Source organism: Dipodomys spectabilis, unplaced genomic scaffold (genome assembly GCF_019054845.1).
Source record: "Dipodomys spectabilis isolate Male_0828 unplaced genomic scaffold, ASM1905484v1 ptg000225l, whole genome shotgun sequence".
NCBI lineage: Eukaryota > Metazoa > Chordata > Mammalia > Rodentia > Heteromyidae > Dipodomys > Dipodomys spectabilis.
In genome coordinates, this window is record NW_024870902.1 from 1,040,351 (window position 1) to 1,274,301 (window position 233,951).

Below are 233,951 nucleotides of genomic sequence, written 5' to 3' on the forward strand. Positions count from 1 at the left end.
GTATTTGTGTCCTCCAAATATGCCCCTTGTCCACGCTCTGCTCTTTCCTTGATCCTCTAGCTCTAGACTGTAAACTCTTGTTCCATCATTCCAGTCCTGCAAGAGAGCTCACAGACCCACGGTCCATAGAGACTCTTGCATCCCTGAAGTTCCCACAGATGTGGGAATCTCATCACCACCTCTTTGATCTGCAATAGATAAACATATCTCTCTTAATGAATGATGCATAAGTTTACTTGCTTCCTCAGGCTAAGTAAATAAACGTACCAAAGACTGAGTGATATTTGAAAACTCCCCACAAACGTTGTGCCTACAGTTTGAATCTGAAAGCCTTCATCCATAAATGGAGTACAGAATGGCTTCCTTGTTGGTTGCTAGAAGAAATTGAGAATTATAAGTGAAAAAATATCCAAATCTTCCACTAGGCTTGGTACATTGTTGGCGCTTATTCTTTCCTTTAATAATGTTCAGTGATAACCTAAATTTGGAAATCCAAATGGCAAGCCTACCCCTGCTACAAGTATCCTAAGGATGGTTTGAATACTTCCTAGTTCATGATCCCAATATCCTTGTTTCAAAATGTCATATAATTGATGATTATTTTCATCTACCATTAGACTTCCAAGGATATATTTGACTTTATTATGAATTCCAATTCTTGAAAACCTTGGGGGATTGTCTGCTGTAATATAGTATGTCAAACACAAGCTCTGCTTCTGCTTATTTATACAAAATAGCCTCTGACCTCTAGTCCACTATGCCCTACAAGATTTATTTACAAAGTCTTCAGCCAGAGCTAGAGTTCCTTGTGCTCTGAGTATACATGAACTTCCTCCAGCAAATAATTTCAGGTCAGATTTTCTGATGTAACTTTGATTTCAGCCTATTTGTCCACTTATGTTTAGAAAATATACATAGATATGAAAAACATTTTTCCAGTGACCACTATTTTCTCTTGAGAGCATACTATTGAAACCCCAAACAGAATTTCTTAACTACATTCCCACATGGGTTGTAAATTAAATTCTGCAGACAGTGACAGAAGGTTGAATGAGCTCCAATGATCCAGATTTTGAAGAATATTCAAATCCATTCCCATGAGGTAACACGAATCACATACAAGCCAATTTTACCCCATCATCTAACTTTATGATATTTTGAAAGTGTGGACAAGTTCAAGTTCACATAAAGATGCAATGTCTCTATGCCTTTGATCATACAAGATAGTATTTATCAAAATGAATTTGAGGAAATGGAAATGAGGTTTTTTTCTTTTTGTCTTATTTGATAAGGGGGCCACAGAAATGGTGGGACAAAGGGTGAACAAATGCAGCAGAGGTACTCACGCGACACTATGTGAGAAATGAACTATATAACTTGTGCGTGGGGATGGGAGGGAAAAGTTAAGAGAGAGCAAGAGAAGGTGTAACATTGTCCAAGAAAGAATGTACTAATACTTGCCTTACAAAATGGTAAACCCTCGGTATATCACCTTTATAATAACAATGATAAATAAATAAAATAGGAAAAAAGTTCAAGTTCTCCTTGCTAAGAAAATGACATTATTCTCCAAGAGCATTTTATGGGACCATTTTAGATGGCTATCTGAATTTTATATTTTTACCAAAAGACACTATTGGTTGAAAGGAAACTTTTATAACTATAAAGTGTTGGAAAGGGAATTGTAAAGGATTAAATTACCTGTCAAAACTTCAGTATATCAATGGTATTTTCATCCTATTAGCAAAACTGAAGATGTAACATTTGTTTCTGTGGTTTATCTTAATATAGTTCTTTGTAGAGTATCTAAATTATTTCCTAATGAGACACTAATACATAAAACATCATGAAGTTTAAAAAAAGACTACTTCCTGAAGAAATCTGAGTTAACTCTGGATTTAGTGATAAGTTAAGACACTGGCTCATCTTGACATTATCAACTATGTAAAAATAAGATAGCCAAACATATGTATAAAACATGCTTCAAAATGTCATTAAAATGTTATTGTTGAGTCACCAATAATTGTAAACTTCAACAGATTCAAGGAAAAAATCTTTGCTCATTCCTCAAATAACTTCTATTAGCATTTGGCTGATAAAGAAATAGGGCATTTTACCAGAAGAAACAAATGTAGGCTCTGAAAAATATATATCAGAAAAGTGATTTTTTTAACTGGAAGATAAAGGTGTGTGTACCGTGGCAACTAGTAATCTTGCTTTTATTTCACCCTTTTATGCATCATGCATCTATAACCCCAATGGGGTAAACCAAGGCACTGGCCAAACATCACAAAATTTGTGAATTAGAGCCTAATACCTTAAAATGAGCTTTGCAATTCAACATGAATGAACCAAAATCCAGAGGGTAAATGGAGTCTTAAAAAAAAGAGTAGAGATGAATGCCATTGGCTGAACGTCTGTAATCCTAGCTACTCAGGAGACTGAGATTTGAGAACTGCAGTTCAAAGCCAGCCCAGGCAGAAAAGTGCGTGAGACTCTTATTGCTAATTAACCATCAAAAAACCAGAAGTGCAGATATGGTTCAAGTGTGCTACCTTTGAGTACAAAAGCTCAGGGACAGATCCCAGGCCCTGAGTTCAAGCCCCAGGACTGGCATGTGCACCAATGCATGTGTGCCCCCACACACAAATTATGAAGTCACTTGAGAGACTTAAACTTGGAGGATCTCGATTCAAAGTCTACCCTAGCCAAAAGGTTCAAGAGACACTATCTCTAACCAGCAAAATGCTGGACTGGAAGCATGAATCAACTAGTAGAGCACTCGTTTTGAGCAAGAAAGCCAAGCAAGAAGTAAAATAAAATTTAACACAATTTAGTGCAAATAAAATTTAGGAGTTGGAGAATGTGATTACAACATGAACAGATTGATAATGGATGCCTATGACCATCCACATTAAAAAGGAAAACTAGAAGTTTGGGCTTGGGAGAGAACAAAAACCCTCTCAAAATCTCTATTATAGGGGCTGGGAATGTGCTTAGTGGTAGAGTGCTTGCCTAGCATACAAGAAGCCCTGGGATCGACTCATCAGTACCACATAAACAGAAAAAGCCGGAAGTGGCACTGTGGCTCAAGTGGTAGAGAGCTAGTCTTGAGCAAAAGCAGCTCAGGAGCAATGCCTATGGCCTGAGTTCAAGCCCCAGGACTGGCAAAAAAAAAAAAAAAAAAGGAAGTTTCATATCCTGCTCTGCCTCAAGCACAATACTTCCTGTACTTTTCTCTAACATTACATTTAGTGGGAATGTAATGTTAGTTTTGTGCTTTAGTGTGATTAGTTTTCTAATATCCTGAAAGACTGCTGAAAAATGCCCATACATATTCACACACTTAGTGATGAAGTCAAAGGATACACTGAATTGAAATAAAGGTTAGTTGACTCTTCAGACTAGAAATGGAATCACTATCAACAACACAACAAAATCTTCAGAATCACGGGGCATGAAAACTGCTTCAGGCTACGAATGTCCAAGCTGGCTTTCATTGTAGCTGCCTTGGACATTATTAGGACCAGAACTGGGTGCTGTTGGCTCAGGTCTGTAATCCTAGCTACTCGAGGCTGAGATCTGAAGATGGTGGTTCAAAGCCAGTCTAGGCAGGAAAGTCCATGAGACTCTTATGTCTAATTAATCATTCAAAAGTCAAAAGTGGAGCTGTGGCTCAAGTGGTAAACTACTAGCCTTGAACAAAAATGCTCAAGAATGGTGCCCAGACCCTGAGTTCAAGCCCTATACTGAAACACACACACACACACACACACACACACACACACACACACACACACACACACACACACACACAAACTGGCCCTAATAAAGGGCCAATATCATGGAGATTTTGTCTGCTAAGCTCTGAAAGTCAAAAAGGATACTGAGCTAATAGTTCACTGCTGTTTTTATCTTTACCTCATACTCTTCTTCTAACACACACACACACACACACACACACACACACACACACTTGTAAACAGGAACTCTCTCTACCATCCTTAACTCCTGGAATGGAGTCAGTGGTCTTTCTTCTTCTCTTTCTTCAGTCAGGAGTTTGAATTCCTGTAGTCAGACACTCAGGCCATCTCCCTAATAGTCATTTGGCTAACAGTGCAGCAAATTCCAGAACTTGGAGGATTAACTAATCACTTTATTTCTTTTGGAAAGCTTGGCTATGACTGAAGCCCAACACTTTGTTTATCTTGTACTGTTTATCCTCCAAGAACACACTGAAATTCACTCATCATGACAAAGGACCTGCTATGGAAATGTATTTTCATACTATGAAATTGGAAGGCTTTGGGGAAAAGCGGGGGAGGGTTATTATCTAATTCTCAATTGTTTTGATCTGTCAAATCCTTCGTAGAAGTGAACAAAATTAAAGATTATTAAAGATGCTAAACAAACTTACTTTACTCAAGTAGTGTTTCTCCCTATTCATTTTTCCTGGGCTTAAACTAAGGACCTGGCCATGGCCCTGAGCATCTTGGCTTCTTGGTTCAAGGCTAGCACTTTACCTCTTGAGCTACAGCTCCACTCCCAGCAATTTGGTAGTTATTAGATATATGAATCTCGTGGACTTTCTTTCCCTGCTAGCTTTGAACCTCCATCCTCAGATCTCAGACTCCTGAGTAGCTAGGATTACAGTCATGAGCCACTGGCACCCAGTTTTCTACTCATTCTTTAGTATATAAAATTGAGTAAATAAATTTTTAATAAATGGATAATTGAAAACTATAAATGTTAACCATTTCAATTATCCTGGGTACTTTGACCTCTGCTGCAATAAATTTTTTATTGGAGAATAGCTATATAGTAGTAGTAGTAGTAATAATAATAATAATAAATTAATAATGAAAGTTTGTGCCTTCCCTACTCATACAGATGCATGAGTTCTAATGAATATTGCAAAGATACCGTGGCCAGAAGTAAAAAGAAAATAAAGAAAAGCAAAGATGTAAGAAGAACTCCACAAAAGCTCTCTTTAATGTTCAAGTAACTGAAAATTGATTATTAATTAGCTCTTTTTTGTTGTAAATATTGACTAGGGAAGTACAAAGCATTACGGGACATGATTGAAGGGAAACTCTTTCAAAACTTCTCACCTCACCCTTTTTGTTTTATCCTAAACAGTTGTCAACACCAGAATATATAAAGTAATGTATCATTAAGGAGAAAAAAAAACCCTAAGATTATAGTTTCTTTTCTAAATATATTTTAAGAGAAAAACAGAAAATAAGAAGACTCAGTGACTATTGTTTGTCTCAGGCAACTGGATTTGGGCATTTAAATACAAATAACTCTAATAAATGCTAAGTATATATTCAAAATATATGTTATGCTCAGGCAGTAAACTAGGTCAATGAAAATTAAAATGTACATTCTTAGACTTCTTTTGAGCCATGAATTTTTCCATGAATATTCACTAGCTGACTAATATTTCATGATGAATAGCTACATTCTGCTGCTTTTGTTTGTGGAAAGACCTTATTCGTAGCATTTGCAGATTGCTATTGTGGAAGTGTGAGGCAGCATGGCTGATGTCAACAAGACAGTTGACATTACTTGTGGCAGGGACAGCAAGTTGTGTGCGTATCCCCTCTCCTAATCTAGTTTTCTCTGGCAGCTGCCAATTTATCATTGTTAGTACCTGTCAGACAATAGCTTTCCATCCTGCCCTACGAACCAATTTATAATGATATAACCGGCAAAACCAGGAGGACAAATGTCTTCGGAGAGTGATTCCATTCATCTATTAGAGATGCCCCTTTATCGCTTTCTGCTCTGGGTTTTATAGCTTCTACCCTCCTACCTATTTCTCTTTAACTCTGATGCATTGAGCAGCTGATCTCTGCTCTTACAAAGAAAAACACAAAAATAGCTTCTCTTTGGGGAGGCTGGCAGTCATTTCCAGTTTCTTCCACATGTTTTGCTGGAGTCAAACCAACCTAATCCAAACTCACACGTGTCTCCTGCTCTGATAAATGCAATTACCTCTCCCCCCACCCCCCACCCTGCCCCATACCTTCCCAAGCATGCTGGACACCTTGAAATACATGCACCCACAAACAACCTAAATCAATTGTTTGGTTTATTTGGTTTTTTGGTCAATCTTGGGCCTTGAACTCAGGGCCTGGGCACTGTCTTCTGAGCTTCTTATGCTCAAAGCTAGTACTCTACCACTAGAGCCACAGCACCACTTCCAGCTGTGTGGTACTAAGGAATCGATCCCAGGGCTTCATGCATGCAAGGCAAGCACTCTACCACAAAGCCACATTCCCAACCTCATAAATCAACTTTTAATAAGACAGTTCTAATCACATCACCTCCTGCTCAAAATGCTTTTATGACTTCCCATTTCTTTTTATTATTGTTGTTGTTGTTGTAAACAGTGTTCTGCCACTTTGAGCCACAGCACCACTTCCAGTTTTCTGATGGTTAATTTGAGATAAGAGTCTCATTGACTTTCCTGCCAGGGCTGGTTTCGAACTGCCAGCCCCATATCTCAGCCTTCTGAGTAGCTAGGCTTACAAGCATGAGCCACCAGCACTGGACCATGACTTCCCGTTTCTGAGGACCAAATTACAGAGCCTTCTGTGACCAGAGTCTCCACCCTTGCTACTTCAGCTCACCTCTCTGGTCTATTTCACCTGCACTAACTTCTTTGTGCTTCTTTAACAGAACAGCTTTAGGCTTATCCCCAGGATGCAGGCCACATTGCTTCTGCCATATGCCACGTGCCTGATTAACTGGGCCATCAATTCAAATCCCACTCTGATAGGTATACCTTGCTCAGATCCTTAGTAGATTAGATTACTCCTGCCTCAGGCACTTACAAACACTCTAGCAATTTTCTAATTAGTGGAGTACTTATTTTTGAGGTCAGCTTCCTTTCTGAAACTATTAACTGTTCCCAAGGAAGAGACTTCTGTCTTAACGTTTCTTGTAACTCTAAGGCTTGGCACAGATTAAGAGCTTCTTAGATAGTCTGAACTTGTGGCAAGACATCATCTAAAATTACAAGGAAAAGACTCAGAAGATTAACTACTTGTCAGTGTGAGAGTCACCTTGAGTTGACCACGTGCTACACGCCTAGTGGCCTTGATTGAAGCAGCAGGACCTATCTTACTGGAGATCCAAACTCTTTCACAAAACTTAATATTAAAAATCTTGTGTGTGGGGCTGGGAAGGTGGCTCAGTGGTAGAGCACTTGCCTTGCATGCCTGAGGCCCTGGGTTCGATTCCTCAGCACCACATAAGCAAAAAGAAAAAAGCTGGAAGTGGTGCTGTGGCTCAAGTGGTAGAGCGCTAGCCTTGAGCTGAAGAGCTGAGGGACAGCACCCAGGCCCAGAATTCAGGCTCCCCCAACCGGACCCAAAAAAAAAAAAAAAAAAAAAAAATCTTGTGTGTGTATGTGTGTGTGTGTGTGTGTGTGCACGCACACGTGCATGTGCCTGCACACACCTGCCCATGCTGGGGCTTGAACTCAGGGCCTGGAAGCCTAGCACTCTATCACTTTGAGATACAGTGCGACATCCAGTTTTTTGGTGGTTAATTGGAGATAAGAGTCTCACCTACTTTCCTGTTCAGGTTGGCTTTGAACCATGGTCTTCAAATCTCAGCCTCCTAAGTAGCTAGGATTAGAGGCATGAGCCAATGGTGCCTGGCTTTAAAAATGATTTTTTAAAAAAGGTTATGAGACCTGGCTAGAAGTGGAGGCATGGCTCAAATGGCTCAGCTTTGAATGGAAAATCTGAACAAGAACACAAAAACCTGAGTTCAAGCACCGGTATCCAGTGTATGAACACAGACACACACACACACACACACACACACACACACACACACACACACACACAAAGACTTTCCAAAATTTATAAATTTTCTAAATATGCTTCTATTCAAGATGAAAGTGATGTGCCTGATCTAGGAAGAAATAATATATGAGAAAAAAATCACGGCATGTTATAAAACACAGGGGTGATGTTTTGCTTAAATGTCTTCTAGATCTTCTATACTTGAACTACACTTAGAAACACAGATGAAACACTTCCTGCAGTATTTCTCCCAGAGCTAGAGTTTATTTTTTTAAGACAAAGGTTAAACACAGCAGTGAATTATTTCTTCACTCGTGTACAACCACCTTTTTCTTCTTGCTTCTTGTCAGATTTTGAAATCTAATATTTGTGACAAGAGAAACATTAGACCAGAGCTTGAAAATGAGCTGAGCGCCATCAAATTTCAGTGGCTGTCAGAATGGGGGGGGAGGGATTTTCTGGGAAAATAACTGATTCTGTGTCATTACCTTGGAAATCTACTTGAATGTCGTCAATCGTCTTTAGGTTTGAGAAAAGAATCCCAGATGGAAAAGTTCAAAGTAGACAGTCAGGGAAGAATTAGTAGAAACAACTGTGGGAAAAAAAAATCCCTTATTGCAATTAAATGAGATTGTTGTTTAATGGCTTGAAATCTATCCTTATTCATTTCATCTGATGTTTCTCATTTGCTTTGCAATGTTAGATTTTGATTTCAGGCTAATCATCTAATTGACAAATCACAACAGACCATTATACCCCTCTGAAGGACTTTTTAAAAAAAATTTTCTTATCTTAAGTAGTTTCACAAAGAGTTGCCATTTAACAAGACAGTTTATGAGTACAATATATCTTGATCAATGTCACCCCTTCTACCTTCTCACCCAACCCGCCTCTACCCACCCCTTCCCTCACTCTTCTTAATTTTGTGGGATGTACATCGGATTCTTGACTGCGTTCTCCCCCTCTTCTCTTCATAATTATCCACCCCTTTCCCTCTGCCCCAACCCATTTCTGAAAGACATTTTTTTACTCCTCAAAACTGAAAAATGAAATCAGCCAGACACTGATAGCTCACGCCTGTAATCCAAACTGGACTAAGGAGACTGAGATCTGAAGATCACCATTCAAAGCCAGCCTAGCCAGATACATGAGACGTTGATCTCCAATTAACCAGCAAAAAGGAAGAAATTGAGGTGTGGCTCAAGTGTAGAGAATCAGCCTTAAGCAGAAAAGGGCAAGCAAGAATATAAGAGAGGGCCTGTATTCAAGCTTCAATACTGGCTCAAACAAACAAAAAAAGATTACTCACCTGTGATGCATTAATGGAAACTTTCTGAACCACACTGAAGCTGAGTGCCCAATTTGAGCCTGACAGGGCTTTTTGCTTCTGTTCTCCCTGCTTTTCCCCAGGGCAGCAAAGTCAGGCTATTCATTAGGAATCTGCTAGAGAGATACAGATTATCTGTGGACATAATTGATTCCTGTCCTCAGTTCTCTTTTCTGATGGGGATTCTGTACCCAGCTGCTACTCAACAATGTGGTGAGCCAATCAATTCTGCAATTCTGATCAATGCAAGTAGCTAGATATTCAGTTCCCTTTCTGTGTGTGTGAGAGAGAGAGGCGGGGGAGGGAGAGAGGGAGACAGAGAGGGAGGGAGGGAGGGAGGGAGAGAGGGAGAAAGAGTATGTGTGTGTCCTAGGACTTTTAGGCTAACATTCTACCACTTGAGCTCTGTTTTTAGTTCTTTGGTGATTAATTGGAGGTAAGAGACCTATCTTTGCTGCCCCTAGCTAACTTTGAATTAAACTCCTTAGATCTAGAATTTAAGCAGATCTTTAGATCTCAGCCCCTGAGTAGCTAGGATTCACAGGTATGAGCCAGTACCACCAGGCTAGCTTTCTTTCCTTTTAATCAACTTCCATCTAAGTTCATATAGAAATGCATATCTAACAGCTATCCTACTGAGCAATGAAGCAGTGGAATATGACTTTTCTGTCACTACACTCAGCTACGTGATACAATTCCATTCACTGAAAGTCTGCTCATTAGAAATATAATCATCTGACATAGATTGAATCAGTCTATCCTAGGCTTTCCCCTTCCATTCGGAAGAATTAGGAAGGAAATTCCTAATAATCATATACTTAATAATATAAAAATAATATACTTCAGGAGCTTTAGGTTCGTAGGGTCATAAACCATTTTCAAGAACTGGTTTAGAACTATTAGGGTTGTTTATAAATGAATATAGATAATTGACAATATACTTGTTAGATGATGGAATAATTTTATTATTCATTAATAAGAAGCTAGCCTAAAGGAAAGTTTACTTGAAAATACTTACTTATTTGTTTGTTTATTCAAATTGTATGCCAGGTGCTAGACTAGTTCTAGTTATCTCTCTTTCTCTATCAGAGAGATAGATAGATATCTTTATCTATCAGAGAGAAAAAGAGAGATACCTTTCAATCTATCATATACCATATATAATAGATATCACATTTCTTTAGCTATATATAGATATGATATCTCCCTATATAGATAGATATAGATATATGATCTATAATTTTTGGAAATACTCACCCTTTAGAGAAAACCCTTTTTCTGGTTGTTTGGTATTTCTGGGGTTTTGAACTCAGGACCTTTTTGAATTCTGCAGGCTCTCAAACTGTTTTTTAAATTTATTTTCTTGTAAAGATGCTGTACAGAGAAGTTACAGTTACATCAGTAAGGAGGCTCTCTAACTCTTAACCCACATCCCCTGCCTCTTTTCACTTTAGTTATTTTGGTGACAGATCTCTCGAGTTTCACCCAAGCTGGCCTGGAATAATGCTTTCAGTTACAGGTTCTACACCACTGAGATGGCAGGCACATACCTTCCCACTCAGCTCTCGGTTGGGATGGAGTCTTGCAAACATTTTGCCCAGGATGGCCTCAAACCAAGATACTCCTGGTCTCTACCTCCTAAGTACCTAGGATTACAAGCATGAACCACCATGCCCCAACATATTTTCATACTTAAAGCTGTAATGGACACTTTATCTAATGTATTTACTATTTTATAATCTTCACAGAAATAGTACTAAACTTTTCCCAAATTAATACAACATAATTATGGCTTTAATATTTAATTTACTTGCACTTTACAATGATTCATAGTTACAATATTATGTTCTAGTGTGTTATACAAGCCTTTAGTATCATCCAGATTCTATATATGAGTACATATATATTCTATACATAATGTACATAATAAATCACTTTTCCTCAATATATATAGGTAATAAGTCTCAAAATATCCCAATATTTAAACCCCTGATTTAGTTTTTTTTATATTTTTTTATTTTTATTTTTTGTGAACATACTGTACAGAGGGGTTACAATTACATGGGCAAGGTAATGAATACATTTCTTATCAAGCATTGCAGCCTCCTCCTTTGTTTATCCTTCACATCCCTTCCCAGCCTCCCCCCACCCCCCCCCACTCAATTCCTGATTTAGTTTTGTATACAAAAAGTACACTAATATTCTAAGTATACATTCTAATAAAAGGACTATTTTTATAATAACTCCTATTAAATACATCTACAAAACCATTAATAAATGCTCAATTTAAACAAACACAAGGATAAATACTAAGAGTTCCTTTTTTTAATTTCCTGGATTCATATTACCTGATTACATAATAGTAAATATGATGAATTCATTTAATTAATGAAGCAATTGATATGAAAGGGACTTAACATTCTGGCTTTCTTGGGCCTGTCCAGGGTGAGACACAGTGCCTGGCTGATAGCTCCATCCAGCTCCAGTGTGTGTCAGCCACCTGACTAGTGCTTCTGTTCCCTGTCTAATAAAGTAGAAAATAGCAGCTGACTCCTTAGACATGTACTGTTGCAGAGAAAGCATTTATCAAAACCACACAGCCGCTGATATATGGTTAGTGCTCAAGAAAACTTTAGCATTATTATTATTGAACGTATTGCAAGGTAAAGGGAATAATTTTGTGACCTTTTGTGTTTCCTTATAAGAGGAGAGCCTTCTGGGGAAAAAAAAAGCCTTGCCAAAACTTACCATGAGTACAGCAGCTAACAGCTGTCTGTGCAAAAATCTAGACTTTAAAGATTTTACTTACTGCTATCGAAGGATATAGATGAAACTAAGAAGTGGTTTTACTTTTTAGATATAAATTTATTTTATTTTATTTTTGTCAGTCAGTCATGGGGCCTGAATGCAGAGCCTGGGAGCTGTCCCCAAGCTCTTTTGTTCAAGGCTAGTGCTCTACCACTTGGAGTCACAACTCTACTTCCAGTTTTTTTGGAAGTTGGAGATATTCTTTTTTCATTATTATTATTGTGAAAATACTGTACAGAGGGGTTACAATTACATGGGCAAGATAATGAGTACATTTCTTATCAAGAATTGTAGCCTCCTCCATTGTTTCCCCTTCCCATCCCTTCCCATCCTTCCCTACCCCCTCCCCACCTAATCCTCCTCCCCACCCCCACCAAAATTGTAAAGTTCGTTTTCGACATAACGACTTTTACATCTCATTGTTGCAATGGGTCCACCTGTATCCCTATTTAAATGATTTGTTTTTCCCCTTCCCCTCCACAAATTATACTGACATCAAATACAATGAAAGCAGGGGTTATACTGTGGGGGAGGGACATATAAAGCAACAAAGAAATAGGATTCTTATTGGGACTTTTCTGCCTGGCCTGGCTTTAAACCCTGATTCTTAGAGCTCAGCCTCCTGAGTAGCTACAATGAGCCATAAACATCTGGCTTAATTTACTTTAATTTTACTTTTTCCTCTAAGTACAAGATTAGAAAATCCAGGTTAAGCTTGGTAGCTTACACCTATATTCCCAGCTCCTTAAAAGACAGCAGTTGGAAGGATCACAGTTCTAAGCAGATATATACCTAGTTTAAGTATAGGCTCTACTCAGTATGCCTATAAAAGGAAAGAATGAATATGTTAAAATTAAAGAAAAAAACTATTAAGGAAACTTCTCTATGCACAATAAAAATTATGCCAGAACATTCACACAGTGAGACCAAAGGAGGATATTTTTAGGAGAGGATCACAAAGGCTCAATAGCTATGTGCATATGATCATATAAAATGCTATTTATCAAAATGAATCCTAAGAAATAGAAATGAGATTTTTTTGTTATTTTGGGTTTTGTTCTTGCTTTTTTCTCCTTTGTCACTGTTTTTGTTTTCTGTACCTTTTGTCTTGAGTATATCTGTTTGAGGGAGGGAAAGGGGGTATAGAAAAGTGGGGACAAAGGGTGAACAAATGCAGCAGTGGTACTCATAAAATTAACTGTACAACTTGTGGGTGGGGATGGGAGGGAAAAACTGGGAAAGAGGGAAAGAAGAGGTGACATTGCACAAAAAGAAATGTACTCTTTACATGACTTATGTAACTATAACTCCTCTATACATCCCATTTACAATAATAATTTTAAAAATTATGGTAGAAAGGTTGTGATATTTGAGCAAAGCTCTGATCCAAAAGCATGAACTGAGATTTTCAAGTAGAGTATTAAATTTGATTTCTAAATGTCACCGTGCATTCTGTAAGCAGACTAGGATGGCAACAGACCAAGCTGGGAAAACTGAACAGCTTAGAAACATTGCAGGTTTAGTGCAGGCTCATGCCCCTAATCCTAGCTACTCAGGAGTCTGAGAACTGGGAGTCACAGTTTGAAGCCAGCCTGAACAGGAAAGTCCATGAAACTCTCAAGTCCAATTAACCTACCAAAAATAGCCAGAAGTAGAGCTATGGCTCAAGTGGTAGAGTGCTAGCCTTGGGCAAAAAGCTGAGCTTAGACCAACGAATGCACATGCATGTGCATGCGCGCGCGCACACATGCACACACACACACACACACACACACACATACACACACAGAAAAAAGAAAAAATGAAAAGTTGTAAATTTGTTCATCCTCAAAAACATACATCTGTGAAATAATGTTCAAGTCACTCTTATAGCATGTAGTTTCTTAATTCAAAACATATTTAATAGTGCACATTTATAGTTCCACACCTCAGCTCTACTTACAAGATCTTGGGAGAAGCAACCATCTCGGTAGCTCAGCTAAACATAATGGGAGCCATGAGCAGGTCTGTTTTTTAATTCCTATGACTCCCTTATTACCTGCTATAAGACAAATGTATGCTAACTCAAATACAGGTAGAAACTTTGTCCTCAGCTCCGGAACATCCCAAAGAGGAGTTTCATGGTCTTCTTGAAGCAGAAACTCAGAGACTCAGGAATTTCCAGTATGGGCTCCGTTAACTTCAACAAGTACTCTCCAGGTGGCCAGGCTAGTCCTCAACAAATCAAAAAGGAGAGAAAAAACAACGCCTAGTGGGAAAATCTCCTGACCTGTACATGAGGGAAGAGAGACAGAGACAGAGACACAGAGAGACAGACAGAGACAGAGCAAGAGAGAGACAGAGGGAGAGAGAGAGAGAGAGGCTATCTCCATTGGCTAGGTCTCATTGGCTATGTCTTGCTGCAAAGGAGGCTTGGAAATGTGGCTTAAGATTTGCCTAACTTTGGAGTAACAGATAGTGCTGGCACATCCTTCTGGATATTCAACCGCCTAGTACTGATTTCTCTTAGAATCTCCCAGCTGCCTCCATTTCCACTGCTGCCTACAGAACGTAGTTCATATGTACAGATAGATAGATAGATAGATAGATAGATAGATAGATAGATAGATAGATAGATAGATAGATAGATGATAGATTCCATCTATGTATAAATATAATTTCAGAATTTTAGCAGCAAATTAGTGACGAAGCTGAGAATTAAATCCACTTTCATGCTACCATGGAAGTCTCTCTTGGCTCATGTTATCCTTTATATTCTCCACAATCCCTGAACTACACCCATGTACTAAACAGTGAATAAATGAATACAAATATTTTTGGTAATAACATTCATCCTAAAAGTCAGTTATTGCTATATAAAGAAGGCTAATTTTATACTTAAGTACAACCAGCCACTCACCTTGAAGTGAAAGTTAAAAATTAAGAGCACTGAACAAAAATGACAGATGGAATTTCTCTGCTCTAACAGCATTCACCCTTGTGAATGGACCTATAAGAATATAATTGCTAAAAATAAAAAACTATTAGACAGCAATATAAACTACACCCAAATGTAAAACTTGAACTAAAATTTAACTATCCAGGAGATGAAATAGCTCTTCTAATGTTCATGTTAAAATTTACTTTCCTAGCCAGGCACTGGTGGCTCACACTTGAAATCTTAGATACTCAGGAGGCTGAGGTCTGAGGATCACAGTTCAAAGCCAACCCAGGCAGAAAAGTCCATTAGACACTCACCTCCAATTAACCACTCAGAAAAAGCCGGAAGTGGCACTGTGGCCTAAGTGGTGGAGTGCTAGCTTTAAGTACAAAGAGGCTCAGAGACAACGGCCAGGCTGAAGCAAAGCCCCAGGGTCAGCCCCCCAAAATTACTTTCCATTCTAAAAATATTAAGAGGGCTGATTCATCAGAACTGACTAGACCTTACGTACTTCACTCTTGTGAATAGACTGATGACATTACCACAGAATGGATCTCTGATTCTTTTAAGAGAGAGAGAGGGAGAGCATTTTGCCTGATTTTCTTCTCTTGGTTTAGTCCATATAGTGCCCTGTTCCTTTTTGTTTTATATTTTGTGCCAGACCTGGGGCTTGAACTCAAGACCTGGGTGCTATCCCTGAGCTTTTGTGCTCAAGACTAGTATTCTACCAATTGAGAGCCACAGCTCTGTTTCTCCCTTTGTGGTGGTTAGAGATAACAGTCTCTCAAGACTTTCCTGCATAGGCTGTCTTTGAACTTTGATCCTCAGATCTCAGCCTCCTGAGTAGCTAGGATTACAGGCGTGAGCCACCAACACCCAGTTAATGATTTGTTCTTCTCCAATATCACATTGCAGTACCAAAGTCCTCCCTGAGTGAAGTACCATGCTTGTAAATTCCCCAGCCTCCCACACTGTAAGCCAAATCAACCACTGTCTTTTGTAAATTACCTAATCCATGCTATTCAGCTGTAGCAAGTAAAATGGAACAAAACACCCTATGTTTCATTCTTCCTGTCAGCCCATCATTTTCAGTGGGATGAAGACAAATGTCAGCTATAGGAGAGGAAAAATGTTACAACTGTACAGGCTCGTGCACAAGAATTTTCCCAGAAAGCCTTATAGCATATCATAATGTTGCAGGAATTTGACAATTTTTAGTCTTGGAATAGATTCACCAAACAAGATGCTCTGAAGGAATTTCACATTGTCAGTGACTTATGATGCAACGTTACCAACCTGCCTATGAGAGGCAGAAAATGAGATGTTTCCATAAGCAATCCACAAGCGCACAGGCCTGGAGCACTAACTGGCCTTCTAATGAATGTGGATTTGACACTTCATTTTGTCTTTCCCTCCTCTTAGTGGATTAACCCATAAGCACCCCGCATATTCTCTGGCTGCTCAAGGAATATGAGCCAGCCTATCTGCCTGTCAGGATGGAGGCCTTGCAGATCCAGCTGTGGCCTTATAACCCTGACAGTTGTTTGACAAGTCAGGGGAAGGCTGTCCAGAGAAGATTGGGGGTCGACATTAGGCCAAGCTTCTCCACTTCTCGTGAGTCTCCTTTTATAGACTAGAGAACTAACCACATACAGTTGTATGCTCTGATAAGAAATGAAGCCCAGAAATGGAAATAAATGCAACCTCTGGGACTCCCTTTAGGCTCATTGTTTGAACATTGACTGTAAATGATTGTCTTTCATGGGTGGTAATGGCTAGCAGGTATTGTCGAGGAATTTATATTTTAGCTAATCACATGACATACACTGTGTCATTTTAAGGTGAAGCAAATCACATCAGAACATTGGCATCTCATTACCACTGATCCATACAATGAACTAGAAAAATGTGCAGCATTTTTGAAACCTTAATGTTTCTGCTTACACAAATGGCAATCATAAAAGTCATCTTTACTTCTTATGCTGATGAGAAAGTCATTAGACATATAATGTCAACCATCACTTTTGTATAAAATTGGAGCTGAATGATGAGGGCTCAAGTTAAAAGAGTAAAATTACTAAAGTAATCTGCAGATAATTTAGGGATCCATCGTTAAAGGCTGATCTGTCTTGCCACTCTTATTTCTCCTTTAATCAAATATTGTTATTCTTAATTTAATATAGATGCATATATGAAAGAGAGAAGGAAAGAAAGAACAATGGAGAGACAGATTGAGACAGAAACAAAGACAGAAACAGAGAGACAAAGAGAGCAGGTCTATGTATTCCAAATCCTTTTGGAATGAAACAAGGATATTCATAATAGAATTTCAGGGAATTTATAATAGACTTTCTTTTCTTCTTTATGCCAGTCCTGAGGCTTGAAATCAGGGCACTGTCCCTGATCTTTTATATTCAATACTAGCAATCTACCACTGAGCCACATCTCCACTTGCAGTCTGGTTTGGGCAGTTTATTGGAGATGAGAGTCTCACAAACTTTCTTACTTAGCTTAGCTGTGAACCAGAATCCTCAGAGCTAAGCCTCCAAGTAACAAGGATCATAGTTGTAAGCCATCAGCAACCAGCAAAATAGGAGATGTTTCTTGATCACATACTAAGTGATGAAAGGGATGGGATGAAACACGGGAACAGCAGAAAATCCTCACCCGTGGTTTGGAACTATCAACTTGCTCATTTCAAATACAAAAACAAATGATACGTCTGTCCTCAAATTGATTTTTTCAGTGCTGAAAGTGAATATTAAGTATTTGTGGGTACCTTTGCATAGTGCATGCCATGCGTTACACGTTGTTCTAACCACCTTACATGAACCACTTTAACTGTTTTTTTAGCAATTCGCTAATGCAGGTCCTATTATTACCACAATCCCTTTTTATATATGAGAAAAATGAGCACCAGAGTAGGTAAGTACCTTGCCTAAAGTCACTCTGGTGGGAAGCAGCAGCCAAGATCTGAATCCAAGCTGCTGGTGGCGATGAGTTCTCCACCATCATGCAGTAGCATCTCTGCAGACCACTGAAGAGCTCATGGAAATGGATGTCTGGTTGTCAATCCTGCAGGCTTAGTATCATCATCTTGGAAAGGGAAAGAAGAAAGCTAAAATTGTATTCCTAGTAGCTGGGCACCTGTAGTTCATGCCTGCAATCTTACTTACTCAGGAGGCTAAGATCTGAGGATTGTGGTTTGAAGCCAGCCCAGACAGCAAAGTCCATGACACTCTTATCTCTAATTAAGTACAAAAAAAAAGTTGGAAGTAGAGCTATGGCTGAAGTGGTCACTTCGTTTAAAAAAAAAAAAAAACATTCATGGACAGTGCCCAGGCCCTGCATTCAAATCCCAGAACTAGCATAAATGGAGCCAAGGATCCATTTGGTTGTCATCATGCATATATTCCAAAAGCCACACAGGTGATTCTTCTCTTTCACCCTATTAGGAACCACTGGAATAGATCAAACTGCTGCATTCCATCCATAAACTAAGGAGGAACAAAGGCTTGGGACAGATGGTCTGTCCTCAGAGCAGTCTCTTTAAAAAAAAAAACCCTTGGAATCTAAAAATGATTACAATGAAGGCAGTGTTATAGTGATAAAGTCACACATCCCAATCCAAAGAAAACAAAGCCATGTAGAAGCTCAGAGATGCCATTTCTGGCCAGTGAGTACCATTACACTTGCAGCAGGTGGAAGATGTCACCCACACTCTAGAGAATCTGGGCATTGTCCAGAGGGAGAACAAAGCTCGACCCCGTGAGACTTGTCATCCAGCAACTGTACTTTGTACTTTCTTAAAGTAGAAATGGAAAAAGAAAATCAAATAATAACAGCATAAGACAGCCACCTAGTCAGCAAAGAGGCAGCTGTTAGCTTCCAGATTTTTTTTTAAATATTTTGTACTACATGGCAAAAGATTTTTTGGGGGGTGAGGGTCCACTCGTGGGGCCTGAACTCTGGGCCTGGGTGCTGTCCCTCAGCTCTTTAGCTCAAGGCTAGCGCTCTACCACTTGAGCCACAGCACCACTTTAGATTTTTTTCTTTTTTGCTTATGTGGTACTAAGGAATCGAACCGAGGGCCTCATGCATGCAAGGCAAGCGCTCTACCACTGAGTCACCTTCCCAGCCCAAAAGATGTTTTTTTGAAGCTGACTTTTTTCCAATCAAAAACCATGCAAGATGCCCCTAATGTCTTTCAATTAGTAATAGAAGGTCCCGTGGAATGAAGAGTTTAAGTTAATTTACTGTATACTCAAAAAATAACACTAGATAGGGAAATGAAAGCAAGAGAATAAAAGAATAAATTTAAAAAATCAAGTGAAAGGGAACTGGGCAAAGTATTACCAACTAATAAACTAAAACTATGCCTGAATTTCTCCCAGAAGTCATTCATTCCTCAGGGCATTCATTCATTCAGTGTGTGTGTGTGTGTGTGTGTGTGTGTGTGTGTGTGTGTGTGTGTGTGTGTGTGTGTACTTATCTTGGGGCTTGAACTCAAGGCCTAGGCACTGTCCCTGAATTTTTTTTCTTTTGCTTAAAATTATTACTCTACCACTTGAGCCCACGGCTCCACTTCCAGCTTTTTGTTGGTTAATTGAAGAGTGTCACGGACTTTCTTTCCCAGGCTGGCTTCACACCACAATCCTCAGATTTTAGCCTCCTAGGTAGCTAGGATTACAGGCGTGAGCCACCACTGCCAGGCTGTTCATTCATTCCTTTCTTTTCATGTCAACCTTTCTCTCCTTTTTAATCAGTTCAATTCCTTGAGTCCCCTGAATATATGGGGGGGGGGGGGGGAAGAAGGGTTAACAATTTCAAGGAACACATGTGAATTTTTCTCTGGAGCCCTTATTATATGTTCTATCTTTCTCTGTACTGCTAGATGCAAAAGCATCATGTGCCAAATTCTTAGAAAATAATTATTCTTAAGTGCCAAATTCTTAGGAAATAATTATTCTTATGTGACAAATTCTTAGAAAAATAACTATTCTTATTTTTCCCCATAAGATGTTTTGAATCCTTTGTGGCCTACAGAGAATATAAAGAATGAAATTAGTTATGATTCCTCCAATTTACTTGTTTTTATTCCTGCGCTAACACCACACTGATCGGCTTAGTGGGGTGACTTAACGAAGGGGTAGTTCTTCGTATTTCACTGCTAGCTTCTGAACTTCAAGGCGTAGTTCACTTATTTGTGCCTACAAACTCACTTTTTCACCATTTCTTTTTTCTAGTCCTGGGGTTTGAACGCTGAGCGTGAGCACTGTTGCTGAAACCTTAGTGCTCAAGTCTGGTGCCCAACGGCTTGAGTCAGAACACTACTTCCAGCTTTTTGTGTTAGAGATAAGAGTCTCACAGATTTTCCTGCCCGGGCTGGCTTCAAACTGTGATCCTCAGATCTCAGCCTCCTGAGTAGCTAAGGTTACAGGCGTGACCCACAGGTGCTGGACCTCGCCAATTTTATTACCCTTGGTCCTCATGTATATCATATTTTTCTTGTTCTTTGGGTTTTGCAAGGTAATGAAGTAGCTTTACAGTATGAAGTAGCTTTACAGTATGCAACTATCATACCTCAAATCTCTGGACAACTAATGCCATTCAGAATTCAATAATCAAAGTGACCACATTTTGTAGAAGCTTCTAAGGCCTTTCAAAAGCATGTACAAAATTGTTTGAAGCTAGAATTAGAATATTTGAAGCTACAATCAGAAATAAGGACCATAAAAAATTTTAAAATTAAGATCATTTAAAATTAAGACATTAAATTAGTTCTTTCCCCAAGAAGACATACACAATTGACAGACCCAGAGTAAGCAAATACTCTAAGTGAGATTATAGAGTAAACAGCATTCAGAATGAATGTTTTTCTGTCATTCAAAAGCATTCACTAGGAATGGTTGGCCTTGAAGGGAGCTTGGTTTGGAAGAAGTACAACATCTTTCTAGAACTGTGTTCTGTTGAGTCTGAGTTTGCCCAGGCTGGCCTGGGCTCCTGGATGGGGCCAGGTATATACACCTTGAGTCAGCTTGCAGGCCAGTTCTCATTACACAGCACCCCAATATCTAGAAAGCTTTTGGGGCTCCATGACAGAAAGCAGATACAAACCTTAGGCTCCAGCTGTCCTTTCTAGACCTGCTTTGTTAAATGTTGCTCTACTTGCTCTCTGCTCTTTCTCTTTTGGCATTTGTGTCTACATTATACCATGTGGCACTCAGAGGAAGGAGGATGATTCCTTCATTTAGGCCGTTGCTTCCTTTGACTAACTTTCTCAGATATAAAGTAGGTTAATCACTACTGAGCCCTTTCCAGCGATTTCATGTACAAGGCAACATATGTTTTCCTTTGTTTGGTTGGGGGTTTTTTTTTTGCCTTTCAAATAGTCAATATCTTAATTTTTAGTATCTTCAAGCAGTTGAACAAAACGATTTCAATTCAATATGTCAGGATTTTTTGTTTTGTCTTGTGCTTGTTTTTTCTGCTCATCTTTGACCCAGGGCCTCCGTGCTGTCCCTAAGCTTTTCTTTTTGCTCAAGGCTAGAGCTCTACTACTTGAACCACAGCTCTATTTCTGGCTTTTGGTAATTAATTCAATTCCTGCCCTGGGCTTGCTTCAAACTGTGATTCTCCTATCGCAGTCTCCTGAGAAGCTAGGATTACAGGCTTGAGCCATCAAAGCCTGGCCAATATATCAGTTTTTCAGAATAGTCTTGACCAATGTCACCCCCAATCACTCTCCTTCATCTCTTCCAACCCTGCCCATCCCTTTAAGTTCCCAGGTTCCATTTTTGCATATGTACATTGAATATTATTACTTCATTCACCTTCCCTTCCTTTCTCCCTCCTATAACTCTATCCCTCCCTCAGACAAAAGATGTTTCAGATTCCTAGTATTCATTTTGTTCAACTCTAAATTAGTTGTTCTAAGGAGTTACAGCATTGGAATCCATCCCTGTAAAGGAGAGCTATTTCTTAAAACCAGACTCAACTGTTTATAACCAAAAGTAGTCAACTGTTTTTCTTTAAAAAACGAAGCTATTTCCCAATTTTCAATAGAGGTTCCTCGAAATAAGTGGCATTTTAAAAACAGGAATTAATACAAAATAAATTCTCAGTCACATTATTTCTCGGTTTTTCTTTGAAAGAGCAGAGTGTGTATCTCCATTCCAATCAAGTGAATTTTACAAATACATTTTTCTTTTGTTGGTGGGGTTGGAGATTCAACTCAGAGCCTCATGTTTGGAGAAAAGGCACTCTGGGCATTCAACTGGCATGGAGTCTCACCAACTTGCTTGAACCTCAATTCCCCAATCTCCACTTTTTCAATAGGTGAGATTATAGGCAGAAGCTACAATACTTGGCACAAAAGTCTCTATCATGTTCTTAGCCCATCTGGAATACGAGGTCCATTAAGAAATTTCCAAAAGAAAAAATAATAATAATATGAAAATATAAGTAAATTTAATATGTACTCATGAAGTACCTAATTCATATCCAATCACCCCCAAAGCTAGATGGCAGCATCAAAGTTCTGCTAAGGTAATGGTATAGTTTTACCTGGAAGAAAATATCTGCAAAAGAGAAAAGAGCTCACTTTTTGAACATCTCGATGTGTTAACTATTGTGGTACAGACATTTGTATATCTATATAATTTAAATTATGGCAATGGTTTTATGGTACAGTTTTGGGGTTTAGTTTTGTTTTGTTTTGTTTTACTGGTCCTGGGGCTTGAACTCAGGGCCTGGGCACTGTCTTGTGCTCTTTTGCTCAAAGCTAGCATTCTATCATTTCAGCCAAGGTCCACGTCCAGATTTTTGGTGGTTTATAGGAGATAAGAGTCTCATGGGCTTTCCTGCCTGGGCTGGCTTTGAACCATGATCTTCAGATCTCAGCCTCCTAAGTAGCTAGGATTACAGGCAATAGCTACCAGTGCGTGGCTGGTGTAGTTATTTTTTATTCCTATAATTGTAGGAAAGTTAATTGAAGTTCCATGTCAAGAAAATCCTATTAGTAATACAGGATGCTGACTCCCTACATGACCCCAGAGTCAGGCCACACTGCTGTGAGCAACTCTGAGTAGCAGAGTATGTGGTGAGGTCAGGACAACTTGTGACCTCAGATAGGATACGGCCTGTCCAATCATCAGGGCTCACTGTACATCCATTCAGACCTGATCCTCTCAGCCACAGGAAGCACGTGCCCCATCTCTTCTCCGGACCTCTGTCTTCTTAAATGTTAGATGGAATGAGGCCTCGCTTCAGACCCAGGAGCAACCAGTCTTTGTTTAATGTTGGATAATGCACTTCTCTTAAGGTCAAATGAGTTATTACCAGAACCATATTGAAATTTAAAAAGGCAAATGGTAAAGTGATTTTTACCAAAAAAAAAAAAAAGCAGTCTTGGGTCAGAACTCTAAAAAAATGAACACAGAATGAATTTTATACACAAAAGATAAAGCTCAGGAAAACAACAGTAGTAGAAATTCATTTTATAAGTGTCCCAGCTAGGTGCCTGTGGCTCATGCCTGTAATCCTAGCTCCTCAGGAGGCTGAGATCTGAGGATCATGGGTTGAAGCCAGCCTGGGCAAGAACATTTTTGACACTCTTATACCCAATAAAGTACCAAAAAGCCAGAAGTGGAGCTATGGCTCAAGTGGTAGAGCTCTAGCCTTGAGGAAAAAACAACTCAGAGACAGCACCCAGGCCCTGAGTTCAAGCCTCAGGACTGGCACACAAACAACAACAACAAAAAAAATAGATTTCCAAAACAGATTTCAGACTCTTATTTAAGGTTAACCAGCAAAAGTCTGGACTGGAGACATGGTTCAAGTGGTAGAGTACCCTCTGTGAGCCAAAAAGCTGAGTGGGAATGGAATGCCCTGATTTCAAGCTTCAATATGGACACAAAGGTCATATATATACATTGTGCCTACATATATGTAAGTATACAGGGCAGTGAATTTTCATGATTGTGCAACCACCATCCAGATTAAGTTATATAGTAACTTCCAGGATCCCAGGAGAGTTCCTCAAGCCACTCACTTTTCCTCCTAGCTAACTTCCAAGTTCCGTCACTTAGATCAGCTCTCCTGCTTTTGAACTTTATATAAAACAAAACCATGCAATGTGTACATTTTATGTGTGATTCCTTTTTCTATGTAGAAGATTAACCCAGGTTGCATTGAACACTTGTTTCTGATCCTGGCTGAGCAGTATGCCATTGAATAAATGAAAAAACAACTTATTTATCCAATCTTGGTTTGTAGATTGTTGTCTTATTGCCAGTTTTGACCATATTTCCCCAGTGTTCAGGATATACATATTCAAAACCAACCAGTAGCTTAGACCTGTAATCTCAGCTATAGAAGAATCTGAGATTGGGAGAATCAAGGTTCCAGACCAGTCTAGGCAGTAAAGTCCACAAGATTCCAATAAAAGAAGTGGGGTATGGTGGGACATATTTGTCTTCCCAACTATGGTAGGAAGCTAAAATAGGAGGATCACAAACCAGAACAGGAAGATCGTAGTGCAGATGCAGGCTCAAGCAAAAAGCATGACCCCATTCCAAAACAGCCAGCATACTGAAAAGGACTAGAGATGGCTCAGTGTTACCCACCTGTCTAGAGCACCCACCTAGCTCAGGTGAAACCTTAACTTCAAGTATCAGGACCATTATAAAAAAAGCATCTGCATATTTATGTTTAAGACCGTATTTTTTTACATGTGTGTTACACAAACACTTAGAAATGGAATTGCTGAGTTACTGGCTGTGCATCTGTGTGACTTTAATATTTATTGCCACAAACTTTCTGTACCCATTTGCATTCCTGCTAGCCAGCCATGTATGAGCATTCCAGATGCTACACACCACATCCTGCGTTTGCTATTGTCAGCTGGTTTAATTTTAGCCATGTTGGAAAGTGCAGGGTGGTGTGTGTTCCTGTGGTTTTCATTCGTATTTCCTTGACGGCAAATATGGAAGAGAATTGCTCCCTGGCAAGGCCAGCATGTGTTCTGGGTGAAGTACCCATCCCTGCAACATTTTCTTTCCTTTTATTTCCCCCCTTTGGTCTGTTGGAATTTCCTCCTTTTCTTTTTCCGGTGTGCAATGAGTCCTTTGGTGGTTCATGGTTTTCAAATATCTTCTCCCGGTCATTGGTTTTTTTGTTTTGTTTGTTTCAGCTTTCTTACTTGTATGAGCAAAAGGCTTACTAAGACTAATTAATCCACATTTCATTTTATGACTATTGTTTTCCGGGTCCTGCTTCAGAAGGCTTTCCCTTCTCTGAGTTTATAAAGATGTTGGCTTGAGACCTCTTTGTAAACTTTATTGTTTTATCTGTATCATTTAGATCCCAACTCCACTTCAAGCTGATTTCTGCATGGCAGGATTTTCTTCCATCTTGAAAAATACCAATTCTGAACAGCTATCCAGAACAAAAGCTCCAAAGAAAGGGCACAACACTAGAAGGAGAAAAACAATATAATGTAATGCAATCTGAAAGTATTATTTATGTTGAGATTCTTTGGGCTTGAAGACAGGATCCTTTTAAAAATATGTATATATAATATATAATATAATATGTAATACATATTACATATAACATAATTTTATGTATATGTATATTATATGTATTATATATGTATATGTATAACATATATATTATATGCATAACATATGTATAACATATTATATAACATGCAATATATATTATATATACATACTTATATATAATATATATAGTAAGCTGTTCCTACAGAGTGAGCAACTTTATTGTACAAGAATAGGAAAGAGACATGGAAAGACTTTTTGAACAATAACGCAAGACCTGTAGTTACTCCTTGTGGAAATGAGGTAGGTTGGTTTCCTATTTAAGATGAATTCAGAAGCACTGGCAAGGATTTGGAGACAAACGACTTGGGTTTTGTTTCTAAGCTCTGCCCCTGATCACTAGCTGTTTGTGCTGTATTTATTTAACTTACTATGCCTTGCTGCTTGCCACCAGTAAAGGAAAATGAAATGATCCACCTTCCTGCGTAAACATAAGCCAGCCATCAGACATGGCTTGTTTGGGGTTTGTCATTCTGCCTCCTGCACTAACAACAGTACATGTCACATAGTTACCTTCTCTCTTACACTGTAATTCTTAGTTATTTATTCTCTATTTAGAACAAATTAGAGTCTTCATTGAAGGGAAAAGGCAAAAGATTATGAGGAAACTTGTAAACTAGGAAAAGGAAAAATTGTGTACTCTCCCAATTTTGTCAAAAGAAAATCAAATGACACAGCTTAACATTAATAACTAAGGAGAAAGTAGACTATCATCATTTTGAGATGTCTTTGAATGGCCCAAAAAAAAGAGTCATAACAACACCTTTACAAGTCCAAAGAGTGCTAGAAAGGCCAATTTAATTCCATTTCCTAATATATAGCAGTGTTGACCATGGAAAACTATGTAGTTAATCTCTATGTATAACGTCCTTTGCTAGCCACTGGTGACTCACACCTGTAATCCTGGCCACTCAGGAGGCTGAGATCGGAGGATCTGAGCCAGCCCAGACAGGAAAGTCCCTAAGAGTCTTATCTCTAGTCACCAAAAAGCAGGCTATGGCTCAAATGACAGAATATTAGCCTGGGGCATAAAAACTCAGGAACAGTGCCCAGGCACTGAGTTCAAGCACCAGGACCAGAACAACAACAACAACAAGTCCTTTGTCTTCATCCCACTTTATTTTTATTAGAGTTTTAGATTTCCAGACGCCACAAAGTATCAGCCTAGGCCTAGCACCAGTAGCAGAAACATCGCTGCATCTCTCACAAGTCAGTGTTATACAGGCAGTCCTATGGGCCTTCCTCCAACCTTCAAGTCAGAACCTGGGTGTTAGTAAATACACATAAATTTTGAAAAAGCACTAGACCAGACCTTACTTGTAAAATAATTATATAACTATCACTAATATGTGATTTGGGGGAAAAAATGGCAAGAACTGTGGTAACTCTACATCCCCACATTTACCTTTCTTCAAAATATAATCAGGCAATCCTTACAACAGAATTTATTCACTGTGCTCCAGTGAGTAAGATGAAAGTAAAAGCCACAATAACATGGGAGTTGCTGATAATAGTCACAGAGTGAACATCCACTCAAGTGAATATGACAGTGCAAGGGTCAATGTTCATGCGCACTTGGTTCATTTATTTGTTTGCCTGTTGTTTTTGAGACAGAGTGCTGCAATTCTCACTCAGGGTGGCCTCAAACTCATGACCCTTCTGCCTTAGCTTCATTTGTGTTTGGATTATGTGCCACTGCATACATCCTGCCAAAGTTGTCATCCCTCAGTTTCTTGTTCACTGTATCTGGCATCCAGTAACACAGCGAAAATCAAAAATATAGCTCATGCATAAACTCTTGGTAAAGATCTGTAATCTATGTGGATTTCATCAGGTTGATTAAAAAATATATTGGAGCACTGTTCAAATCACAGGCACAGGCATTCACAAACAGATCTGGCAGAGATCAGAGGAACAAACAAGTGAAGAAGAGAAAATCAACAAGCCATTGACAAGATATGTTCTTCAAAGAGAATGATTTAAATATCAAAAGATTATTATCCTGCTTTGACAGCCAAGTCATCACGGAGGTTTGTCTATCACGCCATCTTGTAATTTCATTTCAAGAAAATTATGCCAGAGTCAATACCTACTTCATGTTTTATTTATGCTCAGAAACAACGTATTTGGGGGAGTTAGCTACAAATTAGGATTCATTTTCACATGATTTATATTGAGTATTTAAAAATGAATATCCAAATTTCTTAGCTTGCAAATTTGCTATACAATCTTGAAACTACTGTATACATGTATGTATACATACACACACACACACACACACACACACACACACACACACACACACACACACACACTGAGGCTTTATAAGTCTCCACAATTTGGCTAGGGTCACAGCCAGAAATTTATTGTAAATCATCCAGTCTAGGCTTAGTTTCTAGACAGTATTACCTGTAAAGCCAAGATTCCAAAATCATTCTAACAATCAAAATTGTTACTAAAATATTAACCAAAGGACAATGAAGTCAACACCATGAGAGAGGGGAGCTTAAAATCCCTGAAAGGTACTGGTGGATGACCCTCTTGACTCAATGGATTTCTTCATCCATGGCCCGATCCACAGAGAAAAGCTGAGTATAGCTGGCACTAAAAGAAAATCTTCTGCTGGGTGCAGATGTCTCACTTTTATCAGCTCAGGAGGCTGAGATCTAAAAGATCACATTTCGAGGGTACCCTAGGCAGAAAAGCTTGCTAGACTCCATCTTGACAAAAAACAGCAAAAAAAGGACTAGAGGCATGGTTCAAGTGGTAAAGCTTCAGCCAAGCAAGCAGAGGAAATGTGAGACCCTGAATTTAAACACCAGTGCCACCAAAATAGAAAGCAAGAAGGAAGAAAGGAAGGAAGGAAAGAAGGAAGGGAGGAAGGAAGGAAGGAAGGAAGGAAAGAAGGAAGGAAGGAAGGAAGGAAGGAAGGAAGGAAGGAAGGAAGGAAGGAAGGAAGGAAGGAAGGAAGGAAGGAAGGAAGGAAGGACGGACCAGAAGAAATTTTTCTAAAAGTAGGATGCTCAGTAGATCATTTGCTCAACGCAAATTGAAAGATTAGACAACATCTGGAAGCTCTGCTCCAGGCTACAGCCCACAGGCTGTGGCTGATTCCATATGCAAATTGAGACAAATGATGCAACTCCGGTAGAACCTCGGGTCTCAGCCTTCCATTTAGAGACAGGCCAGTGAGGCCCTGACTCACAGGCGTACATACTAACTGCAGCAGTGAAAAGTTCCTTCCTGATAGAAACCTTGTGATAACGTATGTGCTGGAATGCCCTTCTTTCATTCCAGTTTGTGAAACACATAACTTGGTCCATTCCTCCTCCTCGAAGATTTAGTGAAGTAATATTTCTCAAGTTGTTATTTAGGAAAGGTAACATCCCTAGAGAGGGAAAGGGAAGGGAAGACTGTGTTTTACATGATCCATTACCACAGCTCCAGTGCCACAAATTCAGTGTGCTTTTGTTAGAAATGCAAACAAGGAAAACAGGAAGTGTTACTGGTGAGAGAGATAGACTTGACAAATCAGTTTCTGGTTAATGTCAATTAATAGGATCAACTGAGAATGTCTCCCTCCTTCTTAGGAAAAGTCTGTATAACAAAAACAGCACAAAACAACAGTAAATGAGAACCAAAACTGAGTAGTCAGGATCAATGGTAAGAAGAAAGACTGAAAATCCACCATGCAAGAGATATATTTAAGCTCTTTGCCATGTTATATAAAGTCTTTTTCCACATAGATAAGTTATTATACTTCCTCTTTTCATATGTCCTTAAAGGCAGAGAAATGAATGCTTCTTACTTTTGAATCTGGGATACAATTAATTATGTATAACTAAAAATACTAATTGTATAGTGATTACTATCCAATTGTACATATTTATGAGAATGATGGTACACTATTTAATCTAAATATTGATCTATATACACTCCTTAATTGATTGATTGATGCTAGAACTGGGGCTTGAACTCAGTGCTTCAAGCTCTTACTTGATATTTTTACCTCAAGGGAAGTGTTCTACCAGTTGAGCCACACCTCCACTTCTGGATTTGGCTGGTCATTTGATAATTAAAAAAAAAAAAAAAACTCATGGTCTTTCTTCCCAGGCTGGCTTCAGTTCTCAGTCCTCAGATCTCAGCCTCCTGGGTAACTAGGATTATAGGCATGAGCCGTTGGCACCTAACTACCCATGAACACTTCTGAGTTTCAGATTACAATATTTAAACCAGCATGCCCAAGAGATGAATTTAGTTATGTGAAATTATATAAACATGACAGTTGAAAGAAATAGAGGTCATTGGGAAGAGAACATTTTAACAACAACAACAACAATAATAATAATAATCACATTACTATGGCTCAAGGATGCCTAAATAGGGAATGAATGAATGAAAGAATGAATGAATGAAACGTTCAGTCAATGATTAAACTCAATGCCTCCAAATACAACTGAGATGATGCTTAACTATGAACACAAAATCTTTGGATGAATATTTCCTCCATGTTGGAGAAAGCAAGCAACTCATTTCTCCATCGGAATCCATGTGGACATGTCCATGGAAGTCTCTCAAAAACCCTAACAGTGCAGAAAATGGTTTGTGGCATCTGGCCATGTCTTTTCAGCCTGGGGAAAGCATCTGGGAAAATCATTCTTGTCATGTTTTAGAACAGTCACCTCATCTGGAGACAGAAAAGCCGGTCACAATCATAGTCACCTCATTTATAAGACTCAGCCAAGGGAATGTATACACAAAGCTACAGACAGCTGCTATAACAAATGTCACCCCCACACACACACACATACACACATGGTTAAATAAACTCATCTAGTTATTAAAGCTTGCTGCAAATACTACATAACATGTTGAGTAGCAGAAAGAAATGTATAATGTGTATATTGATCTTTCAAATAATACTGAGCTAGGAGGCATAAGGATAGACAAATCAAGCTCAGAGCTACTTACCAAAAATGACCATAATGCAGAATGATCTATACTTGAAAATTAACTGCTTCCCAAGGGACAACAAAATAATCTGTTGTCCCTTTCCTTTGCCCAAAAAGGTCATATAATTTCTGCAAAAAGAACAGAATTTTTTTTTCCCTGAGGGTTGGAGGTATGGCTCAGTTGGTAGAGCAATAACCAATAAGCAAAAACATGAACTACTGTGTTCGAGTCCTGGTCTCAGCCCTTAAAAACAAAAAAGAAAAGAAAACATTTTTTCCTCAAACATTATATGCATCAACTCTTTATTCAGAAGTTTTTATTTTGGAGGGCTGGGAAGGTAGCTCCATGGTAGAGGGCTTGCCTTGCATGTATGAGGCCTTGGTCAGATTCCTCAGCACTACACAAGTAAAAAAAAAAAAAGCCAGAAGTGGTGCTGTGGCTCAAGTGGAAGAGCGCTAGCCTTGAGCTGAAGAGCTGAGGGACAGTACCCAGGCCCAGAGTTCAAGCCCCACGACCAGACCCCCCCCTCCCAAAAAAGAAGAAGTTTTTATTTTGGGAGCTTTATATTGCAAAAGAATAAAAAATACTGAGATATATTAATCTTAGGAAGAAAATGAAATATTTCTTAAAATATGAGTGAAGCACCAATGGTTCATATCTGTAATTCTAGCTACTTAGGAGGCTGAAATCTGAGGAACATGATTCAAAAAGCCAGTGGGACTCTTAGCTTCAATTAACCAGAAAAAAAGTCAGAAGTAAAGCTGTGGCTTAAGTGGTAGAACACTAGCCTTGAGCAAAAAGAAGCTCAAGGTAAGCCCAGGTACTGAATTCAAGCCCCAGGACTGACACGCATACACACAAAATATTGAAAGCCCTATAAAGGATTACATTTAGATAACTAAAAGCATATTTGTGCTTCTGAAATGCTTAATTTCACTTTTAGCTCAAAATAGAATGATTCATTTGTTTACTTTTTTTTGCAGAAATCAGTCTTTGTAACCCTTTGATGGGAGGAGAATATCAAATCCCTCATAAAGATGATAAGACACTACTTCACACTTACTTTGTTGGCTATAATGAGAAGGATGACACTAGTTTTAGCAATGCAGTACATGCCTGTAATCCCAGCACTTGGCAAGCAACAGGCAGGAAGGAAGCTCACTAGTCTAATCTACAAGTTCCAAGATAGCTTGGGGGATAAGAAATGAGATCTTATCTCCTAAATTGGGCAATAGTAGATGTTGACCAGAATGTAGAGAAAATGGAACTCACACACATTGTCCATGGAGATGCAAAGGGTCACAGTTGCTTCGGAAAGCAATTTGGCAGTTTCCCCAATATGTTCAACAGAGACATAGTGTATCACCCAGGTGAGCAATCCATCTGCTGAACATGGCATATCCTTCATAAAAAGTATCAATAGCTGCTACAACATGAATGAGCCTCGAAAATATTAAGTTATGTAAAGTGTCTGGAATAGGCTAGCCTGGAAAGATGGCCTAGTTTCATTTGAATGCAATGGAAAGATTCGGGTATTCACAGTGATGATCTCTCAGCTTTGTGAACATACTAAAGCAACTAGTAAATTGTCTAAGTTAAAAGGAGAAATTTTATGCTAGTGAATTAAACCTTAGTTTCAAAAATACCTCAATCTTGAATAAATTAGATATACATAACTGTCATTGGGAAGAGAGGTGTGATACTTTAGAAAAAGTTTTGTCTTGTCATCTAAACTTTTGTAGTGTATGAAATATACATCAAAAGGATAGTGCCCATCAGATGTTCCCTGTGCTTGGAAAAGATGAAATAAAAGTAAAAGCATTAGAATTACAAGATAAATAATACATGAATTTCCCTGCCCAGTGAAGCAGGCAGAGACATACAGATATATACTGATTCTACAGGAGAAAGAGTAAAGAAATCTCAGCACAGAGAAGACTCATATCTGCAGGGATCCAATCACAGGGAGCATCTGAGAGAACATAATTTCATCTGAGCCTTGGAAGCTTGCAAAGTTATCAGGCCTGCAGGGGAAACACCCGAAGTTTCTCTTGATGGAAACACAGGCAAAGTCAGAGATCTGAGAGTACTGTCAGCCTCACAGACTTGCAAGTCATTCCGCTGAGCCAAAGTTAGGCTTTGCAGAAGAGCTGATGACACTTGAAAGGTTTTGTCCCTAACATGTAAGAAGAAAGGAATTCCATTTCCTGGTAGGTAGAGACTCATCAAAGACATGATGCAAGGAAGTTAAGTAATCACGTTTGGATTTATGTAGATTATGCCGACTTCACAGTGGGACAAGAATGAGAGGAATCCAAAAGTGAAGTGAAAGGTATTTTTAGAGAATTAATGGCTAAGGGAAGTTAAGGATGACAAAGTGCCATTAGTAGTAACACAGGTACGGTGAGCAATCATATTTAAATCTAAATCATATTTAGACAGGCATGATGACTCCTCTCTGGTAGGCATGAAGAATTTCAAGATATGTGCATATTATTTGAATGTCTTTGCAGGTATTCTTCATTTGTACGTGCGCGCGCGTGAGCACGCACGTGCGTGTCAATTCTGGGGCTTGAATTTAAGGCCTGGGAGCTGTCCCTAAGCTTTTGTGCTCCAAGGCTAGCATTCTACCATTTAAGCCACAACTCCACTTCCAGCATTTTTGGTAATCAATCGGAAATAAGATTCTCACAGGCTTTTGTGCCCTGACTGGCTTCAAACTGCAATCCTCAGATCTCAACCTCCTGAGTGGTTAGGATTACAGGTATAAACCACAGGCACCAGATTGAAAGTACAATTTTAATCCTGAAGCATCAGTGAGAAAGTCCAGGCTGAATATGTGCATGTCATGAATCACTGGAACATCCCTGACATAATAAGAATAGGTGAGCTTGCCCAGAAGCCAGCAGAAGCTCAGATTCTGGAATGGCAGTACAGAACCCATACAAGTTGCCCAATAAATATTTAGCAAATGAATGACTGAACATCCTATTGGTCCCAAGGAACATGAAATATGGAATCAAGAGCAATACTCTAGATTTGTCTTCTGCTTATGTATCACAATGAGAACTAAAAAGCAATCTTGTTGTTTTGTTTTTATGCCCACATTCTAAGACTTGAACTCAGCTCCTTGAGCTCTGACTTGACTTTTTCCCTCAAGGCTGACTCTTTACCACTTCGGCCATATCTCCACTTCTGGCTTTTTGCTGATTAATTGGAGATAAGAGTCTCTGGGATTTGTCTGCCTGAGCTGGCTTTGAGCCTCGATCCCCAGATCTTAGCTTTCTGAGTAGCTAGGATTACAGTTGTGAGCCACTGGCGCCTGGCTTAAAAGCAGTCCAGCTCGGGATTGTTTGGATATGTAATTTGGTAAGTTTTCAGCTCAGAGACATGATGGTAAAGAGAGTGAGTAAGAATAAAGAAAGGAGCTAAAGATTGAATGTCATTGGAGAAGAGGAAGCATATTCAGTAATAAAAAGAGGCAGAGAGGCAGGCGACCAGTGAGATGAGGCCAAGAGCAGGGCAGTGTCAGCATTTCAGAAAAACCACGTGAAGAAAACAGCAGGGGGAGGCTTGCCTGTGCCAAATGCCACTGCTGCTTCCAGTTAGAGGAGGAATGGCAAATTTATAGAGATGACAAAGCAAAGGTCGCTTGTGACTTTTGACTGTTTTACTGTGGAGTACAAGGAGGAGGGAAAAAAAAAAGCATATCTGCAGTGAGTTCCACAAGCAACAGAGCTAGGCAGAGGAAGAAATGAAGAACATGAAACAAATATGAAGCTTTTGCTAGCGAGGCCAGCAGAGAAATGGAGAGAGCGAGGGTGTAAGCTAGCATCAAGGGAGGGCATACATATGTCTATTCAGATTCCAACAGGTTTAGTGCTAATGCTCAGGGGGAAACCTTGTGCCTGAATTGAGGAAAAGGATGCAACAGAGAAATGATGGTGAACACCTCGGAGCAGTTAAGAGGAGCCAGGCCAGGGACGGGGGGAAGGGTAAGAACTCTGCTTATCGTGGAGGAAGGGTGGTGGGTTTGGCAGAACTTAATTTTTGCAGATAAGAGAAGAGAGAACAAGGGCAATAACTTCCCAACGGGGGGAAACTTACAGTCTAAAAGTGAACATCACCTATGTAAATAGAGCTAACCTAAATAGAATGCAAGAGCATTACTTAAAAACAATGCCATTGGGCTGGGAAGTTGGCTCAGTGGTAGAGCGCTTGCCTTGCATGCATGAGGCCCTGGGTTCAATTCCTCAGCACCACATAAGCAAAAAGATAAAAGCCGGAAGTGGCGCTCTAGCTCAAGTGGTAGAGCGTTAGCCTTGAGCTGAAGAGCTGAGGGACAGCGCCCAGGCCCAGAGTTCAGGCCCCACGACCGGACCCCCAATAAAACTTGCAAAAAAAAAAACTTGTAAAAAAAACAATGCCATTACTTGTATGAAGTCATTCCAGTCTCCTAGCAGGCATGAGGACAAAATGCCAAAAACATTTAAATAGAGGAGGTAGTTGGTTTTTACAGATGAAGTAAAAGGGAAGCATTTACATTGGACTCTGTGTGAAGGAACTTTTAACATAGTGGTAAGATTTTTATGGTCAAAAACTGAGAGAGACAGAGGGAAGGGGTGACATTGTCCAAAAAGAAATGTTCTCTTTACCTGACTTATGTACCTATAACACCTCCATACAGTACCTTAATTACAACAGTAAAAAGTCAAAAATATTCCTATGGTAAGTTTATTAGCTTGACAGTAAATGGGAAGCCATCATTGCAATATTTATTTTAGAAACATGTATTTGAATGTGACAAGTGAAGGAGAATATTATTTCCTTGTAAGATGAATAGAAAATAAAGGGCCCAATAGCTTCCTACACAGGAATAGTGTGTTTTCACAAATAAAGTTTCAAAACTTGTCATTCATTTTACATTATTTTACAATTCTTTACCCATGGATACACAAGTCGGTGACTAAAACTTGAACAAACACAGAAGATCTTTCTGTGTACAAACAGTTGAATCATTTTTCCTAAATACGACTCTCTTTTCCTTCTAAAACACTGTCTATTTGACTCCTAAGGCTGCAAAAGCAATTTTATAACCTCTACATATTTAACTTTTGTATGAAAAGGTATCACAATAAAGTCACATCTTTATTACAGACTAATAAAAGGGTTGAGCCTCAAGCTAGCTTGAATAATCAAATGTTTGTTGGCTCAACTAACTAAAGAAAAAAAAATAGACTAAAGGTATTTTGATTCTATAGTTCTAGTTCTTCCAGAGTATTAGAAAAACTGCTGCAGAATAATTCTGGTACAGGAAGTAGAGCTATAGCTCAAAGTGGTAGAACACTAGCCTTGAGTAGAAAAGCTTAGGGACAGCACCCAAGTCCTGAGTTCAAGCTCCATGACTGACGAAAAATAAAATAAAATGAGAATTCTAGTACAGATGAAGACAAAGGCCTGCAAGGAAAATCTCTTCCATTATTCTAGCCAGTCTTCCTTAATCCCTCTGTGACCTGACTCCCATACCATCTTCTGCGCCAATCACTGACTTTTGGGCCATCCATTGGGATGTCAGCATCTCTTGAAGCATGGAAGAGAACCTGTTTAAGATCTAGGTTTGGTGAAGGAAAAGGAGAGCAATAGAAAGTAGACATGTATATTGCAAGTGGCAATTGGTAATTATGTATAGAATACAATCCCTAAAAATGGAAATCAAATGGATATATTCTTTATTTCTTATTATTTTTATGCTAAAATCAGAGAGATTACAGTTACATAAGTCAGGCAAAAAGCATATTTTCTCTTTCCTTCCTTCCTTCCTTTCTTCCTTTTTCTTTCTTTCTTTCTTTTTCTTTTTTTTTTTTTTTTTTTTTGCCAATCCTGGGGCTTGAACCCAGGACCTGGGCACTGTCCCTGAGCCTCTTTTGCTCCAGCATTTTCTGTTTATGTGGTACTGAGGAATCGAACTAAGATTTCATGCATGCTAGGTAAGCACTCTAAGCCACATTCTCAACCCCAAGAGTACATTTTCTTTGGGGCAATGTCCCCCCCTTCCCTCACTCGCTCCAATTTTTCCTCCCACCCCCACCCACAAGTTGCATAGTTCATTTCTAACATAGTGTCTAGTGAGTTTCACTGCTATATTTGTTCACCCTTTGTCCCTCCATTTCTGTTCCCCCTTACCCTCCCAAAGACATATAGAAAAACAAACAAGACAAAAAGATATACAATGGATTGTTCTTTTGTGTTTTAGGATTATTCAGAGGTGAGAGACTTTCTTTAATTTCTTTCAAATTCCTTGTGTGCTTTAATCTTTTTTTTGTGAATAAAGTTTTTATATATAAGGGGAAATCATTCTGCAGTAGCTATTTTTAAGTCAGGTTATGTATTTGCTAATATTTTATTCAATCAAATTTAAACAAACACTTCCAATATTTAAAATTTGGTGCTGGGTGCTTTTACACATCACATACTTTCTTGGCACATATATATTTTCAAATAACTAAAAAAGTTTAAAAGGGACACACTAGGCTACTTGCCAATAGGAGTGAGTGATTGATATACAGGAAAAGATAGGCAAACTGTTATACTACATGTTTTTTATATCTTGACTGTCTCTTGACTTAGCTACGTTCACACGTCCTGCTTACATCATTTGCAGCTAAGTGTGATCTAATAGTTGCTTATATAATGAATAATCTGATTCCATATCTGTCTTATAACCCCCTCAAAAACATGAAGGTTGAGAGCATTTGAATCAGATAAAGTATGATAAACTTAGATAAAGTTAGAGCAATATCTGACTTAAAGGTGAAGAACCTCCTTGTGGATCAGGTCTTCAAATTCACAAGTAGACATACGAGTCAGGTAAGTACAGATCAGATAAGTGCAGATCTTTTTTTATTTCCTGGTGTGTATGTGTGTGTGTGTGTGTGTGTGTGTGTGTATGTGTGTGTGTGTATTAAGGGCAAGAATAAGAAATATGGAAACTTAATAGTCTATTTTTAAATTCACAGAACTACAGAGAGTAAGCCTAACATCTGTTTAAACTTTTCTGATCACAAACATAAAAATGTAACATATAAGCCAGGCACTAGTAGCTCTTGCCTTGTAACCCTAGCTACTCAGGAGGCTGAGATTTAAGGATCACAGTTGGATACCAGCCTAAGAACTAAAATCCATAAGACTGTGATCTCCAGTTAATTACCAAAAAAAAAAAAGCTAGCAGCAGAACTGTGGCATAAATGGTAGAGCACCAGCCTTGAACAAAAAAGCTCAGGGAATGAGGGGAAGGAAGGAAGGAGGAAGGAAGGAAGGAAGGAAGGAAGGAAGGAAGGAAGGAAGGAAGGAAGGAAGGAAGGAAGGAAGGAAGCAAGCAAGCAAGCAAGGAAGAAAGAAAGAAAGAAGGAAGGAAGGAAAGAAAGAAAGAAAGAAGAGAAAGAAAGGAAGGTAGATCTATTCTCAAATTTCTGAGTCTACAGAGTAAGCTAAGCATCTTTTCAAATTTTCCTAAAACAAACATAAAACATAAACATATAGTTAGTATGATCCACTGCAAAGTCCAGAGACCATTGGCAAATCTACAATCTGTTATTTTGTGGTTCTCACTGAGTCTAAACAAATCATACCACTAGGAAATCCAACGTATCTCCTTCAACTCCACCCAATCTCCATCTCCTCATCTCTCTGTTTCCTGAGACTGTTAAGGATTACTCAACCCAGACTGGGTCATGCTTGCTGGAGAGTCTATCAGCCTCACTACTCCAGCTTGGCACAGTGTCACTACTGAAACTTGGTACACAAAGCAGCTCAGATCTTTGCTAATAACTTGCCCTGGCTTCCTGGAGTCTTTCTCTGAGAATCCTGGCATTGAATTCTCTTTGATCACCATGTCTTATTCTGTTATTATTCTATAAATCATGCTAGTTCCTCTTGGCAACTGGGTCCTGGAGGGCTGTTAGCCTAAATTACAAACCTAGCCAGACCACTTCTCACCAACAACACCAGAATTGTATATTGAGCCTAGCAAGCCAAGACCATCTAATTTCCCACAGAAACTTTACTCCCAGGTTTCCCCTTGGCCCTCTCTGTCCCATGTCTTGTGCAGAATTACCCTATCTCCCCTGACAGATCCCTTTAGCTCTTGATTTCTGGGTATGTGTGTCTTGGTTCCAACCTCCATGAAGCTCATGTTTGTTTGCACCAGTACTGGGGTTTGAATTCAAGACTGGTGCTCTACCATTTCAGCCATGCCTCTACTTTCAGCTTTTTGCTGGTTAATCGGAGCTAGGAGTCTCACAAACTTTCCTACCCAATCTTGCTTTGCAGTCCTCAGATCTCATGCCACTGAGTAGCTGGGATTACCAGCATGAGCCACCAGTGCCCGGCTCACAGGAGAATTTTTAAAGAGTAGCAATCTGGAGTGCCAGTAGGAAGCTACTCTTAGTAGTTTGATATGGCCACTTTAAGAAGTCACTCCAATGTATTGGCGTAAAAAAGCACACAGCTGTGCAGATCAGAGGGCTCAAAGAGCCCTATGGGGTTTAAATCATTGTGTCCTCAGGGCTTTTTCCTTTTAGAAGAAGAGCCATGCTTAGACTCTTCCAACTTGCAGGAGAGCTGGTCTTCCTTACTCATGGCCACACTTAACATTTGCATTGCCTTCCAACCTATATTCATTTATATATACATCCATCACTTTGCATCCTCTCCTAAGTTTTGCTCACCTGCTTACTTCTTCTGAAGGCATGTAATGTATGGGGACCGTCCAGATGATCCAGAACAATATCTCCATCTCTAAAATGCTTAACTTGGTCCTATCTGTAAAGATCCTTTCCCCATGACATGCCCATATTCACAGGGCCTGGATATTGGAATGCAGACATCTTTGAGGGCCCATTGTTAAGGAATTACTTGTTACTTAAGTAAATTACTTCAGTAATGCTTTAAATAGCACAGATCTAAGTCCATCTCCATAATATGTATAATTGAAAGGGACAGGGTTTGTACATATAGGTCTCAATGAGAATTCCCTTTAACATCAACAATAGCCAACATCCTGGTTTGCATCTTCTTAGTAGCATACTAGAGTAAGAAAACTCACGGAAACCTCAATGTTTCTTTATTGGTTACTAAGTGATATAGGTTCAGTTGCCTTCATTATCCAATAGACTACTAAGTGATACATGTTGAGTAGCCTACATCCAATGGGCTATTGAACAGTAAGAGAAATAGAGTCAAAGACATTTTATGAGTAAAAAATTCAAACATGTCCTTTCAAGAGTTTCTATCTGCTGAACTCACCTAATACTTCTAGACCTCCATGATACAAAAATCAGACTGTCGGTCACAATTCTCTGATTTTGCTTTCAAGCTTTTTTGCCTTTGAATGACAAATGTTCAGATAGGGCCAACTGATGGAAGCTCACGCTTGTACTCCTAGCTACCCAGGAGGCTGAGGATTATGGTTCAAAACTAGCCCCAGCAGGAAAGCTGTGAGACTCTTATTTCCAGTTAACTACCAAGAAGCCAGAAGTAGAGCTGTGGCTCAAGTGGTGCTGTGGCTCAAGTGGTAAAGTTCTAACCTTGAGCAACAAAAGTTAAGAGAAAACACTGAAGCCCTGGGTTCAAGCCCCATTATTTGCACACACATGCACACACACGCACACACTGTTCGGGTGGGTTAAACTATTTTAATTGAGTATTATGGATAGACTGCCATGAGCTGTAAAAGCAACATGTCTACTGAATTTGTTTTCTATTAATGCATTCATTATTTCTAATGACCAATAAAAACATATATAGTTATTGTAAATAGCATGATGTTTTTAAAAATACATGCACACACACACACACACACACACACACATATATGTATATATAGAGAGAGAAAGATGTGGGATGGCTAAATCAAGTTCATTAATAGATGACTTTGTATTATCTTGTTTCATCCCTAAAAAACAATAAAAGCATTTAGTGTACTCCAACTCGAATATCTATTCCACTTAAGAAGTATTTTAAGCAATCCTACCTTTGGAAATGCCCAACAATAAAAGAAGGGAGAATGACACTTGTAGTCATCCAGTAAGAACAATTTATTCATTAATAACTTTATTGGAAAGCACTCAGAATACCAGGTTGAACTAAACAAAACTGTTTGGATTAATATTTACCTACGAAAATGGTAATGTCATATGACTTCATGTAATATAGAGTCGAATATTGGTGGCATTACAAATTCCAGCAACAGTTACCCAAAAAGACAATTGGTAACTTTGTGGTGTGTGTGTGAGTGTGTGTGTGTGTGTGTGTGTGTGAGTGTGTGTGTGTGAGTGTGTGTGTGTGAGTGTGTGAGTGTGTGTGTGTGTGTGTGTGAGTGTGTGTGTGTGAGTGTGTGTGTGTGCTAGAAGTGGGACTTGAACTCAGATCCTCTCACTCTTGCTTGATTTTTCACTCAAGACTGAGACTCAACCATTAAGCCACACTTCCACTGCTGATTTTCTGCTGGCTGGTTAGAGATCAAAGTCTCATGGATTTTCCTGCCTGGGCTGGCTTTGAACCTCAATCCTCAGGACTCAGCCTCTTGAATAGCTAGGATTATAAGTCTGTGTGACCAACACCCAATTTATTTTCCAAAACACTTCAATAATCATCTATAGTATAATTTCCAAAATAATATATAACATCCAGAAAATTATTTTATGAAGAGCATTTCTCCAAATACTTCCCAGAACTTGCTAGAAGGTGGGGTGGGGGGGCAGAACGAGTTGTCCTGGCTGCAGACTCAGCTAGACCTATGGGAGAATCAAAAGGCTGCACACAACTCCAGCCCCAAAGCTTCAAGTTCATTATCAAAACCTCAGAGGCAGTGTATTATAGACACCACTCTACCCTTGCTGAATTCCTGAACCACATCATCCATTGCATATAAAAACACATGGTTGCTGCATTAAGCCACTAAATTTGGGGTCATTTGATACAGCATCAGAAATAACTCTACATATCTTCGTTAGTGTCTCTCATCTGAGGATCTGTGTCTTTTCTTCTCCTCACAATCTCCACTGCCTATGGGAAAGGAGACATCAGCCGTTATCAGGCTTAATCTCACATTGACCAAGGGAACTCAGTTCTCATGGTTGCTAAATCTTTCCTGGCCAGATCCAGCAGCATAAAAGATGAAGAGAAAGAGTACAGACTCTGGCCAAGCCTCCATGGCTCAAGCTGGCTGAGATCTGAGGACTATGGTTTGATGCTTAGTATGGTTTGATGCCAGCCCAGGCAGGAAAGTCTGTGAAAATCTTATTTCCAATTAACTACCAAAAAAGTCTCAGTGGAGCTGTGGTTCAAGTAGTAGAGCACTAGCCTTGAGCAAAGAAGTGCAGGGATAGTGCCCAAGCCCTGAGTTCAAGTCCTAGGACAGGTATGTGTGTGTGTGCATGTACACACACACAAAAGACAAAGACAGAGACAGAGAGACAGAGAGAGACAGAGACAGAGAAAGACAGAGACAAGTGCAAACTCTGGAACTTAACTGTGGGGCTGTGAATTGTATCTCTGCCACTAGTGATGACAGTGGAAATTATTATATAACTTCTACACACCCATTATCCTATCTATAAAATGGCAATGTTAATAGCACTTGATTGAGTTATCAAGAGAATTAAGTGTGCCATTATTCATAAAGTTCTCAGTGTGCTAGAATACAAAAAAGTGACACTATTGTTAAATAAAATACTATGGAGAGCATGTAGTATATTAAAAGCAAATTACTCTTTTCCTCACAAACAAAGCAAAAGCTTTAGTTAGAGTCATAGAATCTAGAAAGCCTTAAACATCTGGTCTATTCTAAAGTATTTAAGCTAGGACAGCATACTTCGTGGTAGATATAAGCACTTTCTGGAAGTACATAGAACTGGGGTTGCTCTCAGATGGCTTTTCCGGTGGCTCTGATCCACCTTCTATAGACTACCATTTTCTTTTTTTTTTTTTTTTTTTTTTTTTTGGGTCCGGTCGCGGAGCCTGAACTCTGGGCCTGGGCGCTGTCCCTCAGCTCTTCAGCTCAAGGCTAGCACTCTACCACTTGAGCCACAGCGCCACTTCCGGCTTTTTTTTTTTTTCTTTTTGCTTATGTGGTGCTGAGGAATCGAACCCAGGGCCTCAGGCATGCAAGGCAAGCGCTTTACCATTGAGCCAACTTCCCAGCCCCTAGACTACCATTTTCTTCCCAACTTCTTGATACAGCCTGAAGAATGTGCATGTGAATGACCTCATCAGTAGAATTCCAGCAGGAAATATGACACTTTAAATCTAGGTAATTCAGGAAAGTTTATATGTGCACTATAGACATTCATTTTGTTTATATTTTGTTTGTTGATTATAAGGCTGAAGTGCTTTATAAGGAAAAGAAGTCTGCCAGACACTGGTGGCTCATGCATGCTACTTAGGAGGCTGAGATCTGAGGATCACAGTTTGAAGCCAGCTTGGGCAAGAAAGTCCACAAGACTCTTATTTCCAATAAACAACTCAGAAAAAAACCGGAAGTGGCACTGTGGCTAGAGCACTAGCCTTGAGTACAAAGAGGCTCAGGGTAGCAACCAGCCCCTGAGTTCAAGCTCCAGGATTGGGAATAAAGAAAAAGAACGTTTATTTAGCTACCAGTTTGGGGGTCTAGTTTAAAGTTGAGCAGCCTCATCTTCTGCCTCTGGTAAGGCCCTTTTGCCTGCCTCATATGATGTTAGCAAGCAGCGGGATACATATTCTCTTTGAAACACTTGGGCTTGAACTCAGGACTCTGAGCTTACGAGTCTGGTACTCTACTACTTGAATCATGCCCAAGCACTGTTTTGGTGAAGGCTACCTGTCAGATTCATCTTACTTTCTGCTGGGATGGCCTCCAAATAGCTGTGTTTGTTCATATATCTACTTGGGAGGCTGTCACAGCTTAGTAATAGCTAGGATATGCTGAAATGTTCTGTCTCCCTCTCTCTGTCTCTCTCTGTCTCTCTGTCTCTGTCTCTGTCTCTCTCTCTCTCTGTACTCTTTGCCATACCTAGCTTCTTTTTTTTGAAAAAATGTGATTATCTTAAGTAGTTGCACAAAGGGGACCTTACTTTTATTTATTTTTGGTGACTGTCCTGGGCCTTGACCTCAAAGCCTAGACACTGTCCCTGTGCTTTTTTTTGCCAAGGTTCATGATCTACCACTTGAACTACAACACCACTTCTGGCTTTTTTTTCTTATAGTTAATTGGAGATAAGTCTCTCAGACTTTCCTGCCTGACCTGGCCTTGAACAGTGGTTCTCAAATCTCAGCCTGGTGAGTGGCTACGATTACAGGCGGGAGCCACTGGGGTGCAGCTTACAAAGGGTTTCAATTTCACAAGTCAGTTTGTGCAATGCAACTTGATCGGTGTCACTCTTCCCATCCTGCTCCTCTATCTCCCCCAACTTCACCCTATTCTTAGCTTTTTAGGGCTTATGTAGGGCAGTCTCAGTGTAGTCAGACACCTTACAATGGCAACTCAGAAACCAAGCAACAGCCAAGAAACATTTAACCATGAGCAAAGTCCTGGAACAGAAAGAGTATGCTACATTTCAAAAACTGTGACAAAGGACATAGTAAACGAGTTGCCTCTGAACTGAAGCACCCAGTAGGCTCTGCTGCGAAGCTGCTTTACCCAGAGGTCTTTGGGAGTCGCAGAAATGTTTCAGGAGCTACGTGTCGCTAATACGCTTCTACTTCAGCTCACTCTTGCAGCATAAAGAATATAGGGGCCTGGGGCCCATGGCACATACTGGAATCCTAGCTATTCAGGAAGCTGAGATCTGAGGATCACAGTTGGAAGACAGCCTGGGAAGGAAAATCTTTAACTCTTATCTCCAATTAATTACCAAAAAAGCCAGAAGTGGAGCTGTGGCTCAAGTGTTAGCCTTGAGCACAGAAGCTGAAGGACAGTGACTAGGCCCTGAGTTTAAGCCCCAGGACCAGCACAAAAAAGAAAAGAAAATTCTTACTTATAATAATTTCTAATCTTACCACAAAATCCTATTACATATATATATATATATATATATATATATATATATTCTCACTAAATAATTCTAAGAAGAATGACTTTTAGCATTTTAAATATAAAACAAGTAAGTGCATCCTTGGCATAAAACACTACTGAAATGATATTAGAAGATACACACAGATTTTGTTTTTTTTTGGGGGGGGGGGTCCAGTCATGGGGCCTGAACTCTGGGCCTGGGCACTGTCCCTCAGCTCTTCAGCTCAAGGCTAGCGCTCTACCACTTGAGCCACAATGCCACTTCTGGCTTTTTTCTTTTTGCTTATGTGGTGCTGAGGAATCAAACCCAGGCCTCATGCATGCGAGGCAAGCACTCTACCACTGAGCCACCTTCCCAGCCCAAGCTTTTTTTTTTTTTTTTTGGTCAAATTCACAGAAAATTTTCTGTGATAAATGTAGTGATTGTGTTAGGCCCCACTGTCGCATGGGAAGAGCTTATGGGAAGAATGAATTCAAGCACCTCCATGATTTTAGAGAAAAGAGTAAAAACAGATGAACTTGAAGAATTAGGCTTGCTGTGAGGATGTCGCTCCTTCTTTCTGTCAGCTTATTGGTTACACTTTTTGGAAGCATTAATCATGTAAAGACAGCATTTTCCGTATGTATAGCTCAAATGATTATCCTGGAACTTCCAGACTGGAAAATCTGCAAGTCATTTTCTATACATGTATTATTATATTCTCTGTAAGGAAATGATGTGAAATTGAATGGTGTTGACTATATTCACAAAGAGCAAACTTAGTCCAGATTTCCATGTAGCTTCTGGTGTGTTGTTAAAAATGTAGTATTTTCCAACCTGTTTATCAATATTAAGTGAAAGATTCTATACCATTTATAGAGAACCTGATCCCTAAAGTCATTGTTCAACTTTCCATTGGCTTGATTAAATTTTAAGAGGTCAATTTAAAAAAAAAAATTGTTTCCAACAAATTTATGCGAAGACTGTTTTGTTATCCTTGGGATTGAAGTGAGGGCTGTGCATGCTGGGAACACATTCTAGCAGTGAACTGTAGCCTCAGACCCCCAAGGGCTATTGCTAAGAGATAAAAAATACCCCATCGTCATGACATCTTTTCTTCTGGTATAATAATTAAATCAAACTTTTTCTTTCACATTTGGATAGTCAAAGTATCATCCATGAGTTGTGTTCACTTGAAATGTTTAAAATGAGACTCACTGAGAATCAAATAAAAAAATGTTACCCACATTTATACAAGAAGGAAAAGTGATTATCATTTTAGACCAGTAAGCGTGTATTTCTTCAGATTTTCTTCAAAAAACACACATCGCTGTTTCTTCCTCTGTGTGTGTGTGTGTGTGTGTGTGTGTGTGTGTGTGTGTGTGTCTTAGTACTGGGGTGGTTAAACTGAAGGGATAGGTGCTGTTCCTTAGCTTTTTCACTCAAGACCAGCACTCAACTTTAGCCACAACTCCACTTCGGCTTTTGGATGGTTAGTTGGAAATAAGGGTCTCAGGGACTTTCCTACTCAGGCTCTTGAGCAGCTAAGATGATGGATTTGAGGCCTAGCCCCCAGCTTGTTCCTTCAATTTTGAAAGGGTATATTTTAAATGACCTACTTTCAACCTGGCATTAAATATGTCACACCTTGGTGCAGTTGGCTTCAAAGTGTTTCACCTTTTGCTATTTCTCAAAGTTTAATCATGCCGACCAGTGTAGGATATTTTCCTTAGAGAGTAAAATTAAAAAAAAAAAAAAAAGATAAGGATAGACTTGTTCTGATTGTGAAGGTTCGACATAATTTTATGTTTTTCTGTGTGACCAATATGATTCATTAATACAAACAACAATTAATACAATAATTCCTATGTTAAACATACTGTGATTTGCAGGTGAAAGGCTGGCCAGCCAATTTGTCTCTAGAGTTCCTTCAGTTGCTCTACTTCTGAGACAGACGTCAAGAATCGGCAGATGGTTCCCTACAGAGTTTAAAGTCCCTAGGGGAAAATTCCACAGTTGCTTTTTCTCATAAGTCCCTCTGTGTTACATCCGTTTGTCAGGAACGTGTGTCTAGTATCTGTCCAAAATCCCTCATAAGTGAACGTAAGTTATTCCTCCACAGGGTGACCTACATTGACATGAAAAGCAGCTGCCTGCCATCTTTGGTGTAAGATCTTTTCACACAGATCAACCCTTGAAAACCAAACTGAATTCTTGGCAGCTACCAGAGACTTGGAGATGCAAATCCCATGTTTGATTTGGGAAAGGGAATTCTATACATTCACTGAAATCGTTGCGCTAAAACACAGTGTGACTGTTCATAAGTTAGCTTTCTTGATTAAATAAAGAAACAAGAATGGATTTATATATTCTTGCTTCTCAAATATTAGGCAGCTTTGATGGGTGTCAACGGCTCATGCCTGTAATCCTAGCTATTCAGGAGACTGAGATTTGAAGATCATAGTTCAAAGCCAGCTAAGGCATGAGTCTGTGAGACATCTCCAATCTTTATGTTCTTCTTTTTCTTTTCCTAGTTCTTTAATTTAAAAGAATGGTTTATGTTATTTTTCATCTCATCTATTTAAAGAGAAAGTACCTTGTTTGCTTTACAAAACACTACAGTTGCACAAGACCACTTCTGTACGCACTACTTGAATATCCTTTCTCTTTGATGATGTCTCAGAGAGGAAAGCTAGGACCAGAGCCAGGCATTATTTTAGGTAAACAGGGGGCCTGTGTGACTCTCATGGAAGTCATATTGGGAAGGCTATCTCATTGCAGTAAGCTCTGTCCTAGAACACAACGCCTAGGAATGTTTCTTTTAGCTGTGATTTATGTGATCACATCACCTGGGAAGCATTCCACCTTGTCATTATCTTGTACATGTTTTGCTGAATAGCCAAGAGTGTGACTATAAAAGCTGTCCATCTGTTCACTTAAGATTTGTGTACTTGGTTGTGTCCAGATTTTATAATATCAAAAATGACATTGATGTTGCAAGTAGACCAAACAAAAAATTCACTTTATTAATTATTACTATTCCTGAGAAACCATCTCTTTAGAATAAAATCTGAAATTTCCAGTGTAGCAGCACAAGCATGTTACAGATTTTAATAATTCCTCTTTTCTTGAGTACAGCTGCAGGTCCTTGACCTACTTCAAAAAGTAGAATATAGGCTGGACATTGGTGATTCACAGCTGTAAACCTAGATATTTAGGAGGCTGAGATCTGAGGATCATGGTCCAAAGCCAACCTGGGCAGGGGAAGTCCATGAGACTCTTATCTCCAATTAACTACCAAAAAGCTGAAATGGTGCTGTGGCTCCAAGTGGAAGAGCACTAGCCTTAAACACAAAGTTCAGGAAGAGTAACCAGGCCTAAGTTCAAGCCCCAGGACTGGAACCAAAAAACAAAAATGTGGAATAAAGCAAGCTGGGTACCAGTGGCACATGCCTATAATCCTACCTACTCAGGAGGCTGAGATCTAAGGACTAGGGTTGGAAGGCAGACAATTTGTGAGACTCTTAACTCCAGTTAACCACCAAAACAAGCTGCAATGGAGTTGTGGCTCAAGCAATAGAGTGCTAGCCTTGAGCAAAAAGTAGCTCAGGGACAGTGCCCAGGGTCCTGGGTTCACGCCCCAGGAATGCCCCCACACACACAATTAGAATACAGCAAAAACAATGAGATGTAATTATATTCACATGACTGTATGATGAGATTACAGAGCGAATCTCACTGGAGTCTCTTTGGCTTGCTGACTCTGAGGCCATGTTGGGGAAGTCCATGTAATAAGGAACTAAAGATGCTCTGGAAAAATGAGAACCGTCCACCCTCCCCCATCAGCAGCTGACACAGGTTTCCATCCAGCATCTGTTGATAGGGAATACCTCAGTTCTGCATCCACCAGCAATGGAATTCAGCCGACAGCTTGAGAGAGCTTGGAAGTAGATCTCCTCTAGCAAGTCTCAGTGGAAATAACAGTTCTGTCCAACACTTCAATTGTTCCTTCCAAGGAGCGCTGAGCAGAGGCTCCAACTAAACCAGCTTGGACTCCTCATTCACAGAAACTGGAACTGGGAGGAAATGAACATATGTTGCTTGAAGTCACTTAGTGGAAAGATCATTATATAACAAAAAATAATTCACACAGAGCTTCTTAGCCTTTCTTTATCTTCCTTATCCTTCAAAATGTTAAAGAACAGACCTCTATTATTTTGTAGAAGTCTCTTCCTATGAACATGTTTGATACTTCATCATAGTTAGATCTGTATTTTACTTTGGGGGGAGGGATGGAAAAGGGGGGTCTGGGGCCTGAAGTCAGGGACTGAACACTGTTCCTGAGCTTCTTTTGCTCAAGGCTTAAAGTCCTACAGCTTGAGTTACAACTCTACTTTTGGCTTTTTTTGGTGGTTAATTGCAGATAAGAGCCTCATGGACTTTGCTACTCAGGTTGACTTCAAACCATGATCCTTAGATCTCAGCCTCTTGAGTAGCTAGGATTACAGGTATGAGCTACCAAAACCCTGCTAGCTTTTGTATTCTGTGACGGAAATAACACAGAAGTGGTAATTGTGTGCTTCTCCATATAGTCTATTAAAAGGTGATTAATACTTTGCAGATAGTGGCAGGATAATCATGAGTTCTAGATCATTCTAGAATACTTAACAAGAGTCTGACAACAAATAAACAATTATCCCAATACGAATGATGTTAGAACAATCAATTGGTTACTATGTATGGTATCCCTGAGGTCACTCATTATAAAGGCATTATTTTTATCATTAAATAATAAATAGCTTGTGATCAAGTGCTTTAAATACATAAACTAAATAAATATTTCATTCATTAGCCAATGTTCACTTACTAGTTTTATTTATTGTTTATTTTTGTTTATTCATTTATTGTGTGCTGGTACTAGGTCTGAATTCAGGGCCTGTATTCTTATTAGCTTTTTTTTGCTCGAGGTTAGTGCTCTACCACTTGAACCACAGCTCCATTTCCAGCTTTTTGCTGGTTCATTGGAGATAAGAGTCTCTCAGATTTGTCTGTATGGGCTAGCTCCAAATTGAGATTCTCAGATCTCAGTCTCCCAAGGACCTAAGATTACAGGTGTGAGCACTGGTGCCTGGCTACCTATGAGATTTAGCAGCCATTAATTATTATCTTTTATAGTTTTTGTTTGCAATCTAAGAGGCATTATATGTATACATATCATCATTGATTGATTTATATCACTGTAGAATCCATTTCTTATTTCAGTCAACAATTTATAATTTGTTACTACTACTGTTTCATGTTTGTCCATTAGATAGATCCTTTATCTAATATGTTCCCATCATGTCTTAATGCTTTCTATCTTTTTGGCAAAACAGTATTTTCCAGGCACATCTTTCCCCATCTGAAGCCTAAAAAAAATCCTCTCCATAAAAATTCCTGGTTTCATTTAGTGAGGAATAATATTTGGAAACCGAATCTGGAAGCCAGACCTGGTAGTGCATGCCTGTAATTCCAGCTACTTGGGTGATGGATGTAGGAGGATCAAGAGTTCCAAACCAGTTGAGCAAAGTTAATGAATTCTACTTCAAAATCAAGACACAAATCAACAAAGGCTGCTGATGTGGCTTAAGTGCTAGAGTGGTGCTTAGCATGCATGAAGCCCTGAATTTAATCCTGAGTACCACGAAATCAAGCAAGCAAGCAAGTAAGATAGAAAGAAAGAAAGAAAGAAAGAAAGAAAGAAAGAAAGAAAGAAAGAAAGAAAGAAAGAAAGAAAGAAAGAAAGAAAGAAAGAAAGAGAAAGAAAGAAAGAAACATGGAAGGAAGGAAGGAAGGAGGCAGGCAGGCAAAGAGAGAGGAAAGGAGGGAGGAAAGAAAGGAAGGAAGGAAAGAAGGAAGGAAGAAAGAGGGTAGGAAGGGAGGGATGGAGAGAGGGAGAGGAGGGGAGAAGTGAGGGAGCAGAGCAGAGCAGGGGAGAGGAGAGGAGAGGAGAGAAGAAGAGAGGAGAAGAGAGGAGAGGAGAGGAGAGGAGAGGGAGAAGAGAGGAGAGGAGAATGAATATGTTTAATTGGAGATTAGAGTCTCCTGCCTAGACTGGCTTCAAATTGTGGTCCTCATATCTCAGCCTCCTGAGTAGCTAGGATTAGAGAATGAGCTACCAGTACTCTCTTGCAAGTTGCAAGTTTGAATTCTTCACTGCTGGCCCTATTTGTTAGGACCATCATAACAAAGTTTTCCAGGTACTCAAAGTATCAGAAATGTATCTTTCTCTCAGTTACAAGCCCCACATGCAAGCAGGCTTATGTGCCTCTTCTCCTCTGGAAAATGGCTCTCCCCTTGCTTCTTCCTCACATATCTGTCCTTCTGTTTGTCCTCTAGTATCTCTACTGGCAAACTTCCTCTTCTTGTGCAGCTCTGGTCAGGTTGGATCAGGGCCTACCACCATGACCTTATTTAGCCTTAATTATCGCTTTAAAGGCCCTATTTCCTATTATGCAGCCATTAGAAAGGACAAAATAATGGCATTTGCAGGGAAATGGATGGAGCTAGAAGAAATCATGTCATGCAAGGTAAGCCAAGAGCAAAGAGACAAACAGCACATGGTCTCCCTGATAAGTGGATGTTAAATCCAAAAAGGTAAGGTGATACACAAAATTAACAAGGCTTAAGAAACAAAGGTCTTCCACTCATCTGGTCAAATCACTACTAAAAAACCCCATTTTGCTGATCACATATATGGTATATATGTACACACTGGAGGGAAACCAGGAGGAGGACACAGAACTAGAGGGAATCAGGGAAAAACATACAACAGCGGGACCCATCAGCTGCACTGGACATTGATCAAAATGAACTAAGCAACTCAATGGCAGCAATGGGAGGGAGGGAACAAGTGGGAAAGAGGGAACAGCTGATGCTTTACAAAACAAAAGAAATGTACATATCACCCAATGTGGAAGAAATAAAGGTATTGCAAAGCTCATTGAACTCATAAATGTTATAGACCATTTGCCCCCATGAAAGTTAGAATGTGTTTGTGATTCTAACTAAGCATCACTATCCCACAATACTGTGAAATTTAGGAAATTATGTCATCATTTAATAAAAAATTTGAAAAAAATAAATAAATAAAAAATAAAGGCCCTATTTCCCAAAACAGACATGCTCAGAAAAACTGGGATTAGAATTTCAATAGAGAGGTTTATTGGCATACAATTCAGCTCAAAATACTAAGGGACAGAAATGCAGCTGATTTGTTGTTGTTGTTACTGTTTTTTTGTAGGTTGCCCATTGATGTTGCTACCTTGTTAGATAACCTATACTTATATTTATTTATTTATTTATTTTTAGTTATTTTTCACTGACCAACATACATAATCACAAGCATAGAAACTTTCATTTTTTTCTTTTCCAGTTGTGTTGCTTTGTAGTTCTGGTGTGTGTGTGTGTGTGTGTGTGTGTGTGTGTGTGTGTGTGTGTGTAATTTATTGCTTTGTGTGTGTGTGTGTGTGTGTGTGTGTAATTTATTGCTTTGTCTAAAACTCTAGCACAATATTGAATAGAAATGGTAAGGGTATACTTCCTGCTTTCAATCTTAGGAGTTCGTTTTTTAAGTAGATGCTATGTATCAAATTGAAAAGTATGTGTCTGTTCTGTGTTTGCTGCAGTTTTTTTTTTAATCATGAGTGGATATTGGATTTTGTCAGACAGCTTATTTTCCACATCAGTTGAGATGATCATTTGTTTATCTTTGCTAATCTGCTAAATTGCATGAATTGACCTTTGAACGTTAAGCTAACAATATACACCTGGAATCAATCAGGTTTAGTCATCGGCTATTACCCTTTTGAAATTTTTATATATTGCTGAATTCATGTTATATAATATAATAAGGATTTCATATATCTACTAGGAAACAATGTTTTCTTTTAATATCTGTGTCATGTTTTACTGTCAAGTTTTCTCTGGTTTACTGATAGGGTGGATATAATAAATGTTTGAACAAATTCACCACTGGCCAGAAGATTTCCCTGTAGTTTTCTTTGCTAAAAATAATGAAATCAATGTTATTGAATGCTATTTCATTGAAATTCCAAATTCTATCCTGCATTCCATTTTGGTTACCCCCCCCCCACACACACACACACATCCAAGGAATTTATCCATTTCATCTAAATTATTGAATTTATCAGCATAGTACACTTTACTTTTATTTTATCATATACGTTATAATTTTTCAGCATAGGTGCAAAAGATAGTGTGTAGCTATTGAAAAGGAAAATCAACAATAAAACCAAAGCAAGGAAGATGAAATGTTTTCTCATCCTAGTATTGATCAGCCCCAACCTGCTTCAGTTTCCAACATCAGCCTTCTTCAGAGCACTCCTGTCTTTTTATTGCTTATGCAATAATTTTTGGGATAACAGGCCTTCAAGGTAGACTCATCCTACCCCTTACACCTCTCAACATTAGGATTCACAGATGGGAGAATCTACAGATTGTTTTTCTTGCAGCAAGTTTTTAGGAGACCAAATGCACTTTTGAATATTGCCCATTGTGCTACAGTGGCAAAATACCAAGAGAAAGTCATTCATAGTCATTTATCGGCAATAGAAATTTATTTCTTGAAGTGAGTTGTAGAGGCTTCTAGGTCCAAGATTAATAGTTTCATGTGTTCCTTCTTCTAGATTCATTCTCTATAGCGCTGTCCCTTTATAGGGTGAAGATAGAAGGGCAGGCTTGCTCCAGAGCCTACTTTTAAGGCACTAATGAGTCCATTCTTGAAGGTAAAGTCTTCATAGTAGAATGATCTCTGGAAAGTCCCACCATAATACTGTTGTATTGAGAATTAAGTTTTAACATGAACTGGAGGTGGGTGCAAACATTCCATCTATAGCATGTGTGTGTGTGTGTGTGTGTGTAGCTTAAACTCAGGGACTTGCACTCTCACTTGCTTTTCTTTCACTCAAGGCTGGTGCTCTACCACTTGAACCACACTTGCAGTTCTGGCTTTTTGCCAATTAATTGGAAAAAATCTCAGAGATATTTCTGCTCAGGCTAACTTTGAACTTTGATCCACAGATCTCAGCCTCCTGAGTAGCTAGGATTACAGGCAGTATCAGGTGCCATCATACCTGTTTATTTCACCAAGACAGGCAACCAAAGCAAACCACTCAAGCCCACAGTTCACTCCATCTTTAGTCTAGTTTTAACTGACCTAGTATTAAGAATATATGCATGTCAGTCAGGCACTGGTGGCTCAGGACTGTAATCCTAGTTACTCAGGAGGCTCAGATCTGAGGATCATGGTTCAAAGCCAGCCTAAGCAAGGGTGAGACTCTTACCTCCAATAAACTATTCAGAAAAAGCTAGAAGTAATGCTGTGCGTCAAGTGTTAGAGTGCTAGCCTTGAGCACAAAGAAGCTCAGGGACAGTACCCAGGCCCTGAGTTCAAGCCCCAGGACCAACAAAGAAAAAAAAAGAATGCATGCATTTCAGAAGGGGGATCTGAGTAGACAACACCCTGAGAATACCACCACTATAGTAATTTATGGGGTGAGAACTCTCATTTACAATCTAATTTATCATGCATTACTTCACTCTACTGCTTTGCTTGCTCTGTATTGGTTGTAGTTACCTCTGTACACAGCAAACTTTTAGAGAAACTGAAGTTACAAAAGGGTAATTATTCAATGCAAGCAAATAAGCCATTGCATTTGGAGAGACTGGGAAAACATTTCCAAAAGTTCCCATAGTATCAATTGAATTCTGTGTTTCTTTGTAGTGAGTAATACCTTCTGTTCTTGCCAAGTGTATTTTGAGGGGAGTTAGTTGAAAGTATGTCAGTTCAATCGCTTCTGTTACATCACCACTAATGGTGTCATTCACAAGTTGCGCAACATACAACTCCGGATTTAATTCAGCCAAAAAAAAAAAAGGTCATTGTAAAATGTCATATAAAAAGTGCCGACTGGTGACAGGGATAATGAGTTGATGACAAAGCTAAGAAAGAATTCAAGTCTTCCTCGAAAAATAAGAAGTATAAAGAAGTGGGCATATAATGTAGGAAGACTGATCACTTTATGGTGCATACTTCCTGTGTACAGTAGGTTCATCCTGGTAGAATGAAAAACAAGACGGCCAGGCTTTGGTGGCTGATGGCTGCAATCCTAGCTACTCAGGAGGCTGAGATGTGAGGACCACAGTTTGAGGCCAACTCAGGAAGGAAAGTCAGTGAGACTCTTACCTTCAATTAACCACCATAAAAACAACGAAAGTGGAGCTGTGGCTCAAGTGTGTGGCTCACATATACACAAAGATGAATTAATTTAAAGTTGGGTTGGGTTAACTGGTTGCTTTCCCTACTAATGAGTGCTATAACCTTACGGTTTAAAAATGCATGCACGCAAGCATGCACTCTCCAGTCATGAGGCTTTAACTCAAGGCTGGTGCTGTACCATTTGGACCCCACTTTGGGCTTTTTGGTGGTTAATTAGAGATAAGAATCTCATAGACTTTCCTGCCTGGGCTGGCTTCGAACTCTGATCCTCAGATCTCAGCCTGAGTAGTAAGGACCACAGGCATGAGCTCAGGGAAAGTGCCCTTGATTTCTAATCTCACTGGCAAAGCACTGTGATGATTTGCCCTTTGGTTTTCTGCAGAAAACCGTTTATCTTTTTTGCAGTTACACAAAGCCGGGTGTTTGGCGCAACGATTAAAGAAGTTCGGCACCTATTGCTTTTGTTGTTGGTAATGTTAAGGCCGGTATTGTTTTGCTGGCAATTAACGCATCTACCCCGCAGATCGGTCCTCACACCTGGAGTCCCCAGCCCAGTGTGGGTGGTGGGTCCCGCTTTGGCTTCGAATCCCAGCGGCGCTGGTTGGTCCTAAGAGAGCCACGGGGGTCCCAGCAGCTTAGAATCACCACTCACTCCAAGGTGCAACTTCTTCACCTTCTTCCTTCTGGGCCTGGGATCCCTTCAAGTGACCTTTCCCCTCCCCAAAGTGAGACCCGCGAACACAGCCACGCTCCTTTCCCTTCCCAGAGGGAGACCCTATGAACACTGCACGGCCACCGCCGCGCGCTCCCCGTCGCCAGCCCGGCACACAGCGCGCCCCAGCGGCCGCCGGCTTCCTCCGGGCCACCTCGGCCACTCGGCTTCCGGGGAGTTCGCCCGCCGCGGGTCGCCCTGACTGCTCCTCCACCTGGAACCCCAGAGTCTCCCCAGAGCCCATCCCCGCCGGACCCCGGGCTGGGCGCGGGGCCGCACGCCCGGCTCCGCCCGCCACACCTGGAGCCCGGAGGGTGGGGAAGGAGGGCGGGGCGGGGCGGGAGGTGGGCGCAGCTCGGGGCCGCTGGGCCGCGGGAGCCTAGCAAACGGCGGCCGAGCGAAGGGGAGGGTCCCGAGGCGCAGCCCCCTCCTCGGAGGAGGAGGAGGGAGGGACCCCGGGCCGGGTGGAGGAGCAGGCGCCGCGGGGCGCGCGGAGAGGCGCGGCCATGGAGCCGACCGGCCCCAGCTCCGGGCCGCTGCGGCGGGACCGGGACCGGGACGCGATCGAAGCGTGGCTGGACGATCACCGGGACTTTACCTTCTCTTACTTTGTTAGAAAAGCCACCAGGTAAGGAGAGGACGCGTGCCAGACCGCACCCGCCCGGCTGGGCCGAGTCCGCGCGCCTCGGGGGCCGGTCCCCCGCCTCTGGTTTAGTCTCCCCCCCCACCCCCCTCGGCGATCGCCGCCACCCCCCCCCCCCCGGTTCCCCAGCCCCCGGGGTTTCCAGTCGATCCTCCGCCGTGTTACGGGGTGGACTCGGCGACCTGAAGCGAGCGAGCACGGGGAAACCAACTCAACTTGCTCACAAAGTTCAACTACAGAACTGTGCGCGCGACCCCCGTCCCCCCCCCGCCCCGCGCCCCAGCCGCGGTTCCCCGGGAAGCGGGGTGCGTTCTGCACACCCCGGGTTCGGGGGCCTCCCCGCCCCGCACCCCTGCTCTCCAGAAGCCTTCAGAGCAAAAACCCCCCAAACAGCCCGCGAGCCCCTTCCCTGGCCGCTCCGGAAGCGCCGTGGCCAGCCGGTCCCCAGGCTCCGCTCCTCCCCGTCCCCCCCTCCGCCAGGCCCGCTCGGGGCGGGGAAGCCGGGGGTGAGGGCGGGGGGGGGGGGGGAATAACCGAACCGCGGACGCCCGAGGGCTGAAACATGCCGGAATCTGCCCCAAGTGAGTGCGGTCGCCCCGGCCCCCCCTGCAGTCCCTCGATGGTCCCGCCAAGCGCTCTCTGGCCCCCCTGCTGCCTCCTGCCGCGCGGGGCCCGCGAGGAGCTGCCCCGGTGGGGGAGGCGCGCACGGAGGGCGCGGGGGGGGGGGGCGGACCGCGTGGGGTGGGGACCGACTGCGGGGGCTGGCGGGTCCCCGCGGCCCGTGGAGACCCCGGGGGGCCGATGCCCCCTGGCCCGGAGCCCAGCGCCGGGCGGCCACTGCGGGGGGCGGGAGGCGGCGCGGAGGGCGGCCGGGACTTTACCCCGTGGGAAACGCTCGCCTGGAGCTGGGCAGGGATTAAGAGTGGAGCGCCGGGACCGGACGCGGAGAGAGCGCGGCGGGCGGATCCCCCCGACGCGGGAGGCGCTGGTGCGGAGCGGGGCGCGGCCGGGCTCCGGCCCGCGGCGGCTCGGGCGGCCTGCGGCGCGCGCGCGCCCTCGGAGCGGGGCCGGGACCCCCGCGGGCGGCGGCCGTCGAGCGGCCGGGGGCTGCGCTGCGCCCTCGGGGTGGTGATGGTGGAGACCCGGGCTCCCCCACGCCCGCGCGCGGTCTTGCTGGGCGCTCCCCGCCAGGGGGCGACGCGGCTCGGGGACCGGCACCCGGGACCCCCCGGCAGCGGCGCGGTGACAGGCGGGGGATCCTGGGGCCGCCCGGCGAGGCTCTGACCCCACCAGGGCACGGCGTCGCCCCCTACCCCCGAAATCTCCAGGGTGCCAGATCGGCGGGGCTCGGGAGCGAACTTCCCACGTGGCTATGTTGCCCTTTGGAGACAAAACGAGGTACAGCTCGCAGCATCCTTCCCGGAGTCCCGGGCGCGAGGCGCGCGGGCCGGGCGGGCGGAGGGGACCGCTCCGGGGTGGAGGTATTGGGGACGGGGTAGGTCCAGAGATCGCGCCTTTTGGAAACCTGATTTTCTTAAGGATCATGCAGAGTTGCTGTGCATTTGGGAGGACAGGCCAGGCTCTTCTATGTAAGCACCCGTCCTCCTTTTAAATCCCTTTTCTCCTTTTCACCTTTTTCCTGAACATTTTTCTACCTCTCAGCGGGTGGGAGGTAACTCAATGCAAAGTGGTTTCTCTCCCAAGGACATTTTACTTCGAGTTGGGGGCGAGGCTCCTAACTCAGGCCATCCAGGTCTGGCGTTCTGTGGACGGCTGTGAAAGTTTTCTGGGGCCATCTGTGCGCCCCCCGCCCCGTGCCCTGCACAGTGCTGCATTGAAGCCCAGAGGATGGAGCTTTACAGTGAGCAACGTATAGATTCCTGGCAAAAGAATCAAGTCAGCTTATCTCTAATACACTTTCCCCAATGTCCATTTACAGCGTGCCTCTTCTCTTTAAAGCTCAAAACGCGTCTTTGACTGTCAGAACCTGTTGCAAATATAACAACATCTTATTGGAAAATAAGTTACTTTTTTTTTTTGTTTGCCCCTGTGGGTTTTTTTTCCCTTCCAAAATGCACAGGATTAAAAAAAAAATCCCAGTTCTCAAAATTATAGTGCTTACTATAAAATTTAGATCATCTGAAAACTCAAAAATATTTTTATGAGGGTTTTAGAGGTATGGTAGAGCAACGTGTGTGTGTGTGTGTGTGTGTGTGTGTGTGTGTGTGTGAAAGACCCTGTGGAATACAACCTGAAAAATGAGAGTGTAAGATAGTTCAGAGCAGTGCAGGCCCTCGTTTTCAGGATTTGTGAAGTGTTGAGCGTTGTCGGGATAAAGAATATAATCTAAGGTGTGTGTGTGTGAGAGAGTGTGCGTGCGTGTGCGCTTGCTTGCACGCAGCAAGGGGACCTTCATAAAATAGTTCAATTCGACTTAAACTTGGTAACATTAAACAAAGTCTTCTTAAAATGAGAATTTGGACACCAGTAATGAAAATGCCCAAGTGCTAATCCCAGTGTGGCTTTTAGTATGGTTAAAAAAAAAAAGCACACATTTTAAGTTTAAAATTAGTTATATATGTGTGTATGTGTGTGTGTGTGTGTGTGTGTGTGTGTGTGTGTGTGTGTGTGTGTGTGTATATATATATATATACACACGTGTTCGTGTGTATTTAAAGAGGTTCACTTCAGTTGGTTATTCTCTATGTCTGCAGTGTGTGACTATGTGATTCAGAAAATACACCGAACAGAAGAGCTGTGCAGAGACTTGTGAAAGTTTTCAGAATTGAAAATCAGTGTCAGATTCAGAGAGCCTGTCTATTCGCACTAGTAAGTAATTAGGCTAGTGATGCAGCTATTTGTACGCTCTTTAATGTCACTTGACATTTAGTTGTGCTTCTTGGCCTTACCCCAGACCATCCTGCTCACATACGGAATGGAGTTTACTTCCCTTAGTAGTTCTTGAATATGAAAATCCTGGTGTTCCTAAATTCTCAAACTCCAAGTGAATTATGGTTGTCCTTGAAACCAGTGATGTTTGTCGTTTTCTAGTTGATCTCACTGAAAAAGCTAGGGCCTACACACTGCTTCTGTAAAGTTGCAGATGTCAGTTGAACAATTCGTAATACAAAACTAATTTAATTCTAATGAACTAAGTGTGGAAAGTTCTCACCTTCCACGTTCTAGACGGCTTGAGACACTGTGTTAATTGGAGTTTTAATATGCATGTACTTACATGAATGCAGCCGCTCTGGTGCTAATGCCTTTTGCAGTTGTTATTCTTGACAGCCCTCGGGGCGCCTAACAACCTTCCATTAATCAGCTCTCTGATTGGGGGTAATACTTAGGTTATTTGGAAGTGTAGGAGTGAGATGGTTGAAATTTTACTGCTTTGTTTTATGCCTAGCAAAAGCTTGAGAATATTTGGCATATAATGCAAATAGAAAAAAATTAAGTGGAGACAAGTTTTTATGACAGTTTGGATCAAAGTCCAGACACAAGTTTTACAGTCCCATGAAGCTTTCTCCAGCAGACCTTTTTATATTGACCCTGTGGAAAGCTATGTGGAGTTAGTGGAGTTTCCAGGGCCTCTGTTTAGATCTCTCTCTCTCTCTCCCTCTCTCTCTCTCTCTCTCTCTCTCTCTCTCTCTCTCTCCCTCCCCTCCCTTCTTTCTTTCCTTCCTTTCTCCTCCCTCCTTCCCTCCCTCTCTTTTTCTTTCTTTCTTTATCCTCATTCTATTCTTCTAAAAGATGTAGCAGTTGCAAGACATTTTATGAAAATCAGATGATGGATATAAAATAAAAGCTTACCATCCATTCTTAGAAGTTTTTATAATGACATGGGAATAAAAGCTTTCCCCCAATGCTCAGAGAAGTGATATGTTAAATATTTGTTGTTAGGCAATGTTGTTAGGCTAGTGTTGAAGATATTGAGACCTTTAGAGCCTTCGCCTAGTATAACTTTGATGTTCTTTATAGTATTTTATGATGGAAATGCTGGCACAATGACCTTTGTTTTCCCTTGCATTGTTTATAATAGGATCCATAGAGCCAGCTCTGAGCAGCCTTATATTGTTTCTGGACGCACATGTCTGGATTGAATTTTTCCTGCCTTGGGAATTTATGGGAGCCCTTGAAACAATAGCTATTTCCTTCTATCTCTAGTGCTTGCAGAGTTTGAAGTTCAGGCCGATTCTGGAGCCTAGCCTGAATGATGACAAAATTCCTAAAAATGTAGTAGATTTAATGCAATAGCAATTAGTCATAGATGGACAAATCTCCAGAGAAATCAACTTGCTTGGATGTCACACTAATTTAAATAAGCTTGTAAAATTGAATAGCTTAGTTTTTTTTTTTTTGTTTTTTTTGTTTGTTTGTTTTTTCAGATTGTGGTCCAGAGATCAGTAGAAATTGCCTTTTTTTTTTTTTTTTTGGGTCCGGTCGTGGGGCCTGAACTCTGGGCCTGGGCACTGTCCCTTAGCTCTTCAGCTCAAGACTACCACTTGAGCTACAGCACCACTTCGGCTTTTTTTTTCTGCTTATGTGGTGCTGAGGAATCAAACCCAAGGCCTCGAGCATGCAAGGCAAGCGCTCTACTACCACTGAGCCACCTTCCCAGCCCAAAATTGCCTATATTTTTGTGAGATCATGTCCACAGCAGTTCAACATTTAGAAATCTATTAGCAACAAATCAGTCTCCTTCCCTCCCTCCCTCCCTCCCTCCCTTCCCTTCCTTCCTTCCTTTCTAAATCTTGAAATAAACTGATTTACTTAGTGTCATGTAACCCTCTCTCTTTCTCTTTCTCTCTTTCTGTCTCTCTCCCTCTCCCTCTGGGGGTGGGATCCAGGGCCCTCCTGAATTCCTAGTCAAGTGTTCTACCACTGATCTATAACCAGCCACTAAATTTCCTTTTTAAGTAATTCCACCTATATAGATAATTTGATTCTGTTCTCTTATATCATTTCTTTTAAAATACTTAAAACTGTAAAAAAAAAAAAAAGTATAGAAGTTTGTATCTGTGCCCTTTATCTTTTCAGAGAATGTGTCTTACATTCATTCCTTTATGTTTGAAAGCACAAATTAACTTAGAACTATGCTTTGAACACGGCTCAGAACTGTGTTTTAATAATGCTCGGAAATGATTTTCTTTGTAATTGGAAAGGCTAAACAGGGCCACATGGTTTTTATCCCAAACAATTTTCAGTCACTTATTGAATTTATAATTATAGTGTGCAAGTTATACGTGTTTTTGTTTTTGTCTTAGTTCTCAGACCTTATTGTAGGAATTAAAACCTCATGATAGGATGAAAGCCCTCTAGTAAAGATAGGACAATTAAGTTAATCAATGAATGGAGTAATATTGAGAGGTTGGAAATGATTAATTTCTGAGTTTATGATGCAGACTTGTTATCTGCCTTTGATGGACTTCCAGTGAAATTGATGTAGCTGCACAGATGGACTGTAGTCAGCATTACAGCTGGTAGGAAATAAGCGAGTGTGTTTTAGAAATTTCTTTTCTACTAGGTTCTCAGGAAAAAGTGCCTATGAGCTACATACCTAGGAATGAAAATTGGAGATCTTTCCACATGAGTCATTCATTATTTAGCTTTGTAGTCATGTTTATTGACTTGGTATTTTCAATCTATTTTGAATTATCAACATCCTCATTATTATCATTATTACTACTATTATTATTTATTGTATAAGTGCTTGATTCATTTTCTTTGAAGGGTAGTGAGAGATGTGATTCTCATTTGACATCCTATATCTATCTAGTAACAAGAATAAAAACAAGCATCATGATGTCATGTTGATTCTCTACTGAGTAGCTGTGTTAATGAATCTCATCTTGGCTTCTGAAGTAATCAAAGCACACACTGACACACATAAGCACACACATTGGGCCTTTGAGGGGTTAGAGGGGTAACTATAATCTAGTTTGTTAAATTACACAATGCCAATGTATGAGGTCTTGGGTACAATCCTCAGCACCACAAAAAAGTAGAGTACTCCTCTGTTACAGAAAGGCATTCTTAGCTCTGAGTAGTTAGCACAAATGACAGAAAGGCCACTAGAGCCCCTGACTTTTGTGATTGAAGTACCTGGGAATTAGTTTAGCTTTGGATTTGGTTCAACAGATAATCTTGTCAAGGTTCTGTCTGTCTGTCTATGGATCTATTGATCTATAGTCTATCTGAAATCTATATCTCTCTATGAGTCATCTATCTACTGTCGGTCTGTCTACCTTTCCTTCCATCCATCTATGTTTTTAGCCCTGCTGTGTGTTAGCTTTGTTCTGCGTGTTTTCTTCATATACTGGCTGAGTTTAACGTGCCAGTTTTAAGCCTTTTACTGAAGAGAAATCCACTTACTCATATCCATCTTCCTCCCCTTTTCTCTGTCCTTTCTTGGACTATTTACCTTCTTGAAGCAGTCACTTTTTCTAGGAGCATGGGATGATCTGACTACTTTGTTGGGGCAGATAGCTTGAGCTGTCCTTTGGTGTCAGAGACAGAGAAGAGGAAGAATTCCCAAAAGAAAGCCATAAGGGCAGAGACCCAAAAAGTTTCAGATATCTACCATGACTGGTTATTTATTCCCTTGTATTTTAATGTTCAGTGAATGTGGCAGTCTTAAAAGCAGAATAGATAAGAGGAGAGATAATCTAATCATAGTATAGCATTCATGAAACTGTAAGACCGAAATAAATTTTAAGTTAATTATGAGCAAAATGATAAAAACCCCTGCCAAATGCAAATTGCCCACATTCATTAGATTGCCCTTGCAATGTCAGTGTGGTCCTCACTCCCTGATGAGCAGCCTGATTTGGGCATCTGGCCTTTGCTACATTTACCCTGTGACTCATTCCACCCACTGCTCTCTGACCAGTCATGGAACCTTTATTCTATTTATTTTTGTTGGTGCCATTACTGGGGCTTGAACTCCGGGCCTTTCCCTGAGCTTATTTGCTCAAGGCTAGCGCTATACCACTTGAGCTACAGCTCTCTATCTGGCTTTTTGGTGGTTAATTGAAAATAAGCGTCTCCCAGACCTGCCTGCCCAGGCTGGCTTTGAACCTCAACTCTCAGATCTCAGCTTGAGCCACAGCTCCATTTTTGGCTTCTTTTAGTAATTAATTGGAGATTTGAGTCTCACAGATTTTCCTGCTTGGGCTGGTTTTGAACTGTGATCTTCAGCTCTCAGCCTCCAGAGTAGCTAGAATTATAGACATGAACCACTAGCACCCAGCTAAAACCTACATGTTTTAAGCTCCTAGCATGAATTGGGAAATTTCAGTCTAGTCCAGTTTCTTTTGTACCCAAATTGCAAAGTAAATCAATTTTCTTATTATCTAGATTTCAGTTTTCTTTCAGAAGTAGTACATTTTCCTAGAAAACAGCATCTTTCATACCACTTGATGGTGAACGCTAGGAAAATTGCAAAACATTATGTCCTCTTTCTAGCTCTCCTTCCAATTATGAACAGAAAACCGTATGAAGAAATTCTACATTTTGTTTATATTTGGTCCCACTGAGTCTCTCAAATGTTTATTTTACAGTGGGAGAAAAACTTTGGACAAACTAAATAACTTTAGGCGGAACACTCAGTATTTTCTAACTCCAGATGCAAGTAAACTGTGCACAGTGACATTACAGCAGAGACCACTGGAAGGTGTACACCACGGAGAGCCCCAGTATCTCACGAAAGAGAATGTTGGCTTTTGACAGTGACACTTTTAACCTCCTCCAGCCCTAGACACTAAGTACCAGGAACATCCTCAGGATTGTGAAAGCAAATATATACCCACAATTCCCAACTATCTCTGAAAGGCTGGCACAGCTCTTTGATTGGCTCTGCCAGTCTGAAACCTTTCAAGTGTGTTTCTCTTTATAGTGATTGAGAGTCCCGGATAGGACAAACAGAGACTTCCACTCCAGAGTCACCTTTCTTTACATTTTCAGTACATGACTGTAGGAACTTAACTCATTCCATAAAACGTGGCTGATGAAATTTATCTCATGGAGTTTTTTGTTTTGTGCCAGTGCTGGGGCTTGAACTCAGGGCCTTGAGCTAATATCACTTAATTTTTTCACTTAAGGCTGGCACTTTAGCCACTTTACCACCACTTCAGACCTCCACTTTTGGCTTTTTGCTGGTTAATTGGAGATACGAGTTTCTTGTTTGCCTGCCTGTGCTTACATTGAACCAGGATCCTCAGATCTTGGTCTCCTGAGTAACTAGGATCATAGGTATAAGCCGCCAGCACCCAGCTCCTGGGGTTCTTAAGATTATTAATGGAGAAGGGTTTATACTCTTTGGGTTTTTAAATAGTAATTTGAATATGTAGTTTAGCCTTTTTGCCTGCAGAGCCAGTAATACCTGAAAATTAGTCACAATAATTGTTTTTTATTTTAATTTTTATTATTATAAAAGTGATATACAGAGGAGTTAATTACATAAATCAGGTAAAGAGTGCCTTTCTTTGTGGACAATGCCACTCCTTCCTTCCCTTGTTCTCTCCCAGTTTTTCTCTCCCATCCCCACCCACAAGTTACATAGTTTATTTTCAACATAGTGTCTAGTGAGTACCACTGCTGCATTTGTTCACCCTTTGTCCCTTAATTCTTGTGCTCCCCTCACCCTCCCAAAGACAGATAAGTGAACAAACAAGACCAAAAAAAAAAAATCCCCAAATAACAACAAAGAAAAAAAACTCATTTCCGTTTCCTGGAGTTCATTTGTGTAAATGTTTTATGTGATCAGAGGTACATAGTCATTGTGAATACTCCCTTTGGGTCTCACTATGTGTGAAAGCATAGCATTACAATTATTTATTTTCATAGTCTACCCTTTTTTCTGGAATGTGGGAATTAGATTAACAGCATGGTAATTTTATAGACTGGATGTATCTCATTTTCAGATGGATTTGTGGTAAGTGATTTGAGCAGAATCTTTTTATGGAAGTGGAGAAGGTTCTGGGAAGGGAAGTAGAATAGGAATTCAGACTCCCAATTTTTGTGTTTTTTTTTTTTTTTTTTTTTTTGCTTTTGTTTTTTCCTAGCTTTTCCTGTAATGGTCTTCATGATTATACCAGGTCTGTAAGCCTCAGGTGTATGATAGGGGTAAGGGGCCTGAGGTATCAAGACACAGAGATTCATAAATGAGCTTTAAAACCTCCTTGAACTCTTGACAGCTTCACTTTTCATTGGAAGAGTGCAGAATCTACTTTTCAAATTGACTAGTTTGATTCTTGTTAAGTATTTTTCCAAATTCAAGTAATGGATCCAGGTCAGTTTATACAAACAGCGTAACTAAAACGGAATAAAATCAGAATCCAAAAAGTAGGAAAACATATCCAACATTATTTTTCTATGTGAGTTATTTAGGTGTTTTTTTTCCTTGCAGATAATTCAAGTTAATTTACATATACATCTTTCTATACATTACATTCTTTTCAATCAGAAAATAATTTAGTATAGTCTTTGCTGTTCAGATACTCAGGATGAATTCATAGGACTAGTGAAAGAAAACATTGAATAGAAAAGAGCTGACATTTTAAGAGTAGACTTACAAACATGGAAACTTGCTGTGTTTTATGGACTTTTCAGGGTCTGTGACTTTTTCCTGTTTGTCTTGAGCAAAGCCCTAGGCGTCTCTCCTAAAAGTCATGGCTCAAGGGACTTGCTCTGCCACCCAGAGTGACTTTTAGAATTTCCCTAAGTCCCCAAGGATAAGACCTAAACACGGACTTTAGTCTTGGAGTGTTAAAGCATTGTCTTACCAAAAAGTAATAGTCAGCCGGGCACCCATGACTCACATTTGTAATCCTGGCTGCTCAGGAGGCTGAAATCTGAAGATCCAGATTCAAAGCCAGCCCAGGCAAGAAAGTCCACTAAACTCTTCTCTCCAATTAGTTACCAAAAAAAAAAAAAAAGCTGGACTTGGAGCTGTAGACTCCTCCCCTGGGTATATTTCAGCAGGTTTTTATTTGTTCTATGTTCATAAGTACAGATAAACTACTTCAACATTCATCTTTACTCACCTTCTTGTTTGAGCTCTCGCTCCTCCAACTGATGCTCACTTCTGCATTCTGGCCAGTTTTACTTCTGTCATTCCCTTTTTTTTTTTCAGTGTGTATCAATTGTGCCCAGGGGTTTTACTATAATAATACATACTCAGAGCTGGGAAGTTGGCTCAGTAGTAGAGCGCTTCCCTTGCATGCCTGAGACCCTGGGTTCGATTCCTCAGCACCACATAAGAAAAAACCTTGAAGTGTTGCTCTGGTCAAGTGGTAGAGCGCTAGCCTTGAGCTGAAGAGCTGAGGGACAGCGCCCAGGCCCACAGTTCAGGCCCCACAACCGGACCCCCCCAAAAATAATACATACGCAATACTATATATGTATATTATTAAATGCATATTTACATATTAGATGATATATGTGATATGTTCATATATGTTTGTGCTCTTATTGACTGGTACATAACTTTAGGCAGATTTACAAGCTGCATTACAACTAATTTTCATCTAACTACATTTTTTTTTAACTTATGAGGGTTTGGGGGTTTTTGTCACAATTTTACTGTGCCTTATATATCACATCTATAATATATATGTAACACATAACACATATATTAGGTATATATTGTATAACGTTATATATGCTATGTATATGTTATAAATGTTGCAATTATATAATATATATTGTTGTGTTATGCATATTTATTAGTATTATCTTGCATTGTTTATACAGAGGAGGATTTTACTGAGAGGTTCTTATATTGGTTTTGCTCAGAATATCCCTATCTATGGCTATCTGTTTCCCTGCCTTCTCTTATTCCCTGTTGATAAACAGCTACATTGAGGTTCCTATATAGTGGCATATTTTGAAATTATTCATTCTTCATCTTTCTTTATCCTCCTCTCCGCTTCTCCAGTGTCCATTAGTGGAAGGAAGAAACACAAAGGCTCCTAGATTTGCTGTCATGAGGAATTTAACTCAGGAAGAGGCTAAAGTTTCTGCTAGAGCCTCTTAATGTGCAAATATATTACTTAATGATGTGTCTAGAGACATTGCCCAAGTGAGGTTAGTCTCCATATTTAGAGTATACAAGAAAATGGAAAAAAATCTCGAATGGCATTTCAAAATAGAGTAACTGAAAATTCAAGTACTAGGACATTATAATTATATTGTTAGTAGTAGAACAATACCCTAAGTACAGTATATTTTCTTATCCATTGATACATTTCTTTAGGCAGATGTACAAAATGCCTTAAAGTAGTTGCATTGCAAATAGGTTTCATCTAATTATATTTTTAACTCATGGGGATTTGTTAGTTTTGTGTCACAATTTTACCGTGCCTTGTAAATTCTACTTTTCCTTACTTTCCTAGAAGCCAAGATATATTCTATAAAACCCAGACAAAATATTTTAATTATTTTTCCTGTCGAGACTTCTGGAATAGTGAATATGTATTTTACTGGATTTTCTGTTTCCCTCAAAGCGAGGCATTTTGCAAGAGGAATGAACAGTTCCGATTTGGTAGAAATTAAAGTTATTGCTACAGAGACACAGGTGTGTGTGTGTGTGTGTGTGTGTGTGTGTGTGTGTGTGTGTGTGTGTGTGTGTGTGTTTGTATTTCTATGTTCCTTTGGCTAGCTAATCATATTTGAAATGACATTCAAAAATTTCCTTCCCTGTGACCTGTCAGTGAATTTTTCATTTCGTACTTAGATTAATCTTTGTCGATAGTAGGCATTTTGGAAGGAGCTGTGGCTTGTCTATATTAGTAAATTTGTGAAGATTATAACTTGTAGTTCTCTTTCCTTCAGTGAGGTTTTAATAACTGTGATTGAAGGTGAGAAGTGGGGATGGGGAACAGTTGTATTCTTCACATAGGATATGCCATAGCGTGATTGTCCATATTTTTTTCAAAGACTATTACTCATTATTTATAAAATGTTTAAGTGAATCGTATTCAATTTGGAATAGTGAAACCTAGGAAAACATCTTTAAAAGGTCATTGAGTTTATTATTTTGAAGAATGCTAACACTTTCCACGTACTTATAAAGTGAAAGTATATAAGATGTGTAGAAGGGAATGTAGTTGTGTGTGTGTCTGTGCGTGTCTGTGCGTGTCTGTGCGCTCCACACATGCTCCACTACTAGGGCTTGAACTCAGAGCCTTTCACTCTTGCTTAGCTTTTTTCCCCCATCAAGGTTGGAACTGCTTGAGCCAAATGCTTACTTCTGGCTCTTTTGCTGGCTAATCAGAGTATAGTCTCTTGAAATTGACCTCTCAGGCTGGCTTTGAATCTCAATCTTCAGATCTCTACTTCCTGAGTAGCTAGGAATATAGGTGTGAGCTGCCACCAGGTGACTGGCTTGATATGTAGCATTTTATTTATGCTATGTGTGTGTATTTATATCGATAAGTACATTGTGTTGAAATCACTGTGGGAACTACTGACCGCTCACCACCAAAGCTTCCTGTCTCCCCACGCCCCAGCCCTTGTTTCTGTCACTGATAGGTTGATCAACCCTCTGTATACGAAAGACCAAAGATGTCTCCTAGCACGTTGGGGAGGCAAGCTGAAGTTGATTTATGGTTTTTCTGCCTCTTTACCCACATGGTCCCAGCAGTCTCGGGCACAGACCCCTGCGCGCTATCAAGAAACCTCACAAAATCAAAACACATTCAATGTTTTCTCAGTGACACTCATTTTTGTATTCAGTCATTACTATGTGTAATTTGAGCTACAGGAGTCTCCCCTGGAGTAGAATATTAGAATATACATGTCTGGCTTGGAGTCATCTTTAGAAAGATTCACTTCCATATTTTTTTTTTATTTCTTCTCATCTAATTAATGTGGATCTTCTTTGGTTCTTTGCATGCTTAGGTTAAGGAACGTTTGTTTGTTTCTTCTCTCTCTCTCTCTCTCTCTCTCTCTATCTCCCTCTCCCTTTCCCCCTCCCTCCATCCCTTTCCTCTCTCTTTCCCTCCCTCCCTCCTTCCCTCCCTCCCTCCCTCCTCTCTCTGTCTCTGTCTCTGTCTCTGTCTCTGTCTCTCTCTCTCTCTGTTTTTCCCTTTCTTTTTTTTTTTTTTTAATTTAATTTAATTTTATTTGTGAACATACTGTACAGAGGAGTTACAGTTACATGGGCAGGATAATGCGTACATTTCTTACCAAGCATTGCAGCCTCCTCCTTTGTTTACCCTTCACATCCCTTCCCAGCCTCTCCCCTCCCCCCCAATCCCAATCCTTCTCCCCCCCCCCCCCCCCCCCCCCCCGCACCAACGTTGTAAAGCTCGTTTTGGACATGACAACTTGTACTTCTCATTGTTGCAACAGGTCCACCTGTATCCTTAAACAACTGGTTTTCCCCCATCTCCTCCACAAGTTATACTGACATCAAATATAGTGAAAGCAGGGGTTATACTGTGGGGGATGGACATACAAAGCAACAAAGAGATAATCTTATAAATGTGTTAGAAACACATGCATGAAAGAAAAAAAACATTAAAATACACATCTAAGGGTTCATTTTCCTGACATCACATTATCTGACCTTTTCCGCTTGACTCATACATATACTAGATATTACAAATAAGGGAAACCATGGGACCTACGTTTCTTTGGGCCTGGCTTACTTCACAAAAATATGGAACACTTCACGAATTTGCGTGTCATCCTTGCGCAGGGGCCATGCTAATCTTCTCTGTATCGTTCCAATTTTAGTATATGTGCTGCCGAAGCGAACACTGTTTTTCCCTTTCTGTTTCCTTTCCCCTTCCCCTTGCCCTTCCCCTTTCCTGTAGTGGGACTTGACCTCAAGACCTGGGCATTGTCCCTGAGTTTTCATTCAAGGCTAGCTCTCTGGCACTTGAGCCACAACTCTACTTCTGGCTTTTTGTGGGGAGGGGAGAGGGCAATTAATTGGAGATAAGAATCTCATGTACTTTCCTGCCCAGGCTGGCCTTGAACCATGATCCTCAGATCTCAGCCTCCTGAGTACTTTGAGGATCACTGGGTGTCATGTGTGAGATATACCCCGTTGGAGGCCACAAGTTTTCACATTAGTGCTACCTGAGACAAATCCCTCCCAACACTGATGGTGACACTCTCCAGGGTTTCCCTGGTGATTTTAAGACATACAGTAAAAAGATGAGAAACAAAACTAAAGTTACCCGTTGAAAACGGATGAAGCATACAATTCATTTATGAAGTAAGAATTCTTTCCTGTAATAAAACAAAGTAGGAAGTCCAACCAGAGGAGAGTAGAATGGATTTTGGTTAGGAGAGGGAAAGATTTGGGAGAGATGTTAAACGTCAGGTCTTGTCATTGATTAGAAGCTCTTGGCATCAATGTTCATTGCTTTTCTCTTCGCCTGGGCTGGCTTTCAAGTGCACACAGCCTGTTGGCGTGCATTAGCAGCCTGTAAAAGTTAAAAGGACTAATAGACTTCAAGCAGGGTGGTTTCTGATTACTCCCTCAAGTTCCAGGCAGTTGGGGGCAGGTGGGGGAGACATGCTTACATCCAAAAGTTAGCTTGACCTTGTGCCAGTGGCTCAGGCCTGTAATCCTAGCTACTGAGATGTGAGGATTGTGGTTCAAAGCTAGCCTAGGCAGGAAAGTTCATGGGACTTATCTCCAATTCACTGTCCCAAACAAGCCGGAACTGGAGCTGTGGCTCAAGTAGTAGAGCACTAGCCTTGAGCAAAAAAGCTCAGGGACAGCTTGCAGTCAATGAGTTCAAGCTGCAGGATTGGCATTGGGAAATAATGGACCCTGTTTGTCCTCTTGCCCATGGGGGTACTCATGCAAGGGCATTATCAGCGATCCCCATTCCTGCTGCTTATATTTTATCTTTGAAATAGGGTCTTGCTAATTTTGCCTTAGCTGGCCTTTGTCTCTGGAGTAGCTGGGATTACAGGCATGCACCACCATGCCCATCCCTGTCATCCACTGGGATTCTCTTAGCTGAACTTTATGCAGAGATAAACAGCTCCTTACCCCAAGCCTTCATCTCCTTTAGAACAGGCATGAAGGGTGTAGGAAGATAGTAAAACCTGGTAGCCAGTGATCTCATTCTTTGTGCCTTCTCTACTTGATTCTGATGATTAGGGAAGAGGTTTTGAAGTGTTTTCTCATGCCTTTTGTGATTTGTATTGTGACTGGAGTAAAAAAATCTGAAATAGGAAACTGACTTTGGTTTATAAAGTTTCATGGTTGAGGAAGTCAGTTTGTTAATGTCTGCTTCATCAAGTTTAAATAGCACCATGCCTTTCTTCCCCCACATTAAACTGAATATTTTTCAAAGTCCCAAGCTTCAAGGAAGGGAAGGGAAAATTGAGGTTCTACTTGAGGCCACATAAGTGTGTTTGCCTGCTCCGAACTGCCACTTGAGCCAGTCCAGTGTGGTTCAAGCCTGTAATCTTAGGGTCAGATTACAGGAGGGTTTGAGTTCAAGGCATGGGAGATACAATGAGATCTTGTCTTTAAAAAATGTATTGCCAACAACGAACTACCACAAAAGTTCCTTCACTCTCCCCTCCCAACCTCCCCTCTCCTCTCCTCCTTCCCTCTGGGACTGCCCCTGAGCTGCTTATTCTCAAGGATAGTGCTCTACCACTTGAGCCACAGCTCTACTTTCAGCCTTTTAGTAGTTTTTTAGACATAGGGTCTCACAGACCCCTGCCTGGGCTGGTTTTGAACAGTGATCCTCAGATGTCAACCTCCTGAGTAGCTAGAATGACAGGCGTGAGCCACTGCCATCAACTACTTTTTACCTTTACAATGGACTTCATCATACAAACCCAAGGCCTTGTACATACTACCACTAAGCTATATTTCTAGCCCTTCTGGACACTAGCTTTAATGTACACATCACCTTTGTTAATATCACCTAACATTTGTGACTAAGTGAGCCATGTTGTATTTAGTCAGCCTTGTACTGCTGCTTTTCATGGGGTAGCAACCAGAATTGCAGTAACTCTCCTGTCTTTTCTTTTCACCACGGAAATGGAAGTTTATTCCCTGGAAGAAACATAAATACATTTTTTTGAAAAAATTAAAAACCAGTGCTGGTGGCTTATGCCTGTAATCCTACCTACTCAGGAGGCTGAGATCTGAGGATCATGGTTTGAAACCAGCCTGGGCAGAAAAGTCCATGAGACTCTGAGCTCTAATGAACCAGCAAAAAGTTGGAAGTAGAAGTACGACTTGAGTGGTAGAACACCATCCTTGTTCTGTGGGGGAAATGAGGGCAAGCAAGCATGAGGCCCTTAATTCAAGTCCTAAGTACCAGCATGAAGAAAAAAATAATTGTTAAGATACACAAATTGTGGGTCCACTGACATAGTAGCCTAATTTTTTTCTTCTATAGCCCATAAAAGATGGCTGAATAACTGCAAGGTTACTTAGCAAGGTGCTTAGCAAGGTTTTGGCAGTTTTTTTGGGGGGGTGATGCTAGACTTGCCTAATACAGCTACCTGTTGTGTTCTGCAGAGAAATGGTCAACGCATGGTTTGCTGAGAGAGTTCACCCCATTCCTGTGTGCAAGGAAGGCATTCGAGGTCACCCAGAATCCTGTTCGTGCCCTGTGCAACAGAGTCCTCGTGCGGACAACAGTGCTCCCGGAACTCCAACCAGGAAAATCTCAGCCTCTGAGTTTGACCGGCCACTTAGACCCATAGTGGTGAAGGATTCTGAGGGAACTGTGAGTTTCCTGTCAGACTCAGAAAAGAAGGAACACATGCCTCTCACCCCCCCACGTTTTGACCATGATGAAGCCGACCAGTGCTCCAGACTCTTGGAACTAGTGAAGGATATTTCCAGCCATTTAGATGTCACCGCGCTCTGTCACAAGATCTTCTTGCACATCCACGGGCTCATCTCCGCGGATCGCTATTCTCTGTTCCTGGTGTGTGAGGACAGCTCCAATGACAAGTTTCTTATCAGCCGCCTTTTCGACGTTGCTGAAGGATCCACACTGGAAGAGGCATCCAATAACTGCATCCGCTTAGAGTGGAACAAAGGCATTGTGGGACATGTGGCAGCCCTGGGGGAGCCCTTGAACATCAAGGATGCCTACGAGGTTAGTAGGGGATTGTGGGAGGGGAACCGAGACACGGTTCAGGGATGTTGGAACTCAGTTATGATTACCTTATGCTCATTTAGGACATATAGAGAGAAGTTCTCATCTCTGCCAGGGACTAGAGCTGGAGGATCAGGGTTTAAAGCTAACATAGGCAGAAAAGTCGGCCAGATCTCATCTCCAATTCAGCAGCAAAGTGCTGGCGAGAGGCATGGCTCAAGTGGTAGAGCATCAGCCATAAGAAAGTTAAATAAGGTCCTGAGTTTAAGCATTGATACTGTTGAACAAAAGAAAGAAGATAAAGAGAGACCAGAGGGAAAGAAGGAAAGAGGGAAGGAAGGAAGGAAGGAAGGAGACACACCAGAATTTCCTGTCTTTAAAGTGTGTTTGCTTCTATCCCTGTGGCTCAGTCAAGGCTATGGGCCTGTGGGAAATCTTACCTGGCTCATTCCCTTTCTTGATGTTAGTAGCACGAGACAACTCAGCTCACAGCTATATATTCTGTCATCTTTCTATGAGGTCACACTTGTGTTACCTGAACACAAGCTTATGCGTGTTCTCCTGAGGTTCTAAAAGAGTAGGTTCAAATCCACCCCCCAGAAAAGGGAAAAAAGAAAAGAAAAGAAGGATGGTCTTTTTTTCTTCTTCATTTACTTAATCCTTTTCTTCTACTGGAAATCCTGATATTTTTTCCTTCTATTCTCTCCTTTGTCTTTTTTTTTAAATAAATAAACTTATAAATATCTTTTTAAAAATGGAAAGTTTGGCTCTGAGGTATTTGAATGGAAAGATTTGTTCTAGTTCTATTTTTATTAAAGTGCACACAGGTTTGCGTTTGGGACTTAACGGTTAGGCCTTTAGAGCCTTTGAATTTTCCATTTAAGATGATCTCATTTATTAATAGATTTTTGGTGGAGAGGGTATTGGGGATTGAGCCCCAAGCCTTGCATATAGCACTGTACCACTTGAGCTATGCCCTCAGCCCTTTTTTCGGCTAACCTTCTTTTCCCACTGTTTTGTTTATGAGACAAGGTCTTGCTACCTTTGCTTGGACTCAAATCAAAATCCTCCTGCCTCCATCTCCTGAGGAAAGAAGTGTAATTGTTCTGAGGCAATTTGTAGTACTTTGACAGGGCAGTTTTTCTAGCTACCTACTAGGCAGTATGCTATGAAGATTCAGGGATGATTTTGGTAATTTAGTGTCATTTTAAGGGTCATCCTTGTTTTATTCTCCTCTGTATTACCGATGCGCGTTACAGTATCTGCCTGGAAGATGAATGTTTTGTTGTTGCTCTGTGTTTTGTTTTGGAGTTTGAACTCAAGGCCTTATTGCACTTGCAGGCATGTACTTTCTCACTCGAACCCACCCCTGGGCCTTTTTTTCTTTCGTTTTTCTTTTTTTTTTCCACATGGGGTCTTAGGATTATTGCTTAAACAAAGCTGAAGTCTTCTGATATATAGCCAAGAATGACTGACCTGTGACACCATGTCTGGATTATTTGTTGAGATGAGGGTCATCTTTTTCTGAAATGTCTTTGAACTCCAATCTTCCTAATCTCTACCTTCCAAGCAAATGAATTACAAACATAAACCATTGTACCTGGCTTGATAGTTCTTCATAAGTATTAGTTGAACTAAAATAACAGTACATGCAATAGCAAGAAAGGATTTCTAAGCTAAATGACAACTTCTTAGCAGATCGTAATTGCTGTCAAGGAAAGTGTAATTGGGAGATACAGAATATGGCATCAAGTAATAGCCATGGAGGAAGAGATCCTTGAGGATGTGTTGTTGGTATCTACTCTACAACATAAATTAGATTTTCCTGTGCACTGGTGACTCATACCTGTAATCCTAGTTACTCAGGAGGCTCAGATCTGAGAATCCTAGTTTGAAGCCAGCCCAGAAAAATTCTTTGTCCAATTAACCAGCAAAAAAGATGAAAATGGAGCTGTGGCTCGAGCAATAGAGCACCAGTCTTGAGCAGAAAAGGCTAAGGGGCAGCATCTAGACCTAAAGTTGAGCACTGGCACACATACCCACCCACACACATACTAGATTTGTATTGAAAAGATGTATGCCTGGTGAACTCCAGATGTAAAGAACAGCTTGAAGAAGATCCAGGAAAGTCAGACTTGGAAAATGTGTGACTGAAAGTCAGAATCCACGCTGAGGGGAGCGTGGTTGTATGGCCAGGAAATGAATAGTGTGATAGAAGCTGGGGTTATCTTCCTAGTCCAGTATAAGAAGTGAGGACTGCGTGAGGCTCCAGGCCAGAAGATCAAATTTAGAGTGGATTTCCACTGAACAAGTAGAATCCACCATCTTGGCAAGCCACCTCAAGGAGGCCAAAGGCAGGGAAAAGGCGTGGAGATGACTCCACGTTAGAAATGAGTGAGCAAATAATGATCCTTGTGAGGAAGACTGAGGCCAGGGATTTAAGACAGAAAGACTTCAAATAGCTTAACTTCTGAGATACATTGTTTTTCTTTTGTCAGTTGTGGGGCTTGAACCCAAGGCCTAAGTATTGTCCCTGAGCTTTTCTGCTCAAGGCTAGCACTCTACCACTTTGAGACATAGCACCAGTGGTTTGAGTGGTTCATTGGAGAGTCTCATGGGGCCTTTTCTGCCCAGGCTGGCTTTGAACTGTGATTCTCAGATCTCAGCCTCCTGAGTAGCTAGGAGTATAGGCGTGAGCTCCTGGCGCCTGGCCTGAGGTACATTTTTCAGTCTCCATTCTGTAGATTCAAATTTTCCAATTCTGATTTTCTTTGGAGGGAGGGGGGAGAGAGAGAGAAAGAGAGAGAGAGAGATGTGTTTCTTCATGAAACTATCTCTTGACCTCCCTGAACTCCAGAGTAACCTTCCAGTGTAGCAGACTCTTAAGAGGGGTATTAAGGATACAGCTGAGGGACGGCTGCCAGATTTGCAGAATTCCCTTGCTGTCTGAGATGACAGCTGGGTTTCCAGCTATCAATGGCACGATAGTCAGGAGTACAGTAGGACTGTAAATATTTCCAGCTTGGCCAAGAAAGCCTTCGTTTGTCTGCGTGGCCCTGCGTTGTCGCTAGCTCTGCTTCTTTGGCACGTACATGCGTTTCACTGATCTCTACTCACGCTCTTTAAAGTTCCTGACAATGCATTGGGTTGTTTCGCAGTGAATAAAGACTTCATTCTTGAGACTCTATCTAGAGCAGCCAGTGTCCTGGATTTGCATGGCTCCCAGAGTGAAGCAAGCCTCTTTGGCCATTTGATCTGTGTTTATGATGGACTCAGTGATTTGCATCCAGGAGTTTCTTCTTGAATACTCAGGATAGACAGCAGTCCTCATTTACATGGTGGTCTAATTCACATTGATGTGAACAGTGAAAGTCAGTTAGCGTAGTTCACCACACAACCTCACACGTTTTTTTGAATAATCAGAAACAGCGTCTCAGCCCTTTGTCAAAGTAGTCAGAATGGGAAAGTGCATTCTAAGGCTTTCAGAGTCATCCATCCTAATAATGGCCCTCTGGAGTAGTAGCATTGTTCTTTCTTCCTTCCCTTCCCTCCACCCCACTCACCCCTCTGTCCTTGACGCTGTCCCTAAGCTCCTTTTGCTCAAGGCTAGCACTCTACCACTTGAGCTACAGCCCCACTTCCAGCTTTTTCTGTGATCAATTGGAGATAAGAGTCTCACAGGACTTTTCTCCCCAAGCTAGCTTTAAACAGAGATCCTAGATCTCAGCCTCTAAAGTTGCTAGGATTACAGGCTTGAGCCACTGGTGCCTGACAAGCCTTATGGGGCCATAGAACATTTGAGAAGGTTGTTATGGTAGTTGTTGACAATGAAGAGGTGGCCATGACATGTAAGAATGCTCCAGTGAAAGCTGAACATTAAAAAGGAGAAGGAAGTAGCCTCACAGATAAGCGGCTTTGAAAAAGGATCAGTATTTGAGTCACTTTTTACAATTTTGTAACAAAAAAAAGAAAATGACATATTTGAATTTGCAGTTAACTTTGTTACTGATCAAATAATAGTCACACATATTAAAGTGCAAGACAAGAGTCACAGCTTGGACCTGATTCTCTTAGTCACAAACGCTCCTGAAAGGGTTAATGGGTAATGCTCTCTGTACACCCATGGATGTTTACTGTGTTCACTCCTGTGTCCAAATTCATTCGTGAAACTCCTTGCTTCCTCCCACATCCCTTCCCCTTCTCTTTCCTCGTGTCTCTTCCCCCTTCCTTTCTTCCCTTTTCTTGATGGTACTTCAGTTTGAAGTCAGGGCCTCCTGATTGCTAGGCAGATGTTCTACTGCTTGAACCACACCTCCCAGCCCTTTTGTTTTAGGTTGTTTTGGGGGATTGGGTCTTATGTTTTTGCCTGGACCCAGTCTCAGACTTTGAGCCTCCCACATAGCTGGGATTCCAGGTGTGAATCATCACGTAGGGCTCATTTGTTGAGATGGTATCTTTCTAACTTTATGCCCAGGCTGATCTTGAGCTCTGATGCCCCTGCTTTCTACCTCCTGTATAGCTGGTAGTACAAGCCTGTCCCACCATGCCTGGCCCTCGTGCAACTTTTTGAATGTGACAGGACACTTACTAATAATGAGACATTAAAACATGTATTAATAACAAAAGAATTTATAAGAAGGCACTAACTTCATACCATCAGTACCAGGACTTGAACCCAGTACAGCACCTGGGTACTGGCCGTTAGCATTTTTGCTCAAGGCTAGGACTCTACCACTCTAGCCACAGCTCTACTTCCTGCTCTTTGTTAAGTGAATTGGAGAGAAGAGTGTTAAAACTTTCTTGCGTGGGCTGGCTTCAAACCTTGATCTTTAGATCTCAGCTTCCTAAGTAGCTAGAATTACAGGCATGAGCCATTGGCACTTGGCAAGGTGTATTATCTTAATACTATGTGTCGTGTTCTTTGATGTTTCTGTTTTGTATAACAATGAGGATTCACTCAGTACCTTGACTGCCTTGAACTTGTTTTATCATAAGGAAGCCTTATGCGTCCTGATTGCTGTGCCTTAAGGAGCTGCATCTTTCTCTCAGATTGCTTTCAGTATGGAACTTGAGTGTCCTGTCCCTGCAGCTACTCCCTGTGTGTGCCATATTTCTGGACACAACAGCAGCTGTGTGAGGGAATAGTCATGTCCTGTTCACATAGTCATGGCCCCGTAGCTCCCTCTCCTCCCTCCTCCACTTTCTATCCATCCTTCCATTCTCTCTTTAGAGAAATAAATCCTGCCTCTCACAGTCTAGGTCTCACATCCTACATCAAGTATTGACATCTTCCTAAAGAATATGAATTCTCAGCTGGGCGCCAGTGGCTCACGCCTGGCATCCTAGCTACTCAGGAGGCTGAGATCTGAGAATGACAATTCAAAACCAGCCTGAGCTGGCTTCAAATGAAGACTCTTTTATTTCCAATTAACCACCAAAAAGCAGGAGTAGAGATGCGGCTCAAGTGGTAGAGCATTATTCTTGAAGGAAAAAAAAAACAACAACAACTCAGGGACAGCACTCAGGCCCTGAGTACAAGCCCCAGAACTGAGACCAAAAAGAAAGAAAGGGAGGAGAGGAGGGAGGGAAGAAGGCAGGCAGGCAGGAAGGAAGGAAGGATGGAGATGACTTTTTTGAGTGAATTTCTGATAAGTAAAATATTTTGAAAAATAAATTTTAGGGTAAAAAATGAACAGCAACTGTCTTAATTTAGATAAAAATTAACTGATCTCTCCTGGTGTAATTGTGCCCTGGGGAACACAGTTTGGGAGCCTCTGTATCTGGGCTAGCTCAATGCTGCAGTTACTGTAGGAATTATCTTAAAACCTCCAATCCGGGGGAGCGACTTGGCAAGTCCTCTGGATTCGTTCCTTTTATGCTTTCCATTATTTTTGTCTTGATACAATTTCAAATTCACAGAAAACTTGCAGGATCCACGATAAGAAACTTCCATCAATCTTTCCCCTGTTCTCTGCTTGTTTCCTTTGTTCTGTTTGTGGTGATTTTTTTCTCCCCACTTCCACGTCTCTCATGCATGGTGAACATGCCTACTGTCTTTGGAACTATTTGGTAAATCATCTTTTTACTGAGTATTACACTGTACATTTTCCAGCAACAGTATGCTCTTGCAAAAGTAGGAAATTCAACGTGGATCCAATGCTATTTTTAATTTAATGCAGTGTTTTAACAGCCCATCACTAAAATTTTGTCAGTTTTCCCATTAATAAATAATCTTTTATAGTTATTTTTCCTTCTGCTTCTGAATCTGATCCAGGGTCTCGTGTTGGGTGAGGTATCTCTTTCATCTCCTCTACTCTGAACATCTCTTAGCACTCCATTTATTTTTCTTCATTTGGATGCTTTTTGAAGCAAATGGGCCAGTTTTTGTAGAATTTCCTTCTTCTTCTTTGGTTGTACTGGTGTTTGAGCATGGAGCCTTGTGCTTGTGAGGCACATGTTCTTCTGCTTAAGATATACCTCCCACCCTTTTTGTCGGGCTTTTTGGCCTGGGCCAGCCGGAACCTTGATCCTCCTATTTATACTTTCCACCATAGTTGAGATAAGGGACCTGTACTACCACACCCAGCTTTTACTGTTGAGATAGACTTTTTTTGTTCTTGTAAACTTTTTTGTTATTTTCAATTCACTCTTTCCTGGAACCACCATCTCCCTTATTTCTGCTTCCCACAGAGCTGAGATGACAGGCTCATGGCACTGACTTACAGCTGTTGATTGAGAATTAGGGTCTCACAAACTTTCTGGCCCAGGCTAGCCTCAAAGCACAATCGCCGCCCATCAGAGAGCTATGATTGTATGTGTGAGTCAAATGCCTGGCTTAGACTTTCCTTCTTAAGTAGAAGATTCAGGCTAGGGCCTTTTGGCTATAACACCACAGATGTCTCCGTTGAGATTTGCTGGGTTTTCCAAAGAACAACTATTGCTTCGTTCTCCAATACCATGAAGACTGAACTCTTGCAGTCCAATTCCATTCTGTGGCTATAACTGCCTAGCTTCAACACAAACCCTTCCTGCAAAGGGCTCACACTCCTGTCCTACATAGAATCTAACCATACTTCCTCTATGCTACTTCAGTTCAGAGTTCCCCAGGACCCACCTTGATTTCAGTAAGGTGACAAAATGACTCACAGAACTCAGGAAAGAAAGCATGATCTGTGAAGTGGCTACTGGGAAAGACATCTTAATGGAAGAGAAAGAGGTCAGAGAATGTCCTTGCTTGCTGGGCACAGCAACAGCCCAATACACTGGGTGCCCACCAACCCAAAGTTCTACTAACCTGATCTTCTGAGATTTGAGATTGAAGTTTTGTCCTGAAGACATAATTGAGCTAATCATTGGCCATCGATAACTGAACCCAGTCACTAACCCTATCCCCTTTCTAGAAGCAATCTTTGTCTCCCTCACACTTTGTAAGACATCTCATCTGCATAAACTTAGGAAAGGTGTTGTAAATATCAGGAAATTGTATCAGTCTTAGATTTGTGGCAAAGAGTGGAGACCATGACCAAATGCATTTTATTTTATTATATCACAGCCTTTGTGCATATTATCAGCAGGTACCCAGTACAAGTTTCCTCCCAGGACTGAAGATGTTGGGTATTTGATTTGAACATTTATGAGTAGTCTAAGTTGTGAACACACTGATTTCCCAACTCCATTGTATCTTGTTAGAAGCATCTAGTATAAGGAAGAACTTTGCTTTCTCCTTTAATTAGTTATGTATTTATATCAGTGTGGGCTCATTGATTCTTATTTAGTAGATTATGATCTGGTTTTTTTTGGTTGGTTCTGAGGTTAAACTCAGGGCACTCTATCACTTGAGCCATGCCTCCAGCCCAGCTTTTGTTCTGGTTAGTTTGGAAATGGGGTACTCTCTCACTACAAGTTGCATTTTCCCCTTTATGCACATGTGTAGTCATTTGTTTTGATCATATATTAACTATTGTCTGAATTTCACTGTGAACATTTAAGATAGAAATGGATTCATTCTGTAGGCAGGAGAATTACCATTACATCCTTCTGATGTTATCAGGCTTGGTCTGATGATGTGCTAAACTGGCTCTATTCTAGAAAGTATCCAAACTATATGGTGTAGGCCTTACTCCTAGGAGTAATCTGTTCTTGAATGAATTGAGTGACTAAAGTGCTTCTCTGCTCTGGCTGGACTGGAATTAATTAATGTCTCTGTGCGTGTGTCTCAGGTTTATAGCAACATTTAGTGTTGAGTCAGGTGCAGGTAATTTTTGCTGGTCCTGTTGGAATTTTACCCTGTACAGTTCCAAAGTGAATTAGTCACTCAGTCTTGCTTCTTACTCACTCTTCCTTAATACACACACACTTAATACACACGTGCACACACACAGAGGGAGCCTATTTTGCTCTACAAATCCCAGCCACTTTAGAACTCTATTCAGTTCTTTTTGGAACTGTGGTTCCACTTGAGTCCACTTGGCCTTTAAAAAAAAAAAGTGCTCCAGCCCAGGCAGAAAGCCAGTGTTGAATGGTCAGCCTGAGTCCTTTCCTTTTTACTGTCTGTGGCTTTGGAGAATTCTAGCTGTCTTCAGCCAGAGGGCAAGTCCATACCCATCCCTTTGTTATGCAAGCGGATATCCCAAGCTTGTGTTTCTTCATGCAGTTATTTTCTCATAAACAGTTAAAAAAATAACCTCAGTAACCGTAGAATCTCAGTTTTTAATTTGGTGTTTCTTGGACATGATGAGACATCCTCTACGCATATTGCTTTTGTACCCTAAAATGTTTGCAACTGTGGAAGTGAAAATGGAGCCAGACATTGATGGCTGATACCTATAATCCTAGCAATTTAGGTGGCTAAGATTTGGGGAATACCAGTTCAAAGCTGGGAGACTCTTACCTCTAATTACCCACCAAAAAGCCAGAAGTAAAGTTGTGGCTCAAGTGGTTGAGTGCATAGGTTCTGAGTTCAAGCCCCAGTATCTACCCCAAGATAGTATTCCTGATAAATCCTGCTTTTCTTAGGTCCCAAAGTGGCTGCCAGGTAAATGCTCAGAGCAAAGACATGCAAAGATAGAGGCAGAGATGCCCAGCTTTTTAATTTGTCCAAGTAAGGTGTCGGAGCTTTTTAGCAAGAGCAATTGAAGTACCATTTACTATAGGAAAACTGTTTGGAGTTTTGCCAGGAATTTGGTGCTTTATTAAAATTGAAATTGAAGGGCATTTCACATCTCCCCATCAATGAAGAGTGAGCTCAGGACTGCTGTTGATTTTAGTGTAACTACACACACACACACACACACACACACACACAGCTGTGAAAGTCCTACTAATCTCCATCTGTCAAACTTTATTTACTATTTGATTAGGTAGTTTGGGTCGAATCTTCTTTCTAAATTGATTTTGTCATTATAATATTCCTTAAAACAATTCCAGAAATCCATTTTTATTCATACTTTGATTTCATACTTTGATTCACTTTGTGAATCATTTTTTTAACCTTAATTTATATAGTATGTTCTAGATTCCTTAAGATAAAATATCTAAAGTATTTAAAGAGAAAATAAGAATGATCTTGGTCAACTGTGCAGAAATGTTTAACTAAGACCCTGTATGTTTCAGTGTAACCTTGAGCAGGATTTTACAAGGGGAAAAAAGCAAAAATGTGGCAGTGTTTGTATTATAAAATATTTATACTGATTTTATAACTTCTCTTTTGAAATTATCTGTAAAGCCAACTTTGGCCCACTCCGAGGAAAATTGGCCTCATTTCTGACCCCATTTGTTAGCACCTAGTCTAATCACCTACTTCATTCACAGCTTAGGTCTTGTGTGACTTTAGACTAATTTAAGGAAAAAAATAGAAATGACCTTCAAAAGATGAGGTTTTCCTTCTTTCCAGTGTGGATAGTCCATGCTGTCTGAAGGGAATTCCAAATGCAGAGCTTCTGGGTCAGTGATCTATTATTAGTGTGAGCCTGTAACTTCGCAAGGCTATGGCTGTGGAAGGAACAGCACTCATTCAGATGTTTAGATTCTGTAATGCTTGTTTCCATCCAAACCTGTGTTCCTGTTTGGCTTTCTTTAGTATGTTTCCCCCCTAGGAACAAGACTTGCTTTACACTATCATGAGCTATAAGAGATCACAGAAAGTGATCATTTGTTTGTGAATTCCCTCATTTAACAAATACTTAAATATTGGGAATACAGCAATGAATAAAAGGTAAACCTCTCATCAGATTTTCAACCTAATTGTAGTTCTTCCTAATGGAAAATTTACTGGAAGATTGATAAAAATCCCTTCCCTCCTTCCCTTCCTCCTTCCCTTCTTCCCTTCCATCTTGCCCTCCATCTTTTCCTTCCTTCTTGCCCTTCATTCCTTCCTTTCCTTTCTCCCACCTTCCCTCCCTCCCTTTCCTTCCTTCCTTCCTTCCTTCCTTCCTTCCTTCCTTCCTTCCTTCCTTCCTTCCTTCCTTCCTTCCTTCCTTCTTTCTCTTCTTCTCTCCCTCTCCTCCTTCTCCCTCTCCTCCTTCTCTTCCCTCTCCCTCTCTCCTCCCTCTCCTTCCTTGCTTCCCTTGTTCCTTCCCTCCCTTTCTCTCTCCCTTTCTTTTTCCTTCTTTCCTTCCTTCCATCTTTCTCTTGGCAGTACTGGGATTTGAACTCAGGGCCTTGTGGTAAGTACTCTTTAACAACTAAAGCCACATCTCTCTAGCCCTTTTTCATTTAGTTTGCTTTTTGGCAGATAGGGTCTAGCAATTATGCCCTGCTGGCCTAGGACTATTCCTCCTATTTCCATCTCCAGAGTATCTGGGATTACACATATCCATCCCTTTGCCTAGCCTAGTACCCTTCTTTCTTTAGCCACATTTATAACTGTTAGATTTTTCAGAAGCCTTTTGTAATTCTTGGCTGTGCATAGCGTGCTTTGTAAAAAGGGGAAAGAAATTCAACAGATTAAGAACCTATTCACAAATTGAGTCCATGCCTCACTTTTATAGATACAAAAACTCATTGTGAATATTAGACATAAAAGGACAGACTTTTGAGTGGGTATAGAGCAACTATTATTACAGTCATTTGTTGGAAAGATGGTAAGTTTCTAGAAAAGTTCTGTGGAAACACAGTAAAATCAGACCCTAGGACAGATAGACAGGCAAAGTGTCACAGAAATGAGAGATATTACTTCTTTCCTGAATCATAAAACCAGTCTAAGTGGTTAAAATTTTGAATACCTTTTATCTTTATTTTTATTTTTTACTGTTGTTTAGTGTATGCGTGTGTGTGTGTGTGTGTGTGTGTGTTGGTGTTTCTCCTAAACTAGCTTCTAAAACCCTTAAGTTTATCTTTATCAAGGATGATATGTTCTTCCAATTCTTGGATGCTTTCTACCATGATAAAATTTGTGCTCAGAGTAACAAGGTAAGTCCAAGGTTAGATTTCTGTAATCTAATAAGCTAGAACAATCAGAGCAATCTTTGTACAGGTCAGTCATTAAATTGAATTTCTTTTTCCTTACTTAGGATCCTCGGTTCAATGCTGAAGTTGACCAAATTACAGGCTACAAAACTCAGAGTATTCTTTGCATGCCAATTAAGAATCACAGGGAAGAGGTAAGCCAATTTCTTTTTTCATTTCAGAAAAGGTCATTTAGAAATACTTTTTGTTTTGACATAATTTTTTACATTTATGAAATAATGACAAGTTAGCATTTAAGTTAGCATATAAGGTACTTAAATGCTCCATTTGGCATTTCTTTTACTAAGTTATGAACTTTGGCTTTGCAAAAAATTTAATATATGCTATTACGTCCCTTTCTTCTTCCCTTACTTATTATTAGATATATCATGGCTGTGGTTAGAATGAACTTACTTTGCATTATGTTTTGTATGTCTGAATAATTCTCATTAATGGTCACTCAGTTGTGGTAGATTTCTTTGAATTTACATTAAGATTCTGGAGGAAAAAAAGGAAATTAGTGGCTAATTCTAATCATATACATGTAGATGTGATATTATAACAAGCAAATGAAAACATGTTGGTTTACATTTTACCTAACGAGCAGATTTAGATTTTATTAGCACTGCATTCTGTTTATTTTATACTTATATTTGAAAAATTTATAGTTGATAAATGATCCATGAAATAGAATGCTTGATTTGCACATTCTGTAACCTAACTGCACATTACAAGCAAATAGGAAGTCCTAAAAGATCACAAATTATAGTGTTATATGGCAATTAGATTGTGAGATATAGAGAAGTCACATTTTGAGAGGTCAGATTGGGAGTCTTTATTAGAAAGTCAGTGACTTCAAGCAGACACATTTCCCCAAAAAACTTGCAACCTTGAATACACTTAATACTGTTAGAAACTGAGCCTTGAGGGCAGGAGAGTAAAGAAAGAGCAGAAAAACAATCTCAACAAACCTGATCAACTTTTAATAGAGAGGGACACCATGGTGATCTGAGAAAAGTCAGGAGACAGGAGCTGAGCCGGTCAGGGCATAAATAGGGTCATGTGGCAGAGTTCCAGGAAACTCGAGAGTTCAAAGAGTCTCACAAGTTCCTGGTATAGTTCTGGCGGGTCCAGCGACCTATTGTCCAAATCCTCCCCCCCCCCTTGTCCCTCCATCACCTGGGATTGGTACTTTACCTTCATCCACCAAGAAGCCAAGATGGCTCCAGTTAGACCCGATGCCCTATCATCCACCACATTGCCAAGATGGCTCTAATTAGCCCCAGGATCCTTACTTCAATAGGAGTCAGGGTTCTACCAATCAACAGGGTTGATAAGATATGTATAAATACATCACAGAGGATTTATTAATGGAATTGAGTCATATAATCAGGTGCCAAAAGATGTCCTGACCTGAATTTAAGCTGGAGAGCCAGGAGGCAGGTGGTGTAGTTCTGAGGACCTAAGGACCTGGAGAGTTGCTGCAAGCCTAAGAATCTAGAGATCTGACATTTGAGGGTGGGGGGAGAAGTCCAGAAAACATGGCAAGTTTCCTCTCCCTCCTAAGGGGCCCCTCATGGATGGGCCAGTGGCACACTGGCCCTGCTCTGCAGATTCTGACATGCTCCCTCAGACACACCCAGAAGTAATGCTCTCCTCGCTGAATGGGCATCCCTGAACCCAGGCAAGTTAACACATAAAATCAACTATTAACAAAAATTAAATCAGATTCTAGTTGCTCATATATTTGTATAGCTCCCTAAAGAATTCTAAAGTACAGCCAGGGCTGAGAGTGCTTGGTAAAAGCAAATAGACAGAAACAGCCCATGTCAGTTGTTCTTAACCATAAGTGCAAACCACAGTCACCTGGGGAGTAATTTATTTATTTATTTTGTCGGTTGTGGCCTGGGCGCTGTCCCTCAGCTCTTCAGCTCAAGGCTGACACTCTACCACTTGAGCCACAGCGCCACTTCCAGTTTTCTGGTGGTTTATTGGAGAAAAGAGTCTCATGGACTTTGCTGCCCAGGCTAGATTTGAACCATGATTCTCAGATATCAGCCTCCTGAGTAGCTAGGATCACAGGCATGAGCCACCAGTGCCTGGCTTACTTTATGTAGTCTTTTGAGGAACTGCCACACTGATTTCTAGAGTGGATGGACAAGTTTACACTTCCACCAACAGTGCAGTAAGGTTCTTTTTTGGCCACATCCCCTCCAGCATCTGTCATTATTAGATTTTTTGATTATAGCCATTCTAACTGGGGTAAGGTAGAATCTCAATGTCGTTTTGATTTGCATTTCTTTTATAACCAGAGAAGTTAAACATGTCTTCATGTGTCTATTGGCCATTCTTATTTCCTCTTCAGAGAAGTCTCTAAGTCTTCAATCCATTTATTAATGGGGCAGTTGTTTCTTTGAGGATTTGTTGTTGGAGGATTTAATTTTTTGAAGTATATTTTAAATATGAGGCCCTTGTCTGTTGTATGGCCAGTGAAGATCTTTTCCCAATCCGTGGGCTTTCTACTGATCTTCCTAGCTGTGTCCTTTGCCATGCAGAAGCTCTTCAGTTTCATGCAATCCCATTTGTCCAACCTTTCTCTGATTTGTTGTATTTCTGGATCTTTATTAAAATTAACTGCAAACCACAGTCACTTGGGGAGTATTTTTTAAAAATTCTAATCTGGATGCTGGTGGCTCACACTTGTGATCTAGCTACACAGGAAGCGGAGATCTAAGGATTATAATTCAAAGCCATCTTATTTAGGAAATACCTTGAGACTCTTAGCTCCAATTAATCATCAAAAAACTTCAAGTGGAAATGTGCCTCAAGCAGTAGAGTGCTAGTCTTGAGGACAAAACTCAGTGATATTACCCAGGCCCTGAGTTCAGTCCCCAGGACTGGCACACACACACACACACACTCTCTCTCTCTCTCTCTCTCTCTCTCTCTCTCTCCACACTGCCCAGGCTTTCCCTTACAGTGAATCTCTGGAATTGGGACCCAGGTTATTGGTATTTCTTAGAACTTTAAGTGATTGCATTGTATGCCCAAGGTTGAGAATCATTTCTAATCATATTGATTTTAAATCAAAAGCAGAAGTGGCCTCCACTTTTTAATGATTTGGGCTAACATTTTCTTGACATTATGTAGGTGTGAAAGCAATGCATATTCAATAGGAAATATACCTTGAATGTTGAATTTTGATCTCTTTCTGGGGTAGTGATACTGTAGAATACTGGCTATGTTCGACAGAGGCAGGAGCTGATAATTCTAGTCAGCCCACAAACCAGCCAAATCTCCCTCTTTCTCTCTTTGTCTCTCTCTCTCTAGATATAGATATAGCTCAATCGACATTTAGATTTACAAATATGTAGATAGATAATGATAGATCTGTATCTATATCTGTATACATATATGATTTATAGATATATGATTCATGTGTATATTTATGATTTATATATGATGTATGTGATTTATATTCATATGATTCGTGTATGTGATATTTATGATTTATATATGATATATGTGATTTATATTCAGATTTTGTCATCTATATTTTGCTAGTACTGGGGCTTGAATTCAGGGTGTCATGATCTTACTTGGCTTTTTCCCATGAAGGCTGTTGCTCTACCACTTGGTCACACCTCTGCTTCTGGCTTTTTGGTGGTTAGTTGGAGATAAGAGTCACATGGGCTTTTCTGCCTAGGCTGACTTTGAACCTTCGATCCTCAGATCTTTGACTCCTGAGTATTTAGGATTACAGGAGCAAGTCACAAGTGCCTGGCTTCAAATTCTGACATCTTTTTGCTTCTCTTCCATTCAGTCAGTGACCACATTCTGTTGTTGTAACTTTAGTTCTTTTTCGCTGTTTCTTACCCCATGACTTGGATTTTGAAGCAATAGCCAAGCTGTTTAAATGTTCTCAGAGGGAGTTTCTTTGTAAGGGTTTAATTTCCTTTCATTTTAACTTGCACTCCCTTGCCTTGGGTGTTTTCCTAAAAGACAGCTAGCTTTCTTGCTTGGTTGCTCTTTCTTCTCTTCTCTTTTGTTTTCTTTTTGCAGGTCCTGGGGTTTCAACTCAGGGCCTAGGTACTGAGCTACTTTTGCTCAAGGCTAACACTCTGCAGGCCACAGCTCCACTTCTGGCTTCTGCTTTTTTTGATAGTTAATTGGAGGTAAGAGTCTCACAAACTTTCCTTCCTGGGCTGGTTTCAACCAGTGATCCTCAGATCTCAGCCTCCTGTGTAGCTAGGATTACAGGTGTAAATCTACAGGTGCTTGGCCTATAGCTAGCTTTCTAAGTCAGTGCTTAGGTCTTGCATGTGGCACAGATATCTGTTAGGGTATCTTGCTCATTGTTAGGGTTCAAATTCTGAATGTCTAGGCTGAATCTGAGATTGTTTTCTGACAAGCACCATACTGACCATGCTCAGGTTTTGAGAATTACAGTCTAATCAGAGTTGCTAGGACAGTTACAATTTAATAATCAAAAGTGAGTTCTTTGACCAGGTACCAGTAGCTCACACCTGTAATCCTAACTACTCAGGAGGCTGAGATGTAAAGATTATGGTTTGAAGCCATCCAGGGCAGGAAAGTCTGTGAGATTCTTACCTCCAAAAAAAAAAAAGCAAAAGTAGAACTGTGGCTCCAGTGGTTAGAGTGTTAGCCTTGAGCAAAAGGCTCAAGGACGTGGCCCTGAGTTCAGGCCCCAGGAAAGGCACAGGAGGCTAGTTCCACTGGTAGTTACTAAAACCAGCTGTAGCTATGACACAAAAGTGACTTTGATTAACCAAATGAGTGAATGAATGAATAAATAAAATTCCAGCTTTGCATAGACTGATGATGAGAGTGCTATTCACAGGTGCCAGATTCATCAAATTGAAAATAAGCGGCCCATTCAATGTTTGTGATCTCATTATACAAAAAAATACTCCTTGTGATTTATCTAAACTCAAGTTTACTCAAGTTTCATGTGGCAACTGTAGATACTAAGTCAAGGATTATGTTTTTGGACACTTTAGAAGATGATTAGCTTTTAGTTAGTAAATATTCTTTAAAACCTTGCTCCCTGCAAAAACAATTTCATGTGAATGGATCTTTATACAAACCCTTGAGCTTCTCTTTCTAGATAGCTTGGATATAGGGTTGGGGGCATGGCTCTGGTGGTGGAGCACCAGCATATGAGTGAAAGCAAGCATCAGATACTGAGTTTAAGTCCCAGTCTCAGATAGCCCGTCCCCCGGTCAGGACTGGAAATAGCCTTGAGAATTACAACAAAAGTCTTGAGTGAAGGGACTGGAGCTTCTCTACAGAAATATACTCAGGCCAGGCCTGATGATCATGCCTGTAATCCTAGTCATGTGGTATACGGATGTCAATGAGATCTCATTCTACTTATACAGAATACAGATGTAGGAAATGATCTCATTCTTCAGTTCACATGGAGCAAAATAGAGAGATTCTATCTGAAACAAAGGAAGTGGAATAGCACTTACCTAGTCAATGCAAAGTTCAAACCCTAGCATGGCCCCCAAACCAAGCCCTACATCCTGAAGGTACACATTCTTCCTCTTACTACCTACCAACTATCAAATGAACATGACTTCAATGAAAATAGCATGACTCATCTTTCAGCTGAGTCAGATCAAGTATGGTTCACATATTTTAAAAAGTTCTCCCTCCTTACCTGTACACTGGGGTGTCTTTGGGTGTGTCTTTAGGAAGGAAAGCCCATATCATTAGGGCGTAGAATAATTGGGCCACCTGCACTGTCCCGTAGCAGTCCTTTGAAGTTAGTCTGCTCTTCCTCTCCCTCCATTCTCAACCCCTGACAATCTCTCTTGTATCTGGCTTCCTTCACTGAGCATAATGCTAGAGAAGCTGGCCCCTGGTCTTACCTGTAGCAGTTCATCTCCTTTTATTGCTAGGTGATGTAGATATATTGTCGAATAGTGTTTATTCATGAATAGCTAGACATTTGACTTTTTCCAGCTTTTACCTGCAATGAAAAAAACCTGTTATCAATGATGTCATGTGAGTCCTTGTATGAACTTTAGGTTTTCATTTCTCTTGGATAAACACAGCAGAGAAACTGCTAGGTAATATAGCATTTATATGTATAATCCAAACTCTCCTCCAAAGTGACTTGGCCATATTGCATTCTTACTGACAATTAATAGGACTTGCATGTACTTCACATCCTTGACAACAAGTAGTTTGTTAGCATTTAGTTTTACTAAGTTTAATAGGGGCTGACTCAGTTTCCTTCCTTCCTTCCATCCCTCTCTCCCTCCTTCCCTCCATCCTTCCATCCTTCCCTCCTTCCTTCCCTCCCTCCCTCCCTCCCTTCCTTCCTTCCTTCCTTCCTTCCTTCCTTCCTTCCTTCCTTCCTTCCTTCCTTCCTTCCTTCCTTCCTTCCTTCCTTCCTTCCTTCTTCCTTCCTTCCTTATTGTTTTTCTTTTTTTGGTGGTGGTACTGAGGATTAATTCAGGACATCAGATTTACTAGGTAGACACGTTACCACTTGAAATACACCTCCAGCCCCCCCCCCCCTTTTTCCCCTGATTACTGCCAGGAAGGGTCTTGCTTTATGCTCAGGCTGACCTGGATTGTGATTCTCCTGCTTTTGCTTTCCTCAAGCCTCTGGGAATTATAGACACATGCCACCATGCCCAGCTACTGCTTGAGATGGAGTCTTCTGAACTCTTTATGCCAAGCTACCCTTTCACTGCAAGGGGTTGACTTAACTTTGGTTGTTTGAATTCATTAACTCCACTGGCAATGATGAGCCTGCTGTTCACATACAGATGCCATAGAAACCCCTGCAGCCACAGGTCCAAAGCTCAGCCTAGGACTTCTGCTGGGCTTCTGAACTTCCTTACATTTGTGTTCCTGCATTCTCTCCTGCTGTCTATTGTATCCAGGAATAACTTGATATGAAGTTTAGAGTGGCTGAATGCCAGGTGTCAGTGGCTTACACCTACACAGGAAGCTGAGCTCTGAAGATCATAGTTCAAAGCCAGCCAGGACAGGAAAGTCCATGAGACTTACAGTGACGACAAAAAATTAAAACTAAAAACCAAAAGCCAGAAGTGGAGCTGTGGCTTAAGTGGTAGAGTGGTAGAACAGTAGCCCTGAACACAAAAGCTCAGGGACAGCACCCAGGCCCTGAGTTCAAGCCCCAGGACCAGTGTGTGCGTACGCACCCTTCCTCCCCCCTCCCCCACATAAATCTTCAGTGACGTCACGGGAGACAACTAATAAAGAGAGGGTCTCACTGTCAGCTTTCCAACAGCGTGCAAACCCTTCTCAGTCTCTACTCTCCCTCCCTACTCCCTCTTTTCCCACATTTGCATGACCCAGTTTGCAATTATTTCCTGTGAGAATTACTTCATCAGAGGAAAAGGTTTGAAGAGAAAAGAATAGACATGCTTTCTACATGGCTGTTATAGTATAAAATACCAATTTGGCTGACCAAGAGTTAGAGCCACTGGCAAAATGCAATACATGGCTTCCAGAATTACCTTCAAATTTATATCTGCATTTAAAAAAAAAAAAAAAAAACCTCCTGGACCATGTTTGCTTTTATGTACACAGCCGGTGTTTCTGGCTCTCATGAAATTTTTGAAGTCAAAATGTATATAGAGTCCCAGTGAGGCTTTGGGAATAATCATAAAGGTTGTTTCACTCTGGACTTGAATCCTGTCTTACCACTTCCTGGATGACTAAGGAGAATGGGCCTAGTTGCTCTTTCAGCGTCACTTCCCTCTTCTGCACAGGGGTGGGAATAAAAAGGCACACCTCAAGGGGTTTGCTTGAAGATTGAATACATTCATGTATGCAGAAGGGTTTAGTGTCATTCCTGGATCACTAAGAGCAGTCAATAAAATGTCGACTAGTCTCTTAAAATAAGAGATCCTAAACTAAGCACACTTTAAGATGTACTGTACTGGTAAACTGGCATGTTGAATTCAGATCCTCTGTTCTACTGCTTAATGATAACAAGTCATAAAATAAAAGAACTAATAGAGCTTCTAAGAGACATAAGAAATGGAAGCCTGAATGAATATCACATCATGGACAATGGGATCATACATTATCAGTCCACTTCATGACTTATCTCGATTTTCTGTATATTACCCTCTCACAAACTTTAAAACTTAAAAGAAAAATGCTTTTCACTATATTTCTTTATAATTGAGGCAAATGGCATTTGTTTTCTGTTTGCATAAACCCACCTGGATTGAGTAAGCTAACACTCATTCCTTCAATTTATAGGAAAGCTTATAATGTACTGTGGTGACTGAATTATAAATCAATAGGTTGCTAAACACATGGTACATGTTAGTGAATCTTATTTTTTCAAAGCATAGAGACTAATTGTGCAATTCTGTGTGACTGAAGTATATTGAACATTAATGCCTGCACTATAATATAGGCTAGAGAATTTGGGAAGACTGTGTGTGTGTGTGTGTGTGTGTGTGTGTGTGTGTGTCTGTGCGTGTTGTTTGAGGGCTTGAACTCAGGGCCTGAGTATTGTCCCTGAATTTTTTTTGCTGAAGTATAATGCTCTGCCATTTCAGCTTTTGTGGTGCATAATTGGAGATGAGAGTCTCCCAGACTTTCTGTCCCTGCTGGCTTTGAACCACAATCCTCAGATCTCAGCCTCCTGAGTATCTAGGATTACAGATAATGAGCTACCAACATTCCGGTATGGGAAGATTTTTAAGATCCACTAAAATCACTAATACTAAGCTCTTCATCTAGTCCTTCTTGTAAATTAATAACATTATCATCTTAAGTACAATAGATATAGCAATGCTGTTTGAAAATAGAGATCCTAACTAACTCTAGACTTTTGTGGTATAGTAAATTTTAGAAAAAAAAATGTACAGGGTCAACTTTTGCAATCACCCCCTGTCCTTGATCCTTTATAAGAGACTGGGGTTAAATGAACAAAGTGAATAAGAAAAAAAGGAAAAACCTAGAGCAGTTGAGGAGGTTAAAAAGAACCAATTTTAGAAAGGTCCAAGATCTACTGGCTAGAGAAAATAAGTGAACACAAAAAGGAAAGTCAGTCAGAAAGAGAGCTGACTAGTCTGTGTATCAGAAGATGGTCTGAGGAATTAGGAGTATGTTTTTGGAAATAACTGCTGTATGGATAACAAGCAATGCATGTGACATTTTTGAAGCAATCCTGTGAAAGCTGTTCTAAGGACCTGCCCGATATTAACTCATCAGTCTTTATAACAACCATACGAAGCAACCGTTCTCTGATTCCCACTAAACACATGGGAGAAATTGAGACACGGAACATTTCTGGGTATTGCTCAAAGTCACAGGTCTACAAAACTGGCAAAGCTTGTTTTAGACCCAGCCATTGGACTATAGGGTCATAATATAGAAATTCCTGCTATATATGATGATTACATTCTGCTTCTTTTGAGTGCAACAATTTGTTAAGGTGACCACCACCAAGCTTTCTCAAAATGGAGGAGGGAAGAAGGGAAGGGAGGGGAGGGAAGGAAAGAGAGGCAAGAGAGATCACAGTTACATTCACTAATACTCTAATAATCCATAAGGCCATTTTTACCAGAGACAAAAGAGCCACAAGAGCAGGTTGCACATTAATCTGGGCCATTGTGCTGTAGAGGAGGACTATGATATGCCGCATAATTAAAAGTCATTTAGCTGCCCGCTTGTGGCTCACATCTGCAATCCTATGTTCTCAGGAGGCTGAGGTCTGAGGATCGTGGTTCAAGGCCAGCTCAGGCAGAAAAATCCATGAGACTTTATCTCCAATTAAGCACCATAAAAAGCTGGAAATGGAGCTGTGGGCTCAAGTAGTGGAGAATTAGCCTTGAATGAAAAAGCACCCAGCCTCTGAGTTCAACCCTAGGACTGGTACCTCTCTCCTCCCCTGCAATTATTTACAGTAAGTCTGGATTTTTTAGGACTGCTGCTAAGGTCTTTTCAGATTTAACTCTGGATTTTTTTTTCTTTAGACCTAAACCTTGAGCGGCCAGCACTTTAGCCTCTTGCATTAATTCTTCCTGTAACCAGACAGAATTCTTTCAAGTTAGTGAAAACATGCAGAGAAACTCAACCCCTATCTCCAGCTCAGATGACCTACTTCTGAAGGTCTGCCCTCCCCTGAAGTATGGCTTGTTTTGACATCATGGAGATGACTGTTCTTTTTTATTTATAGGGACTGTCTACATAGAAACTCTCACTCACAGCTCTGTTTGTCTCAGGGCCTACTGAGTTTTATTTCTCTGTAGACAGTTTGGGGAAGATCAGGTAGGGGGCAAAAGGCAGAACATTATCAAATAATGCAAGTCTGAACGTTTCTTAAAGATCTGAGCTGGAAATTGGATCCAATCATGGCTTTCAGGGCAGCCTGAAAATACCACAGTTGAATATGAACTCCAGTTCATATTAAATAGAAATCTAATTTGGAATAGAACTATATTCTCGTCTCATTTTCATCTCATCTTAGTTTTACTTTATTATACTTTGATGACATACTTGGCAATCCTTTGACGCAAATAAGACACTGACAATGGAAGATTTATGGTAAATTCCTTACAGTGTTGATAGTGGACCATTTTAGCTAAATATCTAGAGTTTCATATTTTCCCTTTAAAAATAAGTCTAAATAGATTCAAACAAGATCAGCTATATTTTTTATGAGATTTCTGGAAGATAAATACTTTGTTGAACCAAAGTCACTTAATGCTCGCTAAAAAGCCATAAAATAAGGCACGAATATAATGAGATGTATAATTTCAACTTCAGGATATGACTGTAAATAATTTACAGGATTTAAGCTTTACAACACTATCTGCTTGTTTAAAACGTGTCATTTATATTCCTTGAAGTTTCTCTTGTTGACAAGTAATTATTGAATCACTGAAATATGCAGGCCTGTAATTCTAACTACTTAAGAGGCTGAGATCTGACTCACAGTTTGAAGCCAGCCAAGGCAGGAAAGTTCGTGAAACTCTTCATCTCCAATTATCCACCAGAAAACCAGAAGTGGAACTGTGGCTCAAAGTGGTAGAATGGGTAGCCTTGAGCAAAACTGCTCAGAGACAGTGCATAGGCCCTGAGTTCAAGCCCCACAACCAACCAAAAAGGAAAAGAAAAATATGAACAGTCCATACAGTTTTTTTAAAAGAGAGAAACAGGAAAGATACTTCATCTTGAATATTTTCTCATTTAGAGAGGTAGATCTTGTACACTAGAAATTAAATATCTATACAAGGGATTAAAATCATTGTTAAAGCCCTGTGCTGTGGTAGCTTACATCTGTAAATCTCAGGAGGCTCTGAGACTCATGATTCGAAACTAGCTCTGGCAGGAAAGTCTGTGAGATTCTTGTCTCCAGTATACTACCAAGAAGCTAGAAGTGGAACTGTGGCTCAAGTGGTAGAGTGCTAGTCTTAAGCGATAAAATGAAGGACAGTGCCCAGGCCTTAAGTTCAAGCTGGACCTGCACAAATAATAATAATAATAATAACCATTAAGTGAATCCAGCCCTCCAGTCTGGTGTTTGGAGAGCTGGATGGGGAGTTATACAAGAGCATGGTAGTGTTTACACATGTTACCCACAGTTGTAAGGGAGATGTCATGCAGGCTCCCTTGATCTGCCTGTAGAGTGGACTGGAAGAGACCCTGGCCTGTGAATGATGCCCACAGTACCAACTGGGGCCTCCTTTAGACAAGTAAATTTAATGCCAATAAATGTTATAGCTTTATGCATAACCCTTCGTTCTAATTCAAAATAGCTAGAAATGTAACTCCCCAAATAAGCAGATGTAATCTGTCTGTTGATCTCAGTCTATTTTAGTCTCCAAGAACTGGCTAGTTGTATGTTTTTACAATCTTATAAATTGTTCATTGTGTTTATTCCCCCCAGCAACCCTCATTCGTGGAGCTTTGCTTTAGTAACAAAACAGAAGCTCTGCAGTTTCTGTTTGTGCCTGATTGGATGTCGTGATGGTGATGATTCTTCCCTTGTGCATTTTCCATATTGCCCTTAAATAATAACCAAGTGTATTTTATAAAGAAGACATTAGCTACTTTCCCAAGGGGGGGAAATTCCTTAAAACAGCCATGAAAAGTTCTAATCGGTGAAAACCCAAGTCTGCACTACACACTCAGAAGAAGAAAGGATGAATATAACATGGAAGTTGAAAGTTTAATTATTCGTAGGCGCTGTGTACTCAAATAGAATCTTATTTTTAGCACTATGTTTTATTCAACAGGAGATTTATCTTCACTGGATAGCCATTCTAATACTTGCTGGGATGTATTACATTTTTAATTTAATAGATCATTTAGAAATTTAATTTTAGGAGTTTTACATAGCCCTACAATAATGATTATTAGAGATCAGGAACTTGCTGGAGATAAGCATGGATAATGAATGTCTGATCCAGCACTACCTAATTACATCCTTGAAAGGATTTTGACTATTAAATAATTTCCATGTTTTCATGCATTCTTTGTTCTTAATAGTACTTGGGGTGAACTTTGAGACCTTATGCTTGCTAGGCAGTTGCTGTACTACGTGAGCTCTACCCCCTTCAGAGTTTTTGTTTAGGTTATCTTGCAGGTGTGGTCTCATGTTTCTGACCTGTGTGGCCGCCATCAGGCAGAGATCCTCCTACCTATGACCTCCCAAGCTGGAGTTACATGTATGAGCGACCTCAATTGGTGATCATGCATTCTCTTATTTTGTTGTTTTTTGGTTTTAGTGCCCATCCTGAGGCTTGAATGTGAGGCCTGGGCACTGTCCCTAAACTTCTTTTTGCTTAAGGCTAGTGTTGAACCAACCACAGCTCTACTTCCATGTGTGTGTGTGTGTGTGTGTGTGTGTGTATGTGTGTGTGTGTGTGTGTGTGTGTGTGTGTGTGTGTGTGTGTGAATATGTTGTATATATTGTATATTATATGTGTTTGTTTGTTTGTTTTGGAGATACCAATCTCACAGGCTTTCTTATCTGAGCTGGCTTCAAACCTCTATCCTCAGATCTCAACCTCCTAAGTTGCTAAGATTATAGGCATGAACCACCAGTGCCCCACAGTCAAGCCAGTTATAAACACCAATGTCACCAACTTCTTTGTATAACAAATCTGTGTTTCCACTGGCTGTTCATATTCTCATATAGTACACAGCTTTTAGTGGTAAACTAGAGATGACTATCTCACAGACTTTCCTGCCTTGGCTGTCTTCAAACTCTGATCTTCACATCTCAACCTCCTGAGTAGCTAGGATGACAGGTGTGAGCCTGAGCCACCCGTGTCAAATTACATGTAGGGACTTTCAAATGAGAATTCAATATAAAGTTTTACATAATGTACGTATTTAAAAATTAGATTGAAAACGGGAGTAATACAAATTAATGATTTATAAAGCACTTTACTTATATAATTGCTCTTCAATGAATATAAATATTCACATATACATCTACGAAGAATAGTAATTTCATTCTCTTCAAGAATGCATGAACTGGGGCTGGGAAGGTGGCTCACTGGTAGAGTGTTCGCCTGGTATGCACGAAGCCCTGGGTTCGATTCCTAAGCACCACATAAGCAGAAAAAGCCAGAGGTGGTGCTGTGGCTCAAGAAGTAGAGCACTAGCCTTGAGCTGATGAGCTGAAAGGACAGCGCCCAGGCCCAGAGTTCAAGCCCTACGACTGACCAAAAAAAAAAAAAAAACAGGATGCATGACCAGCCACATGCTGGTGACTCATGTCTGTAATCCTAGCTACTCAGGAGTCGGAGACCTGAGGATTGTTGTTCAAAGCCAGCCCAGGTGAAAAAGTCAGTGAAACTCTTATCTCCAATAAATTACTCAGAAAAAGCTGGAAGTGGCACTGTGGCTCAAGTGGTAGAGCATTAGCCTTGAACACAAAGAGGCTCAGGAACAGCACCCAGGCCGAATTCAAACCCCACAACTGGTATGTGCACGTAGGCGTGCACACGCAAACGCACCCCCCCCAAAAAAAAAAAAAAAACTAGCTTGAGCCAAAGGGAAAAGAAGAACCTGAGAGTTCAATGAGGAAAACTAAGGAGAAAAAGAAGATACAAATGGCAATGTGGTTATCTAGTTTGGCTAAATATTTGTAGTATGACCCCTTTTCAAGAAGTCTCAGAAATTCAGCTAAGAAATAGCAGTAGAGCAGGGATTTTCATACTGATATTTAAAAAATCAAGAACCATTCTTTTTAAGCTAGTGATAATAGACACGGTCAAGTTAAGGAAATTTCCTGATACTATGCATTTATATAAGGAAATTTCCCAGTATTATTCATTATTACTTGATAGTTATTTTTTTTTGTTTTTATGCCAGTACTTGAATTCAGGGCATGGGCACTGTCCCAGAGTTGTTGATTTATTTTTCGCCTAAAGCTGGCATTCTACCATTTCAGCCACAGCTTCTCTTCCAGCTTCTTACTGGGTAATTGGAGATAAGAGTCTCACAGTCTTTCCTTCTTGGGCTGGCTTTGAACCATAATTCTCAGATCTCATTCTTCTGAGTAGTCAGGATTACAGTTGTGATACATAGGCACCTGGTTCCAATATTCTTTCTTTCTTTCTTTTCTTTTTTGTTCAGTCGTGGGGCTTGAATTCTGGGCCTGAGCGCTCTGCCTTAGCTCTTCAGCTCAATGCTAACACTCTACTTACTACTTGAGCTACAGCGCCACTTCCGGTTTTCTGGTGGTTTTTATTGGAGATAAGAGTTTCATGGACTTTCAAAGCCAGCCTGGGCTGGCTTTGAGCCACAATCCTCAGATCTCAGTCTCCTGAGTGGCTAGGATTACAGGCATGAGCTACCAGCACCCAGATCCACAATTCAGACTCCCCACATTGTCTTACCACTCTGCAGCTGCATTTTTCTAACCCTGACTCTGCTGTGCAGCCCACTGCCTGGTGATCTGCAGGATGTCTGTGTTGAAATAGATCTTAGATACAGAGCTGAAGACACTGGGAGCATTGGCAAGTGTAGAGATGGATACAAACACTGGGGAGTTAGTTCATATGAAGACTAGTTTAAGCTATATGTTGATATGCTAATTTACTCTAATTTTGGACTAACTCCCAATTAAGCAGGGAGGCGAAGTATGAAAGAAGGAGCTCTGATTGTGTGTGTGTGTGTGTGTGTGTGTGTGTGTGTGTGTGTGTGTGTGTGTGTTCTAAGCCTAGGGCTTGAACTCAGGGCCAAGGCACTGGTCCCTGAGCTTCTTTTGCTCAAGGCTAGGACTCAACCACTTAAGCCACAACTCCACTTCTGGCTTTTTGGTGGTTTTTATTGGAGATCATGGAGATAAGAGTCTCCTGGACTTTTCTTCTCTGGGCTGGCATCAAATAACAATCCTCATATCTCAGCCTCCTGGGTAGCTAGGATTACAGGCATGAGCCACCCTCATCTAGCAACATCTCTGATTTTGTCCCAACAAAATAATATGCTGGCCTAAGTGTAATGACTCCTAGAGCAACTGTGCTTCAGATGACTGGGCTGTAAAATTTCAACATGAAGCAAAAACATCCTGGGTAGTTTTGTTGAAGTCCTCATGACACAAGGAATGTGACAGTACCCACCCAGAGGGCTCTTCACCTAAAAGGGTTCAGGAAATATCTGCTTCCTTCTCAGAAGGATATCCCAAGTAGAAAAATGGAAAATTAAACAACAGTAAATGCAGAACATGACATGCCTTGGCATGGCAAAAGACAGCAAGCTCTAGTCTGCTGGGTCACCTTTCTGTCTCTGGCAGATTTTAAGAGCATGTAAGGAGAATTTGCTCACAGTGGATACAAACTGTGCTTCCTCTCAACCAGAGCTCTGGATCCCAGGGAACAGAAAGGTCTGGCAAAACGGTCCCTATGGTTCTAGGTTTAAGTACTTTAACTCATTGCTTAAAAGTTAATGTAGTATGGAAGTTTAGTACATGGCCAGGGTCAGAAGAGATAAGAATAAACACTTAAATTAAAAATTAAGAAGCCTGGTAGAATCTAAAATCCTAGCTACTCAGGAGGCTGAGATCCAAGGATCGTGGTTCAAAGCTAGCCTGGGCAGGAAAGTCCATGAAATTCTTACATCCAGATAAGCACCAAAAAAGCCTGAAGAGCTGTAGCTCAAGTGGTAAGAGTGTTAGCCTTGAGCACGTAGATCAGGGACAATGCCCAGCCCCAGGACTGGCACACTAAAAAGAATTATACCAGAAATTATACCAAGCAATCCCAGGATGGAAAGACCCAGACTCAGATGAACTATTTCCTGCCATACGATCTTGAGCCCCCAAGACTCACCATATGAGGTTGAGACTTCATCTTTCAGATCCGCATTCTTCAGTGATTGATTGCATATCTACTTGTTCTTTAAATTCTTTGAAATGACAGCAAAGCACCCAGATCCTAATATATAATGTGCTGATTTGAGACAAGTATTAATACTTCTGTATCCCTTATCCCCAGGATGGTTAGCCCCTCCACCCCCAGGTAATAGTGTCCTGATATCGATCACAATCGATTAGCTTTGCTTTTTCTTGAAGAGTATAATCATTTTTTGAGATTGCATCAATAACCATGGTTTTCTTTGATACATAGGATATTTCTAGACCAAAGAAGTGGTCCTTATCTATAAAAACTTACTACACAATTCAAGTTAAAGATGAAGAACTACTTTGAAATATAGACACTATTAGCCCAATGCCAATGGCTCATGCCTGTGATCCTAGCTACTCAGGAGACTGAGATCTGAGGGCTGTGGTTTGAAGCCAACCAGGGCAGAAGAGGCTGTAAGACTCATCTCCAACCAGCCACCAAAAAGCTGGAAGTAGAGCTGTGACTCAAGTAGTAAAGTGAAAAAGCTATAAAGCCATAGCATCCAGACCTTGAATTGAAACCAAAGGACTCGTATACACACACACACACACACACACACACGCACACACACACACACACACACACACACACACACGAAAACATTCTATTCCCAGTTGTGAGACTCTACATTAATAAGATAAGCATACAGTATCTTCTGGAAAACCTTGAGCCATCATAATTCCTTTGGCTTACAAGAAGAGCCTTGAAGAACCTATCCATTTTCTTTCCTAGTGCTGCGCTCACTTTTCCCTGGGGGAGGGGTAGCAAGAGAGACAGCCCTGCACATTCTTGGTCCAGTTACATGGCTTTTTTGGTCATTAGCTTTCCCTGTAATAAAGTATGAAGAATAAATGAGTTAACCAACAGAAATGGCCTGTCATATGACAGAGCTTACCATCCTCTTCTTTAAAGCAAAAACAAAACAAAACACTATGGTTTTACTGTTAAGTAGCTATACAGAGGAGTTGCCATTCAACAAAGTAGTATGTGAACACAGTGAATCTTGATCGGTGTCACTCACAGCCTCTTCTTGTTAATGGCAAACATTTTAGCCCATGAGCATTTCTGGCTTTGGCTGGGAAAAGATGTGGCAGTTGTGTTGGGATGCATGGCATCCATCAAGTACTGCCATGTTAGTTTTCTTCAGGGTATCTCTTTTCATTCTCTCAACTTCCTAGAAGTTCCCTAGCCCTAGGATCTAAGCCATGCAATAAAAAATAAAAGGATTGTTCTTTTTATTCCTACTTGTTCCCCAACCCTTGAGGGTGCATAGCCTTTCTCTTGAGGTAGAAACAGTTGATGTAAAAGCACTATTGCATGCAGATGGAAAAGGTGACAGAAATAATGTGTGTGTGTGTGTGTGTGTGTGTGTGTGTGTGTGTGTCTGTGTGTGTCTGTGTCTGTGTCTGTCTGTGTCTGTCTGTGTCTGTCTGTGTCTGTATGTGTGTATATGCCAGTCCTAGGGCTTGACCTCAGGACCTAGGTGCTATTCCTGAGCTTTTAGTACTAAGGCTCTATACCACTTGAGCCACAGCTGCACTAATAGATTTTTTTGTGCTTAATTGGTAATAAGCGTCTTACGGAGTTTTCTGTCCTTCTGGCTTTAAAACTATGGCTGTAGCCTCTTGAGTAGCTAGAATTACAGGGATGAGCCACTGGTACTTGGTTCAGACAATCAGTCTTACTGATCATTTGAAGAACTGTAAAATCCTTGATTCTGCAACTCAGTCAGAAAAGTTCCAACACTCAAAGCAGCAACTAAAAATGGTTAAAATTTACACAAGTAGCTTTAGGCATCCTAAATCAGAAGTCAGCATAACTAGTAAAAATTCAAGCGATACTCATTTTCTCTAGGAACCAGGATAATGCAAATGCAAATAAGGTAGAGTCTTACAAGTATTGTATTGACAAATGTTAAAAAGAAAAAGTCTAAAATCCTAGGTTGAGGATATGAGGTTAACAGAAACTGCCTGTAAAAGTACAAATTTCCCCATGGTGCTGGTGGTTTACACTTATATCCTACCTATTCAGGAGGCTGAGATCTGAGGATCAAGGTTTGAAGCCAGCCCAGACAGGAAGGCCTGTGAGATTCTTATCTCCTGTTAACGACCAGAAAGCTGGAAGTAGAGGTGTGGCTCAAGTGGCAGAGCACCAGCCTTGAGTGAAAGAGCCACATGAGAGCTTGAGGCCCAGAGTTCAAGCACATCCCCGACCAAAGTATACATTTCTGTAATCCCTTTTGAGACTACCTTAGAGAAGCACCAAAATTAAGTATATCTGCATCAAGAGGTTCATATAAAGATGTTCATTTGGAGTTAATAACAGAAATTTGAAAGCAAAAACAGTCATTCTTTGAGGAGAGGATGAAGCAAATTTGATATAATAGTATATATAAATATATAGAATAATATATAGAATATATATAATAGAATATAATAGTATATATAAATATATATATTTATATAAATATACATAAGCATATTATATATATAACTATATATATAAACATATTATATATTTATATATACTATAAATAGTATATATAAAATGTGTAAGCCCAAATTTGGTTATGGAATGCCAAATGAATAAATAAATAAAATGACTAAACCAGATGTATATTAGCTGGTCCAACAAAAACATTAAATACAATCAGAAGTTGCAAAATGATGTACATTTTATGATTTTTGAAAGGTAAAAGCACTTCATCTTCTTTATATTTACCCAAAATTTAAAACCAAATGGATGGACTGGGAAGAGAAAATCCAGTTTAATTTTATCTTAATAATAGTAAGCAAACCTTACTAAACCTTAGCATTAACATGTAGTCATTGTATAGCAGTGGTTCTCAGAGTTCCTTTTGTCCCTGGACCAGAATCACCAGCATCCCTTGAGAACTATTAGAATTACAAATCCTCAGGCCTACCAGTAGAACTGCAGCATCTGAAATTGTCGAGGGTGGGGTCCAGGATGCTGTTCTAACAAGCCCCACCCACACTGCTCCAAATGACAAGAGGCAGGGATGCTTCTTGCATTATTCTCTGTGATTGTATGTATTTCATTGTAGAGAACATTAAAGCTTGTTTTCCTGTCTCCATTATTAGCCTTCGTGGCTGTAAAGTTTCAATTCCATGACTAAATTCTTCTTAAGGACATGAACTTCCCACTATCACATGGAGTTGCATGGGCAGATCTCTTCAGACTGAGTGAAGAGGGGAAAACAAAGGGAGACGGGGAATTTAGCCATTATTTTGTTGTAAGGTGAGCAAACAAAGAAGCCACATTTTGAGAGGTGGAATCTTGGAGTCTTGATTAAAAACCTGGTGACTGCATGGTGGACTCCGATCTCAAAGACCAGCAGCCAGCAGATACACTTAACACTGTTAGGACATTCAGCCATGAATGCCAGAGAGGAAAGAAAGAACATAAACAATACCAGCGAACCATTTCAACTGCAGTGGAGAGCTGAAGTGTGATGACTGGAGAAAAGACAGGAGACAGGAAACAAGACACGAACATGGAGACACCTGAGGTAGTCTGGGCCTAAATAGGGTCAGGTCAGGGGGCAGGGTCACAGGAAACTCCCAGTCCCAGGCACTAGACTGAGAGATTTAGTAATCTGTCAGCCAAGTGCCACTCCTGTCTCCAGGGATTCAGGCATGCCCATCATCCGTGAGGCGTGGTCTTCACCTTCCCCCCACCATGAAGACAAGATGCCAGACCCTACCATTCACCATGTAGCCAAGATGGACTGGCCAGACCTGAACTCTCTATTTCAATTTGAATGTGAATTGCCTAGTAAGTGTATCATCCTAAATTTTTAGTTTGATCTACTGACAATTTTCCCATGATTGACAAATAGCTCATGTATCAGGGGTATTCACAACAATGGAAAATATTTATGAGCCAGTAGAACATCAGATACAGGGTGACATTGATCAAAATGCATCGTGTTCATCTGCTTGTGTTGAATGGCAGCTCCTTTGTACAACTACTTAAAGGTAATATAGATAAATATAAACCAAAAATAATATATATTATGTTCTATGATATAATACTGTGTTATATGATATTATCTATAACATATAGAGTTATGTTACATATAACATTATGGCCTGAGGGGTTGAGATGTGAGTAGAGACAAAGAGATTAGGAACGAGGACATCTTGTTATATGGATTGTCATTGCAGCTGCCATTGAGAATTCCACAGGGTGTGTTCGAAGGCCAGGTTTTAGTGGAGGAGGTGAAAGACAATGTATAGAACAAAGGGCATTCTAACGCCAAGGCCACATAGTTATTGATGCCATTTGGGACTATGAGTTTGTTTTACTGCAGACTCAAAGCATTAAAAGGCAAGATAGTGCTTAAAGCAGACAGAGAACATATTTGAAAGCAAAAGGCTACAGACTCTCTGTAGAGAGAGGCCCTATGGGAAGTGCCATGGGAGTCCCTTTGTGTTACTCTAGCAGGAGAGGTCGACTATACTTCCCTGGGCTTGGCCCTGGCTGTATGATGGCTTGTGTGTGTGTGTACCATCCTGGCTTTCTTACATGTCTGAGCCAGAACACAGAAAGTGATGGGAAGAAACATTTGAGTAGGAGCCCAAGGCATTATGGGAAGAAGAAGCTCCTTGGTGGGCCACAGGTTTTCTGCCATGTTCACCTTTTTTTTTTTAGCCTTATCTACCTAATCAAGGTGTCTAACTCTCCCTCAGTCATCTTAGTTCAGTTTAGGGGTGTGAAATGTTAAGTGGGAGTCTTCCATTTTTGTGCTGTAGCTGGGTGAACCCATTACAACTTTTTGAGAGGGTTGGGAATGTAGCTTAGTAGTAGAGTGCTTGCCTAGCATTCATGAAGTCCTGGGTTTGATTCCTCAGTACCGCATACATAGATAAAATCTGGAAGTGGTGTTGTGGCTCAAGTGGTAGAGCACTAGCTTTGAGAAAAAGAAGCTCAGGGACAGTGCCCAGGCCCTGAGTTCAAGTTCCAGGATAGGCAAAAAAATAATAAAACAAAACCTTTATGAGAAATGAGATTGATGTGTGCGATACAGAACAATGTCTCAAGAAGATCAGCTTGGCTTAAGGATCAATGATAGGGACTGAAAGTGAGAAGACAATCATGAAGGAGATTTCAGGACTTTGTGAGAAAGTGAACAGTAAGATGGTGAAAGAAAAATCCAAATGCAGTACCAGTGAGGGAAGCTGAGGGAAAGAAAGTGAGAAATGACTGTGTGTATCTATTTCTCATTGCAGAATAAAAAAGCTACTAGTAATTGTGACTTCAGACCAGCAGATGCATTACCTTTCAGCTTTGGAGGGAAGTTAGAATCCAAAACAGGGCTGTGTTTCTGTCCAACTTCCACGGTCTGCCTGTGGTACACAGCTCAGGACCTCTTCCCCCATCTCCAAAATGTGCAAGTCCTTTTGCCTCTGACTATCCTTACAAGGACCATGTGACAATGCCTAGGCCCTTGCAGATGATCCACCATAACCTTGCATCCTCATAAGCCTGAACTTAATCACGTCTGCAAAAAGTCTCTTGCCATTTATGGGAACTCACTCAGAAGTTCCAGGGATTAACATCTTCAGAGGTCATTGTTTACTACATGGAATATTATCATATTAGACTATCACCTAGGATTTAATAGACACTCAGTAATTTTTTTGAGTCAATACTAGACCTTGAACTCAGGGCCTGGGTGCTCTTCTCCAAGGCTGGTACTCTTCCACTCAGGCCGGGACTCTTCCAGCTTTTGGCTGGTTAATTGGAGATAAGAGGCTCTCAGGTTTGTCTTACCTGGCTCACTTCAAACAGTGATCCTCAGAGCTCAGCCTCTTGAGTAGCTGGGATTACAGGTATGAGCCACCAGTGCCCGACTTGGTACTCAGTAATTATTAGTTGGACAATGTATTTATGGCAGAGTGAATGAATGAGGTAAGGAGAATTTTGTAAAGGGCAACCGAGAGAATTCTTCACATGCTTTTAACATCAGACGTTATTGTCATTGTTGTTACAACTTTCTGTTGCCATGTTGTAGTTTTCTTGGCAATGTATGGGGGGGAGGGGTGGCAGTAGTTATCTCAAATCCTGTTGTTACTCTATAACTAGGAGAGAAGGATCGCTGAGATGAATCTTTTTCTCTCCTCCCTGGCTTGCCTCTTCATGTGCCTTATCCTCAGCACTGGGAACAGCTTTGAGGCAATCGAGCCTCAGTGAATGTCTGGGGGCAGCTGCTTAGTGAAGAAAAAAATTGCTCAGTGTGGCCACAATCAGTGTGGCCTTGCAAGAAGCAGCTGTCACATTCCACGCTGCTCACCCAGCTAGCATCAACGCTTGCCCTTTGCATTCCTCAGAGAGCGCTGGAAGCGTATCCTATCTGTATGCTGGGAGAAGTGCCAATAAAATAAAGCTTAGCGGCCTGAGAAGAAGGTGGCTTAGTGGTAGAGTGCTTGCCCAGCATGCAGGAAGCCCTGGGTTCAATTCCTCAGAAAAAGCCAGAAGTGGCACTGTGGCTTGAGTGGTAGAGTGCTAGCCTTGAGCAAAAGAAGCTCAGGGACAGTGCCCAGCCCCTGAGTGCAAGCTGCAGGACTGGCTAAATAAATAAACCTCAGAGAACCTTCTTGCTTACATACAAGTAGGCTGGGGTTCCTGCCTCCCAGGGCTCAGGTGGCTAGAAGGTGTAGGCAGCAATGAATGGACTTTCACTAGACTCCTTCACATGATTTTTTTTTTTTTCTGTCTTGAGCCTTTGTGCTCAAGGCTAGTGTTCTCCCATTTGGAGCCACAGCTCCCCTTCTGGTTTTCTGGTGGTTCATTGGAGGTAAGAGTCTCACAGACTTCCTTGCTCAGGCTGGCTTTGAAGTACCCTCCTCAGATCTCAGCCTCCTGAGTAGTTAGGATGTCAGGCGTGAGCCCTCAGTGCCCAGCATGTCCTTCACGTTTTCATAGGCTTTGCCCCTCACACACACAATCAAAGTTGTCTCTGCAAACTAGCATTAAGCCTAGCAATTTAGGTCATGCCTGTCCTCCTTGCCCTTGGGGGGAGGTAGAGGCAGAAAGAAGGACCACCAGTTCCAGTGCAACTTGAGCTGCATGGTGAGTTCCATTTCAACCTGGGCTCTGCAGCAACACCCCAGCTCAGCAGCCAAACAGCACAGGACAGACAGTCCCTGGCAGGCAGTTCCCTGACAGGAAGCAGATGAACTTCATTTGTGGAAAGGAGCAATGTGTGACAGAGGAAGAACTTGATAACCACAGCAGCATGAGGTGCAGAGCGAGTTCTGCTCAGAACACAATGAAATATGGAGTATTTAAGCTGTTTGCTCTCATTGGCTTGGTGACCTTGAACAGACACTATACTCCTCCCTCCTTTCCTTCTTTCTTCTCTGAAGGGTTGGAGAGGGATATATGTGTACAAGTATGTGTACATATATGTATATTTATACCAATAATGATGGATATAAAAATAGATTATACCATGTATGAAATATATGCATGTTTGTATATAATAGTTAATTAATATATCATATTAATTACATAAGTTAATATATATGAATTAAATATCATATATAACACACATATATTAATATATCAATTAATATATATTAATTAGGTCTTAGGAACATTGTTCTTTGAACCAGAGAGAACGTTTTTCATCCCACATTTAGAAATTATGCTTCTCTTACAACTATTCTTGAACTTAAAATTTGCAATTAAACCTCAAGCTGAAATTGGGACACAGGTTTTAATAAACAGAGAGCCAGGGGACCGTCACATGTCTTTTGAAGGAGCCTTGTTCCCAGTGCCTGTGTACTGAGACATCTCCTGTTGGGGACCCCAGGGAACAGGTGTTATTTTGGTCCCACATTTTCTGTAGAAATTGATGCTCTCCCCCACCCCCACCCCCTACAGGACATGATGCAAGCTCTTCTCTTGCAGCTCACGCTGACAGGGACCAGAGGACAGGTCACTACCTAAGGTGCGGTTGCCTGTAGCTGCTGTGGGGTACAGGGAGCTAGAGGGCCTTTGACTCGGACCACAAGTCTAAGGGACTGCAGTGACCTAATTTAACCAACAATATCACTTTTTACCAGTCTTGACTTTAGAAAATACACTGGGCAGCCCATTTTTCTTTTCTTTTAAGACTTCCAAATAAACTCATTGTCAGTCTATGCTAGCATCATAACTTTAACGAGCATCTGTATTTATGTGCCTGTGGGTTTGTTTTATTAGTTGATATTAGTCATACGGGGGGGGGGGGAGGGGGGTTGATGTTACATCTGCACACGTTTGCATTGTATTCTAATCAGTCTCACTCTCCTCTATTCCTCTATTCCTTGAACCCTGCAAAGTAGCTTCTAAACTGTGCCCATATGTTTGGGGGGAATCATGTTTTTATAACTGAGAAGTGTTCTCCTTGACCTCCTCTGGGAACCTCTTCAAAGTTTCTCACATGCTGTGTACCTTCAAATTCATCATTAGTGTGTGGTGTCTGGGATAGCTTTCATCCGCTCTTGACTCAGAGTTCCTTTGGCATAGCCTTTACTCCAGCGGCCATCAGCCAGATACCTAGTGAGCACTTCCACATTTGTTGAATAAATGCATGAAGGAGCATTTTGAATAAGCCAGCGAGACTTGTGATGCTCTGTTGGACCCCTCTGGGCCTCAAGTGGGCCCCATTGGTTATGTTTCAGGAGAACTGCCTAGCAACAAAGCAGACATGTAGGGTGCTGGGAAGGTGGCTCAGTGGTAGAGCACTTGCCTTGCATGCCTGAGGCCCTGGGTTCGATTCCTCAGCACCACATAAGCAAAAAGAAAGTGGCGCTGTGGCTCAAGTGGTAGAGTGCTAGCCTTGAGCTGAAGAACTGAGGGACAGTGCCCAGGCCCAGAGTTTAAGCCCCACGACCGGAACAAAAAAAAAGCAGACATGTACAACCTTGGGCAAGAGCTCCCTCCTAGGTTTTTACCATTGAGGCTGGAGCATCTAGAAATCTGCCAGTTATTTTCAAGAGTGAAAAAGTATATGTCAGTAAGGGAGAGTTGAACTGAGGACAATTTAAAAATAAAAGGTTAGGATAAATGAATTGTTCTGCTTTTGAAAAAATCTCCTGAATAAAATGTATAGTATCTGGCCAGGGGTTGATGACTCACATCTGTAATTCCAGCTACTCAGGAGGCTGAGATCTGAGGATCCCGGTTTGAAGCTAACCTAGGCAGCAAAGTCTGTGAGACTCTTATTTCTAGTAAACAACCAAAAGAAGACAAAAAAAAAAGGCTGTAAATGGAGCAGTGGTTCAAGTGGTAGAATGCTGGCTTTGCATACAAAAACTTAGGAACAGCGCCCAAACCTAGAGTTCAAGCCCAGGATCAGCAAAAAACAAAAATAAAAGAATATGTATATAATATATGCATGTGCAAAATACCGTAGTGAATCCCTTGGTATACTAATATAATATGCAGTAAGATAATGTACACTAAGATAATACACACTAACAAAAAGGAACAGGAGAGTAAAGTGGGTTTTGCGGGGGGCTGAGTATCTGATAGGGGAAGGGTAAATGAGAGTGAACATGCTCATAGTACTCATTACGCAGTGTGAAAAGAGACCAATGAGAGCAGTGGAAAAGTGGTTTGAGAAGGGGGTGGGAAATGAAGGAGAGTGACCGAGGGTGTGAGGGTGATTGTGTACATTGTGCATATGTGGAAATGTCACAATACCCCAGCACACACACACACAAACATATCTCTTTTTAAAATAAAAAGTCTCTTGACCCTAAGGAAGAGAGAAAAAACAGATGTTGAAAAAAAACAGAAAACTGCATCAGACAAGAATGTATCCTCCTTCCTGAGCGCTTCTGTTTGAGGGGAACTTTTTATAATTTAGTTATAACAAAGGGATAGAATGAGCTGGAAAAACAAAAGATGAGCCTTCCACACTGAACTAAGACCTCAAAACTCTTTTAATTTTGTGTGTGTGTGTGTGCACGCGTGCGTGCATGCGTGTGTGCTCACGTGTGCCTATACTGGTGTTTGAACTCATATTTTTAAACTCTTGCTTTGCTTTTCCTGCTCAATGCTGGCACTCTCCCACTTGAACCACAGCACCACTTCCAGCTTTTTGATGGTTGACTGGAGATGAGAGTATCACAGACTTTTGCACCTGGGCTGGCTTTGAACCCCAATCCTCAGATTTCAATCTTCTGGATTACAAGCCTGAGCCACCAGCACTTAGTTGTGTCTGCACATTCTTAAAGTTTTACTATTTACAGGATAATAGTTTAATCCATATAAAATTTCCACAGGAAGGAAAGAGTAAACTTTGTATTAATAAAGAAGAGACAAGGGTTGGGGATTTAGCTCAATGGAAGAGCACTTGCATGGCCAAGTTTAAGGCCTGGAGTTCAATCCTCAGCTCTGGGGGGGAAAAAAGCACAAAAAGAGGCAGAAGTAAAAAAAAGTTCTTTATAAGACTAAATCTCAAACTGAAGTTGGAATTAAATGGGTAAGTAAAATACAGTTCCAAGCAGAAAGAGGAAATGATTCCTAATGGTTTACTGAATGCTTTGTGGGACTTTTATTATAATCAAAAATCAGGTTGAACTAACTAACTAACTAACTATATATATATATATATGTACATTATGTACATATATATATATATATATATATATATATTATAGTTTGTGGTTCAAATGCCTTCTGGTTTATTTGAAATAAGGCTTCGCTTGTTAATACGTGTTTTGAGTTTTCAGTAACATCTTTGCCCAAAAATAAGTCTAGTGAAGGAGGTCAAGTTTCAAAAGATGTTGAGATTCATTCCTTTTGTGATTGGCCACTGGAGCCTGTTTCATTGCTATTGCAAGAGCACCTGGCTTTTGTGAAATAGATAAAACCAAGCCAAGTACCAGTGGCTCATGCCTATAATCCTAGCCACTCAGGAGATCTGAGGATCACAGTTTGAAGCTAGCTAGTCCATGAGATTAATATTTCCAGTTAACCACCAAAAAGCCAGAAGTGGAGCTGTGGCTCAAGTCGTAGAGCACTATCCTTGAATGAAAATGCCACGTGAACACTCAAGGCCCAGAATTCAAGTTCCAGTAGTAGCTGTTGTGATAGATAGATAGATAGATAGATAGATAGATAGATAATAAATAGATGACATATTTTACTGATAATGCAAAATGTTCACTTAACTACTATATTAGAAACATAAATTGACTGATAAATTATTGAAATTCTAATATTGTAGACAATATTGTCTTGCAGTGTGATTACCAATTAGCTCATTGAAAACTCAGTATAAAGTCACAGAATCCAGTACAGTTTGGGCCTCCAGAAGTTTAAAAGCATTAATAATAATTTTATTTGTTATTTTATTTTTTACCAATTTTAGGGCTTGAACTCAGGGCCTAGGCTCTGTCCCTGAGCTTTTTTGCTCAAAGTCAAATGCTCTACCAGTTTGAGCTACAGTGCCACTTCTGGTTTTCTGGTGGTTAATTGGAGATACGAGTCTTACAGATTTTCCTGCCTGGGCTGGCTTCAAACTGTGACCCTCAGATCTCAGTCTCCTAAGTAGGTAGGATTACAAGCGTGAGCCACCAAAAGAAGATTGTAGTCATCATATATAATATTCAATGTACATATGTGAAAAATAGAACCAGGTAACTTGAGGAGATGGATGAGGTTGGGAGAGATGGAGAAGAGTGATGGAAGAGACGACATTGATCAAGATGCATTGTACTCAAACTGCCACATTGAATTAAACCCACTTTGTGCAGCTAAAGGTTATCATATATATTATATAAAAATAATTTTTATTGTGAAAATACTGTACAGAGGGGTTACAATTACATGGGCAAGGTAATGAGTACATTTCTTTTCAAGCATTGTTGCCTCCTCCTTTATTTCCCCTTCCCATCCCTTCCCATCTCCCCACACACACACCTCCTCACCACCCCCCAAAGTTGTAAAGTTTGTTTTTTGACATTACATCTTGTACATCTCATTGTTGCGATGGGTCCACCTGTATCCCTATTTAAACAATTTGTTTTTTCCCTTCCCCTCCACAAATTATACCAACATCAAATATAGTGAAAACGGGTTATACCATGGGGGAGGGACATACAAAGCAACAAAAAAATCATCTTGTAAACAATATGTTAGAACTAATAGCGAGAAAGAAAAACCATTTGAGTCCTTATCTTGGGGTTCATTTCACCTAACATCAACTTATCTGACCATTTCTGCTTGTCTTAGACATATACTAGTAATTGCAAATAGGGAAACCATGGGACCTATGTTTCTTTGGGCCTGGCTTACTTCACTTAATATAATTTTTTCCAAGTCTTTCCATTTCCTAACAAATGGGGCAATGTCATTCTTTCTGATGGAGGCATAGAATTCCATTGTGATTATAAACCACATTTTCTTGATCTATTCATCTACTGAGGGGCATCTGGGTCAGTTCCATACCTGAGCTATGGTAAATAATGCTGCAATAAACATAGTTGTGCTGGGAGCTTTAGTATGGTCTTGTTTGTGATCATTTGGGTAAATACCCAAAAGTGGGATTGCTGGGTCATAGGGGAGCTCTATGTGGAGTCTTCTAAAAATAAATTTTAAAAATAATAATATTCAAAGGGGTGACATTGACCAAGACATATTATATTAATAAACTACTTTGTTGAATGGAACTCCTTTGAACAACTAAAGATAATGTTTTTAGGCAAAAAGAAGACTGTCGTCAGTGATGCAGACTGTGTTTGGCTGTTGATGGGTTTGTCCTCGTTTTTTATCTTTGTGTAAATATCCTCTAAGCTAAACACTTGCACTTTGTAGAATCCGTATTAGTAATTCTCAGCGATGGGGAAATGTTTCACTTTTCTCTCTTTATTCCAGGTCGTTGGTGTCGCCCAGGCCATCAACAAGAAATCAGGAAATGGCGGGACATTCACTGAAAAGGATGAAAAGGTACCAAACCTGAGTCTGGCTTTATACCAGTTTAGCAAGATTGCTTTCTTTGTATTATACATGGCCATCTACAATTTGCTCTTGCTGTAACCATCGATCAGGAAAGATGACAGATTTTTTTTTAATGTGTTCAAAATTGTACGTTTGGTTGGGCACCAGTAGCTCACACCTCTAATCCCAGCAACTCAGTAGGCTGAGATCTGAGGATCATGGTTCGAAGCCAGCCCAGGCAGGTTGGTTTTTCGGTTCACAACCAAAAAGCTGCAAGTAGAAATAGGGCTCAAGTGGTAGAGCGCTAGCCTTGAGCAGAAAAGCTCAGGGACAGCTCCCAGGCCTTGAGTTCAAGCCTCACGACCAGCAAAACAAAGAAAAAAAGTGTCTATCTTTGGCTCAGTATGGTATTGGTTTTAGCTGAAAGTATTTGAGTTATTTGGTCAGCATCGCCCTTCCTTACCTCTGTACCTGTGCCCCCCCCCCCCATACCAGCTGTGTACAAATTAGGGCCACATCCTTGGTCTCTGCTGAGGTTTTCACTCTCAATTACCTTCCATTACTGCTAAAAAAGAGGTTCAACCTTGAGTAAAAAACCCCGAGGTGCCTCTCTGAGCTCAGCACTGCAGGTTGGCTAAAAATTGGAATTTCCTCTCCATGAACTAAGTTTCCCAGTGTTTTATAAGCTTTACATGCAGACGGTGGGGCGCCAAGGCGTGAATTCAGAGGGGATGGTGTGAATTTAGCTTCTGAAGCAGCGTTATTTTATTAGGCTTCTCATCCACCTCGGAAAAGGGGGCTGGTTCCTCAGAAGTACATCCTCAAACCCACCGATTACTGCATGAAGTACATGAGTTTTATTATTTCTCTTATTGAATATGTCATTATATGTGAATCACAGCCCACTGTCCTTCTGTTCCAAGGCCATTGCTATTTCAGTTGCTCCTACAAAAATTAGTCAGACCTTTGAATTTGGAAGACGTTCATATGTGATAGTTATTTATAATTTGTTTGCTCATTTGTTTTTCATTTGTTTTTTTGCCAGTCCTGAGGCTTGAACTTGAGGGCCTGGGCACTGTCCCTGAGCTTTATTGCTCAAGTCTAGTGCTCTACTTTTGTGCTCTACAGCTTTACTTTTAGCTTTTTAGTGATTAATTAGAGATTCTCAGCCTGGCTTTGAACCATGATCCTCAGTTCTCAGCCTCCTGAGTAGCTAGGATTACAGGTATGAGCAACTGAGAACTGTGGATAAAGTTATTTTTGTCTCCATATTGGCCATCTGTGTTAGTTCTTAGGTCTTAATTGATTCAGGGAACAACCAGTGGAGATAGTGTCTTGCTGTGTAGCTTAGGTTGGCTTCCAACTCTCTCTCTTTCTGACTCAGTCTCCCAACTGCTGGAATAACAGGTATGTGCCACCCTACCTGCTCACAAGGACCTTTTAAAATCAAGTAACGCATAGCCAATCTTCTGTTTAAATATCTGAGGATGTTTAGAAGAAAAACATAGTTTTTAATTGGATTTTTAAATGTTATGATATTTATGTTTGCTATGATAAAGCACCATTGAATCAATTTGCAATTTATAGGCTGTGTAAAGTACAGCTATAGTTGTGGATCGAGGATGCCACTTAGGAAGTTAGAGGTATGGCTCAAGTGGTAGAGTGCCAGCCTTGAGCAAATAAGGCCAAATAAGAGCATGAGACTCTGAGTTGAAGTACTGGTACAAAAAAAAGAATCACACTTAAAGATTTATTTTGGGGCTGGGAATGTGGCTCAATGGTAGAGTGCTTGCCTTGCTTACTTGAGGCCCTGGGTTCCATTCCTCAGCATCACATAAGCAAAAAGAAAAAAGCCAGAAGTGGCGCTGTGGCTCAAGTGGTAGAGTGCTAGCCTTGAGCTGAAGAGCTGAGGATAGCGCCCAGGCCCAGAGTTCAGGCCCCACGACCAGATCCCCCCCCCAAAAAAAAACAAGATTTATTTTGATCAGTCATCAGAATGATTGAGGACATATCACCCTAGGAGGGTGATAGATTTCTGTTTAAAAAAAATTTTAATTGATACTTTCAACTTTATGTGACATTTAACTTTTTGCTGTTTTTGCCAATATGCTCTCAACCAATGTGTGCATTTTTGTTTGCTGCAGTACTTTTATATAATCCCAGCATACACCTGAGTTGTAATATCATTTAGAGGTGAAACCAAATTTTGCATAAAGCAAGTTGTAATTTAAATAGCACATAAAGAAAACTTCATCTTAGTTGCTCTTTCTTTTTTTGTTTTTTGTTTTTGCTAATAAATTGATTTCTGTCAGTGCTCATGGCTCACATTTATAATCCTAGCTATTCAAAAGGCTGAGATCTGAGAATCATGGTTTGAAGCTAGCCCAGGCAGACAAATCCATAGGACTTTTATCTCCAAATAACCAACAAAAAAACAGAAGTGGACGTATAGCTCAAGTGTAAAATGCCACTAATGCTAAGTGAGAGCACAAGGCCCTAAGTTCAAGTCCCAGTACAGGCGAAAAAAAAGAAACATTCCTGATATGACATAAAGCGATTGTGTTAGCAAACACTTGCTGTCTGCTAGTTGTCCCATGTAGCTAATAACAGGCTTTCACTTTTTCCTGTTTTATATATGTAAGCATTATGCCCACTTTTGGTCCTCAGCTCCACCCAGACCTGAGCTCCTCCCAGCCCTGGAGTTCCCTCCAGACAGCTGGCCCATCCCTCTCTCCACCCAGACCCACCTGAGCTCCCACCTACCTCACTTCCTACCCCAGACCCTGCTGCTACCTAGATAGTGGAGGGTGCCATGAGCTCACTCTCTGGGGGAAATCTGGCTCCTCTAATAAACCTTGTAATAATCTTTCTCCTGTGCCTGCCTGCCTCCATGTGGTCCCCTGGGATGGATGTGCATATATATGTATATGTATGTATGTATGTATGACGGTGTCTCACAGTTTAGCCTAGGCTGGCTTAGATCTCACATGGTCCCATCTTACCCAAACAGTCTTTGCCTCTCAATTGCTGGAATTACAGGTGTGCCCAACCTCATATTTGTTGTATTCAGTTGTATTTAGGAAGAAACATCTATCCATCTGGCTCTTAATAGTCACTTCAATTGTAAATATTTTTGAGTGCATTTTATGTTTCAGAGATACTACTAGAAGTCAGGTGCTGGTAGCTCACATCTGTAATCTTAGCTACTCAGGAGGCTAAGATCTGAGGATCTCAGTTCAAAGCCAGCCCAGGCAGGAAAGTCTGTGAGACTGTCATCTCCAATGAATCACCAGAAAACCGGAAGTGGCGCTGTGGCTCAAGTGGTAGAGCACTCGCCTTGAGTTGAAGAGCTGAGGGACAGTGCCCAGGCCCAGGGTTCAGGCTCCACAACCGATCAAAAGAAAAAAAAAGGAAAATACTACTAGAATGTTTTCTGTAGTCTATTTATTTATGCATTTATTTATTTACTTGTTGAGCCCAGAATTTTGCAAGGATGGGCAAGAGATTTATCACAACTACAATACAACCCCAGTTCTTGTCTTTTGTTTTCTGACACAGAGTCTCACAGTACAGCTTAGGCTGGTCTTGAACTCATTGTAGCCCAGGTGAGCTCTGAACTCTGATCCTCCTGCCTCCATCTCTAGGATGCTGGGATCACAGGCTCTCATCCATGATTCTAATTTGAGTCTTGTCTTCTCTGTTTTCCAGGACTTTGCTGCCTATTTGGCATTTTGTGGTATTGTCCTTCATAATGCTCAGCTCTACGAGACATCCCTGCTGGAGAACAAGAGAAATCAGGTGAGGCTGAATACCAAAGAGAGAGGATGTATACGCTTTAAAAAAGACTGTTAAGTGCTTATCCAAGTCATGAATTCAGGTGATTAAAAATTCAAATAGAACAGGTTCAGTCTCTAGATACTGTAGCTCTGTCTTCTGCTTTCAGCATACGACACCATTTGCCTCATCACTGTTTGGCATGATTCTTTGACTTGAGAGGGGAGAATCTGATTTATAGTTCTGAACTTGCCTATGCCATTAACCCTACTTGTTCCATTATATCATTGTTTTAATTTACTAGATGGGGTGCATTTGAGACAGTAAGTGCTGCGTTTAGGTCCTGCTCTGTCAATTGTAGACATCACTCTCAGCTCTATACTTTATCCGATGAACAATGTAGCTTTCCTGTGCTTCCTGTCCTCTCTCTTTCCCCACTACCGCTCCTCAGCCCAGCTTGTCCCATCTGGACTTTTTGTTATTGTTGTTGTTGTTGTTTATTGTTCACATTATTACATACATAATCTTCTATAACCATGATAAACTTTATCAAGATTTGTCCTGGATAATTCTAAAATTAATACAGCCAGACACTGGTAGCTCACACCTGTAATCCTAGCTCCTCAGAAGAATGAGATCTGAAGATGGTTCAAAGCTAGCCTGGGCAAAAACGTCTGGGAGATTCTTATCTCCAATTAACGAGCACAATGCAGTGGATTAAGTGGTAGAACACCAGCCTTAAGTGAAAAAGTTAAGCAAGAGCTCAAGGTCCTGAGTTCAAGCCTCATTATTGGCACAAAATAAGATTAAAAAAATAAATAAAACATACATTGAAAAAATAAAAACAGATGGCTCTGGCCTAAGAATCTGTGTGTGTGTGTGTGTGTGTGTGTGTATATACTTGGTGGTAGCTGGCTAGATAACATAAACTCTCTAGAACCTGTGCAGATCAGTGCATTGCTTAGTTGATCAGTAATTACTTAATAATAAACTGTCACTCTTTCTTGTGTAGGTGCTGCTTGACCTTGCTAGCTTAATCTTCGAAGAACAGCAGTCATTAGAAGTCATCTTGAAGAAGATAGCAGCCACCATTATCTCTTTCATGCAAGTGCAGAAGTGCACCATTTTCATAGTGGATGAAGATTGCTGTGTGAGTATCCAGTATGACTGTTTCAGTTTCAGATAGGCAGAAACTCCTGTGGCTCAAAGCACAGCTTTGAAACCTTAGGTTAGCCTCAGAATTTCTCTCTCAACCCCATCTGCATATACAGATTTATGTAAAGCAGATCGGAGTATGCACTCAATACGGTACATGGGATGTCTGTGTGCTTCTTCTGTCCATAGGTAGACTGCGTTGATGGAGACATACATTGGTATTGCATAGTGATACCCAGGTCCTAGGTTGGCAGATAGATGTAGAGGCCCATCTGTATGCATTAAGTATAAAAAAGTCTTTGCAAGCCTGGGTGGCTCATGCCTGTAATCATAACTACTCAGGAGGCTGAAAACAGGATCAAGGTTTGAAGCGAGCCAGAGCAGGAAAGTCCATGAGATTCTTATCTCCAATAAACTGTCAGTAAAAAAAAAGCTGTTAAGTGGGGCTGTGGCTCAAGTGGTAGAGCACTAGCCTTGAGCAAAAAGAAGCTCAAGGACAGTACATAGACCCTGAGTTTAAGCTCTAGAACTGGCTCAAAAAATAGTAATAATAATTTTAAAATATATTTTCAGCAGAAATTGTTTGGGAGCTGTGTGCCAGTGGCTCATGCCTATCATTGTAGCTACACACACACACACACACACACACACACACACACACACACACGAGAGGGAGAGGGAGAGAGAGAGAGAATGAGAGAATAATTTGGTAGTAGGCATAGCCCAGTAGAGGTTGTTACTATGTAAGTCCTGAATCCTTTGACAATAATGGAAGCTATCCACTGTTCCATTTGTCAGATTTCAGTCTGTTGATTTGTAGCATGAGGAAATGTGTCTGGTGCATGAGGAGGGGTTGAGTGTTCTTATCCAGGGCTGATCACTTACAGACCAGCCAACTGCCTGGAGTTGTTTGCCATTAGAGTCAGACCCCTTGGATAAGCAAGTTTCCTTTATGCAGTCTTGCAACATTTGAGAACATAAGGGCCATTACTTCTGGAACATTTCTCTTAAATGTATTTATTTTCTTTTTACTCTAGACTAGGCTGATTATTGGGGCTTAACCAGCATAGTGGTACTATCCATTTTATAGATCAATTATAATCTTTAAGATATTAAAATTGATATTCTGGGGAAGGGTATTTAGCAGTTTAAATGATGTTTTGTGTGTGTGTGTGTGTGTGTGTGTGTGTGTAAATTTAAATGCTGGTTAGTTGATAAAAGTCTTGAAGAGTTTTCTGTCGTGATTGACTTCTAATCACAGTCCTCTGGATCTCAGCCTCCAAGGGAGCTAGGATTCCATGTATGAGCTCCTGGCACCTGACTAATAGGAAGAGGGTTTTTGTTGTTGTTGTTGTTGTTTTGTTTTTTTGTGTGTCCAGTCGTGGGCCTGAACTCTGAGACTGGGCGCTGTACCTCAGCTCTTCAGCTCAAGGCTAGCGCTCTACCACTTGAGCCACAGCACCACTTCTGGCTTTTTTATTCTGTTTATGTGGTGCTGAGGAATCGAACCCAGGGCCTCATGCATGAAAGGCAAGTGTTCTACCACTGAGACACCTTCCCAGCCCTAGGAAGAATTTTTAATTGAGGGGTTCACACCTCTGAATGGTGTGTCAGGAGGGTTGTGTTCATCAATATAAAATGCTCATTAGTAAGATAAAAAATAAGAATTCTCTGTGCTAAAAAAGGTAATCAGTATTTTAATAAGTATTGTTTCTTTTTTTTTTCCTATCGGTTATAAAATGCTTAGTAGGAGATGATTACAAGATAGCTGGTAGCCTTTGAAAGTTCAGGTCAGAATTCATTAATGCCAACTTATCATTTTTGCTCTGTGACCTACCCCTTAGCATTTAATTTTTGAAAGTTATACATATAACACTCCTTTAGAAAACAACTTAAATATCACTTCAATTAACTTTCAGTGCCAGCTGCTACAGGCTAACAACATGGTGGCAAACTAATTTAGAACAGTGGCCCTTTGAACCACAACGCAGCAGTATGACTGGGTATATTTTGCTCACTTTTTCACAACTCAGGTTGGAGAGTTGGCAAAGGGAATTAGTTGATTTGATGTTCATTTATATTACAATTATTTGATGATCAAATATCTGAATGTCCAGGCACCCGTGGCTCATGCCTATAATCCTAGCTACTTAGGAGGCTCAGGGTTGGAGGATTGCAATTCAAGGCAAGCCCAGACAGAAAAATGTCAGAGACACCATGTCCAGCAAAAAGGATTGGAGGCGTGGCTCAAGTGGTAGAGCACCAGCCTATTAAGCTCAGTGCCCTGATTTCAGTACAGTAAAAAGAAACAAAAATTGAATAAAAACAGGAACAAAATCTTTCCAAAATTTACTCAATTCTTCCACTTTCAATTTATACAAGCATTGTCTTCTTTCTGTGTTTCCTTTTAATTCTTTTTTTTTTTGGTTGTCAATAGAGTATGTGTGCAAATGTATATTTTGTTTTTTAGTGTAGTTTCAGAAGTGTTTCTCTGTGTCAATTAAGTCCTTACATTTCTTTTAATAATCTCATGAAATATTACTGAATAATGCATCTCTTTGAGAAGGTATCTGGGATTTAATAGCAACAGTTAATATATGTTAAAAAGGCTAAACATAGTAGGGAGCTGGTGGCTTATACCTGTAATCCTAGCTATTCAGGAGGCTGAGATCTGAGGATCCTGGTTTGAAGCGAGCCCAGACAGATAAATCTAATAAGAGACTCTTATTTCCCATTAGACAACAGGAGGCCAAAATTGGAAGCATGGCTCAAGTGGTAGAGTGCCAGCCTTGAGCACCAAAGCTCAAGGACCGTACCCAAGCCCTTAGTTCAGGCCCCAACAGGAGCAAATAAATAATTGCCCAAATGTGTTTTTAAAAAATACTCAGAAGTTTTCAAGGCAATAGATTAATACTTGGTAATAAAAAAAAATAAGCCAAGTAGTACTAAAACTATATATTTCCAAGTAGAATGAGAAGTAATATGAACAAATCTCTAATACCGGGAATGAGCTGGGAGGATCTTATGAAATGAATATTGGGTCAGGTTGATTTGAGAGGAAGTAAAAATAGATTACAGGGTTGCTGTCCTTAGTCAATTATCTGACCTGTATGTGTGTGTACAGAGTTTTATTACCTTATCAAACCTATTTCTCATTCTTGTCTCTCTTCTAGGATTCTTTTTCTAGTGTGTTTCACATGGAATGTGAGGAATTAGAAAAATCATCAGATAATTTAACAAGGTAAAGCAACTTCTCTGGCTTCATCTTGTCTTTATCAGTGCATTACACTGGCTAAATCATTATCAGATCATTATTAGATTTATGTATGAGAGAAATAAAATCACAGCCTACTTTTCTCCCCCACAAGTGATTTTTGTTTGTCAAAATAAAATTAGATGTAAAAGTTGCAGGATTTTTTTCCACTTGACCTACCAGAGAATTCTTTTCCATAGTAAATCATGTTACATTAATTACAGCAGAGCAGGTTTTGGTGTGGTATTTGTGTGAATCAATGAGCTCATTTAAGACCCACAAGTACTATATGTTTTCATTATAGTTTTCATTTGCATATTTGACCGCTACTGGAAATCTCATAGATTGCTGAGCAAAACTTTTCTGCCATTCTCTTCTGATAGACCTAGAATCACCCATGAGGACTTAGTTACAGTTTTGATCATACCCATGTACAAAGTATATTCCCAGATGGAGAGAATCAAGCCAGATCACAATCTAGTTCTCTTAATTATTTTCATTGTTTTATATGTGTGTTCGTTTCCCTGTTGGCAGCTATATAGATCTGTATCTACATATAAAGCATACTTACATGATACAGAGGCTGCAGTCTCAATTTTATGTGGTTGGCTTTTTTTTTTTTGAAGAATTTTAAAAGAGATTAAAGGTAAACAACCTTACTCATATTTCTTCATTTACCTGTAGCAAAAAATTAGTGCCCAGCACTAGCAACTCAAGCCTGTACTAAAGAGACTGAGACTGTGAATTGAGGTTCAAAACCATCCTGGGAAAGAAAATCTGTTAGACTCTTTATCTTTAATTAACTAGCACAAAGCTGAAAGTAGAGATATGGCTCAAGTGGTAGAGCACCAGCTTCAAGTGAAGAAGCCAAGGGAGAGTTCAAGGCCCTGAGTTCAAGCCCCAGTAATGACATGCACACACACACACACACACACACACACACAAGTATTGCTGACTAAAAGGATAGGATCTCCTAAGGAGATAAGGTGTCAGAAATTGTTGGGTGTAATGCTGTGCATCGTATTACTCAGTCCATTGTTAAAAACCATCTTACCCCTCAATATATCTGACATACCCCAAGCTTCCTGTGGAAATAGAATATTATTTTAAGTTTACTTTTGATATTAAAGTTCAAGGCTTTTTTTAGCATAGTGGACTTAGTGAATGAATGGTAAATAACTTCTATGCACATCTCAACTATAAGACATTCTGCCAGATAAATGGAGCATTATTAATATATTATATTAGTATATATTAACATATAATATACTAACATATTATAATATATAATTAGCTGACATTTGTTGTGCAGAGGAGGATTTCCTTGTTACATTTCCATCCGTGTTGACACTATGTTCAGTCAGTCTCATGCCCTCTATCACTCCTCTTCTCTTCCTTCCCCATCTTGTTGCTGTGTGTGTGCATGTGTGTGCTCGCCCACACATACACGTGCATGCACACGCACAAGTACTGGGGTTTGAACTCAGGAACTCATGTTCTCACTAGGATTTTCACTCAGGCTGGTACTCTGCCACTTAAACCACAACTCCACTGCCGCCTTTTTGCTAGTTGATTGTAGATAAGAGTCTCCCATATTTGTCTAAGATTGGCTTCTAACCTTGATCCTCAGATCTCAGCCTATGGAGAAGCTTGGATACAGACATGAGCTACCTGACCTTTTTTTCCTTTTTTTGTGGGGGGGTTGCTATATATAAACAGTCATTTATATAGATATAAAAATTATAAATATATGTATAAACATGCACATATATAAATCTCTATTTACTTTTACACCATAGGACAATAGGAAAATTTGTGTAATATTCACTAAAAGTATAAAATGATAAGTTATATACATTTATCTTTGCTATTTATGGAAGTACATATGTGTATAGTTGTGTTTTATGCATTGGATTTTTATTTTTATTACAAGTTAAACCAGGTCTTCTGATTTCTGGTGGTTGTTGAAAACCCAGTGACTTGGTGTGTTATAGTGACCTCTACTGGTGAACACACTTTTTTCTTTTTTTTTTTAAACAACAAAAAACAAAGACTTGGCTAGTTTCTGCTGAAAATCACACTCTTTTGTGTAGGCTAAGTGGAAGTTATCTTCTCCATTTTTTTCATCATTCCAAGTCAGTGCAAGTATAAAAATATTTTTATAAAAGCCAAATATATTAGAGTGACTATCTTAAAAGAGACTAATTTTAACTGATTGATTAGTTGATTTTATACTAATAAAAATCATTTTGTATAACTGCCTTGTGTTGACTAGGTATTTTAAAGTGAGACTTTGTTTCTAATGATGCAATAAAAGACTTTAGTCATACAATAAAATTTCATTAAGATTAATTTCTAATAAAGATTACATAATGGTTCTAATTTTATAAACACTGACCTAAAAACATTGTTCAGTAACTTAAATCTTTTGAGAAAGGGTGACCTGATATGGATAGTTACTATTCTTTAGGTTTCTGAAACTGATTAGTGATAGAGCACAGTGCCCTTCAGTTTTCATTATTGAACATTTTGTCAGTCTAAGCCTCTTCCATGAGATGAAGCATGGTTGGGTAATAAGATGGTGTGGGCAGTAAATCGTGTGTGTGTGTGTGTGTGTGTGTGTGTGTGTGTGTGTGTGCGTGTGCGTGTGCGCGCGCGCGTACGCATGCACGCACCTAAGCCAGTACTGGGGCTTGAACTCAGGGCCTGGGCCTAGGCATTGTTCCTGAGCTTTTTCTCTCAGGCTGGCACTCTACCACTTGACCCACAGGTCTGTTCTCATCTGTTGGCTGCTTAATTGGAGATAAGAGTATCAGATGTTCTTACGGGCTGCCTTTGAACCACAATCTTCAGCTCTCAGCCTCCTGAATTGCTAGGATTACAAACATGAGACACTAGTGTACAGCTGTCTTTTTTTTTTTTTTTCCAATTCGTAGGGCCTGAGCTCTGGGCCTGGGCGCTGTCCCTCAGCTCTTCAGCTCCAGGCTAGTGCTCTACCACTTGAGCCATAGCACCACTCCTGGCTTTTTCTGCTTATGTGGTGCTGAGGAATCGAACCCAGGGCCTCATATATGCAAAGCAAACACTCTACCACTGAGCCACCTTCCTAGCCCTGTAAGTCATTTTTTATAGGTAGTTTTTAATCAGTTGAAAGTGATTGTTCCTTGAGGATTTTTCTAACCTATCCACTGGATAATTACCTTTTTACAACTTGACATGATACACTGACCACAGCTTGGAAATGTTAAGTTAAAACTTGAGTAATATACCAGGTAAACATTAGACTCGTACTCTAAGTGGAATAAAGTGTAGTACACTGTAGAGGTTGGGTTACTGCCAAGCGATTCCTAACACAACTGATTTCCTTGTGGCAGGCTTTTAATTTTCTGGGCTACCATTCAGAGAACCACCCAATGAGAGAAGAAATGAATGTGATGGAAGAAATGAATGAGAAGAGAGGCATGAATGTGATTTGTACAGTTCGTGTAGCCTTTTATTTTTGGAAAAATAGATATTTTAAAGCCCTCAATTCATACTTGTTACTTTTTTATTTGAATTATAAAACGCTAAGTACATAGGATTAATCTTTCAAAATCACAAGCTTGAGCCACAGTTCTGCTTTTGGCCTTTTTGGTGGTAAAGTGGAGATAAGAGTCTCATGGACTTTCCTGACCAGGCTGGCTTTGAACCATGATGCGTGTTTTCTCAAAGCACAGAAGGGACTCATATCTGGTTATTCCCCCCACAGAGAGCGAGATGCAAACAGAATCAATTATATGTATGCGCAATATGTCAAAAACACCATGGAACCACTTAACATCCCAGATGTCAGCAAGGATACTCGCTTTCCCTGGACAGTAAGTAACCTGATTTGAGACCAGGAGGCCATTTTCCCTACAGGCCTCTCATTACAGCTGTTCTCCAGCATGAAGCCTGGCCCAGCAACATGAAGCACCCCTCTGGCTTGAGTTTATGTCATTGCCAGTCTACCATAGCTAGCTCTGGGGGGACATGCACATCCATTTTGCCTGACTGTAAACAATGAAGGCCTGCATCTCAGACCTTGGAAACAGAATTCCAGTATCTTTTCTCATTTCGCTTCAGAAACAAAAAAGCTTTGAGGCAGCTGCCCTGATTCTTTGACTTACACATCTGGGATATCTTATTTAAGGTTTTGTGGTATGGGCATTGGGCACAGTGGTATATATAATAGATTGACCAGGAAAAAAAAGAAAAAGTCAGGCACTGATAGCTCCTGCCTGTAATCCTACCTGCTTAGGAAGCTGACATCTGAGGACTGTAATTCAAAGCCAACTTGGGCATGAAAGTCCGTGAGACTCTTATTTCCAATTATCAAAAAGCTCCAAGTGGTAGAGTACTAGCCTTAAACATAAAAGCTCAGGGACAGCACCCAGGCTCAAAGTTCAAACTCCAGTGCATGCGTGTGCGCGCACACACACACACACACACACACACACACACATGAATGATGATGGATTGGTATGTCGTTTCACACATGGTACAGGGCTTTCAGAATCTGCATATTTTCCACATGGAGATGCCTACTTTGCTAGTATGGCAGATATCAAAGAAATATTTGGCTTACTATTGTTGTGAACTCTTTGGAAATTTTAAAGTAAAAGAAAAAAATCTGGAATTTTTTAAGCTTTTTTAGTGGTCTACAGAACTTATTGATATATTATTCTTAGATAAAATTGACTGCTTTTTAGGGGCTGGGAAGGTGGCTCCGTGGTAGAGCGCTTGCCTTGCATGCCTGAGGCCCTGGGTTCGATTCCTCAGCACCACATAAACAAAAAGAAAAAAGCCGGAAGTGGTGCTGTGGCTCAAGTGGTAGAGCGCTAGCCTTGAGCTGAAGAGCTGAGGGACAGCGCCCAGGCCCCGAGTTCAAGCCCCACAACCGGACCCAAAAAAAAAAAATTGACTGCTTTTTATTACTTCTGCAAACTTCATTCTAATTTTTTACATGTTTCAATTTTGTCTCCAGCTTCTAAAAGATGAATATAGCCGAGTTTCAGTGGCTTACACCTGTAATCTTAGCTAGCCAGGATGCTGAGATCTGAGGATCTGGGTTTAAAGCCAGCCAGGGTAGAAAAGTTTGAAAGACTCTTGTCTCCAACTCATCAGGAAATTGTCAGCTAGCGTGTGGCTGTAAGTGGTTAAGCACCAACTGTGGCTGAAAAAACTAAGCAAAAGCACAAAAGCCACTTCATTCAAGCCACTGAACCAGGACATAATCAATATATTCATGATTTCAAATATTCTATATCAGTAATATGACATCTAATGGGAAAAAATCAGTCTTTATCATTTGTGCTTTTTTGTTTTGTTTTTGTTTAGAATGAAACCACGGGAAGTGTAAACCAGCAGTGCATTAGAAGTTTGCTTTGTACACCTATAAAAAATGGAAAGAAGAATAAAGTCATAGGTAAAGCTTTTCCGTGGACTTGTTTTTGAAAATCATATTTCCAGCTGCTTCTTTCTTTTCAGGATACATTTAAAGGTTCAGATGTCCGGGGTTGGGGGGGGAATAGAAAAATAGGAGCAATAAAAGAATTTGGAAATTATTTTATGTTGATAAATGCTAATGGGCATTTGCATCTGATATCTTATTAACTGTCATGTATTTTTTCAATCATTATAACCCAGTATCATCACCTTTCCTCCTAGTGGTGTGGTTGAAAGTTTTTAGACCAAGTGAGTGATACCTAGATGTTAATGTGTTAATTTTCTTAGAGCCTTACTTCCTACTCTTCATTGGTTTCAGTAGAAGTTCAGATTGTAGGTTATATTACATATTTATTCAATAAGTAGTTACTGAGTACTGTTTTAAGTTCTTGTGATAAATCAGCAAGCAAAGAAGAAATTGCTGCCCTGCAACTCTTATATACCTCTGTGAAGGTTACAGAAAACCTCTACTTCAGCCATAGCAGAAGAGTGCATTCTTCAAAAACTGGAGCGATATTTCCTATCGCCAATGTTTGTATTTCTTGCAACTATAGGCTATATTAGAAGCAAAGAAAAAAAACATGTGACTTGATACGCTATTTCTTCATGATTGATATTGAGAAAGTAGGTTGAATTTTAATATTCTCCCAAAACCCTGACAGAAAGAAGGTATGAATTCTTTCTGAAGATAAGCTTTTGAAACTGGGTACTGGTGGCTCACACCTGCAATCCTAACTATTCAAAAAGCTGAGCTCTGAAGATTAAAGTATAATCACCCGAAAACCCAAAGTAGAGCTGTGGCTCAAAGTGGTAAAGCCCTAGACTTTGGTGAAAAAGCTCAGGAACAATGGTCAGGCCTGCAGGCTTCCATAACAAACCAAATAAAAAAAAAGCTTTAAAATTAAGGCCCTAAAACCCTAATGGAACTACTCTTAGATATATAAATTTTCCTTACAAAACTTCAGGTTAGCCAGGCGCCTATGGCTTATACCTATAATCCTCACAAATCTGGAGACTAAGATCTGAGGATTGTGGTTCAAATCCAGCACAAGCAAGAAAGTCCGTGAGGTTCTTATCTCCAATTAACCACCAGAAAACCAGAAATGGAGGTATGGCTCAAGTGGTAGAGTACTAACCTTGAGCAAAAAAGCATAGGGACAGCACCCAGGTCCAGAGTTCAAGACCCAGGACCAGCACACACACACACACACACACACACACACACACACACACACATTTTCTTCAGGTAGTAACATATGACTCTATCTCTTTTTAAAGGAGAGTATCAAGCAGAGGAAGGGAATAGCAGTATTATTCATGAAAACAACAAAATATCCACAAATATTGAAAGTACATCTTGAAGTTCTGTCCTGGAATGAGGCCTCTTTTGCATTCAATGTGCAGATGAATGGGGAGAGATTTGTTTCCATGCATGGCGTATTCTGACCATGTGATGCACCAATCTTGGGTGGGGATGGACTTAGTATGTTGTAGCCAATACTATATCAACAGTTTGTCCCTAGGATTCATCCTTCCATCTTTGCAATGGCAGCTTAATGCCATTGAACTTTCCATCAGTCTGCCTTCCCTTCTGATTCCAGGCCAACCAGTCTGACTTTGTTTGTCCTGATTATTTTTTCTCCCTTCTGATTCCAGGCCAACCAGTCTGACTTTGTTTGTCCTGATTATTTTTTCTTTAAAACATAGAATTGCTCATAGGAAGAGAACACACTATTCATGTTCTCTCAGACATCTTGGTTGCTTTGACAGTTGCTTTCTCTTGTAAATCAGTAGACTGAAGTTGAGGCAGCAGGCTGGAGCTGGAGGAACACATACTGTTGTTCCTGGGTCAGACCTGTTTCTTGTACATGAAGACCACTCTGGTTCTCTTAAGTTGCTCCTGTCATTTTCCAGATTGGTCCTCAGCATATTTAACCACTTTGACCTTGAACCTCTTAAGGTCAGATTCTGTCTATGATGATATGCATATTAAAAGTACCTGAGAAACATGCATGTCATCTTCCTGCCAGCCTGTTTGGTCAGCATATACTTCAGAGCTCATAAAATAATAGAGGCTAATGAATATGTTGGAAGGTGACCACTAATCAGATGACCATAAGCACTAAGAAAAACCTGCAGAGGATGGTGACCAATGTGTTATCAAACCAATAGTTACATTATAAAATTTTTGTAACTTAAGGGACCAAAGAGAAAGCTAAATTATATCATACTTCTTTTTAATACACGTTTTCATATGAATGTGTAAGGATTGACTACAGGCTGCTTTGAACATCTGAAAAATGTGAACTTGAATCCCAGATGTGCTATTTGCTAGTAAGCTGTAAGAAGGAAGACAGAATGGCAACTTGTTAGAACAAGTATGTCACTTTTTCTCAGCAGCGTCTCTTTGCAGTCTAACTGGGAATGGAGAGTGACTAGGGCAAGTGATGCATTGAGCATTCATCCATCGCTTTATAAATGAGAAGTGGTAGGGAGAAATGCAGAGAACCCCCTCCCCCCCCCCCCCAGGAGTTTCCCAGCATGCTGCTGGCTTCACTCCCTTTGATTGATAGAAATCATTGTAGGTACATTACACACCTTGTGGACCTCTCAGGGTTTGAAACAAGTCAACAACAGCAAGAAATAAAATAACATTTGGGGCTGGGGATATAGCCCAGTGGTAGAGCACTTGTCTGGCATGCACAAGGTCCTGGGATTCATTCCTGTCATTGTAAAGAACAATATAGAAGAACATTTGAAATAATCTTATTTCTCTTGGCATACATTTTGTGTCACCCTGCTTGATAACAGAGCCAAAAGTAAGTGAAAGTTTTTGTCACAAAAAAAAAGACAAAAAATCCAGATGTGAGTAGCTCATGCCTATAGTCCATGTTACTCACTCAGGAAGCTGAGATCTGAAGATCTTGGTTTGAAACCAGTTGGAGTAGGAAAGTCTGTGAATCGTATCTCCAATTAACCACCAAAAAGCCAGAAGTGAAGCTGTGACTTAAGTGGTAGAGAATCAGCCTTGAGTGAAAAAGCTCATGAACAGAACAAAGGTCCTGAATTCAAGCCTTAATACTCATCCACACTCTCTCTCTCTTTCTCTCTCTCTCTCTGTCTCATACACACACACACACACACACACACACACACACACACACACTAATACACACACTGTAAATAACAAAACCAAATTATTTCCATGGCATTATTGAGGGGGTGGGGAAGGTGCTTAAGTTGAATTCAAATATGAGCAGGAAAATCTCCAGTGCTCCCCTGCTATTTTGTAAGTGTGACAAAACTAGGAATTTGAACTCTGGGCTATACTCGCATACCCACAGACGCAGCATGGAAAATATCATGTTTGTGGATAATTTGTCTGGCATGTCACAGGGAAGATTCTGCTATTGTGTAATTCTAATAGAGAATCCCCATGTGCAGAAAGATGGCTGAACCCATGTGTTTTCTGTAATCTCCTTCCTTCCCCCCTCATTTTTTCTCATTACTGACATTTCGATGAAATTATAGCCATTACACCAGTACAGGGCCTGTTGGATCATCTAATTTATTCCCTGGGCTATTGTTTCATTTCAACACATGTTATCTTAGGCCTCTGCCTGCTGCATTGTTTCCATGACTTGGCTTCCTATGCTATCAAGGAAAAACGGTTCTCAGTCAGCATTCATTTATTTTCATCAGCTCTCTCTGTCTCTCCATTTATCAGGCTAAATAGGCCTTTTTCCCATTTTGTATTCACCAGAAATTTTGTGTCTGTTTTCCATATTCCAGGGCACATTTTGAAGGAATCAGTCGCAGGAACTAGGCAAAGAAAACTTAGACAGCCTATCTGGAACATTTCCACTTAAATAGTTTAGTAGAAAAAAAAAAAAAAAAGGTGTGGTAGAAGCCAACAACACCTTATTTGACAGAAAAACATTACAGAGAAATATATACTTGTTTCTGATCATCTGTTCTAAATTGCTTCTCTCATTCACATTGTATTTTCTTTTTTTAAAAAAATTATCCTTAAGCTGTTGTATAAAGGGGTTTGGATTCACCATGTCGGTTTGTGAGGAGTGTGGTGCATCTTGATCTTCCGTCATTCTCCCCCACCTCTCCCAACCCTTCTCTCAGGTTACCTGCCTCCATTTTACATGACACTTTCACATTGCACATCAGCTGGGTGTGATAGCACACACCTGTGCATCTCAGCAACTGGGAAAGCTGAGGCAGAATGATTCCAAGTTCAAGGCCAGTGTGGAAAACTTAGCAATAGCCTATGTAAAGTCCTGCATATATAAACCATGCCTAGCATGTTAGAGAACCAGAGTTTAATCTCTAGTTCTACAAAAAGAATAAAGAAAGTGGCAACCAATACTCATTAGAAAGTTGACTTTTTTTTTCTTAGAAGTCATTGAAAAAGTTATATGTAAAGTGGTTTAAGAAAACTTTCACTCAAAGGAAATTCTAACCAAACTAGAGAAGAGATGATAAAACAGAAACACAGAAAAGGAGAAAATAAAATAATTAACAACTGATCTGATTGTGTAGTGGAAAATCCCAAGAGACTCAGCTCAAATGTTTGGTCATCAAGTTTTTAAGGAAAAATAGCTTTAATGTATGCCAACATAAATGTGTTTTAAAATAATGCAAAAAAAAATCCCATCATAGTAACAAGACATAAGTCCCTGGCAATTTTTGCCATCGCTGAGAGAAAACTAAATTGTACTCAGCAACTTAAAATATTGGACAAGTGATTTTTTTTTTTTTGCCAGTCCTAGGGCTTGAACTCAGGTCCTGGGTGCTGTGCTCAAGGTTAGCACTCTACCACCTGAACCACAGTGCCATTTCCAGCTTTTTCTGTGATTCACTGGAGGTAAGAGTTTCATGGACTTTCTTGCCCAGGCTGGCTTCAAACCACCATCTGCAGATCTCAACCTTCTGAGTAGTTATGATTATAGGCATGAGCCACCAGTGGCTGGCTGATATTTTCTAAATGATTAGGAGTCTGTTTTCTGAGATATCAACTCTTTTTGGAAAAGGTTTCTAGCAGTTTTAATACATATCTTCATCACATGGGAAAAGTGATCTACATTTTAACTTTTACATTTATATCTAAACAGTACTTTAAAAATCAGTGCATATTTTTACACGATATAGAATTAGTTAGCCAATACTGAATTATCTTTTCTGAATGTAAAGTGAGGTCAAAATAACATCATTAAAAGTAGGATATATGTATAACAGCACTAGATTGACTTTAAAAAAAAGAAAAAAGTAAATACTCAAATCTAGACTGTACAATTGTGTTATTATAAATATATATATATTAAGGTATATTTCATTGCTTTATAAGTAAATGCTGTTTGTTGAAAGATACCGTTTTATGTATTCCAAGAAAGGAAGAAAAAATATTTTTATTATTAGTTATGACTGTTGTGGTTGTATTCATTTCTCTTTTTTCCTTTTTCGTGTGTGTGTGTGTGCGCGCACACACATTTTTTTTGGGGGGGGGTGTCCGGTCGTGGGGCTTGAACTCTGGGCCTGGGCTCTGTCCCTCAGCTCTTCAGCTCAAGGATAGGCCTCTACCACTTGAGCCACAGTGCCACTTCCAGCTTTTTTCTTTTTGCTTATGTGGTGCTGAGGAATCGAACCCAGGGCCTCAGGCATGCAAGGCAAGCGCTCTACCACTAAGCCACCTTCCCAGCCCAAGCACGCACTTTTTTGTAAGCTGTTTTGCTCAAAGCTGGCAATTGAGCTACATCTCTACTTCTGTGTTGGTTTTTTTTTTTTTAGTGGTTAATTGGAGATGAGTTTCATGGACTTTCCTGCCTGGGCTGGCTTCAGAGTATGATCCTTACATCTCAGCCTCCTGAGTAGCTAGGATTGCAGGTGTGAGTCACCAGTGACCAGCCTAGTAGCTCTTCATGTATTTATTCATTGGACTTTGAGGCAGATTGTAGACATACTTACCTAGAAGACTGCCTGAAATTCACAGGCCCAGGGCCTGTTATTCTTTTCTTGCTAGACATGTAAGAACTCTAATGAAGCAATTTAAAGAACTTTGTTTATGAAAAGAGGCCTACATGTAGAAGATAGACAACTTTCATGAAAAGAAAGGCAAATCCACCGTGGTATGAGAAGAACAGCATGAGTATCACACGCCTCGAGAACATGGGATTTGGGAGACAGCCAGATGCCTATATAAACAGTTCTGTAGTTATAACTGGAGATTCACAAAGGTTAAAGGACATAACCCTTGTCTTCTGCTGTCCTGGGATAGTGTTTTTGAGATAATGAATGCTCACTGCTCATGAGTGCATGACTGTTTCTTACAATGTCCAGATTTATTTTGTTGGCTTTGAAATTTTCCTAGATGATGGAATGGCAAAAGAAAAATAGTCCCGGTGGCACTCATGCAGAGAGAAAAATGAATGTGGATGTCTTTACTCTCTAGACAAATTTTTAAAAATGTAGAGAAAAGGCTAGTCCAGCTTGTTTTGTAGTTTTTTTTTTTTTTAAATAAAGGAGTGATGGCAGTGGTGATAACAGATTAATATGTAGTTATATGTCATCGCAGACTGTATAAAAGCCTTGTATGCTCCAGGAAAAATAGGGAGAAGAGACTGTAATCTTCATGGGAAAGTAGTTTGAGTTAGAGCTGCAGTCCTAAATTTTTTTTCACTAGTTCTTTTTTTTTTTTTTTTTGAGTTCTTATTGTCTGCCAGGAAGTTTATTAACTGAGGAAATAGAACTGGAAGGGGGGAAAACATTTAAATTGCTAATTCCAAAATACTTAACAGTCTGGAAAGAAAAACAGAAGTAAAATTCCATTGTGACCCACCAAAAGGGCAAAGAGGTCCAGGTGTGGTGGTTCATATGTGTAGTCCTAACTACTCAGGAGGCTGATACATGAGGATCAAAGCAACCAGGGCAGGAAAGTCCATGAAACTCTTGCTTCTGTGTGTTATATGAGCTCCCAGACGTCTCAGCTGATTTTCTTGCTTTCTGTATTCTGTGTTTGGAATTGCCTTTATTGTTTATGTTGTTTGTTTTCCACTGCTGATTTCTCAGCAAGGAAAGGCAAGTTTGTGTGACCCAAAATTCTGATGTGCATCAAAATTGTATTCTTGGCACGTGAACAAAAATCCAATTAGTTTCCAAAGGACAAATTGTCTTCAGGGACTCAGTTAATCTAAAATTCACAACCCAGTCTGGAGGAAAATAGCACTCTAGGATTTTTTTTTTTTTAACACCAGCAATGCGCATTGAGGACTCTGTGAAACTATTTCTAGTGTTCATTAGTTCTTTACCTAGCTTCTGTTTGTGGATGATCATTTGATTGTTTGGAGATGCCAGGCATTTCTAAGAGAACCTTGTTAGGCTATGCTTTGAAGGTGAGTATTCAAGCCAATTAGAGCTGTGATCATTCATCGCCACTGAATTTCTTGTATTGTCACAGGAGTTTGCCAGCTTGTTAATAAGGTAGAGGAGAATACTGGCAAGGTTAAGCCTTTCAACCGAAATGATGAACAGTTTCTAGAAGCTTTTGTCATCTTTTGCGGCTTGGGGATCCAGAACACACAGATGTATGAAGCCGTGGAGCGAGCCATGGCCAAGCAAATGGTCACATTGGAGGTAAGAGGAAATTTTGAGGACTCCTCAGTCTGGTTTTTCTTTCCCTCTTTACGTTGTATGTTGTTCTAACCTTCTGTCCTTAGAAAAATCATGTGATCTGCATAATGAGAACTGAGAAAAACAACACTGAGCATCTTCTAGAAACTTGTCAAGGCTCATAGGACCCAAACAAGACTCAAGTTACTGCTTGCCCTGTCAGTTCCCTGCTTTTGTCGTCAGAAAGTAATAGTCAACTGATAACATGGCTTCCTGCTACGGCAGTCTGTCCCTTCCCCATTTCTGAGATCTTTCTAGGCAGACACTTGTAAAAGCAAAAAAACATAAAACAAGAACAAGAATAACTCCTACATTAAAAAAAATGAAAAGTAAGGAAAAGAAATCAATAGAAAGCAGGAATGTTTTTTTTTTAACTACAGATTTCTGGATTCTCATTTCTGAAAATCCTGATTCAATAATCGTTTTGTGGAGAAGCTGGGAACACTGTCTTTGTTGAAATAGAACTCCTAAAATATTTTATTTTATTTACTTTTTAATTTTTTATTGTTATTATAAAAGTGATGTACAAAAGGGTTGTTACATAAGTCAGATAACAAGTACATTTCTTTTCGACAATGTCACGCCTTCCTAACTTTTTATTTTAAAAGTATGATAAACATTTTAAATATAACCCCTACCTTAGTTAACATAATCAGTATATTGTTTAAAAGAAGAACTCAAAATAAACTTTCTGCCAAATTCAATCCAATAGTTATTTCTGGGGTAAGTTATAAATCATGTGTTAGTTGTCTCAACAATGTCAGAATGAAAGTTACAAGGGTTTTCTCTGAAAGTAGGGATGGAATTTGTTTATCAGAAGCACACAGTGAAACTTGCCCAAGGGTTTTCATTGTGTTGATGGAAGCAAAAAGAGAGAGATGACACTCATTGAAGGCTAGTCACCTCTCCAAGAAGTATGAGCGGAATTGCAGTCTAGGTATCTTTCTCTCCATCCACATTCAAGTCTCTTCTTGTCACAGGTTCTGTCCTATCATGCTTCAGCTGCAGAGGAAGAAACAAGAGAGCTCCAGGCTTTGGCAGTAAGTAATTCTTTTCTTTCTTCTTAACACTCAATAACCATCGGGTGCTGGTAGCTCACACTTGTAATCCTAGTTACTAAGATCTGAGGATTATGTTTCAAAACCAACCCCGTGCAGTAAATTTCTGTGAGTCGCATATCCAATTAACCACAAAAAGCCAGGAAATGGTGCTGTGGCTCAAGAGTAGAGCTTTAGCCTTGAACAGAAAAGCTCAGGGATAAAGCCCAGGCCAGGAGTTCAAGCCCCGCAACTGACAAAAAAGAAAATAAAAAACTCCAACTAACTACAACAATACATGCAATGCACAATTTTCTGTGGCCCTAGATACTTTATTAAATGTGGTAAACATTTAGATGGACACTAGTCAAAATACTTAATCAACACTTACTTTCCTTTGAGGGTTCAAAATCACTGATCATACAGGCAACAAGTAACATATATGGACTTTACAAAACATATTATTCTGTATTTTTTCACTCTCTTTTAATCTGTAGGTTAGCTTTGAGTTGCTCAGGAAATAGAGACGATTACTGTCAACCACCAGTGACAATCAATTGTTTTGGTTTTTTTTGAACCAGTACTTGATTCAGAATTGAGAGGAATTTTAATTTCAGATCCTATGGTTTTATGGTATACAGTTTGAAATTGAGTTCATGTGAGGTAAGTTACTGAATTCTCATTGCATGGTTCATTGGCATCACACTAGAGAAAAGCTGGTGGGTTTGTAGGCCAAGGAGCCATGCATTCTCACTCTCCATTGGAATTGCCTGATTGAGACATGTGAAAAGGTTCTTTTTGTATCTCTTTGACTTCAAATTTATTTGAGATGACCAGAGAGGTGACATCCATGTGAAGATGTGACAAGAGCTGTGAATGAATGGAAATTTTGATCAGATTATTGAAATCCTTTTTGTTAATGGACATCACCATTGTAGCCTGTCATATACTAAACTTTTTATGCCTTGACATATATTTCTCATGTTAATTGCTCAACTAGGTAGGCCTCACTGATGACTAGAATGCCAAAGGACATGTTCAAGGTCACACTGCCATGGTGGGGTGGGGATTGAGAGAGAAGCTCACACTCCATTCATTGTAAAGTATTGAGAGTTACAAAGCAGGAAGTAGAAAGAGGACAAGGAAGCATTCTCAGCTGAATCAGGGAAAAGGAAAATGAGTCATTGTTCAGGAGTAGTGCCAGAATCTTTAGGTGATTCTACCTGAATGGTTAGATACCTTTCCTAACCAGCTTCCATTAGAATTGGTTACATTTATTGAGTGTGTTCAGGAATAGTCTTTGAAGTTACAAAGCCACTTTTCAGTTGTTTACAAAGGCATGTAGGTTTAAAATGAGATTCACTTAGCTCTGCACTGGAGGCTCATGCCTATAATTCTAACTACTCAGGAGGCTGAGATCTGAAAAGCATGGTTCAAAGCCAGCCCTGGACAGAAGTCCAGCTGTGGTTCAAGTGGTAGAATGCTAGCCTTGAGCAAAAAAGTGCAAAGACAGCACCCCAGGCCCTGAATTCAAGCCCCAGGACTGATACACACACAATAAGATTCACCGCAAGCATAATGGATCTGTTTATTTAATCTTCCTACAAGGATAGAATTCCCAACTGCACATCACCTATGAACAGCAGACTTTTCAAGAAGGATGTTTTACAGCATGATTAAGTTGTGCTCAAGTTGAAGGCAGGTTTATAAACTTTTTCATGTTCTTATTTTTGATAAATACAAACTAGCAAATAGAGTAATTTTAACAAATTCTCCAAAAGAATCACAAGAATATTAATTCAGGCTTTTTAATTTGAAAATAGTATATACTCTTTTCCCCTTCCTCCCCCTCCCCCACCAAAAACAATCTGAAAACAATTTTCTCAATTGTGCTTATAATTTTAGCAAGAGAAAAACATTCAGGACTGAGAATTGCTGTAATTTGCATTGTTCAAAGCCATCTGTTGTTCCGTTCAGAAAATAGATTTCTGGCAACTGCGTTGAAAAATGTGGGGTCCATCGCTTGTAGGTCAAGTGATTCATTCAAATTGGTTGGAATTTAGCAAATGATTTCAATTTTCATTTCCTATCCACTGAATTAAAATTCCTTGAGTGTCCAACCAAACAGGTGTTTGTATCATCCAGCAATCACTGCCTTTATCCTGTGTCTGATTATCTACATTTAAAGCCTACACTGAAAAGCTGTCAAATGGTTTCTAAACTTTTATTTTTAAAAATTTATTCTTAGGAGAATTACATAATGTATTGATGTATACTAAATCTTTACGCCTGTGTCCAGAAAGTTTGTTGTTCCAAGTTATATCAGAATAATTGATAGGAAATTCAGAATCCTGTTCCTTCTCTGTGTTTTGAGGGTTTTTTTTAAATATTATTTTTAGTCTCACTTTCTTTTGGCTTAAAATTGGATGTAACAGAAGTAGGGCCTTAAAATTAAGCAATTTGCTGTAAACCTTTTATTTACTTTTAGTAAATAAAAGGTTTACAGCAAATTGCTTAATTTTTTAGGGGTATTCAATATAGACCTTTTAACAGTCCTTCATCATAGCTGTGGATAACAAGGCATTCCAGCTGACTTGGGTCTGGTTATTCAGTTGTGGCATTAGTGGCTCACTCTTGTAATTCTAGTCAGGAGTCTGAGATCTGAAGATTGGTTCCAAGACAGCCAGAGCAAACAAATCTGAGGCTAGTAGAGTACCACTTAGATGAAAAAGCTGAGTAACAGCATTCAAGCCCTGAGCTCAAGTCCCAGTACTACCAGTACACACACACACACACACACACACACACACACACACACACACACACACACACATCTTGTGAGTATATTAAAGCAGGGAAGAGAAATCAAGGCATAGTGGTGCACATCTGTAGTGCAGCTACTCAGGAGGTAGGGGGTAGAAGATTGTAATTAAAAACCAGCTCAGAGAAAAAGTTAGGCAGACCACAGCTCAACAAACATACCAGCTATGACATGTGATCCTAGCTAAAGGGATCCTGTGGATGGGGAGATCAAGGTACACAGATAGCCCTGAGCAAAACATCAAGACCCCAGGTAAAGAGTAACTAAAACAGAAAGTACTGGAAGAGTAGCTCAAGTGGTAGAGCATCTGCTTAGCAGACACAGGGCCCTGAATTTAAAACCCAGTATGAGCAGAAGGGAAGAGACAACCATATTCTATAGACTGTGATGTAGCATCTGTGACTTTATTCAAAATCTGGAGCCAGGCTGGTACAGACCAGCCTGTCCTCTGTGGGAGAGGCCCTGAGAAAGAGGGGACCTGTGGGGCCAGAGATCACAGGGACGCCTGCCATGATTTTGTCCTTGCAGTCTTCAGTATCATAAATGAAGCACCTTCTATTAATACTGTTCCTGAAAATACATTTACTTTAAAAAAGGACTATTAAGATTGACGTTTCTTTTCCTTTTGCCATTTATATTGAACAAATATCAAGAAATAAGTGAAACAAAATGCCTTTACAAAACACCAGAGAGTTTGACATTTCATGGGAGAGCAAGTTCAGTAACATCCCTCTTTTCACAAGATTTCTTTTAATGAATAATGTTATGAACAAGTAGCCCTTTCTTAATTGTTAGCTATGAGGGGAAGTTACTTCCAGTTTCCATTCATTCTTATTTTGGTGCTTGAGAGCTGTGATTTCAGACCTGGGGTGGGCAGAGACCGTCTGATAGCAATGTGGGTTTTGTTGTTGTTTGTATAAAGAACACATAATTTAAGAAGAGGGAAATGGATGGACATAGAACAAATCTTATTAAATGAGGTAAGCCAAGCTCAGAAACACAAACAGCACTTGTTTTCTCTCATATGCAGAAGCTACATCTAAAATACACTGGGACATGATAAATTATAGACTCTAGATATTCACACACAGAGACCTATGTGCCTCTGATCATATGAAATAATGTTTATCAGAATGAATTCCAGGAAATGAAAACAGGAGGATTTTTTTCCTTTGGTGTTTTTGTTTCCTTTCTATCTTGTTTGTTCATTTACCTGTCTTTGGGAGGGTAAAAGGAGACCTAGAAGTAGAGGGGCAAAAGGGTGAACAAATCAGCTGTGCTACTCACTAGATACTATGTGGAAAATGAACTATACAACCTGTGGCTGGGGACAGGAGGGAAAAATTGGGAAAATGCAAGGAAAGGAGTGACATTGTCCAAAAAGAAATGTACTCATGACCTGACTTATGTAACTGTAACCCCTCTGTACATCACCTTTATAGTAACAACAACAACAACAACAAAGACACACAATTGGCTACATTTTGTAGTCATGAAGCTAGGTGTATTTATTTTCTGCTGAGGTTACCGGCGACTTTACCACAGGCTAAAAATAAATCTTCTTTATGAGGCCTCCACCAAAAATAAGAAACTCAATAGGTTTTAAAGATCGTTGTATTGGCTTTATCCAAATGTGTTTATTTCTGTGAACACATCCTTTATAGATTGCAAGGAGACCATACGCTTTGTAACTACACTATTTTTTTTTTACTATTTCATTTCTTTGTTGAATTATCAAAAAGATGCCCTCCTTATTTGTGTGCTTAGGGGACACACAATATGTCCGTTCTGGTACAGAAGTGATCTTCATAGGGGAAGCTATGGAAAGGGCTCTCATGTCCTAAGATGTTACGCAGCCCAGATGCAAAAGTAGATGTGGGCTTAGATTTCCTGTTACTGAATGTTAGGGTTCTTTTGTTTTTTGTTTTGTCAGTCGTGGGTCCTGAACTCTGGGCCTGGGCACTGTCCCTCAGCTCTTCAGCTCAAGGCAAGTACTCTACCACTTGAGCTACAGCACCACTTCTAGTTTTCTGGTAGTTAATTAGAGATAAGAGTCCACAGACTTTTCTGTCTAGGCTGGCTTTGAACCATGATGCTCAGATCTCAGCCTCCTGAGTAGCTAGAATTATAGGTGGGAGCCACCAGCACCTGGCCATGTTAGGGTTCTCTGAGGCCTACTACCAACATATTTCTGTTCAACTAAACAACTGTATCTCATTTATGTATGTGTCTGTCTTCCCCTTTGGACTCTTCATTATGGAGTGTAATAATGATGTTGACTATTTAGTGATGACATAACAAGAGCCTGGCTTGTGTGTTTTGTTGGATGATTGTTTAAATGAATTGATGCACTCTATAAAACCCACACTTCTTAAGAGCTTATAGCATAAAGAAACAAACAAAAAGAAATAAACTACCAGCTCAAGTTTCTTAACTTCAATTCAGTAAGATTTTTTACTTATTTTTTTCTGCAAATGATTATGAAGGTAGAAATTATTTAATAATTGGTCCCAAATTTAAAGCAGCCTGCTAATAATGTGCTAGAGGTGGCCATGTCAGGAGCTTTGTGGTCTCCAGGCTTGAGTAGAAACACGTAATGAAAGAACTTACAGAGCGCCCATGACACATTGGTTTTTGTTAGTGGTGGCAATGGGGTGGGAGACTTCACAAAATCTGGTAGTGACAACACTGAGGTCATAAAATGTTCCTGTCACATTTGAGACCTTTTGTGCACCAGCCATTCTTATAATGTGCATTCAAGAAATGGTATACTTATTTTCAACTAACAGAGAAGTGAAACAAGCCAGAAGAAAAAGCATCACAGGTTGCGAGAATAAATATAAGCTTTTTGTGTATTCAGCCTAACCAGTTCTCTGTTTTCTGGACATAATCTAGAATTGGCTGTTTTAAGTAATTCCTTCCAGAGCTGATAATAAATAGAAAACCTGTGAGCCACTGCTTGTGTGTTCGGGACAAGAGAATCAAAATATAATAACACTAATACAAACTAAAGCTGATTTTTTTCACATTACCATAATAAAGAGCTGAGGACATGGCTCAAATGGTAGAACACTTGCCTTAAAAGTACATAGCCCAGAGTTCTAATGTCAATACCACTAAAAACAAAAATAGAATAGAAAAGAAAATTTACATTCATGAAGTATTTATAATGCAAATGAGAAAAGAAATCCAACTATAATAAGTTTCAAAAGTAAACAAAATGAGTAATAAAACTACAAGAGAATGTTATAGGCTACATGAATTTGCATTCTGGTGATATGTTTGATGGCTGAAAAATAAAACCAAAATACACAAAACCTATTCAGTCTTTACTTCCCACTCTAGATGGTCATTATAGAAGGCACTCCAAATACACAATGAATATGTAGTTTGATATACAACATAATTATACAATAGTATGGAACAATGAAAGAACAGAACTATGGTAATGGTAAGATTTAGGGCACTATGAAATTGGACAGTCTAGAGTGAATTCATGGGAGACGCTGTAGTTATACAGTGTCTAAGCAGTTCTTGGTACATTATGCCTCTTTAATCAGTGTTCTGACTTCCACCCTCACTGTAATTCAGCAGCCTGCAGGTTGAGACCACACCTGGATTTTGGCCGTGTTAGTGCTACAAGAACAAATGTTAGAGGCTGGGTGCTGGTGGCTCATGCCTTTAATCTTAACTACTCAGGAGGCTGAGTTCTGAAGATTGCAGTTCAAAGTTAGCTTTGTCAGGACAGTCCATGAGAGTCCAGTTAGCCAGCAAAAAGCTGAAGTGGAGCTGTGGCTCAAATGGCAAAACATCAACCCAGAGCAAAAAGAATAAAGGAGTACGCCATAGCCTAGAGTTCAAGTCTCAGCACTGCCCCTCCCCCAGAAAAGAATGTTTTAAGGAAGCCATAAAATGTGTGGTTTTCTGGCCATGATTTAAGTTAAAACTCTGAAGCCCAGAGCCCTTTCTTTTCTTTCCTTTTTTTTCAAATCCCTCTACCACATCAAATAGCAGCTAACTTTCCCTGCAGCTTCTGCCCATTACAAATGACAAGCAGTCACCACAAGGCTTTTTATTTTATTCTAGGCAACCACAAGCCATCATTTAAATGCCCAAGTCCTGCCGATTATTAATAGCTTCTCCCTGTGATGCAGCAGTGCCCAGATTTCAGCATTCTTAGAATCACCTGATAGGCCTGTTCTGATAAGCAGATGGCCAAACCCATCCAGGTTTCTGATTCAGGAGCTCCAGAATTCTCATTTGTAACCAGTCCGGAGATGCTCACCTTCCAGGGACCACATGCGAAGAGTCCCTGCTGTGACTGGGTCCTGATTCTCTTCTACTTTCAAATTCATCTTGATCAATGATCCCATCTCAGATGCCTAGTCTGCAATCATTTTTGTTGCCCAAAAGAGTAACATCAGAGTTCAGTTGTAGATAATAGGAACTACGGTCTTTTTTAGACAAAATAGTTAATTTTTTGGTCTTTTTTTTTTTAATGAGAGGGGATGGTACTGGGGTTTGAACTCATTTGAGCCACAACAACACAGCTTTTTCAAAACATATTTTTTATTATCTTTAAGTAGTTGTACAAAGGAGTTGTCATTCATCAAAGCAGTTTATGAATACAGTGCATTTGATCAGTATTCTCGCCCACCCCTCCCTATCCCCCCCTTTGCTTACTTATCTTAATATTAGGTTATATATTGAAATTTTTGCCATTTAACAAAGCAATTTATGTGTACAGTGAATCTTGATCTGTCATCACTTCAACATCTTCACTTGGACCCACCCCCTTCCCTGATATTTCTGTTTTGTGGTATATACAATGAATTCTTGTCTGAGTTTCTCCCCCTTTCCTCATCATTCTTCTACTCCTCTCCCCTTGGCCCCACCCTCCCCTCTTAAAAGTACCTAGTTTGAAGTGATTAATTGGAGATGGGCTTTTCTGCTCAGGCAGATTTTGAACCATGGGCCTCAGATCTCAGCCTTCTGAGTAGCTAGGATTACCAACATGAGCCACCAGTGCTCAGCTTTAATGATCAGTTTTATATTTGGGTCTTCGTTAGTCAGATGATATTTAGAACAAAAGGTTTAGATAAGATCACCAAGAAATTAAAATCTTTTTTTTGGGGGGGGGGCTGGTCGTGGGGTTTGAACTCTGGGCTTGGGCGCTGTCCCTGTGCTCTTCAGCTCAAGGCGAGCGCTAATACCGCTTGAGCCACAGTGCCACTTCCGGTTTTCTAGTGGTTTGTTGGAGATAAGAGTCTCACAGACTTTCCTGCCCGGGCTGGCTTTGAACTGCGATCCTCAAATTTCAGCCTCCTGAGTAAGTAGGATTACAGGCGTGAGCCACCGGCGCCTGGTTTAAGAAATTAAAATCTTTTACTAACTATAGTTACTTCCCTTAAACCAAGATAGTTGAATGTATAACTCAGACCAACCCAAAGAATACACACATACCACACACACACACACACACACACACACACACACACACACACGTAAGCTGACTGGTAGATTGAATGGTGAACTTTGTCTATTTTTTTGTATGTATATCTTTTACATGTGTTTAATTTGACACAGATGAAAACTAGAGTCTGCTGGGAATTCAAAGGCATTGTGCTTTTCTATGGAAAATTAGGCAGTTGTTTTATGGGATTAAATACCATTATAGTTTCAGGAGTTTGAATTGGATTTTCCAACCAAAAATATATGTATTTTTTTATGTATAGTATCTTATTCATATACAAATTCTTTAAAAAGTGGTATTTCTATTGGGTGCCTTAAACCAAGCTAATGAAAAGGCTGAGGATCTTAGAATCTGGAGGATGCAGTTTGAATCAACCCAGGGCAGAAAAGCCTGTGAAACTTATCTGCAAAATAACCAGCCAGAAGCAGGGCTGGATGCATGGTTCAAGTAGTAGAACTGACCAAATAAGGCCAAGCAAGCATAAAGCCCTAAGTTCAAACCCCCAGTACCACTAAAAAAGTTTGATTTTGTTTTCAAAACCATAATACAATAAATCATTTTGCCATCTGATGGAAAATCAAGCTCAGAAATGTCACTTTGTAAATTTTAACAAATACAAACATCACTCAAAAAAAAAAACTGAAAAATCTATAATTGAATGTACCTGTTCTTTCCCAGAGATACCACACACTTCATTCCTTGCTACCAGTAAAATGTAGGATGTTTTGTTTGGTAGAAAGAATTATGGGTAATTCATTTCACTTCAAATTATGGGTAATTCATTTCACTTCAAATTGCCTTTCAAAAGCTGATTTTTCTGTGAGAGTGTTAGCGGGTTAGCAGGGCTTTAAAGGATTCTTAACTTTGTCATGTCTTCTTAGAGACTGATCCCAGAATCCTGAACCCCAGTATCCCTGAGCACAAAGCTCTTAAGGGGAATGTCTGCACATCCCTACAGGGCCTGCTCAGGAAGCTGAGTTGTGGTGTTATATGACTCAAGGAGCAAAGATTTATTTTTCCTCCCAGCCGAGAGGCAGGAAAGCAGCAGAATGCACAGAGGCATGGGCTGTTTTATTGCTGCCTCCACCCTTGCAGCATGGAGAAAAAGCTTTGTGAAAAGAAAAGAAAATACACTTGTTAAGCCTGATGATGTCCTAAAAAAGAAAATCTGGCCCCTTGTCTTTTAGTTACGTTTTGAGTTAAAAGGTGGGCTTATTCCCACCTCCATTCTTCCCCACTGTGGTTGGTACCTTATCTCTAAAGTTAGAGGCAGGAACAAACAAGTTCAGCCTTTATCTAAACATTTGCAATCCTCCTGTCTTCTATTTCAGCCCACGCATTCCTCAGTCGTGGAGCTCACTTTACAGAACACATACTTCCTCGTGAATTTGGGTCCTGAAGAAACAATCCTTGAGTATGAACTTTGCAGGTTTAAAAAAGTCCGGGAAGCAAAAATGGAAGGCCAGGAGAAACAGAAGACTGTTCCAGTGACCTTAGATTCATAGTGACATTGTCAGCTCTTAGATAGCTCTCAAGATTATTACTGTTTTTATCTTTTTACTTCATGGAAGATAAAGATAAAGGAAACCCATGGTAACTCAGCTCCTCATTGAAAATCAAAGGGAGTGGAATCTGGTTCCATCTCTATTTTTTCCTTTCTTTTCATCTCATTAGTATTAGTCTAACAAACCCAAAACTTTTCAAAGAAGCTCTGACAGGACTAGGAATATAGTTTACGTGGTAGAGTGCCAGTCTAGCACACTTAAGCTCCTGAATTCAAATCCCAGTACTATCCCTCACCCTCACCCCACAAAAAAAACACCAGACCCTAGAATGGCAAATGACCCAGGAAGGGTTCCTACGGACTCCAGTGACCCAGGATAGGACAGGAAATCTAGGAGTGAAAAGGCTGTAGGGCTCTGCCTGGTCTGAGGGAAGCTCCTTGGCCTCAGCCAGATTCTCTTTGCTGGAAATTGGGGTACAGTATGACCTGGTATTTCAGAAGCTTTTTATTTTGACACAGCCCCTACCAATATATGGGTTTGAACTATGTTCATTAACCTCATGTGGCTCTGTTTGTAACAAGAGAATTATTCCTGTAATACAACATTCCTGATATATTACCTTTATGGTAGGCAGCTTTCTTTTACAGAGCAAATCAGCTTTAAAAAAGGAAAGATTAGTGTCAAGCAAGATGATGCATGCCTATAATTCCAGCACTCAGGAGGCTGATATAAGAGGGTTGAGAGTTCAAGACTAGCCTGGACCAACTTGGATTTTATATATGGTCCGTCCCTTTATCAAGAGGGAGGGAAACTGAAAGGTTTATTTTACCTCCTGGTTTCAGATGACATTTGGTCATCTCTGTGGCTTTTGTATCTGGGGTGAGGCAGTATATGTGGCATGAAGCCCTGATTGAACAAGATACTTAGCTCATGGTGGCCAGGAAGTGAAAGAGGAAAAGGTGGGACTAAGGTCCCAATATCCTCTCCACAGACATGACATTCCCCCCACATAATGTCACTTCCTCGCACTGGGCTGTCACCTCCCAACAGTGACACCCAGCACAGCCCAAGCCTTGAACACATTGGCCAGTATGGGTCATTTCACATCTACTACAGCAACATTTAAAAGACAAAATAGTAAATACATAATGTTCTTTTTTTCCTATAGCCAAGTGAGAAAATTTTGTGATTCCCTTTATTTCACCTTTTTCATCTCTCTTTTCCTAAGGCTGCTGTGGTGCCATCTGCCCAGACCCTTAAAATTACTGACTTTGGCTTCAGTGACTTCGAACTGTCTGATCTGGAAACAGCGCTGTGCACAATCCGGATGTTCACTGACCTCAACCTTGTACAGAACTTTCAAATGAAACATGAGGTAGGAAGGCAGAATGCCCTTTGGGAGGTAGAGAGGGAGGGAATTGGTTTAGAACACTAATAATTGATATGCTGTTGCCTAATGGATAGCTGTAGATTCTTAAAGAAAAGCTGCCAGTTAAAAAGACATGTACTAGCTGGGCACCCATGGCTTACGCCTGTAATCCTAGCTGAGTCAGGAGACTGAGATCTGAGGCTCTGGGTTCGAAGCCAGCCTGAACAAGAAAGTTCGTGAGACACTTATCTATAGTTAAGCACCAAAAAGTAGAGCCATGGCTCAAGTGATAGAGTGCTAGCCTTGAGCAAAAAAAAAAAAAAAAAGGCCCAGGGATAGCACCCAGGCCCTGAGTTCAAGCACCAAGATGGGCATTTACACACACACACACACACATACACACACACACACACACCTCAGAAAAGACAGGTACTGAATTTCTACCACATAGCAAGCACCAGGTTAAAGAATGTGGGAAATGTTCCTAACTGGAGGACAGGATTGGCCAAGCCAGAATAGCAGGAGATATTGTAGCTAGGCCTGGTTGAGGGGTAAGCGTGACCAGAAAAGCAACTAGAAAGGAAGGTCACAAACAAATTCTGTAGAACTTTGTGAGCTATATTCAAAGGAATTTAGATTTCATGATAAAAACAACCTTAAGTCACCGAGGGATTTTCCACAGAGAGGAGCAAGATATGACTGCAGCCGTGGACAGGCTGGGCTCGGAGGGAGTACCAGACACTCCACATGAGGGGTCATCTGTGCGGGCTGTGGGTGAGGACTGATTTAACTCTCGGTAACCTCACTTGCTTCTCTGACAGACAGTCTCAGGACTGGAATTATTTCATTGAAATGTCAGTGTAGAGAATCCAGAGATTGGGTTTTGTCTCTAATGGCTGTGGACATAGCATCCAAGAATAAAAAGGAAGCAGCCTAGCTTATAATGACGTATGCCACACTCTTATCTTTCTGGGTATCTTTTTTGATGCAGTAAGTAGCTAGTCTCCATACACAGATACTCTAAGAAACTTCCACAGCTTGAAAACTAAACTACTGTTTAGGCCTTCATTAATTGATCGAGTGAAAGTTTATCTACATGCTTTGGGTACTCAAAGCTGTCAGGTGTAAATGTCTATGATGAATTCTTTCCACTCTCTCACAGGAATAATAGTGAACAGAGCTAAGCTTAATACAGTGTCTTGTAGCATTAGTAGAGACCCAAAGCTAGTTCTTTCTCAGTTTAACCAACGGTTTTATTAATATTTCTTGGATGAACAACTACCCACAGACAAACCATGCTTCACTGTTGCTAGACTGTGATGGTTAAGGAATAGCATATGCCCTTTAATGATGGCCACAAGCTCTCAAGAGAGACTCGTGAGTTGTGACTGTTACCTCCTTTTTTCCAAGTGAAGAAATTGGGATGGGATGGTAGAATAGAAAAATCATAGCACTCATTCTCTCTTTCTGTGTATCTCTTTGTCTCTGTCTCTCCCTCCCCCTGTCCTCTTTCTCCCTCTCCCCCACCCCTCTCTCCTTCCCTCCTTCCTCCCTTTCTTTCTCTTACTCTCATTTGGCTTTTCCACTCAAGATTGGCACTCTGCCTCTTGAGCCACACCTCCACTTCTGGCTTTCTGCTGGATTATTGGAGATAGAGTCTGACAGACTTTTCTTCCCAGCCTGGCTTCAAGCTTTAATCCTCAGATCTCAGCCTCTTTAGTAGCTAGGATTACAGGCATGAGACACCAGTGTCTGGCTAAAGTCATAGGTCCTGTAGTTATTATTTTGGGTTGTTAACCTCTCATGCCCCTAGTTTGTTTATCTGTACACTATGGCTAATGGTCTTCCTGCTTTCACCCCCCATCACTGAGAAGTCTGTGCTCATCTATATGATGCTGATGTGTGTTCTTTTCTGTCTCACATTCTGCTTAATCCACAACTATGGATTCCTTGGTCCTTTATCCTATTCCTCGGCCAAATATGATAGTACTTGAAGGAGAAAGAGCTTATTTTTGTTTAGAGGGGGTGGGGCGGGAAAACCCGGTCAGTCATGGGGCTTGAACTCAGGGCCTGGATGCTGTCCCTGAGCTCTCTTTTGCACAAAGCTAGTGCTCTACCACTTTGAGCCACAACTTTACCACAAGTTTTTGAGTGGCTAATTGGAGAGAAAGAGTGTCACAAAAGCCTGACTTTGAAATGTGATTCTCAGATCTCAGCTTCCTGAGCATTACAAGCATGAGCCACTGGTGCCAGGCTATGTCTTCTCTATTAATGGGATATAAATGGCATCTAGACGTAGAAGTTCTACATGTGGCTCTCAGTTCTGCTTCTTGTACATTTTAGGAACCTAGAAACCTTGACAGTATTTCAAATCCTGAAGTTCCTACACATGTAATGATTCAATGGAGAAATTTGTCCAGAATATAGGAATGTGATTGTGATTCATGGGCCTTTTATGAAATTCTGTCTATTTATTTCTTAGCTTTTTAGGTGCCATTTGAAGGTTGGGAATGAAGAAGGGCTTTCTCTCTGTATTTGTTTTTATTCTGATGATCTTTTGGATTTTTATCCATCAGAAAAATACCTATTTCCTAGTACTTACTTTGTTAGGCTTTGACTTTTAGTAGTCTTTCTAAAGAGTTATACAATTTGTGTTCTCCATAGATTCTATTATACTTCAATTAATTCACTTATAGTCACTTGGGTGATACCCAGCATGCTTACTTCTAGATTTATAGGCACATTCTAGTTCTCACTAATGAGGGAAATCATGCAACCTGTGCTTCTCTGGGTCTGGCTTCGATTAACACAATCCTCTCCAGGTCTTTGCATTTCCTTATGAATGCTAAATATGTCATTCTTTCTGATGGTTGAATACTAGGAAATGGGTACTTGCCGGGGGCAGGGAGCTGCTGTCAAGAAGAGAGGAATCGTAAAATAAAGTGGGGAAATGAGTAGAATGAAGGCAAGAAATTGTATATACAACAGAACTGAGAAAAATAAGGGAAGGTATGGGGGGGGGGGGTGAAGGTGTTGAACAGATGACACAGAGAAAGACCCATGTATACATACATTGCTTTGTTAAATGGCCAGAAAAAAAATCAGTAACCTAAAAATAAAAGTGACATATGCCAGTGGCTCACACCTTTAATCATAACTACTCAGGAGGCTGAGATCTGAGGATCATGGTTCAAAGCCAGCCAGGGCAGGAAAGTCCATGAGATTCTTTTTTTTATTATTATTGTGAAAATACCATACAGAGGGGTTACAATTACATGGGCAAGGTAATGAGTACATTTCTTATCGAGCATTGTTGCCTCCTCCTCAAGCATTGTTGCCTCCTCCTTTGTTTCCCCTTCCCATCTCCCCCTCCCCCCCCCACCTTCTCCGCCAAAGTTGTAAAGTTCATTTTTCGACATAACGTCTTGTATCCATGAGATTCTTATCTCCAATGAAATACTCAGAAAAAGTTGGAAGTGATACTTGGGCTTAAGTGTTAGAGTGCTTGCTTTGAGCACAAATAAGCTCAGGGACAGAGCCTAGGGCCTGAGTTCAAGCCCCAAGACTGGCAAAAAGAAAAGAAAAAAAAAAGAGGGGAGGGGTGGGTGGGGAGGGGTAAATGAGAATATTGAAAGTGGTGACGTTGATGAAAAGCACTGTATTCATAAACTGCTGTGTTGAATAGCAAGTCCCTTGTATAACTACCTAAAGAAAATAAACCTATTTAAGAAAAACAAATAAACATTATATAACATACACATGTATCAAGGAAGGATGGGAAGGAGGGAGGGAGAGAGAAAGGGAAGGGAAGGGGAAGGGAAAAGGAAAGAAAGAAAAGAATTTTGTCCTCCTGCCTTTATTCCTACTTTTCGTTTCTGCTTGGAGAACTTCTGTTTTAAATCTGAGCAGTCTGATCACTGTGATGATTCTCATTGGACTTGCTTTCGAGACTCTTCTGTGTGTTCATTTTCTGATCTTATTGTCAGTATTGTTTTAAGATGACAAAATTTAATTGCTTTTGCTTAGAGTATATATGAGTATCACCAACTTGCCTGGGCAAAGAGAATTTCATTGTGAAAGAGTTTCCACTCTCTACTTGGTTTCCTAACTTTGAGTTCAGTTACAGTGACCTCAGCCATTGCTGAATTTCTCTCCTGAATTATATCTTCTGCAGTTTATAGTACCACAAACTTTTCTTTCCCTCAGAGCAGAACTCTCCCCCACTCCCTCCCTCCCGCACCACCACCACCACCAAAAAAATCAAAAATAAAAATCTCTGCTTCCGGGAGAACTCTAGGCTGGAACCATACTCTTGCTTTTGTGTTTATTTGGGTACATATTTTATAAGTGCACTTTTGCTGTTTTCACTGGCGAGTGTCTTAAACGCAGAAGCTGAGCTGATTTCTCTTTCTTCTTTCTCCCATGGAACCTTGAGTATACCCCTCAGACCTCTGCAAGTCTCTGTAATTGCTGGTGACCCTATTGAGTCAATTCAGCAGGCTCTTGAGAGAATCTGAGCTGCAAATGATTACTCGACAGTCCTGTACAAAATACAGGACTGGGGCATGACTCAACTACCAGAGAGCCAAAGGGTAGGAGACAGCACTGTGCTTGTTGCCTGAATTGCCTGCAAACAGAATCAGGGAACAGGAACAAAAAGATCCGAAAAGCACAGAGAAAGCACAGAGCCCACCAAAATCATTAGCTGTGTCCTTCCACATAAAGACTCGTTGATCATAATACGTTGAATACTTTCTCTAATTCTTTTTTCATTCCCCAAAGCTACGTAGTTTTGTATTTGCAGCATATGCCATGCTCTCTGCAAGAAGAAGCTCATATTTATTTTCATAAAATCCCCTCAAGTGTAGTAAATTATTCAGATTTGAAGAGGCAAGCTCTGACGTTAAACACAAACACAACCATGCCAAAAGCCCATGCACCCCTAGGGATATACTCTAATATACCACTTACTAGTTGAATGAAGCCCAGCTGGTAATACTTGCCTAAACTTACCCAGCCTTCTTTCCTTCTCATCTTTTTTTTTCTTCTTCTTCGTTTTCTTTCTTTTATTTATTTTTTGTGGGGTATACCAGTACTGGGATCAAACTCAGGGCCTCCATCTCTTGTTTGGCTTTTTTTTAAGGTTTGCTGTTCTACCACTTGAGCCACACATCCACTTCTGGTTTTTTGCTGGCTAATTGGCAATAAGATTCTCAAGAACTTTTCGTCCCAGAGTGGCTTTGAACATTGATGCTCAGATCTCAGCCTCTTAAGTAGTGAAGATTATAGACATGAGCAATCAGTGCCTGGCACTCTTCCATCTTTTAAAGTACATTCTTCCATGAACTTTAGTGTGTGTGTGTGTGTGTGTGTGTGTGTGTGTGTGTGTGTGTGTGTGTGTGTGTGGTCTTCAGTTTGGGTAGCCACGCAGTAACTCTGCCTGAATCTTAAGCAAAGTTTAAAGGGACAGAAATCTATATAACTAGAATATTAGTAACGACTTGGAGCTTGGACTTGGACTTATTCTAGGTACCTTGCCTCCAACCCTCCCCTAGATAGAACCTTGAACTAAATACCTTTTCAAACACATAGCATAGGAGCATGAGAGATGAATTCATGCACTTGTGACCCCTGGACTCCTAATTGATAACACAATGAAACAGTATCTTGAAAAGCTAGTCATCCAGGAACCAGTATCTGATGCCTGTAATCCTAGCTACTCAGGAGGCTGAGATCAGAGGATCATGGTTGGAAGCCAGCCCAGGCAGGAAAGTCTGTGACTCTTATCTGCAATGAACCACTAAAAAGACAGTAGTAGAACCATGGCTCAAATGCTAGCTTTGATCCAAAAAAAGAGCTCAGGGACAGCACCCAAGCCCTGAGTTCAAGCCCTAGGACCAGCATACACGCACACAACTTTAAAAAAAATTAGAGTCCTATTGATGCCCAAAATACCTTTCTTGGAGATGTCAAGAATTTTACATCTACAGTAGCTAGTTAGGTGGTTGTCGTGGTGACTTCTGGATTCAGTCTGCGAAAGTTTGAATTCTGGCCTTCCCCCTTGCTAGGAATCATCAAGACCTACTGCCAAGTTACCTGTCTCACAATTGTAAGGATGGGATGGGAATGAATATCTTGTACTATGCTTGGAGCATAGGAGACCCCAGGGAGTAAGTGTTGGCAACTTCAATCATGCCTTATGCTCTATTTCCTGAAGGTTCTTTGCAGGTGGATTTTGAGTGTTAAGAAGAATTATCGGAAGAATGTAGCCTATCACAACTGGAGGCATGCCTTCAACACTGCCCAGTGCATGTTTGCTGCACTCAAGGCAGGCAAGATTCAGGTAAGCTGTAGAACAGTTCACAGATTGAAGACACTGTATTGCTTCATAGTAAAAATCACAGAATCTGGTTCTAATGTGCATTTGTGAGGATCGAAAAATAGCACGTTGTCTGTACATGCATAGCGTGGCAATATTCTTGGTCACTAATTTGCTTTCATATGTAACCTATATTGCCTAATTTTTACAAAGGGGTTACAGTTACATGAGTAAGGTAATGAGTACATTTCTGATCGAGTACTATTACCCCCTCCTTTGTTTCTCCCCTACCATTCCTTTCCTCCCCACCTCCCTAACTCCTCCCTCCCCCCGAAGCTGTAAAGTTCATTTTCAACATAGTGTCTTGTACATCTCATTGCTACAATGGGTCAACCTGTATTCTTGTTTCAGCGTTTTGTTATTTCCCTTCCTCTCCCCAAATTAGAAACATGTATATACAAGATGCAGGACACCAGAATCAAATACAGTGAAAACAGGAGTTATACCATGGAGGAAGAACATACAAAAGAAACAAGAAAGGCCGGGCGCTGGTGGCTCACGCCTGTAATCCTAGCTACTCAGGAGGCTGAGATCTGAGGATCGCGGTTCAAAGCCAGCCCGGGCAGGAAAGACCGTGAGACTCCTATCTCCAATAAACCACCAGAAAACCGGAAGTGGCGGTGTAGCTCAAGTGGTAGAGTGCTGGCCTTGAGCTGAAGAGCTGAGGGACAGCGCCCAGGCCCAGAGTTCAAGCCCCACGACCAACAACAAAAAAAAAAAAACAAGAAAAATTGCACAATACATTATAAGTACATTAAAAACAACAGCAACAAAGATAAAAACCTCCTGTGTCCCTATCTTGGGGTTCATTTCACTTAGCATCATCTTATATGGTCATATGTACATAGATTTTGACCTTTTCTGCTTGTCCTACACAGGTACTAGTTATTGCAAATAAGGGAAACCATGGGCCTGGCTTACTTCACTCAATATGATTTTTTCTAAGTCTTTCCATTTCCTAACAAATGTCATTCTTTCTGATGGAGACATAGAGTTCATACACACACACACACACACACACACACACACACACACACACACACAGAACATTTTCTTGATTCATTCATTTACTGAGGGACATCTGGGTTGGTTCCATATCTTAGCTATGGTGAATAATGCTGCAATAAACATAGTTGTGCTGGTAGCTTTAGTATGGCCTTGTTTGTGATCGTTTGGGTAAATGCCTAAAGGTGGGATTGCTGGGTCACGGGAGCTCTGTTCCTCTTTTGAGGAACCTCCATACTGCTTTCCAAAGTGGTTAAACAAATTTACACTCCCACCAACAATGTAGTAGGGTTCCTTTTTGGCCTAAAATTCTTTAAAAAAATTTCACCCACTGGATTCTGGTGGCTTATGCCTGTAATCCTAGCTACTCATGAGGCTAAGAGCTGAGGATCACAACTTTAAAGCCAGCCTGGGCAGGAAAGCCTGTGAAATACTTCTTTCCAATTAACCGCCCAAAAGTCAGAAATGGAGCTGTGGCTCAAATGGTAGAGTGCCAGCCTTGAGTGGAAAAGCTAAGTGACAGTACTCAAGGCCTATGTTCAAGCCCATGAGTAGTAAAAATTAACATAGCTTCATGTTATGCTTCAGTAATGTTTGGAGAAATAAACATTTGACACCATACAGTATTAAGAGGAAGTATCATTTTTGTCATGTTATTATGAACCATAGTTGAATTCTCAAAATCTAGCCTTGTAGTGAACTGGTTTCCTAGAGAAGTTCAAGGTTCTGCACTGTATTCTCTCTAGACTCTTGGTTAATTTTATTAGTACTATTTCATCAAAGTGATTTGGGTTTTGTATACATTGATCCAGAGACTCTTTAAAAGAAAGATTGGTGTGGAAACCATTTATGTCATTCCTTCCTTTCCAGGCCAATTGTTCCCTATATTTCTGCCTGTCCTTAGATTCTAACTTCAGTGAAAACCAACTAGTTATTCTAAGCTGATGACTCCATGTAACCGTCACATGATTATTTATTATTTTATTTTATTCACTGTTCTTTTGTTTTTAAACAGACCCTAAAAATATCATCCTGTGTCTCTACTTTTATAGGGAACTCTTTTAACATACTAGATCTAAAAGAAATGACTGAGCTGAGGGTGTAGCCCAGTGGTAATACATTTGCCTAGGTTTGATCTCCAGCACTGAGATAGATAGATAGATAGATAGATAGATAGATAGATAGATAGATAGATAGATAGATAGATAGATAGATAGATAGATAGATAGATAGATAGATAGATAGATAGATATGCAACAAATAAGTTATTTGTCTAAGAAATTGTATAAAACAGCACAGTGATGTTTTTCTTCCTTAGTCAACATTTATCAGAAATAGAATAGTGTTATTTTGGAGTGTTAAGAGTCATAAGGATTACCACAACTGAAAGTATTGCTTTTTGTGACAAATAATAAAATGATCATCTAATTTTCTTTTTTTCCTGGGCCTGAGGTTGAATTCAGGGCATGGGAACTGTCCCTGAGCTTTTATACTTAAGCTAGCACTCTGCCACTTAAGCCACAGCTCCACTTCTGTCTCTTTTGCCTGTTGATTGGAGCTAAGCATCTCATGGACTTTGCTGCCAGGGCTGGCTTTGTAATCCTGTCATCTCAGCCTCCTGAGTAGGTAGGATTACAGGTGTGAGCCATTGGTGCCAGACTTTTTCATGTATATTTTAAACCCTACTGTTCTTACAGAACAGTGCAAACATGATCATTTAACTTGGGTTTGGGGTTTTTTGTTTTTTGGGCTTTTTTGTTTTACTAATGAGGGGCAGCAGGAGTACATATAGAACATCAGGCATTCAAAATTAACCTGTACTTGAGTTGGAGTTATATTGTGCAACTTTCTTTTTTTTTTTGGGGGGGGGGGGGTCCGGTCATGGGGCCTGAACTTTGGGCCTGGGTGCTGTTCTTCAGCTCAAGGCTAGTGCTCTACCACATGAGCCACAGCGCCACTTCCAGCTTTTTTCTTTTTGCTTATGTGGTGCTGAGGAATTGAACCCAGGGCCTCATGCATGCAAGGCAAGCGCTCTACCACTGAGCCACCTTCCCAGCCCTATTGTGCAACTTTCAAAACCCAAATTTTCTGTTCATCTTTCTTCAATTGCTCTGCTTAATATTTATATCCTTACTTACAATCCTTAAAGTGCAGCAACTAATAACAGGCTCTGCAGGAGACTAAGAAGAAACAATTAAAGTATATATATATATATGATGTGGCTCAAATGGCAGAGCACTAGACAAGAAAAAGAAAGCTGAGCCAGAACACAAGACCTTGAGTTCAAGCCTCAGCTACCATCACAAAAATAAATAAATGTGATAATTACTCTAGATGGACAGATTATTAATTTTTAAGGCACTTAAGCCTTTTGTTGTTGTTGTTGACAAATACATTTATGATTATCCCCCTGTGAATGAATGACCAGGTCCAGTGATTTCTTACAGGATAGGAGACTGGATAAGTTCTTTGTATCTACACACAGTACATATGTAAACATGAGTCAGCTGACTGAAAAGCAGTAGCAGAATACCCTTTGACAAATCATCCCTTTCTTTTCCTTCCCTCCAATGTGTTTGGGGACCCAGAGCAAGCTGTCAGAGCTAGAGATACTGGCCCTGCTGATCGCCGCACTGAGCCATGACTTAGATCATCGAGGTGTGAACAACTCATACATACAGCGGTAAGATGGTTTTCCCCAGAAAAACTGGAAAACGTTTCATTTAAATTATAGAACAGGGGATTTGGAGGCATGGATCAAATGGTAGAGCACCAGCCAGGGAGCAAAAGTGCCATATGCCAAATATTCATATCCCAGGCCCAGACAAGAAAAAGAACTGGGGTTTTTAAAGTTAAAACCATAGAAAATTTTGAAACTCTTAACTGTGCTGTCAACTTTGGAAATAGTAGCCCAGATTAACATACTAAATTGGCACTAAATAGAAATTAATAACCATGGGCTGGGAAGGTGGCTCAGTGGTAGAATGCTTGCTTTGCATGCATGATTCCTCAGCACCACATAAGCAGAAAAAGCTGGAAGTGGCACTGTGGCTCAAGTGGTAGAGTGCTTGCCTTGAGCTGAAGAGCTGAGGGACAGCGCCCAGGCCCAGAGTTCAGGCCCCATGACCAACCAAAAAAAAAAGAAAGAAAGAAATAGCCATATTTGTCTAGAAACATTGCACTTGGTCAAACTCCCATAACATCTTCACGTTATATTTAAGGGAAAATGGAAAATAATAATAATAATGTAAATTTAATGTTGTGTTGGTCACATTTTAAGTCTGAAGTACAAAAATATATTTATGCTGAGTCTTATTTCTTAGATAATTACTATGAGTTTTGCTTTTGTTTAAGATAACATTGAGAAGTGCTTAGCTTGGCTGGACTCTCACTTAGTGAGCTCACTTCAGTCTGTAGGAGGAGGATTTGAGTCCAAGTAGAAGCTACATTGCACTATGCAGGAGAGCTTGAGCTTCATAGTCAGGCTTAGATTCAAATCTTCACTCTTCCAGATGGCCTTGGTCAAGAGAATTAATTTTTTTATACGTTAATTTTCTTGTGTTTGAATGCGTGTGTGTGTGTGTGTGTGTGTGTGTGTGTGTTCTTGCACATTCATACCAGTACTGGGGCTTGAACTCAGTGCCTTGGGCTTGCACTTGGCGATTTTTGCTCAAGGGTGGAGCTCTAACAATTGAGCCACACCTCCACTTTGTCTTTTTGCTGGTTAATTGGAGATAAGAGTCTCACGGCCTGCCTTCCCCGGACTGGCTTTGAACTGTGGTCCTCAGATCTCAGCCTCCTGGATAACTAGGATTACAAGCATGAGCCACCAGCACCTGGCTACTTTCATTTTCAGATGTGTGAAATGGAGATGATAATAACCAGCCCATATAGCAGAGTTGGTCTAAGTTTTCAGACACACACATCACTACCAGCCTGAGGCCCCATGTTTGTCATGTTAAATCCTAGCAGCAGATGCTACAGGTAGTTGTTTGTGCAGGAGTTAAGGTTAGGCTGTACAGCACCAGCCAAGCACTGCAAATCCCTAAATCTAAACCTCAAATACCATCAAAAAGTAAAAAATAAGAAAAAGTCCATGAGACTCTCATCTCCAATTAATGTCCAAAAAAGCCACCAGTGTTAAAAGCACAGGGATATCACCCAGATCCTGAGTTCAAGTTCCAGGACCAGCATACACACACACACACACACACACACACACACACACACACACACGATACTTTGGCACTAAACTTTTGTACTTGGCAAAGCTATACTCATCTGTGTTGACAAAGGAGATGGTAAAAATGGTGTCACATTTCATCAGTTTGTGTGTGGGGTTTTTTTTCTGAGCCACTTTTTTTTCTCACAGCAGTTGGCTGAAAAGAGCCTACATTGACATAAGAACAATCATCTCTCACAACTAAGATGAAGTGTGCAAATGATTTGATGGATGCAGAGATGTCTTAAGGCAGTTCCAGATGTGTGAGATCTGGAGGGTATCTGAGAACAGCTCTCTAATCACAGTCTCTTGATCTGAATAAACAGAGAACTTCATGTCCGAGGAATTACAGTGAGGAGCCACTGCCATGTGCTGACTGAATGAGAAAAGATAGGAAGCTCTTGACTGCCACAGTCAGGCCTTTGTCTGCTCTTGAAAATCTGTTTTATAGAACTGACTGGGTGAGATGCCTTTGCCAATTATTGGAGAGGCCATGAATTCAAGCCCAGCACACACACCAAAAAAAAAAGAAAAAAGAAAAGTGGGGATAGGGGAATAAGAAAGCAGTAGATAAATCAATGTCATTTTACATATACATGGAATAGCACAGTGAGATCCTTTGTACAATGAATATGCATTAATAAAACATGATTCATAGCATAGTCAGACCATATAAGTCAGGCAATACTGGCTCATACCTGTCATCCTAGGTACACTTGAGGCTGAGATCTGAGGATCACAGTTCAAAGCCAGCCCAGGGACACATCTGAGAGTCTCATATCTCCAATGAACCAGCAAAAAGTAGGAAGTAGAAGTGTGGCCCAAGTAGTAGAGTGCCAGCCCTGAGCAAAAAAACCTAAAGGACAGTGCCAAGGCCCTGAGTTCCAGCTCCACACCCAACACACACACACACACATTTATGTAATATAGCATTTCATAGTCTGACCTAAAATTACTAGCATGCAGGCTGTTAGGGTATAGATTGCACTGAGATGCTATGTTGCTGTGCTTAAGAAAGAGAGGGGGGGAAATCAAATAATTTTCTATTTTTCCTTTGCTTATTTTTAAATAAGTACCCGGAAGAAAACATCTGGAGAAACGTCATCTCTCTTGGAGAAAAAAAAAAAAAAAAACTCCTGGGAAAAATTATAGATTGCAGAATCTTGCTTTCACACACCACAAAGCAGATTCCAACCAAGTCATCACAACTTCTTTTTTAAGTTAAAACAGTTTTAGAGACTTGTTATTTCTTCCTACATCCCTGGGGTTTGAGGAAAACAAGATTTTTCCAGGGATTTTTTTTTTCTTACTTGCCAAGGGAGTGATTCCTGAAGGGAGATACTTAAGATAGTAAAAGTATCATAAGCATTCCCACAGAAAGTACTGCCTTCTCAAAAGGTATGTTCTGTTCAGACCTTGTCTGATATTCAGAGTGACATGTAGATCAGATCAAAAGAAGAAGATATATGTTTATAGGGTAGCATGGTTAGAGACTGAAATTGACCTCATTTGTTCATTTCAAAAAAAAGTCTGAACTTTAGAAGGTTGTCCAAGAGGGTTACGATTTAACGTGTCCATCTAAGTGTCCAGTACTTCTTGACCAGAGTCACCCCTCACATATTTACCCCTTTCCATCTGTATCCTCTCACCCAAATGCATTTCACATTACTCACTTCCTTTATCAAATACATTCATTATGGTGGCTCGTACCTGTAATCCTAACTATTCAGGAGACTGAGATCTGAGGATCTTAGCTCAAAGCCAGCTGGGGCAGAAAAATCCTGATCCAATAAATTACCAATAAAAGCTGGAAGTGGAGCGATGGCTGAAGTGGTTAGAGCACTAGCCTTGAGCAAAAGCAGCTCACAGACAACACCTAGACCCAGAGTTCAAAATCTAGGACTCGCAAAAAATAATTTTTATTTTTATTTATTTATTTATTTATTTTGGTCGTGGGGCTTGATCTCTGGGCTGGGCACGATCCCTCAGCTCTCCAGCTAAAGGCAAGCGCTCTATCACTTGAGCCACAGCGCCACTTCCGGTTTTCTAGTGGTTTATTGGAGATAAGAGTCTCATGGACTTTCCTCCCCGGGCTGGCTTTGAACCGCGATGCTCAGATCTTAGCCTCCTGAGTAGCTAGGATTACAGGCGTGAGCCACCGGTGCCCTGCAAAATAAAATTCTTATATTTGTTCTTACACTTTTTCATTCATCCACCCTCTCCCACTATGTCCCCTTACAATCTCATTTCAGCTTCCTTTTTTCTTGTTGTTGGTTGTGAGGCTTGAACTCTGGGTCTGGATGCTGTCCCTCAGCTCTTCAGTTCAAAGCTAGTGCTCTACCACTTGTGCCACTTCCAGTTTTCTGGTGATTTATTGGAGATAAGAGTCACAAGGACTTTCCCGCTTGGGCTGGTTTTGAACCGTGATCCTCATATCTCAGCCTACTTAGTAGCTAGGATTACAGGCATGAGACACTGGCACCCTGCTTCACTTCAGCTTGATACTCATTTTGTTAAACTGCCTATTAATTGCACAAAAGATTTACTCTAGGAACTTTCACTCCTGTATAGACGATAATAAATGAAATGCTGTATATAAGCCTATGCCTCAGTGTCATTCACTCTTTAACTTTTCAGAAATTAACTTGAAGCAAGACATCCCTTGAATAGCAAGCTGTCCCTTCAGCTGTTGTTCGATTCTCTGATTCCTTTCTCCTGACTGACATTGTGTGCAATCCTATGCATGTGCTGGGAAAGCTTTGGAAGGTCCATGCTCCATGTATATTCTCCTGCGTGGATGGGGAAGAAAAGAGTAGGAAGACAGTGGCTGAAGTCTGGCTCTCCACTAGAGAAAATGCGCCAACACTTAGGTGGCAAATGAAACATCATCTTGGATGTATCTATTTGGTCAGATTTAGGTTTGATGATCCTAGACTCCTTACAGCGAAACTATCCTTCATGATAGGCCAATGTAAGGAGCCAGAATTCTGGCACTTCTCTGGGCAGAAGGAGAACTATAGAATATCAGTTGTGCTCTGTCTTCCATCAGTTCCTCCATCCTCCATGTTACATCCTTCCTCCCTCCTCCATCCTTCTTTAAATCCCTACCTTTCTTCCTCCCGCATTCTCCATTGATCCTTCATTTTTCCACCTCCATCCTCCGTCCTCCCTCCACCCCTCCTGCACTCCGTCCTTCATGCTCCCTAACTTCCATCCTCCCTTCTCCCCTTTTTCCTTTTTCTCACTCTCTACGTTGCTTATTCATCCAACTTGTATCCAATCTCTATCCTTTAACTTTCTCTCCTCGCTTCTTCCTTCCCTTTTCCTCCCTCCATCTTCCCTTTCTTTCTACTTCCCCCTTGATCTTTCACCCTTCATCCTCAGTCCTCTCCCTTTTCCCTCCCTCTCACTTATCCCTTCCCTCCCTTCTTCCATTCTCCAGCCTCAATCCTCCATCGTTCCTCTTCCATCCGTCACTCCAGACTCCATCCCCCCTCCTCCCTTCTCTGCCTCCTTCTCCTCCTTCTTGGATCATTGCTTGCCTGGATTCTCCTCACTCACACCCGGCTCATTTCATTCCATCACAGTCAATTCTTTCCTTATATGCGGATATAACCCTGTACAAGCTGGCCTTCAGTTGAGCATTATCTCAGAGGAAAAGGTAACATAAATTTGTTTCAGATTTTAAGTCAGCTGTGTTTTGAAATTGAAAAATACTGTTGGCACGATCATACTTACAATCCAGTCCTTATTCCTTGCATCTTTTGTTTATTCAATATCAAAGCCACTGACTTGTAACCAGCACCAGGTTCGTTGGAATTCGAAATTTGACTCTTCTATTCATTTCCCCCGAGATGACCTCATACTTTTCTCAACAGATGAGAAAATTGGTGGTCTGGTTTATTTTGTTCAGTAGTTCTGCTAGTTAAACAAGAAGCTAATCTCCCATAAACTCTGAAAAAAGCCAGAAGTGAAGCAGTGGCTCAAGTGGTAGAGCATTAGCCTTGAGCAAAAAAAAAAAAAAAACGCTCAGGGACAGCACTCAGGTCCTGAGTTCAAGCCCCAGGAGCTGTGAAGAATGAGTTGACAGAGAAAAAGAAATGACTTTCTGGATTCATCAAAATGTTTTTCAGAAGTGAACACCCCCTGGCTCAGCTCTACTGCCACTCCATCATGGAACACCACCACTTTGACCAGTGCTTGATGATTCTCAACAGCCCCGTAAGTACTTCCTTTCTTGTTGTGGAATGTTAAAAGGAAGCTTTATAAATTGTTTTATTTTTAGGTTTTGGACTTCTTCCCAGCCTCATAAATTCTTGAACACACTCTATTCCTTTTTGGGTAAGAAAGGCAAAGCCAAAACCTTGAGTGATCTCCATGGCCTCACTACTCAATGCAACCTAACCGCCTAATGTTGCCTGATAAGGGATATTTGGCCACTTGGCTCGATTCGATTATTCCAGATTAGAAAGAAAATTAGTATTTTTTTTGGCTCTTGATTAATTCTGCTTTTAAAAAATTCACATGAAGTGGATTATATAGCTTTGGGTTCATTTTCACAGAACAGTACTGAATTTTTGCTAATTTTTTTTTTTTTACGCTGTTGGGATTGAACCCAAAGTCTGTGCTAGGCAAATGATCAACCACTGAGCCACACCCCCAGCTCTCCTTTTCTTTCTTTTCTTTTTTTTTATTATTATAAAGGTGATTACAGAGGGGTTACAGTGAGTACATTTCTCTTTGGACAATGTCAGTCCTTCCTTCTCTCCCAGATTTTCCCTCCCATCCCCACCCACAAGTTGTACAGTTCATTATCAACATAGTGTCTATGAGTTCCATTGCTGCATTTGTTCATCTTGTCCGTCCATTTCTGTGCCTTTTCTTACCTTCCCAAAGACAGACAGACAAACAGACAGGACAGAAAGAAAAGAAAAGAAAAACAGCCTAAAGGAACAAACCTCTTGTTTCTACCTCCTGGACAGCTCTCCCTTTTTATTGAAACTTCTAACCATTAACAAACAGTTTTGTTAACAACTTGATGAAATTAGTATTTGTCAATGTAAGAAAACATATTAACAGAAGGATGTAAAGGAGAGGGATAGAGGAATGAGATTGATTGGAACACATTGTAAATATGTAGAAATGTTATAATGAAATTTCCCCTGTGTAACAAATCTAAACTAATTTATTAAAGAAAAAAGTATGTAATAAGATGTGCTAAATTAACCTAGTTAAAGAAAATAACCTAGTTAAGGAAAGTAGTCTAGTTAAAGAAATTAACACATCCTTTGGGGCTGGGAAGGTGGCTCAGTGGTCGAGCGCTTGCCTTGCATGCCTGAGGCCCTGGGTTCGATTCCTCAGCACCACATAAGCAAAAAGAAAAAAGCCGGAAGTGGCGCTGTGGCTCAAGTGGTAGAGCGCTAGCCTTGAGCTGAAGAGCTGAGAGACAGAATCCAGGCCCAGAGTTCAGGGCCTATGACTGGACCCAAAAAAAAAAGAAAAGAAAAGAAATTAATACATCCTAAAGTTAGCAGTGTTTGTGCTGGTCTACTGAAATTATTAATACTTTTTATGTTCCCTTTTGGTTTGTTTAATCCTACATTTTTATGTGTACACTGGTCTCAGAGCTTGAATTCAGGATGGTGTGCTGTCCCTGGGTTTTTTCACTCAAGTCTCATGCTCTACCACTGGAGTCACATCTCCACTTCCAGCTTTTTTGATAGTCAGTTAGAGAGAAGAGTCTCACAGACTGTTCTATCAGGTCTGGCTCCAAACTTTGATCCTCAGATCTCAGCCTTCTGAATAGCTAGGATTACAGGAATAAGCCACCAGCACCCAGCTGGTGCTGGGTGCTACTTTTATGATAAGGTAGAAATAACCACAACCTAAAACAAGCATAACAAATGGTGTATAATCTTGAAGGGATTTAAACACCATGTCTTTAATTATTACTGATGTGGCTGGTTCTTCCCTAAGCCCCAAAAGAAAACTATTCTGCTCATTATTGTATAAATAAAAGCCTCTCACTGGGTCAGCAGCTCATGCCTGTAATCCAAGTTACCTGGGCAGCTGAGATCTGAGGATCCAAGTTCAAGGCTAGTCTAGGCAGAATAGTCCATAAGACTCTTACCTCCAGTTACCCAAAAAGTGAGAAGTAGAACTATGGCTCAAGTGGTAGAACACTAGCCATGAGCAAAGAAGCCCAGGACAGCACCCAGTCTCTGGGTTCAAGCCCCAGGACTGGTACCAAAATAAATAAATGCCCCTCTGCTCAATGGATGGCTAAGTCCCACTACATAATAGACAGTTGTCAGTTCATAAATCCCTCAAAGTGTCCATTCCTGATGTGGATCTGATTTAAAGTTTCAGGCTCTCCCCCGCCCCCACTCTCCTCCCTGGTGGACTTCTCCTGTTTGTTCCTTCCTGAATCTTCCCTGTCCTTCCTCCCTTCAAGCCTCCATGTCATTTCCTACTCCTCCAGCCAGAGAAGGGAAGGAAGGCCAGAAAGACATAGAAGGGAGTTCCAGGCCTCCCTCTTGCTTGAGGTGGAGGAAAATGAATTCTCTTCAGAGTGGGTGAAAGGTGAAAAGTTCTGTAATCTGAGTAGAACATGGGCTTTCTGTGCATAAGACTCTGTGTTCTATCCCTAGCACAAGAGGGGACGAAAGAGTTATACAACCTGTTTGGGTAACCTCCTCAGTAAGGCTGTGTATGGTCTAATGTAGATTGGTTTGCTGTGATAGCCAATTGCTTATATGTTGCTTCATGTCTGGTTGATGCCGGTATACTGTACACAACTCTAGGGTAGAGCTACCAGAACTGTGGGAGTTGATTTTGTGTGTGTGTGTGTGTGTGTGTGTGTGTGTGTGTGTGTGTGTGTGTGTGTGTGTGTGTGTGTGTGTGTGTGTGTAGTTCCTAGGGCTTGAATTCAGGACCTGGCTGCTCTTCCTTAGCTTTTTCCCTCAAGACTGGCACTCTTTCACCTGAGTCACAGATTCACTTCCAGCTTTTTGCTGGTTAATCAGAGATAAAGAGTTCCAGAGACAGCAGGGCACCAATGGCACATGCCTATAATCCTAGCTACTGGAGAGGCTGAGATTTGAGGATAGCAGTTGGAAACCAGTCCAAGCAAGAAAGTCTGTGAGCTGGGCACTGGTGGCTACTGCCTGTAATCCTAGCTACTCAGGAGGCTGAGATCTGAGGATCTCGGTCAAGGCCAGCCTGGGCAGGAAAGTCCATGAGACTCTTATCTCCAATAAACGACTAGAAAACCGGAAGTGGTGCTGCGGCTCAAGTGGTAGAGCGCTCGCCTTGAGCTGAAGAGCTGAGGGACAGCGCCCAGGCCCAGAGTTCAAGCGCCACGACTGACCAAAAAAAAAAAAAGTCTGTGAAATTCTTTATTAATTAAATCATGGAAAAAGCTGGAAGTGGTGCTGTAGCTAAAGTGGTAGAACACTAGCTTTGAGCAGAAGAAGTTCAGGGACAGTGTCCAAACCAAGAGTTTAAACCTCAAGACAAGCCAAAAATAAAAAATAAAAAAAGAAAGTTTCAGAGATGTTCCTGCATGGAACTGCCCTAGAGCCAGGATCCTCAAATCTCAGCCTCCTTAGTAGCTAGGATTGTAGCTTTGAGCCACCAGAGCCCCAGGGAATTTTGGCCTTTAGTAAGAAAGCTATCTTGATTCTTAACATACGGACTCTTCCAGTCGCTTTTCACATCATTAAACACATGCCCAAAGCTCTCTCCTTTGCTCTGGACTGCCTTGAGCTTCTGGCACTTTCTTATACATCTCAATCTGGCATTTGCGTCTGGCTGTTTTGGAGGTGGCCTCAGACCTGCCCCATGGGTGCTGCAGAGTTACTCAGAGGGAGTGGCTCTCTCTGGGGTTGTCACTCAGGGTGCACGTGGCCTGCTTTTAACAATTTTTTCCATAAAGCATCTTATCTTTCATGTGTGCATTTCTTCCAAGACTCAAACTTTCACAGAAATGTATGGCATATTATCCTGGAAGTATCTATTCTTCCCTCAGAATTGGCTGTGTACTTCAGCTAAAACTTGCTTTTTAAATATATCTTATTACAAGTGCATTTCCAAAGCAAAAAAAAAAAAAAAGAAAATAAAACAAAGAGCATGCTAACATATATTTAAAGCATATTTAGTAGCCATCCTGTTACAACTGTTTTTTTTCACTATTATTATATGAAACATTATTATTTACTATCCAAGGACTCTGGTTGTGTGAATATGTCTGGCTCAGATCATAAGATTTGTCTATAGATCATTATCTTTGTAAACACATTTATATGCAAAAGAAATTATAGACCCTGCTTTGAGAAGAAGAAACATATATAAAACTAGCAGAAAATAATTTTCTGCTTGAAATAATTTTTTATCCTAAGATAAATAAAAAGTATCAGAAGTTCTTAGATTTAGATCTCTTTTCCAAAACTCTAAAAATTCTAAAAATAATTTAATATCTAAAAATAATGTTTATGGACCCAGCGCTGATGGTTTATACCTGTAATCCTAGGGACCCAGCAGGCTGACATCTGAGGATCGAGGTTCAAAGCCAGCCTAGGCAGGAAAGTCCATGAAACTCTTATCTCCAATTAATCACAAAAAATATATAAATAAATAAAATCCAGAAGTGGAGCTGGGGCCCAAGTGACAGAGCACAAGCCTTAAGAGAAAAAGCTCAGGGTCCAGGCCCTGAGTTCAAGCCCCAGGACCAGCACCAAATATAATAATAATGTTTTCAGTTGTGTCTGTAGGTTTTTCTCATCTTACATCCATACTACAGTGTCACCATTAGTTATGGTATAGCTAGTATGGTGGTCATCCGCCTTGCCCACCCAGAAGTCCCCCTGACCTCCTAACATGTCTAAGCCTCAGGACTTTATTTTTCTTGGCTCTGATATTTAAGAAGCATATCTGACTGAACTTACAGCTGTTTTGAGTATATTCTGAGTGTCCACTCTGTGCGTTTTACTTAGTTCACAATGAGAGAGTGACTGTGCTTTAAATTACAGGCCAGAATTAAGAATGGTAACATAGCAAAGCCCTTCAATGATCACACAAGGCCTAGCCCCCTTTAAGTAGACGCCTCAGCCCTTGTGAGTACCACCACAATCGCCAGCTAGGAAGCACGTCTTGGTCTCAGGACCTCTGCCCAGCTGCCCTGTCAGGTTCCCAGAGAACAATGCATGGTTGATTTTTGGTATTGATTAAGATGTATACATTGGCACCAGTTCGTTGGGCTTCAGTGCTTCACATTTGGAATCCTGGTTACTTAGGAGGCTGAGATCCGAGGATCACACTTCAAAGCCAGCCCAGGCAGGAAAATCTAATTGGAGATTCTCATCCCCAATTAACCACCAAAAAGCAGGAAGTGGAGCTGTGACTCAAGTGGTAGAGCACCATTTTTGAGTAAAGGAAAAGCTAAGAGACCGCACCCAGGTTCTGAGCTCAAGCCTCATTACTGAAACCCAATATATATATATTGGCTTATTACAAAAGCAGTAGAGAAATAATTTTAATTTAATCAAATGTTTTAGAATTTCACAATTTTCACTTTTTGATTCCTAATAAAAAAAATAGGACTTGAACAAGACCTTACATTCTTGCTCAACTTTTTGCTCAAGGCTAGTGCTCTGCTCTCTGGCTTGAGCCACACTTCCAGTTCTGCCAGTTTACTAGTTAATTGCAGGTGAGAATCGCTAGGATTTGTCTTCCCTAGGGTGATTTGTATTCCCTAGGATGGCTTTGTATCAAGTTCCTGAAATTACAACCTACTGATTAGGCCTGAGCCACTGGTGCTGGTCTTCATTCTTTTTTAATAGTGTATGTTAAATTGTACGTGGTAAGTGATTGCTTCTAGACGTTTCCATGCATGCATATGATGAATTTTGACCATAATCAACTGCTCTATTACTCTCCCAACATTCCTTCTCATGCTTTCTTTTCCCCTTCCACCTCCCTAATTGTGTTTTTACTTTCAGGACTTGGTTTTATTTCACTTCCACAAATGGAGGGAACATGCAATACTTGATTTGGGGGCGCTAGATTATTTCACTGAACAAGATGATTTCCAGTTCCATTCATTTTCTGACAAATTATCTAATTTAATTCTTCCTTATAGCTGAGTAAAATTCCATTCTTTACATCCAGTAATATGGCTCTTGATATTTCAGTTTCCCTTGTGATTACAGTGTAGCAATTAAATTGCCCAACGGAAATTGATAATCAGCTATTAGATTTTAGGTGTGGTCTAAGGCCCAAGGAGTAGCAGAGTTGGAGATATACGCGTACATAGGCAGGTGTAACATTCTATGGTTTCATGGTATTGAAGGAAGCATGTGTCCTGTAAATCACAAGTTCAGAATAGCAGGCATGTGTGCGAGACATTATATCTTCATGCATTTTCATGTGAGCACCGTCTGCAGGATCACCACTAATAATACTTTTTTTCTTTAAGGGCAACCAGATTCTCAGTGGCCTCTCCATTGAAGAATACAAGACCACATTGAAAATAATCAAGCAAGCTATTTTAGCTACAGACCTAGCACTCTATATAAAGTAAGTCTTTAGAAAATTATCTTCTAAAACAGATCTTAAAAGTGTTTGCAGCTGGGTACTGTTGTCTTAGGCCTAGCTACTCTGGAGCCTGAGATCTAAGGATCCTAGTTTGGAGCCAGATCAGTCAGGAAAGTTTGTGAGATGCTTATCTCCAATGAACTTCCAAAGAGTCAGAAGTGAAGCTGCAGCTCAAGTGGCAGAACACTAGCCTTGAGTAAAAAAGGCTCAGGGATAGCATTTAGGCCCTGAGTTCAAGCCCCAGGACCAGAACACACGCACACTCACACACGCGTGCACACACACAGTGTACATATACAAGATGCAGGGCACCAATATCAAATGCAGTGAAAACAGGAGTTATACTGTGGGGGAGGAACATACAAAGCAACAAAAAAATCACATGGTACATTATAAATACGTTAGAAACAATAGCAAGAAAGAAAAAAAGATATTTGTGTCCCTATCTTGGGGCTCATTTTACTTAACATCATCTCATCTGGTCATATGTACATAGCTTTTGGCCTTTTCTTCTTGTCCTACACAGGTACTAGTTATTGCAAATAAGAGAAACCATGGGACCTATCAAACAAGTAATTCTTGTTTCTGTTTTATTTGATGTTGGCAGAGGAAGAATGTTAATGTACAACTTGGAAGTTAATGATTCTAAAATTCAGCTACGCATTACAGTGCTAGGTTGTGGTGATGCATTTTCACAATTGCTCTGCATTTCTGAATGCTAGCAAACACTTTTTCCTGGGTTTGAACAACCATGTATTGCCACCTTCCAGAGAGTGAAGTGTTTTCAAGTGTGGGAAGACAGGGAGCCTGGAGCCACACCTGTGGGATTTCCTTTAGCACAGAGCACAGGTCTCTCCCTCTGCACGAGGATTAGAGGCAAGGAGTTTGCCACTCTTAGGAGAAGAAAAACGAGCAAAATGGACAGCCGCAAATGTCTATCAGTTATCTACTGCTCTGTATCTAACTTCAGTATCTACGTCATTGAATTTTGGAACACTTGAAGGGTAATTAGAATTGAATGTTGGGGAGGGCACACAGGGGATGGGTGGGGGGTGATGACAGGCGTGCCTTTGATCAAGAAGCACTGGACACTTAGACACTAAATTGTAACCCCCTCATGCAACCCTTTGAAGTTCAAAAATAAATTGTTGGGGGAGGGGGACTGTCAGTACTGGAGTTTGAACTCAGAGCCCAGGCACCGTCCCTGGGTTTTTTGGCTCAAGGCTAACACTCTACCACTTTAGCCACAGTTCTACTTTGGTCTTTTGGGTAATTACTGAAGATAAGTCTCACAGACTTTCCTGCCTGGGCTAGGCTTAAACTGTAATCCTCAGGTCCCAGCCTCCTGAGTAGCTAGAATTTTTTTTTACAGGTGTGAGCCACTGGCATCCAGCTAAATTAATTTTTTAAAAAATTAGACACCCCAGTGGTGATTCATGCTTGTAATCGTAACTACTCAGGAGACTTAGATCTGAGCATCATGGTTCAAAGACAGCTGGGACAGGAAAATCCATGAGATTCTTACCTCCAGTTAACTACCCAAAAAGCTGGAAGTAGAGCTATGGCCCAAATGGTAGAGCACTAGCCTTGTGCAAAAAAGCTCAGAGACATTACCCAGGCCCTGAGGACTGGCACACGCAAATAATAATAGTAATAACAGTAATAGTAATAATTATTATTACTGTTATTATTAGAGCAAAAGAAAATACAATAAATTTCAATTTACTCCATTTGTAACAGATTTGTTATACCAAGTATTTGAAAAGTACCTTGAACCGCACAGCCTTCTGGGACTTGTCATGTCCAGTGAGCATCTCCTCTGATACGCTATGAAACTACTATTAATTTGTGAAGATCCTATGTAGTAAATTTCAGAGCATAACACTTTTCTCTTCTTGAGTCTTGTGTGTCTAGCTAGATTTTAAAACACTAGGGAAAGAACAACTCTTGTGATTGCTCAAGATTTATAGCAATGATGGGTATTATTACACATCAGATTATATTTACTGAATCAAAGTGGGAAGAGCTAAGTTCAAGCCCTAGAACCGCTCAAAACAAAAAAGTAAATGAAGAGTGAGAATAAGTATTAAATGACTTTTAAATGTTGATTTTTAGATGAAGGGGTTCTACAATAAGGATTTTTTTTTCTCCAAATATTTATTTTCTGAGTATCAGAGACTAAAAGTTGATAAGAGACAGGGTACTCAACATAATATTTTTCTTCATTTTCAAGGAGACGAGGAGAATTTTTTGAACTTATAAGAAAAAATCAATTTAATTTGGAAGATCCTCATCAAAAGGAACTATTCTTGTAAGTCAAGTTTCTTTACCTGGTTAATTTGCTCACTGTTAGTTTTTATTATTTGTTACAACACGATGATCTTTGAGGCTGTCAGACTTCACCGGAGTGCTATTTGAAGGGCTGTTGAAGTGAAAATAAATACACATGTAAATTCAAGTGAGTAAGTTGTTCCTTCCTTTTAGACTGACTTAGAATGGACTAGAGTAGTAAAGTATCCATTGGCTTCCACTCAATCTTTGGATGAAAGAGCTGAAAATAAATCATTTTCTGTTTTGTGAGAGCAAGTGGATGGCTGCACTGAGTACTGGTGGCTCGTGCCCGTTATCCTAGTTAATCAGGAGACTGAGATCTGAGGATGGAGGCTGGAAGCCAGCTGGGACAGGAAAGTTTGTGAAACTCTCAACTCCATTTAGCCAGCAAAACTCCAGAAGTGGAGATGTAGCTCAAGTATCAAGCTTTAATAAAGCCCAGTTCAAGTCCGAGTACACACACACACACACACACACACACACACACACACACACACACACACACACACACACACACACACACACACACACACACACACACACACACACACACACACAGATGATACACATGGATGACACTCAGCCTAGCAGTGCTGTTAGAATTGGGGCCCTCCAGGATCTCTTCTATCACCAGTACACCTTTCCCTTCCTTCTAGCACCTTTGTTCTTGTTGTTAGGTTTTGTTTTGTTTTGTTTTACAATAGCTACCTACGTTGTGGCGAGAACAAGATCAAAACAAAGGAGCCAAGAGGCAGTCATCAAGAAAAAGGAGACATCGAATTCTAAGGATAGTGTGCACACAATTTTGAAGTCAACACTGCTTTAATAAATGGGGAGATTACTTTGCATGCCATGAAAGACACAAATTATAAGGAAAGAACAGAGGGATTCCCAGCTGTCTATTGTGTGTAGCCATATGTCATTGCATGGTTTCCTGGGCTTTTTAGAATAGCTCAGTACAAAAGAAAGTGCCTCCTGCTGTGGTTAGTGAATACTTGTTCTCAATATAACAAGAGAGATACAAGAGGATATTCCCTCTGAGCTGTTCTGTCCTGGCCTGACCTCTTGTGGAGAAGTCTACAGTAGGCCTGACACCCACCTGGCCCCTGTGTTGGTGGGATTGCAGTTAAGGGCACAGGGTATCATCTTAGAGACAGATGTACTGTCAACTTATTGAAATCCTTTGTGACCATGACAAATAGCTCCAAGCCAGATGCTGGTGGGTGGCTCACACCTGTTATCCTAGCTACTTAGGAAGCTGAAATCTGAGAATTGTGGTTCAAAGCTCAGGCAGGAAAGTCCACAAGGCTCTTATCTCCAATTAACCACCAAAAACATAAGTGGAGTTGTAGCTCAGAGTGATAGAGCGCTAGTTTTGAGCAAAAATACTTAGGACAGTGCCCAGGCCATGAGTTCAAGCCTCACAATCCATATATATATATATATATATCTCCAGGACACTGATTTTAAGTCAGAGAATCAGTGCAAGAGAGAGTACCATTTTCTTTTGCTACTTTGCCTTGAGTGTTAATATCTTAAGGGAATGGCCTATTGCCTATTTCTTTAAACTAATTAAAGGGGTAAATACATCAGACATTCAGGTCTGAGATGGGAGCATCAGGCTAAAGGCAGAGCCATGTTCAAGCACAAGGTCTTGTGTTCAGCTAGAGACTCACAGACTCCTGAGACCTAAGTGTTTTCACTTCCCTAACCAGGGCTGAATCTTCTCCATTCTCACTTCAATTTCATCATTCTAAGCCTTTCCACATTAAGGGCACCAGCAGGTGGTAAACGAATTAGGATTGCTCACTATAATTTGTGTGTGTGTGTGCACACACGTCCACATGCCTGTACACACACCAAAACTGGGGCTTGAACTCAAGGCCTCGGTGCCTTAGTTTAGTTTTTCTGTTTGTTGGTTTGTTTATTCAAGGCTAGCTAACCAGCACTCTACCACTTGAGCCACTCAGCTCCACTTCCAGCTTTTGGGTGGTTAATTGGAGATAAGATTCTCACATACTTTCCCGCCGAGGACTGGCCTCAAGCCACGATCCGTAGATCTCAGTCTCCTGAGTAGCTAGAATTACAAGTATGATCCAATAGCACTCCAAGTGCCCACCATAATTTCTGCTACAGCACTTTCATCAGTATGATATCTGATGTTTTCCTTTAATTATGCATCAGTACCAATGTGTTCTCATCATTCTACCTTGCAAAAAATAATAATAGCAGGTATGTTTTACCCCAAAGCAAATCATGTGCTTGTGCCAGTCTGGAGCTAGATGCAACCATCTGAGGGAGTGCTGTGAAGGAGGACACTTGTCATAGAGGAGTCTGTGGAAACTGGTCTGTTTCTCCGGTCCCCCCTGACTGCCATTCCTCTTGTTGAGAGGGTTTCTGTCACTCCGCTTTAGTAGTGATGGTTTACGGAGGTGTGTCTGCACAGAAAAGTTAATGGGGATTTGTGTTTCTCTCTCCCCCACCAGAGCCATGCTGATGACGGCCTGTGACCTCTCAGCGATCACGAAGCCCTGGCCCATCCAACAGCGGGTATGTTGCATAGTGATGGAAAAAGCAGTAGCTACAAAGTCAAAATAAGAAAAGATCTCATGCTTAAAGGCACTTCCAAAGTCAACATTTAGGGAATGCTTTTCATAAGTTTGTTGTTTGTTTGTTTGTTTTGGAGCTGGTACTAAGGTTTGAACTCATGGCTTAGGTGCTGTCCTTAAGGTTCTATACTCAAAGCTAGTGCTCAACCACTAGAGCCACAGCTCCACCTCTGCGTTTATTTTTGGTAGTTAATTAGAGATAAGGTTCTCACAGACTTTCTTGCCTTGGCTGGCATCAAAATGTGATATTTACATCTCAGCTCCTGAGTAGCTAGGTTTATAGACATGAGCCACTGGTGCCCAACTCATTATTATTATTATTATTATTATTATTATTATTATTTGCTTTTTCTAATTCTTAAGCAGAGTTAAAAACAGATAGTTGGACATAAACAGCAACAAGAAAAAGAACAACTTTCCCTTTATGGCCTAAGTAGTTGATTTGCATGTATGAAAGCACAACAATGAAACCTGCTGAAATTGATTTAAGGAGCCAGAATTAGGGGAATGAAAGAGGGTGGGGTGACAGAGATATACTGAATGAATCATGGAAAAGTCAGAACTAACATATATTCATCAAAAAACCATTTGAAAAGTAATCAGATCACCAGTTTGCATCACCATGACTTTTCTCACCATTAAGAACAAAATGAATCCCAATGAGTATAATAATATTCATATATATATATATATATATATATAATATTCCCTTATATAAACTTGGTATTCAAAAAAAAGGTTTTCTTTATTCCATGAGACTGGCTTACACTTTGTATTTGTATGATAAAAGAACACTGAAACCTAACTGTTGACGTTTGCATTTCGATGCTACTTCTGGCTAACCTTGGGTTTATGTTTTTTGGAATTTTATTTTTTTTAGTACATGCTTTTGATTTTTCCTTAAGGCTCATTGGTTAAGCTAGGCTTTTCCTTAGCACTAAGGTGGCATTACCAAGTTCTTGAAGGAAATGTTGTTGTCGGATGTAAGAGGATCTGATCGGGAATATAAGTAATAAAGACCTTTTCTCTGAATTAGGAGAGCTTCCAGAACACTTTTGCCATAACAGAGGCAGAAGAAGATGGGCTGTGTGGTGATATGCATATTGCATTTTGTTTGGGGAGATGGAATTTTGATTCTGAATGTATTATCAGAGACTTTTGCTGGCAACAAGTGACACAGCACAGAAACAAAAGAGGTTCAGGTCATGAATCGCATAGAAAAAACAAGATTAAAATCCACAGACGTGCCATGCTCTCCAGAAAGGTCATCTGACATCGCTTCTGGCTCTGTATTAAATAGGATCAGGAGCCATTTTCAAATAGGAAAGGACACGGAAGACAGGAAGATAATGTCATTCCATTTATACTTTCTTCAGAATTGAACCTTTGACCTATTGCTTTATTGGAGGGGAGAGAAAGGAAGAATCAAACACATTAAAAATAAAATTTAGACAGGCACTTGTGACTCACACCTGTAATCATAGCTATGCAGGAGGCTTGAGGTCTGAGAATTATGGTGTAAAAACATACTGGGCAGAAAAGTTCATGAGACTTTTATCTCCAATTGACCAGCAAAAAGCTAGACTGGAGATGTGGCTCAATTTATAGAGTACCAGCCTTGAGTCAAAAAGCCAAATGAGAATGAAAGGCCCTGAGTTTAAGCCCCAATAACAACACCAAATAAATAACAAATACAAACATATATGCATACATACATACATACATACATACATACAGCAGCAAACCAATCCTGCTCAGGAGATCTGAAGATTGAAGCAAAATCAGCTCAGGCAGGAAAGTCTGTGAGCCTCATATCAGCAAGTAAACACCCAAAATCCAGAAATAGAGATAAAAGTCAAGTGATAGAGTGCTAGCCTTGAGTCAAAGAGCTCAGGGACAGTACTCAGGCCCTGAGTTCAAGCCCCAGGACCAGCACAAAAAGGAAAAAGGCTGCAAACTACCAAGGAGAGATTTACAGACATGGGGAAGAGTAAATGAATGAATGAATGAATGAATGTAGTAATGAAGAGAGAGGAGCCAGACATGGACCCATGTCCAAATGTCCTGCTATTGCTTATTGCTAGCATCCTTGTGCAAATTGCTTCATCTCGCTCTGCACTTCAGTTTCTTCAGCTGTGCACTAGCCTCTTAGAGTGACATGCTTTTTCCTTCCCCAAAACAAAGTCTGGTATTTATTTCAGATAGCAGAACTTGTAGCAACTGAATTTTTTGACCAAGGAGACAGAGAGAGGAAAGAACTCAACATAGAACCCACGGTAAGTAGGACACCTTCTGGATAGCAATTACTCAAATGTATACTTTTTTAACTATATGCTTTTTATTTTCAAGACAATAGCCCAGACTAGCCTCAAATCTCAGATATCTTCCTGACTCAGCTTCCTAAGTGCTAGAATTACAGGTGTGCACAATCACACCCCTCTAAATTGTGTACTTCTTTTTTTCTTTTTTAATGTTTTTCTGGGTTCTTTCCTTGGGAATGCAATTTCTCAGTTTACTTGTTTTTTCTAACCAGTTTTTCTTGTTAGAAGAATTATACATGCCCTTGACCAAAAGCAAATACAAGTAACAGGACCAAAAAACAAGACTTGTACTCACTATATTGTGCCACTTTTTTTTTTGGCAATTTGCACTTTTTTTTTCCATTTAAATATGATGAACTACTTTTTTTTTTTTTTTTTTTTTTGGTCTGTCATGAGGCTTGAACTCTTGGCTTGGGAGTTGTCTCTTAGCTCTTCAGCTCAAGGCTAGTGCTCTACCACTTGAGCTACAGCGCCACTTTTGGTCTGAGGAATCGAACCCAGGGCTTCGTGCATGCTAGGTGAGCACTCTACCACGAAGCCACGTTCCCAGCCCCATGATGAACTACTTTTTATCCCAAAAGATGTTCTGTCAAGTGACATTGGTCAAAATGACATGAAATAAATGTCATCATCATTATACCAAATTATATTTGGTATAATGAGGTCTGCAGTGTTCATATTACAAAGAGCACAGTGATTAAAAAAAAAAAAAACCATGGATGTTGCTGAACTTCTGTCAGCTGTTCCTTTATTATTCTGTTAGGATAAATTCCCGTGAGGCAACATAGAATTTAAAGGTATTATTTAATCCATGCTGCCTTTTTTAAGAGGTTGTTTTATTATTATTATCTTTAAGTAGTGGTACAGGGGAGGTGTTACTTAACATGGGGGTGTGTGAATACAATACATCTTGATCCTTGTCACCTCTTCCACAGTCCCATCTCCTTCTGTCCCACCCCTTCCCTTACATTTCTTTCTATTCTTTTGTGTTTTGGTTAGTCCTGGAGTTTAAAGTCAGAGCCTGGGCACTGTCCCTGAGCTTCTTTTGCCCACTCTACCACTTGAGCCATAGCACCACTTCCAGCTTTTTCTGTTCATGTGGTACTGAGGAATCAAACCCAGGACTTCATGCATGCAAGGCAAGCACTCTACCACTAAGCCACATGCCCAGCCCCTGTTACAGTTCTTAATTTTGTGGCATATACCATGAGTTCTTGACTGTATTCACCCCTCCATCCCCCTTTCATCTACTGCCTCTTTAAATAGAGTGATGGATCAACTAGAAGCAAAGGTTCTTCTGAAAGCGCTTGTGTCTTTTAGAAAGGAACCAAGGATCTTTTTTCTTTCTGCTTTGGGGTCCATAGACTTGCTGTCTGATCTTGCCAGCTAGCTGGCCGCTCCATCTTTGGCTGGCCAGCCTTCACTGCCTGCTTGGAAATAAACCTGGCTCTGTCTGTGTGTGTATTTATTTTCAGGATCTAATGAACAGAGAGAAGAAAAACAAAATCCCAAGCATGCAAGTTGGGTTCATCGATGCCATCTGTTTACAACTCTATGAGGTATTTATGGGAAACTACACTTACGTTCTGAACCCAAACCCGAAGTAAATAGAAGAGATTAGCATTGAACATACATTTCTTTTTCCTTCAAATCAAGAAGCGAACAAGCAGAAAAAAAAAAAAGAAGAAATAAAATTAGTAGTAGCATTGTTTCTTTTACTGATGTTTGTATTGAACAGGAACATATTTTATACTTCCTATTTTATGAAAACTTATTCGTTTGATGTACAGATAGGAAAAATTAGAAAAAAATTTCTGAGGATTGAAAGGAGGGAGTTAGAAGAAAGGGGTTAAAAGATGATTACCAGTTCATTTCTATACTTCTGCAAGAGTGGATTCTTGTTTTGTTTTGGGTTTGGGGAGAGGTTATATTCCAGGTAAAAAGATTTTCCCTGAAAAAACAGGGTGCTGGTGGCTCATGTCTGTCATCCTAGCTACTCAGAAGGCTGAGATCTGAAGATCACAGTTTGAATGAGCCTGGGAAATGAAAGTCTGTGAGACTCTTATCCCTAATTAAACATCAGAAAAGCAGGAAGTAGAACTGTGGCTCAAGTGGTAGAGTACTAGCCTTGAGTAAAACAGTTCAGGAACAACATGCGGACGCTGAGTTCAAGTCCCAGGACTAGCACAAAAAAAATTGTTTATGAATTTAGAGGTTTATGATCTCAGTACAGAAAGGAGAAATGCCATCTTGTGTGTGTGTGTGTGTGTGTGTGTGTGTGAGAGAGAGAGAGAGAGCGAGAGAGAGAGAGAGAGAGTGTCCTGGGGCTTGAACTCAAGGCCTGAGCTTTTTTATCTCAAGGCTAGTGCTCTAGCATTTGAGCCACCACTTGCCTTCCAGCTTTTTGATGCTTAAATTGAAATAAAAAGTCTCATGGACATTGCTGTTTGGGCTGGCTTCAAAACTTGATCCTCAGATCTCAGCCTCCTGAATGGCTAGGTTTATAGGTGTGAACCAATGGCTCCTGGCAACCATTTTTATTTTTTAACATTTAAGGTGGAAAGCTGAGGCATGTTTTAAGTGGTAGGTACAGTATAAAGCCCTGAGTTTAAAAAAAAAAAAGTTCAAAGAGGAACTTGTTTTCAGTATTTATTTGGGGAAAGAACATTACCTAGAGTGAAGTTGTAGCCATCAAACAAGTTAACAAAGAAGCACTAGTCAGTGGGAAACAAGAGGAAAGGACAGAGAGACACCAAAGAAACAAGGTAAAGGAGTCCAGGCGCTGCTCCCTTGCCTTCTCCAGGATTCACTAACAGATGCTTTCCCTATCTGATGGTTAAGAGTACCTCAGTTGCACCAATGGCTCCTTTGATATTTTTTTTCCTATCCCGATAAATGCTATCAAAATAACCAGATGCTGAGTTAGGTGACTCATCCTAGTGACTCAGAAAGCTAGAAGCCAGCCCAAGCAGACAAACCCAGGAGACTTGTATCCAATTAACCAGCAAAAAGCTCACGTGGAAGAGTACCAACCTTAAGTAAAAAAAGAGAAGAATGTGAGACCCAGAGTTCAGGCCCCAGTACCAGCAAACACACACACACACACACACACACACACACACACACACACACACACACACACACACACACACACACACACACACACACACACACACACACACACACACACACACTACCAATACCCACTAGAGATTTTGTCTACCAGCATTCCATATGTGGGCAAGAAGTCAATGTGCTTGAATCTGCTGTGATCTGTGATCTTCATCTGTATTGTTAATGTTATTATAGGAATAATAATACATTATCATGGTAGATAAAACAAAGTACCAAGAAGGAAAATGGAAGGTTAAATCACTTACCATCTTACTACTAAAGCATATCTACTAATAACATGAATGTACACACTTTATAGTTTCATACGTAGACTCTTAATTTCATAGATCATAATACACATTTCTGTGTCGCCTGTGTTTCTGTAATCATGTTTAATGAGTACAAAATAGTTATGAAATATACTTAGCCCTGTTGTTAGGTATTTGTTTCTTTCAGTGTTTATCATAAAGAAATCTACAGGGGTTAGAAACATGGCCCAGGTGGTAGAGCACCAGCCAGTGAGCAGAGTCATCAGAAATGGAGTTCAAGTCCCAGACTCAGCCAAAAAAAGGAGAAATCTACAGGGAACATTCTTGTAGCTAAACCTGTATGACCTCATCCTTAGCAAATAACGCCACCCTGAGTTAGGAATTAACCTTTATTCTGAGCTTGGATTAAACAGTGCAGTATAAGAAATCACTCTATACTCAAATGTGGGGAAAAAAAACACTACCACAACAAAAAAGAAAAATCCTGTCTTCTTCTTGTAGTCATTCTCACACTCAGAGCCAAGAAATAAATGTTTTGTTTTCACATCCGTCTCCACAACTCAGGTCCCATGGAGGGTTGTACTCGTTCTGTATCTCCAAAGAAGATCATGTATTCATTATCTTTGTAATGATGGCATATTCACACCATTATGGAAACCCCACCAGTGAAATGAACGTAGACCATGGCCACCCTTGTGGCAGGTTTGCGGGAGAGGGCCTGAGTCCTTCCTTCCTTTATCTTAGCCTTCGTTTTTTCTCTCTGTAGGCCCTGACCCATGTCTCAGAGGACTGTCTGCCTCTGCTAGATGGCTGTAGAAAGAACAGGCAGAAATGGCAGGCCCTCGCAGAACAACAGGAGAAGACACTGATTAATGGCGAGAGTGGCCAGCCCAAGCGGAACTGAACAGCCTGCCTCACACAAAAAGCCCAGATTTCCACTCATGGTGGAGTCTGCCATGTGCACACTCTCACTACCCACTGGTGTACACTTTGCCACTGCTGTATCTTTTATTTTTTGCACAACCTTGGAGGATATAGCATGAAATTTTGTAAGGGGAATTATGACATATTTTCTGTATATTTGTTTTATGCCACTGACCTGAAAATAGTGAATGACACCCACTCTTAACATGTTGGTCCGAGCACTGCTGGTGGTATTTTGCGTGTGGTCATATGTGAGTGGAAGCTGTGCACTGGGGTGGCTTTCTTCTTGGGGATTGCCAGGAATTGATCTTGTGTTTCCTGAGTCACTGAACTTTCAAGAATGCTTGGAATCTTTCCTTTGATCAAAAGTAGGTTAGGAGAGAATTGAATATATTCTGGCCCATCCATTGCCATTCATAAAATAGCATAGATTGGCCAAATAGATTTTTAAAAGAAATGAGTATATGGGTCAAAAATGTCTTGACAAAGTTAAGACATTGAGAAACAAGACTGTAAAGAAAATGTGGGTTGTTTTTTAGTGACTTGGTGTGTATCTGTGTGTGTCTGTGTGTGTCTGTGTGTGTCTGTGTGTGTGTGTGTGTGTGCTGGTACTAGGATTTGTGCTGAGGTCCTGGTCTCCTTACAGTTTATAAGTCAACAATGAAGTTTCCATGCCTCTTTTTCCAAAAAAATAAAAGACATTATCATTGGAGTATTGATCTGAGTGAGACATGACCATTAATAGAACAATACAAAATAAACCTGGTTGTTCCTCCATTGAGTTAAGTAGAGAGAAAAAATTAATTTCATGAGCAGCAGAGGGCTATTTCCTATACTGTGTTCAAAAAAAAATGAGTTCAAAGCAACAGTAAAGTTACTTGGTTGCCATTTATGTCCTTTCCCTTTGTCTTTTCCTGAAATTCAGTGTGCTGCAAATTCTGTGTTTATGTTTATATATTGAAGCAAATGGCTTAATTTGTACCATTCAGACAAGGGAATAAAAGCAAAAGAAGTTGTATTGCTATTACTTTTATATGGGTAAGGCTTAATCTGGGAAGTTGTCCACTAAATGCTGTATGCGTGATCATTGTAATACTTGTATTTTCAGAATGTTATTTTTGTCATATGTCATCAGGTATAATCTGTAAGTTAGTCTTTCCATGGCACTGGTGTAAAAGTAACACTGCCTGTCACTCCACTAATAATTGTGCCCACCTACTGCTGTACACCTATGCATGCACACCCAGCTCTTGAGTAGGGACAAATTGTCTCCAGGATAGCATTCCTTAATAAACCTTTTAGTTAATCACACACATTGTGAGTTAACAGTCATGCTAAAACAGAGTCAAGACACTTGAGTCATTTTCTTTAGGCCCTTCTGATGTAAGCCACTGAGAATGTTTGTAAGACATGGCAGATTGTATGTGGAAGACTTGCAGATGCATATTGTGGTGAGTAGGAAACCATATTGAGATCAGAAATTGTTTGGGTCGCCTTTAGGTAATAGTTCGTTTCATTAGTTTAGCCATTAAAAGAAGTTTGCCACTGCCATGTGCATATTATTTTACTGTTGGATATTTTAGATCAGACAGAAGAGAATATTTCTTTAGGATTGAGTAATCTGGTCCCATAATTTTTGATTTGTTAGAAAACCATTCCAGACCTAGATTACTGTCTGTGGTTCATGGGTACCAATCAAAGTGTATGCTTTTATGTGACTATTTCTTTCCCAGGAGATATATATATCTATATATAGATACATATCTATATATAGATATATATATCTATATATAGATACATATCTATATATATAGATATCTACATATCTATATATGGATATCTACATATCTATCTATATATGGATATCTACATATATGGATATCTATATATAGATGTATATCTATATATATCCCTGCTTTCCCCTATGTTTATATCTCCCATAATTAGCAAGAGGTTGTTTATCTGTCCACTTGGTTATATCAGAGTAACATGATTAATTTTTTTGTTGTTTTGTTGGTACTTGGGTTTGAACTCAGGGCCTCACATTTGCTAGGCTGAAACTCAACCACTTTGAGCCATGCCTTCAGCCCTGGTTTTTTATTTTTTCCAGTAATTTTTGAGATAGGGACTCATACTTTTCTGCCCAGGCTGGCCTCAAACTGTGATCCTCTATCTCTTAGTCTCCGGAGTAGCTAGGATTACAGATATAAACCACCACACCCAGTTTGATACCATTTAATCTCCATGTTCACGCAGAAAAGCCTCTCCTACTTTCTACTAACTTGGTAAGAGCTGTCTGAACTGCCTGGCTTTGTCCTTTGTTTAGAGGATTGGCCCTTGCCACCCACAATCCTGTGAGTTCGTGTGAGTCACTTTACCTCTGTGTGCCTGAGGAAGTTGTAATTCAGAAGCAGGTTTAGATAAAAGTCTCTATCTTCAAGGGAAGTTGACAGAAGGCAGAAGAAAGTTCTAGAGCTCACTTTGCCCTTCCATACACTTCATCAAAAGCCTGTGTCAATCTGTCTTGAATGTTGTTGAAAGTCATGTAAATAGTTGCAAATACAAATTTCTATCACAGTTTAAGAAAAGGAAACCTTAATACTCATCACTAGCCACTGTTAATATCTATTTGTATTCTTATACTTTTTTCAATATATTTGAACAAATATATAGTTTCTGGCACTATTTTTATAATACTAGAATAAAGGAGTTACTATGTATATGATGTTTAGCTTTGGTGTCATTTTACATAATTGTACTGTGGGTTTCTTTACTTTCTCTACCCTGAGAAGCATGTCAGATGACTTCTCCATGACAAAATCACTTTACCGGAACATGTGTCCACCGCTGGACCCCGTGACATCAGGAGACGGTCAGTGTGGTTTTTCTCTGTGTGCATTCCTCACCTGTCAATTGCTTTCTCATTTTGCCATTCTCTGTAAAAATAAACCGAAAAATAAGCAAGTTCTGAGTGTCATGTGATCATTAGTGGACTTTGGGTTTTAAGGGTGGAGAATGACAGCGACATTGGGCTTTGAAGTAGGGAGGATGGGCCATATAATTTGAGAACCTTCAATGAAGCCAATCTGTGGTTCTAGTCGTAATGATTTGATGGGTGGAAGATTCCTAGACTCCTCAATAATTGTCTCCTTTTAATTAATACCCTTTGCTACTATTTGCCTTCATGCTTCCAGTATATAACAGCTCTGTGTTCATATGCTGTATGTGGAGCTATGAAAGGATGAAGAGTTAAATACTTGCCAGATTGAAAGTGCTGAAGTCAAGTCCCTGTCTATTTTCAAACCCGATTCTTATTCCACTGAATTTTTCAAATTGTTTTATTTTAAATATCCCACATCCTTATTGGATAGAATGGCTACAGAAGATCCCTCAAGATGATATTTACCCCAGCCAGTCATGAAGGTAGGATTCAATGTAGAATTTCTGATTTCAAACCCTCTTCATGAGGAGCCAAAGCAGAAAATAGGACAATTATCATTGTGGAGAAAACTTCTTAAATATATGGCCACTAGAGGGTGCCAGGAGTTCGGGCATATTTAAGGAAGTATGCTTCTGGCTATAAAAACTGAACAAGCAGAAACGGTCAGATAAGTTGATGTTAGGCGAAATGATAAGGATTCAAGATAAGGATTCAACTGTTTTTTTCTTTCTTGCAATTGTGTCTAATATATTTATAAGATGATTTCTTTGTTGCTTTGAATGTCCCTCCCCCACGGTATAACCCCTGTTTTCACTGTATTTGATATTGGTATACTTTGTGGAGGGGAAGAGAAAAAACAAATTGTTTAAATAAGGATACAGGTGGACCCATTGCAACAATGAGATGTACAAGACGTTATGTCGAAAAACGAACTTAACAACTTTGGCAGGCGGTGAGGGGGTGGGCAAGAAGGGAGAGATGGGAAGGGATGGGAAGGGGAAACAAAGGAGGAGGCAACAATGCTTGTAAGAAATGTACTCATTACCTTGCCCATGTAATTGTAACCCCTCTGTACGGTATTTTCACAATTAAAAAATTTGAAAAAAAAAACTAAAATGGGAAGGGGAGGGGGGAGGAGTGGAGATTAACAGAAAATTTAAAAGTAAAAGGAAATAAACTTATTTACAAAACTTTAAAGACTTCCCCTGTCCCGTGATCGTGACGCCAGGATTTTCTTCAAGCAAATCATAAAATGATATGAAATCTTATACCAAATAGTCTGTGAAAATACCAACCCATAGAAACACCAGGCATTTAAGAAACCCCTGACCCTACATTCATGCTGTGGCAAGTCGTTCTACCTCACCAGAAAAAGAAACCTCAATTCCTGATTCTGTACACAGGAATTTCTGGCCATGATTTTTGTTTATTATTTTTGTGCCAGTCCTGGGGCTTGAACTTAGGACTTGAGTGCTGTCCCTGTGCTCAAGGCTAGCATTCTACCACTTGAACCACAGCTCTATTCTGGCTTTTTGGTGCTTAATTGAAGATGAGTCTCAGATTTTTCATGCCTAGATTGGTTTCGAACTCTGATCTTCAGGTCTCAGCCACCAGAGTAGTACCCAGTGGTACCCAGCTTGATTTTGTTTCTTAAATTGACAGAAACACCTCGAGCTTGACTTTAAGATATATTCAACTGAGAATCCCATAATATTTCCAGCTCCCAACTCATTTGTTCAAAATAAAAAAACCTACAAAAATAATGGAATTAAAATAAAAGTTGAACAAAAATAGTATCTCACTTAAATACTCAACATGAAGAAGAGTGCAAAATGTCTGGCTTTTCTCACTTTCCTTTATTTTTATTTTATTTTTGCCAATCCTGGGTCTTGAACTCAGGGACTGGGCACTGTCCCTGAGCTTCTGCTCAAGGCTAGCCCTCTACCACTTGAACTACAGTGCCACTTCCAGCTTTTTCTGGGTAGTTTATTAGAGGTAAGTCTCACAGACGTTCCTGCACTGGCTGGCTCCAAACAGCAATCCTCGGATCTCAGCCTCCTGAATAGCTAGGGATTACAGGCACAAGCCACTAGCACCTGACCTCCTTTGTTTAAGGGGGGTGTGTGTGTGTGTGTGTGTGTGTGTGTGTGTGTGTGTGTGTGTGTGTGTGTGTGTGTGTGTGTAAGACAGAAGGATTTAGAGGCACACCACAGGAACTAAATTGGTTCTTTCCATTATCTGGGAGTAATTACAATGGCAGATTTAGGATTGATCCCTTTAACCTGGAGTGTGAGGGACCAGTTTGCATGGCTAAAGGGAAAACAGTAGTTCTCAACTTTAGCATGTCCTGCATTAATGACCTTAAGGACCATATCTCTCATTTTCACTTACTGTCATGTGGGCCTCACTATCAGGAGTGTTATGGGTCACAGGGGACCTCAGCCTGTTCCTATAAGAAACAAACTTCCTCCTTTAGCCACCAGCTCACTGAGATTCAGGAACTGTCCAGTCTTACTGGGCTGTAGTGGCTCAAACCTGTAATCGTAAACTACTCAAGAGACTCAGCTGAGATCTGAGGATCACAGTTTGATGCCAGCCCTGGCAGGAAAGTATGTGAGACTATCTCCAAGTAATTACTAAAAACAGACGTGGAGCTATAGCTCAAGTAATAGCATGCTAGCCTTGAGTGGAAAAGCTCAGGGACCAGAACCAGCATGCACACTCATGCACACACACACACACACACACACACACACACACACACACACACACACACACACACACCCCACACAAAAAGAAAAGGAAGGGAGTGAAGGAGAAAGGGGGATGAAAGGTGGGAAGGAGATTAAGAAGATCATGTCTGAGCCTGAACAAGAAGGTAACTGGACAATACTCAGAAAGCAAATCCATATTTATTTGCACTAAATAGACAGTGAAATATGTAAATATCTCTTCTCCAACCATTTTTCTAAATTTCCATCAAAACATTATAATTATTTCCTGTTGCTTGTGTGAAAGGTTACCACAAATTTATCAACTTCAAACCAAACAACATTATTATGTTACAGTTTAGAAGGTCAGAACTCTAAAATAATTAATCTTCAGAGTCTGTAGTCTCTCTCTCTCTCTCTCTCTCTCTCTCTCTCTCTCTCTCTCTCTCTCTCTCTCCTTTCCTCTCCTCTCCTCTCCATTCCCCATCTATCCCTCTTACCCCCTCCCTCCTCCTTTCCTCTTTTTTCTTCTGATTTCTCCCTCTCTCTATCTCTGCCTCTTTTTCTTGTTTTTTTGTTTCTTTTTTCATTTTGATAAATATTATTTTATAGATCAAAATTTTGTATTGATGCCAGTCCCAGGGCTTGAACTTAGGGCCTGGACACCATCCCTGAGCTTCTGTGCTCAAGGCTAGCACTCTACCACTTGAGCCATAGCTCTACCTCTGGCTTTTTGATGGTTCATTGGAGATAAGAGGCTCACAGACTTTTCTGCTTAGGCTGGCTTTCAACTGTGATCCTCAGATGTCAGCCTCCCGACTAGGATTACAGGCGTGAGCTACTGGTGCCCTGCTCTGCCTCCTTCTTCACAATACCCTGGTGGCCACATTGTGCTCATCCAGGTTGATAGATCACCTTGTTAGGGCAGCACAGACCAGCAAAGATCAAGAGCACTATTTTTTAAGCCTATGAAAGGCTTGCCTTTCATATTGCCACTTTTTAGAGAGGATAAATGAGTTTATTGCTGGCAAACCAAACTAGGCTAGCACCAGAAAGAAGTTCGGATCCCAAGGAAGGGGAGACCCTGGGTTTTATACTAGCTGGTTACACACAAAATAGGCATTGATCAGATATCCAAAAGGTCAGACAGGCTGACACCAGCTTCTGAGGAGGTGGGCAATACCTTTCTAGTTGTGCAGAAATTGGGACAAGGACTCTTACTACCCCTTCTGTATTATTATTGAAAATAATGCCTTGTGGGCTTCCTGCCACCAGTTCAGATCACTCTACCTACTCTGTCCTCAGCACCCATTCTAACAACAGCACCAAAGGGCCACTTCTTAGCCACTGGGTTGGGGCCATGTTCTGACAACTAGAGGCTAGACAGTCCCTTCTCGGGGAGGGAGAACTTCATCCTCTTCAGCCTCAGCTTATAATCCTCACCCAAGTCAGCCCTATGAAATGCATTGCCATGAAAGGAATGGGTTCTCGGGTTCCAGAAATGACACTGTGAAATTATGAGGATATTATGGAACCTGCCGTAGTCACCATCCCCTCACAAATTTTTCTTTCATATGTAATTAAAAAAAAAGAAAAGCCTTTATCATAGCCCTATCAACAGGGTGTACCTCAGAGGTGCCTTAGTTACACGTATTGAACCTATCCTGGTCCATCGGAATTACCCAACATGCCTTGCTTGCATTAGAGTTCACTTTTAGTGTTAAAACTTCTATGTATTTGTTTTCTTGTTTGGGCCCTTGATTGTGGTGGTGGTGGTAGTGCTGATGTTTGAACTTAAGACCTCACTCTTGCTAGGCAGGCGCTCTATCCCTAGAGCCACACCACCTGCTGTTCTGAGTTTGGATGACTGCATGACATGTACCCACCAAGATGTATCATGCCGAGCCCTAAAATTCCTCTGAGCTCTGCCTAGCCAGTCTTCTCTTTCCTCTAACCTCTGGAAACTATTGCTTCTTTTCACAGCTTTGCCTGTTGCAGAAGATCAGAGAGTTAGAGGCACACAGTTTTGAGGACTGTCAAGTGGGCTTCTTGCACTCAGTAAAATCTGTGAAAACCTTGGATCTACTTCTTCTATATCTTTTTTTTGCTGTTTCTTTTGTGCTGGTACTAGAACTTAAACTCTGTCCCTGAGCTTTTTTTACCTAAGGCTAGCACTCTACCACTTGAGCCACAGCCCCATTTCCAGCTTTTTAGTAGGAGATAAGAGTCTCACCGACGTTCCTACCTAGACTGGCTTTGGACCATGATCCTCAGATCTTGGCCTCCTGATTAGCTAGGTTTAGAGCCATGAGCCACCAGCACCTGGTTGTTCCCATAATGCTGTGCAATCCCACGCAAATGCTTCTTCTTCTCAAAAATGCCCTAGACACCCACTGGGTCAATAAAAAGAACCAGGAACCTTTTCTACATGCGTACATACATAAGCCATCAAGCAATCAGTGCAAAGCCCAAAGGAGATATGGGAGGAGCTCCATATTATAATAACCACCCTCTCAGAAGAAGAGTGCTTAGAATGCATCTTTTGGGTCCCTTCTCTTAGGAGAGTCTTCCAGCACTTTCCTTTTGATGACGCATTACTTTCTCTTTCAAATAAACCTGCTTTGTCTGCTTTAAATACTTTCCTGCCTTTTAAATTCTTTGATGGGCAGTGAGAACAAATCACTAACACAGCATCATCAATGAGTGTAGCTTAAACTTCTGGGCCTCTTTCTTATAAAAATGTTGTTTTAGCCAGGTGCTGGTGGCTCATGGCTCTAAACCTAGCTAATCAGGAGGCCAAGAACTGAGGATCATGGTCCAAAGCCAGTCTAGGTAGGAACGTCGGTGAGACTCTAAGTGAAGTAAGCCAGGCCCAAAGAAACATAGGTCCCATGGTTTCCCTTATTTGCAATATCTAGTATAAGTATGAGTCAAGCGGAAAAGGTCAGATAAGGTGATGTTAAGAAAATGAACCCTTAGATATGTATTTAATGTTTTTTTCTTTCATGCATTTGTTTCTAACGCATTTATAAGATTATCTCTTTGTTGCTTTGTATGTCCCTCCCCCACAGTATAACCCCTGCTTTCACTATATTTGATGTCAGTATAACTTGTGGAGGAGATGGGGAAAAACAAGTCGTTTAAGGATACAGGTGGACCTGTTGCAACAATGAGAAGTACAAGTTGTCATGTCGAAAACGAGCTTTACAACGTTGGGGGGGAGGGGGGAAGGTTTGGGGGGGAGGGGGGAGGCTGGGAAGGGATGTGAAGGGTAAACAAAGGAGGAGGCTGCAATGCTTGATAAGAAATGTATGCATTATCCTGCCCATGAAATTGTAACCCCTCTGTACAGTATGTTCACAAAAATAAAATAAAATAAAAAATAAAATAAAAATAAATTTAAAAAAGAACAAAAAGAAATATAAAAAAAAGAAGTGCCACACTTGTTGTCTACCACATTATGTCCACCATTTTTTAAAATCACTATCTACCTAACAGTACCCCTTTCTTTCCTTCATTGCAAAACTTCGTGGCCTCTCTCCAATGATTGGGATTTTCTTTTTCATTGCAACCAAAAATCCAAGATGTCCACTTGTCGAAGAAAGAGAGACATAAACACCCAGGGGCTCCTGGACTGTGTTCAGCAGAGCCAGAGCCTGAATGATCACAATCCCCTGAGAGATGATTCTTCTGCATGATCTGCAACTGCAGAGGCAGAAGCCTGACAGATTAGCTCTGCTATCATTCCTCCTCACCATCACAGGTCATCTTATTGGAGAACACTTAATTGCAATGGCCAGAATGATGAGACTAAGCCTCTCCAGGGTGGAAAAAATGACAACTTAGATACGGCATGCCACGGGATGAGGAGGGCAAAGGGAGAGCTGACATTTTATCTCCTGCTGATAGTGCTTACTAGTAGGTATTTCCCTCAATTGTTCTGAGAAGCTAAAGGTCCCGGGCAAAGGTGCTCTTGGTGATGCACCATCTTAATAGGTCCTGCTGTGCTGGATCGACCTGCAGAAGTAATTTGGGGTTGGGGGGGGGGGGTGAGGTGAGGATGCCTCACAGCCATTATCCCAAGATCTCAGTCCTTGCCAGAACCAAAGGATTTCCTCAGCTCTAAAAGGAGCCCTGGGGAAGATAATGAGGCGAAAAACTCCCTGACAAAAATCAGTCTGTCCCAAGCCTGTCAGAAGAAGCCATTCTAAGAGCCTTAGGAGAGACGGGGAGGTGAAAACAAAGGAAACCACTAGAAGCTCACAGGGCCCCAAGCCTTTTATTTTTCCCCCTGCTGATCTAGTTTTTGATCATCTTCAAACCCTGAACTAAATTCGGATGAGAATGACTCTAGTGGCCACTTTGCTCGATGTCCAGCAAAGCATTTTCGACGTGAACCTGCTATACTTGAACCTCCAACCACCTCATCAAGCCTGTGTGCTCAGCACAATGGCAGACCCCATCATGCCCAAAGAGGCCTTTTCCATAATGATACCAGAGCTCTGCCTTACTGGGTGCTGTCCCTGACCTTCTTTTTGCTTAAGGCTAGCACTCTACCGCTTAAGCCATAGCTCCACTTGCAGGGTTTGGGGGGTGGGGGTGGGAGGTGTTGGTTGTGGTTTAAGCAGTTAATTGGAAATGAGAGTCTCATGGACTTTGCTGCCTGAGCTGACTTTGAACCATGATCCTGAGATATCACTTTCCTGAGTAGCTAGAGTTACAGGCATGAATCACCAGACCCAGCTTAGTTTTCTTTTCTTATACAGCTGTCTTTCTCCATTTTCCTCTTATAGATCCCATCCACACAAAAATCTACCATCCATGGCTTTATTTTCTTACATGAGAAGCAAAAACTAAAGGGAAAAAAGGCTGAGGTGAGGGTTTTATTGGTACAATCATCAAAGAGAAGTTATGCAATCTGCTTACATCAGCGTAGGTCCCTAAGAGTCCTTTTATTGACCCCATACAAGCTTGATATGTAATGTATCCATAAGCATCAGTGATAGCTCAGGTGGTTAATCAGTCATCTGTGAAGGCCTAAGTCAATAGAAGATTTCTTTGAGGTTTGTTTTATTGTCGAGTTGGCCAAACTGACCCTTTGTTAACAATAAACTCTTTTTTCCCCAAAATATACATTCATGCATACATACATACATAGACATATATACATATGTATATATTATATGTATATACACATATGTATATTTTTTATTCACCATCCATTGTAGGGAATCTAATCTGTTTCCATAACTTGACCTGCACTGAGTAACATAGCAGAGAAAATGGAAGTGCAAATGTCCACATTTTTCAAAAACGCTGATACTTGGGCTTGAATGCAGGGCCTCTTGCTTTTGCTTAGCTTTCTCATGCACAGTTGCTGCTCTAACAGTTGAGACACCTCTGCTGTTAGGAAACTGAGTCCCAAGTGTTAGGAAAGATTGAGCTGACAACGAAAGGAGAAGAAGGCAGACACCTCAGCAGACCAGAGCAGGCTTCCATCATGGCTGCAGAGGGTCAGAAACAGAGAGCCAGGGGAGTGGGAGGGGCTTAGGTTTTTTTATATTCTAGTTGAGACTCATCTTCTTTGGAATTTCTTTGTCCTGTCCTGTTGTTTGGGACCTATAGGGCAAACTGTCCTGTTGGGATTTTATGGTGGGGGTATCCTCCTGACTCTGAAGGTCTTGAACTTTCAGGTAAGATCAGGAGTGGAGTTTCCTGAGAACAAGGAGGGGGCCTGGGGAAAGGTGGTCAGTGGGCCCTGGGTACAACATGGACTCTTGAGCAGATTCCCATCATCCTCTGTTCCAGATCTGCATTCTTGTGCTTTAGATGATAAAACTGAAGCCCAATGGGGTTAGATTCCTTTTTGCAGATCATCTAATGAAATACATGTACAGGAAAAGCTACAAATTAATACAATCATGTTCATATTGATAATGAAGGGAGAATATTTGATCAAAGAATGTCTTAACAGGAAGTGGTGCAGTGGCTCAAGTGGTGGAGCACTAACCTTGGGCTGAAGAGCTGAGGGACAGCGCCTAGGCCCAGAATTCAAGCCCCACGACCAACAACAACAACAAAAAAGAATTCTGATAAGTAAACATAAATGTTTTACAATTGTAGGCCCAGATTAAATTTCAGAAAATGTGAAATAAGCTGCACACTGGTGGTTTACACTTGTAATCCTAGAGATTGAGGCTGGAAAACTGAGGTACAAAGCCAGCCCAGGCAGAAAAAAAAACCACAGGGTTCTGTCTCTGATTAACCAGAGATATTCCAGATTAGAGGCCTGGTTCGAGTGGTAGAGCATCAATTGCAAGCAAGTAAGCCAAGTAAGAGCATGAGACCCAGAGTTCCAGCTCCAAATGAGAAATATGTTTAGTTTGGATATGCATCATAGTAGATATAGGGTAGGACAGAGCAAACTATAGGGGTTTCAGTCAGCATCAAAGTTTAGAGCAAAAGAAATGCCCTCCCTCCATGCTATCTCTTTAATGGTCCCTGGGTGGCCTTACACACAGTCAGCTTTCTGTAGTTAGAAATAAATATAAACCTTAATATGCAAACCCTATTTCCACAGTTTCTCTCAAGTGACCTGCAGGGTATTGAGGAAGATAAGAGCTTTAAGAACTATCCAGAGAAAAATATATTTATAAAGGTGTAATTTTTCATATTCTTCCATAAATTAAGATCATAGATTTTTTTTTTATCAAATGGGAAAGGATCGGCAACAGCTGGGGATGGGTTACTTGAAAACTAAGTCTTACTACTCAGATACAGGAAGCCAAAACTTACTTCACGGGAAAAAGTACTCACAATGTATCAAATATGTGACAGATGGAGGAGAATTATAAAACATAATTGGAGCATCATCCTACTTTTGTGGGAAAAAGAAAACCCATGACTCAAATCTCAAATCTTGACAACTTTACTGTAACCTGGTCAGGACCCTGGTTGACAAGAGTCAAGTCACCATTGTGACTTGAAATTTGGTTTGGAAATAGCTGGACATAGTTGCAACTATGCAACTCACCAGGACACACTCCCTACCTACTGGGGATATCTGGTAATATCTAGAAGAGGAGGTAATTCTTGATATCTCTGATGTCATATATAGAGATCAAGAATGCTGCATAGGGCTGGGAAGTTGGCTCAGTGGTAGAGCGCTTGCTTTGCATGCCTGAGGCCCTGGGTTCGATTCCTCAACACCATATAAGCAAAAAGAAAAAAGCCAGAAGTGGCGCTGTGGCTCAAGTGGTAGAGCACTAGCCTTGAGCTGAAGAGCTGAGGGACAGCGCCCAGGCCCAGAGTAAAAGCCCCACAACTGGACCCAAAAAAAAAAAAAAAAGAATGCTGCATAGTGTAAGACTTTTATATTTTTACCATGTGTGGGGTAACATTTTTATAAAGGCATTATTTGCTCTAAAATATTAAAGTACCATGTTTTTAAAAATCTGTGTCAGGTGCTGGTGGCTCATGCCTGTAATCCTTTTTACTCAAGTGGCCAAGATCGGAGGATCGTGGTTCAAAGCCAGCCTGGGCAGGAAAGGCCAGGAGACTCTTCAATTAACCACTGAAAAACTACAAGCAGAGCTGTGGCTCAAAGTGGAAGAATGTTAGCTTTGAGCAAATGAGCTCAGGGACAGTGCACAGGCCCTGAGTTCGAGCTACAGGACTAGCAAAAAAAAAAAAAAAAGTATGTAAAAACCAAACCAAGACAAAATTTTAAGTTTTGACGAGTGCAGAAACAATGCTGAAAGCGCTACTCCAGGATGATGTGCAATCAAAATCAAAATGTGGGAGTAAACTTCCTGTGCAAGTGTCACTGAACCCCATATCCCCTGCTTGTATTGTACTGGTGCTTCTCCCAGTTAACACTTGGGGCTGTATTTGGGTAGGGGTCATGATGGGGTAGGCAAAAGCCCCTGCGTCAGTAAAGGTGAAAAGCCGAATATGTGAGTATGAGCTGGAAGTATAAAGATGGGCTTAAAATACAGTAGTGAAGGGAAGCCCTGATAGAAAGCACTTCAGCGGGTATGCCTGGCCACCCACTGCTGCTCTCCCAAACAAGTCCAAGTGCCTAGGTGCCCTGCAATCGGTGAGATTGTGGCACCTATACACAATAGAATTCCACACAGCCATGAGAAAGAATACGGTGATGTCATTTGCTAGGAAATCAATGGACCTAGAACAAAGCATGTTAAGTGAGGTAAGTCAAGCTCACAGAGATAAACGGCTCATGTTTGCTCTCCTTTGCGGAAGCCAGATCTGAAATGGGTATAATAGAATCTGAAATGGGTATAATAACAGGGGTATAATAGATTATAAAGGCCTCTAGGCATTCACACACAATGAACCCGAAGGAGGATACTGATGGGAATCTGCTCTGTCCTCATAACTCCCATGTTGCTTCCATGGCCCACGGATCACCCTTCCTCCATGGACCCCTCCTAGTTGTCAGGAAAACTTCACACCTGACCTCATCTCAAAGTGCATGATGCTGGTGTCAGGAGGAAACCCCCACCATTAAACCTACCAAACTGAACCGTTCGTTCAATAAATCCCCAACAGGACAGGCAAGGAAATTCCAAAGAAGCAGAGTTTCACCCTAGAATTTATAAAAATCAACCCCCCCCTCACCCCTGCCCAACACACACACACACACACACACACACACACACACACACTCCCAGCTTTTTGTTTCTGACCCTGCTCCGTGTTACATGGAGTCCCTCTGCAGCCACAATTGAAGCTTACTCTGTATGCTGAGGTCTCTGTCTTCTTCCTCTCTTTTTATCCACTTGATCGTTCCTAACACTCAGGACTCAGTTTCCTAACAGATTCTCTTAGGTGAGGACCACAAAGGCACAGTGTCTATGTGCATCTGATCATACAAAATAATATTTATTGAGATGAACTCCAGCAAATGGAAAAGAAGAGATTTTTAATTTTTTTTTTTTGATTTTTTGTTTTCCTTTTGTCCTGTTTACTAATTTATCTGTCTTTGGAGAGAAAGGGGAGGCACAGGAGTTGAGGGAAAAAGGGTGAACAAATGCAGCAGTGGTACTCACTAGACACTACATTGAAAATGAACTATACAGGGCTGTCTGGGGATGTGGCTTAGTGGTAGAGTGCGTGCCTCGCATGCATGAAGCCCTGGGTTCAATTCCTCAGAACCGCATAAACATAAAAGGCCAGAAGTGGCACTGTGGCTCAAGTGGTAGAGTGCTAGCCTTGAGCAAAAGTTCAAGGACAGTTCAAACACAAGGACTGGCCAAAAAAAAAAAAAACAAACTATACAACTTGTGGTTGAGGTCTTGAGGGAAAAACTGGCAGAGAGCAAGGGAAGGGGTGACATCGTCCAAAAAGAAATGTACTCATTACCTGACGACCCCTCTGTACATCACCTTTATAATAACAATTTAAAAAATTAAAGAAGTCTAAGAGGAAATCCATACAGCCTATGTGTGTTTAACACCAGCCACAAGCAAGCAATTTCAGTAAGGGTGAGAGTTCCAGGCAAACAACCAAACAAGAGTTTAATGCACACAACTCCTTTAATTTTACCTGTGAATTTGTGTTTAGGGCCTGCTTTGTGAGGGAGACCTATTTAGTAACTGTAAACCTTTTCATTTCACAGTCATTAGTTTAGTTGTTGTACTAGATTAACCATTAGCACTTGAAGATTGTCTTTATTCTCCTTTAAACTCAGTGGTTAGAAACAGATAGCTGGATGAATGGATGAATGGGTGTGTGGATGGGTGGATGGATGGAAAATTGAATTTTAAGATATAAAGTCTGACTAAAAAAATTTCTCCCAGCAAAAGATTGAGACAAAAATTAAGACAAAAACAAATAAAACCATAATAATACTCACTCAACTTATGATTCGAGAAAGATGAGGGAGGAATGAATACAAGAATGAACAGATAATGGAAGGTCACTTTAAGTTATTAAAGAGAGTACTTCTCTTTAACTTACTCCATTTCCTTAACAGGAAATTGATCTGAACAGCAAATTCCTGTAGAAAACGATGCAAACATTAACTGCTAGCAGATTCCACTGATGGGCTGATGCTCTTCAGACATTTTATCTGTATTTCAAAGGTTGATCTCCTACATAGATGAGCTAACTGAAAGTGACCAATGTGCCCGATGCCCTTGGAGATACAGAACTCATCTGCAGAGGTAGCATCTGCCCTCAGGTGGGTGAAGTCACCTGGGGCATTGCCCTCTGGGGTTCCCTTTCTACAAGCCTGCTTCCACCATGTAGGGTGGTCCTCAGTTCTCAGTAAGCTACAGTTACATCTTATCATCCATCTCTTCCAATGTCTCTTTTTCCTCAGGGACAAAGCCTTCTAAATTACAAACCAGACCCAATGAATACATGTATGTGAGTATCTCTACATGCACATGCATTTGCTTATTAATATGTAATTGCACATATATAAATGGACATGGCACATGTGGAAGAATAAACATACCTTGCTACAGAATAATCATGCAAAACACACTGAAGTTTTGTCTTTATACCATTTTACGTTTGTTAAGTTGCCTGCATTGACTTCTCGTTAGATTGTAATTTACTTCTTAAAAACATAGGGGAATTTAAAATGAATGTGAAAATGTGGATACCATTCTTTATTAGTGTGTATTAACATGCATTTATCCATCTATGAATATCATTTACATAAAATGATATACATGTGTATACATACCATAAGGTATATGTATATGAGTATGTATATATACACTTTACATATATACATATATAAACATATACATATAACTTCATAAATACATGTATATACATATATCCCCATAGACACTCATAGGTACATATGTATATAAACATACATTATATATATATATATATATATATATACACTATGAGGTACCTATATATATATTTATACATTTAGAATTTATAAATTCCAGTTTTTTAGGTGGTGAAGACAGATAATTTTCACTTTTCTTTGTGCTTTAGATCTATTTTTCAAAACTGTCTACAAAGACTATGTAGGCACATGGTAGCCTCGCTTTTAAGTTTGAATCTCTGAAGCAAGAGCATAAAGATAAAGGGTAGAGCAAAGCCAGTTGATGCTCTTTCTCAAACTAGTAATATGTTCTTGTTCCTCATGAGATTACTCTACCATGCCTAGAAAGTAGCACTTTGACAACATCATTCTTTCATTTCAAGACAGAAATCTGCTTCATTTTCTCAAAGAACCAGTCCTCTTTTTTTTTCCTTTTAGCATCCTGTCAAACAGATGGCTTTTTTTTTATTGTGAAAATACTGTACAGAGGGGTTATAATTACATGGGCAAGCTAATGAGTACATTTCTTATCAAGCATCGTAGCCTCCTCCTTTGTTTCCCCTTCCCATCCCAAACAGATGGCTTTGGAGCCAGTTTTCTGCAATAACTTTTTGGAGCCAGTTTACTACAATTAACTTTTTGGACCAATGAGCCTGCAAATGATGGCTTTTCAGTAAAGCTGCAAATTGGACAAAGGGCCAAAATTCTGCACTGGGGAAAGCCAGGTTCCTGCGCAATGGAAGAGATAGCAATGCTCAGTTAACTTCTTCAGTAAGGTAAAAGCTGACATTCTGCTCCCAAAGTAGGAAAGACTCCATTCTAGACAAATAAATAGGTGAGAAAAAAAAAAGTTAACAGGAGTAGAGAGGTTAACTGCAAATAACTACGCACCTGAGAATGCAAGTGTTGAGGGGCTGTCATCCGGTTTTATTCCTCCTCTGAGAGCACCCTGCAAACCATCCACCAAGGACACTGCCAGAAGGCTAGCATGGAATGATGAAAGCTATGGCAGTGTGGGGAACCCAGCAGGAAATGGCTGAGACAAATACTAAGTCTTGCCAGGTAGGGCAGATGGTCAGGCTGGGACTAGAAAACGTTGAATGTGTTGTGGGCAAGAGAGAAAAAAAAATCAGAGCTTTGTACAGGCAAAATGACATTGGTTGGGTAGAGAAAAAAAGGGCGGCCTCCAGTTTGAGGAGGAAAAAATAGAGGCAACAACTAACTAAAGTTCTTCCAAGATGATAAGTGAGAGAGGGGGGAAAAGGGAACTAAGAGGAAAAGAAGCTGTGACAGAGACTGTGTGGGTATCAAATGCAGAGGGAACACTCAAACAACATGGAGTCACTGCGTAAAGTGAGTAAAGTGTGGAAATAAAAGCAGGTATAGGGCAGGTGGCATTGACCTAGGAGGTCAGAGTGAGAGGTGACTTTCCACATGGACTTTGAGGTCACCAGGATGTGACACGGAGGATGACTAGAGGAGATAGTCTTGCAGTGATAGATGGCAGATAAAGCCAGATGAGGCCAGTTGCTAAATAGCCATGCTGAGATAGGATCGCAAGTGATATAGCCAAATGGGATTAGACTCACAGGAAAAGGTTCTCTTTTGTTGTTGTTGTTTAAAGGCAGAAATAAAATAATAAAAATAAGAAAAGAGAGGGGAAAAACCTAAATATTAAATTTTAACATCAATGGCTTGGATGTGAGGAATTGAAGCTGTGATCATGAAAAGCCATCTTTTCTCTTCCTGTTGGATAGAAGATGAGTAACTTTCTATCTATATTGCCCAATGGATGGACTTAGTCCAGCCATTGGACTATGATCACACAAGGAGTCAAAAATCCTTCAAAAAAGATAATTCAGCTGGGTCAGGTGTGTGGGTTATACCTGTCATCCTGGAGCTTTGATAACTGAAGTAAGAGGATCTGGAGGTTGAGGTAGGCCTGAGCTGCATAAGGAGACCCTGTCTTTAAAAAGAATCATTCAGTTGGGTGCCAGTGGCTCACACCTGTCATCCTCGATCCGAGGATCAAGATTTGAAGCCAGTCTGGACAGGAAAGTCTATGAGACTCTTACTGCCAATAAATTATCAAAAATGCCAGAAGTGGAACTGTGGAGCACTAGCTCAGAACAAAAAAGAAAAAAAAAAAGCTCAAAGACAGAGCCTAGACCATGAGTTTAAGCCCCCACCCCCAGCAAAAACAAAAAATTCAATTGACACACCTTAACCTCCAATATTGCTATTGTTAATGAGAACCATCCAATGATGCCCACCATTGTATGTGAGACACTTGCACACACCTAAATTCCTATATGTGTGTGTGTATGTGTGTGTGTGTGTGTGTGTGTGTGTGTGTGTGTGTGCCAGTCCTGAGGCTTGAACTTGGAACCTGGGCTTTTTTGGTGCTTAATTGGAGATGAAAGTTTCATGGGCTTTCTTGCCCAGGCTGGCTTTGAACCATGATCCTCCTAAGGAGTTAAGATTATACGCTTGAGTCATTGTACTTGGCTCTTCTATAGTTTTTTTTTGACAGAAAACTGTCAGTCAGTTCAGGTATAAAACCTAAAACACAATTGAACAGGTGCTAAAATTTCCATAACCTAGACGCTAATTATTAAAACAGAATTGAGTATACTTTATTGGCAAACTTTAGACTGCTTTTCAATCTTCATTTGCTACTAGGGTTTTGCCAGTAGCTATTCTACTTGGCCCTCTGAGGCTTCTCTCAAAGACCTCTGCTTTTCTTTGACATAAAATCTGAACAACTTGCCATTTTAAAAAATAAGGCATGTAATGTGTGTGTGTGTGTGTGTGTGTGTGTGTGTGTGCGCGCCCGTGCACATGTGCTGTCCTGGGGCTTAAACTCAGGGCCTGCGTGCTGCCCTTGAGATTGGGTGCAAAGCACTCTACCACTTGAGCCACAGCTCCACTTCCAGCTTTTTTCCAGAGGAGGATATTTGTGGGAGATAAGAGTTTCATGGACTTTCATGCCTATTCTGGCTTCAAACCCAATCCTCAGATCTCAGCTTCCTGAGTAGCTAGGATTATAGGTATGAACCACCACTACTGGAATTTTTGAGGAGACTTAATTCCCTAAAATGCTACTTTCCATTCATAACATGTAAAAATAATATATTAGAAAAAATATTCCTTCCCCTTATACAGTAATCCTAAAAAGCTTATTCATTGGCAATGAAATTTAAACATCCTTTTGCCCTTGCTAGTTATGTCTCTGGACTTCATGATAATATCCCCTGCTTATCATGAATAAAAGGCCAACTGTGTCTTCTGAGCTACATACATTGAGACCTTTATTCCCCAGGGAAAGGCTGTCCAACACACCCTCACAGGTCAAAGCTCTTATTAAAGTCCTTCCTGAGCACACTGAAGCCTGAATGGGCATGCAGAGGACTGGGAATTCAAGCAGTTTAAGATCTAGGTATTGGAATACACAGTAAGGGAGGAAAAGAATGAATGCCAATAGTAATTTTTGGAAGCCAGGATAAAGAATATGGGTTGTACTTTTTCTTGGAGAAACAGCAAAGCCATCAGCAGGGGTTTTAGCTGATTGCTTTTTTTCTTGACTGCCTCATTGATGACATGGATGACAGAGTCCCCAGAGTTTGTCCTGTACCTGAATCTGCAAGCTCATGCACATATATACTCCCCATACTGCAGGCCTCTACAGTGCAGGGATACTGGAAGAACAGGAATAAAACTGTCAGACTGTCTGTGGGGAAAAGGTTCTATTGCATTGTCAGACTGTCTGTGGGGAAAAGGTTCTATTGCACTATAGATTTGCATTATCTTCTCTAGATAGAGCACAGGTCAGTGATAAGAACTAGAGTACACTCCCACCAACAATGCAGTAAGGTTCCCTTCTGTCCACATCCCCGCCAGCATCTGTTGTTATTAAAGTTCTTGATTATAGCCATTCTAACTGGGGTGAGGTGGAATGTCAATGTTGTTTTGATTTGCATTTCTTTTATGGATAGGGAGGTTGAGCATTTCCTCATGTGTCTATTGGCCATCCTTCTTTCCTCTTCAGAGAAGTTTCTCTTTAAGTCTTTAGCCCACTTATTTATTGTCTGTTGTTTCTTTGAGGATTTGTTGTTGGGGGATTTAATTTTTTGAGTTCCAAGTATATTTTAGATATGAGACCCTTATCCATTGTATGGCTAATGAAGATCTTCTCTCAATCTGTGGGCTTTCTACTGATCTTGCTAGCTATGTCCTTTGCCATGCAGAAGCTCTGCAATTTCATGCAGTCCCATTTGTCCAACCTTTCTTTAATTTGTTGTGTTTCTGGGTCTCTATTAAGAAAATTTTGGCCCGTGCCAAGGAGACCTAGGGTTTCTCCTATTCCATCCTGTAATGTTTTCAGAGTGTCTGCTTTGACTTTGAGGTCTTTGATCCATTTGGAGTTGATTCAGTTTCTCAAAAGACTCCACATAGAGCTCCCCTATGACCCAGCAATCCCATTTTTGGACATTTGCCCCAATGATCACAAACAAAACCATACTAAAGCTACCAGCACAACTATGTTTATTGCAGCATTATTTACCATAGCTAAGATATGGAACCAACCCAGATGCCCCTCAGTAGATGAATGGATCAAGAAAATGTGGTATATATACACAATGGAATTCTATGCCTCCATCAGAAAGAATGGCATTGCCCCATTTGTTAGGAAATGGAAAGACTTGGAAAAAATTATATTAAGTGAAGAAACATAGTTCCCATGGTTTCCGTTATTTGTAATAACTAGTATATGTCTGAGACAAGCAGAAATGGTCAGATAAGTTGATGTTAGGTAAAATGAACCCCAAGATAAGGATTCAAATGTTTTTTCTTTCTTGTGATTGTTTCTAACATATAAGATTATTTTTTTGTTGTTTTGTATGTCCCTCCCCCTGGTATAACCCCTGTTTTCACTGTATTTGATGTTGGTACACTTTGTGGAGGGGAAGAGATAAAACTAATTGTTTAAATAGGGATACAGGTGGATCCATTGCAACAATGAGATGTACAAGATGTTATGTCGAAAAATGACCTTTACAAATTTTTTTTTGGGGGGGGGGAATGAGAAGAGATGGGAAAGATGGAAAGGGATGGGAAGGGGAAACAAAGGAGGAGGCAACAATGCTTGATAAGAAATGTACTCATTACCTTGCCCATGTAATTTTAACCCCTCTGTATGCTATTTTCACAATAAAAAAAACTGTCCCATTGAACAATGAGATGTACAAGACCTTATGTTGAAAAACAAACTTTACAACTTTGGCAGGAGGGGGTAGGGAGGATGGGGAAGGGGTGGGGGGGCTGGAGGGGAGATGGGAGGGCAGGGATGGGAAGGGGAAACAAAGGAGGAGGCAACAATGCTTGATAAGAAATGTACTCATTACCTTGCTCATGTAATTGTAACTCCTCTGTATGGTATTTTCACAATTAAAAAAACTTATTTAAATAAAAAAGAACTAGAGTACAATGGTAACTGTGGCACCTGTGGCTCACGCCTATAATTCTGGCTACTCACGAGGCTGAGGCAAGAGACTCTTTGTGCCCATTAACCACTAAAAAAGCTGGAAGTGGAGCTGTGGCTCAAGTGGTAGAGCACCATCCTTGAGCAGAAAAGTTAAGTGAGAATGTGAGGCCTTGAATTCACCAGGCCGCATTTTTTAATGTCAGTGAGCAGATACTCCTAGTTTTAAATTTAGAAAATTGGACCCATCATCCAGGAGCTCATATCATGAATGATTACAAGTAATAGATTCTCTAAAACTATTTAGTCATAGGCTATAGAGCAATCATAAACTCTATTTCCCTCCCAATTCAAAGTATAGGAGGGATGGTTCCCAATTAATGTTTCATTAATCTTTGGAAAAAGAGAGAAAAACACACACCAGGGAGCCAAATATATAAAGGCTAAAGTTTTGAAAATACAGAACTGCCAGTCTTTCCCCTGTGTGTCTTGAAAGCTTTTCTTTAGTAAAATGATGGAGCTAGGAGAAAGCAGTTTTATTTATTTGTTTGTTTATTGTCAGTTCTGGGGCTTGAACTCACGACCTGGGTGCTGTCTCTGAGCTTTTTCACTCAAGGCTACCTCTCTATTATTTGAACCACAGCTGCCCTTCTGACATTTTGGTGGCTAATTGGAGAAAAGAGTCTCATGGACTATACAATCTGGGCTGGCTTTCCTCAGATCTCAATCTCCTGAGTAGCTAGGATGACAGGCGTGAGCTGCCAATGGCAGCAGTAGTTTTCTTTTCAATGTGATTGCTTGATAAAACAGAAAGAGGAATGCCCAAAGCACACTAAATTTTAAAACATGATTCTGTCTCACATGGTTAAATAGTCTTCTCAACAATTAACATGTGACGTTAAACATCAAGACTGTGTACTTCATACTTAGTTCAAGTTTTCATGGTGCCAACTTCCGAGATGGCAGCTAAGGAAGGGAAAGGAATGACCGTCTCCATTCACTTTTCTACTCACCCTCTCTCTCTACACCCACAAGCATATTGAACTGTGGCTTCTGAGTCTCCACGATTGGGGATGAGAGAAAGGAGGAAGAGATTCAAGCAAAGCAATGGCTTAATTGTTAATATGGCTAATGGTTGGCTTTTGTTCTTTCTGAGCATGGGATGTTTAATGTTGACTCTTTCTCTTCTCAGAGCTTTTGTGTTATCCAAGATGAGCACTGGTAGCGCATACCTATAATCCTAGCTAGAAGTAGAGCTGTGGTTCAAGTGGCAGAACACTAGCCTTGACCAGAAAAGTTCAGGGACAAGTGCTCAAGCCCCTGAGTTCAGGCCCAGGACCAGCATCCCCCAAATAATAAATGAATAGATAAATACATAAATAAATCACCCATATGTTGAATTTATTGTTTTATTTTAACTTAATAAAATAATATTTTAAAAACAAACCTCAAAATGGAAATAAAAACTCAGCCTCAATAATGATTCTAACTTTAAGGTTATAATTGTTGTTTGACCTAAAGTTGTACTTTACAACGTAACTGCTACTGTAAAATAAAAAAGGACAGACCACTAACAGTGTCATGTCCCATATGAGTTCTACTCACTCCAATACAATATGTACTTCTAAACTGTATGTAGAAAACTGTTGGAAGTGTGTTTTAATTCTTAACATATATGCCCTCACAAATTGTGGTTTCAAATAGAGTAAGTATGCTTATCAAGTTTTAACTCAGTTGAATCTTGGAAGAAGTTGTCAATTATGCAGAAAGAAAATTCAAGCATGAAAGTACTTAGGTAATCTCTTGAACTTTAAACTTCCACATCATAGTACTGGGTTCGATCTAAGATAAGACATGGAATAAATTCCCGTCTAAGATAAGACTGAATCAGTTTGCCTAGAGGTTGACACAACTGAGAACATGGCTTTTGACGGTAGCTGGAAGGTAGACCGGAGTGAAAACTATGACAAGTTCATGGAAAAAATGGGTAAGGACTTTCTTCTTCGCTGGCTCTCTCTTTGCATGCCTAACAGCTGTTCTGGCTTAGAGACTGGTTCTGGGTCATTGTGCTTCTGAGGAGAGGAGGGAAAACCAATCTTCTAGTTTCTTGCATTAGGAAGAATGCATTATTTCTCTAGGGGAAAGGAAGATTCTCCCAGCACCTGCAAATGCACAAAGACATTGAAAGATTAATTAGACTTTGCCAGAGAACCAGGCAGACATACAGGTACAGAGAACAAAGAAAGGTTTATTGCCAGGAAAGGAGGCAGGCAATACTCCTTCTCACAAAGGAGAAGTGAGAAGAAGCACCTGCTATTGTCTGAGGTGACCTATATAACCTAAAAGGTTTAGGAGGGGCTAGAAGGGGCTAGGAGGCGGAGACCCTGGTGTGGACGTGTGGGCCAGGGGCTTCATCATGGCAGACTAAGATTTATGGTTGCTATTCAAATAGTAGATAAGGGTCCTGTAGCTGCCTGAACTAGAAGGTTACTTTAAGGGGCTCTTGTTGCCTTCTATGGTGGTAGCTGCCCCAAAGAAGTGCCATCCCAAGGTAAAGGGGGTTGGAAGTTGATTATTTACTACCTTTACTACATGGGCCTAGTGCTGCCTAGGAAGGGAGCATGTTAAGCTGTGGAGAAGGGAAGGAATGGACTAAGCTACGGGAAAGGGACTCATTCGCTAACAGACATATTCAGATATGTTTCCTTCATTCTTTTTGTTTGTTGGTGGTGACAGTCCTGGGGCTTGAACTCAGGGCCAGGGTACCATCCCTGAGCTTTTGTGCTCAAGGATAGTGCTCTTTCACCTGAGCCATAGCTCCACTTCCTGCTTCTTCTTTTGATAGTTAAATGTACAAAAGAGTCTTACACAGCTTTGAATCGAAATCTTCAGATCTCAACCTCCTGAGGAGCTAGGATCACAGGTGTGAGCCACCAGCACCTACTGTTTCTTTCATTCTTTAACTACTGGTGGTATCTATGAAATTGAAAACTAATATTTTGTTTGTTTAGAGAAACAAAATGGTAGTATGTAGTGAAAATTTCCAGATTTTTAAACTAGGTTTACAGGAAAAGCAAACACTATATAATAAAATAGTAAAAATGTGTTCTATAAAAATTCACTTTAGAGTTGGGAAGGGGGCTCAGTGGTAGAGCGCTTGCCTTGCATGCATGAGGCCCTGGGTTCAATTCCTCAGCACCACATAAGCAGAAAATAAAAAAGCTGGAAGTGGTGCTATGGCTCAAGTGGTAGAGCGCTAGCTTTGAGCTGAAGAGCTGAAGGACAGCGACCAGACCCAGAGTTCAGGCCCCATGACTAGACCCCCCCCCAAAAAAAATTCACTTTAAATAAATTAGATTTTATACTCTTCTCTGTTTTAGAAAACTCTCCGAAACAACCTCACAAAGCTATGTATGTATTTTTTTTTTTTGAGGAGGTTGACTTTAACTTGTATAAGTGTGCAATAATATTCTGGTAAAAGTTGGGCAAACACATCTGTCATTTCCCCTAAGTAAACATCTGCATTTTTTATAGCCTATAGCTTTGGAATGCCAAAGGTTAAGTTTATGGAATTTGTATGTTCATGTAATAATGAATTTGGCCATACATTTACTAAAATTTCTGTTTGGAGTCCAGTCAGAAATTCCTCAAAAAGCAGATAATTGTGAAATTTAAACCCTAAAAGCAAGTTGGCTATGGTAACATATACCTGCAATTCAAGCACTCACAGGAATGAGCACATGGACAGAAAATGGTATTAACAAAAGAATATAGTGAATGTACAGAAGGACTGCTGTCACTTTACAAAAAAGTAAACACCATTTACTACTTCAATTGGCTCTCCTGAAATGTGTTTTACTTTATACTAAAACAAAAAGTTTGCTGGCATTGGGGCTTCAACTTAGGGCTTTACACTCCTGATTGGCTTAAGGCTGACATTCTATCATTTGCACCACAGTCAAAGATGAGCCTCACAGACTTTTTAGCCCTGGCTGGCTTCAAACTAGGATCTTTGGATCTCAGCCTCCTAAGTATCTGTCTTACAGGTGTGAGCCACCAGCCCTCAGCAACTTTATTAGTCTTTATTAAAATTACTCCACTATCTAAGAGGATTTGTTTGGAAGAGTGCCTGGGATCAGTTCTGATCCAATTGTGCTTAACTTTCCCTCCACAATCTAGCCAAAGCTGAGGCAAAAACAATACTAATGGGACTTCCTCTCCACTCTCAAAATAAAATTTAACAAGAGTTTAAAATAGAGCTCAGAACACAGATGTTCTGTGGGATTTTAACGTTTTTGTTCTCTTATCTCTTTCCCTTTATAGGTATCAACATGGTAAAAAGGAAGCTTGCAGCTCATGACAATTTGAAGCTGATAATTACACAGGAAGGAAATAAATTCACAGTCAAAGAATCAAGTACTTTTCGAAACATTGAAATTGTTTTTGAACTTGGTGTCACTTTTAAGTACAGCCTAGCAGATGGAACTGAACTCACTGTAAGAAGTGTGTGTGTGTGTGTGTGTGTGTGTGTGTGTGTGTGTGTGTGTGCCAATCCTGGTGTTTGAACTCAGGACCTTAGCTGCTCAAGGCTGGCACTCTACCACTTGAGCCACAGCTCTACTTCCTGCTTTTTGTTGGTTAATTTCTTGCCTGGGTAGGTTATGAACCATGATTCTCACTTAACCTCCTAAGTAGCTAGAATTACAGGGATGAACCAGTGACTAGAAATAATTTTTATAAGTGACATATTCTTGGATTTTCCACCCAACACCAAACCAATCTGCTTTATTTCATTGGGTGGCTTAATTAGTAAAATCTGATGAAGCCAATGAAGTCTTTAAATTTATGTTGCATGGATTCTTGGCATATTTAAATACAGTGTTTTTATTTCCATTTCCATGTGAAAAGAATCTAGAACAAACAAGAATTAGGAAAATTCCCTTCAAAGATCTGATTGTAAACCAGTTCACAAAGAAATTTAAATATTTTTAACATTATATTCTGGTAGCAACAAAAAGCTTCTAGGATAACTACATAAAAGTTTTGTATGCCAGGCGCCAGTGGCTCATGCCTGGAATCCCAGCTACATAGGAGACAGAGATTAGAGAATCATGGCTTAAGCCAGCTAGGGAAGGAAAGTCCATGAGATTCTTCTGTCCAGTTAAACCACCAAAAAGCTGTAGGTGAAGCTATGGCTTGAGTAATAGAGCACAAAATCTCAGGAACAGCATCTAGGCTCAGAGTTCAAAACTCAGGACTAGCACCATTAAAAAAAAAAACAACTCAGCAGATGGCAATTATGGAGGAAGTTGTACAGAATGGTTGTACTACATGGATTGAAACCTGGCATCATCACAAGATGGCTTTGAGTAAATTACTCTGCGTGTATTTCCTTGGCTATAAAATGGAAGCAACAGTATCACTTCACAAGGTCAATGTGAAGGTTAAACAAAAAATTAAATATGGGCTGGGAAGGTGGCTCAGTGGTAGAGCACTTGCCTTGCATGCATGAGGCCCGGGGTTTGATTCCTCAGCACCACATAAGCAGAAAAAGCTGGAAGTGGCGCTGTGGCTCAAGTGGTAGAGCGATAGCCTTGAGCTGAAGGGCTGAGGGACAGCACCCAGGCCCAGAGTTCAAGCCCCACGACCAATAAAAAATTAAATATGTTATCTACCCATATATTTATATGACTCAAAACAGCCTCTAAGATGCATGAGACCCTAACAAATGCCACCATCTTTTTACGGTATAGGGGAGCTGGGCCATTGAAGGAAACAAACTTGTCGGAAACTTCCAACGCGTGGACAATGGGAAGGAGCTGAAGACTGTTCGCGAAGTCATGGGCAGTGAGCTAGTCCAGGTGAGCTGTGAGAGGCAAAAAACGTTTCAGAGGTAAAAAGAAATGACACAATAGCAACTATTGTATCATGGCTGAATTACAGAGTTAGTAAATAGACGGTTACTTTTGTTCTTATAATACATACTGCTTTCGAAAAATAGAAACTTTTTGTGCTATTTATGGAAAAGAATTAGCCACGTAAATTCATATGTGTGTGCGATCCATAGCAACAGCTTTTTTAACTACCAATCAACATTTTTAATGAGAGTATCCAGTATATGCCTAAAAATCTTCCTATCAAGTATAAAGACAATAGCTCTATATTTTAACAGAAAATTCTTTTGTTTGTTTATGCTTCTCAGACTTATACATATGAAGGAGTAGAAGCCAAGAGGATCTTTAAGAAGGAATAAGCGTGGTTCTTGGGACACAGCTTAAAATACAAATTGGACAGAAGATCTATTTTGCACCCAAAAACTGCTTTTCACTCGCCACCAAAAATAAAGTTACCGACTGATTAGTCTTTTAGCAAACATTGGTATACTTCCAGGCTTGTCAAAGTAAAAGAAGTAAAAGTTAATTTGGACTTAATTTGTGTTCAGATGGACATTTTTTGGTGCTTTCAAAAAATTTGTACCTCTTTTTAAAAACAGAGAAATAAATGTTTTTCTCATACTGCTTTACAAGTAGCCTTTTGTTATAAACAAGCAGCCAAGCATGGTGTTGCACACTTGTAATCACAGCCATATGGAAGCATAAGTGGGAAGCCTGCATTGAAGTCCCAGGCAGGTTGGAGATCTCCCTACCTGCAAAATAACTAAAGCAAAAAGGGTAGGAGCATGCTCCTGGGGTAAAATGTTTGCCTGAGTTCAAATTCCTATACTGGAAAAACAAAGAAAGCAAAAAGCTTTGTGACATCAAGCCTATGCTCAATGTTTTCATATTTGTTTTTGTTTTCATATGTGGTAACCTAAAAGCATAATTGCCTCTGAGTCTTCTCAACTGTGAGTGTCCATGAGTCCCTCAGTAGATGAATGGACCAAGAAAATGTGGTATATATACACAATGGAATTCTATGCCTCCATCGGAAAGAATCACATTGCCCCATTTGTTAGGAAATGGAAAGACTTGGAAAAAATTATATTAAGTAAGTCAGGCCCAAAGAAACACAGGTCCCATGGTTTCCCTTATTTGCAATAACTAGTTTATGTCTGAGTCAAGCAGAAAAGCTCAGATAAGTTGATGTTAGGGAAATGAACCCTAAGATATGTATTTAAATTTTTCTTTCTTTCATGCAATTGCTTCTAACACATTTATAAGTTTATTTCTTTGTTGCTTTGTATGTCCCTCCCCCATGGTATAACCCCTGCTTTCACTGTATTTGATGTTGGTATACTTTGTGGAGGGGAAGGGAAAAAACAAATCGTTTAAATAAGGATACAGGTGGACCCATTGCAACAATGAGAACTATAAGTCGTTATGTCGAAAACAAACTTTACAACTTTGGTGGGGGGGGGGGGAGGATTAGATGGGGGGTGGGGGAAGGATGGGAAGGGATGGGAAGGGGAAACAAAGGAGGAGGCTACAATGCTTGATAAGAAATGTACCCATTATCTTGCCCATGTAATTGCAACCCCTCTGTACAGTATTTTCACAATAAAAAAATATGTACTCAACCAAAAAATCTTTAGAAATAAAAGCAAATCCAAAAAGAAGTGTGTGCCTACTTGCACAATTCAAAGATGTTAGTCATTCTGATAGATCAAAATTTTTAGCCCTGCACCAGTGGCTAATGCCTTTAATCCTAGCTACTCAGGAGGTCGAGCTCTGAGGATCGAGGTTCAAAACCAGCCTGGGCAGGAAAGTCTGTGAGACTCTTATCTCCAATTAACCACCAGAAAATTGGAAGTGGTGCTGTGGTTCAAGTGGTAGAGTAAATAGCCTTTGGCTGAAGAGCTGAGGGACAGCACCCAGGCCCAGAGTTCAAACCTCCCAACCAACAACAACAACAAAATTTTTTTGATAATTTTGTCCCAGTCATCTTCTCTAGGTGTGAATTTTCCCAGTTCACGCCACGTTGAATAATATCATGGGACTTACATGTTGAGCTACATCAAAACTTTGTCAACCAGTTACAGGTGTAATCCTAGCTGTATCGCTAGCTATTCAAGAGGCTGAGATCTTTGGATGAAGTTCAAAGCCAGCCAGGGCAGGAAGTCCGTGAAACTCTTATCTTCACCTAACCATCAAAAAGTTGGAAGTAGAGCTGTGGCTCAAGTGGTAGATGGCTAGCCTTGAGCAAAAGAAGCTCAGGGACAGCGCCCAGGGTAAGTTCAAGCCTCAGGATCTGCACAACTCTCCACCACAACCCTCAAAGTTCAGTAACAAAAAAACACTCTGCCATATTTTTCTACAACATCAGTGATTCTCAAAAGTCACCCAAGGGCGGAAAGTGTTTGTCTTCTTAATCTCCCCCATCAGACTCCTAGGTCTGAGTCCTGGAAAGTAAAACCAAGAAATTCAGACAACTTCCTGGTGATTTTGATGCTTGCCTGCCCCCATTTCTGTCTTTGGGAACCACACATCTATAAAACATCAGATACTACTTCTAACTGCCACAACCTCTTTTCTATTTTTATAAACACATACATTGGCCAATTTGCCAGGTCCCCAAATGTTCATTTTCCTTATATTTCTATGGGATGCACTATTTCATGGGCTTCAAGTAGGAGACTCTGCATTAGAAGGAAAGAAGAATGAAAGAAGGACAAATTTTTAAGCATTTGGAAATCTGTGAATCTGTTTGTTTGTCAGGTCCTGGAGTTTGAATTCAGAACCTAGGTGCTGTCCCTGAGATTATTTTGCTCAAGGCTAAAGCTCTACCACTTAAGCCACACCTCTACTTGCAGCTTTTAATGATTAAGTAGAGATAAGAATCCCATGGAAAGGATTCAGGTGGACCTGTTGCAACAATGAGAAGTACAAAATGTCATGTCAAAACCAGCTTTACAATGTCGTTGGGGGGGGGGGGAGGGGGGGTATGATTGGGTGGGGGGGAGGGGGGAGGTTGGGAAGGGAGGTGAAGGGTAAACAAAGGAGGAGGCTGCAATGCTTGGTAAGAAATGTATGCATTTTCCTGCCCATGTAATTGTAACCCCTCTGTACAGTATGTTCTCAATTAAAATTAAAAAAAAAAAAAAAAGGGAAAAAAAAAAAAAGTTATAACTAAAGGAAAAAAAAAAAAAAAAAAAGAATCCTATGGATTTTCCTGCCCTTGCTGGCTTCAAACTGTGATCCACACATCTCAGCCCCCTGGGTATCTAGGATTATAAATGTGAGCCCCTGTCACCCAGGTGAATCTTTGTTTGGACAATAGTTAAGATGTAATTGTTCTACTATGTGCCACGCACAGGCTTTGTACAAACATATGAAGACATTATGAAAAGGGAATTAAGAAACTGGAGAAAATGTGATCTTTAAAGGAAATAAAAAACTTAAATCCACTGTTCATTTTTTTTGTGTGTGTGTGTCCGGTCGTGGGGCCTGAACTCTGGGCCTGAGCTCTGTCCCTCAGCTCTTCAGCTCAAGGCTAGCGCTCTACCACTTGAGCCACAGCCCCACTTCCGGCTTTTCTTTTCTGCTTATGTGGTGCTGAGGAATCGAACCCAGGGCCTCATGCATGCAAGGCAAGCGCTCTACCACTGAGCCACCTTCCCAGCCCCCCACTGTTCATTTTTTGACTTAATTAAAAAATCTTCAGATAAGAAATACTAATTAAGAGCTGGGAATGTGAGGGCTGGGAAGGTGGCTCAGTGGTAGAGTGCTTGCCTTGCATGCATGAGGCCCTGGTTCCAATTCCTCAGCACCGTATAAGCAGAAAAAGCCAGAAGTGGTGCTGTGGCTCAAGTGGTAGAGTGCTAGCCTTGAGCTTGAAGAGCTGAGGGACAGTGCCCAGGCCCAGAGTTCAAGCCCCAGGAATGGAGGAAAAAAAAAAAAGAAATACTACTTAATTACCAAGATTTTCACATGCTTCTTTCTTTATACAATTTCAATGTATTGTCATGTCTCTTACCTTGCTAGTCTTGCAAATGTGAAACAGGAGAAGTGTGGGTTTTATCTCATTTGCAAGTAGAGAAAGTGAGGCACAGTTTATTCGCTTATGTCTTGTAGGCTAAGATGAACATAAGAACTAAGTGTAAGTCCTAACTTCCAGTCTGATGCATGGTGATATAATGCCATGACTTCGTCTATTTTTTTTTGGGGGGGGGTCCAGTTGTGGGGCCTGAACTCTTGGCCTGGGCACTGTCCCTGAGCTCTTCAGCTCAAGGCTAGCGCTCTACCACTTGAGCCACAGCGCCACTTCGGTTTTTTTCTTTTTTGCTTATGTGGTGCTGAGGAATCAAACCAGGGCCTCATGCATGCAAGGCAAGCGCTCTACCGCTGAGCCACCTTCCCAGCCCCGACTCCGTCTATTATAAACAAAAATATCTTAGGGAAAATTTTCTCTTAATTTATTAGTGGCACCCAATAATAGGACTGCAAATAAATCAGGCCAAACTCTAACATAATGGCCATCCAATGGTTAATCATTTTTCTATTTCTAGCATCATTGAAGGCTTTCTTTTCACAATTTGTGTCCATTCTAGTATTAAATTTCCACTATTCATTAATATTGGAGAGCAGGAAATCATTTATATACTTCTCTTTAGGACAACTACGCTTCGCATGGTACCTCCCTGTTTGGCCAAGAGAGGGCGCCTGATCCAAGAGCAGTCCTCATCTAGCCAGTCTTTTTTTCCTTGTTACTTAAAAATTTTTCTTCTAATGGTGACATACAGGAGGGTTACTGTTGCATAAATCAGGTAATAAGTATATTTCTTTTGACCAGTGACACCCCTCCCTCATTTCTCCTGCTTCCCGCCCCCACCACTCCTTGACCCCCACCCCCAAGTTGTATAGTTCTTTTCTAACAGTGTCTAGTGTGTATCACTGCTAAATTGGTTCACCCTTTGTCCCACAATTACTGTGCTTCCTCTTTTCCTCCCCAAACCAGATAAACTTATGTACAAAACAAAGAGTACAGAAATAGAAAAGCGACAAAAGGAAAAAGGAAATAAAAAAGAACCGCAAACAATCTAAAAGCAAAACCAATGGATAGTAAAAGAAAAATAACTACATGATTAATTAAACAGCACTCTAAACATTCACACAATAAGAACAAAGGAGAATATTCTTAAGCGAGGATCACAAGGGCTCCGTAGCTATGTGCAGATGATCATACAAAATGAGGCTCATGGTGCCAGTTTTAAGCTTTGGGCAAGGCACAAGACCTGCTCATTGAACCTAGAAGAATCTCTTTTTCAGAAGCTTGAATTTGAGAAATACCCAGTAGGCAGCAGGCTAGAAGAGGTTTTAAAGAGAACAGACAATAAGCATGTGTCAGCAATATGTGACTTGGAGCGCAGATACAAACAGGGGTGTGCGAAGGCCCGTACTTTTCTTGGTATGTCATTCTCTTGCTTTGCTATCAAGAGTTCTGGCATCATGGAGTCAGAAAGTCTCCTTCATTTCTATCTTTTGGGGTGAGTTGGAGAAAGACTGGTAAATATTCTTCTTTAAATGGTTAGCAGAATTCACCAAAGAAGTGATCTGGACTTGGACTCTTTGTCAAAAGGACTGATTACTGATTCAATCTTCTGGCTTCTATAGAGATTTTTAAAATTTATTCTTGAGTTATTTTAGGCAATGGATATAATGGATATAATCCCTAGGAAGATGTCTATTTCATCCAGATTGTTTTAATGTCACAGTATTCTCTTCTAATCTGTTTTATTTCTATATGATTGATAGAATAATTGAAATTTATTTGTGAGTTTAGTTATATATGTCTTTTTGTTTTTTGTCAATCTAGAGAAGTAGGTTTGTCAATTTTGTTGATCTTTTCCAAGGACAATTTTGTTCTTTTATTCTTTTTTTTCTTTCTTTTTTTTTTGGGGGGGGGGGGTTTGTGGGGCCTGAACTCTGGGCCTGGGTGCTGCTCCTCAGCTCTTCAGCTCAGTTTTTCTTTTTGCTTATGTGGTGCTGAGGAATCGAACTCAGGGTCTCAGGCATGCAAGGCAAGCGCTCTACCACTGAGCCACCTTCCCAGCACTCTTTATTGCTTTTCTATTCATTATCTCATTTACCTCTCCTCAATTCTCTAACATCTTGCCTCATCTAATAGTTTTTAGTTTAATTGGCTCCTTATATTTACTCAAGAGATAAAGTAGCTGATTTAAGACTTTGCATGTATGTGTACAAGCATGTGAGTGTGTGTATGTGTAAGTGTGTGTGTGCAGGTGTGCTCAGGGCCAGGGTGCCGCCCTGAGCTTTTGTGCTTCATGATAGTGCTCTACCCCTTGAACCAAAGCTCCACTTTTGGCTTTTTTTTTTCCTTTTGGTGGTTAATTGAAGAGTCTCAAAGACTTTCCTGCCTGAGGTGGCTTTGAACTGAGATCCTAGGTATTACCCTCCCAAGTAGCAAGGATTACAGGTGTGAGCAAACAACACACAGCAAAACTTACCTTAATGTTCATTTTAGCATTGATTTCCTCTGAGTACGGTTCTTATTGCGATGAATCAAGTCTTGATACTATGCATCTCCCTAGTTTATATCCAAGTGTCCTCTACTTTTCCTTGCTATGTTTTCTTTGGCCTACTCGTTATTTTTAATTAAGATTTCCACATAATTGTGAATTTGCCGATTTTCCTTCTGTTATTGACTTCTGCTTTCATTTGACTGGGATCAGGGAAGATATGTTGTATAATTTCCATCTACATTTAAAGAAACAGTATTATGGTCTAATATAGTTGATCTTAGAGAACGTTCCATGCACACTTGAGAAGAATGTGTATTTATCTGACTGCTGTGAGGCAGAGAGTTCCAGTGTGTCTGTTAAATATAGTTGGTATACAATGCTGCTCAGATCCTCTGTTTTCTTACTGCTTTTCTGTCTAAATATTCAACCCATTAAAAGTGGAATATTGAAGTTGCAAAATAATTTGTTTCTTTCTTCAATTCAGTTGCTTCCTATATTTGGCTTCAATATTTTCTTAGCCATTGAACACTTTAGTTTCTTTGAAAGGACAGAGCTTGGAATTGCTATTCCACAATTTTGAACATGGTCACATTTTTAGTTTTGGCAGTGCAGAAAAGAAATTTTCAGCGATACAAACACAAAAGCCACATTCCCTTTTTCATTCCACATCTGTCTTTGATAATTCCTGGGGAAGCATAGAACTTCATGAAATTTGATTTGAAAAAAAAACAAACCCATGGTTACAAACAATTAATGAAGATTCTTGATATTCATTATATTTGTGGCCTACTGTAAAAAATGCTTAGAAAATTTTAGATTATATCTTATTTCCCAACTTGTTTTTTCTTAAATTTTCTTTACTACTTGTAGTTAATGAATTTTCAATGAGAAAAAAAATTAGGAAATATAGAGAAGCACAAAGAATAAAATTATGTGTGATCCCATTTTTCCAGAGCTAAACTGTCGTTAATAGACTGACATTTCTCACACTTAAGTATTACTAATTGTGGCCAATATTTTAGATATAGGAATTATCACCTTAACACTCATTTTCTTATTCTAGACATGCCGGTGCAAATGCTGTTTTATTTGTTTTTCAAATCTAGTATATATTTCCAGGATACATGGCAAGGCATGTGTTGAAAAATCTTCCAATCTCTCCTCTCAATGACTGTACTGCCAACAGCCTTCCATAAAACAAGTAACAGGTTGACTATTCATGATTAGATTGATTATTACCATCAGATTTCAAGATAGTTATCTGTGCCTACCAATTAAGCTTTGAGCTACTGAAGTTGTTTTTAAACTTATTGCAGCATTATTCACCATAGCTAGGATATGGAACCCTGGAGTGGGTAACAATGTTCATTCAACCACAAATATAGATAGATAGATAGATAGATAGATAGATAGATAGATAGATAGATACATAGATACATAGATACATAGATAGATAGATAGATACCTTACTCATGTATAGCATCTTTACAGTAAAATATTTTAAAGTAGCAAATGCCATCTTTATTTCAACACAAAATCTTACATAAAGCCTTAAAAAGTACAAAACTGAATTCCTGTGGTTGGAGTATGTATAAATAGAGGGAATAGCCCACAGTTCACTGCAAGCTCTGTTCAGCCTTCCAAACTCCCAGTTCGCAATGCAGAATCTCTCAGCTTTGATAGAACTAGAAATGCCACAGCTGTTAGATTGCTGAGCTCAACCAGTGCTTCTGATGAGAGCAATAGCTTCTGTACTTGCATCTTTTATGGCTCAACAGGCAGCGCCTGACACAATTTAGGTATTCAAAAAGTATTAATTAAATAAGGGAAACTTAGCAAGGAACAGATTGGCACATATTCCTTACTAGTACTCATGACAATCTCCTAGGGGCTGGGAATATGGCTCAAGTAGGAAATTACTTGCTTAGTAAGTGTGTGGCCTGAAGTTTAATCTCAGGTATACACACACACATACACACACACACACACACACACACACACACACACACACACACACGAAAGTGGTAAATAAGTGGTAAAGTGTTAGATCCTTATGGTATTATTGCATGCACTATTATCATACTTTAGAGAGATAAGAGAAACATTTTTCCCCACTCCTGAGGCTTGAACTTTAGGCCTGGGTGCTGTCCTTGAGTTTTTGTTCTCAAGCCTAGCACTATACCACCTGAGCCACAGCTCCATTTCTGGGATTTTTTGGGGGGGGGAGGGGCATATTAATTCAAGATAAGATTCTCATGGACTTGCCTTCCCAGACTGGCTTCAAACCACAATCTTCAGATCTTAGCCTCCTGAGTTGCTAGAATTATAGGTGTCACCCTGGCTCCAAAAGTATTTTTCACCATGATTATGCTAGTGGTAATAAAAGATAACAATATATCATTGAATAAATATTAGATGTCTTTCATTTTCAGGGCATTGTTTGGGGGATGTAGGAGCTGCAAAGATGGTAGCATTATAATCTCTCCTACAAAAGAATACTTAATACTCTAATAAAGAAGACAATTAACATTAAATTGATGCAAACCTGGCACAGTAGTGCACACCAGCAATCTCAGCCCTTTGGAGGCTAATGTAGGAAGATCAGGAGGCAGCCTGGGCTACACAGTGAGACACTATCTCAAAAAGAAACCAAACTGAAGATCTGAGAATCGTGATTCAAAGCCAGCCTGGGCAGAAATTTCACAAGGCTCTTATCTCCAATTAACCACCAAAAAGCTGGAAGTGGAGCTGTGGCTCAAGTGGTAGAGCACTAGACTTGAGCACAATTTATCTCAGAGACAATGTCCAGGCCTTGAGTTCAAGCCCTGATGGGTGTCTGAAATTCCTAAAATGCAAAAGTCCAGTCTCCCACCCCTCCAGATAAGAGGCATTTGAATTCCCTAAGCAGACCACACCTGGCTGAACCCGGTCCTTCTCAGTGGGCTTCACAGCAACCTCCTGCAACCAGGCCTGAGTAAATTACTTCAGGCTGAACCCACAAATTTGCAGAGCACATCCCGACACTTTTTTTTTTTCTGACCACCTTCAACCCTACGTAAGTATCTCCACCCCTGCACCCATTGTGCCATGCCTTGTGTCTCCTGACTCTCTTCAGATCACCATGGAGTCCCTCTTCAACCCTCCATTAAAGTTGATGTAGTCTGTTGAGTTCACTTTCTTCTCTTTTTTTATTGTAATGCCCTCATGAGTCAGTTTCCTAACAAGCCCCAGGACTAGCACCCCAGAAAAATTGATACAAAGCCAGTTTGCCAGACAACATACCAGAAAATTGCAAATTTTTAGCTATAGAACTTTTGACAGATGTTCAATTTAATACATACACCCATCAACAAGCAGGTTGTTGTGAAAAAATGCAGAAAAAAACAGGCGGTAAAGGAAATAAAAAACTATCAAACAAATATTTCTCTCCCTTGATTTTAAGAAAATAACCCAAGAATAAAGCACCCAACATGTGAAACACCTGAAAATGAGTTACAAGTGATATTTTTCCAATGGGTACATTAGACCAATTGGAATTATGTTATGCTAAGGGAAACTGTGAAGCTGGCATTTGACATGAGACCCAAAGGAAGGAAGGATCAGACAGGTGGGGAGAACAATTAACACTAAAGCACAGATGCTAAGAGAAGAGAACACCAGCACTGGATCACAGAGTCCAGGAGAAGAATTCCCCCCAAGAACACTGAAGTAAGGAATCTAGATTAAGCAGAGGGCATTTGCTGGGAACCAGTCCAAGTTGAAGATAAGAAGAAGCTATAGTCTAAAAAAAGGATGCCAGTCTGCTCGAATAAAGGAAATGATCATAGAACAATGACGATGACAGAACAAGTACAAATGGCTAAAATGACCCAGATGATGAAGAGGAAACTATCACCAGTCAACAGGATGACTGGTGGGACACATACCCATCCAGTTTGGAAGAAGATGAAAGAAAGATGAGAAATACATGACAAATTGTGCCATCTCAGCTATGTGTGGAACCATGGTGGCAGCATAATAATTCAATCTGTAGTTTCAGTTGAATGTATGGTTCAGAAAGATTCAAGAGGCTTGGAAAAATGCAGAACTCACATATAATAATGTACCTGAATTTTGGTACAGTACTTTTTGTATGTGCATGCAGGTACTGGGGCTTGAACTCAGGTCCTGGACTCCGTACTTCAGCTTTTGTGCTCAAGGCTAGCATTCTACCACTTGATCAACAGCTCGCTTCCCTTCTGGGTTTTTTTGGCCATTAATTAGAGATAAGAGTCTCACAGAGTTTTCTGCCCAGGCTGGCTTTGAATTGCAATCCTCAGATCTCAGCCTCCTGAGTAGCGAGGATTACAGGCAGGAGCCACTGGTGCCCCACAGTATTTTTTTAAAAAATTAACTTGTTTTAATTTAGGGACATAACCAGTTCTCAACAAACTCCGTATTCATTTCTGTCACGTAACCAGTGAAACTTTTACAAGGGAATCAATGGGACTCTGAGAGTGAAGTCTGAAGGATAGGATCACTCAACAGAATTTAATTTAAGTGGCTTCCTCCTGGGCAGCCGCTAGTGACTCATGCCCATATCCAAGTTACTTGGGAGGTTGCTATCAGAAGATCAGGAGTCAATGCTAGCCCTGCAAGCGGTGGTAATAATTTTTCTCGGACAATAACTGGGTGTGGCTGGCATTCTTCTACCTAGGATTAAGTTTCAGGGCTGGGAATGTGGCTTAATGGTAGAGTGCTTGTACAGCATGATGGAAGCCCTGGGTTCGATTCCTCAGTAGCACAGAAAAAAAAAAAAAAGCCAGAAGTGGCGCTGTGGCTCAAGTGGTAGAGTACTAGCCTTGAGCAAAAGAGGCTCAGGTACAGTGCCCAGGCCCTAAGTTCAAGCCCCAGGAATGGCAAAGAAAAATGTTTCAGGCCAGCCTACACAGAAAATGTTCACTTCATTTCCACAGAAGAGTCTGGGTGTGGCTGACATACCTGTCATTGCAGCCAGAGAAGGGAATGAATAATAGGTTGAGATGATATTCCAGGCACGTCTCTCCAGAGGAAACATGTCCCTACTTTCAAAGAAACCAGTCAGTACTGAAAGACCTAGAAATGTGGCTCAATGGTAGAACACTTGCCTAACAAGTTTAAGTCCCAGGGACAGAACTCTAAACAAAGGACCAACCTCTAATTGCACTCCCAATGCTGACAAATGGTCCTGGCTCAACAGATAAGACTTAAGAGAACAAACAATTCCCCACATGTGGGACCCTGTGCCAAGCATAAGTTTCAAAACAGTTGAAAATGTTTTGAACTCAGCAAAAACCCAATGATAGATTTTTATCTTGCCAGTGAGAATGTTTCTAACTGTAGAGAAGCAGCAGTTTACTTACTCTTCTTTATTTATGTAAAGACTCCTAGTTTCAGTGAAGCCCCAGGGCTTTTGAAATTTGCTAACAGCAGGTAATCTATAGTACAAAGAATGTATATATAATGAAATAATTTAAAAAAACATATACATATCTTTGCCTTTAAATCTGGAGGTAAATCAAAACAAGTTAGGCAATTTATTTTAGCAACCTAAGACAATTTGTGTCTCATTTTGTAAATCTATAAAATGGAGTAAATCCTCAGCTTAATTTTTTGGAGACTTAAGACATAGATTAAGTGAACACACAACTGCACACAGAGGCACTCAAGTGTGTAGATTGTTTTTGGGGGGGGGGCAGTCATGGGGCCTGAACTCTGGGCCTGTGCGCTGTCTCTCAGCTCTTCAGCTCAAGGCTAGCATTCTACCACTTGAGCCACAGGGCCACTTTCGTTTTTTTTCCTTTTTGCTTATGTGGTGCTGAGGAATCGAACCCAGGGCCTCATGCATGCAAGGCAAGCACTCTACCACTGAGCCGCCTTCCCATCCCCAGTGTGTAGATTTTTTTTAAATGCCATTATAAAGGTTACAGTTACATAAGTAACTCAGGCAATGGTTACTATATGCTTTTATCTTCCGAGTAACACATCTTGTGGCAAAACAAGAGGACATTTGACATTGAGCCACTGGGTAAAAAACCTATAAATCATTTTTATTCTTTGAGCATTCCAATCTTGCTGAGGCTCAAGGAGTAATAGAAAACTTGCATTATTCTTTGTTTTTGGTGCTGGTCCTTGAAGTGGACCCTCAGAGGGGCCTAAACTGGTATGATTCCATTTTGAGCTTCACCTTTATTTTAGGGATTTTAGACTTGATGAAAAAAAATGCATCTGGTTCCCCTCTCCTTAACTACCTAACCCACCCTTGCTTGTTCATAAAGACTGATCCATAAAACAGGTTGTAATCTAGCTCCAACTGGTGATACCACATCCTTATGGTAAACCCTGACTTTTGCACATGCTTATGGTAGACTCCGCCTTTTTCCCCACCAAAAGGTAGACCCATTTTAAACCAAGGTGATAGGTTGGTTTAAACAGCCATTACAAACTGTAACCTCATTGGCCACCTGCGTGTGGTCTGGTACGGCTGTACAATCCTTTGTGTGGGTTACCATCCCATTGGTCACCTGTGTGTGACCAGGCTCAACCTCATAGGTTTTGCCTTTAAAAACCAAAGCATGGGGGCCGCTCAGAGTCAAAGTATCACCTCCCCAGCCTGTGTGCTGCGCCCAGGCCGGTCAGCGTAGGAACCTTCTCAATAGAGTTGCTTCTTTGTCAACAGCTTCGTTCTGTGGGCTTTGTCACTCAAGACAACAGGGGTTCTTGCCTGCCTGAGTAGGGGGTCTTCCTACTACAGCCCCTGGGTTTAAACTCAGGGTCTGGGCAGCCCTAACTTTTTGCTCAAGGCTGTCACTCTACCTCTGCAGCCACATCTCCACTTCTGAAATTTTGTAGTTTACTGGATTCAACCCTCATCCTCAGATCTCAGCCTCCTGAGTAGCTGGGATTACAGGCCTGAGGGAGTCCTTGATGCCTGGCTTTCTGAATTACTCCTACATTTGCTCCAATGAGGTACCTGTAAGACCAAACACACACACACACATCACCAAGACCACACACACACCCCACCAAGACCACACACACACACACCACCAAGACCACACACACACACATCACCAAGACCACACACACACACACACAAAACCACCAAGACCACACACACACATCACCAAGACCACACACACACACACACCACCAAGACCACACACACACACACACACCACCAAGACCACACACACACCACCAAGACCACACACACACACACACACCAAGAGCCCCCCCAACACGCATCACCAAGACACCCCCCCCTACTCACATACCACCCCCCCCCCCACCACCAGGCGGACCTTCTGGGACACGCTGGCCCAAGTATCCGGAGGGAAGCGGTGGCGGGAGGACCAGACCGCGACCGTCACCGGACCAGAAACCGCAACAGGGAAGTGACTTCCTGTCGCAGGAAGCGCTTTTCCCCCCCAAACCGGACGAACCCGCCCCGCATCCTGACAGAAGCGGCCGCTCCTTACTTCCTGGTCCGGGCCGCCACCCCTGCCGTCTGTCACGGAGGCTGGGCGCTGGAGCGCCTGCGCGCTGGGCGGGGCTGGGGGGGGGGGGTCGTGCGGAGCCCACGCACGAAGTAGGCGTCTGGCTCCACCCGGTGCTGCGCGCGGCGCGGGGCGGCGGGGGCGAGCGGGGCGGCGGGGGCGAGCCGGGCGCGGCCGCGGAGGCAGACGCAGCGCGGACGGCCGGGCGCGATGGAGCGGGGCGCGGCAGCGGCGGCGGAGCGGCCCCACGGCGCCCGGGAGCGGCGGGGCCCGGGGGCAGCGGCCGGCGCCCCGGCCCTGAACCACCTGGAGCGCCTTCCGGCCGGCCCCAACGGCGTCCCGAAGCACTCGTACTGGCTGGACCTGTGGCTCTTCATCCTCCTGGACGTGATGCTGTTCGTGTTCTTCTATCTCTTGCCCTGGTGAGTGTCCCCAGCACACGCGGGAGACCGTATGTTCCTTTATTAAGTGCCCTCCCCGAAGATTTCTGGGGCGCCCCGGGCTGCCCTGGGGGGGGGGGGTTCGGGGGGACGGTGGAGGACCAGCGGGGAGGACCTGCCCTCCCTCCTCCCAAGTCTCCGGGAAGGGATCGAGAGCGAGCGAGCTTGGCTTCATCGCGATCGAATTAATGGTTCCCGCTGCAACCCCCTGGGAATGAGTCTCTGCACCACCCGGAAGCCACTGGAGAAACGATCCATTATTTTGATCCGGCAACCCAGACCCGCAAGCGATCGAGACACCTTTTTAGAGAGGATAAAGGACATGTATTGCCAGCGACCCGAACCAGGCTAGCGCCAGAAAGCAGCTCAGTTCCTTGGGCTTTATACCGACTGGTCACAAAAACAGGTGATTAGTCAGAAAGGCGACGGCCAGACGGGATGAAGTCCACTCCGAGCCAGGTGTGCAATTTCTACCTCCCGGGCTTTCTGTTGAGATCCAGATACTCCCACCTGACACCCACAATCCGGTGGACAGCCTCACCTTAGGCACTGTGCAGCACCTTTCTGGGAGCACAGTTCCTCGGGATCAGATTCCCTGGAATAGTTGTAATGTATTTAATTTTATTTTACTTAGGGAGCTTGAACATGCATTCTTCCTTGCCTTTTTCAAAACTCAAGGCTGGCATGCCCTATCACTTGAGCTGTAGCTCTACATCCAGCCTTTTGCGGGTTAGAATAAGGAGTCTCATGGCTTCTCCTGTCTGGGCTGGCTTCGAACTGCAGTCCCCAGAGCTCAGCCTCGCAAGCAGTGCAGCACCATACAGTTTGGCGGGCAGGTGAAATGTTACCTCAAAGATGTGGCATTTTGATGATGTGTAAGATACGTGATTGCAGCACATCCTCGAAATTAGCAGCTACCAGGGCATGTGTGGCTTCATCAGTCACAACATTGCCTTCTGCCAATCAGTGAAAGAGAATGTGCTCTAATATGACCCACATACCAGGGACAAGTCCTTTTCTGAATCACTTGTAACTGATGAAACAGGACATGGCTCTTCATCTGTTGTTGGACTAATCAGAGCCATTTTAATGGTTAATAGTACTTGATGCAAATACTATCAGTATAAAGATCAAAGGATGTGGTACGAGGCAGGGAAAAGGCCAAAGCAACCAACTCAACTCTGCACAGAAGTGGACAGAACTTCATTAAGGGCAACAATTCCTTCCTTGGACCTGTCAGTAAACACTGTAAGCAGAGAGGGCAGAGGAGAGAAAAGAATTATTTTTGGGAAAATAAAAAGTGTAACCTTAAAAAATTGCAATAGTTTATCAGGAGGATAATGAGAAGAAAGAAGGCCTGTGAAGGCTGCCAGGGCCATCTGCCAAGGCTGTGAGGATTCATAAAGCCACTGCACCTGTAACTGAGTGTGAGGATGAATAGCAAGGTCAGTTGACACAGTTTCTGCTGGCCCTTCACCATGAGCTTGCTAATTAAATGGTGATGAAGTACAAGGACATGAGTTCCAGGTACAGGAAGAAACAGCCACTCTATTGGCTCTTGTGGTTGCCAAAGAAATCCATGGGCATATAATCTTTGGGTAAAACAACTAGATAGATAGGCTCAGTATCATCAATTCAAGTTAAATGAGTGCCATGCATTCTTGGTTAAGTAAGGCCTTGTGACCTTTTGGTGTCAGCTCTGGTTTTGGAAGTAGGAGGATCAGGTCCCCAGAGCATGTCAAACAATGGCTTAAAGTCACAGATGGTTAACTTTAGATTACGTCTAATCCAATTTCTGTCTCTCAAATTTTGAAAATTATTTAAAGTTCTTAAATGATTAGTTTTTAATACAGGTAGTTAATACAGGTATCTGAGGATGGATTGTTGTTTCAGATATAATATGACCCACATAAGAAAAGGGAGATGAAACTTGAGTTTTTTCATCAACAATACACAGGCCCACAAAACAAAGATGTTGCTTTAAAACTGTAAAACAAACCCTGTGATAATTTTGGATTAGAATGAGTCAGGAGAAAATCATCCATGTAATGCAGGAGAGGCTTCTCTAAAAGGCTGAAATACAGCAGCAATAAACTTGTCACAAAGTGGGGCTAAGCTATGCCCTGAGGCAAGACTTTGCAATGGTATCATTGTTTGGGTGCTTGACAATTCATGCTTGAAACACTAAAAGCAAATTGAGGGCAATCCTTAGGGTGAAGAGGAATAGTTAAAAAAAAAAAAAAAGCAAGCAAACAACAACAACAAAAAACCAAGTCTTTAAGATCAATAATAAGTAAGTAAAAATTTCAAAGGAATAGCAATTGGAGATGGCAAACCAGGCTGCAAGGGACCATTATTTTTATTATAGCATTAATTGCTCTAAATCCTGTGTAACTCTCCATTGACCAGATTTGTTTTTTTTATTAAGAAAATAGGGTTATTCCATGGACTACTGGTAGGGTCCATATGTCCTGCTTTTAGCTGATCTTGAACTAATTCACGTGTAAGGGACCACTGGTCCACCCACACAGGTTCCTTAGAAAGCCAAAGTAATGGAATCAGCAATCAAGGGTTGGATGGCAGGAAACATCAGGGCTCTTCCTGAAAACTTTCAAGCCTAATCCCAATCTGTTGGCTTTTGATCAAACAGGAAATTTTCTGCCTTGGCCTGGTTTGCCCAGTCCTTGTATAGGATCATAGTTCCGTTTTAACATCATATTTTTGATATCAGTGGGGTTCATAGGCAGGACTTCCATTTCCTTCAGAATGTCCCTACCCCAGAGATTAACAGGCAAGAACATATGGGTGGGATATTTCAGTATGCCTCTCATCTTTCCAAGGAAAATATTGAGCGCTTTGTTGAGGCGAGTTACTTTGTCCTATCTCCTATAACTGGGTGATAGCAGGTTACAACAGCAATGCAGCTGGCCAGTGATGGCTGGAAACAATGGAAACCATCAGTTATCAAGGGTCTCTCGAATGCCTTTTCATTACGGTGTAAAATCAGTTCAGGGGTTCCTGTCTTATTTGCTGAACCCAATAATCATGGTCAGAGGATCCAGAACCTCGAGTACCCCTCTTAGATTTTATACACTTTCCCTGTATTTGGTATAATGGTCATGGAACTAGTTGAGCCACTATTGTCTTGGGAGAGATGGTCATTATATTTTTAATAGTTTGTATCACTATCTTCATTTCACCCTCATAGTCAGAATCAATTAATCCAGGAAATACTTGTAAGCCTTTCATGGTAAGTCCCCTTCTCCCTACTGTTCCTACAGGCAGCGTTGTGCTAGGCCTGCTTTCTTTCAGCCTGCTCAGCTGCCCGTTCCGATTTCCAAAGCAGAAAGACACCACCAGATAAGCAGGCAGGAAGCACGGTCCTCGAGTCGGCCCGGGGCAGGGCGTTCCTGGCGAGGCCTCTACAGCCCCCAGTGTGGAGGGGCAGGAGCTCTGCACCAAGCCTGGCCGCCTCAGTTTTTCCCGAGTCTCAAGGGGAACTGGCTTGTGCAGTCTATCATCCTGCTGGTCCTGCGCTCATGCTGCCTCTCTCTTCCCAGGTGGTAGGGCACTGCAATCCTTTGATCTGTCCTCTGTGCCCCTATGGCCCCATGCCTAAGCCTTAGGTAAAGCTGTTTGCAAAGGGACATCCCGGCTGTAGGGCTAAGACGTAGAGAAGATAACTCCTTTCCCTCTCCTGTGCTCCAAGTCACCGTCCACCACAGCAGGGACACATTCCCCAGGATCAATGGGGGACAAGGCCTCTGCGCAGCCTCACCTATCGAAAACCTTCCCAAGCTCTCAAGAAGAGGGGTGGAGGCCTCCTTCTGAAGAGCCCTTTGGACAATTCAAGTTGTGGAGGTTCAAGACAATCCTGAATTATATTGCACAAAGGCAAGGTTTAGTAGGCATCTGTAGAGGACCCTTGGCAGGACAGCGAGGCTGGTCACAGTGCCACCTTCACCCAGGTGTCCAGGCTAGCAGTCCCCTCCTCTGAGAAGCAAGGACAAACAGTCTGCCCATGACACAGTGTGAGGCACTTTGCAACTGGGAGCCCTTAACATAGATGTCAGAACTTCAGTGAAGAGTTCCCACCCCCTGCTCTCACTTTGCCCCATTCTTCCCTCCAGCTGTTACCTTCTCAACTCACTCACTCACGCATCAAGTGCAGGTTTCTTCACCTGACTTCTTTGTATAGCCTTGTTTTCATGTCCCACTTGCGGGATACAGACTACTCCAGAACCTGGAAGAGACTGGTGGGGAGTGAAGGGAACAAAAGACAAAAGATGGGGTTGGAAGGACCAAGTAGGCTGGCTGATAAGCCAGTGGCCAAGATCTTGGTCACCCAGTTTTATAGTCACAAAACAGAATATTAACTTCCTCAAAAACACAAAAGGTCAGTAGTAGCTGAAGATGACTTTTGGACAGTGGTTTTTCTGAGTACAAGCACATGTCACAGCTGTGGTTAGAACAGAATGTCTGCTTTGGTGCAAAGCCTACCAGCCAGCACAGGTATACTGAATGAGGAAGAGAAGGTGAGCACTGCGAGAGTTGGCGCCTGGCTTTCCTCAGCAGCTACAGGACCCCGTCTGCAGCTTTAGCACCCACCCATTTGCCCTTCTTGATGGACAGTTGTGGTCTTCTCTCTCCAACCCAGCCCCTACATTTTGGGGAAGAATTTTTTTTGGTACATTTTTTTTATTGTAAAAATACTGTACAGAGGGGTTACAGTTACATGAGCAAAGTAATGACTACATTTCCTATAGAGCATTGTTGCCTCCTCCTTTGTTTTTTCCCTACCATCCTTTCCCTCCCACCTCCACAGCAACGCCCCCCGCCCCTACCAAAGTTATAAAGTTCGTTTTCATCATAATGTCTTGTACATCTCATTGTTACAATGGGTCAACCTGTATCCCTATTTAATTGTTTTGTTTTTTTCCCTTCCCCTCCCCAAATTAGAGAAGTGTATATACAAGATGCAGGGTAACAACATCAAATACAGTGAAAACAGGGGTTATATGGTGGGGGAGGAACACAAAAAGAAACAAAAAAAAATCACTAGGTACATTATAGAAACAATAGCAAGAAAGAAAAAAAATAGTTGTGTCCCTATCTTGGGGTTCATTTCGCTTAACACCATCTTATATGGTCATATGTACATAGCTTTTGACCTTTTCTACTTGTCCAGACATATACTAGTTATTGCAAATAAGGGAAACCATGGGACCTATATTTCTTTGGGCCTGGCTTATTTCACTATGATATTTTCCAAGTCTTTCCATTTCCTAACAAATGGGGCAATGTGATTCTTTCTGATGGAAGCATAGAATTCCATTGTGTATATATACCACATTTTCTTGATCCATTCATCTACTGAGGGGCATCTGGGTTGGTTCCATATCTTAGCTATGGTAAATAATGCTGCAATAAACATAGTTGTGCTGGTAGCTTTAGTATGGTCTTGTTTGTGATCATTTGGGTAAATGCCCAAAAGTGGGACTGCTGCGTCATAGGGAAGCTCTATGTGGAGTCTTTTGAGGAACCTCCATAGAGCTTTCCAAAGTGGTTGAACAAGTTTACACTCCCACCAACAATGCAATAGAGTTCCTTTCTGGTCACATCCCCTCCAGCATCTGTTATTAAAATTCTTGATTATAGCCATTCTAACTGGGGTGAGATAGAATCTCAATGTTGTTTTGATTTGCATTTCTTTTATGGCTAGAGAGATTGAGCATTTCTTCATGTGTCTATTGGCCATTCTTATTTACGCTTTGGAAATGTTTCTCCTTAACTCTTAAGCCCACTTATTTATCCAGCAATTGTTTCTTTGAGGATTTGTTGTTGGGAGATTTAGTTTTTTGAGTTCCAAGTATATTTTAGACATGGAACCCTTGTCCGTTATATGGCTAGTGAAGATCTCCCAATCCATTGGCTTTCTATTGATCTTGCTAGCTATGCCCTCTGCCATGTAGAAGCTCTGCAGTTGCATGCAATTCCATTTGTCCAACCTTTCTTTGGTTTGTTGTGTTTCTAGGTCTCTATTAAGAAAATTTTGGCCTGTGCCAAGGAGACCTAGGGTTTCTCCTATTCCATCCTGTAATGTTTTCAGGGTGTCTGCTTTGACTTCGAGGTCTTTGGTCCATTTGGAGTTGATTCTATGCAGGGTGATATGAAGGATCTAGCTTTAGTTTTCTACAGGTGATTAACCAGTTTTGCCAGCACCATTTACTGAAGAGGCTGTTTTTTTTCTATTCTAGTATTTTAGCTCCCTTATCGAAGAGTAGGTGGCTATAGGTCTGTGGGTTCATTTCTGGGTTTTCAGTTCTATTCCATTGGTCTTCCGGTCTGTTCTTGTGCCCATACTAAGCTGTTTTGATTACTATGGCTCTGTAGTAGTTTGAAATTTGGTATTAATATTACTCCAGTACTGTTCTTTCTGTTAAGGATCGTTTTTGCTATTCAGGGTCTTTTATTGTTCCATGTGAATTTTTGGATTGCTTCTTCTATTTCCTTTAAGAATGAGGTGGGAGGGCTGGGAAAGTGGCTCAGTGGTAGAGCGCTTGCCTTGCATGCCTGAGGCCCTGGGTTCAATTCCTCAGCACCACATAAGCAAAAAGAAAAAAAAAGCCGGAAGTGGTGCTGTGGCTCAAGTGGTAGAACGCTCACCTTGAGCTGAAGAGCTGAGGGACAGCGCCCAAGCCCAGAGTTCAGGCCCCATGACCGGGCCCAAAAAAAAAAAAAAAGAATGAGGTGGGAATATTGATAGGTATCGCATTGAATTTGTAGATAGCCTTGGGAAGTATTGCCATTTTCATGATGTTTCCTTCTAATCCAGGAGCATAGGTGGTTTTTCCACTTCTAAGTTCTGCTTTTTCAGGTTTTAAAAGTTTTCATTGTAAAGGTCCTTCACGTCTTTAGTTAACTCTTAGATACATTATTTTTTGTGGGGCTATTACAAAAAAGAGTTCCATTCCTCATTTCAGCCGTGCTCTTCTCATTGTCATACAGAAAAGCCATTGATTTTTAAGGGTTAATTTTATACCCTGCTACTTTGCCAAAGTTTCGAATCAGCTGGAGTAATTTGGGAGTGCAGTCCTTAATGGTGAAAAACTAAAGCCATTTCCTCTAAACTCAGGAATGAGACAAGGTTGTCCACTCTCTCCACTGCTCTTCAATTTAGTATTAGAACAGCAGTATGACAAGATGCAAACATAAAGAGGATCCAAATAGGGAAAGATGAAGTAAAACTCTCCCTCTTTGGGAAGAATTTGAGTAGCTTAAGCATCACTGTCCATGAATTCCTTGGGTGGTATGGTAGAATAGAAGGCAGAAGGTTGAATTGGGAGGGCAGTGAAAGGGATGAGCATTTTTATAAATTTCTCTTTCAAGCCATTTTAGTTTTTACCTCCACCTCATTTTTTGGTAGAGACAGAGATCTTGAATGGTTTTTTTTTTTTTGATGACCTGATCTTCTTGTTGTTGTTGTTCTTGGTAAATAATACAAATGTGAAAAACATGGTCAAAGCCTGTTATTTTCCCTTCTCATCTGTGTCAGTCCTTTAAGGGTACATCAAGTCACCAAGATAATGAAGATTTTCAAACTTTGGCATAAGGGTTCCAATGTTCATAAATGTTTGCTTTTTGCAGACTGGCTTGCTGTTATATCAAGATGTCTCAAGAAGTCAAGCAAATTCTGGAAACGACAAACTTCTTGCATGAAGAAGGATTTCATGGCAGCAGAATTTCACACTCTGAAGGAACTTGTATGCATTTTGTTCACTCATCTGGAAAACTCTCAAATGAGTAATAATAACAGGACTCTTTTTCACAGCTACATTTTTAAAATTAGACCCATTGGTTCATGTTTAAAAACTCTTCAAGTATCTGATGACTTTCCAAGGCACCATATTAAAAAAAAAATTTGTACTTAGAGGTTTGATATATTCATTAAAAAAGTATAGTCTTTCCTTTAACATTTTAAGGGTTGATCAGTGTTTTCTCTGTGTAAATAATAGTGCATTGAAATGAGGCATTGAAATATTCAAAAGTAACTTGTTCGAAAGCAAATCAAATATTTTTGAGAGAGGAAACCAGTATTGTAGGTTGTCTAGAAATTTATATATAACCTCTAACTATCCACCTATATATAAATAACACAAAAGGTAACTGCAAATAGAGGCCACCTGTGTTCGCTGTAGTGCTCTCTGACATTGAGACTCGGGTAAAAAACAATCTTGGTTGACTGTGAGATATAGTCATTGAGAAAGTAATAAGATTTATAGTAGTGGAAAACTATGGAACGTATCCTCATACCACAGTCCCTTCCTTTAAACCTCCTAAAATAGCATTGTATGTTTCTAACCCAGTTTACCTTTAAAAATTTTCTGATCCTTGTGCTTGAACTCAGGGCATAGGTGCGGTCCCTGAGCTTTTTTTGCTCAAGGGTAGTACTCTACCACTTGAGCCACACCTCTCCTAGTGATTTTGTTTTGTTTTTTAAGTTTATTGGAGATAAGAGTCTCTTTAACTCTCCCAGACTAGAGTCTTTTTAACTTTCCTGCCTGGGGTTGACTTTGAAGCCGAGTCTTCAGATCTCAGCCTTCTGAGTAACTAGGATTGTAAGTGTGAAATCATCACTGCCTGGCTTTTATTTGTATCTTAAGTATGCTTGTAGTCAAAATATTTGCACAATGCCTTGTGGTGTTTACTCATTCCACTCATTCCATGTCACTTCTATCCAATCCCTGCCTTGATAAAGTTTACTTTCCCACTAGATATTTTCTTTTTACAATTGAAAAAAAATTTTAACCAGAAAGAATTCACATTCCTGGTTAGTCACCAAACATTTAATCAGAAGGGCCTCACTCCCAAAGAAGCTTCTATAAACACTTTGGGAGTTATTTCTATTGGCCCTGAAGGTCTTATACAATGGCTTTTGTAGTTGAAATCATAAATATTTGAGAGCTATTCCTTTACGATCAAGGCATAAGATCCAGTAAACTGTACATTCCCTACCTTTCCAAATGGCTCATGGCTAGAATCAGGTCTGAAATTTATTTTGGAGGATGTTTTTTCTTTTGTGGCACTGGGATTTGAACTCAGTCTCAAGCTTGATAGGTCAGTTCCCACCACTTAACCAGATACCAAGGTTTTTGCTTTTGCTGGGGGGGCGGGGAGGCTGGTATCAGACCTTGATTCTCTTCTACCCAGCTGGCTGGGGCCATAAACACATACCACCACCCACGCTTACTTTTGAAATAAGGTCCCTAAGTGGGCTGTCCTTGAATCAGGATTTTCCTGCTTGTATTTCTTGAGTGGTTAGAATTACAGGTATGCATCTGTACTGTACCTGGCCGTTTTGCAGAATTATAATTGGCTTACTGACTATAAGCTTAATAATGTCTCTATAGTATGGTTGCATTTGTCAAGAGAACCTTTTGTGAAAATTGTGGCGCAAGAATCTAGACTCTAAAGCAACTCTAGAGCTGGAGTTAACCAGATTGTGTGGCCTGTTTTTGCATTGTTTGCTGGTCATTTCCTCTAATAAACTTTGGACTAATGTACAGTAGCTGTGTTTGGTTTTATTCTGTCATGTGGTGAAAGGTAAATTAGTAGTTCATGCATGTCTTATTTTTTGTGTGTGCTGCTCCTGAGGCTTGAACTAAGGATTTAGGGCACTATCCCTGAGCATCTTTTCTTTTGCTTAAGGGTTAGTGCACTATTACTTGAGCCACAGCTCCCATTCCAGCTTTTTTTTTGGCGGGGGGAGGGTAGTGTATTGGAGAGCCTCACAGACTTCTTGAACTGGCTTTGAACCTTGGTCTTCAGCTCTCGGTCTCCTGAGTAGCTAGGATTACATATGTGAGCAATGTGTACCTGGTACACATAGCTTTAAAAACTTAAAGTTTAAAATAGCTTTAAAAAGTTGTACTGCCATTTGAGGTTAAAGTCAGCCCCAACTATCAGAGAGTACAGTGAAGAATGAGAGTTTGGGCTAAGGGATCAGAGAAAGCTAGTGAAACATTTATATATAGGTATTTCCATGAGAGTGTTTCTGGAAGAGAGCAGAAGATAAGCAGAACCTAGAAGTGCAGAAGAGATGCAGTCTTCAGTATGGGTAAGCCTCATCCAATCATTTCAGGGTGAAGTTGAAATAAAAACACACAAATTCTTTGAGCCAGGATGCCTTTACTGGTTCTCTTGATTCGTGGGCCTTCAAACTTGGATGGGAGCCCTGATTGACAGGCATTCCGGTTTCCTGGGCTTCTGGCTTACAGTGGGCAGAACAGGGACTTAGGAACCTCAATAGTCACATGA

General features: G+C 40.7%; 2 protein-coding genes, 1 long non-coding RNA gene and 1 other non-coding gene across 6 annotated transcripts; 3 read left to right on the top strand and 1 right to left on the bottom strand.

The window, feature by feature from the left end:
* The first annotated feature begins 55,964 nt into the window (after positions 1-55,964).
* Pde5a (phosphodiesterase 5A) lies at positions 55,965-182,250 on the top strand. Of its 3 annotated transcripts, none has more exons than XM_042697583.1 (21): positions 55,965-56,102; positions 72,628-73,216; positions 84,727-84,816; positions 113,950-114,021; positions 117,721-117,810; positions 118,799-118,936; positions 122,115-122,182; positions 125,943-126,051; positions 127,553-127,640; positions 135,126-135,301; positions 136,318-136,377; positions 147,402-147,548; positions 153,760-153,885; positions 157,515-157,609; positions 163,282-163,369; positions 169,623-169,723; positions 171,975-172,052; positions 174,559-174,622; positions 176,883-176,957; positions 178,478-178,561; positions 181,152-182,250. In XM_042697583.1, the coding sequence occupies exons 1-21, from the start codon at positions 55,981-55,983 to the stop codon at positions 181,287-181,289; spliced, it is 2,598 nt and encodes an 865-aa protein (XP_042553517.1). In that variant the 5' UTR covers positions 55,965-55,980; the 3' UTR covers positions 181,290-182,250. The 3 variants fall into 3 exon arrangements, with proteins under 3 accessions (XP_042553517.1, XP_042553519.1, XP_042553518.1); XM_042697585.1 differs by lacking the exon at positions 55,965-56,102 and adding an exon at positions 56,657-56,698; XM_042697584.1 differs by lacking the exon at positions 55,965-56,102 and adding an exon at positions 57,448-57,515.
* LOC122123201 lies at positions 69,775-69,881 on the bottom strand. The gene has a single exon (XR_006150339.1). It is a non-coding gene; the product is annotated as a U6 spliceosomal RNA (small nuclear RNA).
* Positions 182,251-205,174: 22,924 nt separating the features above from the next.
* Positions 205,175-209,561, top strand: Fabp2 (fatty acid binding protein 2). The gene is made up of 4 exons (XM_042697595.1): positions 205,175-205,246; positions 207,583-207,755; positions 209,013-209,120; positions 209,462-209,561. The coding sequence occupies exons 1-4, from the start codon at positions 205,180-205,182 to the stop codon at positions 209,510-209,512; spliced, it is 399 nt and encodes a 132-aa protein (XP_042553529.1). The 5' UTR covers positions 205,175-205,179; the 3' UTR covers positions 209,513-209,561.
* Positions 209,562-223,437: 13,876 nt separating this feature from the next.
* Positions 223,438-233,197, top strand: LOC122123193. Its single transcript, XR_006150338.1, has 2 exons — positions 223,438-223,616; positions 231,282-233,197. It is a non-coding gene; the product is annotated as an uncharacterized LOC122123193 (long non-coding RNA).
* The last annotated feature ends 754 nt before the right edge of the window (positions 233,198-233,951 follow it).

Coding starts and splice junctions, on each gene's coding strand:
- Pde5a (XM_042697583.1), top strand. CDS start 55,981: ATGGAGCCGACCGGCCCCAGCTCCGGGCCGCTGCGGCGGGACCGGGAC. Junction 176,958..178,477: donor AACTCAACATAGAACCCACG/GTAAGTAGGACA, acceptor ATTTATTTTCAG/GATCTAATGAACAGAGAGAA. Junction 178,562..181,151: donor TCTGTTTACAACTCTATGAG/GTATTTATGGGA, acceptor TTCTCTCTGTAG/GCCCTGACCCATGTCTCAGA.
- Fabp2 (XM_042697595.1), top strand. CDS start 205,180: ATGGCTTTTGACGGTAGCTGGAAGGTAGACCGGAGTGAAAACTATGAC. Junction 207,756..209,012: donor CAGATGGAACTGAACTCACT/GTAAGAAGTGTG, acceptor TTTACGGTATAG/GGGAGCTGGGCCATTGAAGG. Junction 209,121..209,461: donor TGGGCAGTGAGCTAGTCCAG/GTGAGCTGTGAG, acceptor TATGCTTCTCAG/ACTTATACATATGAAGGAGT.